At 40.6% G+C, this 288,358-nt stretch overlaps 3 protein-coding genes across 19 annotated transcripts; all 3 read left to right on the top strand.

The window, feature by feature from the left end:
- The first annotated feature begins 6,854 nt into the window (after positions 1-6,854).
- Positions 6,855-83,392, top strand: AK4 (adenylate kinase 4). Of its 7 annotated transcripts, XR_007155030.1 has the most exons (7): positions 7,441-7,797; positions 49,346-49,465; positions 70,864-71,036; positions 74,317-74,435; positions 77,094-77,250; positions 83,063-83,131; positions 83,307-83,392. XR_007155030.1 is itself a non-coding variant. In XM_047872640.1 (6 exons), exons 2-6 carry the CDS (start codon positions 7,653-7,655, stop codon positions 77,206-77,208), a joined length of 672 nt encoding a protein of 223 aa, XP_047728596.1. In that variant the 5' UTR covers positions 6,855-6,956; positions 7,520-7,652; the 3' UTR covers positions 77,209-82,942. The 7 variants fall into 7 exon arrangements, 6 of the variants coding, with proteins under 6 accessions (XP_047728596.1, XP_047728597.1, XP_047728599.1 ...); XM_047872640.1 differs by lacking the exons at positions 83,063-83,131; positions 83,307-83,392 and adding an exon at positions 6,855-6,956 and having other exon boundaries at positions 7,520-7,797; positions 77,094-82,942; XM_047872641.1 differs by lacking the exons at positions 83,063-83,131; positions 83,307-83,392 and adding an exon at positions 6,985-7,040 and having other exon boundaries at positions 7,520-7,797; positions 77,094-82,942.
- Positions 83,393-109,117: 25,725 nt separating this feature from the next.
- Positions 109,118-257,794, top strand: DNAJC6 (DnaJ heat shock protein family (Hsp40) member C6). 9 transcript variants are annotated; one of them, XM_047873083.1, is made up of 20 exons: positions 109,136-109,247; positions 155,829-156,094; positions 209,561-209,711; positions 210,821-210,870; positions 210,970-211,118; positions 222,769-222,891; positions 227,475-227,608; positions 228,345-228,539; positions 229,374-229,491; positions 231,230-231,309; positions 232,165-232,358; positions 232,464-232,544; positions 234,896-235,330; positions 237,698-237,832; positions 242,437-242,505; positions 243,980-244,099; positions 250,098-250,361; positions 252,653-252,795; positions 254,349-254,525; positions 255,453-257,794. In XM_047873083.1, the coding sequence occupies exons 2-20, from the start codon at positions 155,899-155,901 to the stop codon at positions 255,552-255,554; spliced, it is 2,916 nt and encodes a 971-aa protein (XP_047729039.1). In that variant the 5' UTR covers positions 109,136-109,247; positions 155,829-155,898; the 3' UTR covers positions 255,555-257,794. The 9 variants fall into 9 exon arrangements, 8 of the variants coding, with proteins under 8 accessions (XP_047729041.1, XP_047729039.1, XP_047729038.1 ...); XM_047873082.1 differs by having other exon boundaries at positions 109,144-109,247; positions 155,864-156,094; XM_047873085.1 differs by lacking the exon at positions 155,829-156,094 and having other exon boundaries at positions 109,118-109,247.
- Positions 257,795-262,557: 4,763 nt separating this feature from the next.
- LEPROT (leptin receptor overlapping transcript) lies at positions 262,558-279,039 on the top strand. 3 transcript variants are annotated; one of them, XM_047871495.1, is made up of 4 exons: positions 262,558-262,724; positions 267,674-267,749; positions 273,376-273,562; positions 275,204-279,039. In XM_047871495.1, the coding sequence occupies exons 1-4, from the start codon at positions 262,715-262,717 to the stop codon at positions 275,318-275,320; spliced, it is 390 nt and encodes a 129-aa protein (XP_047727451.1). In that variant the 5' UTR covers positions 262,558-262,714; the 3' UTR covers positions 275,321-279,039. The 3 variants fall into 3 exon arrangements, with proteins under 3 accessions (XP_047727451.1, XP_047727450.1, XP_047727449.1); XM_047871494.1 differs by lacking the exon at positions 262,558-262,724 and adding an exon at positions 263,010-263,120; XM_047871493.1 differs by lacking the exon at positions 262,558-262,724 and adding an exon at positions 263,139-264,544.
- The last annotated feature ends 9,319 nt before the right edge of the window (positions 279,040-288,358 follow it).

The raw sequence follows: 288,358 nt of genomic DNA, 5'->3' as shown, positions 1-288,358 counted from the left end.
CCCTGGTAGTAGAATAAGTTTGTCTGGTATGGCTTAATTCTTCCAGGGACCTGTCTTTAGTGCCATGAAGCACATTGTGCTTTGTGGGACTTGAAGAAAGAATAATAACACAACTTATATAATGCTTACTCCACGCCAAGTGTTGTTCCAAGCCTTTGCATATACTAACTCATGGATACACAACAACCCTATCAGATCGAAACTACAACTATTCCCATTTTTCAGGTGGAAAAAATGAAGCACAGATTAAGGAACTGCTACGGTCACACATCTGATAAGTGGTTGAGCCAAAGACTGAATCTGTCAATCTGTCTATAGAGGCCACTCTCTTAATCCTTGTGCTGAATTGCCTTTCTATACTTGGAATTCACTTGGAAACCCTTATCTATTTGATCAGTCGATCTTAGAACTGGTCATCTCATTTCTGACCTTTGTTTCTCCTCTGGGTCTTCTGTGCAACTCTTCAACAAGACACACTTTTATTTATTTGTTTGTTTGTTTGTTTATTTATTTATTTATTTATGTTTATTTATTTTTGAGAGAGAGAGAGAGAGAGAGAGAGAGAGAAACAAGTGTGAATCAGGAGGGGCAGAGAGAGAGGGAGACACAGAATCTGAAGCAGGTTCCAGGCTCTGAGCTGTCAGCACAGAGCCAGAAGCGAGGCTCAAACTCATGAGCCATGAGGTCATGACCTGGGCCGAAGTCAGATGCTTGACTAACTGAACCACCCAGGCACCCCCAAGACGCACCTTTTAAATTATACTCCCTTTCTATCTTTTTGGTTTATCTCTCAAAATGACTTGTCCATAGTGACCTCTCAGACAAGTGGGGTCTATGATCTGGGTTGGGGATCTAGGAGCCATGTTTGGGACTGGTATGGTAGAGAGGTGTGGTAGTGGCAGGCGAGGACAGCTGGAACTTGACACTAGAGTTGGCAGGCTGGCCTGCGGTCATGGTGAAGAACAAAGTGGGAATGCCATTTTCGAGCCAGGTCAATAGTGAGCCCAGTGTCAGGTCAAATGGGTCTGGCAGCAAGACCAAAACCTGGGATACAGCAATGATTTGGCAACAGGTTGGCAGCAAGGACGTTGACGGATGAACTGGCAGATTCAGGAAGGGAAGATATAAGTTAAAACCCGAGGAGATTCCTGAGAGGGAAGTCTGGTGGGAAGAGCCTTTCATAGGTACCTGGTTGTTCAATCTGGCTCTTGAGGAAACCAAGCCAGTCAGGGCATGAGTGACTTTCTCTTTGTTAGTATTTCTCTATAGACCAGCAATCTGGCGTAGAACCCTCCTGACAGCCTCCTCGGACTCTCTTCACTCAAGTACTAGGGAGACTGAGCAGGGTGTAGTGGTTATGTGGTTTGACCCTGATATCTGGGTTCAAATCCCGCTTCTGCCACTTACTACTGGCTCATTACACTGAAGGATGAATTACCTAACCTTAAAGTGTCTCAATTTCTTTATCTGTGAAATAAAAAGATAACAATGTTACTCCAGAGATCTCCCAATCAGCTTTGCACAGTGATTAAAGAGTATGGGCTCTGGAGTCAAGATGCTTGATTTATGTCCTTCATCTTCCACTTATAGCTGTAAGACCTCAAGCAAGTTACCAGATCTCTTGCTTCAGTTTTAAGGTCTATAAAATGGACACACAATAATGGGCGTGACATAGGACTTTTGTAAGAATTAATATGATATATAACATATATAGTCTTTACTGCCCTTATCAGAAGATCAAAGTTAAAAGGCTCCCACAAGTGGGATCCCCTTTACCCACCCTGCCTTGGCGGAATAAACTCAGTATTCAGTTCTGTTGGAACAGGAAGAACATGCATTCCCTCAGGCAGTTAACTTAGCACACAGGAAAGACACACCCAAAGGCATTTCATCTCCAGACACGCCTACTAACCCTGAGGCAAATTCTAAAAGGAACCCTGCTGTTGATGGTGGTGAGGAAGGTAGAGTGAAGAGAGGATTGACACAGGCTTGTCCCTGCCCACTGCCAAATGTATAAATCAGAGTAAAGTTCTGAGCAAGACACCATCATTGTATCATTATATTTGGAGGGTAGAGCATAACTGATGGTTACTGTGCTTTCCAGGATTTCACAGTGAAAAGACCAAAGATAGTAGTTTCCCATCTTCATCTTTTGACAGAGGCCCTCCATTACAGACTGTTATTTCAGGAGCGATTTTTTTTTAATGTTTACTTATTTTTGAGAGAGAGAAAGAGAGAGAGGGAGAGAGAGACCGAGTGTGAGCAGGGGAAGGCCAAAGAAAGAGAGGGAGACAGAGAATCCGAAGCAGGCTCCAGGCTCTAAGCTGTCTGCACAGAGCCCGACGCGGGGCTCGAAATCACCGACCACGAGACCATGACCTGAGCCCAAGTGGGAGGCTTAACCGACTGAGCCACCCAGGCAATCCAGGAATGATTTGTAAAGGGTCTGTTGCTCATGGAAAATAACGGGTCATGCCAGGTAAATTGCAAGAATGTTGATTTCATTCATCCCAGTTCCTTTTTTAACTTCTTGGCTTGGGAATGTGTGTGCACACATGAGCATGGGTGTGTGTGACCGAGAGAGCAAGCTTGTAGAATAAATGCTGCTGCCTCTTTTCAGTAACTGTTAAGATGTTATAGGTTAATAAGCATGTGAGCTAGTAAAATTTGGGGATGATTCTTTCACTCTTAAGAATTCACTATAGTCACAGATAATGCCATGTTAGTCTTTTATTCACCATTTATTCTCTCAATACAACCTTATGACTTCTTGAGTATTTAATAAGTGCCTGCAGGGAAAAGGCAGCAGGTATAACGGGACTGGTACCTTGTCCCTTCTTCCCATTATTTTCCAGCTTTTTTTTTTTCCCCTGAATCTTGACATGTCCAAGTAACTAGCCTTTCTTCCATCTCTTCAGTGAAGCTTCATGGAGGGCAAAGAGAAGCTACTTTATGTACTCATTCATTCAGCAGTGAGTCAGTTGTGCAGTGCTATTTGCTCTTCATGTCTGTACCTAGCTATGTGGAGGCCATGATGAAGCCACTATGTTCAAGGAGCCTATGGTCTCCAACAAACACAACAGAAGGAAGCCTGAAATGATTTTAGAAAGATAGTGATGAAGAAGGGATAGCTAGAAGAACAGCAGGGGAATGGGGAGTCTAATCTTTGAAGTGGGATCAGTACCTTATCTGTGAAATGTGGTTGGGGTGACTGCATCATTTGAAAAGTCCTAATGAGTTATATTTCAAAGGTATGCTTTTTTAAGTTTATTTTTTTTAATGTTTATTTCTAAGACAGGGGTGGGGGGGGTGGGGGGAGAGGCAGAGAGAGGGGTGGACAGAGCATCTGAAGCAGGCTCTGTGCTGACAGGAGAGCCCGATATAGGGCTCAAACTCATGAATGGTGAGATCGTGACCAGAGCCAAAGTTGGACACTTAACCGATTGAGCCACCCAGGCATCCCTCAAAGGTACACTTCTAAGTACATTAGAGTATGTGACATACATCCTTGATTATGCAAAAGATAATATGACATGAGACTAGAGATGATTCTAGGTGGCACATGGATTTGGCTTCCATTAAACTGGCTTCAGTTTAATACAATTAAACTGAATATTAAGAAATTCTTCTCAGTATTCTCTTTCTAATTCTATTTGGACTATGTGATTACAGATAAAGTTTCATTACAAAAAGTTTCATTTAGATGCTGTATGTCTTAAACGCCTGTCTATGACTTGGTGAACAATCCCCTTACTTTTTTTTTTTTTAAATAAGGACTAAGTTCAGAAATTCAACAGGCTAGATTGGTAGATTCCAGCTAGAATTTGCTAGCCTTATTTTTCTCATATTATTTTAATGTGTCCCTTTATTTATGGCTAGTGAGTTATATTCAGTTTTTTAAAATAAATTATTTAAACAAATTGAGTCGATATAAAGAAACATGATAAGCGGATAAGAACCAAGGCAGTACAAGGTCATAGCAAAACTGTGAAAGTAATATGGAAATGACTCAAGTTTACTAAACAAGGACACTGCAGTCTAGATAAGAGAATCTGAGGAAGAAGTGTGTAAAATGTGATCAAATGTAGACTTTGTATTACTGTCCAGTGAAGTCACAGAGAGCTCTGTGCCAGGGTTTGAGGTTGAGTATGTTAGAAGAAGGGGAGGGGGAGGTTTGCCAACATTGACAGAGTACTTATTGCAGGCAAAGTGCTGTATATTTTTGAGGATAGAAAGATGAATAAAATTTGGACTTACTCTCAGAATGAGTTTACAGTTTGTCTCTAGAGGAGACAGACACGTAGATGTATATTCTTTTGTACACTATGATAAATAATATAAACAGATTTAAAACCCTAGGCAAAGGAAATAGGAAGAAGTTGATGATAGGAGTGTATGTGTGATAAGAATAGCTACCATTTATAGAGTATCTTCCAAGGGCCAGGAAGTTTACTAAATAACTTTGTCACATTAGCTCATTTATTCCTCGCAATTTGGGAACTGAGATCAGAGAAGCTAAATAGTTGTCCCAAGGTTAATAATAGTGATGATGTTCATGACTGAGTCCTTATTATATGCCCAGCACTGTGCTAAATCCTGTATGTACATTAATTCATTTAAGCCTCCCCACAAGCCTAAGAGGTAAGAATTAGCTCCCTTTTACAGATTAGCAAACCAAGGCTCACAGCAATCAAGAGACTTCAGAGTTAGTGAATGGCACTGTTGCAACTTAAACCCAGGGATGTTTGACTCCAAAACCCATTTCTTCCAGTTCTACTGCTTCCAATAAGCAGCTGAGCTGTGGGACCCTGAGTTGGCCGTGCACGGGGAAGTTTCATGGATGGCTCTTTTGTGAAATGCTAGGTTCAAATCTCAGCTGGGTTTCTCTAGTGAGTTTACCTATGTCACAACTCCTTCTGTTTCATAATATAATCTCCTAAACTCCTAAACCACTAAATGCTAGGACTGCATGAGTGGCTAACACTGCTCCATGATATTATAAGGTGATGTTGGTAAAGACATTTCAAAAGTAGGCAAAAGAACTCGGTGATAGGGAAGGTTCATCCAGTTTGTGAGGACTAGAAACTATTTCCTGTGGGAACTCACACAATCCCGATGCTTGATAAATACAAAGGAATCTTTGGGAGTACTAAATCCAATGTCCTCATTTTAGAAAGAAAAACAAACAAACAAACAAACAAACAAACAGGTTAAGAGCCAAAAGTCCCATAGCAGGCAGAGGAATTAAGAGCCACACATCTTCCACGTCTCGATGCTCAATGTGGTAGACCATTGGTTTTCAAAGTGTGGAAATCACGGTTTTCCAGCGCTAATCTCCAGACCCACAGCCTCAGCAGTATCTGGGAACTTGTTAGAAGTGCCCACCTCAGACCCACAGATTCGGAAAATGTGAGGAAGGAGCTCAGCAATCTATTTTAACAAGCCCTCTGAGTGATTCTGAAGCATGCTCATGTCTGAGGAGGACTGCAAAGTATCTGCTATATATTATACAGCATATGGAGGGAAGAAAAGGCAAGATTGAAGTCACTCCCACATTCCCATAAGCTCTTCTCTCTCTTTGTTCCCAGGTGAAGGGCTGAAGGGGTTCAGGGTAACAACCTCCTGATGTCTACAGCAAACTCTGAGATATTTTTGACAAGGGGATGAGCCTATGGAACAAACACTGGCCTGAAGTGGGTGGCCTGGGTGTGCTCCCAGGTAGCCAGAGACTAGGCACTGTCTGGCTGTCTGTCTATGGAGAACTTACTAAAGGAGAAGGGCTGAAGATGCCAGGGAGGGGCAGAAAGGAATACTCTGCCACACTCTTCCTCACCCAGCCCCCAACACAAACAGTGCAGCCAGGACTCTAGAGGAGGTTCTTCTCCACGCTCTCCCTCCCCGTCTGTGAGCCATGGGTAGTTGCACTGAAAATCCTGCACTGATTTCCTGAAAGGCAGGAGGCCTGCAGAAAGAGGAGGGGGCAGGGGAATTTGCAAAGGTTTTTGGCAGGCACCTGTGTGTCCCTTTGTAAGATTTTTTATCCTGAAGGGATGATTTTTATGCGAGGTGAGGAAATAATAGAAATTGATTTGCACTTTACCAGTGTCTCTGGCGGTTGCATTGAGGATAGACTAGCGGAAGCTAGCAGCTTACATGGGCTGGCAGTTATCACACTAGTCTCAGTGGGAAATGAGGGCCATGTGGGGAGTGGGAGCAGATTTAAGAGAATATGGATGGGGATACGCAAGGGAAGGGAGGGAGGAGATAGTGCCCCTGGGACTTAGTGAATTGTTAATTGTAGTGCCAACATCCTGGGCCCTGAAGTCCTGAAATTAGTAGGCTCTAAAAACCCGAGCCCAGGTGAGTGACCATTTCCTCCTTCCTTCTTCCCCAAAGAGCCTGGGCTTTGGAGCCAGGCAGATGAGGGTTCAAAACTCCCGCTGCACTCTGGGCAAGATTCCACCTCTTTGATTCACAGCTATATGCCAAGCGCCTAAAACAGTGTCTGGAACACGGTAGGAGATCAACAAACGTTTGTTGAATGAATGGCGATACTCCAAGCCTCCTTTCCTCATCTGTGAATATCTGGAACGGTTGTTGCGTAAGGAAACCACTAGCCCTGAACTTGACGCATAGTAGGCACTCAACAAGTTGTATTTTTCCTTCCCCTTGACAGTAAAAACGGGGTCCCCGGGCGAGTGCAAGAGGTGGGTCTGAGTCCTGGCGCCCCCCGCAGGGTGGTGGGGAGCACGTGGGCTGGGAGGGCGGAGTGGGAGCCAAGCGGCGGGAAGGGGAGGGGGCGCCGGCCGACAGCTCGCGCGGAGCCGGTCTCCCCGGCTTACGTAAGGCGCGAGTCCCGCGCGGCCGGCTGGGGCTCGGAGTGGGGGCGGGCGGAGGCGGCGCCGCCCAGCGGGATCCGGGCTGGAAGCCTCTCGGAGCGCCGCGTCCCAGACGAGGTGTGTGTTTGACTGCTTGGGGTGGAGAGGCGTCGGACTTGGGTTCCCCGCGGCGGGGAGCGCATCCGTCCGCCCTCGGCGGAGGTGGGCGCTGGGCGGTCCGCGCGGGCGGCGGGGGCCGTGGCGACTCCCGGGGATTGACAGCCGCTGGGGAGGGGCCGCGGCGCAGACTCAGCGCTGCCCACGTGCGAGGGTAGGGGCAGGGGCTCAGCCCCCAGGCCGACCGGTGCGTGGGGCGACTGGGGGCGCGCTTGGAGTCACCGCCCCTCCCGGCGTCCCCCTCGGTGGAGACTGGCGCGGGGATGCCAGGCCGCCCGGCCCCTTCCTCGAACGCCGCGTGGGAAACGAAAGAGGAAGGGATAGAGGTGGGCCTGGCCGGGCCGCCCTCAGAGCCCCCGAGTCCGACCCCGCCAGGGGCGGGGACTCCGGACTTGTCCTGAATCGCGGCGTGGGGGCGAGGAGGGCGGGGATGGGTAGCGTGGCGCCTTTCTCCGCCTTCGAGCCGGCCCCGGCGCGGGGCTGAAGGGAGGGGTTGTCTCAAAAGTCACTCCTTCCCCCTGCAGGGGCGCCCGGCGAGTCCCCGCGCGAGCGGAGAGTGTCAGAGGCAGAAGCAGAAGCCATAAAGTTCCCCGGGCTTCTCTGAGGCCGCTGTCCGGGTTGTCCGTTTGGCCGCCCCCTCCCTGCCTGGCGAAGGCAATGGCTTCCAAACTCCTGCGCGCGGTCATCCTTGGGCCGCCCGGCTCGGGCAAGGGCACCGTGTGCCAGAGGATCGCTCAGAGCTTTGGTCTCCAGCATCTCTCCAGCGGCCACTTCTTGCGGGAGAACATCAAAGCCAACACGGGTGAGGGGTGCGGGGGCGAGGGGCGGGGGTGAGCCGTAGCGCGATCGGGTTGGGTCGGGTCTCCTCGGTCCCCGGGCGCCCTTCCCCCGCCCGCATGTGGTCGTGCAGGCTCCTACGTGCCTGGGAGCATGCAAACGGTGGCCCGCGGTGGTGCGGCTTAACCGCGCCCCAGGAGGGTGCCGAGGCTCGCCGGGAGGAGGGTGGGAGGTGCATGCTTCTCCTCTCCTCGCCTGGACTCCTCTTGCCTTGGGGAAAAGCCTGTAACCACCCAGCTGAGGGAGAACCAGACAGCTGAAAACCCCGAGCTTCCCTCTCGCCCTGCTTCCTTAAGGATAAGCCCTCCCAGCCCACGCGTCCCCGGGGAACTGGGGCGTCCCCCCGCTCTCGCCGCCCACCTGTGGGAGTCCGGTCCCGCTGCGCTCTGGGGAACCTGTGGCGCCGCGGGGCCCCCAGCCGCGCACTGTTCCTGCCCCTCTGCGTCACCCTGGGCCTCCGGGCAGAGCCCTGGTGGCTTTGAAAGGCCTGTCTGTCCGCTGCCGCCTTCTAAGGTAAACTCTCACCACTAACACCCCTCCTTCGCAAGCCGGGGCCTGGCCGTTAGGAGACTACGTAGTAGGAGACTCAATCTGAGAAATTACATTTTGAATCCAGCTTCCCTGGAAATGGCTTCTTGAGAATGCCTCCCTTGGCTGGCGTCGTGAATTTGGGGATGTAAGTCGCCTGATCGCTTAGTCTTTCAATAGGGCCCTTCACCCTTCTCCTTCCACCCCCACGGCAACCCCAGTTCCTGATGAATTGGCATTGACAGGCAAGAGGTAGCTGTTGCGCCGCTGGTACATAACCTTTCTGGGATGCATATTCTCATAATAAGCAACTCCTTTATGAAAACTTGGTATTTGCAAACGGGAACTTCTCTACCGCCCTCAGCGGTGTCCGGGGTGGTTAATGCCCATCCGTGGGCTAATTACCCAGGGATCTTCATTACAGAAGCACAGATTAGTTTCAAGAGGACTGTGCTGGAAAACAGCGTAAAACCTAGGAATCTAGGAAGTATCTAGGAAGTATCTCAAAGGCAGAGTTTTATTTATCTCTTAAACATTGCAAAAGCAAGCTTTTATTTTGATTTTCAAGAAGACTCGCCCGCTGCCCCTCATCTCTCAGAAGGAAAAGTTGTGTGTACCAGGTTGCACCTTGAATTTTCTCTTGCCTCAGTTGGGTCTGTTTTAATTTTAATACCACTTTTCAATGCATTTTATTCTTTTTGTTTTGGAATGCAGTTTGGGGGAAGAGCAGTGTGAGAGGGAAGGCTGGCTCTCAGCCGGAGGGTTTTGTGATTGGCTCCAGCTTCTCCGTGGTAGGGAGCCAGCGACTTGGTCAGGGGAGGAAACGCTTAAGTGGCATTGGGCCCGTTTCTTAGCATTCTCTCTACCTGACTTGGGGACTCGTTTCCTTCTGGCCTGAAAGACCTCACCCTGTCCATCCCAGACTGGATTAGTGCCCTTTCCATTTTTAAAGAGAATGTGATAGGAAGTGGCTTACTTCAGAACTTTCTTAGAGGTTTTGAAAACTTTCCACTTGCTGTTTTCCCTTATTCTCACTTTTTTTTTTTAAACTTTGTTTGGTTTTTGGATTTTAGTTTCTGTTCTCTTTCACACAGCTTCATTTTCTCCAAGTGTTTCTCCCTACAGTATGACATGACTACAAAATGTTTAGATTTTCTTTTTCTGTTGGGTACCAAGTAGTTTTTTTTATAAACCAATTTAAAAACTGTTTATCAGGGAAAGAGAAGAAAAATGAAGGACAGCAATTTGTTTTCAAAGTGGCTTGTTTCTAGTGGACTTAGAGGGTTTTCTTGGATTATTTTTCTCGCAGAAGTTTCTTAGAATCTCACAGCTCATTGCCTGGTAAACAAAACATTCCACGGTATTTTTCTTTTGCCTGTTTGCTTTTAGCTAATTTCCTGATAGAGAAGCACAACAGCTCCTCTGTATGTATACCTTTATAGTTGGAACATTTGAAGAAGATGAGGAAGCATAACAGAACCCCCGGAAAGAAAACCTTGGTAGGAATTTGAGTTGGAAAGTAGCTCAGGCCATCTGCTCCAACCTTGATTCCGGAATACTCCTGTCCACATGGCTTTCCTGCAACCACTGCCTGCTGAAAAAATGCTCTTCCAGGGAAGGGCTACTCATTGCTTCTGGAAGTCTTCCCTTACCTGCCCTGGCAGAATTCATTTCTTTCCTCTGCGCGTGGCTTTGTTGATTCTGTTGCTGCTGTCACATACAGTTACAATGCATTACAGCAAATGCCTGTCTGATTCATCCTGTATTTACCAAGTACCTGCTATGTGTCAGACAGTGTTCTAGGTACTGGAGGGCTGTAGCAGTATTTAAGATAATCATGTGTCACTTGTCACTTCTAACTTCACCACGTTCCAGTACCCTCTGAAGAGACTTCAATCAAGGTCAGGGATGTGGCAAAGTACTTAATGCATAGAAAGAGTTCAACAGGTCTTTGGGTCACAAATTCTGTCTACTATCCAAGAGTCAGATAGTCTCCAGCAATTGAGTCCATTCTGTTCAGTTTTTTTTTTCTTTTATTTATTTATTTATTTAATTATTATTTTTTTTAATTTTTTTTTTTCAACGTTTATTTATTTTTGGGACAGAGAGAGACAGAGCATGAACGGGGGTGGGGCAGAGAGAGAGGGAGACACAGAATCGGAAGCAGGCTCCAGGCTCTGAGCCATCAGCCCAGAGCCTGACGCGGGGCTCGAACTCACGGACTGTGAGATCGTGACCTGGCTGAAGTCGGACGCTTAACCGACTGCGCCACCCAGGCGCCCCCGTTCAGTTTTGATTTATGGTAAAAGTTTGTGCCTACTATGGATCTGAGATTAGTCAGTCTCATGATAGCTGTCACCCTTTGACTTTGTCTAATTGGCCTGAAGCAGTGTAGGCTGAGACTTAATCAAAGACTTTATTTGAAGACTCACACCCAAGTCTTTGGTTCTCATTTTCTTTCTTTCTTTTTTTTTTTTTTTTTTTAATTAATGTTTGTTTATTTCTGAGACACAGAGACAGAGCATGAGTGGGGGAGGGGCAGAGAGAGAGAGGGAGATGCAGAATCTGAAACAGGCTCCAGGCTCTGAGCTGTCAGCACAGAGCCCGACGCGGGGGCTTGAAATCATAAACCATGAGATCTTGACCTGAGCCGAAGTCGGTTGCTCAACCGACTGAGCCACCCAGTCGCCCCAAGTTTCTCATTTTCTTTAGTGCATGCATTGCATGAGTAAATAGAAGGGAGAATTATAGATTGCCAGGAGGTGGGTCCTACATTCTGTCATAAAGAATACTAGCTTTTCTGTGTTTGTGTGTATATGTGTATGAATGTGGGTGCACACACACTGCTGGTGCTTAGTAGTGGGTCTTATTAAAACTTTATTAGAAGTTTGTTAGAGACATTAGTCTCCATTTGTTGAGTGATAGTGGCTGAAACCTCCCTCTGAAAGGATGTGAGAATCCCGTTTTAAGGGTTGGACAAACAGTGGCATTTAAAAAAATCACCTTTTTCTGTACTGGATCTCCTATCTCAAGTACAGGAAAATTGGCAGATTTCCATTTGGAAGCATCCTGGACTTGATTGGGTGAAAGAATGTTCAAGAACAAACGTGTTTCTGCTCTTTTTTTTTTTTTTTTAATTTTTTTTTTTAACGTTTATTTTTGAGACAGAGAGAGACAGAGCATGAACGGGGGAGGGTCAGAGACAGGGAGACATAGAATCTGAAACAGGCTCCAGGCTCCGAGCTGTCAGCACAGAGCCCGACGCGGGGCTCGAACTCACGGACCGCAAGATCATGACCTGAGCCGAAGTCAGCCGCCCAACTGACTGAGCCACCCAGGCGCCCCATCTGCTCTTAATTAATATTAACTGCAGCTTTTGCTGGGGTTTGCATATGGGACCAGCATTTCAAATTAGACTATGGCCTGAGCCTCTTTTCTGTGAAAAGATGACCTAGTTCAGAGGGCTCTGGATTTTTTTTTTTTTTTTTGCATTTGTTAAGTATAAATGTGTATCTTATGTAAGAGTGAAAACTTCTGAGTCTTGGAGGATAGAGAGGTTGTATCTAGAGACTTGACAGAGTTGAACAAGATATCAAACAAATTTAAATAGTTCTGTAGAATATTAATAGGATTTCTGGAATATGCTATGTTCCATTTTTTTTTTTTTTTTTTCTAGCTTGGTAAGACTTGGGGTATAGCTTGGGTCAAGGGTCTGATGATTTTGGAGGATCTGTCTATTCCACAGGTCCACTCTACAATGCCTGGTTTCTTTGAGGGTTTTTATGGGTGTTGAAAGAACAATTTGTGACTTGAGTAAGGTGTCCCCTGAGGGTACATCTGCTTTGGCTACATGAACAGCTGAATCTAAGCAGTCTTCAGTGTGGTCTTTTTTTTTTTTTTTTGAGTTTATTTATTGATTTTGATAAACAGAGTGAGCTAGTATGGGTGGGGGAGGGGCAGAGAGAGGGAGAGAGAATCCCAAGCAGATTCCGCACTGTCAGCATAGAGCCCAACAGGGGCTCGAACTGGTGAACCATGAGATCATGACCTGAGTCAGACACTCAACCGGCTGAGCTGCCCAGGTGCACCCAGTGTGGTCATTTTTTATTTATTTTTGAGAGAGCACAACCAGGAGAGGGGCAGAGAGAGGGGGACAAAGAATCTGAAGCCAGCTCTGCCCTGACAGCACAGAGCCCGATGTGGGGCTTGAACTCATGAACTGCAAGATCATGACCTGAGCCAAAGTTGGACGCTCAAACAACAGAACCACCCAGGTGTCCCCAGTGTGGTCATTTTTTAAAAGGAGCTTTAGTTGTACCTTGTGGAAAATTTGGAAAATGTGAATTAGATTTTATCTAAAGGGCACTGAAAAGCTATTGAAGAATTTTAAATAAGATAATGACATGAAAGGATTTACTCTAAAAGTTGAACTTTGGGATGCTGTGTGAAGTGACTCCAGTTAAGCTAGAGTGATACCAGGAAGACCAATGTAGATGAGGAGAGTGGACCATGGCTTGGATTGGGGGTAGTTGTGAAGGCAGAGAGAAATGAAGGGCTTTAGGATGCAAATGAAGGCAGAGCTTACGGGGGATGAATGAGCTGGTGGTGAGCGGTGATGGAGAGAAAGCAGCCCAGAGATCAGTCCTAGGATTTTGGCCCTAGCACTTGGGTGAATGTGCCTTAGGGTTGAACTGGAGTGTGCCTAACCACTCTGGTGTGGAACATTTGGGTTACTTGCTGTTTAATAATGCTCTTATGAACGTCCCTGCATGTAAATCATTCAGCAAATATATTTTCCTTGGCATAGGTTACTAGACACAAAATGACTAGGGGTACCTGGGTGGCTCAGTTGGTTAAGCGTCCGACTTCTGCTCAGGTCAGACTTCTGTTCACTTTATGATCTCATGGCTGATGAGGTGGAGCCCCGGGTCTGGCTCTGTGCTGACAGCTCAGAGCCTGGAGCCTGCTTTAGATTCTGTGTGTGTGTGTCTCTCTTTGTCCCTCCCCCATTTGTGCTCTGACTCTTTCTCTCTCTCAAAAATAAATAAAATTTTTAAAAAAATTTAAAAAGAAAAAGAAATAAAATGACTGGATCAGAGTAGTTTTTAAACTGTAGAAGAAAGGAATTTTAAACTTAGCTTACAAGAGTGCCTGGCTGGCTCAGTCAGTAGAGCATGCAACTCTTGATCTCAGGGTTAATGAGTTCAAGCCCCATGTTGTGTGGGGAGCCTACTTAAAAAAAAAAAAAATTAGTTTACAAGCCTCTAGTCAAGGGCTTGGTTGAAAAGTAGATAATAGGTTTTAAATTATTCATGTAGTTTTTGGCTTACTAAATATTTAAGTATAGACATGGGTACACATACATTGATACATATGTATTTGAACTCTCCTTGTTTTTCTGGTTATAAAAATAGTATGTGTAAATTATCAAAGGTTTAAAAAAAACAAGAAAAATAAATAAGACAAACACTTGTAATCCCACTAACTGGAAGGAAAAATACTGTTAATACTTTTAAAAACAGTATATCCTTCCAGACTGAATTTCAAGAATAAACTTTGTATTACTATTTTGAAAATTGCTTGCTTTATTGCACAACATATCATTTATTATTTTTTAGTGCCATTACAATGTGTTCTTTAATATGAGCTTAGTGCCCCTGTACTCTTTTAATATAATTTTTATCCCACTTTTGGTTTTTTGGAAAGGTAATATGTGCAGATGGTAAAATTTTCAAACTACACCAGAAATGGTGTGGAAAGTCTCTCTCCCCTCCTTGACCGGTGGTTCCCCAGTTACTCTCTATAGGGATACATGTTCCCTGGCCCATGGTTCCTCTCTCTACCAGGATACCTACTAGTTACTTTTCTTGAATGTTCACCCAGAGAATTTATGCATACATATATAGCATATATGTAGATGGCAGTAGCCTCTTTTTTAAAAAGTACAAATTTATATTTTGTTTTTCATATCTTTCTTTAGACTTAGCAGTATAGCTTAGACATGGTTTCTATTAGCAGGTATCAATCTATCTTACTCTTTTTGAAAAATGGCCATATACTCTTTTTTTTTAAGTTTATTTACAGAGAGAGAGAGAGAGAGAGAGAGAGAGAGAGAATGGCTGGGACAGGGGCAGAGAGAGAGGGAGAGAGCGAGGATCCCCAGCAGACTCTGCACTGTCAGTACAGAGGCTGATGTGGGGCTTGATCTCACAAACCAGGAGATCATGACCTGAGCAGAAAATCAAGAGTCAGATGCTTAACCAACTGAGCCACCCAGGTGCCCAGACCCATAATTTTATGTTACAGTTGTACCATAGTTTTTCTAACCAGCCATTCTCAGACATTTTGGTCTCACTCTTAAAACTCATTGAGGGGGACCTGGGTAGTTCAGTTGGTTAAGCACCTGACTCTTGATTTTGGCTCAGGTCATGACCTCACAGTTCCTGAGATTGAGCCCCGAGTTTGGCCTGGGGCTGACAGTGTGGACCCTAGCCTGCTTGCTGTGCTTTCTCTCCCTCTTTCTGCCCCTTCCCCCACGCATACTCACTAAAAACAAAAAACAAAACAAAACAAAAAACCTCATTGAGGGGTGCCTGGATGGCTCAGTCCATTGAATGTCTGACTCTTGATTTGGCTCAGGTCATGATCCCAGGGTCATGGGATCAAGCCTTGCCTTAGGCTCTGTGCTCAGTGGAGGATTAAGATTCTCTCTCTTTCTCTCTCTGCCCCTCCCCCACTCTTTCTAAACAAAACAAAACTCACTGAGCACTCCATAGAGCTTTTTTTTTTTTTTTTTAATTTATTTATTTGTTTTCAGAGAGCACCCTTGAGCAGAGGGAGAGGAGAGAGAGAATCCCAAGCAGGCTCCACGCTGTTGGCACCCAGCCTAACACTGGGCTCAATCTCAGGTTTCATGAACTGTGAGATCAGGACCTGAGCCGAAATCAAGAATTGGATCCTTATCTGACTGAGCCAGCCACCCAGGCGTCTCAATAGAGCCTTTTAGATGGATTATACTTCTAGCTACTAACTGTATTAGAAGTTAAAACTGGGAAATTTAAAAAAATGTTTGTGAATTCATTAAATATGACGATAAATCCATTACATATTAACATTTCTATGAAAAATAACTATTTTCCAAAACAAAATCTGAGAAGAATAGTGTTGTTTTAATCTATTTGCAAATCTCTTCAATGTCTTGCTTTGTAAAAGAAAGCTGGATTCTTCTATCTGGTTCTTCGTTCAGTTTGTGTGCTGTGTTGTTTTGGTTAAAGTACAGAAAGAATACTTGGCTTCACATAGATGTGTAGTTAGAGAAAGGGGGAATTCACAGACCCCAGAAAGGATGTTAATGGACTCTTGGGGTCCTTGGACCTCACTTGGAGAACTGCTGATTTAACTAATCTTCTGTTGATGGAATTTAGGTTACTTACTGTCCTTTGGTATACAAAGCATGCTTGACTAGGACTTGAATGTCCTAGTAACCATGTCTTTCAGCAAATATGTAAGTGCCAAGCAGTGTTGACTTGTGGGATACAAAGAAGGGAGACAAAGTCTATTTCCTGAAGGAGGTTGAGGCAGGTAAACAAGGATAACGTAATAGAGGCTGGAAGATGTACATGTGTAGGTCCTGTGGGATATGGGGTAGTATGGCCAACCTAGCATTGAGAAGGTGGTGAGATTACAGAAGGGTTTCTAGAGATGATTCCCGAGCTAAGTTTTGACGGATGAGTCCAGCTGCCAGGTGAGGAGATGGGATGGTTGTTGCCACCATATAACTGGAACTCCTTTCAGAGCTCGTATATGGGTCCACAAGAGATCGTTGCTCTTGTGGCTTGATCACACCTGTGTGTTACCATTTTGGCCTTTATTCATCTCTTATTATGCTATTAAAGGAAAAGGTTGCTGTACCTGCTACATATCACTTTTTCCAGTTTTCATTACTTGGTGCTTATCTTTAAGATACACACAAATATATTAGCATCATAATTTATGAAGCTTTTACACTTCTGCTCCAAACTTCCTAGAACTCAAGTGATGGCACCTGATCATGAAACTCATAAGTTGGGTACCAGACTATTAGCTACAAATCTACCCATTATAGAGGACATATTGAATTGCCTATTTCCTTTAAAATCTACCAAGTAAATTGTTAAATGGTATTAGGCTACTCTGCTCTTAAGCAATCTGTGTAATGCATGTTGTAAGAAGATTTAAGGACTAGGAAATTGTTTTTCTTGTAAACTTTTAGACAGTATTCTTTTACACAGTGGGTCAGATAGCTCAGCTCTTTTAGCAAACTAGATTGTTTTTTTTTTTTTTAATTTTTTTTCAACGTTTATTTATTTTTGGGACAGAGAGAGACAGAGCATGAACAGGGGAGGGGCAGAGAGAGAGGGAGACACAGAATCGGAAACAGGCTCCAGGCTCTGAGCCATCAGCCCAGAGCCTGATGCGGGGCTCGAACTCCCGGACCGCGAGATCGTGACCTGGCTGAAGTCAGACGCTTAACCGACTGCGCCACCCAGGAGCCCCTAGATTGTTTTTTAAAGCATGATCAGGTAGTAGAGGCTTTGAATTACTCTGTGCCCCTCCCCCCCCCCACCTTAATGTTTAGTTCTCAAGTTCACCTTTAAGACATGGTCCAAAAGGTCTCATTGGTACAGTTTCATGAAGTACAATTAGATGGCTGATGTTATATTTTAACAGTCCCATGTCCAAGTTCCAAGAGTTCTTGGTACTAGTTAAATGACAGACCTGGCAGCAAGCATCCCTTATTTAGCCAGAGAGGCTGATGATATTGAAATAATGCACAGTCACTCCTGTTCATCAAATTCCCAACAAGCTAGAAATCAATTGTTTTCTGTTCTTCAGCACTTTGTTATTGACCTACGACCTGTGACTTTGGCACTTTATAATTCCTGCCACTTGGTCATCATAACTAACATTTGCACTGGTCGAGCATGTGCTAGGCCCTGCACTGGCTAATGGATGTGTCTTATTCTCTAGTCTACACACAAATCTACAGAGCAGTTGTTACTACATCCTTTTGCAAATGAAGAAATGGGCTCAGAGAGGTCGGATTACTTGCTTTAGGTCAAATAGCTAGTAAGGTAGAGAAGCTAGTAGTCAAACTTGGGACTCCATAGGTAGGGTTAAACTTCCCATTATGTCATGCTGCCATCCAGGTACTCCAGTCCATAGTGAAATATCCACTTCATGTCTTATAAACAGGACACGGAACAATGGATGGCCAGGGCATCATTGCAGCTCAGCTCTCCACAAGTACACTGAGGTCAGCAGGTTCCAGGGTAGTCTAGAGGTATGTGTTTTGTTGTTCTGTTCCTGAAACATTTAAAACAAAAATCTAAGGAAACGCTGACTTCCTCCTCCCTCCCCAAAAAAAGAACCCCAAAAGGTCTAAAATAGAAACTTTATGCAATTGTGAGGAGGTAGAAATTACCGTTCATTGTAATGGTAAGACTTCTGGAATAATACCTGAGCCTGCGGTTTCATTAGTCATTTGGCAGATGTTTCTATGCCTACATTAGGTATGAGGAGGCATGCAGAAGAACCCTTGTGGCACTCACCATTTCGGGTTCAAGTTCTAGGTTTCGCATTATGTTCCCATGAGTCATGGTGGGATGTGTGTGGGTGAAGTGTTGTGAGGTCATGGACAAGGTGGGAAGGGCATTGTTCAGGTGCATCTTTCTCCTGGAATGCCTTTCACACTTAATCTCTCAAAGTCTATTTTCAGTCTCATCGCTTCTGTGAAGTTTTCCACAGCTGTTGCAGCTACATACCATTTTTTCTCTGAAATTCCTCTTATACCCATCTGTATCTATAATATGGCATTCATTATCATCTCCCTGTAAGGTGATCTGCTTGTAATATCAGTTATATAGTCTCTAACCATCTCAATAGTAAATTCACTAGTGTCAGTTTAGTTCAACAAACGTTTTGATTGCTTGTTATGGCAGGAGGGGAGATGGGCTATAAACAAGGGAAAAATAGTCAAGGTAACCTTGTATACCTTATGCTTTAAGCCTTGTATGCTATATAAGTATTCCCCCCAAAATATGATAGTGCAGTGATGGACAGTGCCTGGGAAGGCCACTTTAGACTGTGGGTTGGAGAAGGCCTCTCTGAGATGATGTTTAAGCTGAGCCCTGAGTGAGGGTAGGGGCCAGGTGTGTGAAGATTTGGGGGCAGAGGAAGGGCATGTGGAGAGACCCTAGAGTAGGAGTGAGTTCTTCCTGGAGGAGAGGAGGCAAGTGTTTCTGGAGCACTGTGAGTAAGAAGGAGATGGTAGAAGGGGAGGCTGCAAAGGTTGGCATAGGGCTTTGAGGCATGGTCAGGAGTTTGGGCTTCCATGAAACTGTATGAAGAGTGACTGGGGTTTTGTTGTTATTGTCATTATTTTTTATGTATAACACCTTTACTGAGATATCTACAATAGCACTTATCCTTATATAGCGTATAAAACCAGTGGGTCCAGTGGTTTTTAGTATATTTATAGCATCATGCAACCATCACATTACTACTGCCTAATCTGAGAACATTTTCATTACCCCAGAAAGAAACTCCACTCATAAGTAGTCATTCCCCATTTCCCCTCCTTCCAGCCCCTGGCAATCACTAATCTACTTTCTGTTGGTATGGATTTGCCTACTCTGAATATGTCGGGTAAATGGACTCATACAAGATACTACTTTTTGTCTCTGGTTTCTTTCACTAAGCATGTTTTCAAATCAAAGTTCAACTATGTTGTAGTTATGTATCACTACTTCAATCCTTTTTATTGCCAGGTAATATTTATTGTATGGATATACCACATCTTGTTTATTCATTCATTAGTTGATGGATACTTGGGTTGTTTCCTGCTATTAACATTAATATACAGATTTTTATGTGAATATATGTTGTCATCTCTCTTGTCATGTATATACCTAGGAGTGGAGTTGCTGAATCATATGGTAACACTATGTTTAACATCTTGGGGTGCCTGGCTGGCTCAGGCAGCTAAGCAGTCAACCTTGGCTCAGGTCATGAGCTTGCAGTTTACGAGTTCGAGCCCCACATCGGGCTCTGTGCTGACAGCTCAGAGGCTGGAACCTGCTTTGGATTCTGTGTGTCCCTCTCTCTCTTCCCCTCTCCTTGCGTGCACGCACTCTCTCTTTCTCTCTCTCTCAAAAAAAAAAAAACATTAAAAAAGTTTTTCAAAAATCTTGAGGAACTGTCACCTGTTTTCCAAAGCAGCTCAACCATTTTATGTTCCCACCAACAATGAATGAAGGTGGCAGTGTCTTCATATTCTTGTCATACTTGTTATTGTATGTCTTTTTTGATTTTAACACCCTAATGAGCATAAGGTGGTATCTCATTGTGATTTTGATTTACATTTCCCTAAGAACTAATGATAATTGAACATCTTTTCATGTGCTGTTGACCATTTGTACATCTTCTTTGGTGAATGTCTATCCTGTCCATTTTTTAGATGGCCTCATATGTTCCTTCTGTGTTGAGTTCTTTATATATTCTGGATACAAGTCCCTTTTTATTTTTTTAATTTATTAAAAAAATTTTTTTTACATTTATTTATTATTTTGAGTATTATTCTGTCAGCACAGAGCCTGGCACGGGGCTCGAACCCACAAACTGAGATCATGACCTGAGCCAAAGTCGGACACAACCAACTGAGCCATCCTGGCACCCCATGAGTCCCTTTTTATATATATGACTTGCATATATTTTCTTCCATTCTGTGGGTTGCCTTCTTACCTTTCTTGATGTTGTCCTTAGAAGCACAAAGTTTTAAAATTTGATGAAGTCCAGTTTATCTGTTTTTTTTCTTTTGTAGCTTGAGGTTTTTGGTGTCATTGCCTAATCCAAGGTAAAGCCCTTGTTTTTAAATATGGTACTGACAATCTGATTCATATTCTATTCTGCTTGAAGAAATATACTATTTTTGTTTGTTTTATTTTATTTTAATTTTTAGTTTTTTTGAGAGAGAGCAAGAGAGAGTGCATGCAAGAGGTGTAGAGGGGTAGGGAGAGAGTGATTGAGTATATTAAGCAGGCTCCACACTCAGTGCACAGCCTAGGCGGGGCTCCATCCCACAAACTTGGGATTATGACCTGAGCCTGGGATTATGACCTGAGCCTGGAATCATGACCTGAGTCGAAACCAAGAGTCGGAAGCTCAACTGAGCCACCCGGGCACCCCCATTCACATTTTAAATAGATCACTCTGGCTATTTGTAAACTAGATTGGAAGGTTCTAGAATGAAAGTAGGGAGAACAGTTAAGATGTTAAAATGTCAACAAATGGGTAGACTTCAAATATCAGTAACTACTTGTTAAATTCGGCATATTCCAGTAGCACCCTGTTAATAGGAATCAAAAATGGTCTCTACCTTTAAGGAGATGACAAGGTAAAACATACACCCAATTAATTGTTTATTAAGGCAGAAAAAATGAATGAGGGGCACCTGGGGTGGGCTCAGTTGGTTAAGTGTCTGACTTCAGCTCAGGTCATGATCTCACAGTTTGTGAGTTTGAGCCCCACATCGGGTTCTCTGCTGTCAGCACAGACCTCTGTCCCCCTCTCTTTCTGCCCCTCCTCTGTTTGCACTCTTTCTCTCAAAAAATAAACATAAACATTTAAAAAAAAACCCATAAAAGAATGACAAATTTTTATAAGAACACTGAAGGGGGGTGCCTGTGTGGCTCAGTTGTTTAAGTGTCCGACTCTGGATTTCGGCTCTGGCCATGATGTCCTGGTTTGTGAGATCGAGCCACCTCAGGTTGGGCTCTGTGTAAAGAACACTAAAGTCATTTGTATAAACTTATAGAGTTCTTTTTGTATTTCCAGTGTCTGACATACTGTCAGACAGTGCTTAGTAGTTGTTTGATCTATTTCTGGATGAAAAAGTCCATGAAAGCTGTGGGAGAGATGGTGTTAGAACTGAGCCTTGTAGGATGGGTAAGGTACTGGCAGGTAGAAAAATGGGAGCAGGGTGTTTTTAATGGAGGGATCATATATGAGAGGAGGTGATTACAATTAAGGATATTTTGATTGAAACCTAGAGGTGGAAAAATTACAGGTATGAAAGTTAGAATTGTCCTTTGGGGCTTTCATGTAATTCCACATTGAGTTTATAAATAGGAAGGTGGTTCGGAATCAATTCCTTCCTCAAATTCCTTTAGGGGTATGATGGCTGTTTTTCATAGCAAAGTAGGAGTGGATTGTAGGGGAGAGAAAGTGGAGCACAGCTAAGGTGGTGTCACAAACAGTTTAGATCAGGTATAAGGTAAAAGTAATGAAAACGGGAATTTAGGAGAAGCTGCAATACCTAATATGACTCTGTGCATGGGAATGGCAGCGCCAAATGCAACTCTTTAAAGGGATGAGTTTCAGTGATTGTGGGGGAAAGTGGACCTAGTTAAAAGGAAGATAGTCCAGGGTTGATGGTAAGTTTAACATACCTGCAGGAAGTTCCAGGTGCAAGTGTCTAGTGGATTTTGGCATAGCGAATGATAGGCACCGGCAGTTGGCTCTGTGGCTTAGAGGAAATAAGGTTGGGCTTTGGAGTCATACCTCTGTCATACCTCTGTCTAAACTTCTTATGGGCTTAGTTAACTTTGGGGAGAGTTAATTAACTTGATTTCCTCAGTTGTAAGAACCCCACCTCACAGGGCTGCTTGGGAGGGTCAGATGGGGTCATCTGCGTAAAATGCCTGACAAGTAGGAGGGTTCTCTCTGTGGTTTCTTCCCTCTTCCCTGGAGTAGTAATACTTTGATTTCATTTAAAATCTTCTGCGGTAAATGTGGTGCTTTGAATGGAATCACTGGCATAATCTAGTGGGATTTAGGCAATATATAGGTGTGTGTGTGTGTGTGTGTGTGTGTGTGTGCGCGCGCGCGCACCACTCAGCTGCTCAGCAGAGGCTACAAGCATTCATTGTTTTTAAACTATTAATTGTGCTGACCTAATTTTTAAAACTGTCTTGTTTCCATTCTTGTCCAAACAAAAGTACTTCCATTAAATTTCTTTGTGTGCCTCTTTTGGAAGACTCCTTTGGGAAGACCCAAAATTGCTTTTTAGAAATTTTGTCATCATTAAGATGGACATTTTTCTAACATTACCTGTGTGTCCGATTGGATAGATTTTCTCAAGGTCTTTTAATGTATTGGGCTGCTGATGTATCTGATTTGACTTTGGCTTTGCTTTGTTTTCCTAAATTCTGACTTAACTGCTTCTGTATTTTTTCCTTCTGCATGACCTCTGTAGATCTTGGTAAGAATAGCTAATGTCGTTTGCAGGAGAACTATAAAATATTGATTGCATATATGAGTTCAGCTTCCTAATTTTCTTAAATGGTAACTATAAATACTGTCTCAGGACACAGTTTATTTTTTCTATAAGGGAGATTGATTTTTAACTTGTATTACTTCAGTGGTTTAGTTTTAAAAAAATCAAGAATCTAGTTTGGAATACAAAGAAAGAGCAAGACCTCCTTCCCATTGAGCTCATAGTTTTGTTTTAGTTTTCCAGGGTTTTTGGTAACTAAACACTATGCACAACAATGAATGTGTTAAGTTTAATTATTTGTTCCTTTTCTTAATGCCTTAGAATTGGAAGGAATTTGAGTTCTTCTGTCCAAGTGACCATTCTGTGCTGGGTCCCTTCTCTAGGAGCTGACAGCCAACTCCCCCACTGGAGAAGGGCTTTTTCATTGTTGGATGGGCCTAATTGTTGGAAGACTTTTTTCTTTATACTGAGATGAAAGCCAGTCCTTGAAACCATCATCCATAAGCTGTCATCCACTTGTCCAACTTGAGTCTTTTGGTGTCACACAAATTAAATCCACTAACTCTGCAGATAATTGAAAATAGTTGCTAGGCACCACTTCCCGGACCTAAGTTGTCCTCCCCCGAAGCCTCCCATCCAGAAGAATAGCTCTGGTTACTTCAACCATTCTTTCCAAGATAACTTTTCTAAATTCTTTTCAGCCTGATTTCATTATGACCCTTTTAAACTCTGATGGCTACCTTCAACAAACAACTGACTAAAATGGTGGGATCATTGTAGCTGTAGTGGCTTTACTTCTAAATCTACTCTCTTTCTAAGTTTTTTTTTGTTTGTTTGTTTTAAGTTTATTTATTTTTGAGAGAGAGAGAGAGAGAGAGAGAGAGGAAGAGCAGGGGCGGGGCAGAAGATCCGAAGGGAGCTCTGTGCAGATAGCAGAGAGCCTGATGAGGGGCTTGAACGCACGAACTGTGAGATCATGACCTGAACCAAAGTCCGACACTCAACCAACTGAGCCACCAGGCACCCCTCTACTCTCTTTCAAATGAACACGTTATTTGGAAGTATTTCTGAACATTGTCCTGCAGTGCACACTGTGGCTCAGTTAGCTTTGAAAAGCCGACAGTATTTGAGGGTATCTCAGAACCTAAGCACAGACACCTGCTACTCTAGGCTACTCAGATCTGTAGCCCTGTCCTTTGAGTGAGGGGTCAGATACTCTGTCTCTCCCTTGGTTCATTCTGAGCATTGAGATGGCTTAAAGTATTAGGGACAAGTTAGAAAAATTTGGGAGTTTGGTGGAATTACCACTTAGCCTAAATATTGCAGGACACTGATCAGTGATGAATAGATCATGACTAAATTTGCCCAGGTTGTCATTAATTATAGTTTATTTGGATAGTTTCTACATACTGTTATATCCTAAAATCTAGGACTGTATGATTTTATGCTGAATGCCTTTGTGATACAAAACTCTTAAGAGGTGGTATGTTTGTCTTTAAGAATTTGGGCTCAGGGCACCTGGGTGGCTCAGTCCGTTAAGCATCCAACTTCAGCTCAGGTCATGATCACATGGCTCATGAGTTTGAGCCCCGCATCGGGCTGCTTCGGATTCTGTGTCTCCCTCTCTCTCTGCCCCCCCCCCCCCATGGTCTGTCTCTCTCCCCTTCAAAAATAAACAAACATTTAAAAAAATTAAAAAAAAAAAAGAAAAAGAAAAAGTGTGGGCTCCGAACTACATAGCTGGGTTTGGAATCTGACTTGGCGACCCTTACTCTACAATCTTGGGCAAAGTAGCTAACTTTTTTGTGTTTATTCATTTATAAATGAGAGTAATGGTGAGACTACCTCACTAGATTTCCTCGTGAGTATTAAGTTAATGTGTGTTGGCAGGGCTGAGGCTGTGGTAGGGTGAGGTGAGTAAAGCACTGTCCTGGAGTGAAAAATTTAAGGGGTGCCCATTAAACTCAATAAATCAGTGGTAGTGCAATAGAATGAACAAAATACAAGAATTTAAAATAAAAACCAGACCTGACAGATTGAGAAAGAATTGTTATGGATGGGAATGAGTTGTTTAAATGCAGGGTTGGATTGATTTTCATCATAGATTTTTTTGCACTAATTTTGGTATTTTGAAATATTGCATTAAAATATTATCTTAATGACTAGAGTTTGGTTTTTTTGTTGCCCTCTTCAATTTTTTTTTGCCCAAGGTGAGTGCCTCACCCAGCTGATCCTAGTTGTAGGCCAGTGTGTTGGTGTTCGTTGTTAGTTGATTGCAGTGTTAGTTTTGTTAAGGAAATACATTTAAGATCCTTGCGGAAGGATTTTTCCCCCCCAGCTTATATGTTTCTGTTAGGTTGTCTCAGAACACCAGTCAAAATCTATCTTGTCAAGGTTAGTTTTAGATTTGAATGTCATGTTACAAACACTGCTGGAGCTCAAACCCTGGAGAATAAAAGATGCATGCACTTAGCTTATGTCTAGAGGAATCTAGCCAAACCAAACAGCACTGAAACATTGCATTTCCTTAATGGCCAGGATTGTGAAAGACAGCCACAGATGGTTGGCTGAGCCATAGCTGGAACTACTGTTAGTCGGCGTGAGATGTTCTAAGTGGCAGAAGCCAGGAGCCCAATGCGGGTGGGAAGTGGTGTTTCTAGAAGTGAAATTAAGATGATAGAATCTTTCCGTAATTCTGGTTCTGATCCAGTTTGCCTTTAGTTATATAGACCTGATTATAAACATGTTTTGGAAAACTGTTTCATCGTTACTGGCCAGTGAAAGGCAAAAAAAGTTGTAGGGTTGATTTTTAAAGTGTGTTGTTCTTAACAGTTGAAGTGTTACACAAGGCAAGGCAGCTGTCTGTTAGGACATCATCCCTCTTAAAGTGCCTACTTGCTTGCTTTTTTTCTTTCTTTTTTCCTTCCTTCCATCTTTTTTCTTTTTGATACAGATTCATCCAGTGTTACTTTCTACACAAAGGAGAAGTAGTTGCTCTTAAAAGGTCGTATAAACTGGGTGTTGATATTTTGTGTAAAATATGTGGAGTTAAGTAAACGAATAATCACGATAGCAGTTATTGTTTGCTTTGATTAGGTTTAAATTTACCTGAAGACTTTATCATTTTGTTCTGAGATTGCGAAGAGATAGAATCCAATTATATACTTGAGAAGTGCAGTGATTTGAAAACATCACCTTATTTTGCTGGTTGCTGCCAGACATTGCTGCCTTGCTGTGGCGAGGTGGCTCTGTTGTTTTGAGTTTGGTCATTTTTAGAGACTCCAGATACCTTCTGGCTTTAGAGTTAAAAAAAAAAAATTGGAAAAAAATTTTTTTAAATTTTATTTTTATTTTAGACAGAGAGAAAGGAGTGTGAGTCGGGCAAAGGGGCAGGGGGAGAGAGAGTGAGAATCCCAAGGAAGCTCCAGACTCAGCACGGAGCCCGACACAGGGCTCCATCTCATGACCCTGGGATCATGACATGAGCCAAAATCAAGAGTTGGACGCTCAACCGACTGAGCCAGCCAGGCGCCCCAAGAGGTGAAAAATTCTTGTCTCAAAAAAGTGTATGTCACCTCTATACCAATTTTTGGAGAACAGCTGTGGCAGTTGCTTTGTTTTCCTCCTTTAATATGGCAGGTGGAGAAAACATGGAAATTTCAAAGTGAGTTCCAAAATTAGAAAGTCTGGTGGAGCATTCACTTTCATGTATACGGTGTTTGGAACAGCAGTGTATGGCAGAAGAAGATGTAGAGACTTGAGACTTAGGGGTTGAAATTGAGCAGCCAGTACATTGCTGGCAACATACGAGGCAAACATCTTCAGATATCTAGGAACTCATATTTGGAATAGAGGCAGCTATGGGAGTCAGTCGTCTTACCTGGAAAGTGATCCTTGGTTTAATGGGCAGAGTTTAATATTTCCTATTGGGCAATTTACTGATGCAGGCTGGCTGGGCCTGAGGGTCCTTGGCTTCGTGCAGGATAGAAATCAAATGAGAAGAAGTGAGAGCAGAGTTTATTGATGATATAGAGAGAGCAGATACAGATAGAGCATGTGGGAGCCTCCGAAAGGAAAGGAGAGAGACTGTTGTCTCGCTTGAGGTTTGGGTCTTTATTGAGGACGGTGGTTTGGTGGATGTGCCCTCTCAGGCACCGAGCTAGGTGTCCTGCATGAGTCTTTTATGCCCTGGAGCCCCAGGTCTTGGGGTCAGGATGTTTGCAGTCAGTGGTCTTGGAAAACCTTCATGACATCCCTGTCTGCCCAGTCACTCCTTAGATGTTACCTATTGTGCTAGAAGACTCCAAAGAAATCATTAAGTCCTTTAGGGAGAACATACATTATCAGTACCATAAGCCATGTGTAGGGTGGGGTACAGGTCCTAGCAAGAACAGAAGCAGGAAAATGAGCCCCCCAAATCCCAGGTTTTTGTTTTTGTTTGTCTTTTCACAAGATCCCTTCAGTTTCTGTGTCTCATTACCAGCTCATATTTAGATTGGTTAGACTTAAATTAGGTGAAGACTTCTAGAGTCCTAAGATGAAAATGCAATGTTTTTTTCTCTTCGTCTTCACTTTCTTTTCTGCTTCTAGGCCAGCTTGCACTGAGTTTTAAAGAGACTTGTGAACCACAAATCCTGGTGGTTGGTGTTGAGTCATGATGTGTGGCGTGGGAGTGACCGCAGTGCATGGGACAGGCGTTCTCTCCCTGTGAGGGTGATTAGTAACACTGGGTAATAGTCTGTGGTCATGCACTGGTCCTCCATCATTTTCTATTGAATCAGAAAGACCTGGACTCTCACCACCTGCTTTGTGGGCACACAGCTCTTTACTCCACCGCTTATGGTACTGGCCACTGTCCCTAATTACCTCCTTCTCAGATTTCATGCTTCTCTAGGATTCTTCACTTCTGCTTTTCAGTCTTGTAAGGGCCTCCCTTTTCAGCATTCTTTTCATCCCGTATTGGACACTACCCAGATTTTCCTCTCCCAAAGGAGAGGTGGTCCTATTGAAGTTTTGGCATGATGATTAGAGTCTGCCACAAGCAGCATCTTGATGTGGCATGTTAGACACCACTGTGCCCAAACCTGTCAGCCATTCTTCACACGCTTCATTAGCTCCACCTGCCCATACCCTAGTTTAGAGTTAATTTGTTACCTTCTTGTTCTTTTCCTTTCTGGAGAATTTGCTCTTTTTCTGTCTGCCCAGCTTTCAGTCCTCTAATACCTGTTACTTGCTTATCTAGAATAGTTTACCTCTTTACCATCTACTCCCAAAATAAATCACAGTCCCACCTTTGTTGAGCTAAAAAGTCGTTAAATTGCTTTCCCTGAACAAAGGACCTGGAACAAAGCATAGACAGATGCTTTAAAACTTCAGTGTGTGTGTGTGTGTGTGTGTGTGTGTGTGTGTGTGTGTGTGTGTAATCTGATTTAATTTTTACATAAAGTTCCTTATTTCCCCTCTAGTAGCTCTAAGAAAGAGAGTAGTGTTATTTGGGGACAGACCCCAAAGAGTCAGGGTTTAGTATTTTTTCTTGCTACATTTTATTTTGCTTTTCTTTCCTCCTTTTTTTTTTTTTTTAAATTTATTTATTTATTTTTGAAAGAGAGAGAGAGCAAGGGAGGGGCAGGGAGACAGAGAGACAGCATCTTAAGCAGGCCCAATGGGGGGCTCCATCTCTCCACCCTGAGATCATGACCTCAGCCAATGCTTAAGTGACTGAGCCACCCAGGCACTCCGTTTTTTCCTTTTTTAAAAACCCCATCTTTATTTATTTGCTCATTCAACTTAAAAACTATTGAAGGAATCCTTTGCTCCCTGAGGCTCAGTTTAAGTCACTCAGCTGAACAAGACCTGCCCTTGCGGTGTTCTCATTCAGAAGGGGAGGGCAGATGGTTGAACAAAGGATTCAAGGGTGGGAGGTATTGGAGGGAGAGACAAATTGTTTAAGGAAGTGGTAGCAGGCTCTGGAGCTGGGGGTAGAAAGCCCCGCACTGATCTGACCTGTGATGTGTGCAGATTCTCAGATCCCCCTTCAATGGGAAGCCAGCCTGCAAGCTGCTGAATCACTTCGTATCTCCAGTTATTCAACTACAAACCAAGAATAATAATGGTACTGCTTCCTAGTGTTGTAGGAATTAAATGAGATAATGAATATATGAGATTAGAATAAAATTTGGTCCATTATTTAATTTTTTTTAATGTGACCCGTAATAGTGTTGACATAAAATTTGAGGCCCAAGATGGAACCTGTCCTGTCTGGTGTGCCACGTCAGCAAAATGAAACTTAGGTAACCTTTGTGCCCCTACAAATGCTCCACTTGACCAGAAAAGCAGTGTTTCCAGTCAGCTAATCCCCAAAGGCGATGCCAGCTCTGGGGCATCTCTTCCCAAAGATGGTTGATTCTGGGCCCCACCCAATCAGATACTTTCTATTTTTTCTTGTGCTTTATCCTATAAAACCTTCCTACCTTCCACCTCTTTTTGTAGTTCTCTGAAAGGAGACTGTCCATGTGCTGTTAACCTAAATTGTCTTCTTTAATCAGTAGGAATTAGCTTAAGCTTACAATTGAGTATATACATACAAATACATAAAACCGACACACATCCTAAATTTTATAATATTCTCCCTTTTTTGTGTACAAAATGCTTTTGTACACAAAATACTTTTTCAGTTTCAAAAAAAATAGTGATCTTGACAGCAGTTGGACAACCACTGGTCTAGCATTTAATAAGTGTTTAACGAGTGATGCTTCTGGTATTTTTTTCCTATTACATTCTTTAGTTTAATTAGTTACCTTTTTTATTTAAATTGGATAGCTAACATACAGTGTAATATTAGTTTCAAGGGTACAATATAGTGATTCAACACTTAACATGCAACATCACAACATACTCATCACAACAAATGCCTTCCTTAATCCCCACCACCCATTTAACTTGTCCCCCCACCCACCCACCCACCTCCCCTCTGGTAACCAGCTTTGTTCTCTATAGTTAAAGTCTGTTTCTTGGTTGGTCTTTTTCCCCCCCTTTGCTTGTTTTGTTTCTTAAATGCCACATATGAGTGAAATCATATGGTATTTGTCTTTCTCTGACTGACTTATTTCACTTAGCGTAATACTCTCTAGCCCCATCCATGTTGTTACAAATGGCAAGATTTCATTCTTTTTTATGGCTGAGTAATATTCTGTTGTGTATGTACACCAGATATTCTTTATTCATCAGTTGATGGACGTTTGGGCTGTTTCCATAATTTGGCTATCGTAGATATGCTGCTATAAGCATCGGGGTGCATGTGTCCCCTTATTAAAAAAAATTTAATTAGAGAGAGTGCGAGCAGGAGAGAGTGGCAAAGGGAAAGAGAGAGAGAATCCCAAGAAGGCTCCATGCTCAGTGCAGAGCTCGATGTGGGGCTTGATCCCATGACACTGGGATCATGACCTGAGCCAAAATCAAGAGTCGCTCAACAGACTGAGCCAGCCAAGCGCCCATCCCTCTGAATTAGTTTTTTTGTATTCTTTGGGTATATACCTAGTGGTACAATTGCTGGATGGAAGGGTAGTTCTATTTTTATCTTTTTGAGGAAGCTCCATACTGTTTTCCACAGTAGCTGTACCAGTTTGCATTCCCACTAACACTGCAATATACTATTATTAACTATAATGAGTAATCTGTACATTTTATCACCATTACTTATGTATTTTATAACTGAAAGTTTGTACCTTTTGACCACCTTCACCCATTTTGCTCACCCTCACCCTGCATTCCTCCCTGCCTCTGCTCTGGCAGCTACCAGTCTTTTCTTTGTACCTATGATCTTGTTTTGTTGTTGTTGTTGTTGTTGTTGTTGTTTGTTTTAGATTGGATATGTAAGTGTGATCGAATGGTATTTGTCTTTCTCTGTTTACATCTGACTTATTTCGCTTATCAGGATGCCCTCAGCGTCCATCCATGTTGTCACACATGGGAGGATTTTATTCTTTTTTATGGCTGAATAATATTCCAGTATGTATGTGTGTGTGTGTGTGTGTGTGTGTGTGTGTGTGTGTATACATATATACATATGTATGTGTATGTACACACACATATATATACACACACACATATACATATATCTCATATTTTCCTTATCCATTCATCCATTGCTGGACACTTAGATGGTTTCCATATTTTGGCTATCACAGATAATGCTGCAGTGAACATGGGGGTGCAGATCTCTTTTCAAGTTAGTGTTTTCATTTTCTTCAGATAAACACCCAGAAGTGAAATTGCTGGACCATATGGTAATTCTATTTTTAATTTGTTGAGGAACCTCCATACTGTTTTTTTACAGTAGCTTCCCTCTGGCATTACTACTGCTCTTGTTCTTCCTGGGTGTTCAAGGATGATTGCATGTCACCCTACCTTATGACCCTCCTGGGAGCCCTGTCATAGAAGTGTTAGCATCAGTTGTTTCCCTCCTCCTTGTCTTTGTAGGACTGTCTGCTGTCAGCCCATGGAGGCTGGTGAGCATGGCACATCTTTGGTGTTGCTGTAGTTCTCCACCAGAGCACTGCCAGGAAGCTGTGAGATGGAAGGGTGCGGAAAAGACAGAGAGGGAGGCGGGGAGAGAGGAAAGAATCCCCCATGGGCAGCATAGCAGTGCACCCTGTTTGAACAGATGGCACTGGAGGAAACAGCAGCTTCCCTTATGTTGACCTGCAGCCAAGATCCTGCATGGAGAGGCAGCCAGCAAGGTGCGTGGTGGCCTTTTGCAATGGGAAGGAATTCCTTTTTATGTTGCTTTAAAAGTGAAATTCCTCCCTGTCCTCTGAATGCACCTAGTAATTGAGTTGTTATAAGGTTACAAGGGAGGCAGAGAAAATCTAGAGAGTCATGAGATTTGAAAAGTATGATCCTGCTCAGGGCTGAAAGTGCCTGGTATGGTGGGTACCAAGGCAGACTTGAAGAACGTGAGCTTGAGATGGTTAAACACTGTGAGTCTAAAACTCATCTATGATTTTGGCAAACCTTTCAGATTACTTGCCTTTTCCCATTTGTTCCCTTGCCCAACTTCTGTTCTTCCATCCCAATCTGCTTTTTTCTCCTCTGCTGCTTATATAAGCCAGCATGTGGTACCGTGCCAGATGTTCATGGTATGTTTATAAATGCATGTGTTCCTATTCTGGGCCAAAAACATTCTCCTGACATAGGACATCCAAAATTTTTTGGCTTATAAAATTCCAGTATCTTTTTCTTTCACGATTTATTTAAATTCTTAAAATGAGGTTACTGCACTATTTTATTCTTTGAATCAGTATGGAGTGTCAAATAATAATTGATAAGCTGGTGTGGGCAGAAAGCTTAAGGATAAAGAATGCTGGATTTCCTTTGTGCTTAGATACCGGATCACCTTTTTTCTCAGCACTGTGAGCCCCTCCCCTACCCAAAGTCATGGCTTTTGTCCATACATATTTTTAATCTTGGCTATTATAGAAACACATCCATTGGACCCAGGGTACAGAATTAGACTAAGTGAATGTACGTATGCAGTCTGGCTAGAGAGAAAAGAGCAAATAGGCCAAAGCACTGGCCCTTATTCTCAGGATGTCTTGCAGGCAAGGGGTGATGGAACACTAAGAGATGGCGTAGGCCTGAGGTCTGGCCGGGATTCCACTCCTCATATCTCAAATGGGTGTAATGACCATGAAAGCAGGGAGATGCTCCTTAGTCTGTGAAGTCCATCTCCTCTGCTCACTTAGAATCTTGGTGATTGAAAGCACACTGGTGTGGTTGGACGCATACTGGGGAAGCTGATCCTTCAGCCCCAACACATACACAGAGCCAGGTAAAGGAAATTGAAATTCCACCTCCAAGATGGCAGAGCTAGAAGGGTCCAACAGCCTCATGTAGGTGAGGAAACTTGAGGCCATGATAAGTGAAGTACATTGATATGTTCAGTCCTGTGGGCAGTCCTTGGGAGCAGAACTCTTAACAGCCAAGGCTTCTGATTTTCAGCCTAATACAATTTTCAGCCTGATACAGTTCCTTGTATCATATTGGCTCTTTGTCTCTTGATGGAGCCATTCCGGTGTGTTTAAAAGGGTATTGTCCCATGGTAAAAATGCAGACAGAAAGAATAAGTAAACTATATGATCTCGCTTATATGTGGAATATAAAAGCAAAACAAAACAACTCTGAGCTCATAGATACAGAGAATAAATTGGTGGTTGCCAGAGGTGAAGGGTGCGGAGGAGGTGTGAAATGGACAAATGTAGGCCAAAGGTACAGACTTCCGGTTATAAAATAAGTCACAGAGACGTAATGTGCAACATGGCGACCATGGTTAGTAATGCTGTGTCACATATTTGAAAGTTACTAACAGAATAGATCTTAAAAGCTCTCATCACAAGAAAAAAACATTTGTAACTATGTATGGTGATGGAAGTTGACTAGATTTATTGTGGTAATCATTCTATAGTATTTACAGATATCCAGTTATTATGTTGGATCCCTGAAACTAATATGTTATATGTCAGTTTTACCTCCATGAAAAAAATCACATTACATATTTTTTCACTTTCAATCTCACAATTAGTGGTAAAGAGGTGCACATTTGTGCTTTACATAATTTTGGATTCAAATCTAGGTTAAAAGAAAAAATCTTTTTACTATTAACCTTCTTTTGATCTAGGGAATGATTGATTATATAGATCATAGATTCAAATAATGTTAGCTACAATTTTCTGTGGTTAAAACACCAATACTAAATATCCCCATGATAAGCTAGATTTTGTACCTTAAGACTAAATGGCAAAGGACAAGCTTTGAAGATGGGTACTTCGTGCCAAGTCACTGTTCCTCAGGAGAGACCTGTGGTCAATGACTTGATCTCTTCGGGGTCTTAGTCTCATTATGTCCACAAGAACAAAGAACAAATAGGATGGAGGTCTTCATAGTTTCAAAGTTTTGTATTATGTTATATAAAATGAAATAGAACTTCTTTAGCAATAGTTTACAATCCCTAATGTCTTGTGATTTATCAAAGAAACTCTTTTGGTAAAGCTTATCTGTGTCACACAGACATCCAGTTTCATCTCAAAAGGAGACATCAGATTTTGGGTAGTCTAGCCTAGTATAGCTTCTCACTTGTGACTTCCATGCACCTGCCTGTTAGTTTGAAAATCAGTTGTTTTCCTCATGTGAAACTTTCTGCTTCTTCTGTTTAGAGAATATTTTTAGTCTTAATCTTAGAAATCTATAAGAGTTGACTCATATACATTTTGTGGGTGTTTAAGAATGTCAGATAGCGTTAGGAGGAGCAAACATCCACTTGTTGGAACAGATCCTTTTTCGTTAAGAGGTCAGGCTTGGGATCCAAGTGCAGTCTGTGGTAATGATCTTTCTGCACCAGCTTGAGTAGACTGAAGCAATAGGTGTGAGAACCATTGACAAAAGGGATGGAATGTCCATTTATGTAGCTAAATCAGATAAAAGTGTTTTGCTTAATTTAGTGATTTATTTTACTCAGTTATTCAGTGCCAAAGAATTAGATGGTAAGATAACATTTAAAGGAAGCATTGCTGCACATAGTTTTTACTGTGTGATTGAGAAGGTTTTTCTGAGTCTTAATTGCCTAGAAGTCGTGACTGTGGTTAGTAGGACTGTTGTACAATACAGTCCACAGAAGATATGGCAGGGGTAGAGTGAGATGAAAGTTTACCAATAATCCGTAGGACTTTGGAGACGGGAAGATGGAGAGTTTAAAGATCATGATACTTTTTCATCTCAAGTGGTACCTATTGATGGTTAAAATAAGATAGTCTCTAGCCTCAAGGGCATTACAGTCTTGTATGGAGGATTTGTAAACAACCCCACTTAACAAGAAGAGTGAAAGGTAGACACAATATGTTTGTGCAGACTGTGACCTGCATGGGGTGTGGAGCAGAGACATACAACGTGACTGGAGTCTTCTAGCCTTTAAGTGGCAGTGCCAGGATTTGAACCTAGGCAGTCTGGCTCAAAAATGTATACTCTTGGCCATTATATTAGGTTCAGACTTTTCCTCATAGTTACCAAAAGCAAGTGTCAGGGAGTAATTAAAAATCATGTTTTTGTTGTGAAGGAAAAGAAAGCCTGGCTGTGAGCAAGGCCAATTGAAGGGTGGATACCAGACATCTGAAATGAGTCATTTGAATTAGTGCCAAAATGCCTTATATTTAGGAATTTCTTCCATGGTTTATCTAAAGCTCTTTGATATCTTTTTTTTTAAGTTTATTTATTTAGAGAAAGAGAGAAAGACAGCACAAGCAGAGGAGGGGCAGTGAGAGAGAGAGAGAGAGAGAGAGAGAGAGAGAGAGAGAGAGAATCCCATGCTGTCAGTGTAGAGCCTGACTCAGGGTTTGATCTCACAAACCACTAGATCATGACCTGAGCTGAAATCGGGGATCAGAGACTTAACCGACTGAGCCACCCAAGTGCCCCAGGACTTTCATATCTATTCACAAATTTTTTTTGTAAAGTTTATTTTCTTACTGAAAGAGATTTATCAAAGTGATATCAGTGATAAACAGTTTATGGAATGAAGATTTTCTTCCTTTTGTAACTACTCTAGTGCCAAAATATTCTACCAAGTAGGGGAGATAAGGAACTTGTGGTTTGCAGGATCACAATACTACAGTTCATATATGACCATGCCTTATACAGGGAGTGTGTGTGTGTGTGTGTGTGTGTGTGTGTGTGTGTGTGTGTATGTGTTGGCATTCTCAGTGACAAAAGTTTTGGAGAAGGGATGATACTGGAGGCAGGCAATGGTTTCTACTGACTTTAGGTAGCATTATGAAGAAATCAAGCTCTTTTACAGGGGCCTTTCACTCAGCATTTTCTAGCTTGAACAATGAAAAGAACATTGAGTAGTTATCTGTTTCTGGTGATTAGCCAGGCATCTTGGGAATTTGCTGCTATGTGGACATTTGTCCTGCTCTGTCTTCTGTTTCCAGTTTGCCCTCACTTTATAGGCAACCAGAACAAAATAGGGTATGTAGTGTGTATATGTTTCAAAGGATAACAGTTGTTTATCTACGACTCAACCTAAGGGATAGAACATTACCAGTACCATAGAAGCCTCCCATATGCCCTTTCTCCATTACTCACAACTGCTATCTTGCATCTTACAATTATTATTCTCTTGCTTTACCATGAAAATATAATATATAGTTTTTATTTATTTATTTTGGAGAGAGGGAGAGACAGAATCCCAAGCAGGCTAGGCACTGTCAGCGCAGAGCCCAGTGTGGGGCTCAAAATCATGAGCGGTGAGATCGTAACTTGAGCTGAGACCAAGAATCAGGCACTCAATCGACTGAGCCACCCAGGCGTCCCACTTATCATATATTTTTGCCATGTATGCATGTATCCCTCAGCAGTACTTCGAGGAACACGCAAGTTTAATTTTGTGGGTTTTAGACTTTTATAAAAATGGGCAGATTATTTGGGCAAGAAAACATAAAATTAAACCTTGTTTATTTTTCTTTCTGGTTGTGTCGGTAAAAGATAGGAGATCATTCTTAGAGCTTGATTTTGTTTTGAAATAGGCCAAGTTGTCAACTGTTTGATGCCTGGCCAAGCCATCAGAAGCATATGAGAGATTACTTCTGATGTTCCATTGTTTGCCTGACATGTAGGGAAATATGCTATAGCATGGCACAGAGTCTAGTTGCTTAGTAAATACTTTTAAGTGAATGGCCGAATTATAATTGCAAGATCAGTGAACTTAGGACAACTTCCATCTAGTTTTTGATATCTCTTTGCAACTGAACTGAATGTGGAAGTCCTAACTGGGAAAGATCTGTTCCAATGTAAATTCTTAAATTTCGAGTGCAGATAAGTAGCTGAAGTATTTGTACTCAGATCTGATTGTTATGTCATGAGTAGCTACCTCTGTTACAAAAGTTTAGTTAGCTCTGGTCCTCTAGGGAATGAATGGAGTTGGAAGGACCAATCAATTTTCAAGTGCATATATTGTTTAAAATCTTTATATATTTATTTTGTGAGAGAGCGCAAAGAGCCCAGCATGGGGTGGGGTTCAATGTCATGAACTGTAAAATCATGACCTGAGCTGAAATCCAAGAGTCAGATGCTTAAGTGACTGAGCCACCCAGGTGCCCCTCAAGTGCACATTGAATGTCTGTTTTGAAAAGGTGCTGCAGAGACAGTGGTTGGTGTACCAGACAGATTCCATACTGTATGGTGGTGCAGACTGGCATGAGAGATACAAACGTGATGAATGCTACAGAGCTGGAGGACAGGATGCCATGGAGTATATAGAGGGGACCTAACCTCAGTTTGGGGAAGCTGAAGAGAGAAGACAGACCTGGGGCTGGACGGTAGAGATGGGCTGGGGTGGAGCATGTGAGTGAAGGGAGAAAAGCTACCAGGCTGCTTGAGGGTAGGTGTGGGCCAGATCTTAGAGGGACTTAGAAGCCACTGAATGGGCAGTAGAGCTGATTCATTTTAAGTAGAGACTCAACATGATCAGAGGTACAAGTTGGTCCATTCTGGCTGCAGGGTGGAAAACAATGGCATGAGGTTGTGGGATGTGGGGGAAAATAGTGTTAGGAGGAAGCTACTGATTATTAAATCCTATCTTTTGATCAAAGCCTAGCCTTAAAGGGGAAATAAAATCAGTTTGAGATTTATACCAGAGGCAAAGTGACATTTAGAATTTCAGTAGCCTAATTATGAGCCCTCTCTTTGATGCTGTTTATTTTCCAAGGTTAAACTTGAGGTTAAATGCAGAGTCCTTTGGTTAAACTTCTTCCTTTCATCTGCACATGTGTCATGGATTGCTAAGAACAAAGTGCTCTATTTCAGAATAGTTCCTTTCCAGCTCCCACTGTGGAAGCTTAAGGAGATTTTTCTCCAGTATTAAAAAATTTTTTTTAACGTTTATTCATTTTTGAGAGAGAGAGAGAGAGAGAGAGAGAGAGCGAGCACGAGTGGGGGAGGGGCAGAGAGCGAAGGAAACACAGAATCTGAAGCAGGCTCCAGGCATTGAGTTGTCAGCACAGAGCCCGACACGGGACTCAAACCCACAAACCACGAGATCCTGACCTGAGCTGAAGTCAGATGTTTAACCGACTGAGCCACCTAGGGACCCCATCTCCAGTATTTATTACTATGGGAACCTGGTCAATCTCCTGGAGGTACTCTCATAATATTGTGCACCCCCCCCCGCCCCCCTCCAATGACTATGTCCCCTGGAGTTTTTGTCTATGCTTCTAGCAATTCCTCAATTACAATTTAGGATTTCCTACCTAGCACTGGTTCCTGAGGTGCTTTCCATTCGTGAGTCTCTGCTCAGGTAAGATGTGACTCCTTTATTTGCCTGTCTGTCCCTCTAATCTTGGGGGCAGTAGTTTGCCCCGTGTCCTCCCCTCTCTTATGGATCCAAGAGAGTTGTTTGTGGTTTGTTTTTCAGTCTATTCAACTTTTTCTTCCTCTAAGGACAAAGTGGCTGTTTCCAGGTTCCTTACATGCACACTAGGGCATACATTGTTGTTGTTGTTGTTTTTGAGAGTAAGAGCATGTATGCAAGTGGGAAAGGGGCAGAGAGAGAGAATCCCAAGCAGGCTGTGCACTGTCAGCACAGAGCCTAGTGTGGGGCTCGAACTCACAAACCTCGATTGTGACCTGAGCCAAAGTCAGAGGCTTAACCAACAGAGCCACCCAGGTGCCCTCAGGGCACATACTTATTAACAAGTAATTATTTGTTCATGCGTCTGTTCCACTTCTCTCCTAATTAATAAGCTCCTTGAGGTCATTCCTATATCTGTGTCTGTAGTGCCTTGCATGGTACCTGGCCTGTAGTAGATGCACAAAAAATTTTGGTTGGTAAGTGGTGTATGTTCCGGGAGACGAGAACCTTCACGTGTGGTTGTCCGTGATTGGAGTCACCTGGGTGGACATGGGGTAAAATGGGAAGCTTCTTACAGGATACTGGTGGGGTCATTGCATAGCTGATTAGAGGCCTGTGGCACCAAACACACTTGACATTGTTGTCCTGATGTTGGCACTTTCCAGGTTGGTCGTTGAGATAAGAGGTACGACAGATATTCAAATGAAATAAAAAGACCTCATTTGCTTTTGCTTAAAGTATTAATAGTAATTGAGGTTTGATCCTGTAAGTTGATTATCTTGAAGTTCTAATCCTTGCCTTTGTTAAAACAAATATTTTTGTCTCCATTGTTAAGAACTAAGGGAGTCTGGTTGGTTTTCTGCAACTCTGGACTGGTATTTCAGGGATAACTCCTTACTGGTCAAAGGTGAATGAACTGGCATTTGGTTTGACCAAATTCATTTAGTGTGTGACCAATAACCTATTACTATTTCACAATATATTTATATGGAACTGTACTAGCAAGTAAGAGCCCGTGTAACTTAATTGTGATAACTGTTATTTAGTTTTTCTGCCCGACAGAATGAAATTCTGTAAAATTTGGCTGTTTAAAGTTTTCAGTGGGTTAGCACCCAATTCCAGTGTTTAGGTTCTAAGCTCTAAGCTCAAATATCAGGTTGGTACAGTCTGCCGCAGGGTAGATGCTTAATCAGTATCAGCTGAAAGAATATTTAGTGGGTTCAGAAAGTATGTATGTATGTATTTATGTATTTATTTTTAATGCTTATTTTTGAGAGAGAGAGAGCACAAACAGGGGAGGGGCAGAGAGAGAGAGGGGGAAAAGAGAATCTGAAGCAGGCTCCACACTGTCAGTGCAAAGCCCAACGTGGGTCTCGAAACCGTGAACCTGAGCTGAACTCTGACACTCAACCAGCTGAGCCACCCAGGCGCCCTCACAGAGTATTTAAACTACAAAACCCACCATACCATGTTCTCCAGTTATCCCCTCCCTGAATAGGGAACCATTTACTTCCTGTTTCATGACACTATCTGTTTTTCCCATGTTGATTTCTGTTTGGAGGTCATTCAGTCTCTGGAATGTTTAAGCTGGCTGTCCTGAGTATTTAGGGTCCTGTTGAATGGATTTTGTACTACCTAAATATGCATGTGTGTGTTCTCATGGATTTTCTAAAGAAATGTCATTTGCTTAATTGGCTCTCCTAGTTATTCAGAAAAAAATATTTTCTTATTAACCAGTCTTAAGACAATTCATTATAAATCTAACATCCTCCCCATTGAGCAGCTGACAATGTTTTGTTATATTTACCGCCCTGAGTACAATAATCTGTGTCACTCTGTTAATGTGACAGTGGTAAATTTTAATTTTTTTAAATGTTTATTTATTTTAGAGAGAGAGAGAGCGCAAGCACGTGCCAGGGAGGGGCAGAAAGAGGGAGACAGAGAATTCAAAGCAGGCTCTGTGCTGTGGTTCTGTGCTCACAGCACAGAGCCCCATGTGGGGCCTGAATTCAGGAACCCTATCATCATGACCTTAGCTGAAATCAAGAGCCATTTAACGGACTGAGCCACCCAAGCACCCCTGAAAGTGGTCAATTTTAATGTGAAAGAAATGAGGCCAATAAAAATACCTTTTCTGTATCTTGGAAGTATAAATTTTAGACAGATGACCAAGTTAACAGGTAGTCTTAAGTTGCATATTATCTTAAAATTTTAAGTTTGGTATTTCTTAAATACACAACTTAATAGGTAGTCTTAAATTCTGACAATTTGTATATTACCTGATCTAGTTGGGAATGGAAAATATATATTTTTCAAGGTTACTAAGATTTTATCTTATTTTAATTTACATTTAGCAATTGAATGAAATAGGTTAAGCTGCATTGCCATAATATTTATATTGTAAAATAGGTGGAATATTGATTTTTTATAATGTATTTAACATTGAAAACGATAATATATATCTATAGATATACTCACATAATTTTGTAATATATTACCATTTTGTAATCTGACACTTTCTCTTTTCCTTTCTGAGGAAAGTTTTTTCAAATGTGGTCTTAATCACTCGTGTTCTGTTCAGTCTTCTAAACACATGATGGATTTTCTTTTTGGTTGTTATGAAGCTTAAAAAATGCAGAACTGTTGGCCTGTTTTTGGCACTCTAAATTTATTGTTTATTTTTGAAAACTTCCTGGTGGTTTATGACTTACTCATGTGTGCGCGCATGTGCATATATGCGCATCTATATATACACTGAGGATTCAGAAGCTGCGTAAGACTGTGTGTGTCCACAGCCTTTCTTTGGAATACTACTTGACAAATTGGAGCTGGTATGTGTGTTATCTATTTAATGATACTACTTTCAAGCAAGCTGACAAAGGCAGATGAAGGTCCCGGTTTTCTGAATGGGCCTCTGTCTTTATCAACATCTTATCTCCATTTGTTGTTGTAGTGAGATCTTCATTCAGATGCAGATACACTGTCTGTTTTGTCCTGGCTTTTAAACTTTCCAGGTTTTCATTTGGGTGGGGATTGAGGTGTGGGGGGGTAGAAGTTTGATTTTGTATCAGATTAGATGGATGTGTTGTCTGTCCTGCTCCAGAGAAGATCCAAGACTGCCAGTAGTTGGGAAAGTATGTTGAACTTAGATCTTTCTCTTACTTAGTAAATTAGATTAAAATGATTCTGGAAGTCTTCCACAGGGTTATTTTAAACTTGGAATTGCACAGTCTATGTTGGGTTAACTCAAGGTGATGTAGGCAGGCTGGGCCTGAGGATCCAGAGGGGATCCTGCAGGAGTGACCAAGAGGGTCCTTGGTTGGCTTCGCGCAGGATAGAAATCAAATGCAAGCTGGTAGGAAGTGAGAGCAGAGTTTATTGAAGATACAGAGAGAGCAGATACAGACGGAGCTTCTGGGAGATTCGGAAAGGAAAAGCAGAATGAGTCTCATCTTTGCTTGGTGTGAGAAGTGAGATGATTCATTTTCAAAAATACCAAATAAAAGCTGTGCTGTCTAGTTAACAATAGGTTTACAATCTATTGGAAATATGTATGAACCCCTTCCCCACTGCACAATGGAGTCCCCAAACCCGTAGACACTTCACTTCCTGGTTCTTCTTCCCCTCTCCATTTGGTGGGCTTATTTTTTGTGGGCTTTGCAATGAGTATGTGCCAAAGAACTCAAGTCTCTGCATCACCTCAAGAGATGTCCATTTGTTCCAGTCAGACTACTTTTCAGCCTCACATGGGTATCAGTGACTTCTGGGTAAGACTGTAACCTCTGTAGTACTCAGCCAGTGAGGAATTAGGGAAGGGACTTCGCTCTAGGAGATAAATGCCTGCTGTAACCAGACACCAGCTCTTGCAAAAAATGTTGATCAAAGCCTAGCTTCTCTGTGCTCCAGTCTTCACATCCCTCATTTGATTGGGGCAGTGGGCTTATTTCTCACACTTGGGGTCTGGGCTTTTAGTTGAGGATGGTGGTCTTGTGTCCCTGTCCTCAGGCATCCAGGAACCGGTCAGAGCTGGGAGTGCTCAGGTGTCCTTCATAAGTCACTTATGCCCAGGAGTCTTGCTGTCAAGGTATGTAGAGTCAGTGGTCTTGGAAAACCTTCATGACAACCCCACCTAATCACTCCTTAGGTGTTATCTATTGTGCTGGAAGACTTCAAAGAAATCATTAAGTCCTTGACCTTTACAAGCAGGACATAATAAGGCATGTGTAAGGCAGGGGTGCAGGTCCTGAGAAGAATAGAGGTAGCAAAAAGCAGTCCTTTATGGGGTGCCTTCAGTCTCCATGTGTCAAAGGTATTCTCTCAAGGGGCAGAATGTCTTCTAAGGTTGCTTCTGCTTTAGTGCAGTCTGTTGTCTCCTGCTTGGATTATTGTCACAGGCTCTTTGGCTTTTACCACACCAACCCAATCTAGAGGTCACAGTGTGGTGGGCACGTGACCTGTGTACTCACACAAGGATTTGCACTTAGTTTAATGCTTTGCTGTTGCCATTTAGAGATTTCTAATTTTTGAACAGGAAATCTCCATATTTTCATTTGCACTGGGCCCTGTAAATGCTGGTCTTGGCTGTGGGAATGGCATTTCTAAAACTACATGTTAAAAAAAAAAATCTTTCCCACCTGTCTAGCTGCATCTCTCATGATGCTTTTCTCTGTACTTGAAGTTCCTCCAGGTATGCCAAGCAGCCCCCTGCTTGGTGGCATTATTGGCTCATGGTGTTTCTTTCTCCTCATTTTCCCTATTCGACCTTGTTCATCGCTGTACATGGTTTATTTTTTTTTTTTTTTATGAAATTTATTGACAAATTGGTTTCCATACAACACCCAGTGCTCATCCCAAAAGGTGCCCTCCTCAATACCCATCACCCACCCTCTCCTCCCTCCCACCCCCCATCAACCCTCAGTTTGTTCTCAGTTTTTAACAGTCTCTTATGCTTTGGCTCTCTCCCATTCTAACCTCTTTTTTTTTTTTTTCCTTCCCCTCCCCCATGGGTTCCTGTTAAGTTTCTCAGGATCCACATAAGAGTGAAACCATATGGTATCTGTCTTTCTCTGTATGGCTTATTTCACTTAGCATCACACTCTCCAGTTCCATCCACGTTGCTACAAAAGGCCATATTTCATTTTTTCTCATTGCCACGTAATATTCCATTGTGTATATAAACCACAATTTCTTTATCCATTCATCAGTTGATGGACATTTAGGCTCTTTCCATAATTTGGCTATTGTTGAGAGTGCTGCTATGAACATTGGGGTACAAGTGGCCCTATGCATCAGTGCTCCTGTATCCCTTGGATAAATTCCTAGCAGTGCTATTGCTGGGTCATAGGGTAGGTCTATTTTTAATTTTCTGAGGAACCTCCACACTGCTTTCCAGAGCGGCTGCACCAATTTGCATTCCCACCAACAGTGCAAGAGGGTTCCCGTTTCTCCACATCCTCTCCAGCATCTATAGTCTCCTGATTTGTTCATTTTGGCCACTCTGACTGGTGTGAGGTGATACCTGAGTGTGGTTTTGATTTGTATTTCCCTGATAAGGAGCGACGCTGAACATCTTTTCATGTGCCTGTTGGCCATCCGGATGTCTTCTTTAGAGAAGTGTCTATTCATGTTTTCTGCCCATTTCTTCACTGGGTTATTTGTTTTTCGGGTGTGGAGTTTGGTGAGCTCTTTATAGATTTTGGGTACTAGCCCTTTGTCCGATATGTCATTTGCGAATATCTTTTCCCATTCCGTTGGTTGCCTTTTAGTTTTGTTGGTTGTTTCCTTTGCTGTGCAGAAGCTTTTTATCTTCATAAGGTCCCAGTAATTCACTTTTGCTTTTAATTCCCTTGCCTTTGGGGATGGGTCGAGTAAGAGATTGCTACGGCTGAGGTCAGAGAGGTCTTTTCCTGCTTTCTCCTCTAAGGTTTTGATGGTTTCCTGTCTCACATTTAGGTCCTTTATCCATTTTGAGTTTGTTTTTGTGAATGGTGTGAGAAAGTGGTCTAGTTTCAACCTTCTGCATGTTGCTGTCCAGTTCTCCCAGCACCATTTGTTAAAGAGGCTGTCTTTTTTCCATTGGATGTTCTTTCCTGCTTTGTCAAAGATGAGTTGGCCATACGTTTGTGGGTCTAGTTCTGGGGTTTCTATTCTATTCCATTGGTCTATGTGTCTGTTTTTGTGCCATATACATGGTTTAAAATACTGATGAAATAAGACTGAGCTGTGAAACCTGACATGGCCATCTCAACTAGTACTGATCATACTTTGTCTCATATCTCCCTTGAAAAAGTTGGCACATGGCAACAATTCATTCATTCATTCATGCAACAATTCATTCATTCATTCATGCAACAAATTGTTATGGAGGTATCTCATACATGCCAAGCTATATTCTAAGTACTGAGGGTATGGCATTGAACAAAGTACCTCAGTTTTTCTGAATGAATTAATAATATTCTTGTTGGGGGAGGTAAAAAGTGAATTGATAAATAGATCAATATATAATATGTAAGATCTGGGGTTGTAGAAGACAATGCAAAGCAAGATAAGAGACTAGAGGGTGATAGGGATGTGTGTCTGTCCTTGTGCTATTTAGATGGGGTGGAAGGCCTGTTTGAGGTAAGACTTATCAGAGATCTGAGTGAAGTGGGGGCTTGATCCATGTGAAATTCTTGGGGAGAGAGTGTTCTTGGCAGAGGGAGCAACAAATGAAAAGTTCCTAAAGTGAGCACATGAATGTGATTGTCAGAAAACTACAGGGAAGCTGGTGTGGCTGGAGTAGAGTGGACAATGGAGAGGAAGTAGGAGATGGCTTCAGGGAAGGAGGGCCTGATTACACAGGGCCTTGTAAACCAAGGTGAGGGCTTTGGCTTATACTCTGAGTGAGATGGAAAGGTCCTGGAGGATTGCAGTTGGCTTGCATTTTCAAAGGTTCACTTTCCTATCATTTATGCAAAGGAGCCATCTCAGATGCTACTGAGAAGCGAAGTAAGCTAAGAATTGAGAATTGGCTGTTCAAGTAATGTAATGATTCGTTTGGTTGACTAGTGTGCAGAAGACCCCAGAAGCAATATGTTGATTTTGTGGCAGGTCACAGATTGCTATGAGTAAAGGACCCACTTTGATCTTATCTCAGAGATTCTTTATCAGTGTGATTCCTTTGGCCAGTTGTCTCTTTTTCACTATGTAAAGATTTGTGCAGTGGTCTTGGAGTATAACTCATTGCTTCATTTTTTTTTTTTTTTAAGTTTATATATTTTGAGAGAGAGAGAGAGCAGGGGAGGAACAGAGAGAGGGAGAGAGATCGGAACCCAAGCAGACTCTGTACTGGCAGCGCAGAGCCCGACATGGGGCTTGAACTGATGAACTGTGAGATCATGACCTGAGCTGAAATCAAGAGGCAGATGCTTAACTGACTGAGCCACCCAGGCGCCCCAAATATATTTAAAATTTTTTTTAATGTATATTTTATTTTTGAGAGAGAGAGAGAGAGACAGAGCACGAGTGGTGGAGGGGCAGAGAGAGAGGGAGGCAGAGGATTCGAAGCAGGCTTCAGGCTCTGAGCTGTCAGCATAGAGCCTGATGCGGGGCTGGGACTCACGAACCGCAAGATCATGACCTGGGCCTAAGCCAGCACTTAACCGACTGAGCCACGCAGGCACCTCCATTGCTTCATTCTTTCAGCTCTGCTTTTTACTAATCTGTGGCCTCCGCTTAACCACCAGGGCCATCCGGGGCCATGGTTGTGATTTCTTTCCTCACAGTGTCATCGCTTGCTCTGCAGCCATCTTCACAACAGTTACTGTTGCACTTTTATGTTTTGATCATTTGGCTTGGATATGACAGACGCTGTGGAAATGTAATGGCAGGAACTTCATGTTCAATTAGATATAAAGAATGGGGGAAGTCAAGAAAATCAAGACAACTGGTGTTTACTCTTACATGACGTCTGAGGAGAGTAATGTTGTAAATACCAGGGCAAGAGCATGTGGGAGGGGAAAGTATGATTTTGGCCATGATAAGTTTGAGGTGTTAGAGGGGGTACATATTGCACCATCTAGCAAGTATTTAAAGGCCTCAGGGGCATCATTTGGCTACTGTTCTGCATTAAACTCCTGAGTCCAGAAGTATCCCAATACCATAAATCCTCACCCAAAAGGACCTTAAATATTAAGTGGCCCAATCCCCAACCAGTTTTCCGAATCTCTCTATAATATCCCGTCTTAGGCAGTCTTTGAATCTCCATTCAGACATTCCTTAGGCCATTTTTTCTCTATCCATTTGTAATTCCCATAACGAGTCCTAATTGTAAGCCCTGGGGATTAAGTAAGCTAATGCCCTTTCCATGTGTCAAGTATCAGGATATGGGCAAATTGTTTTCATGCCCTTCTCTGGGTCTTCTCTTTTCCAAATAAAATGTTTCCTATGCTTTCACTGTCTCCTCATGGGATATTTGGAGACAATTCACATCTTGGTCTGTTATCGTGGAAGATGTCTATATATATATATATATTTTTTGTTTGTTTAAATCTGTCTTAATGTTTGGCAGATGGGACTAAGAACAGGGCTCTGGCACAGGGTATTGTATGGAAACCAATTTGACAATAAATTTCATATTAAAAAAAATAAAAAGGAAGCTGGCATTAAAAAAAAAAAAAGAACAGGGCTCTGCAGTTGGCCTGACCATTGCAGAGTAGGACAGCACCAATCTCGTCAGTTACTCCAAGCATACCATCCAACAGTGATTTTCCTGATATAAAACATACATAGTATACAGGTATTACCAAGAGAACAGAAAGCATATGTTCGCCCAAAAACCTGTACATGAACATTCCTTGTAGTGTTACTCATATTAGCCAAAAAGTAGAAACAATGCAAATGCATATTAACTGATGTATATAAACAAAATATGGTATACCCATACAGTGAATGATCAACCATGAAAATGGATGAAGTACTACTTGAAAACATTATGCTAAATGAAAGAAACCAGACACAAAATACCACATATTGTATGATTCCATTTATATGAAATGTGCACGATAGGCAAATCTGTAAAGACAGAAAGTAGATCCATAGTTGCCAGGGGCTAGACAGAGGGAGGAGGGAATGGGGAGCGATTGCTAATGGGTACAGCGTTTCTTTCTGAAGTGATAAAAATGTTCTGAAATTAGGTAGTGGTGATGGCTGCACAGCATTGAGAATGTATTAAAAATTACTGAGTTGGGGGCGCCTGGGTGGCGCAGTCGGTTAAGCGTCCGACTTCAGCCAGGTCACGATCTCACGGTCCGTGAGTTCGAGCCCCGCGTCAGGCTCTGGGCTGATGGCTCAGAGCCTGGAGCCTGTTTCCGATTCTGTGTCTCCCTCTCTCTCTGCCCCTCCCCCGTTCATGCTCTGTCTCTCTCTGTCCCAAAAATAAATAAACGTTGAAAAAAAAATTTAAAAAAATTACTGAGTTGTACACTTTAAAGTAGTGAATGTTAATGGTGTGTGAATTGTATCTTAGTAAAGCTGTCATAAATATGGGTATTACTTCCTATCTGAAGGTGAGGATCTTATGAGGATTAAATGAAATAACACATACAAAGTGGTTAAAGCACAGTGCCTGGTATAATATGTTTCTTAATATGTTAACATAGTATGTTACTTTATTAGTGATTAATATTGTTGCTCTTCATGAAAATAACACTGCTTAAACATTGGTAGGTAAGCTGCAACTTTTATTCACTGCTCCCTTTGTGCATTATTACCTGTTACCTAGTATAGAGTTAATAAATACTTTGTAATGAATCTGTTTTTGTTCATATGCATGTTTAGCCACATTTGCCAAAGTGGTTGTCTTTTGCTGTTGTTCTTTGCAGCATGTTACTGAATCAGCATCATTGGATCTAACTTTGAGCTTGTAGTAGTAGCAATCAGAGCCAATAGTTTGAGCCAGTAGTAGTAATCAGAGTGATATGAATCTCTTGACAGTGCATATTTCAGAGTTGGAGTTAGGAGTTTTGACTCAGTTTGGGGAAGGAAGGTTCTACCTTGAATTCAAGGTGAAGGTAGGGACAAAGTGATTCTTGAGCTTTTTTGCAGTAACATAATTCTGCTTTATGTTTTTATAAGAACATAATTGGCCTTTCTTAAAGTCAACATCAAATATAGGCAATATGCTAGATAACAGTGCAGTGAATATCTTCTTGGGGGCACTGGTGGTTGAAATTGTATCAGTCACTTGAAATGTAAATTAATATTTATTATAAAGGCATAAAATATGGTCCTATTTAATAACCATTGTGAATGCAGCCAACTGAATAAAAACAATAAAGTTAGAATAAATAAATAAAAAAAAAAGAACATAATTGGCCTGTCAAAAACGTGGTTCTTAATGGTTTATTATCAGTTCTCTGAAGAGTAGAGGACTTCATCTTGGTTTAAAAAAAAATCCGTTCCTAGAAACTTAACAGATTTAAACTGATAATTTGTTCCACTGAACCTAACCCACAATTTCCACATATAAGAAATTATTTTAAAATAAGATAGAAACATTTTTTCTCTGAAAAAAAATTTTTTTTGAAAAATTCACATCCTTTTATATATGTTAACTAACTTGGATGTAAATTCAAAAAAAAATAATAATAAAAATAAATTCACATCTTTTGATAAAGTTGGCATTCTAATAACACTGAGTTGCTTCTACAACTGTATCAGCAAGGTGCCATCTACTTATACTGAGGTTCATGAAGAGAAGTTTTTGTTTGTATTATCCAGCATTCTTTCTAAGACCAGTGGAAATGTTTTCCTTTGGTCTCTAAGGAATGGTTGTGCTCCTCAGCTTCTTTCAGCCTTCTGCATCCCATGAACCATATAGTTGATCACATTTCCTGGCTGTCGTAAAGCGTTGGGGGGCTCAGTGTCCACTTCGCGGCTCTCACCTCTGGGAAGTTCCAGGACTTCTGTCCTGGCCTTTCACGAACCACCCCTTCCTCTGGACTCCCAACTTTTGTTTCTTACTTTTATCTTCTCTTCTAATTTATAGAAATACTCTTTTATTTTTATTTCTGTTTGTGTATATCTTATTTATCTTCAAAAGCTGCTTTTATAATTCTTTGGGAGACAAGGCTACCATTGTTGAAACCAGTATTCTAAAAATTACCCCCAAAACATCTACCTATAACTTTCCCCTCATACCAATAGGGAGGAATGGAAGAGAAGGCAAAAGGAGTTTGTAAGCTTTTCTTTTTTTGAAGCTTTTTTGAGTGTCTCTTTTTCCTGTTTTTTTAATAGAAGTTGGTGATATGGCAAAGCAGTACATAGAGAAAGGTCTTTTGGTTCCAGATCATGTGATCACACGCCTAATGATGTCGGAGTTGGAGAATAGGCGCGGCCAGCACTGGCTACTAGATGGTGAGTTGAACCTGTGGGTAAGCTGGATGTCTGTGACTAGTTGGTTGTGCACACTCCCTTAATTTCTGACCCATTGCAAAATACTTTTTCTTCCAAGCTTTCAGTCATTTATTTAGGCATATTCCAATTTGGCAAAATGATAGAAACTCACTGTGATAAAGCCTTTTCATTTCTGTCTCCAGACTACCATCCCTAGAGCCATTGACTTGAAGCAAACCTTTACTGAATTCCCTTTACTGTTAGTTTCGATGATGCTCATTGTTTCCATGACTAAGTTGTCATAGGTATGACGCATCTTCAATCAGAGGTTCTTTCATTCATAATAGGCCACACAAATTAACACCATGAGTTACCATTTTTCATCTGTCAGGTTAACAAAGACAGAAAATCTGAAGATCTTTTATTGAGTGTAAAGGAAATAAATATTATTGAGAGTATAAAACAGGCAACCATTGGAGGACAGTTTAGCCATCTTTATACTTTTTTTTTAAGATTATTTTTATTTATTTTGAAAGGGAAAGAGAGAGCATGTACATGTGAGAGCATGGGGGAGAGCAGGAGGGAGAGAGAGAGAGAGAGGGAGAGAGGGAGAGAGGGAGAGAGGGAGAGAGAGAGAGAGAGAGAGAGAGAGAGAGAATCCCAAGCAGGCTCTAAGCTGTCAGCACAGAGCCCAACGCAGGGCTCAGTCTCGGGAACTGTGAGATCATGACCTGAGCCGAGACCAAGATTTGGACACGTAACTGACTGAGTTGTCCAGGTACCCCAGCATTCTTTGTATTTCCTGACTCAGCAGTTCCCTGCTGGATTTCTTCCTAAACAAAGGTTGTCAAGGTTGTCTGTTCTCATCACTATTTGTAACTAGCAAGACACTGATAACAACCTAAGTATCTATTATAGGGATGCCTTAAAAATTAGTATGTCTGTTAACCGAATGATGTGTACGTATGTGTTGGCATGGATAGATCTCTAAGATGCACTGCCGAGTGAAAACAGCTAGCTGCAGTAGAGTCTATATCATATACTATTATTTATGTAAACATGGAAGGATGCTGTGGTATTTATTACTCTCTCCATGTAGAAATACATGCATAAGCTCTTTTTGAAAGGATATTAAAAAGACTGATACAGTCTTTGATACTGTTTGATTTTTTTTTTTTTTTGAGTATGTATTTAAGTAAAACCTGGACCTTATTTAAGACCTCTATTAGAGGTTCCTAAACTTTTTAGGCAAATGGGCCCCTTGATGACAACTATGATATTTCTCCTAGGAAATGCCTGCAGATGCTTATACACAACATATTACACAATTCTCCATGAAGCTGAAATTCAGAATCTTCTACTTTAAATTTTAAGAAAAACAATGGACTGGGTGGATTATTTCTTATTCTTGAATAGCAAGATTCCTGGGTACAATAAAAATAGAAACTTGATGAGCATGCTACTTTCTAGGACCACAGAATGGCAGAGAATGAGATTTCTCTATGAGGAACTTGTTTCCATTGCAGAGCGGTTTTTAGTTCACACAAGGCACTCAACCCCATATTAATTTTGTGAAACTGAAGCTTCAGGAAGTTGTGACAGTTGAAACCTTGATGTTTGCCAGCCACAGAGAAGCCAGATGAATTGCCTACATTTAAACTATGAGATTGGCTATATTTCTCCTAAAGTCTGGAACCGTGAGTCTCCAAAATGACTAGTATGGTGCAGTCTTTATTGTCTATCAGTGTTTCTCAAAGTGTGTAGTGTGCAGTGTTAGTAATTGCTAGACAAGAAAGCAGATGTGTCAAGTTAAATATTAAAAGTTGCTAGCATTTATTGAGTACTTATTGTGTGCAAGCATTGTTTGGAACACCTGATATTTTTTCATTCAATCCCTACAATACCGTAAGAAATAGATACTGTTATTCCCATTTAATAGATTAGAAGACTGAGGCAAAGTAGGCTTTAGCTAACTGCTCAAAGGTAGTAAGTGCCAAAGTTAAACACGTTTTCTTTACTTTAGGACTTCATTGAAACTTTAATATCATGCAATTTAACTCTTCACAGAAGGAGACATCATGAGGCATTTTCTGAATTTATTTGATTTTAGAATCCCCCACCTTATTCCCAACACTCACCAAGAACCTACAGGGTTTGTTCTGTGGAGCATTCATTGTGAACTACTATTTAACATATATTCCTCACTTTGTAGGTTTTCTGAACAGTTGACTATAAAGTAGATCATGTCTTTCTAGAGTTTGGATTTAAAAATTTGGAACTCTGTTCTCATGGGACTAGAGGGAACTGATGGATTGAATTTAAAACTTTTGCTGAGAGAAAGGCTATAATGGCCTACAAAAGGCATCCTCTTATTCATTGGGCAATAACGAATAAAGCTCCTCTTGTGTGTCAGAAATTACTAGGTGCTGTTGATAAGATGCTAAGACACTGTCCCTATCACAGTAGGGGAATCAGTAAAATAGTTACTGATAGCAGAATAGAAGCATATATATGTGGTACCCCGCAGACACAGAGAAGAAAATTATGTTCTGGTAGTGAGAGGAGGTACTGGAACAATGTTATGGAAAAAGAGATAAATAGAGGTTCCGCAGGTTGATGAATGGGGGTTGGAAGGCAGATGTTCTCTGCAGAAGGGCATGTGAACTAGGTAAGAAAAGGATGACATAGCTTAGTATTTTCCTGGGCCTGCAAGCAGAGGCAGGCAGGGGAAATCCTGGAGTGGATGGTGTTTGATTCAGTACAAAGATGGTGGAACCAGAAATTGTTTGCTCCCGGGACCATTGAAAAGTTAATTAGGGCCATAACATGATCAGATTTGTGTCTCAGAAAGACTGTTCTGTTAGCAGAGGAGAGAGTAGGTGGTGGGGCAGGGGCGAGGTGGAGGCTAGAAGCCAAATACAAGACTGTTGTAATCTTTGGACCATGGGATGTTGAAAGCCTGAATTTGGGCAATGGTGGTAGGATGGAAAAGAGGCACCATCCAGGAGAGAATGGATTGAAGGGGAAAAATTGACAGGAGTTATGAGTGAGGTTAGCTACTACAGCCCTGTGGTTTTCTTTTTTTTCTTCCCTTCCTTCCTTCCTTCCTTCCTTCCTTCCTTCCTTCCCTTACCTTGCCTTTCTTTTTTTTTTCTGTTTTGTTTTGTTTTGTTTTGTTTTGTTTTGTTTTCTTTTCTTTTCTTTTCTTTTCTTTTCTTTTCTTTTCTTTTCTTTTCTCTCTTCTCGTCTGGTCTCGTCTCGTCTGGTCTCGTCTTGTCTCGTCTCTTCTCTCTTTTGTCTTCATACAGGGCTTGGATTCAAGAAGAGTGGGGGATCAAGACCTGAGCTGAGATCAGGAGCCAAACTCACTTAACCAGCTGAGCCACCCAGGCACCCCTGGAGTTTTCTTTTCTTTTTTAGAGATTTTAATTTTTCAAGTAATCTCTGTACCCAACGTGGGGCTCCAATTCACAACTTGAGATATAGAGTCCACATGTTCTACTGACTGAGCCAGCCAGGTGCCTCCTGGCTTTTATTGCTCACGGAGGTTGGCACTTTTTGTTTCTTGACTGTCATCACCTGCTTTGCGCTTCTCTAGGCCACTTTAATTTCTCCAGGCGCGACACATTGACTCACAAAATGTAGTCCTCCACAGTGTGTAGGTGTTTGCCATGATGGGTAAACTTTGACTTTGCCACCACCTGACTATAATTTCTCTGGTTTAAATTCTTTAATTGTAAAGCTTGTCACCTTGCAAAGCAAACTTATGTAGTTTTAGTGTAAACTTTGTTTTAAAAAAGGATTGTCTATATTAAACTCCTTTGGAAAGGTGGTTAGTGTAATAACCACTAACCCCAGTTAGGTGCCAGACTGCCCGTTTGAATCCCAGCTCTGCCATTTGCTGACAGTCTGTGACCTTGGGCAAATTGTTTTACCTCTGTGGGCATTTTATTCCTCATGGAAAACAGGGATTAGGAAAGGGTTTGTAGGGATGAAGTGAATATATGTAATGTTCTTAAAAGAATGCTTGCCATATAATAAGTGCTATATAGATACGCTATTATCTGTCCTAAGTGGTATACAGGTCCTGAATGTTTTTTTTGTTTTTGTTTTTTTGGTGACTACATGAAGTGTTAAGTACAGGAATAATTTAAAAAATATTTAGCCACGTGAAATTGAAGGTCGGTTTTAGTTATGGAATGCTTCTGTGTTTTGCTTTTGCCATAACTATTCCTCTCAGGGAGAATAACTAAAGTTCTTTTACATCACAGGCCTGTTTTTAGTGAAGTGCGTCAGTATCATGGCTGATTTAGTTTGTATCTTTCTCCTTGAAGACCCATCTGGTCACTTTTTCAGTTGTGATTTTCCTTTAAAGCTCTGGAATAAATCCATTTGGCAAAGTGAGGAGTGTTAAGAATGCCTCATTCTGTGTTCAGCCTTAAACTCCTTATGTTACAGGGCACATGCTCTGTGGAGGACGTGCCTGTTGAGTGTGCTAAAGGTGATTGAATGTGCAAAGGTCGAGAAAAGAATTCTGGATGACAGATGACTCATCATCTTGGTCCATATGTCTGTAGAGAGGCATCTGCAAATGGTGGGTGGAAACAAGTAGAGTGGACGCCAGCCAAGGGAAGGCCAGGAGGGGTTGGTGGATGGGGTGCCTGAGTGCTGTGTGGTTTGGTCAGCTATGTCCTTGCTAAAGATAGTTCAGCTCTACCTTACCTTTGCAGTTTTCTCTCCAGCTGAGTAAGAAACACTGTTTTATATGTTAATACTTGTATATCTGTGGGGGGCTTTTCTCCTTTTTTCTTTCTCTCCCTCTATCTTTTATGTCCTTAGAAGTTGAATGTGTGAGAACAGTTTTAAAAAGTTTTCTTTAATTTTTAAGACAAATATTCTACTAGAAGAATGGAATGTGCTGCAAGCTTTCTAATTTTGTTATAAAACCATGCATGTTTTTTTTTTTTTTCCAGTTTCATATAAAGAAAGTATTTACTACTTATTAGGTGAAATAGCTAGAGAACAGTAACCATCTCTTTAAAACAAATATAAATTCTTCACTTTTTAAAAATAGGGCTGGCAGCTGGGTGGGGCCGGTAGGGAGATGTGTTGGTAATAGGGGTTTTCATTTCTAAATTTGACTGCCAACCTGTGTATTTAAATAGTAGCCTGCATGTTCTCAAACTCCTTCCTAATTTATCTACAGGAAACAAGAAGTTAACAGAATTGTCTACCATACGATTTTAGGTGAGGCATCAAAATATTTAAAATTGGTTGTCACAGTTTGGTTTCATAAAAAAATATTAAATTTTAGAATAATGAGTGGAATATAATTTAAGCCTTTCATCGGAATAAAGATCCCTTTGGAATGAGAGTTATCATTCAGTCTGTGGTTGTATGTTTCATTTGTGGTTCAGCACAGTGTCGAATGCTAATAACTAGGGCTTTCTGTAGATAATTCTGGAATTTTTTTTTTTTTTTTACCAGAAGTCAGAGTTGCTTGAATGTGTGCAGTGTTTGTGTGTGTTTGTTTGCCCTGAGAGTTAAATGATCTCAGATCTGCAGTATTTCCAAGGTACATACTTACTCAGAGCCCTTGGTAACCAAGTAAATGGTGGATGGTAGGAAACCAAACTACGTATGATAGCCATGTAGCCGTAATAGTCACCTCCAGAATAGAGCATCTGTAAAATTCTGTTTTTAAAACAAACTTGACATTTTTTATCATCTTCTTGGAAGAAGGAATTATACCTGCTTTTGATCATACTTTGTAACATCATTACTAAATATTCAGATATTCTTCAATGAAAGGATTTGTAGACATGTCATTAATTTCAGGTTGAATATTGTACTAGGGGAGAACACATGACTTTACCAGGGGAAGATGGGCAAAAAGAAGAAATGGTATCTGTGTATACTTTAAATGAAACTTAAAAAATAAATCAATGAAACTAAACAATAATATTGGTCGAGTTACACAGGAAAAGACCATTACTCAGCAGGGTTAGGTTATGAAAAGTCATTTTGGTCACACCTGACTTGAAATTTAGCACACTCTCATCTTGTGCTATACCTTATCCAAAGAGCGGAGCCTGTTCGGACTTTATGTCTAGCTATTGATTTCATTAAAGCTAGTGCAGCCTCTTTGTTAATGGTCCCAGGCGATTGTGCAAATTTCTTTCGGTTCTAAGTCTTCATAATTTTTCCTACAACTGAGTATTTATTGAGCACCAACTCTGTGCCAGGCACTGTCAAGACACCACAATAGAGCAACATACTAGGTGGGACCTGGCCTTCTTGGCATTTAGAATCTAGTGGTGACTCAGCTTTTGTGCTGCCCTAGGCAATGAGGATTGCCTTTGATTTCTGTGATTTAAATCTAACCTATAAGAACTTTGTTTTTATTCTATGACTTCCCTACTTTCAGTGTCCTTGGTGTCTGTATGAGCTCAGAGAATCGGACTGAAAAACATGGTAAAATAAAGCCTTGGGTATCTTCTCTTGTTCATTTGGTTGGATTCTCTCCTGAGACCCTGTTCCCATGTCCATTTCTGGTGGCTTTTTTCTTCTGTGTGATCTGACTGCTGTCTTGGGATGGGGAACAATTTTAATATGGCAGGCAACTCTGAGTTTGTTTATTCGCTCTGTGTTTCCAGAGAATGACTAGATTTTAACAAGTAAGCATTAAGGGCCATATGGAAAACATATGTATATAGATACTTGAACACACCCTAGAAAAACTTGGTTCAGAAATCAAAACGCAAATTGAGTTATACATTTTATGGTGCGTCTTGATGAGCTTGGCATTGGTCTGAGGAGGGAATAGCATATTTTCTGAGCTTAGTCCAGGAGGAGCAAATGCTGAATAAATAACTGCAGTCTAGGACCTTGGGAGCCCCAGTGGAGGGGGTGAAAGGTGAGAGGTAGCACCCAGGAGAAAGGAACTGACCCTATCTTAGGGATGAGGGAGGCAGCTGTTAAATGGAAGGCTTCCTGGAGAAGGTGACAGCAAGAACTAAGTTTTGAAAGTGAGAATAAAAGCTTAATCTTCTAGGTGGAGGGATCACTATATGCAAAACAGCATGGTGTATTCTGGAAACCACAGGTAATTGGGTAATTCTAGAGCTGAAAATATGAGCATATGAGGTCAGAAAAGTGGGTGGGGGCAAAAGTTAAACACTTCATGAAATTCAAATACAGGGCATTGAATAAACATCAAAGTCAATACTAATTTTTTTTTTTTACATTTATTCATTTTTGAGAGACAGAGCACAAGCCGGGGAGGGGCAGAGGGAGAGGGAGACACAGAATCCGAAGCAGGCTCCAGACTCTCGAGCTGTCAGCACAGAGCCCGACGTGGGGCTCAAGCTCACAAACTGTGAGATCATGACCTGAGCAGAAGTTGGACGCTTAACCGACTGAGCCACCCAGGCGCCCCAACATCAAAGTTAATATTAGAAATGAGTTAGAAAGCTTAAAATGTAAAACTTTGAGTTTGAAAGAATAACTTATTTTTTAACTTTTTAACCAACACTTTAAAATTAACTTAATTTTTAACATGTTTAGATCTACTTTAGATATTAAACTGTGATTTCTCTCTATTTGGGCATGTCTCATACACTTTAAGATACACTTAGCCCCTTTGCTGTTGCCACTTAATTAGAAGTCTATAAAGTAAGGCATAGGATGAAGCTGTCTTCAAATCCTAATTTTAGATGGAAGGAGAGCCTCCTTCCCTAATTTATGAAACAGGTATCTTGGGAATTGGATGGATTGAGAACATTCATTGCAAAGCTTTATCCAAAGCATCTAAAGCATACTTGGCTAGTTTTTTTTTTTTTTTTCAAATTAAAAAAAATTATTTATTTATTTTGAGGGAGAGCAAGAGCACAAGTGTGGGAGGGACAGAGAGAAGGAGAGACAGAATCCCAAGCACTGCTCCATCAGTGCAAAAGCCCAATGTGGGGCTCAGACTCACAAACTGTGAGATCATGACCTGAGCCAAGGTCAAGAGTCAGATGCTTAACTGACTGTGCCACTCAGGCACCCTTTTTCCTAGTTTGTTAATGAAACAATTGCTTGGCCTTTACTAAATACACAGCACTATATCAGAACAGTAATGTGGTGGAAAAAGCGCGGACTTATAACTGAATATTATTATGTAATTTATTAGCTGTGTAGTCTTGAGCAAGCAAACTTACCTTTTTTGGATTCTTTTTCCTCATCCATAGAATTAGTAGCAGTATGTATGGCATAGGTTCATGAGGATTGGCTAACAAATATGACGCTCTTAGTGGAATCCTAAAACGTAGTAGGTGGTCACATGATAGTACGTGTTATTATGTACCGATGTTGTATATACATACATACAACCACATGTTGATGCTGATACAGATGTTAGAACTTAGCATTTCATTAATAAATGGCTGATAAACTTAAAAATGTCATTTTAATAAGCAAAGATCTTCATATTCATCCCTCATTAAGTACACCTGGGGAAAGTAGAACTAAACAAAATTCCCCAGCCTCCATTAAACCTTACCTACTAATATAAAACAAAACAATATAAAACTCTGATGACTGCCCTAGTGCTAGGAAGAAAAACCCAGATTTTGTGAAGGTGAACAAGTTGATTAGGGTTAAGAGGAGAGTAAGATGTGGGAAAAGTGCAGAGAATTTAATTTTATCATTTGACACTGACTTTATAAAAATGGTACATGATTACTATAAAGCATTCAAGCCATATGGCAAAATATAAGGGAAAGGAGCTAGTCACCTAAAATCCCAGTAGCCAGAAGTAATCAGGGTTAACAGTTGAGAACCTGTCATTCTAGACCCCTCCTCATGCACATAGGTACCTGAAAGTGTGTAAGTGTGGCTCCCATACTTGATGTACTTTTAAAAACATTTAATTTTACTTAAGTTTAACAATAGCAGAGCTAAAGTGAACCTGAAGGAATTATTACTGAATTTCAGATAAAATCTTTCTTCATCACCCAGGATATTCTTGGGAGAGCTCTTTAAGATTATGAAAGCCATTAGGAGTTGACATATTTGTTTTTTTATTTCATACTTCAAATTGAGACAGAGAGATATTGTCTTTCTTCAGTGAACAGTAAGAAGATTAATGTACTTAGGCTTCCTCCCACCTCTTTTCCCCTCCCTCCGTCTCAGTTTTCAATGGTTTTTGTTGCTAAAATCTATTATAAGTTTTCTTCTGTAACCTGAATTTCCAATTTTTTTTTGTCTTACATCTAAAAGATTTAAATGAATTCTGTGGCCTGGTTTTCTCACACAGTACCACATCTCTGTTTCTTTTATTTTGACGATTTTTCTCGTTACTTCTGTGAATAGACTAGAAACCATCAAATTATACACTTGAAACAAGTGAATTGTTTGGCATATGAATTATATCTGAATAAAGCTGTGCTGCTTTTTACCACGGCTTTTCCATTCATCATTACTGTGGTCAGCTGGATCTTACTGGATAATTTCCTCCTGCTGTTCTTTCCCTCCTTCCTTCCCTCCGTTCTAACAGAGGGGCTCATGTGATGCCCTCTTCCCTGAGTTTTCACGTTTGAGAACGTCTCCTCATCATTTAGCAGGTTCAGCTGGCCGTGATATTCCTGAGTGACCTCTGTGTCCTTCGGCACTTTGCAGCCTCTGTTTCATCTTGTTCCGACCTGGATTATTGCTCTGCAAAGCCCTGAGGCCAGTGTGACTTTTGACTATGATTTTTTTTTCTTCCTGTATAGACTTCCTGAAGAATTGTTTCCTCATACTTGAAGTAAATAGACCATCTCAGTGTTGTTTCTTGTCCTCCCTCCTATAGGTACTGTGTCCTTTTGATCTCCAATTCAGTTCTTTTCCTTTCAGGAAAGTTCTCCTGTATTATATCTTTTTTGTCCTTTTGTTCAGTTTTTCTATTTTAAGAAAATATATCCACTTACAGTGGATATTATTGAATATTCTTTGTGTTTATCATATTTTAAAGTTTCATGTTTTTTGTGTTTCCTTTTGCCTTCATCTATGTTCAGACCTCTTTTCTTGAGGGCAAGGGAGGGCAAAACTTTGTTTTTATTCCCTAATGATGTCACAGTTTCCTTACGTTTATGTGCTGTATGTGCTAATGCTGCCAGGCCTTTGCACTCCCTGTGCCCTCTACCTGCAGCACTGTGCCTTGAGATGGTCATGAGGATGCTCCATTCACATCTTTACTCAGATATCCCCTCCTTGCCGAGTCCTTCTGGGACCATCCTGTCTACCCATTTCATTCTTTCTTCTTACCTTATAATCATGTAACTTACAGATTGATCTGGATGTTGATATTTTATACCTTCCTGTACCTACAATTATGTTTGACATGTAGAAAAAGCTTATAAATACTTGCCTGATGGTAGGTCTCACCTACCATGTATATGTACACCATATACCTGGGAGCTGAGCCCATGGTGGGCCATACTCAGCCTCTGTTCTTTTATTTGGGGCAAAAATACGGGCCTGTGGTGAAATCATTTACAAGTTCCTTTTGTCTCAAGTGAGATATAGTGGGACCAGTTTTCCTTTAATTTGTTTGTATTGGGACTTGGGTCCCCATATAACAGGTAAACAAAATTCTTAAAGAGAAGGGCCTTTAAGCAAAGGATTTACAGTTAACAGCTCCTTCTTCAATGCAGTATGCATATTCCTTTACTGGCAAAAGGGCTCCATAATTTTTAACTTGTTTAAGAACACAGGTTATAAGCTATGAGTTTCATCTATATCCTTAAACAGGAAAAATCATTGCACTGATGCCAGAGGACCTCAACACCATTTGGGGATTACCCCAAGAATCCCTACCTAATAGGAATTCATCTTTTAACTAAGCCACTTAGAAGATCCAAACTTATGGTTTAAACCCAAATTTTCTGTAGTATGTCTTCTATCAGTGGATCCCGAAGTAGTGATTATAGCATGTCCAGGTTTTTAAATCATTTACTACTAACCTATGAGCTCCTTGAGAGCAGGAACTATTTATTACAACTCTAAGATACATAATAGAAGAGTTCCAAGTGTCCCTGGAAGATTTCAGTGAGCAGGAAGTAGGTCCTAAGCTCTCAGCACAGTGGGAAATGTGGAGCTCACAAAGTGATATGATGTAGCTTAAGCTCTTGTTTGCCAACATCTGGAGCACAGCTGTGTCTTAGTCTTTTCACCATCTGTTAATAAAAACTGGAAGAAGTGGAATATGGAGGTCTTGGATACACATACAAGTAAATATTGTGCAAACAGATAAGGTAGTTATAAGATGTAAGACGGAAAAGGCCTTCATCGAGCAGGTTTTGACGGTGATTAATTTTAAGTTGCTAGTGAGCCTTCTGCTTGGTGGTATGAATAGTTTGAATGCCCCTGTGTTAAGGAAGACTATGGTAGAATAACTACCTGCTTTGAACTTCAGTTAATCATTCAGTGATTAATTGTGATGGATTATGGCTTACATATTTTTAACTTGGTTCTTGCTTTCCCAACAGCTGGGAAGAGATGGCTGGTCAGAAGCAACCGTGTTGGCCCCAGATCCTAATGCACATAGGAAGGGGGCCTGGTGTTGTGTGGCCTTTTCATACGTTGCCAGTCCCAGGCGGTTGTTAGAAGTTGCCCTTTAAAACTGCGCTTCTATTTCCATCAAGCAGAGGGCTTGCTTTTCTGCCTGGGAATGTGGTGGTGGACTCTGGCTCTCTGCCCTTCCTCTGGAATGAATGCACAACAAATTAGAAAAACAGAAGTGTCCTAGTTCCCCATTCCCCTCCACTGTCTCAGCTTGTTGCTGTGGCACCTCCTGCTTCACCGGCCCTCCCTCAGGCTCTTGGCATGGCTGAGAGGAGCAGATGCCAAGGCCCGGTGGCTGGCACGTCAGGGATTTAGCGACATCTTCCTGCACATGGTGAATCTTTTTTGGGAGGGAGGCTGTCTAAAAAATAACCTGTAGGCACCACAATTAGTGATATAGCATGGTGGATTTTGGGAGAAATTTAACTGCATGAAATTTCAGCTTTCAACATGGATTGGCTATTTGATTAAGCAGGACATGGTAGCTTTTCTAGGCTACGAGGGAGAGGGGACAGCTTAGTATGGAAGCATGAGGTAGGTTTTCTGTACTCCTGGTGAGAAACCACGTGATGGAGTGAGCAGTCTCATATGTGTCATTACAGGGAGGAAAGCAAGCTCTCCGGGCTTAAATGTGTTCATTATTTTGCTTTGCCTGTTGGATTTTCTGGTTTCCTCAACAATTAATGGAATATATTCACTTGGATTAGGTTATCTAGGGAGACTGGGATTCTGCTTGTTAGTCATTTAGAAAATATGTGTTTCAGGATTACTTTTCGTGAAAATAAAAGTATACCACAATTTATTGCAGTTCTTTCTAAATTGAAGAATTATGCATGCTGCCACCTGTTGACAGAATTAGAGTGTACATCTAGTCTACTTGGTCAGTAATCCCTGCCTACCAGAATACCAAATCCACATGAAATCTGACTATTCTGTGGAATCTGACTCTTCCACATGGAACAGGGGCTACAAGCAAGCATGTTTAAAGAATACACACCCACAGCTAGAGTGGCAAATTCTCTTGGGCCCACCTGTGTAGCCATAGCCTGTCTAGTCTGAATCTCTTAGAAGATAACCTCTTAGAATGTACTTTTGAATGCTTTATGTATGCATGCATCTAAGTACTTTCATGTCAAGAATGGCTATTCTTATTTAGAGGCAGATTTTCCATTACAAGATTTACGGATCATGCTTTAAATTCCATACATCTGCTAATTATTTGTTTCCTTTCAGATTCCAATATCCTTGCAATTTGAGACACCAAGGAATTAAATCTTACACCATGAGTAGATCTTGGAAGAGAACACGGATCAGTGGATGTCAGATGTTAACTAAAGAGCAAAATACCCACATGTTTCCTCACCAAAGTTAAAGTGAACATCTCATGCCCTGATACTGGGACACTCTTGGTTGATAAATAGTTTTCACAGTCTTCATATTGTGATCCTCTGACAATATGTTCACTTAAAAAAATACATGTATGTGGTTGGATAATGACTCTTCGCTAAAAACGATTTAAAATGTCCTGGTCAGGTTGTACCTTATCTGACAGTCTGTTCTTGGCAGCTGATTGATGTGAGAATTACATCTTTGATTTGTTCAGCCCAACTTGAGACACTGATATAAATCACTTCAAAGGATGCTGCCTTTTAGGACACCATTTCATATTGTGTGCCCTGAAGCTTTACATTAGGATGTGTAAGCTGAAGAATATTCATATCTTAAGAGTCTTGTAGACAGATAACCGCCTCTCCTTACTTCGTGGAGCCTTTGCCTTCTGCCTAACCAGGGTGACACAGAGCCCCTCTCTAGGACCTGTGATCCCCCAGGTTTTTGACTCTGCACCCCAAACTTCTGTGAGAGCCCCAGCCCACTGCCAGGGCCTTTGTGACATCTTCAGAGATTAGGACACCACACCTGCCCTAACAGTTACGCTATTTGAAGCTAGTCACTTCCAACTGGGTCTTTTATGTCTGTGATACTTGGTTATTAAGGGAAAGGTAAGCCATCCCTCAGTGTCCTTTTTTCTTCTTTATCCTTTTCTCTTTCTCCATTACTGATTCTCCTCTTCCTCCCCCCCCCCCCCCCAAATCTTTACTTTTCCACTGTACCCTCTGGGATTCTCTTTCCTTATAACCTTCTCCACCTTCCTCCTCACACCTACTCTGACTCTGCAGAATACCCTACCTTCTGCCTTAAAGTAAACCTGGGTCTCCCCTTCACGTGTGACCTTCCTGTCACACCTCCTGTTATTGAGGAGACTTGTTCTCTTATATGAACATACTGTGTTTGGTGATGGTGATGGCACTATCCTGTCTCCCCACTGCTCCTTTCATACTTTTATAAAGGTTCACACTTACCCGTCATGTCTTTCTTGTTATCAGACTTGCTGTCTGTCCTTTTACCTCTGGTCCCACATGGTCTTCATTTTCCCCCAGTGTTGGCTCTTTGCCCCACTTGCCACACCTCCTCCCACCCTGTGCCGGCCACTGTGCTGGGATTTACATACAGAAATTTGTTTGTTCCTCACAACTTTCTGGATTGGGCATTACCAGGCTCACTTTATGGGTGCAGAGAGGTGGGTAACCAGGGTCGCAACGTGAGCAGGTGGCATAATTGCACCTCAGACCAAGGCAGTGTGTCTCTGGAGCCTGTATTTCTGTCTGCTAAGATATTTTTCCCTAGTGTGCTTCATGTCCTGTGTACCTTCAAAGCCTGTCAGTAGGGAATTGGTTAAATTGTGGTTCATCCAAACCATGGAGTACTCCACAGTTATTAGAGCAAGAGAGCAATGCGTATGTATAGAAAAGAATCTCCAAGATCTATGAAAAGAAAAAAGCAAGGTGCAGAACATTTGTGTATGTGTGGAGAGAATCTGACATGTCTGTGTCATGTCAGCACCCCGAAGCCACGCAGGATTTGGATTTCTCCAGTCATTTTGTATACTGACTGCTGTATACTGTATACTGTATAGTAGACTATTGACTACTGTAGCTGTCACGAGCAGGTATTTCTCACAGGCTGCGCTTTTCCCCGTGGGAGGAAGGCAGCATCGTGTGGTATGTGATGTGTGATTCTGGAGTCAGCACTCGGTTCTTAAATGTGTGGTCTTGGGCAAGTCATTTAACTTTTCTGAGCCTCAGTTTTTACAACTTTAAAATGGGGATGATACCCATCTTGCAGAATAATTGTGACTTTTCAGATAATATTTATTCATTGATTCAACAAATATTTATTCAGCACCTATTATGTGCCAGGCACTGTTCTAGGCATGAAGGATGTAGCAGTAAACAGCTTTAAAGGTTCTGCTCTCATTTAGGTAACATCCTAATGAGAGTAGAAACACTTACAAAATAAAGTAGATCATGTGCTATAAAAGATGTTGAAATCTATGAAGAGAAAACCGAAAAAGAGGGGCGGGTGTGAATAGGGGTGCCGTGGGTGGGGCGCAGGTTTAGTTGAACGGGATGGTTAGAAAAGTCCTCACTGACAAGGCATGTTTTGAGCGAAGACTTGTAGGAGCCGAGGGCACACGTAGATACCTACAGCAAGAGCGTGTCACGCCGAGGGGACATAAGCTACTTGTCCAAGGTGGGAATGGACTTACTGGTTTGAGAACAGCAAGGATGTCAGGTGACGTGGGGTGACGGACAGGGATGCTAGGTGAGAGACGTAACAGGAGTGAGAGTAGGCCGTTTAGGCCCCTGCACAGTTTCAGATTTCCTTCTGCATAAAATCTATCTGGCACAGCAAATAGTGGCCGTGATGATGAGGATGCTACCAGGATGCTCTGCTCTTGGGGTGGAAGTAAGATAGATGAAGTGACGTTTAGGATTCTCTCAACAATTATTTTTCATACCTGTGGAAGAACAGCATAGTGTAAGAGAGAGGGGGCACTTCCAAGACCAGAGACCTGGTCCTCAATCCTGTTCTGCTGCTGATCCTCACTGAATGCCAGCTTCATCTGTTACACGGAGGGTGATTGTTCCCGCTCTGCCCACCTCATAGGGCCGATGTGCAGAGTAAGAGAGAAGTAAATGTCTATAAATGCTTTGTGAACAGCAGACTACAATACATAGGAAGCACACAGGGTGTGTTTGCTGATTGGACATGGACTCAGGAGCCACTGACAGTTGCCTCGTCTGTGCGAATGTTCCCCAAAATGAGGCACTCACTTAACGAGAAAGACTACACAGCTGTCACATTTCTTTTTCACGTTTATTTATTTACTTTTGTGTGTGTGAGAAAGAGAATGGGAGCAGGGGAGGGGCAGAGAGAGAGGGAGAGAGAGAGAATCCTAAGCAGGCTTTGCGCTGTCAGCACAGAGCCCAACGCGGGGCTTGAACCCACGAACCACAAGATCGTGACCTGAGCTTACCCGACTGAGCCACCCAGGCGCCCCAGGCCATCATGTTTCTTCACTTGGATTCCATGTTATAGTTAACGCAGGCTGCAAATGGATTAGTTCCTTGGAACTTAATGTCCCGTTGCCACGTCAAGGTACACGTGTATTGTCAGCAGCTTAAGGCTGAAACTTTGCACTGAATTTACCAGTTTCACTTTCACCCAGATCAGAGCTCATCATGATGACGTATTGAACTGGATCAGGAAAGTAGACTTAAGGTGCTTTACTATTCAAAAAACGAGGTAGGTGGTGTGCCAGGTTCAGAGCTTGCCTGGCACGAGCTCCCTTTTGATGGGTGGGTTCCAGAATGTGCAGTCTGTGCAGGCTAATAACTAGAGGTGCTGGGCTCTAGTTATGGTAGAGAGCACAGAGCACCAGTGACTCCCCAAACTAGCAAATCTCAGGAAAGGAAATAGAAGCCAGCTGGGGGATGAGGACCTTTCCTTCATGCTGAACTGGGAAACCAGTTGAGCTCCCAGGAGAGCTCTACCTAGAGCAGCAGCGGCCATTTATTGCGTGCTCACTCTGTGCCTAACACTTTACATCTTAAACATTCTACAAAGATTGTCTCTCTTAATCCTCAAAACAGCCATGCAGTAGGCATTACCTTTTGTTATGGACTGAGTTGTGTCCCCTGCCCCCGCCACCTTAAATTCATCTGTTGGAGGTCCTGACCCCTAGTACCTTATAATTTGACTCTTTTTTGGAGATAAGGTCACTGGAGAGGTAATTAAGTTAAATGAGGTCATGAGGGTGGGCCCTAATCTGCAATGACTAGTGTAGTGTCCTTATAAGAAGAGGAAGTTAGGATACAGGCACACACAGAGGAAAAATCCTATGGGAGACACAGGAAGAAGGAAGCTATCTGCAAGCCAACGAGTGAGGCCTCAGAAGGAACCAACCCTACCTGACACCTCGATCTCAGACTTTTAGCCTCCAGGACCATGAGACCTTAAATCTCTGTTGTTCAAGCCACCTGTTCTGTGGTACTTTGTTATGGCGACCCCAGCAAATTGATACGCCCTTGTTGTATATCTGGGAAAACTAAGGACCAGAGAGATTACACAAAGCTGGTGGATGTTCTTGCAGTTCTGGCTAGGGAGAACTGGGAATGAAGTCCAGGTGTGTCTGGTTCCAGACACGTCCCGCCAAGCCCTGAGGTTTCTGGCTTACTGCAGCTTCTCCTCACTTTTGAAACCACAGCTGGCATCCAGATCTTTGCCCACTGTTCTGTTATACTGTACTTTCCCTTGCCACACCACTTTTTTTACAGGTAAGATCCTGGACAGGAATAGCATAAACAGGTGGCTTGAGTTAGGGGCTTAGTGAATCTGGAAAGATTTGTCTCTGGGAATTTCCTTCCCAGTTCCCCTCTTGCCATGAAACTGAGGTAAAGAGGATTCTCTGCAAAGTGTTTTTGTACCTGTTTAAAAGAGGTGTTGACATGTCCCCCGAATGGGATAGATACAAGTAGTTAGTTTTGCACTTACACTGTTGCTGTCACTGAGAAGTTTGGTGGTTTCTTAACCAGTCCGAGTCACCTAGGTAACTTTAAAAAAATACCTAAGTCCTGCTCCTGCTCCCAGATGATCCATTCTAGGAAGAATGATATGGAATCTGAGTACCCATAAGCTCTTTTCCCCCCTTGTAAGTCTTCCCTGATAATGTTGATGTGCCCCATCAGATGGAGAACCATTAAAGTTGTGGAATGACTTATTTCTCTTGTTGGTACTTCTGAACCATAAAAATGGTTGCATTCCAACAACATTAGCATCTTAAAATATAACTCTTACATTTTAGCTTTCATTACGTAGGCTTCTGTATTTTCCATGGTTCTTTCAACTTTAACACATTTTGAGGATGGGAGGCTATGATAGGAGCCACTGTCCTAACAGAAGACCTCTAAGCCACAAGAATTAATGATTCTCTGGTCATTAGTGGGTCTGAATGTGAAAGCCTAGAAGGTAGACACTACCTAACATTTTTGAAATCTGTTTCGAGTTTATTTGGTACACAGTTGCATTTTCCACCCATTCCTCCAGAGGGCACCAGAGTTCAGAAACAGTTGTGGGGGAGTTGAACAGACTGGTCTTTAGGCTAGAAACTTTAGCCGATAAGATTTGAGCTTTTATTTGTGGGAGGAACTGTGTATTCTCTTTCAGAGCTTCCTATTCTTTGTTGACGCTATACTCAGTTTCTATATTTTATGCAAAGGATAAAGAACAATGTTTTATTGTCAGGATAGTGGCTAGTGATGCTGAGAACCCCAGGACAGGGACTGAGGCTGAGAACTCAGGTCCTCAGAGGAGTGATTTCTAAAATTCTTTGTGCACAATTTTCAGTAAAAATGTTAACTTTATATCTTCAGTATATGGATATGTGTGAATTATGTGCATATACAGTTTTACTACCATATACCTTATAAAATGCACTCTCCAAACTAGAATCTGAAAAAACAGTGAACAAAACAATGCAACAGAGGCTCTGTTTTCTTTTCATACTCTAGCAAGGGTCCCTTTGGAAGCCACTGATTTAGAAAATGAGTTTTCCTTGAAAAAGGATTTGGGGAAAGCATAGAGATTGATCTTGGGGTTGTTTTGGCTGCAGGCCTCTAAATCTAACTCCAGTTGTCAATTTGAAAAAAATTTTTTATTTTTGAGAGAGAGGAGAGAGCATGAGCAGGGGATGGGCAGAGAGAGAGGGAGACACAGAATCCAAAGCAGGCTCCAGACTCCTGAGCTGTCAGCACAGAGCCCGACATGGGGCTCGAGCCCACGAACCATGACATTATGACCTGAGCAGAAGTTGGATGCTTAACTGACTGAGCCACCCAGGCGCCCCTCCAGTTGTCACTTTGGAGCCTTCATGAAGAGTGAGCTCTACAGGGAAAGCTAGGACCTGGCAGTCAGGGAAAGAGTGCCCTTCTGGGGAAGGCTCACTGCCCTCACTTTGCTGGAATTTCAGTTTAGAATGTCCCAGGTACAGTGCCAGAGAATAACAAAGGGAGTAAGGCATATCTTAAATCCCATTTCAGGAAACCCATCTTCTAAAGCAGACTGTGGTGCACAGTGTAGGGGAACTTAGGCTAAAGTTGACTAATAGACTTAAGTCTGGGGCTCCAGGTTTGCTACCAAAGTTCTCTCTGCAGCATCCCCAGTCTGACCTAGAGTGAGCTGTTGGAGAAAGGGAGATGGAAAAAAGGACCTGGTTGAGGGTATGTGTAGTATTCAATAAGGAATTTGGTGGAAAAGTAGAGGAGGCATGGTTTTATCTGGACTCTTCTGAGACTCCTTGCCTACCATCCAACCTATGTAGCCATAGATTGAATTGAGCCATGAGGGCCCACTTGGGGCCAAATCTTGCTCCTTGGTGACCCAGAGAGTATCACGTTATTATCTGCCTGGTAGTTATCATATATTTGAAGCTCCAGGATACATCCAGTTGCTGTGAAGCCCCAATTCTAAAATTAAGTTTCTTTTTGAACTTAATAATCAAAAGAGAGGCCGCTTAATAAGTTCATATGTAAGCAGTCAAGCCATTCCATAACAGAAAGAAAAAATTACATAATGAGTTCACAGAGCTTGACAGAGTCCTATAATTTCACAGAATTAAACTGGGATTTTAAAGTAAGGCAACTGGTCAAATAAGTATGGCCACTGAACAGAAGACTAGAAGACAGCTACCCTAGTGTTACATGGAAATGTTTGCCCACTGTGTGCCAGTGTTAAGGCCACGTCTCCACAGTGTGCTTGACCTTAGGCAGATACAGTTTGACCTTTCATTTCCCTAAATGTTAAGTAATCGTAACTTGGTCTAACAAATTATATTGAGATTTGAAAAAAATCCACTTAGCAGCTCTTTATTTAAGGGCAGAATTTTGTTTCCATTCTGAAAGCACTGTATGCTCAATTAAAAAAAATGAGAAACTAGAAGAGTAGAAAGGAATCCCCCATCTTCCCACTGCAAAGAAAACCACCATGAACGTACTTCTTGTATAGTTTCCCAGTGTGTGGGTGCCTTTTTTGTGAAGAGGATGCTTAGCCAGAGAGTCACTCTGGGAGGAGGGAGACAATGCTGGGCTATTGGCTCAGGCAACACCTGGGCTGCAGGATTAGAAGTACCTATTTCTAGGGGTGCCTGGGTGGCTCAGTTGGTTAAGCATCTGACTTTGGCTCAGGTCATGATCTCACGGCTCGTGGGTTTGAGCTCCACGTCAGGCTCTGTGCTGACACCTTGGAGCCTGGAGCCTGCTGCAGGCTCTGTCTCCCTTTCTCTCTGACCCTCCTACATTCACTTTGTCTCTTTCTCTCTCAAAAATAAATAAGCATTTAAAAAAATTAGAAATAACCTATTTCTCTGTTGAAGCCAGTCCAAATGCATTAATGGGTCATGGGAGGACAGCATACAAGAATGTGAAGGCAGTTTCTTCTGGGAGCCTGTGATTACCTTGTGTTAGCCATGTGATAGCTAATGAACTGAGATCTGCCCTGCAAGATAAGCTTTTTCCCACTTCTGTTTGAACTTGCCTTTTCTTTCCCTGTCATAACAATAGAGTTGAACACATGCCCCAGGTTTGGTGCTCTCTATTCTTGTGTCTTTTTGGAAAAGATGTAACTTCATCTTCTGTAATAAACAGCATCACAGGTTAGACACTATGGGGACCGTTGGATAATTTTCCTTATTGGAGAAATTAGAAAATAAGCTCCAAGGGAAGCCTGGAGCTTCCAGTTTCTCGCAGCCCCCCCCCCCCGCCCCCGTCTACTGCAGAGCAATCCTTTTATCAAATACGACAAGAGCAAATTACTAGAAAAATTAAAAGAAAACCACAAATTCAACCATAAATTTTAGATTCACTAGGCTTGAAATTACTGTGGAATTGCTATAAAATTCCTAAATGCTTTTTCTCATTTCTGTGGTTACTATACTAGATTGCAGACCACATGTTGAGTTTTGTAAGAGTGGGGAATGGAGAAAAAAATATATACATGTATATGTATATATAATTTTGGGGATAGCCTATGAATAATATACTTATCAGCTGTTAAAGCTATAAAAGGACACAAATATAATTTTGTTCCTTCACTTCTTTAACAGAAGAGGAAATGGAGGTGATATAACTTGCCTAGGGTTACATGAGTAGTTAAGAGCAAAGCTAGAACTGGTTTAGTGTTTTTTTAGTTTAGTATACTCTCTGCTTGTGTCATGTGACCCCTTAATCTTTCAGTGTCCCAAATGCCAAAACTGGGTTTTAAAGTAGCCTATTTTCTTCTAGCATTAAATTTAAGGAGGTAGACATAAATGTCTGATAAAAACTTCATTCTGGGTGACATATGTATAGATTTGATTATTCTGTCACTGAAAATATTTCATTGACTGATTGGAATTGGGAAATGTCTTGCATTTGATATGTTTTGTTTTTGGCATTTAGGTTTTCCTAGGACATTAGTACAGGCTGAAGCCCTGGACAGAATCTGCGAGCTGGATCTAGTGATCACTTTGAACATTCCATTTGAAACACTCAAAGACCGTCTCAGCCGACGTTGGATTCACCCTCCCAGTGGAAGGGTGTATAACCTGGACTTCAATCCACCTCATGTGCATGTAAGACTATACAGGGCCCTTTGACAGACTGACAAGAAAGAGGCACAGCATTTCGGTTGTAAAGTATAGGAAGGATATGAATAGATGATTCAAAAAAGAACAAATCTACATGGCCAAATGTATTTGAAATTTCTCATTCACTAGTGGTCAAAGAAGGCAAATTCAAGTTTATAACATCTATTGCTGGTGGGGATCTGAGAAAAATGATACTCTCATCTTTATCAGACCTAGTATTTGTAGTCTTTTTAAAAAGCAATCTAGCAATGTACATTAAAAATTTTTTTTTAATGTTTATTTTGAGAGAGAGAGAGAGAGAGAGAGAGAGAGAGAGAGAGAGACAGAGTGTGAGTGGGGGAGGGGCAGAGAGAGAGGGAGACACAGAATTCGAAGCAGGCTCCAGGCTCTGAGCTGTCAGTACAGAGCCCGATGTGGAGCTTGAACTCACAAGCTGTGAGATCATGACCTGAGCTGAAGTCGTCATTCAACCGACTGAGCCACCCAGGCGCCCCTACATTAAAATTTTTATTTCATTCAACCCACCACTGTCAGTATAGGTTATGGAAATGAAAGCACTAGCAGGTAAGATCATGTACACAGTGACGCTTATTCCAGTGTTGATTTTAGGGAAAAACAAAACAATCTGAAAACAAAAATGAATGCTCATTTGCAGGGGATGATTAAATGAATTAGAGAATATCTACGTCTTGTAGTCAGTAAAAAGAAAGACTTTGTGCTATATACTTTGACCTGAAGAAACATTTCCTCCAGGTGTATTACTGAATATGAAAAGCAAATAGCACAATGATTCCATTTTTGTAAAACAGTGACTGTCTTTCTTTACACATATCTGTTTGTGTGTGTGTTTATAAGTGCTCTCTGGCTTCATAAGACCAGGGATAAATGGTTAACACTGGGTCTGGATGAAGAACTGGGGTTAAAGTGGGTGGGGTCATGGGAGAGATGGGAGTAAGGATGTAAAGGGGGAAGACTAGAGGAATAGCAAGTTCAAAAAAACAGCATGTTTACATAAAATAAGCATGTATAAAGGTACATGTTTAAAGAAATTTATTTTTAAAAATTTTTATTTTATTTTTGAGAGAGAGTGTGTGTGCAGTGGGTAAGGGGCAGAGAGAGAGAGGGGGAGAGAGAATCCCAAGCTGGCTCCATGCTGTCAGCATAGAGCCCAACGTGGGGCTCGATTTCATGAACTGTGAGATCATGACCTGAGCCAAAATCAAGAATCAGACGCCTAACCAACTGAGCTACCAGGTGCCCCAAGAAACTTTTTAAGTTAATGAACTCATTTAAAGAATTACTATTCTTTCTGGTAATGATAGGAATTAGTTCAATATGATTCTTAACTCCAATTATGGGGAGGCAGATAGTATTATTTTTAATCCTCCAAATGTGAAAGAGGTGACAGTTGTATCTTATTGGATTAATGTGTATGGAATAGGTAGACCTGAATATCGATAGAGTCAATAATTACTACAGAAAACCATCTTCAAGAGGGTAAGGATGCCTTCCCAGCTCATGAGCGCCATTGATAAAGTTCCAGTGAGTCTTATTCATTTGGGCAAAATGAACTAGTTGCCTTTTGAAGTCTTTTTTTTTCTTTTTCACATTTGTTTATTTTTGAAAGAGCATGAGTTGGGGAGGGGCAGAGAGAGGAGACACAGAATCCAAAGCAGGCTCCAGGCTCGGAGCTCTCAGCACAGAGCCTGATGAGGGGCTCGAACCCACGAACCATGAGATCATGACCTGAGCTGAAGTCGGTGCTTAACTAATTGAGCTACCCCAGTGCCCCAGAAATCTTTTTAAAAATATAGTAAATACTTCTGGAATTCCTGTATTAGGTCCCTTCCTCCTTTCTTTTTCAAGAAGCTAGTAGAGGGGGAAAAATGATGGAGGGGAAAAGAGGGTTCTGAATCTGCACTGAAGTCCAACACAGATGCTTCACATTTTAGCTCCTCCTAGCCCTGCTGGAGCAAAGATTTTCTTAAAGTTTGAGAACCTTTAATATTAAGTTGCTTTCCAAAGACTGGGTATACTAAAATAACACCTGCAGTTATTACAGTGCTGCCCCCAAAGTCAGCAGTGGAAGTGCTAGTCTGGGATACCTCTACCAGCCACTGTGGCCAGGCTGTCCTGGAAGGAGGGATGCTGTCACCCCAGCATCATTCTGCTCGTTCTAGAAGTAGTTGTTGTATTCACTGGTGCTCTGAGGTCCTAGAAATGACTTCTGAGCTTTGCAACCATAAGTAAAGGAGATGAAAGTAGAGGTGATGTACAGCTTTCTCCCACCCCCATCTCTCCTGTTGTGTCAGGGTAACAGCCATGGAATACACATGTGATGATTATGGGGCTCACCAACAAATCATAAGCATAAATTATGTACCCAAGGCCCTGAGCTGTAATGGAATTTTAGTGTGTTTCAAATTTATAGCTGGTTTCTGATTATCCAGTTGAGTTGTCTGAACCTTTTGGTTCTGCTCTAGCCTGCCTTTTGACAGATTTATTTCATGTGACTATCTCCCCTGGTGGGTAATAGCCGTGGACACAGAACGCAAGATCTTCTTATGTGCACGTTGCCATTTTTAAGTAGATATGTTTCCTGAGAAGGTTAAAATATGTCAAAAATCAGGTTCTTAGAATTGCAGCTTTTCAGTTCTCGGAATGTTTGTTCTTGTTTGTCATGGGTATATGATTCATGCCTATTTAATCTACCTTTAGGCAAGTCATTATGTGATCTAGTAAAATAGCCTGAGTAAGATTAATCTCAGAAAAGGATTTGAAAGCTAGCAGAGGTAGGAGAGAGATACCTTCTCCTAGATCAGTGTTCTCCTAAGTAAACCACCTGGTTCTTTGAGATGATTTATTTTCCTTATTAACAGCTCAAACTTTAGAAAGCAAGGCTGTTTTAGGAATATTTAGAGGGCCAGAGTGATAGTGTCTAAAGGTCGTTTATTGTTGGGGGAGGCAGCATGGAGTTTTAAACTATAAATTGAAAATATCATTTATCAGTAGCAGTGTTACATGTTCAGAAAGATCTGAGAAGTTAATAACGATTTCATGTCAGCTCTCAATGGATAAGGCTAACATACTGTTAAGAGTGTTATTTCTTTTTTTCAACTACGTTCACTATTACCATTGTCATCAGGCCTAATTCATCATGTGGGAGGTGTCAAAGGTGAATACATGGGTTTTGCATAGGAAAGTTTTTCGTCTATGGAATGGCCCAGCTATTGGCCGTATTAACTGGTTTCTCTGGTATTTGTAGGGGATTGATGACATTACTGGTGAACCATTAGTCCAGCAGGAGGATGATAAACCTGAAGCAGTTGCTGCCCGGCTAAGACAGTACAAGGATGTGGCAAAGCCAGTCATTGAATTATACAAGTGAGTGTGCTTCAACATTTTCATGGTGGAGGGCCAATTAAAACAGTATGGTGCCTAGTGGGAAGGACACTGGACTGAGGTAGGGTAGTGTTTCTTTAAGCTAGATAAATCCTAAAGGCCCAGTCCCTCCCTGCAGGTCAGGTGAAATGTTGGGGGTTGTACATGGGAGATATAGTCCAGTTCTTTCGTGCTGAAATTCTTGTAATACAAGGACCGAAACCTGATCCTCTCTGTCTGGTTGTAAAATTACGTGTAGAATTATATTCATCTTTCTTTTTTTTTTTTTTTAAATTTTTTTTTTTCAACGTTTATTTATTTTTGGGACAGAGAGAGACAGAGCATGAACGGGGGAGGGGCAGAGAGAGAGGGAGACACAGAATCGGAAACAGGCTCCAGGCCCCGAGCCATCAGCCCAGAGCCTGACGCGGGGCTCGAACTCACGGACCGCGAGATCGTGACCTGTCTGAAGTCGGACGCTTAACCGACTGCGCCACCCAGGCGCCCCTATTCATCTTTCTTTTTAAGGAGCTGAAATAATGGTTTATATTTTGACACTCCCACGTATGTCATTTGGATGGAAGATTAGAAGGGACCTCTTGACTAGCTATGTCTAGGAGGGAATTTAACCCAAGGAAAAAAAAAAGCTAAAACTATAAGGTACAGATGGCAGATTCATATGGTTCCGGGGGCCAGGCAGGTATTGGAAATGAGTGTCAAACCTGGTACGGCTGTGTTAATCTGGGCAGGTGAGTGACAGTTGAACTGTACAGCTGCTTTATGATGTTCAGCCAATTATTACCACAGGGGCACTCAGACCCAGAGTGGCTAGTGATACCTATTTCTCAGGAGAAGCAGAAATCTGGCTTTGTGTGTATGTGGGAGCGGGTGTGTGTGTGTGTGTGTGTGTGTGTGTGTGTGTGTGTGTGTGTAAATCCCAATTTTTAAAACTATTAGCAACAGATAACATTTTTAACAGCGTGCGAACCAAACAAAACCCATTTGCAGACTGCATTCAGGACAGCTGTCTACAGCCTCCACTATAAATCAATTTCTGACCCTTCAGCTCCCAAATAAATTAGCAGGCCTTTAGATTAGAAGTTCCTGATCATGTTACTGTGATCTATCCTGTGTTTTGTGATCTGTTGTAAGTAACAAGGGTTTTATAGTACCAAAGTTTGTCAATGATCTGTTTTGTTTTGTTTTAAAATTTTTAATGTTTATTTATTTTTGAGGGAGAGAGAGACAGAGTGAGGGGAGGGGTAGAGAGAGAGGGAGACACAGAATCCAAAGCAGGCTCCAGGCTCTGAGCTGTCAGCACAGAGCTGGACACGGGGCTCAAACTCAGGAACCTTGAGATCGTGACCTGACCCGAAGTCAGATGCTTAACTGAGTGAGCCACCCAGGTGCCCCAGTGATCTGTTTTTTGAAAGTGTGTACTGAGGCAAATTTGGTATTGTCCATATAATGTTATTCTTGGATATGGTTTTCTTTTTTTTTCTTTTTTTTTTTTTTCTTTTTTTTAACGTTTATTTATTTTTGAGACAGAGAGAGAGCATGAACAGGGGAGGGGCAGAGAGAGAGGGAGACACAGAATCTGAAACGGGCTCCAGGCTCTGAGCTGTCAGCACAGAGCCTGACATGGGGCTCAAACTCATGGACCGTGAGATCATGACCTGAGCCGAAGTCGGATGCTTAACCGACTGAGCCACCCAGGCGCCCCTCTTTTTTTGTTTTTTTTAAGAACATGCGAGCCACAGAGAGGGGCAGGAGAGAGAGAAAGAGAGAATGTTAAGCAGGCTGCATGTTCAGTGTGGAGCCTGTCAACGCGGCTCAGTCCCACGATCCTGGGATCGTGACCTGAGTCGAAATCAAGAGTCAGACACTCAACTGACTGAGCCACCCAGGCGCCCCTCTTTGATATGTTTTGTTTTTTTTTTTAATTTTTTTTTTCAACGTTTATTTATTTTTGGGACAGAGAGAGACAGAGCATGAACGGGGGAGGGGCAGAGAGAGAGGGAGACACAGAATCGGAAACAGGCTCCAGGCTCTGAGCCATCAGCCCAGAGCCTGACGCGGGGCTCGAACTCGCAGACCGCGAGATCGTGACCTGGCTGAAGTCGGATGCTTAACCGACTGCGCCACCCAGGCGCCCCTCTTTGATATGTTTTAAATAGGAGAAGAAGAGGTGGCATCATGCTAGGCATGCCAGAATTGTAAAAGCTGTGGCCTTATTTAAGTATCCCCAAGTGCAGGTGTTGATACATTTGCGGGGGCTGCTTTGGCACTTAGCAGTGTGTGTGATAGACCATGAGATCATGCTTGCTTTATACCCAGGATCTTCACCTGCCCTAATATCATGTTAAAAAGAAACCTAAGGGTCACCTGGGTGGCTCAGTTTGTTAAGCATCTGACTTTGACTTCGGCTCAGGTCATGATCTCACAGTTTGTCAGTTCGAGCCCCACATTGGGCTTCCTGTTGTCAGTGCAGAACCTACTTTGGGTCCTCTGTCTCCCCTCTCTCTGCCCCTCCCCTGTGCATTCTTTCTCTCTTTCTCTCTCTCTCTCTCTCTCTCTCTCTCTCTCTCTCTGTCTCAAAAATAAACATTTTTTAAAAAAGTGAACCTAAAATGCGTTTATGTGTTGGATTTTATTTTTCAGGAGCCGAGGAGTGCTTCACCAATTTTCTGGGACGGAGACTAACAAAATCTGGCCCTATGTTTACACGCTTTTCTCAAACAAGATCACACCTATTCAGTCCAAAGAAGCATACTGAGCCCGCCCAATGAAGAACCAGGAAGATGTCATTCATTCAGTTGTATGTGTAGTATTGGTGCCGTGTCCAAATTAGAAGCTAGCGGGGATAGCTTGCAGCGTCTTTTCTAGTCTAAATGGTGAACTGAAATGAAAACAAATGAGGAGAAAGAGTTAATGAAGAGGCTCTTCTCTGCCTTTCTGATGAAGGGTCACCCACACATGTCTAGGATGTCTCTGCATGTCTCAAGCCCTTCACAAGAAAGCAAGTACAGGCTGGATTTCAAAGGGTGTATAACCCAAACTCTAGCTGATTTCTGACCATCACATTGTTGCCATAGTAGCCTTTTAACATGTGATGGTGTTGGCCTCTGGTTCTCCCTGCCCCCCAAAGGCTATTGAACCACAGCACCAGGTGGCCTGAGAATGCCAAGGGCAGTAGCCCCGGCCTTGTCCCAAGTTCTCTGGTATGTGCCCTTCCTGGTGACCGTGCGATTGAAGCCAGTTGCTCTGTGGTCACTTCTCTGGCCTTGAGTGACTGTCCACAATTAGCTTTTCTGTTCAGAGTGATACCTTTTTCTGCCTCCATGCTCTGTAGAGTCTCTCCTTTTTCAGACATCCTGGAATGAAAGGATTTCGCTTCTAGTATTTTTATTAGACTGTATTTTGGTACATCTGTTTTCTCTCTTCCTAGACTATGAAGTAATAGATAGTTACTGCTTTTATCTCTCTCAGATTCCTTTCTAAGAGCCGAGAGTGAGGGGAGGGTGTCCAGATGCTTCTTGCAGCAGGAACTGAGCTCTGCAGAGGGTCTACTTATGCTGCTGGGCTGACCCTCATGGGTTGACACTGCTCTTTTCTTTTATCATGAAAAAATAAAATCCTCAAAGTCTTTGGGAGTCTTCAGAAAAATGGGAGATACTACATACATGTTAAAGAATCATATCTTGTGTATAGAAGTAATAAGACCATATGGAATTACTGCACTAAAAGAATAGTTTAGCTTTTTATTCAAGACAAAAAAAATGTATTTTGAAATGCTGCTAAATATTGATGCTGACAGTGTTTTTCTCCTGGGAGTGACCCAAACATATTATAAATAGTTGGTAAAGGGAATGGAGCCTGTGTGTTGAGGAAAATGTTGCACTAGCTGTGCCCAGACTGAGTATGACAGCTTTGTGATTATGGGAAAACAAATTCTTAATTTTTTTTTCTTTCTATTCCAAAGATGCTTTCTGTGGGGTGGCCATTAAGTCTAGAAATATAGATGATACAATTTTGTCATTCTTTGTAATGTAATATCAATAAACCATTTATTAAAGATTTGCCTGGTTTCCAGACTTGGTGGCCACCTAATGTAATTCTGGCTCTCCTCTGGGAAGGACAATGAAATTTATTCCTGTTGCCTTAAAAATAAATACCCCTCTTCATGCATCGTGATTGTCCCCAAGGAGGGTTCTTTGCTATTCCTGAGAGTGACTTCTAACTCCTCATACTGAAGAGAAGGGGGGGGGGGGGGGCGGGGAGCCTATTTCAGCACGCCTCTGGTGTTGCAATGCATTGTTTATTTTCTGAAGATGTCCTGGAGAATCTCCAGTCAATTCCCTGGCAGATGTGTTCTGTATGGTAATCGTTGCATCTTCCTTACAAATACTGCCCCACTCTTGACAGTTCCTCTCCTCTATACCTTCGTGAGAATGTTCTTTGACTACCTTAGTGGAAACATAGACTGGTCTCCTCCTCATTCTCTGAATCACCATGTTACTTTTTGGGTGTATGCAATGGAGGTGCCCAGTTCAGGTCTGTGAAACATCAGTGCATGATATGGACTTCTAGTGCTTTAGAAGAGCCGTGTTTGAATGCCGGTTGGTGGGGACAGGGTGAAAATCAGACCTGTAGGTAAAGCTCAGGTTTCCTGGGGAACCAGGTACGGAGAAAACAAACCTGATATGAAGAAAGTTGCACAATTTAGACTAGTACTGCCATGGAGACAATTTCTAAAAACTAGGAAAAGTAGAGAGTTAAGGTTGTTTTATGGGTAATTCAAGAGAGGAATGTGTGTGTCCTTTTGTAAGTGGAAAAATCTACATGACTCTTCCTTTACTTCTCTTTTTGTTTAACAGACTCCCTTTGGAGTTTTTGAGAGAGTTATGGGAAATGGCTGGTCCCTGGTGCCATACTCTAGTTCTCAATCCTTCCCTCCTCTCCTCCAGCAGAATAGATAGTTATAGTCAGTGTGGGAGCCTCTCAGTGTCTCAACAGCATTTGCTGTTTCTGTGCTTGGTGAGGGCCCTGTGCTTGGTGAGACCAATAAAAAAGACAAACACCTTTTCCATGCGTCTTTGAAAGATGATACTTATTTCATGTTCAGTGGCCTAAAAAGTCTATTTCAGATTTTCTTCAACAAGCTCTCTAGCATTTTCTCCAGTAATTTTGTAAAAAATTAAAATTCTCTTGAAAATATTTTGATAAAAGCTAAAGGGACATCTTTTCTTGGTTTTTCTTCTACTGCCACAGATACGGTTCCTTCACAGTTCTGCAAAGAGAGTAATTTGGGTGTCTATAAGATTCCTACCGGTCCACATATTCTGTGATTTAGCCAGTTGTGAATTAATTTTGCTTTTCATTGTCTGAACAGGCTTCCCACTTACTTAGAACTTGGAGACATTGCTGTGTTTAATATCCTTTAACACTAAGGCAGACATAAAATAAGTATCATTTACTGAAGGCCTTTGGGCGATAGGTAAAGTTCTAGGACCTTAGCAAACACTCATTTAATCTTTCAAGCATCCTTTGAGATAGGCATGAAGCCATGTTTATGAACAAGGAAGACAAGGGTCAGAGATGTGAAGCATCTTGCCCAGGCTCTTGCTGCCAACAGACAGTCCAGCCAGGACTCACACCCAGGTTTTCCTGATTCTGCAGCCTGAGTTTGCTCCTGGATGTTAACTATCTGTGTCCTGTCCCAACCAACCTAGGGTGCTGAGCCTGCTTGATTTTGCTCGTATTTCCAAGTGGCCTCATCAAAAGTAGCAGAAGTGACATTCAGCTCTATATGGGACTGTTCTCCCCCTCCCCGCTTTGCTTAAGCAAAGGGAGCTGCTAGAGGAAGATCTGAGCCTTTGATCTTCTTTCCTAACTTCTCACTTATAAAATGAAAGGCTGTTGAAATAGGCTGGGCTTGGGTCCAGGCTAATCTGTGGAGGGGTCAGGTTCCTTCATGTTCCTCACCTACCTAGGCTTTTGGTATCCATGGTATTGTACCCCTAAGAGACCTTAACACTTCAGCCGCCTTCAACTATAGGGCTCCCTGTAGATCTGGGCTTCTGGGAGTTAGATGCTACTCACTTTTCTTCCCTGATACCAGGAGAAATTACTCCCTTACTCCCACCCCCAAATAAGGCCCTGATGATAAACATCCTTCCTGAAGTGCTGGCAGGTGATGGAGCCCCCAGCATACCATCTTGCCTATGTCACATTGCGTATTAACATGATCCTGAATGCTACATTCACACCTTTGCGTGCCATCTGATGTGGCACTGCTTGTCATGCACAATTCTGGTGGAAACCAGGGGAGATTGGTTTCCTGTGTTATCCGCCCTGCCCAGGGTCACTCCCCACCACCCTCCAGCAGCCAAGCTCAGATGAGCTCCAGCTTTACCCAGGGTGTGCCCCTCCCTTTGGTAGGGAAGGAAAAAGGTAATAACAGCCAATGGATAAAAGGGATTCTTGGAAAGAGCTACTGCTGTGGCTTCGCCCACCTACCACTTAAAAATGTTGAGACAGGATGGTTTTAGATAGATGGGTGCCTGTGCAAAACCATAAATAGGACTGTTAGAAAATTTAGTTCACTAAACTGATTTCAGTATTTGACTTTAGCTGTTTAGCAGTTTAAACAGCTTACCAGCCTGCTGGGGGTCCTGCTTAGGTCATAAAGACCACAAATTTCAAATATGTTAAGACATATGCATTCCTAGTAGTTCCTGTTTATTGGTACTTAATGCTAAGTGCATTATGTGCATTGTCTAATTAAATCTGCAGTAGTTACCCTAACGTAATAGATGTTTTAGTTATCTAGCCTCTGTGTAAAAACTGCAATCATTCTGTTCACTTAAGTTTGTATTTTCATGTATCTATAGGGATTAATCAAGAAATCCAAAAGGGCCTTTTTTTGTACCTTTTCCTCCTTTGAGTTCCCCATTCTAATTAATAGGTAAAGCAGTGTTATTTGATTGTACTTGGAATCTTTGCTTTTGGCACTCTGGTGCTGAGGCAAGAAGTGGGCACTCAGTGGGTCTTGGTGGTAGTTGCACACTGTATATACAGAGAGCATATATCTCATCTGCACTCTGCTGAGTTACAGGATCTCGGGAGACATTCATATCTACCTGATGAATTTCATTTATTACCTTTCATTTAAAACACAGTATCTTTTTTTGCTGCATTTAATTTTGCCAGAGAGGCAATTCATAAGGCCAAGTTGTGTTCTTAGTATGAATTGCTTTCTATTTCCCTTGCATTTTTAGTAACTCCCTGGTCTATTTGGTGTCTCAAAAGGAGAACCTAGCAATGCAGCCTGTTTTTTTTGTTTGTTTGTTTCGTTTTGTTTTGTTTTTTTTTTTTAATACGGGAGTGTGGTCTAGTCATAAGTTATCATCCCTTTCCACATATAACTGATCCAGTCTGGTTTCTAGATGAAGAGTGTGCAAGAGCCAGATGTTGGGAAACCCATGAAGCCGTATTTCAACTATGAAGAAAAATATACTTCCTGCATCTGTTGAGATATACTATAATTACAGTTGTTCATAAATGCCATACCTTATCTTTCTTTTAACAAATTGCACAATTCTTGCCAAAATAAATGCCATTATTCTGTATGCTTCAGGGAAATTCCCCCAATTTGATCAGTGAGCATATGTGTGTGTGTGTGTGTGTGTGTGTGTGTGTGTGTGTGTGTGTGTGTAGGGAGAGGGAGGGAGAGATGGTGAAACATTTCCAAGGGGACAAGAGCCCTTGGATGGCATGGATGTGCATTCCTTCCGGGTAATAATTACGCTATTCCAGGAAACAGCATGTGTCTTCCTGGAAATAAAGATTTCCTGTCTGTAACTTTTGTAAGTTACACCAAGTGCACCTTGTGATTCTCCCTGGGGTTGGTGTGTGTCTAATTCCATTTCATAAAACCTTTCTTCATTTTAAAGCTTTGGCTGTGAAGTCAGAAATGTGCTAAATAAAAACAAACTGTTTTGTATTTAATTTAGAGAAGGGTAAAGGGAAGAAAAAAAAAAAAACTCAGTCTTTATGTAAGCTCCAAGGTGTTAGGGCTTAGAGGGTTTTTCTAGTTTTATGAGAATTTGTACTACTGATTTTTATATATTCCTGTTTTTGAGATGAACAGATCTCTGGGGAAATTGTTGCATTACAATGGCGTTTCACTGTGACCCCTCTCAAGCTCAAATCTGTTCTCTTAAGCCAATGACAACTTGTCACTTCGGTTTACTGTCCTGTGAAAAGTCAGCTCCAGTTTCCCAGAAGTTGTGTGTTTATGATGAGTCAGTGCTTTTCTTCAGTGAAAGTTGTCAGCCTTCTTGATTTGGGTGTATGTGCTTAATTCAGAGTATCTAAACCTGTAGTCTAATCTGTACATGCTCTCCTAACTGTTAATTGTTATTGACTATTTTGATTATCTTGCTTGAAGATTGATTCCTACTTTTTAATTTGATAGAAATAAAGTTTTTTTTTCCTGCTTATAACTAGTGAATTAATTTAACATTTGTATTGCTTTTTACACTTGAGAGTATACATCTTCATAGCTCTTCACATTTATGCTATTCTGTGACCGCTTCATTATCAACATTGTTATCTCCAATTTGCAGATGAGGAAAATAGTGAACACAGTGTTGCCTGGATGAGGTGACAGTTGGTGGCAGAGCAAGATCATGAACGTAAGCATTATGATCCCCAGTCTCCTTTTCTGCAACACCATGCTGCCTCACTTTGTATACATTCAAGCACTTTTTTTATCTAGCACTTCATTCTTTGCATATTTTCATAAACATTCTTTAGTTTTGTTCTTGAAACAACTGGATGATGTGAGTAGATTCTCCCCCTACCTTGCAGATTAGGAGACTGGATCAGAGGATGTGAGTCTAAGATCATAGTGTCAAGGGCCAACTCAGCAGAAGCAGGAAACTCAGGAGACCTGGCTGCTGGATGCTAGAGTCATGGAAATACAGCCAGCCTCTGCAGAAGCCTTCCTGCAACTGGGGGGCGGGGGGGGGGGGGCGGAGGGAGGGGGGGGAGATGGGGGATGCCCTGGCTTCTCCCAACCTCACATTCTCCTGTCTCCTGCAGGGGCTTCCCCTTAGCTGGGTTCCAAAGCTCACTGACTTAGAAGCCTGAGGAAATGTCCCACAGGCCTCCATGCCCCTAGAAGGTGAACCGGATATGGTGGCTATGTGGTAGATTGTATCAAAGTTAAAGCCATTCACTCTTTAGGAGAATTTTACTTTTCTGCCCCATTGGCTTTATGTTTGGGCATACTGACTTGCCAATGAAATACGAGCAAAAATGAAGTGTGCCACTTCTGAGTGGAAGCCTCAGGAGCCAGAGCATGGTCACCAATCTCCTTCCTTCTCCAATGAGACTGTCAGTCTCCTAGGGCTCTTCTTTCAACTGGGATCCTAAAATGGACGTGGAGCAAGATTAGTCCATGATGGATTAGTACTGTGCATGAGAAATAAGCCTTTGTTTTTCTCATCCCCTGGGATTTGGGTGGATTTGGTACAACAGCATAATTTAGTTCAAGCTGACTGATAGAAAATGGGCCCAAGACTAGTATATCATGTCATCTAGTTATAACTTTGATTCTCTTATCAAGCACTATTAGGCTCTGGGGATGCAAAGATGAATAAGACCCAGTTTTTGCCCTTGACTTCCTTAGTCTCCTGGAGGAGATGGAAATATATTTAGATAATTATACATAACTGTTGGGATTATTCACTGGATTATAATTGAGAATATACAGATGTATAACTTTTTCAGCCAGCCAACTAGACCAAGGAAGAACTAATATTTGAGCTGAGTGATGGAGGAAAGAGGGAACCCAAGCAGAGGGAATGGTATGTGGGCAGAAGTATGAGCACATAGGCCAGGTGGAGGTCAGACAGGTATGGAGCAGGACTGGGGAGATAAAGGTAAGATTGAGTTGTTTGGGGAAGTTGTACTGACCTGGTCTTAACTTTGTTTGTAGTAGACAGTACAGAGTCTATGCCAGAAAGTGACTCATGAGATTTACATGATAAAATTGTACTACAGTTGTGAAGTAAGGTGTGACTGAGTTTAACAGAAAGGGATGGTTGGATTATAACGAGTATGGGGTGCCTGGGTGGCTCAGTCGGGTGAGCGTCCGACTTCAGCTCAGGTCATGATCTCGCGGTCTGTGAGTTTGAAACCCGTGTGGGGCTCTGTGCTGACAGCTCAGAGCCTGGAGCCTGTTTCGGATTCTGTGTCTCCTTCTCTCTCTGACCCTCCCCCGTTCATGCTCTGTCTCTCTCTCTGTCTCAAAAATAAATAAACGTTAAAAAAAAAAAAAAAAAAAACGAGTAAAGAAGGGTTAAATGTGTCCAGGGGAGGGGTGCCTGATTGGCTCAGCCCTTAAGCATTCCACTCAGGTCATGATCTCATGGTTCACATGTTTGAGCCCTGTGCCAGGCTCCACGCTGGCAGTGCAGAGCCACCTTGAGATTCTCTCTGCCCTTCTTCCACTCATTTACGTATGTGCACATGCACTCTCTAAATAAACTTAAAAAAAAATGTCTCCAGGGAGAGATTGGAAACAACAATGAAACGGGGCGGTGAGTATAAAGCCGTAGGAAGTGACAGAAGCTGTGGAGACAGCAGTGCACTGCTTTTTCTCAAGGGAGAGTCACTGCTCAGCTCCAGCCAATTGTTTTTCCTGGGGATGCTGGCAATGCTACCCAGTCATTCAATTTAATTAAAACAATGACAACAACAAATACATTGCACAGGCTAAACTATGTTAAGCCAATCTGGGACTAATGGTTTAGACAGACACACACCGGAGGTTAGGAATGAGGGTCATAGTGGCTCGATAGATGTCTATGAAGTAAGAAGGTAGGATATGTGAAGGCAAACGAGTATGAAGGTGAGGACTATCTAACTTTGAGGAACAAAAAAAAGTTGTGTAGTTGTATAGAATTGTGGTTTGTCAGAGGATACCACCTATTCAAATAAATCACTTGAGTTTTTTACCCTAGAGTTCAACTGAGTGTGATTTTTTCCCTTAATCCTTTTCAGCCAGTGAATATGTAAGCATCCAATAATTAAATGAAAACCATACTCATACTTAAGGAAACCTCCTTAAACTGTGTATGTGTATTTTAAATATGTGTGTGTATGTGTATATATATGTATATATAATGCACATGTGTGAAACAATTATATCTATGTGTATATATGCATATGTAATAGGAGGTAGCTAAAATTTATTGAGGGTTTGCTCTGTGGTGCCAGGCAATAAGCCAAGCCTTATGTACAGCTAGAAGTAATGAACCTGAGGTTCAGAGAAATTAAGTTATTCAAGATCACTCACCCAGTAAGTGGTAGAATGAAGTCTTCACTCCAAGTGCTCACTTATGATTACTCAGTTGTTCTTACTCATTCTGACTCTCATTGCCCAAAGGGACCACAGTTAAGTGCTGTGCAATCAAGGGACCTTTGGCCTTGGGCAGGAATTCCAGGAGTCAGGGTACACCTCCACTTGGAGGTAACTAGACTTGAGCAGTGTTGAGTCTCTCTAGTGGCCAGCTTTTCTCCTAGCCAGAATCCTGTGGCCAGTCCCTTTGATAAGTCTCTTCCCTCCCATGGAAGATTAGATCTCATATTACACCAGGAGCTGACACTTTGCATTCCCCCGTTTAGAGTCATGTACCTTGAGAAAAGAATAAGGTTTCCTGACAAGGAAAAATCAGTGATACCAAAATGAATGCTACATATCTAGATCAGTCAGAACAGATCAGCCACTCTTGTCACAGTAATGGCCCACATACACTGACCACTCTAGATCCACTATGTCATATGCATCAACCATCCTGGGTGCACTGACCGTATCAGACTACTACGGACATGTTGGCCACCAGACATAACAACTGCCCTGGACATATCATATGCACCCACTGCAATATGGAAACAATGTATCAGTGTGACAGGGTCAGAGAGAAGGGGTGCAGGCTAAAATTGCTTAGAGACTTGAATGAACCATCTTCTGTATTTTATCTGTATAAGACCCTCCGTTGCGTTTCTTCATTTGAAACAAAACAAAAAACCCAGCCTAATTGTCTAATGCTCACATGAAAGCCTCACCTAAAAATTTACAAATGTTGGCATTTATCAACTGAGGTTAGATAGCTATGACTCTTTGAACATAGATGGCAGATGTCTAAACCTTAATCTTTCTGCACATCTTCCAAAAACCACATAGACCAAGGACCGCAAATAAAATCGCAGTTAACTCACCACACAACACAATTATATCTACTGCACATAGCAGGAAATAGAAGACTGCAAACCCCCTTTTCATTTGAGTAGGAAAATAGATATCTGAAATCAGCACCAGCTATGGACCTGTGTGGAAGTGGAGAGGTAGGAATTATTCCGGGAAAGTATTGAGAGGGCACAGCTTCTGGGAGACAACAAAGGAACTTGAAAGGAGTAGCTATCTCTTAAGAGATCTGGTGATTAAGAGGGAAGAATAAAGAAGTTTGTGGAAATTCAGGGTTCTACGGAAATAAGATCTTCATGAAATCTGACATACTAAACTCTCCCTGACACCCCTGCACACCCCAAATAAGAGATGCTTTTCATTGAGGAAATTGCGTTTCACTGTACCAACTGAAGAGGGCACTCTTGAACTAAGAAACTAGTAAGTCACTCAGATCCTTCAACTCCATCTGTAAATACACCTGATTCAGAAAAATCCAGAAGTCTTAAAAATGAAGAGGAAAAGGCAGCCAACGTCCACACAAAGTTACTTTGAAAAGGAAATTAATTAGAATCAAAATTCTTCAGCTGATGAAAATACTCAAGCCCCAACCCTGAGGCAAGAAGAAACTGTATCACAGCTCTCCAATATGAGTCAAATACAGTTAGACAATCAATAACAGATTTGAAAAAAAAAACCCCACAAATCAGAAATTCACAAATGCAGAAGAAAAGTGGGCACAGAACAAAAAATTTGTGAAACAAGAATTGCCTGACTACAGAAAAGGGAGTGAAGAAAAAGACAATGGTCTTCCAAATTAGGACCAAACTGCAAGGTGCACGAAGAAGAAAAGATTCAATAAAGCATACATCGGAACATGAAATGAAATTTTCCAAGAGAATTAAGCTAAGAAAAAGTAAAAACCTCAGAAAAAAAATAATAGCTATAGAAGACAAAGAAGATCTAACACACCTATAATTGAATTTTCTAAGAAAGAAAAACAATAAGTCAAAACCAATGTTTAAAGCCATAGTCTAATAAAAACATATCAAAAGATAAATAAATGAAAGAAATCCTGAATCTACATATTAAAATGGTACACTGTGGAACTGTGGGAACTTAGAAGAGTCAATTTTAAGACATATTCTACCATACCTAGGAAAACATATCTGGGCTCCCAGGCAAAGAGACTAAGTGATTCAAACACAAATTAAAACCACAATGGGGCAACATTGTCAAGGAAAGAAAGTGTAGTAAGGATTTTATGTACAGCCAAGCTGACTTTCAGTTATCAAACAAATGTGGCAAAAAAATGTTTATAGTTGCTGACTCTGAGTAAAGGGTACCAAGGATAGTATTCTTTTAACTTTTCTGTAGATAGATACTTTCCTAAATATTAAGTTGGGGAAAATGTCTTAAGTTTAAAAAAGTATTGCCTATTTATTACTCTCTTAATTCCTCTCCCCAGCCTCTGGCAACCCCTAATATACTTTCTATCCATGGATTTGCCAATTCTGGACAATTTCATATAAATGGAGTCATATTAGTGGCCTTTTGTGATTGGCTTTTTCACTTAGTGTAATGTTTTCAAGGTTCATCCATGTAGCATGGATCAATAATTCATCCCTTTTTATGGCTGAATAATACTCTATTGTGTGGATATACCACATTTTTTAAATTCATCAACTGGTAACACTTTGGGTTTTCCCACATTTTGGCTATCATGAATGATGCTATAAACATTTGTGTACAAGTTTTTGTGTACACATATGTTCTTAATGCTCTTGAGTATCTATTTAAGAGTAAACTTACTGGGGTCACATGGTAAACCTATGTTTAGCTTTTTGAGGAACAGCCAAATTATTTTCGAAAGTGGTTGCACTATTTTACATTCCCACCAGCAATGAATGTTTCATTTTTTTGCACATTCTTCTCACTCGCTTTTTGAGAGAGAGAGAGAGAGAGAGAGAGAGAGCAAGTGCACATGAGCTGGGGAGAGGCAGAGGGAGAAGGAGAGAGAATCTTAAGCAGGCTCCATTCTCAGCACAGAGCCCGACATGGGGCTTGATCCCATGACTATGAGATCATGATCTAAGCTGAAATCAAGAGTTGAACACTTAACTGACTGAGCCACCCAGGTGCCCCTCAACACTTGTTATTGTGTCTTTTTGATTATAGCCATCCTTGTGGATGTGAAGTGTTATCCCATTGTGGTTTTGATTTATATTTTCCTAGTGATGTCTAGCATCTTTTCATATTTTGTTATTGGCCATTTGTATATCTCTGTTGGAGAAATATCTATTTAAATATTTAGCCCAGGGGTGCCTGGGTGGCTCAGTTGGTTAAGGGACTGCCTCTTGATTTCAGCTCAGGTCATGATCTCATGGTCATGGGATCAAGCCCTGCATTGGGCTCTGCACTGACGGTGTGGAGCCTGCTTGGGATTCTCTCTCTCTCTCTCTCTCTCTCTCTCTCTCTCTCTCTCTCTCTTTTTCTCTCTCTCCACCCCACCCCCCACCCTCCCCTACTGGTTCTCGCATGCTCTCTCTCTCTTAAATAAATAGACACTAAAATAGTATTTGTCCATTTAAAAACTGGGTTGTCTCTTATTGTTGTGTTTTAAGAGTTCTTTATATATACTGCATACTAGACTTTTCAGATGTAACATTTGCAATATTTTCTCCCATATATGTATGGGTTGTTTATCACTTTTGTGATAGTGTACTTTGAAACACCAAAGCTTTTAATTTTGATGAAGTCCAATTTACATACTTTTTTTTGTGTTTTTGGTGTCATATTTAAGAAACAATCCATAGTCACAAAGATTTTACATCTATGCTGTCTTATAAGAATTTCATAGTTCTTACATTTAGGTCTTTGATCTAATTTGAATTAATTTTGCATATGGTTTGAGGCAGGAGGTCTAACAATTTTTTTCATGATGTGCAGATATCCAAACACCACTTGCTGGAATTACTATTTTTTCTCCATGGAGTTGTCTTCATAACTTGGTTGAAAATCCACTGACCATAGATATATGATTTTACTTCTGGACTCTTAATTCTATCCCATTGATCTATATGTCTGTCCTTATGCCAATACACACAGTCTTGATTACTGTAGCTTTGTTGTACATTTTGAAATAGAAAACATGAGTTCTCCAACTTTGTTCTCTTTCAAGAATGTTTGGCTCTTCTGGGTTCTTTGCATTTCCATATGTATTTTACAATCAGCTTGTCCTTGCCAATTTCTGCAAAAAAGACAGGTGAGATTTTGATAGGGATTGTGTTTAGTCTGTAGATACATTTGGGGAATACTGCCATTTTAACAATATAGTCTTCCAATCCATGAACATGCGATGTCTTTCTATTAATTCTTCAATTTCCTTCAGTGATATTTTATGATTTTTACTGTATAAGTCTTACATAATTTAAAATTTTTTATCCCTAAGTATTTTGTTCTTTTGATGCAACTGTAAATGAAATTGTTTTCTTTTTTTTTTATTTATTTATTTATTTATTTTTAATTTTTTTTTTCAACGTTTATTTATTTTTGGGACAGAGAGAGACAGAGCATGAACGGGGGAGGGGCAGAGAGAGAGGGAGACACAGAATCGGAAACAGGCTCCAGGCTCTGAGCCATCAGCCCAGAGCCCGACGCGGGGCTCGAACTCACGGACCGAGAGATCGTGACCTGGCTGAAGTCGGACGCTTAACCGACTGCGCCACCCAGGCGCCCCTGAAATTGTTTTCTTAATATTTTCAGATTGTTCATTGTTAGTGTATAGATATATAATTGATTTTTGTATATTGATTTTGTATCCTGACACACTGCTGAAATTCTTTTTTAGCTCTAATAATTATTATCTTTCATGTTCAAATTGTCCCAAACTTGGCAAGTAGGATCCTTTTCAAGATGTTATTTCTTTTTGATATAGCTCTATCCATATTTGAACACTTACTTGATTTTTGGCATAAGATCTCAGAGATACCTTGCATTTCCCTTCTAAGACCTGGTATTAGCCATTTCTCCACAGAGCTCTAGTTTCTTTTAGTGGGGTATGATATTTAGAAACCACTAAGATCTTGGTACCAGCTGTGTTCATTGTTATTGTAGTGACATTAGACAGAATTAAGAATACAGTAAAACCCTGGATTGTAAGTAACTTGTTCTGCAAATTTTCCACACAACAAACAAACATTTCTAATAAACTTTAACTTGATAAATGAGTGACGTCTTGCAATACAAGTAATACATGACACTGAATATCACGTGATCACAACTGAGCCAATGTCAGGATTGTGGGTGATGCTCAGATGCTTGGTCTCCGTGTTTGGAAGAAATCAGTGATTTTTCAGAATATTGTAAGGTGCCCACAACTGGCACTAGTGTCTTTTTTGTCACTTCAAAGCATCTATGGACAGTCCTTTGCTTTTCCATACAAGAGTAAGCTTAGGAATGCTTTGCTTCATTCTAGGTCAGGTCTGCTGCCTTATTGCCAGTTACATTAAATACAATATATGACAAGAGTTGATTAATAATGTACTGTAGTCAACATCCGTATGAGCATATATAATGGCCCCCTTGCATAAAAAGATTCCATTGAGCCAATAGATAGCAGTGATTCCGTTAGTGATAGTGAAAGTCGTCCTACACAATAATCCTACTCTCTCTTGTCTCTCTCAAACCAGTCACAAAGGTTTTCAAAGGTAAGTGCAGGTTGATTTGTTTATTTTTCATGTATTTTGTATTTTCTTTATTATTTTGTATTATATTACAGCATTATAATCATTTAAAAAATGTTTTTGATGTTTATTTTGGAGACAGACAGAACATGAGTGGGGGAGGGGCAGAGAGAGAGGGAGACACAGAATCCAAAGCAGGCTCCAGGCTCTGAGCTGTCAGCACAGAGCCCGATGTGGGGCTCGAACTCACGAACTATGAGATCAGGATCTGAGCTGAAGTCTGACTAAGCTCAACTGACTAAGACACCCAGGCGCCCCTGTAATCACTTTTATATGAATATTTTTGGGTTGTAGAACAAATCATCTGAGTTTCCATTATTTCTTATGGGGAAATTCACTTTGATATGCAAGTGCTTTGGATTAACCAGCATGTTTCCAGAACGAATTATCCTTGCAAATCAAGGTTTCACTGTATATATATTTTTTCTGTTTTTTACTTTTTGTTTTTTTTTATATTGCAGTATAATTAACATAAAATGTTATATTAGTTTAGGTGTAATATAATGATTCAATAGTTCTATACATTACTCAATGCTCATCATAATTAAGTGTACTCTTAATTCCCTTTATCTATCTCACCCATGCCACCAGCCACCTTTTGCCTGGCAACCACCAGTCTTTCTCTGTATTTAAGAGTCTGGTTTTTTTTGTTCTTGTTTTTTTTCTCTTTGTTCATTTGTTTTGTTTCTTAAGTTCCACATATGAGTGAAATCATATGGTATCTTTCTCCATCTGACTTATTTCATTAGCATTATACCCTTTAGGTCCATCCACTTTGTTACAAATGGGAAGATCTCATTCTTTTTTATGGCTGAGTAATATTCCTGTGTGTGTGTGTGTGTGTGTGTGTGTGTGTGTGTGTGTGTGTGTGTACCACTCTTCTTTATCATTCACCTATCATGGGCACTTGGGTTGCTTCCATATCTTGCTACTGTAAATAATGCTGCAATAAACATAGGGGTGCATATATCTTTTCAAATTAATGTTTGTTTTCTTTATGTAAATATCCAGTAGTGGAATTACTGGATTATCTGGCAATTCCTTTTTTTTTTTTTTTTTTGAGGAACCTCCAAACTGTTTCCACAGTGGTTACACCAATTTGCTTACTTGTAGTGCATGAGGGCTCCTTTTCTCCACATCCTCTCCAACACTCGTTATTTCTTATGTTTTTGATTTTAGCCATTCTGACATGTGTGAGGTAATACCTCATTGTGGTTTTGATTTGCATTTCCCTAATGATTAGTTATGTTGAGCACCTTTTCATGTGTCTATTGGCCACTTCTATGTTTTCTTGGGGAAAATGTTTATTCAGGACCTCTGCCTATTTTTTAATTGGATTTTTTGGGGTTCTTCTGGTGTTAAGTTGTATACATTTTTTATATATTTTGGATATTAACCCCTTATTAGATATATCATTTGAAAATATCTTCTGCCATTCAATAGGTTGCCTTTTTGTTTTGTTGATGGTTTACTGTTCAGAAGATTTTTATTTTGGTGTAGTTCCAAATAAATTTGATTTTGCTTTTGTTTCCCTTGCCTCAGGAGACCTATCTAGAAAAATGTTTCTATGTTTGATGAAAAGAAATTACTGCCTGTGTTTTCCTCTAGGAGTTTTAACTCTTTAATCCATTTTGAGTTTGTTTTTGTGTATGGTGTTAGAAAGTTGTCCCGTTTCACTCTTTTGCAAAACCACTAAGATCTTGGCACCAGGTATGCTCACGGTTATTGTGGTGACATTCGACAGAGTTAAGAAATATATATATTTATTTAAGTTACAAGTTCATTCATACAGTATTTTCTTTTTTCTTAAGCATTTTTAAAAAATATTTATTTTTGAGAGAGAGCTTGCGTGGGGAGGAGCAAGGAGAGAGTGGTGACAGAAGATCCAAAGTGGGCTCCATGCTGACAGCTTGAGCTTGAGCCCACAAACATTGATTCTCTTGGCCTTATGCATATGATATCTGTATAGTTTTACTCATTTTCCACTTCTTTTTTTAATGTTTGTTATTTTTGAGAGAGAGAGAAACAGAGTAGGAGAGGGGCAGAGAGAGCGGGAGACAGAGGATCAGAAGTAGGCTCTGCACTGACAGCAGAGAGTCAGATGCCGAGCTCGAACTCAGGAACTGTGAGATCATGACCTGAGCCAAAGTCAGATGCTTAACCAACTGAGCCACCCAGGAACCCCTCCACTTCTTAATTCTAATTGTCTTCTCTTGCCTGATTGAATTGGCAAATATTTTCAATGCAGTTAAATTGTAGTGGAGACAATGACATCCTTACCTTGTTCCTGATCTTAGAAGGAATGCCTCTTGTGTTTCTCCATTAAATAGGAATTTTAAATTTTAAATTTCCTCTGCTTCAAAAGTTGTATATGTCTCTTCCATTGATTTTTTCCTAAGGAGTTATAATTACATGACTATATTATATTCCATTGATTTCTGTTTTTATCTTATTTCTTTCTTTGTACTTTCTTTTGGGTCAGCTTGGCTTTTTCTAGCCTTTTGAGTTGAGAATTTTATTCATTTATATTAATTGTATCAGTTTTACATGAATTTAAGGCTATAAATTTTTGTGCAATTATTATACTGATGTATCACAAATTCTGAAATGTAACATTTTTTCTTTATATGAATTATATGAACATTTTCTTTTCATGAATACTTGAAAAGAAGGTGTGTTTTCTATTATTGAACATCTTCATTTAAGGAAAGCTTTAAAAAGTTCAATTATTATATTTAAGTGTTATATCTGAGAAAAATGAGAGTATTATTCAGGATTATACTGCAATATATTAACATATCTAATAACTTTTTAGATCTATTAGAACTCTAGTTTGGCTGATTACTTTTGTCTGTTAGAAGTCTGTACTTCTCAAAGTCCTAAGAAAATGGGATGTGCCAGTTGGCCAAAACTAGAAAAAGGAAGAAAATTTCATATTTTAAAATTATCCTGAAATGTTCTTCTTTTTTATGCTCTACCACTTATTCCTTTGTTGTATTTTTTTTCTGGAGTCAAAAAGCAGTTCAAAGAGTGATGTGAAGTTTCATTTTTGTCTTTGTTCTTACATTTGAAAAATTACAGAAATGATATGTGTTTAGTAAAGAAAAATGGGGTGGGGTATAAATTAATAATAGTCCCATTGCCCAAGTATAGCCATTGTTGACAGTTTGGTATTCCAATTTCTTTTCATCTGTGTATACATTTTCCTCACATATAGTTATAATAATAATTATTATGAATTTATATCCTTTTTTCTTATTGACATTATAGGGAAAGAATTTCCATATATTAACATATTATTTTCCTAAATGCTGTTTTTAGTACCTTCACATGTGGACATATCTATTCTATGATTGGATTTTTAACACTTTTGCCTAGTGAAAATCTGTTCTTCTAATTTATGAACAATACAAATTGCTATATAACATTCACACAGTACAGAAAAATATAAAATTATGCCCTTAATTCTTTCACCTAGAGGGTGAACTCTGCTAATATCTTCATACCCAATTTCCTGTATCTCCCTACTTATCATAAATGCGATCACAGTTTATAACCTATAGCCTTAAAAAATTTTTTTTAATGTTTATTTATTTTTGAGAGAGAGAGACAGAGTGTGAGAGGGGCAGAGAGAGAGGGAGACACAGAATCCGAAGCAGGCTCCAGGCTCTGAGCTGTTAGCACAGAGCCCCATGCGGGGCTGGAACTCATGGACTGCAAGATCATGACCTGATCTGCAGTCGGATGCTTGACCGACTGAGCCAGCCAGATGCCCCTATAGCCTTAAAAAAAACAACAACTCAACAGTGCTGTTAACAATAACAACAAAACCCTTCCAGTATTATTTTGCACCAAAGAATGACCTTGTATAAGATGACAATTTTTTTGTTTCAAATTTGTAATATGAAAATTTCCAAACATTGGTATTGGTAGAGAGAGAGAACAGTTCAATGCATTCCATGTAACCACCATCCATCTTCAACACTTACCAACTCTTGGCCAATCCTATTTCCTTTATATCCTCACCCATTTCCCCACTCTCAGATTATCTATGCTTATTAATTGAATCCCAGGCTTAATGATGACTCAGAACTTCATAAAGTCGTGCACAGTTTTTGAGACCCTTTGTAATCTGGTCTAACTTTCCCACTGCATCTTTTGCCACATTCCCATGAGCCCGATACTTAAGTTATTTCAAACTAAGATGTGGCCACATCATTCTTCCAACATGCCTTGCTCTGTGGGGCTTCTGTGTCTTTGTATATGCTATTCCATTTTCCTGAAAGGTTTCTTCTTCTCTTCTCTGTCAAACCTTTCTTTATCTTTCATGGTCCAGCTCACATCACCTTATCCATGCAGGCTTCTCTAAAGTCCTCCTATGAATATTCCTGTACCACTTTGTACTACTTCTGCTTTTGCCTTATCACACTGCACATTCTGAGCAAGTACTGAAGCAGGGTGGGGTCCAGCCTGCCACAGGGCCTGATATGAGGAAAAAACTTGGTAAACAGCGTCCATTGGAAATTTTGAAAAGTGCTTTAAGTTGACTTAACCATTTAAATCTATAATGATATTAAAAGAAAATATAAAAGATTTAGTTTTATAATACTGAAGTGTAAAGCCATTCATAATTAAGACATTTATAAAATAAAAGATCAAGAGCCCTGACTACAATAAAGAGTTAAATTTCATGTACAGGAAAATACTCTAAAGAATTAAAAGAAAAGTGACTAATGTGGAGGAAAATCTCACAGTATTTATATTGATATCCATAATGATATCCATAAAGAGCTCCTACAAATCAGTAAGAGAGAAAGCCAATAGAACAGTGAGTGAAAGATATGAACAGATAATACACAAAAGAAACATAAATGGTAAATAAACATGAAAGTCATTTAAACCTCTCAAGTAAAGCATCTTTTCATGTGCCTGTTGGCCATCTGGATGTCTTCTTTAGAGAAGTGTCTATTCATGTTTTCTGCCCATTTCTTCACTGGATTATTTGTTTTTCGGGTGTGGAGTTTGGTGGGTTCTTTATAGATTTTGGATACTAGACCTTTGTCTGACATGTCATTTGCAAATATCTTTTCCCATTCCATCAGTTGCCTTTTACTTTTGTTGATTGTTTCCTTTGCAGTGCAGAAGCTTTTTATCTTCATGAGGTCCCAATAGTTCATTTTTGCTTTTAATTCCCTTGCCTTTGGAGATGTGTCGAGTAAGAAATTGCTGTGGCTAAGGTCAGAGAGGTTTTTTCCTGCTTTCTCCTCTAGGGTTTTGGTGGTTTCCCGTCTCACGTTCAGGTCCTTATCCATTTTGAGTTTATTTTTGTGAATGGTGTAAGAAAGTGGTCTAGTTTCATTCTTCTGCATGTTGCTGTCCAGAATGGATACAGAAGTTGTGGTTTATATATACAATGGAATACTACTTGGCAATGAAAAAGAATGAAATATGGCCTTTTGTAGCAACATGGATGGAACTGGAGGGTATTATGCTAAATGAAATAAGTCACACAGAGAAAGACAGATACCATATGTTTTCACTCTTATGTGGATCCTGAGAAACTTAACAGAAGACTGTGGGGGAGGGGAAGGAAAAAAAAGTTAGGGAGGGAGTCAAACCTTAAGAGACTCTTAAAAACTGAGAATGAACTGAGGGTTGACGGGGTGGAAGGGAGGGGAAAGTGGGTGATGGGCATTGAGGAGGGCACCTGTTGGGATGAGCACTGGGTGTTGTATGGAAACCAATTTGACAATAAATTTCACATAAAAAAATAAAGCCCTCAAGTAGAGACTTAAAAACAAAGAGAACAATGTAAACCATTTTTATCTATCAAACTCTCAAAATTAAAAATATTAATAATATTTAGGATTGTGAGGTTATAGTGTAAAAGCAAACTCATATGCTGTCACATGACACACAAATTGATAGAATCATTTTGCAGGGTAAATTGCCAGTACATATTAAAATTAAAAATTCACATTCCTTTGATCCTATTATTTCAAGGAATCTATCCTCTAGAATACATATATGCATAAAGTTATATACAAATGATATCCACTGAAATCTTTATTGAAGGAGCAAAAATTGGAAATGACCTACATATCTTACAGTAAGGATATGATTAAGTAATAATACTAAATCATAATCTACACTTTTATGGGATGCTATGCATCAGAAAAATTTTCAGATATATTATTAATGAAAAATAGGAACAATATGTAGATTATGATGCCATTTATGTAAACAATACTGTATGTCCATGTGGTGGATATAAGTCCGTAACTCAGGTGTAGAAGACATAGAACTTCTCTTATTCGTCTATACTTCAGTCTAATTTCTGTTTTGAATCCCCACCACATTGACTTTGTAGCTACACTCTCAGTGAATCTGAAGTGTCTTGTTCCTTTTCTGCAGGTCTGTATCTGACTTCCAAGGATATAGCCAAAGGGACAGCAGTCAGCCCATCTGTCAATGCAGGCATCTATTGAGCTATTCATCTCCCTGTCTGATACTTGTTCATCCAGTTCACATGAGTGTACCTGTCCTGTCAGCCCCAGAGGTTCTGTTGTCTGCTCCACCCTGCCCATGGGCACGATAGCATTCTTCAGGCCCAGGACTTGTTTTGTTGCATTTGCTGTCTGTCAGGGCACTGGAGTACCTGAGAAACTGTCTACAGGCAGCTGCTCAGGATGCTGCCTCAGAGACAGGTCACCGAGCCCTTCATTTCAGGACCCTCCAAAATCTATAGTCTTACCATTTTCTTTCAGTCTCCCTATTCCCCACTTACCAGGGAATGACCTCCAAGGTGGGAGAGTGACACGTGGGCCATTCCTGTGTCCTCAAATCTTCTACTTATTATGTTTTTCTAAAGGCGTTGCATATACTGGGATTCATCCTCATTCCAAGGGTTCAAAACCTTTGAAAAGCAAAGCCAGGGGAAGACCCTTATAACCCATATACTTGTTTTTTGTCTTCCTGCTGTCACCATGGCAATGAGCACAAAAAAAGCCAAAGTGTTTGAATTGGAGAGTTATGACAAGGAAAGAATTTGGTTAATATTTCTAAATGTTTTCTTGTGATAATTTTTAAAAGTTATTATGTGTTTATTTTGAGGAAGAGAGAGAGAGAGAGAGAGAGCCAGCAGGGGAAAGGCAGAGAGAGACAGGAGAGAAAGAATCCCAAGCAGGCTCTGTACTGCCAGGGCAAAGCCCCATGCGGGGCTTGAACCCACGAACCATGAGATCGTGACCTGAGCCAAAATCAAGAGTTGGATGTTCAACTGACTGAGTCACCAGGTGCCCCTCTTGTGATATTTTTTGCTTGTATTTATTCATATTTGGAAATGTAGAAGAAAGGTCTGGAAAGGTATCTGTTAAATAGTTAACAGTGGCTTTCTGTGGGGAGGGCTGTGAAATGTGGGAAGTTTCAACCCTGCCATATGCCTGCAAGGAGAGAGCCTGACATTTGTGAATCCTGTTAATGACTCCACACAACCACAAACTAGAGGTTTGAAGCAAGTGACATGTACAAAAGAGACTCCTCCTTTTCTTCCTTGTTTGCTGATTCTTTATAAAGAGAGTAGGTATCACTTCTCTTTCATGTCCTTCAGACCAAGGATATGATTAATAAGTCATGGGTTCATCAAATGAGTTTCTGATCTATATCTAATTTTCAGTATTCTTCAGTGGACCCCAAACCCTATTTTATCTCTATTGTTTCAAACTTGTCCTGTGTTGAATTTTGTCACCAAAGCTGTTAGGGAGTAGTAAAGTCCATTGATACATTCTCTTTTACCATGTGTGACTGTCTGTTGGTTGAAGTCTAAACCTAAAATGAAGGAAGGGGGAAAGCAAAGGGTCAGGATCCAGTAGAACATGTAGTCCCAGATCAAGGCTCCTGCAGACATTGGTGGAAGGGGAAGCAGATCCATGTATGTGGAGCGAGGTCACACTGCTTTCATCATACACAGGACTCTGTTCTTGGCCTTGGATGCTTCAGTGACTTGGAAGTAAAATCATATTGATTACATTCACAACTAGGAGAGAAGCACTGTCTGGATAAAAGAATCAAGATTTCAAAAGGCCTTGAGTCTAGGTCAAAACAACAAAATGCACTTTAATGGAAATGAATGCCAACTTCCACATTTAAGCTTAAAAAATTCATTTGCAGAAGTATAGAACGAGAGGAACTTGGCTTAGTTGCAATTGTTATAAAAAAATTCTGAGATTTTAGATGACTGTACACCAGACTCTACACTATCCTAATGTTAAAAAAATCTTACTCCCTGCAAAACAAGTGAAATGGGCTTAGCTCCTATAATAGAAATGTAGTATTGTGTTCAGATTAATGGAGATCATCATATCATTGTTCTCGGCACTGGACATGCTTCCAGATATAACATTAATAAAAAATATGAATAATATGTAGATTATAATACCATTTAGGTTAAAAATGTGTGTGTGTGGTACACATGAACTTAGTCTTACATTTACGTATCAAAATTTAGTTGCAGAAGTAAAATCTTCATATGTGTTTTTGATTTTAATTTAAATCCAAGTTAGTTAACATATAGTGTTATAATGATTTCAGGAACAGAATTTAGTGATTCATCACTTACATATAACACTCAGTGTTCATCCCAACAAGTGCCTTCCTTAATGGCCATCGCCCATTTAGCCCATCCTCCCACCCACAACCCCTCCAGCAACCCTCAGTTTGTTCTCTGTATTTAAGAGTCTCTTATGATTTGTCTCCCTCTTTGTTTTTCTCTTATTTTTCCTCCTTTTCCCTATGTTCGTCTGTTTTGTTTCTTAAATTCCACATGAGGGAAATAATATATTCGTCTTTCTCTGACTTATTTTGCTTAGCATAATACATTGTAGTTCCAGCCACATTGTTGCAAATGGCAAGATTTCATTCTTTATGATCACTGAGTAATATTCTATTGTGTTTGTATGTATATATATATATATATATATATATATATATATATATATATATACCACATCTTCATTATCCATTCATTTCATTGAATTTCATTCATTTTTAATGAATTTTTAAAATAATTTTGAAAATTTTAATGACTCCCTCCTCATGGCCGTGTATCTTTGTAGACATTGAATATCCATATTTAGACAGTATATGAAATATTTCCGAAGATTCCAGGTTCTACTTTTTATAAAGATGTTATGAAAGAAGAAAATATTCAGAGGATGGTGAAAAGGGCAGAGAAAGAGCAAAAGGAGGGTGTGAAGGTGAAGGACCCGGGGCTGGGTGTTCAACGGGGTCAAGAGTGCAGATTCCTTAGATATCAAAGGGCTGTAATGAGCAGCCCAAGGCAGAAAGAACTAAGGCGTGGGACTAAATGCTATAAAGAAGAGAAATCTAAACAAGGCAGGCCTGTAACAGTTACAACTATCCCATTATGGATAGGGCTGAGTTCCCTCTCCACTGTGTTCCCTGCCAGCTGGGATGATGATGATGGTCATGTGAACAATAATGGTTACTATTTATTATTTACTGTTTTTCACACATCATCTCATGTAGTCTTCCAACACTGCTATGAGGCTCAGAGAAGTAAGTAAATTGCCCAAATTTTTGGTGCCCACCCCACAAATCCACAAAAGAAGGGACACTCCAGTATGTCTATATTTCAAACACTTTTTGCTCTAATCATTAAAATTTCTTAGCCAAATAATAGTTTAGCTTGTTTGAATATCCAGCATACAGTTTAACAACAGTAAATGTTCACTGTACATGAGTTGAATAAAAAGAATCATCATAAATGGGCATGAAACATAGTGTAATAAGAATAGGCTTTGAAAAAAAAAAGAATAGGCTTTGGAATAAAATACACACAGGGTTCTGCCATGGTTAGAGAACTTGCGATGAGCCTAATGGGCATGAAGCATGTTTCTGTTTTGTCTGTCCAATAGAAGTTTCTGCAATAGAAATTCTGTAACTATGCCATCCATGGGTACCTGGGTGGTCAGTCGATTGAATGTCGATCTTGATCTTGGCTCAGGTCATGATCTCACAGTTCAGGAGCTGAGGGAAGGTGATTTGGGGGTTCCCCCAAACCCCCTTCACTCTCTGTTCCTTCTGCCTATAATACCTACTTAGTTGACTTCTCTCCCTTTAGGTCTTTGCTCAAATTTTCTCTCTTAACCAGGTCTACCATGACTACCCTATTTATAATTTTTTTGTATTTTTTTCTTTTTATTTATGTATTTTTGGGAGACAGCATAAGCAGGGGAGGGGCAGAGAGAGAGGGAGACACAGAGTCTGAAGAAGGTTTCAGACTCCGCGCTGTCAGCACAGAGCCTGATGTAGGGCTTGAACCCACGAACTGTGAGATCATGACCTGAGCCAAAGTCAGATGGTCAACTGACTGAGCCACCCAGGCGCCCCATGACTACCCTATTTAAACTGCAACCTATCCCTGCTCCTCCTTCCCCAACCAACATTCCTGGTCCCCCCACCCTGCTCTATTTTTTCTTTTATCCATACACTTACATCTTCTACCAAACTTCAAAGCTTACTTACTTATTTTGCCTACTGTTTATTATCTGTCTCCCCCATATTCCAATAGAATGTAAGCTCCACAGAACAGGAATCATTATCTGATTCATTCCTTATGAATCTGAAGAGCCTAGGATAGTATCTGACATACAGTAGCTGTTGCTCATAGAGTGCTATAAATAAATAAGTCATGTTTGTAAAATTCTTATCACTGTGCCCAGTACGGAGTAGTAACAAAACAAGAGTTCACACGTATTCATTGCCATTGAGTGTTTACAGACCTAGGAGGTGGGCTCTATTATCTCCATTTAGGTGAGAAAATGAGGCACAGAGATGTTAATGCAACTTTCTAACATCACTCTGCCAGTAAATTGTTGAGGCAGGATAGTGTGGCACCAGAGTCAGGCCTTTTAATAGCTATGCCATACATCTCTCTCAATAGACATCATTTATATTTTTAGATCAATTTAAAAGTGAATCAGCATAAAAATTTTTTAAGTTAATTTATTTTTGAGAGAGCACAAGCAGGGAGGGGCAGAGAGAGAGAGACAGAGAGAATCCCAAGCAGGCTCCATGCTGTCAGCACAGAGCCTGATATAGGGTTCAATCCCACAAACTGCAAGATCATGACCTGAGCTGACATCAAGAGTCAGACACTTAACCAACTGAGCCACCCAGGTGCCCTGTGCAAGAACATTAAATTGCCAAGTAAACTAGACTCAGTCCAGGTCTTTGAGGCCAAGCATGGTCCTCTTTTCATATTAATGGGAGAGAGAAACACAAGGTTTAGTTTGAGCATTGAAGGTACTTTAAAAAAGGTTTCTTATGGTTTTTATCTGTGATATTATGGTTTTTTCCTTGAATGATTACCCCTTTCTGTGCCCATTTTGCCATTTCATGAGCCTCTTGCAGAACCCCAATTTCCTGAGAGTAAGCTAATCACTAATTGGGAGATCCTGGGCATTCACTTGCTGGTTGGAGTTATTTTTTGGCTGGTGAGAGCCTGGGCTAGCTCGTCCCTGAAGATGACCTCAAATAATTCTGTCTTCCTTGTGTGGGCTCACCAGTCCTCCTATTAAGAGGCAGAGCTTATGACACCTCTCTAGAACAGCTGAGCCTGCGACTGATTTGATTAATAGAATATTAAGCAGGAAGTACTTTTTGGGAACATTTGAGCCAAGGCATCTGGAGATTTTTCAGCCAAGTCTTTGAGAAGCCTAGCAGTTTCAGCCTTCTCCCATTTGGAACCCAGCCATTGTCCTGTGAGGAGGTCCGAGCAACCATGTGGAGAAGAATCGAGGCTCTTGGCTAAGCACCCAGCTGACAGCCAGCACCATTTGTTAGCTACGTGGATGAGCCACCTGAGACGTCGACCTGCAAGCCCTGAACAACCCCAGATGACGTCATGTGGAGCAGAAGTGAGCTGTCCCTTTTGAGCCCTGCCCAAACTGCAAAATAAATGATTGTTGTTGTGTTAAGCCATTAAGTTTTGGGGTGGTTTATTATGCAGCAAAAGATAACTGAAATCTCTTAGAAGTCCTGAAAACATTTTACATGAGCAGTTTCTCCTCTCATATGAGGTCCCACTGCTGAAAATGTCATGGTTGGGAAGCTTTATGTAGGTATTACTCTTATTTTTCAGTCCACAGTTCTCCAAGTTTATGGCATTATGATGTAGTCAAGAGACTACATCATAATGCCATAAACTTGGAGAACTGTGGACTGAAAAATAAGTTTAAGTGGGGACTGCCCTTAATTGTTTCCTATACTAACAATAGTCCTGTTAGAATTGCCACTAGGGTAACTAGAAACAACACCATTAATTCTACTGGTTCCAAAGATACCTGAGATGCCTTTAGGCTAGACAGTTTCTGTTATATTCTGGAGCCTTCTGTAAGGGAGGACTGACAACAGGACCCCTCAGGCATAAGAGAAGAGAGACATAGAATTAAATCATGAAGTTTAAAAGATGTGACTTTCACCAAAAATCAAGACCTTCTCATCCCTCTCTCTTTACACACACACACACACACACACACACACACACACACACACCTTCATTGAAAAAGAAGATGCCATTCTGTTAAAATTTGTCATTGACTCTCTAAATGGACACAGTATTATAATAAGCTACCATATATTTTGCCTGTTGGGTTCATTACATGTAATAATAAAACACTGCAAACCTCTGAGTTAGGTGCTATTTACTGCCTCCATTTTACAGATGGGGAAACTGAGCCTTAGAGAAGCTGGGCAAGTTGGTAAGTGGCAGAGCTAGGATTCACACAACTCTGCCTAGCTGGAAAGCCTAGGTTCTTTCTACCAGCCCCTTTCCCCCTTCTCTCTCTCTCTCTCTCTCTCTCTCTCTCTCACACACACACACACACACACACACACACACACGAGAATCTTGTATTCCACTGACTTTGAGGACTGTCATTTTCATGTTTCTGGACTTAGCTTTGTAAACACAATGACAGGAATGGAATTCAAGGTTTCTTTTCTTTTTGTTTTTGTTCCTACACCCAGTGATCCAGTTGTACAAATAAGTGGGCTTGTTTTGCATTTTTGACATTTGAAAAGAAATTCCATGTTGCTAGTGCTCATTAACGTGCCTGAGGGCACTTGGGTGTTTCTACTTAGATCTTCCTTCAGGCTGCATTCTTTTCCCATGGACTCCAGGGACTGGGGAGAAGGCTCCCCACTGGATCTGCCTGGAGCAAGCTGTGACTGTGGGAGCCAGAGGCTTTTGGCCTTGTTTCAGCTCTGAGCTGGAGGAGTGCCATGAAATCACATGATGTTTGGACTAAAAGGGCAAGCCAAAGAATGTCTTTCTCATCCTGCCCTGGCCAGTGAAATCCAAGCAGTGAGCAAGTGGGCCCCAAGTTGCTGCTTCGGTCCACTGGACAGGCCAGCACAATGGAAGAAAAGATGAGTCTCTAAGACAGGCCCACTGGGGCTCCTGTCACTTGGCACAATTCCAAAACCAGTGAGTGAGAGTCAGGACATACAGGGAAGGATGGTGGCAGATCCCAGAAGGAAATTTTTCGATTATCTGATTAAGTCCCCTCCACTAAAGGGAGTGAGGGTGGTTGTGGTGATTAAAGAAGTATAAGCTAGGAGAAGGGACCAATATTTTACAGATTATTGGGGTAATCAAGACTAGATTCCAGGTGTCCTAACCCCAGGGCCAGGTAAGAGGACCTAGGAGCAAAGGGCAATCCTAGTCTAGGCTGTGAGTTGGTGGCATGTGGCCACTATTCCTGAGTAGCACTGTTAATTAGATCACTTCTTCCGGGGCCTGTTTCTTTAGACTTTAGTCTGGATGCCATGGGGAGTGAAGGTTGGTGCAGAAGAAAAGTCAGCTTGTTGCTGATAGAGAAGATACTCGTAGTTTCCATGCTCTTCCCGGTCTCTTCCACTTTCCCTTCCTTATTGTGTATCTTCCTATTCTTCTGGATTAGAAAAAGAATAATATAGGACTGTCACATTAGTACTTTTTGAGTATCATTTATCTAGACCACTAAGGGCCTCATACCAAACTGAAATGTTAATCTAGCCTTTCTTGACTGACCTGAGTCGCTGTGCTCCTGTGACCTTTCGAAGTCCTCCTGGAGACCTAGCAGATGGTCCCTGGCTTCCCACAGTGAGCCAGGGCTCATGATACAGTTGAGTGTAGCCATGAAGGCAATCTAGGTTGAATCCTGGCTCAACCTTTTTTTTGATATTGGAGCAAAGTATACTAAATTGTATATATGTAACTTTTTTAAAAAATTAAAATTTTATTTTAAAAATGATTATAGGTTCACATGCAGTTGTAAAAACTAAAACAGAGATCCCACAATCACTTGTTTTTAATATAATGGTAACATTGTGCAAAACTCTAATCTAAAATCACAACCAGTATGTTGACACTGACACAGTCAAGGTTACAGTAACAGTTCCATCACCACAGAATTCCCTGTGCTGCCCTTTTATAGCCACAACTACCTCCCTCATTCCTTGCATCCACTATATATTCTCTATTTCTATAATTTCTCCATTTCAAGAATGTTCTATAAATGGAATCACACAGTATGCAAGCTTTTGGGATTGGTTTTTTTAAGTCAAGAAAATTCTCTGGAGATTTATATAGTTTGCTGCCTGTATCAGTAGTTTGTTACTTTTTATTCCTCAGTATCATTTTGTGGTCTGCAGGTACCACAACATGTTTAACCATTCACCCATTTAAGGACATCTGACTTGTTTCCAGTTTGGGGCTATTACGAACAGAACTTGTATGTACATTTGTGTATAGGGTTTTGAGTGAACATAAGTTTTCTTAATTTCTGAGATGGGTACCCAAAGAGTACAATTTCTGGTCTTACAGTAGTTGTTTGTTTAGTTTTATAAGAAGCTGCTAAACTTTTCCAGAGTGTCTGTACCATTTTACATTCCTACTAGCAACGTATGACTAATCCAGCTTCTCCCTTTACATCCTTGCCAGCATTTGGTGTTGTCACTATATTTCCTTTGAGCCTTCCAATAGGTGTGTAGTGATATCTCGTTATGGTTTTAATTTGTATTTCCTTAATGGTTAATGATGCTGCGTATCTTTTCATGTGCTTATTTACCATCTGTATATCCTCTTTAGTGACATATCTGTTCATGTCTTTTGTGCATTTTCTAATTGGATTTTTTTAATGTTGAGTTTTGAGAATTCTTTATTTATTATAAATACGAGTCCTTTGTTGGATATGTAGTTTGCAAGTATTTTTGCCCAGTCTGTAGCCTGTCTTCTCTTCCTCTTAACAAAGTCATTCACAGACCAAAAGTACTTAATTTTGATAAGGCCCAATTTATTGATTTTTCCTCTTATGGATCACGCTTTTAGTAACAAGTCTAAGAACTCTTTGCTTAGCTCTAGATACTAGAAGATTTTATCCTACTTTGTTTTCCAAGAATTTTTATAGTTTTACATATCACATTTAAGCCTGCAACTCATTTGACTTGATTTTTGTATGAAATTTGAGGTTTAGTTTTGAGGTTCATTTTTTTCCCAATGGATGTCCAGTTGTTCTACCATCACTTGTAGAAAAAGCTATCTTTCCTCTATTGGGTTGCTTTCACACAATGTCAAAAATCACTTGGGCATATTTATGTCTATGGGTTAATTTCTGGGTTCTTTATTCTGTTTAATTGATTTATGTGTCTATCCCTCTGACAACACCACACTGTTTTGATAATTATAGTTTTATTGTAGGCCTTAATATCAGGTAGAGTAATTCTTACCACTTTATTTTCTTTTTCTGTGGAACTTACAAAATATACCCATGTATCTTTCCAGATTCACCTATTATTTACATTTTGCTGCATTTCCTTATTACTTGCCCCCCTACAAACACACACAAATGTGTGTGTGCGTGCATATATATATATATATATATATGATACTTTTTTCCCCTAAACCATTTAAAGCTAAGTTGAATGCATCATGACCCTTTATTCCTAAATACCTTAATGTGTATTTAGGGATATTTTCTCACATAACTACAATGTACTTATCAACTCCAATCAATTTCTCATTGGTAAACACTTTATCTACTCTGCTATCAATATTTCGATTTTTTTTGAAAGTTGGCCCAGATGATAAAAGCCTCCAGTACTTGGTGTGGTCTAGGGCCAGGTATTTTTGTTGCCAGGTCTCCTCTTTTAACCTAGAACATCTCCACAGCCTGTCTTCATCTTTTAAGATGTTGGAAGAATACTGTACCACCCCCACTCACACTTTTTATTTTAATGTTTATTTATTTTTGAGAGAGAGTGAATACGGGAGGGGCAGGGGGGGCAGAGGATATGAAGCAGGCTCTGCACTGACAGCAGAGAATGGATGCGGGGCTCGAACTCATGAACCCTGAGATCATGACCTGAGCCAAAGTCGGACGCTGAAGGAACAAATGAACTGAGCCATCCAGGGGCCCCTACCGTTCCCACTTTTAAAGTACAGTCCTCATTTGGAGTTTACCTTAGATTTCCCTATGATTAGACTCAGGTTGTGCATTTGTGGCCAAAATATTACAAAGCTGATGTGCCTTTCTCTAGTGTAACACATCTGGAGGCACTTACATTTTATCTGCCTCCTTTGGTGATTTTAATTTTGATCACCTGGTGAAGTTGTGTATGCTATTTGGGCCTTGAAAAATGGCAGTTTCATGATTCAACAGGCATACAACTTTTATTAAGGCTTTATATGTGTAACCTGTCCTCTCTGATGCTGTTTTATCTGTAAAGTGTGGATATTAATAATTTATCTCCCCTTGAGTATCTTTGGGAGAGTTAAATAAGGTATGTAAAATCTGGCACATAAAAGCCACCCCATAAATATTAGTTATTCTTACTGCAGCCAGGCAAGCGTTAAGAGATCTTGATTTGGAGCTTCCTCCCAGACACTTCCAATTACAAGTAAAATAGAGACAAAGTGGTGTGGGGCAAGGGCCTCTGCTCTGCCATTTTGGGTTCCTCAATTGTAAAATGGGGAAATGCCTCCCACCCCACAGGATGCTGTGAGGTTTAATAGCATGTATGTAAAAGTGCCAAAAGTGACATAGAATGGGTTCTCAAAAAATCATGAGCTGTTGTAAGAGGAAAGTAGGAACATCTGTTAGATTTAAAAAATACATATTTTTTAAATACAATGTGGGATCATTCTGAGGCAACAGGAAGGTATGAAAAAATACAGCTAGAGCCCCGAACTTGGGAAACGTCACCATTTACCTCTGGGCGGACGACTTATAACCTCCGCGAGCTTCAATTTGATCATTTGCAATTTGGGGATAAAATCAGCGCACCTCCCCGGGGGTTCCGGTGTTAAGCAATGATGCCTCGCGGGACCTGGCACTCCATCGACGTCTCTTGAATGAAGGACGGGGGAACTAAAGCGTTCACCTGCAAAGCCGCCGGGCACTCCGGGCTTCCCTGGGGGGCGTCTGGAAGCAGCGTCCGCGCGTCGGGCCGCCGCACCCCGCAGGCTGGGCGCAAGGCGCCGCCCCCCCATCCCCACCCCGGCCGCAAGCTCCTCCCCCGGCGGCCGCGTCCACCCCGGCGACCGCCCGGCACCTGCAGAAGCGCGGCGGCGGGGGCAGCGCTAGGCCACCCTTGGGCGGCGGCGGCGGCAGCGGGGGAGGGGCGCGGGCGCACAGATGGGAGCAACTGAGAAGGGCGGCAAGAAGAGCCGGAGGCTGTTTTCTTCGCTGCGGCCGTGGAAGGCGACCCGGCGGCTGTGGAGGACGCGCTCGGCTCCCAAGGCGGCGCAGGGTGAGTGTGGTCCTGCCGGGGGACCTGTTACCGCGCGCGGCCGGCGCGGCCTCGACTGCAGGGGGGCCGCGGTGGCTCCCGCAGCCGTAGGCGGCGGCTCGCGCCCACCTCTCCGCCCCTGGGACCTGAGGACCGGGGCGGCGCGGCCAGGATGACCCTCGGCCCCTGTGACAAGACCACCCCCCGCCCCCAGCTTTCCCGGGGCTGCTCGCTGAAGTGCGGGGGCCGGTCTGGCGCTGTCCCCTCTCTCCCTCCACCCCTTGGCCCCTTAGGCATCTGTTGTTGGGCCGGGTGGTTGCAGCTTGTTTCCCGCAGAAGCCCCTGTGTGTGCGTTTGACCCTGGACAGAAGGAATTCAGGGTGCCTTGGGGACTCGGTTTACTCAGGTTTGTGTCTCGCCCGACACCTGGCCGGGTGCCTGCAATGCAGTAGCCTTTTGGGGGAATGAATCCGGACCCAAGGCTACCTTCAAGGTCTTCTCCATCTAGACCCACCCCCTTTCCAACCTGTCTGCGGTGATTCCCTGTTACCGCCTGAGCTCTACTCCTAAGAAACTACTTCCCAAACGCATTCCACCCTGTCCCCACGAGGGCCTTAACTCACATTTATTCAATCACCGATGCACTCCATTCACTGTGGCCAGTTTTTATTGCGCTCTTGCCGTGTGCCAGGGCCTGGAATGAACAAGGTAGTCAAGGCCCAGCTCTTGGCACTACTTCTAGAGGGGGAAACAGACATGACACACATAAAACGGCTTAACATCCCCATTACCAATTGCTGTGTGTGCTGGGAAGGAATCCCACAGTCTGCTGGGAGAGGGAAAAAGGCAGAGGCGCCCTGGCTTACACGGCCGATGGATGGACAGGGAAGACCTCTCTGAGGCAACATGATTTAAGCGGAGACCTGAAGACTGAGTAGGAGTTACTCCAGCATGGAGCCTGGGGAGAGTGTTCCTGCCAGAGAGAAATACAAGTGGGAACATTCCCAGTGTGCCTGAGCCTAGCAAGGGGAAGGTGAGGGAGGCAGGACCTGGATCAGGGTCTGGGTAGGACATGAGGAGGAGCTTGGTTTTTCTTTCTAAAGTGAGCCAGGAAGCGACTGAAGTGTTCTAAGCCGGGACATGACCTGATCTGCTAGCTCGCTGCCTTGTGCGTATTTGTAATGGCCATCCATTCCTTATTCTCTCAGCCCGCCTGTCCATCAGGGGTGCACAAATGCCATTTTCTCTGTGAAGGCCTTCCTCAGGTTTCTGCCACCTGTAACCTCTTCTTTTAGTATGTCCTCACCTCTACGGCATCTGTCACTGTTCATCTGGTATTTTAGATTCCACGTGGGCAGGCTCTCATCTACTTCATCTTTATATCCCCTACCAGGCTAAGTCCGGGCTTGGTACCTTCTAGATACCTGTTTGCTAGTATGTGTGTGAGTGTGTGGTGTGTGTGTGTGTGTGTGTGTGTGTGTGTGTGTGTGTGTGTGTGAGTGTGTGGGGGGAGGTGGGGGTGGGGTAGGTTCTGTCTTGTTCTTTCTGTTTCCATCATCTGAGGATTCTTTTTCTGAGAGACTGACATGTCTTGATTTCTAAAATGGCCGACCTGACCCAGGGCAGAAACTACGTTGCACCAGGGCCTTGTCATAGATACAGTGGTCACTCCACCCATCTCCACTGCAGGATTGTTTTGAAAATTAAATGAATTGATGAGCTGAATGTGTTAATCATTGTAAAGCGCTGGCACACAGTAAACATTCTGAAACTAAATTGGTTGAAGAGCAAGAATTGTCTTTTAAATATTTATTTATTGCATTAGAAAACAAGCTTTTCTGTTGTCGGTCGTTAGAGCAACACTGGCTTGGTATGGTCATCTTGCTGGCTTTCAAAGAATGGGTTATTACTTTTAGTCAATGCACAATTAAGTTCCTTCCACACTGCCATTGAACTGTTGTTGAAACTTCATAGGCCTGAAGGCTGACCACCCCTTTTCTTTAGTTTGCCTGAGGAGTCAAAGTGAAGGGTCATTGCAACAAGTATTCCTTGAGTGATAATTATATGCAGAGTGTAATTCCAGGTGTTGTGTGAACGTTTACGAAAGAGGACTAAATGGACATTCCCACTGTAGTAAAATGGATTAGAATAAGTTTTCTAGTTCTATAGTTTTTTTTTTTTTAATGTTTATTTTTCTGAGATAGACAGCACCAGCAGGGGAGGGGCAGAGAGAGAGCGGGACAGAGGATCCCAGGTGCGCTCCACACTGACAGCAGAGAATCCCTGCAGGGCTCAAGCTCACTAACCCAACTGTGAGATCATGACCTGAGCCCAAGTCGGTGCTCAACCGACTGAGCCACCCAGCTGCCCCTCTAGTTCTATGGCTTTTAAAGCGAGGTCTATACTGTGTACATAGCTGTCCTGTTCTCTCTTCTCTGTTTCTGTCCTAGAGTTCACCCATGGCTTTTTGGGCCTCATTGCCATGCCATACCTCTTTTTTCTTAAGTAAGATCTTGGTTGATCACTATATTTCTCTATTTCCCCCTCTCCTCTACAACCATTGTAATGTCTTACATTATATACTTTACAGCTTATAGAATAGGTCAACTATAAGATCTTGTTTCATTTTGACAGCACCCTGGAAGGAGGGAGGGCAGATGGTGTTTATTTCCCCCATTTTATAGATGAGAAGGTGAACCAAGAGACAGTGACTTGCGGGAGGCCATATGGCTGCTGAGTGGCAGAGTCAGGCCTGACTGCCCATACATTCTTTCTGCCACATCTCCCTCCACGAAAATGCAGAGAAGTAAAATCAATAAATATCTTACAATGAAAGAAATCCATATCCCAATTTTATTTGATATCTTTTTTAAAGGTGGTCTGAATTTCTCATAATGATGGGGCATCATTTCATAATTGATAGCCACCAATTTGGGCATCTAGAATCATATACTTCGGTGCCAGACTCTGATTTGAATCTGCCATCAGTAAGTGGCACAGTGATAAGCCGTATGATCTTGGGCAAGGTGCTAAATCTTTCCAAAACTCAGTCATGTATCGCATATGTAAATAAAATAGAGATGATATAAACATAAACAAAAGAGAGATGGTAATTCCTATGTCATAAGTTACGGTGATGATCAAATGAGTTAATGTATATAAAGTGCCTGGGACACAGCTCACAAGATGGTAGTTATTATTTTTATTAACATTAGTTCAGATAGTCTACCATACAATCACATCCCAACGATGGTTAGTCACGAGGCTGGAGAGCTTAGTAACCTGTGGGAATAAAACATAGCCGGAAGCTCGTTAGGGGCAGCTGTTCCTTCTGTACTAACCAGGAGGTCTTCCACACCTTTTTTTATTCCACCAGGGTTGCAAGTGAGAAGTAGTTTAGCTTTGGGGGACTCTTGGCATCTTTTCAACCTAACACTGTGTCCTGCATGCAGCAGATATTCAATAAATTGTGTTTTTAATGAAAAGATCCTTTCGGATATGGTGGTATATCCAAAGAGAATGCACCTGAAATTTACCATATGATCATTTGTGACTGTAAGTAGGATAAATACCTAGAAGGACAATTACTGGGTTAGAAGTATATGCTTTTTTAATTTGGAAAGATAGCTGATCTCCATACATGTGCTAATCTCGTTCCTACCAGGAATGTGTATGATTCTTGATTCCTTACATCCTGTCAGACTTTTTAATGCTTGCCCATTTCATGAATGTGAAATGGTACTGCACTGTTGTTTTATATTAAATTTCCTTGACAAATAATGAAGTGAAGATCTTTTCACATGAATATTGGCTATGCGTGAATAAGGCCTATTCATCTCTTTTCCCATTTTTTTTATTAAAAAGTTTTTTTTAATGTTTATTTATTTTTGAGAGAGAGACACACACCAAGCACGAGCAGGGAAGGGGCAAAGAGAGGGAGACACAGAATCTGAAGCAGGCTCCAGGCTTTGAGCTGTCAGCACAGAGCCCAACGCAGGGCTCAAACTCATGGACTTTGAGATCATGACCTGAGCCGAAGTCGGATGCTTAACAGACTGAGACACCCAGGCGCCCCTCCCATTTTTTTTTTTTTTTTAATTTGATGGTTTGTCTTTTTCTTATTCACTTACAGTTCTTTAAATACTCTGGATACTGGTGCACCTGGGTGGCTCAGTCGGTTAGGCATCTGACTCTTGGTTTCAGCTCAGATCACAATCTTATGGTTTGTGAGTTCGAGCCCCAGGTCAGGCTCTGTGCTGATAGTACAGAACCTGCTTGGGATTCTCCCTCTTTCTCTCCTCCCCACTCCCCACACTCTCTCTCAAAATAAATGAATAAACATTAAAAAAATAAGTAAATACTCTGGATATTAATCATTTGTTGGCTTATATGTCCAAACAACTTTAAAAAATATACCTAAGCATTCAAGCTTTTCCTAATGGGAATATGAAGAAGCTGTTTCCAATGGAAATTAACCCTCCAAATGCTTCCAGCCTTTCTAAAAGAACTACATTTTAGGCAAATATCAAAACTTTTAGGTTACAGAGAAGGAAGTGAATAGTTGGTGAAAGTATTTTTTAAGAAGTAGACCTTGAAATAATGGAAGAAAACTGGCTCTGAGTTTCTCACACCAGAAATTACCTCCCCCCAAGCCTTGGTGGGGCAAAGAGCCCTTTCCTGAGCTGCAGTCTTCCCCAGGAAAGACAGAGATTGGAACTATAGCCAGTCTCTGTCAGCATATGTGCTTCCCAGGACAAGTTACTTGGAGAGGAGGACAGGTGATCTTCAGTTAAATTCCTCACTGCCATTTTCTAGCCATATGTCCCTAAAAAAGTCACATTGAGTGGAGATAATGATTACTACCTAGGGATATTGGAAAGATCAAATGGGATCATAAATATGGAAGGTCTATGTAAATATGAGGATATTTGCTAGGCTCTGTGAAGTAATCAACACTGTGACAGAGTGGAAAAGACTCACTGACCTGTGATCTTTAGGCTCTCTTTCTCTCCCTAGCATCTGTTCTGCATACAGGTGCATGATTGGTGAACAGTGGTTATCCAAGCGTGGTCTCCAGAGTAGCAGCATCAACATCTCCTGGAACTTGTTAAAAATGCAAATTGTTGGCTCCCACCTCAGAGCTACCAAATGAGAAACCAGAAGTAGGGTCTAGCAATATGTTTTAAAGTTGTTTTTTTTTTAAGTTTATTCATTTTTGAGAGACAGAGTGCAAGCGGGAGGTGGGTTGGAGAGAGACGGAAACACAAAATCTGAAGCAGGCTCCAGGCTCTGAGCTGTGAGCACAGAGCCTGACCCGGGGCTTGAACTCACGAGCTGTGAGATCATGACCTGAGCTGAAGTGGGACGCTTAACCAACTAAGCCACCCAGGCGCCCCTAGAGATCTGTTTTAACAAGGCTTGCAGTAATTTTGATGTATGCTAAAGTTTGAGAAACTCTGCCCCAGTGGGATCTGCAAAGGCTTTAAAGTCAGCAAATGTGGGTTCTAAATGTTAACTCTCCCATTTGCCATGAGTAACTTCCAGCATGAGCAAGTTACTGGGCCTCTCTTGGGCTTGCAAACTCTCATCCATAAAAGGAAGATGGTATCACCTCCCTCACAATGTTGTTTTGAGAAAAAAGTATCCTAGCTGCACTTCTTTTTAGTTATGTTTCCTTTGGCAAGTCACTTTTCATTTGTGCCTCACTTTTTTCTCCTCTAAAAAAGATGGAACGGCAAGTGTTAACACAACTGCACTGCTTGCTGTGTGCCAGCCACTGTTCAAAACCTGTGCATATTTTTATGTTATTTAATTTTGATGGTAACCTTGTTTTACCACCTCTGTTTTACAGATGAGAAAATTGAAGCACAGAGAGGTTAAGTAACGTTTCCAAAGTTATGCACTGGGATGCAAAGCCAGGCAGTGTTCTGTGAAAGTCTTTGCTTTAAACACAATGCTTGGCAAATAAATTCCCAATAAATGTATGAAGATGATGTTAAGAAGAGTGCCTGGGACAGAGCTGGTGTTCCAAGTAGCAATTCCTTCTTCGTTGTCTTGTAGCTTGGCTTCATGCCAGCCTACTTAGCTTTTCTTACAGTCATGCTGCCCTCCTCTGTGGTGACCCTCATCACAAACCTTCCTCCACCCCAGTCAGCAATTTTTCTCTCTCTGTTTCACCTCCTTTATGGCCAGACAGATGCTCTGAGCAAACCATACAGGGGCTTGGCTGGATGGAGGAAGATTGAATGTGGCAGTGCCTGCCATCACCACCTCAGCATGTTTTGGGAATGGATGACTAAGCTAGAAGAGGGTCGGGGCAAGTCATTGAAAGGTCATTAGGTCTGCCTAATTTGGAACATAAGCTTCAAGTCTCTTTTGCTCTCAAATTTCCAAGAGAACGTAAAAGATCTTTTTTGCTCAGTTTTTCGTCAGAGTAAAATTTACAGCTAGGAAGTTGAACCCACAATATTAACAGCCACATTTTCTCTTTCGCTTTTGTTTGAAAGGGACAATAAAAAGCCTTATTCTTGTTCAGTTCAGGGTTTCACTCATTGTTCTTGAAAATTCCATTTGGTCTTGCTCTCAAGATGGCCTCCCTTACTGGGCATGAGTCACTGGTCTGGTGACTCAGAAGTGGCATCAACCAAGACAAGGCCTGTGCAGAGCTGTGAAAGGACTTGGTGGCCAGTGGAGCCTGTCTGAGCTTTTGCTAAATCCAGTTATTGAGATAGGGGATCGTTTCCATTAATGGTTGTTTACAGTGCTCCTTGGTACCAGCTTATTTAAAGTGTGGGGTCTGTCAGAGACATTGCTTTATTTTGGAAAGCTCCAAGGCTTGAGCCCATTCTTGTCTGGGTGGGACCTTGGGGTTTACTGTGGGGTAGGACAAGGCTTCTGAGAATTCGCCTGACCCTGCTTGGACTGGCCCCAGAATCAGAGGTCTAAGGCTTCTATAAATATTGTAGCAGGAGGGGAAAATAAAGGCTCAAAAAAAGCCTTTGAAAAGGGCTTTGAACCTCTTTCCACTTACTTTTCTTTTAATTCAATTAAGGATGGATAGAGAGATGAACAGATACGTGATAAAGCAAATAGAACAAAATGCATCATGCAATGCTTCCAACTTTTTTGTATGTTTGAAACTTTAAAACATTTTTTTTAATGTTTATTTATTTTTGAGACAGAGAGAGATAGAGTGTGAGTGAGAGAGGGGCAGAGAGAGAGGGAGACACAGAATCTGAAGCAGGCTCCAGGCTCCCAGCTGTCAGCACAGAGCTGGATGCAGGGCTTGAACCCACAAACCGTGAGATCATGACCTGAGCCCAAGTCAGACGCCTGACTGAGGCACCCAGGTGTCCCTGAAACTTTTCAAAATTCAATATTGGGTAAAATGTTAGGTACTCTAGAAATGACCACACTCTTGGAAAACATTGCTTCCTTTTTAATATAAATGGCAGCCCTTTTCTCACTTCCTTGTGTTTCTTCCTAGGAAGCCTACTTGATTAAAGCTCACCCCCTGGAGGGAACAAAGGCCTTTATGCCAAGGCCTTTATATTCTTTCTGATGTGTAACTCTCACAGTAGCCCTACAAGCTAGTTATTATTTTCTGCATCAGGCGCAGAGGGGTAAATTTGACCCAGGTCACAAGGTAGTAATATTAGTCTAATGGCATTTATGGAGCCCTCACTTTATGTGTCAGGCTCTGTGCCATGTACTTTATATGTGTGTGTGTGTGTGTGTGTGTGTGTGTGTGTGTGTATGTATATATATATATATATATATATATATATATATATATATATATAAACTCTTTTCAGCCTCATCCAGCCCTAGGAGATAGGTTCCATTATTATCTGCATCTTACAGATCAGGAAATGTAGACAGAGAGAGGTGTAGGAAAGTGTCCTGGCTTACTTTAGGGGCCAGTAAATGACAGAGCCCATGTTTGAACCATCTCTCCTGCATTATGGCCCCTGCCCTTCTATTGAAACCCAGGCAGGCAGGCGTTGGCATTCCTCTGCTTAATCACTAAATCAGCATACCTTGTAGAAACCTCTTGCCCTGAAGCCACAAGCTTCTTGAGGACAGAATGCTTTGCTCAGCAGCTGTGTCATTCATTCCCAGTGTTCAGGGCAGTGCCTGGCACAATGACTATTTATTGAATGAAAGAGTGCACAAATGGTGGCCTCTCACCACCTACTTCTTGTATCCTCTCTCTGGCCCTAAAGTGTTCCTAACTGGGCACATTTTGGCTGTCCTGGACTTGGTCCTTGGCAATGGAGTTGCCCGTTTCTTTGACGTGGTCAGTGCACCAACATGGTTCATTTGGTGGCCAGCAAGGAGTTCCAGTGAAGGCAGATTTTCCTCTCTGGTCTTAACTTGTCAAAGAGGAGCATAAAGGTATTATTCACTGCCAAGGAAAGATGGGAGCAAAAACCAAATACTAAAAATTTCCCCAAACTTTCAAGGAGTCTTTACACTGTGGTAGCTAGAAATCAACTCCAGGACCCCTAGTGGCCAGGACAGGTTTTTACTCTGCAGCTATATTTGACTCTTGGGCTACAATGACCAGATGAACACTAGCAGTTAGTTCTCTTAGCCCAAGTATGTTGCTAATTATACCTTGCTTTTATATAGGACTTAGTGTACCAAGTACCACATCTGTTCTTCTCCCTTTTGATCTTCTGAAAAGCCTTGCACACACACAGGACACATATGATTAGCCCTACTTTACAGATGAGGAAACTGGTGCCAGACAGGTTGTCACCTACCCTACACCACTCAGTTAATAGTGTGGAGACAGGTCTTCAACTCTCTTATCTTGACTCCTGCTCCAGCAAATTTTCCATGTCAATATTGTGTTTCACCCAGCAATTTCTGGGGATGAGAGCAACAGGTAGGTGTATTTCTTGTTATTGCTCTACTCACAACTTAGTGAGGTCCTGAATTGGGTCAGTTAATGTTTTTGGAGATCAGCTGACTGATCTATAGTGGGGAATAACCACTACCCATCACCTACAGAGCAACTACGGCAGAGGAGGTCAGCTCAGGTCATTATCTCACGGTCCCACTGAAGCAGGTCTGAGCCTGCTTCAGATTCTGTGTCTACCTCTCTCTCTGCCCCTCCCCTGCTCACACTCTGTCCCTCTCTCTCTCTCTCAAAAAGAAATAAACGTTAAAGAAAAAAAAAAGGACAATGTCTGAATGAAGATGTTCCAAAGGGACTATGATGACACTGACCCATGTTTCATAAAATAAATACCTCCTCTAGCCATCCTGTCTAAAATGGCATGTGTGTTACTTCATTACCATGCTTCATTTTTCCTCATGGCATTTATTTTTATTTATTATATGTTTATATTTGTCTAGTGTCTGTTTGAATACCCCCACCAAAATGTCACAGCTATGAGCAGGATTTGGTCTGTTTTCTGTACTCTTGAATCCCTAACAGATGGAATTCTACCTGGCACAAATAAACATTTGCTGAACGAAGAAATGAAGGAATGAATCCTAGCTATGTAATGATTGAATTGGATGATTGAAAGATTTGCTTGACTCTTTCTTGGTCTCTAAGAGAGGGCTTTTATGGTCTCATCCCCATTTCTGGCTCAGCTTTAAGAATCAACTTACACCTGGATAAACTGGGTTCAATAATACGTGTCCATGCAGCAGACACAGGTCACCATACTACACTGTAGGTCTCTGTACTGTAACAGCCTGTGGGCAGCTTGAGGACAGGGACTGGTCCCCTTCACTGTTGTATCCTCACTACCTAGCATAAGGCCTGGTCCACAGAGAGGTGAAAGAAATATTTGTTGAATGAACGAATATGAAAGAGAAAGCACAGGTCTCTTAATTCCCTCCAAAATTAAGGTCTCTGTTTGAGAATACGCTGGGCACATGGCACATGGCACAGACATTCACCTTTCAACCGGAACCAAGTCTCTAGAGAGCTGAGGAGGCACTAAGCAGTTGGTTCCCTAACCTTAGAGAAGGAAAGGCAAGCCTAGACTCCAGATCCAGTTCCATGCCATGTTTTGGAATTTGTGTTTACGTCGGCCTTCATCCCCATCCTTTCAGCTCCAGCATAAGCAAAATTATCACCCCGCACACTGACTTGCATGCAATTATCAGAGCTCGGGTGCTCTTCCGTTGAGGGACTTCGCCCCTGAGATCGCTGACTTTCTGTGAATGACAAATCAAAAGTCAGGTTTGGAGAACCAGCCCGACTTTCCTGCTCATTTGCAGCAGAGGGAGGAAAGAGAGAATGAAAGATTCTGAAAATAAAGGTAAGGGGTCAACTGCAGAGGGGAGGCTAAAAGATGCTAGGGATGAGATGTCACTCCACAGATATATTTAGTTTGTATTAATGGCTGACTATAAATTACTGTGTATATGTTAGTTTAAAATTCTAGTTATATAATAAACATGACTTTTTTTTTAATGACTGGCTTTTAGTTTCCAAATATTGTGTCATTCAGTTTTCCATATTTGTGCTACCAAATAGAACAATATTTTTGCATTCTTCATTTAATCCTGGCTGGGTTACAGATACTTCCATTTCACAGATTTTCTTATAATAGCTCCCAGGATTTTGACAATTTTATTTTGGGAGAGTTCACAATAGTTAATTAATATGTAGGCTTTCGATGCATTATTGCAATTGGAATATCTGAAATACTTCAGACTTCTGCAGTTTGGGTTCACAAGAAAAACGTTGACAGATAATTCCTTAACGTCAATCCTTTAGGGAGGACCCAACGGAGAGCCATCATTGACCTTCAGAACTGTTTATCTTGCAGAGATATTCGGATGCAAACTACCCCCACCCCTCCAGCCTCCAGCCTAGAGACGTCCCTGGTACCTTACCCCCTACCCTCCAGCCCTTCACTCTAATTCTGTCTGAGCCATGGAGGGAGAGAGAAAAGGATTTAAATGAAAACTCAGGGAAGGGCAGGGCTCACTAAAATGAGCCAACCGGTTTTTTAGTTCAACAACAGGGATTCTGGAGGATTCTGATGTTTAAATTCCGAGGCTCCTTAAATTTTCTGCCGCAGTTGGGGGAGGAGCGATAGACCCCAAGGTCTCCGGAGGCTCCACGTGTTCCCAGACCCTGTTCCCGGAGGGAGCCCTTCCTTCATGCTGCGTTGCTCCTGCTCCTTGTCCGGGTGCCGGTGGAAGGCGCAGAGGGGCCAGGCTCCTGGGGAAGCACACCCCCCTTCCCCCGCCTCCCTTCCAGGAAAGCTCCTGGGAAGCCGCCGCAGCAGAGGACGCCATCTCCGCGCCACCGTACCCAACCCCTGCTTCCCGAGCGCTAATTTTAGGGTTTGCCAGCCTCCCTTTGCCCCCCCGCGGGCTGTCGGTTTGCTCGCACCGGAGCCACTGCGCAGCAGTTAGCACCCTACCCTGTTTTCCCTGTGCGCTCTGCGTTAAGGAGGCCCCAGCATTTTGCCCTTGGGCACCCGGGCTGGGGTGCGCAGGTGGAGTCTGGCATGCCGCGCCCCGTGGAGGTTACTTGCTTCCACTGGGTCTCTCTCCCACGCGAAGTTGTTTGGGTGACTGGGGAGACGACACATGCCCCCAGCCTTTTCCTTCCTGTACGCAGGGCCGCCCGGCTTGGGCTTCCCCAGACCAGTTCCCAGCTGCTCTCTGGCTTGTTACAAGATTCTTACCGTGTGGTGGCCAGTGATGTTTATTACACACCAAAAAATGAAACGGGGGGAAAAAAAAAGCCATAAACAGCCTGAGGCCAGTGAGGAGACTGGTATTTTAATCCACTAAACTGCAATGAAGTCTCCAAGCAATGCTACTTTCTGTAGTGAAGCTTTAAAAGAGCCAGGGGTAGCTGATGTTGGTAGTTATCAACATCTAATAGGCTCTGGATCATTCACATCCATGTATTGATCTGTGTGGTTTTGATGTTCAAATTTTAATTAAGCAGCCATAGGTGAGGGAAAAGAGCTATGTAAGCATGGGCCTGGCCAGTGGAAAGAGGGCCTCTCCACTGCCGTTTCCTAAGCCAGCCTCTGGTGAACAAATAAAACCTGTGCCTATGTAATTAAAGTATTTCAAATGAACTTGAGAGTGTTGGCTTCCCCTGTGTTGATTTCAGTCAGTGGCCAGAGAAAGGGTTTTTGGAAAGAAAAAAAAATTGCTTATATGCCATGTCATGCTAGGCCATGCTCATGTTTTAGAAAAGTTAAGACTGCCTCAATTGGACGCTCAGGATGAGGCTAATATTCAGCATGGTTTGGAATTTTAACACTCAGTTTCTCAGCGTGTCAATGTGTTTTAAGGTTCACGTCTCTCGCTGCTTTTTGAGGGGAGGTGGTATTTAGAATTTTTGTTTCCCTTTGTTTTGGAAAGAGCTTTGAGGATAGTTAGGTTCGGGCTTGTACCACCTAACTTATTAAATGTGACCAAGGACAAGACCCTTTGTTTCTTTGGATCTTAGTTTCCTTATTTCTAAAATGAAGAAATGTTAGGCTGGATCATTGCTCTTACGATTGTGGGTGGTAAGAAAAGAATCTAGTGAGTCTCCAGCAGCATTTTAGAAAGATGACGTAGCACAGAAGGTATCAGACACCACTGCACCCAGTGAGGGTAAACACTGTTTTCTGAAACTTGTTTTAGATTCTGTGCTTGTTTATGTATGTAGGTATGGGCTGCCTTGATATCAGGTCTGTTTCTTACTGTGAATCCCAGCCGAGAGTTTGAGAAACGCTGAAATACAGCACAGCGTATTAACGTGGTTTTCCGGGAGTCTGTGAAATGCAGTCTTCTATATGCATGTCCATTTTGTTTATGTTTGAGGAGAACGTCAAGAGTTTTCCTCAGATTTTCAGAAAGTTCTAAGATCCCCAACAGGTTCAGAATGATTGTTTTTTTAAGGTCTCCCAAGACCCTTCCAAGCCAATTTATTAATGATCATAGACTCTTTCCAGGGCCGGGAAATAGGTGTGTGTTGACAGAGACCAGCTGAGTATACAGTGTGAGGTGGCCATGCGCATGCGCGCGTGTGCATGTGCGTGCGTGTGTGTGTGTGCGTGTGCGTGGCATCTGTGCCGGGTCGTGAGGAAAAGGTGTGACCATGGTAACCAGACCATGAGAGCTATTTCTAGGTTCCAGAGTACCAGTTGGTGACCTGAATATGAAACGTAAATATCTAAAAATTAGTGTTTATGCTGAAAATACCACAGAAAAACTATTACAATGTTGTGAATTGTTTCGGAAGACTGAAAACAAAGAATCAGATAAAATCTGAAGAGATTGTCAGGGGAAAATAAATTGTCCAGGTATTGGTAGGCAGAAACTGAATTTTTATAAGCTGTCCCCTCACATGACTAATGTTCAGTAAATGCGGAGTTGGGATTTAACAAATGCTTTTCTTTCTTCTCCTTTTGGGACATCTTGTCTTAAGACGGTTCATTGAGGCTTTTAAATACAAAAGGTATTGTATAACATTTGCCCTGCATATCTCAAAATGGTTTGTAAGCCAAAAGAAAATATTATGTACGAGGCACCTAAGAAGAAAATAGTTGAATGCATTAATAAGTAGATATTGGCAAACTTGACAGTTAATTAATAATAATAACCATAGCTGCTATTTGATGAACAACTAGTATGTGAAAAGCTCTCTGTGAGGTGCTTTATTGTCACAACGCTGTAAGGCAGGGGGTATTGTACATGTAAAGAAATGGATTAAGAATTTTGTAGAGGGACACATAGTAAGTAGCAGACTTAGGATTCAAACCCAGATAATTTTACCTCCCAAATCATACACGTGGTAGTCAAGGGCTTGAGCATAAGTCACATGGTGAAATTGCATACTTACTAATAAAATTTTCAGTGTCGTCTATTATTAGAGTTAACTTACTTACTATAAAAAGGCATAGGAGAGCCGTGAAAAATGATGGCTTTTGACTAATTTTCTGGATTGTGTTTATTTGGAAAATAGGCGTTCCAAGTCAGCTTGAAATTTCCCTTTTATTTTTAGTAAGTTCTCTGAGTATTTTATGCAACAAGGTTTTAAAAGTGATATGAAGGAATAGGAGGGGAGAGTTTGAAAATTTGGTTGGGAAAATTTTTTTTTTCTCCAAGAGTTTAGGGCAAAAAGTTCTTTTAAACTTTGTTATTTTTCCATATTTTATCTCAGAATAACAAGCATGACATTTTTGGAGCAAATGAAGTTATATATAACATTTTAATGTGGTAAAACCAGGTGTAGAGCATTGTCTAGAGCATTGTCTATACGGGCAGTTCTTGAAAGAATCTGATTTTTCAGTGAAACTTATTATAAAATCTGATTGAGTGTTTGAATATGGACAGACCTAGACTTCTGGGTGCTAAATATTAAGAAGACTGTGGTGTACATCCCCTCAGTCCATAATCCAAATACAGTAAGTGTAAGGAAATCAAAAAATGTTGTGACTTTTCTTAACCACTATGACTCTGTTGATACTTTTAGAGGAAACTCAAATTCCTTCAGGGATTTTTGTCATTGCTGCTTGTGACTTGGGTAGGTTGGAGAAATGATATGTTGGCTGGGATGATCTGTAAGTGGTTGACTGATTTCTTAGTTTTCAGGGCTAGCGTGTGATAAAACTGGGTTTTAAGGCTGTTCTCTACCAGTGGTTTTCAAATGGGCACAGTACTGCTTTCTGGGGGACACACTGGAAGTAAATAGGGGCTCTAGAAGCATTCATTGGGAAGAAACCAGAAATGTGGCAGATGTCCTGCAATGCTCCGGACTGTTGCATTCAGTGACCAATTATCTTGTGTCCTGTGCGACTTTCGAATGTTTTGCTGAACAGGTAAGTGAAAACCCTCTATACTTTTCTAAGCCTAGAACATGCACTGGTTTTACTCTGAAATATATATACACTGAAATTTCCAGGATTACAAATGCTGTGTAAATTGAGGAGAGATTATGCTTAATTTTGTTCAGAAAAACTACTTACCCAAAGCAATGCTGCTTGTATTTGAGAAACCAGTAGAACGCACCTGTCTCGTTCAGTCTACATAGAAGTACATGTGTGTGACTACGTTATTATATATTCTAATATAGTACTGCTTGAGCATTTGCATATTGAAATCCATTTGGTTTTTTTTAAATTTTTTTTTTAACGTTTATTTATCTTTGAGACAGAGAGAGACAGAGCATGAACAGGGGAGGGGCAGAGAGAGAGGGAGACACAGAATCGGAAACAGGCTCCAGGCTCTGAGCTGTCAGCACAGAGCCCGACGCGGGGCTCGAACTCACGGACCGTGAGATCATGACCTGAGCCGAAGTCAGACACTTAACCGACCGAGCCACCCAGGTGCCCCCATTTGGGGTTTTTTTTGAGTTTATTTTTGAGAGAGTGCACAAGTGGGGGAGGGGCAGAGGGGCAGAGAGCAAGGGACAGACAGAGAGAGACAGAGAGAGACTCCCAAGCAGGCTCCGCACTGTCAGCACGGAGTCCGATGTGGGGCTCACATGACCAGAGCTGAAACTAAGAGTTGGACACTTAACCGACTGAGCCACCCAGGTGCCCTTGTTTTATTATAAATAACGTTTCTTTTACTTCTCTTACATTATAGTTGGCGTATTATATATATTTTTAATTTTGTGTATTATATATATTTTTGTTTAATTTTATTTAATTTCAGTTTCATTTTGAGATACTACACAGGGAAATACAAAATATTTTTGTATCTACATATATTTGTGTTATTCAGACTATATAAAATGACTCTATTTTGATTTTAAAGATTTTGAGCCAACATTACAACTTTTGAAGATTATATATTCAATTCTATATTTCTGGTTCCTTAAAAAAATTAGAACAATCTACCACAATGGGATTGAGCTGAGCATCAACTTCCCTTTTTATGGCAGAAATACTGGGATATAGATGTCATAAGTCTTCTTAGAAATGATGTCACTGGTAATTGCTTTTATTTATGCTACTGTAACTGGTATTTTAAAATTTTATTCTCTATTGCTTGTTCTTAAGAAATATAGCTGATTTTTATTTGCTGACCTTATTTCAGTGGCCTTGCCTAATTCACGTATTAATTTTAATAGTTTTTAGATTTTTACAGGCAGTTATATTTCTGTGAATAATGACAATTTTATATCTTCCTTTCCAATCCTTAGACTTTTCATCACTTGCATTATTGCACTAGCTAGGGTCTCTCTCACTATGTTGAATAGAAGTGGTGATAGTGATTATCCTTATTTTGTTCCTCGTCTCAGAGGAAAAGCTATCAATATTTGACCATTACTTAAATACAATATTTGATGCAGGATTTACCTAGGAACTTTTTTTTTTGTTTGTTTATTTTTGAGGGGGGATGGTGGCAGAGAGAGAGGGAGACACAGATTCCAAAGCAGGCTCCAGGCTCTGAGCTGTCAGCACAGAGCCCAATGCGGGGCTCGAACTCACCAACTGTGAGATCGTGACTTGAGCCAAAGGCAGATGCTTAACTGACTGAGCCACCCAGGTGTCCCACTTGGGCATTTTTAAAATTCAAATTAGGAAAGTTATCTTCTATTCTTAGTATGCTAAATTTTTATCATGAATTTTATCGAAAGTTTTTTGTGTTGTGATATCATATGATTGTACTATTTTAATTTGTTAGTATGAATTACCTGTTTTTTGTTTATTTATTTTGAGAGAGAGAGAGAGAAAGAGAGAGGGAGAGGGAGAGAGAGAGAGGGAGAGAGAGCGAGCGAGCGAGCATGAATGGGGTAGGGGCAGAGAGAAAGAGGGAGAGAGAGAATCCTAAGCAGGCTCTAGGATATCAGCACAGAGCCTGACTTGGGGCTCTATCTCACAAACCTCGAGATCATGACCTGAGCCAAAATCAAGAGTTAACGCTCAATGGACTGAGCCACCCAGGTGCCCCTACGTTGATTTCTTTTTTGAGTATTAAATTAACTTTGCTCAGCTTAGTTGTGATATGTTATCCTTTGTTCATATTGCTGGATTTGACTTGCTAATATTTTATTGAGGAATATTTTTGTTCACAAGAGAGATTAATCTGCAGTTTTCTATTGTTGTGGCCCCTTGCCAGGTTTGGACATCAAGATTTTGCTGACCTTATAAAACAAGTTAGGAGATGTTTCCTCTTTATTCTGTTATCTGGAACGGTTTTGTAAGATGGTATTATTATTTACATGTCTGGAAGAATTTACTGGTGAAACCATATGGGCCTGGAAATTTTGTTGTAGGAAGGTTTTAAAATATGGATTCATTTATTTTAATAGATACATATTTATTCAGATTTTCTATTTCTTTTTTGTGTAAGTTGTGTTTTTCTAGGAATTTGTCCATTTTATCTGAATTTTCAAATTTATTGGTAAAAGGCTTTCTTTATATCCTCTTAAGATCTTAATATTTGTAGGTTATGTGGTTTATTCCTATTTTTTTTTGATGTCAGTATTTCTCTCTGTTCTTTTTTATTTATTTTTATTTTTTATTTTTTTAAATTTACATCCAAATTAGTTAGCATATAGTGGAACAATGATTTCAGGAGTAGATTCCTCAGTGTCCCTTACCCATTTATCCCATCCCCCCTCTCACAACCCCTCCTATAACCCTCAGTTTGTTCTCCATATTTATGAGTCTCTTCTGTTTTGTCCCCCTCCCTGTTTTTATATTCTTTTTGTTTCCCTTCCCTTATGTTCATCTGTTTTGTCTCTTAAAGTCCTCATATGAGTGAAGTCATATGATTTTTGTCTTTCTCTGACTAATTTCACTTAGCGTAATACCCTCCAGTTCCATCCACGTAGTTGCAAATGGCAAGATCTCATTCTTTTTGATTGCCGTGCAATACTCCATTGTGTGTGTGTGTGTGTGTGTGTGTGTGTGTGTGTGTGTGTGTGTGTATACCACATCTTCTTTATCCATTCATCATTGATGGACATTTGGGCTCTTTCCATACTTAGGCTATTGTTGATAGTGCTGCTATAAACATGGGGGTGCATGTGTCCCTTCGAAACAGCACACCTGTATCCCTTGGATAAATGCCTAGTAGTGCAATTGCTGGGTCGTAGGGTAGTTCTATTTTTAGTTTTTTGAGGAACATCTGTACTGTTTTCCAGAGTGGCTTCACCAGCTTGCATTCCCATCTCTCTGTTCTTTATACTTGTAATTCTCATTTTTTTGATGCATATGGCCAAGGTTTTGTGAATTTTATTTATCTTGGCAAAAAGCTAGTATTTTTAATTTGGTTGTTCTTTTATATTATAAATTTGTTTTCTATCTCATTTCTTACTTGTATCATTATTATTTACTTTTACACTCTTTGATTCCAATTTTCTGAAATTTTTTCCAGTTTCTTAAGATAGAGGTTTACATCTCTGATTATCAGTTTTCTTCTAAAAAATATTTTCATTTAAGTGTTTTGGTTTTTCTCTAAATAGCTTTAGCTGCATGCTGTTAGTTTTGTTATATCATGTTTTTATTGTCATTTAGTTTAAAATATTTTACAATTTTTGTATTATTTAAATTTATATTGTTTAAGTTTAAAATATTTTCTAATTTCCATTGTGGTTTTTTTTTTTTTTTTGACACACAGGGTCATGTAGAAATGTACTTCTTTTTTAAAAAAATCATTTATTTATCTTAATTCCAGTTAGTTAACATACAGTGCTATATTGGTTTCAGGTGTACAATATAGTGATTCAACAATTCTGTACATCACCCAGTGCTCATCAGAAGTGCCTTCCTTAATCCCCATCACCTATTTCACGCATCCCCCACCCACCTAGAAATGTACTTCTTCATTACCAAGCACTTGTGGAGTTTCTAGTTTTTTTGTTTTTTGTTTTTGTTTTTGTTTTTCTTTGCTATTTGTTTCTACCTTACTTTACCTGTGGTCAGAGAACATACTTTGGATGATGTTAGTTCTTTGAAATCTGTTGCAACTTGCTTTGGGCCCTGTATATTGTCAACTTTATATATGTATGTTACATGTCTACTTTAAAAAAATGTGCACATTGAGGTTATTTGGTTCCATGTTCTGTATATGTCAATTGTCTCAATTTTTAAAATCTTATAGCACAGATCTTATGTATCCTTTTTTTTCTCATTCTGTTTGTTGAGAGAGATTAAACTGTCCCATTATGACTTTTGATTTGCCTGTTTGTCTTTTTATATTTGCTAACTTTTGCTTTACTTAACTTTGAGGCTGTGATTTTAAGTGTGTACCGTATACATTTAGAATTGTTGTATATTTATTGTGAAATGTCTCTCATATCTAGTAATGCTTCCTATGTTAAAGTCTATCTTTATAATATTAATGGAGCCATCCAGTTTTTTTGGGCTATATATACAATATGGTATATGTTTTTTGTTTTCTTTTTTTCTTTCTTTTGAGAGAAAGAGTGTGTGCACATGTGCACACATGCATACACAGGGGAGGGACAGAGAGAGAGGGAGAGAGAGAGAATCTTAAGCAGACTCCATGCTCAGCGTGGAGCCCAATGTGGGGCTTGATCCCATGTCCCTGTATCATGACCTGAGCCAAAATCAAGAGTCAAATGCTTAACCAACTGAGCCACCCAGGCGACCTTGTAGATCTTTTTTCATCTTTACACTTCAATTTATTTGCATTTATGTTTAATCTGCATCTTTTGTAAGCAGCGTATAAATGAATTTTTAAAACTCCAGTCTGACAGTTTAGTTCAATTATTTAAAGCATCTAATGTAATTATTGATATATTAAGGTTTATATGGCTACCGTGTTCCTATTTGTTTCTATTTGTGTCCCATCTGTTTTACGTACCGTTTTTTTTCCTTTTGCTTTCTTTTGGATTGATCAAGCCTTATTTTAACTTTCTCTTTTTCCCCTCTGCTAGCATGTTACCCGTTTATTTCTATTTTACTTTTTGTATATATATGATTAGTCCAATCCTACTTTTACTTAATCACATTCCAGACAAAGGTGGGCTCTGAGGATACTTTAACTCTATTTACCCTGTCTTCCCTTCTCAATACCCCCTCCCCTCTTGTGTCTTTATTATAATTAATTTTAATTATATATATTTATGTATGTATATTTATTATATATATTTATATATATATACATATATACATATATATATTCAATCCTCCATGGGACATATTGTTTTTTAGTCACTCTCCATTGAGATTTACTCACATATTTACCCTAGCCATTGCTTTTCATTAGTGCAGTATTTTCCCTCTGGTATCTTTTTCCTCTGCATAACAAACAAACAAACAAACAAACAAACAAAAAACATTTCTTTTAGTATTCCTTGTAATGCATATCTGGTATAAAAGAATATTCTTAGTTTTTTGGTCTGGAAATGATTAGTTTTGCCTTTACTTTTGAAGATAATTTCAATGAATGTATAGGATTCTGGGGAAAAAGATCCTCCCCTTCATCCCTAGCACTTTAAAGATTCCATTCCAGGGCGCCTGGGTGGCTCAGTCCGTTAAGCGTCCAACTTCAGGTCATGATCTCGCAGTTTGTGAGTTCGAGCCCCACATCGGGCTGACAGCTTGGAGCTTGGAGCCTGCTTCAGATTCTGTCTGCCTGTCTTTCTGCCCTTCCCCCATTCAAACTCTGTCTCTCTGTGTCTCTCAAAAATGAAAAAAAAAACGTTAAAGAAAAATTTTTTAAAGATGCCATTCCATTGTTGCTGGCTTTCTTTCTTGGAAAATTAGCTTTTTTTTTTTAAGTTTATTTATTTTGAGAGAGAGAGAGAGAGCACACTCACAAGTGGGGGAAGGGCAGAGAGAGAGGGAGAGGGAGAATCCCAAGCAGGTTCTACATGGTCATTGAGCAGAGCCCCATGCGGGTCTCGAACTCATGAAACTGCAAGATCATGACCTGAGCTGAAATCAGGATTTGGACGCTTAACCAACTGATCCACCCAGGAAGCCCTGGATATTAGTTTTATTGTTGCTGTTGATGTTGCATCATTTTTCCTTGGCAATTTTTAAAGACTTTTCTTCATATATTTGGTTTTCAGCAGTTGTCCTAGGTATGATTTTCCTTCTGTTTATCCTGCTTGAGGCCTTCAGCCCTTCTTGAATCTATGTGCTTGATGTTTTTTGTAATTCTCATGATTCTCTGCCATTATCTTTTCAAATATTGTTTCTGCTTTGTTCTCTTCTCCCATTTTGGGACTCTAATTACTTTTATGTTAGAACTTTTTACTCTCTTCCATACGTGTCCGATTCTATTACCTATACTCCTATTCTTCATTTCTCTGTTCTATTTTGGGGCTCTATCCCATGACTGTGAGATCATGACCTGAGCCAAAATCAAGAGGTGGACACTTAACCAACTGAGCCACACAGGTGCCCTGTAAAGACCATGCTTATTAACTCCTATATTTGGGTCACTTGTGAGTCTGTTTATATTTTGGTTTTTTTTTCTTGGTTTTCTTTCTTCATATGCCTGGCAATTTTATTTTATTTAAAAAAAAATTTTTTTTCAACGTTTATTTATTTTTGGGACAGAGAGAGACAGAGCATGAACGGGGGAGGGGCAGAGAGAGAGGGAGACACAGAATCGGAAACAGGCTCCAGGCTCTGAGCCATCAGCCCAGAGCCCAACGCGGGGCTCGAACTCACGGACCGCGAGATCGTGACCTGGCTGAAGTCGGACACTTAACCGACTGCGCCACCCAGGCGCCCCTATGCCTGGCAATTTAAAAAAAAATGTTATTCATTTTGAGTGAGAGAGAGGGAGAGAGACAGAGTGAGAGTAGAGAAGGGACAAAAAAAGGAGACACAGAATCCGAAGCAGGCTCCAGGCTCTGAGCTGTCAGCACAGAGTTTGACGTGGGGCACGAACCCACAAACTGTGAGGAACCTGTGAACTGTGAGATCATGACCAGAGCTGAGGTCAGACGCTTAGCCAAGTAAGACACCCAGGCGCCCCTGCAATTTTTTGTTAAACGTCTAATATTGTGTATGAAGATGTTCTGGATGATGTCATCTCCTTTATGAGGGCATTTACCCTATTCTTTGCCCACAGTAGAAAGATCACCTCAATCTAATCAAGCACTCAGTCTAAGTGTGTTTTGCAGACTTTTAAGATTTGATCTACTTCTGGGTTTCCTAGGCCCCTGGGAGTACTGATTGAGAGCCTGAGATGTTTCCCTCAGCAGCTCCTAAACTCAATTTTTTGTCTTCCTGATACTGTGAGTCCACCGAATACTCTCCACGACCCAAAGTGCTCGTTCTGCCTTTGATTTCCTTGGCTTCTGAGTCTCTTATCCTGTGCAGCTCAGTTAACAATACTTCAAGGAGAAAGCTCATGTCAGGTTCACTTCTTTGAGCCTTTCGAGGATACGCCTTTTCAGTCCTGAACTCCGCTTTTTTGTTGCTGCAGCCCCATAAGAATGTCAAAAGTTCTGCAGGCTTCTCTGCCTTTTAGCAGCTGCCCTCTGCCTGGCTTCTCAACTTCTTGCCCCATGCCAAGAACTGGCAAATACCCTACAGAGAAAAATGGGCTTTCAGAAAGCTGGGCTTACCTCAGTGTGCCTCATGTCTCCCCAGGATCTGGATCCTCAAATCTTGATTGATCAGTAGCTCTACCTTTGCTTCAAACAGATGTTTTTGGATTTTATCTGGCTTTCTGATTGCCCTCAACAGAACTATTGGTCTGCTATATTCCACTCTGTTATAGCTGAAAGTTGAACCAGACCGTTTGTTCTGTTTCATTTATTTTTTATTTATTTATTATTTTTAAAAAATGTTTATTTATTTTTGAGACAGAGAGAGAGCATGAACCAGGGAGGGTCAGAGAGGGAGACACAAACACAGAATCTGAAGGAGACTCCAGGCTCCGAACAGTTAGCACAGAGCCTGACGCGGGGCTCAAACCCATTAACTGTGAGATCATGACCTGAGCTGAAGTTGGATGCTTAACCAACTGAGCCACCCAGGCGCCCCTGTTCTGCTTTATTTTATTTTTTTAATTTTTAATTTTTTTTAATTTTTTAATTTTTTTTCAGTATATGAAATTTATTGTCAAATTGGTTTCCATACAACACCCAGTGCTCATCCCAAAAGGTGCCCTCCTCAATACCCATCACCCACCCTCGCCTCCCTCCCACCCCCCATCAACCCTCAGTTTGTTCTCAGTTTTTTAAGAGTCTCTTATGCTTTGGCTCTCTCTCCCACTCTAACCTCTTTTTTTTTTTCCTTCCCCTCCCCCATGGGTTTCTGTTAAGTTTCTCAGGATCCACATAAGAGTGAAAACATATGGTATTTCTCTTTCTCTGTATGGCTTATTTCACTTAGCATCACACTCTCCAGTTCCATCCACGTTGCTACAAAGGGCCATATTTCATTCTTTCTCATTGCCACGTAGTACTCCATTGTGTATATAAACCACAATTTCTTTATCCATTCATCGGTTGATGGACATTTAGGCTCTTTCCATAATTTGGCTATTGTTGAGAGTGCTGCTATGAACATTGGGGTACAAATGCCCCTATGCATCAGTACTCCCGTATCCCTTGGGTAAATTCCTAGCAGTGCTATTGCTGGGTCATAGGGTAGGTCTATTTTTAATTTTTTGAGGAACCTCCACAATGTTTTCCAGAGTGGCTGTACCAGTTTGCATTCCCACCAACAGTGCAAGAGGGTTCCCATTTCTCCACATCCTCTCCAGCATCTATAGTCTTCTGATTTCTTCATTTTGGCCACTCTGACTGGCGTGAGGTGATGTTCTGTTTAATTTTAATGTGGGCTCTATTAAAAACTAAAAACAATGGAGCAAAACCCCCCCAAGATATCAATGATATTCTAAACATCTTCTGTAAATAATAAAGGGTGGGTGCAATTGATAGTTACAGTTTCTTGCTTTTTAAAAGCGTGTCAGTATCTTCTTTCCCCATATTTTCTCTGAAATGTATATACATTTGTGTGCCTTGTTCCAGAGAATATGTGTAACTAAAAGACTTTTTCATTTTCCCGAGTCTGGTCCTCCATCCAAATGTTTAATATTTTTGTGATTTTATGATTTGGAATTGTTAACTCTTACCTCCCAAGTTCTCTGTGATTCTAAAATTCACAAAATAATTTGAATGCTTACATTACCGGAAGTTTTAGAAAAACTGATTCAAATATTTTACTATAGCTGAGTAGGTGTTTTTTTCAAAGTCCTTGTCCATATGCAGGGTCATGCACAGTGCTGGCCACACCCATGAGCTTCATCTTGCTGCCCGTGTCCTCAGTTTCTCGAATTCAAGTTCAGTTCATTCACTCGCTCATATTTTTTGAACACTTGTGCACTAGACTCCTTCCTTCTCAAATACACATTTTTATAGTTCTAGGAAATAGGTCAGGGCAAGAAATAGCTCTCCTCAAATGTGGCATAAAACTGAAGGGTGACTGAGTGATTGGTGCATTACCCATTTGTGGAAATGTTTTTCATGTTTCCTCAAATTTCCTGTTAAAATCAAACAAGCTAGCACACATTTTTCAGTCTTTTCAGATGTGTTTCCCTACTCCAGTACTGGTAATGTTCTATTCCTTATTTTGGCTACTGTTTTTTTAGGTCCATTCAGTTTGTGAAAATTCATGAAGCTGAACGTGATTGGATCACTTTTCAGTATGTCTGCTGTACTTGAATAAAAATTTTTGAAAGAACTAAAGTTTTCATGTTAAATACAAAAAAGGAAGTGTCAAGGACAGAAGAGCTTAAGAATCACTGATCAAGGTTGTCCTCCAAATCCCTAAAATGATTAAGAAGGAGGGAACCAAAGCTTGGAAAGGGGAAGCTGCTTGGGGGTGTGCAGGGACTGTCAGCTAGGTTTCTTACTCCTTGTTCTGTCTTGCTTTTCTAGGGGGTTGATTCAGAAAGAGGACAAGGAAAGATCCAGCCTGCACTGGAGCTGGATGACATTCTCAGAACCCCAAATGTACCTCACATGAGTCAACACTTAACTCCCCACCCTTTTCCTGCCCTCTTCAACCTCTTCCCTGGTCATTAAAAAACAGACACTTTTGTTTCGTGTGACCTTGAAGATGGTTATTACCTAAGAATCACTTGACTACATATGCTTAGAAAAAGGTAATTTGTGTCTGTGAAATCTAACAGGATCCCAGCACAAGGTACTTTGTTTCCCTTTTAAGCCATTTTTAGTTTGGTGCGTGTGGTTTAAATTTAGAATACTTCTTCCAAACTGGGGGTGGGGGTGCAGAGATTGAACCCAGCTGTGACTCTTGCTGCTTGGAATAAATGGGAAAATATGGGAACCAGTGTTAAAAGGAGAGGATTTCAAAAGAAGGGGCTGCAAGGGAGGGAAATTGCCTTAATTGGGATAAAGGAGGGGAAGGAACAGTGGTTGGTATCTCCTCTTTCCTTCCTACTCTTGCAAGATTTGGCCAACTGAAGATGTGGTGAGGATGTTTTATTTACACACACACACACACACACACACACACACACACACACACACACACGTAGACACATAGCCCTTGGAATTGATAGTGGATCATTAAATCATCCTGGATTCATTTTACTTTCTCAAAGACTAGAGTTTTGAGTTCCCAGCTTGCTGTTCCTTCTGTCTGGAATGTATTTACCCTCCTCTTTCCAGGCTTAGCTCTACTCTTTCAGATAATAGCTTACTCTGTGAGGCTTTCTTTAACTCCACATCCCCTCTGCATGCCCTGCCTTATAGCATACTTCCAGAGCATCCTGTGTTTTCCCTTTCATGTCACTTCTCATAGTTTTAGTTACTAGATTAAGTTCTGGCACACCATCAGCCCTCCGTACATACTGTAAAATGGAAGGAAGGAAAGAAAAGGGAAGAAGGGAAGGAGGGAGGGAGAGAGGGGCAGGAAAACAAAAGAAAAAAGAAAGCCATGTTTTGTCCCTGCTCTTAGACTAACAAAGTGGGCAAGTTCCTTAACTTCTGAGCCTTAGTTACCTCATTTTAAAACTGAAATAGTAATACCCAACTTATAGGGTTGTTGTGAAATTAGAAATAATACATAAAAAGCACCTAGGACTGTGCCTGACACATAGTCGGACACAGGACTGACTCCATTCAGTGTAATTAAAATGTATATATGTTCTCAAAAGAAAGTATGAAAATTCAGAAAAGCACAGAGAAAGCTGTAAAACCATCTATTAATCCATACTTTAGAGACCACTATAAAAATTTGTATGTATCCCTTTTCTGTGCATATCTTTATATTTCCATATATGTGCTTTATCTTGTTGAGGTCATATTTACTTTTTTCCTATATGACTGCTCAAACATCTTCCACTTTTTAGTATCTGCAAAATACTGCAACATTCAAAATATTTCACAATAATAGATAGGCCTTCAGTTGTTATAAGAAGATTTAGGGGGCGCCTGGGTGGCTCAGTTGGTTAAGCATCCAACTCCTGATTTCAGCTCAGGTCATGATCTCATGAGTCTGTGAGTTCGAGCCCTGTATCAGGCTCTGCTGTGGCCGTGCAGAGCCTGTTTGGGATTCTCTCTCTCTCTGCCTCTCCCCCGCTTGCTCTCTCTCTCAAAAATAAACAAATAAACTTTAAAAACAAAAGAAAAAAAAGAATATTTAGAAACTGGCACTTTCACCTTTCAGACTCTCCTTTTAACAGAACCATGTTTAATTTAGGAGAATAATCCAAATGGCAGGGTAGACAAATCATATATGGGATAGGGTACAAATTGATATATATATATATATATATATATATATATATTTGTTTACATAACCTTTCTTATTTATTTTGGTGAATTGGAGGATTTTTTGAGATGTTTCAATAAATGAGGAGGCCAGGGAGAATGAAAACTCCATTGACTTGGAGGTTCAGAGGCCTGAATTTTTTCCTACTTACAGTCCAGTTCCCAATGCAACTTGACTCAGTGACTTCACATTTGGGCCTTGTTTTCCCCATCTATGTAAATGACAGAGTGGGTTTGATAGAGATTTTCAAACTGGGCTTTCTCGAGTGCTAGAGTTCTGTGGAGATTTTTTTTTTTCATATGGGGTAAGATTTCCTCTGAGGAAAGAATTGCACGGCTTAAAACAAACAAAGAAATAAACAAACACCAAAAAATTTAAGTTGAACATTTCTAATAATATTCCAATGAGCTCTTTTCTTTTTTCTTTTTTTACTGAGATATAATTCACATACCCTAAAATTTGCCTTTTTACAGTACTATACAATAAAGAGGTTTTTTAGTATATTCCCAAAGTTGTGCAACCAATCACTGCTAATTCCATAACATTTTCATTGCCTGCAAAGAAACCTGGTACCCATTCATGCTCTTCCCTCTTTTCCCCTTTTCTGCAATCCCTGGCCACTGCTAGTTCACTTTCTGTCTCTATGGATTTGCCTTTCTTTGACTTCTCATATAAATGGAATAATACAACATGTGGTTTCTTATTGATTTACATATTCTGGAAGTGAATCCTTTGGATATATGTGTTGCAAAAGTTTCTTGCACATGTGGCTTGCCTTTTCTCTCTCTTAATAATGTCTTTTTTTTAATTTTATTTTTTATTTTTTTAATTTATATCCAAATTAGTTAGCATATAGTGAAACAATGATTTCAGGAGCAGATTCCTTAATGCCCCTTACCCATTTAGCCCATCCCCCCTCCCACAACCCCTCCCGTAACCCTCATTTTGTTCTCCATATTTATGAGTCTCTTCTGTTTTGTCCCCCTCCCTGTTTTTATATTCTTTTTGTTTCTCTTCCCTTATGTTCATCTGTTTTGTCTCTTAAAGTCCTCATATGAGTGAAGTCATATAATTTTTGTCTTTCTTGACCGACTAATTTCACTTAGCATAATACCCTCCAGTTCCATCCATGTAGTTGCAAATGGCAAGATTTCATTCTTTTTGATTGCCGTGCAATACTCCATTGTGTGTGTGTGTGTGTGTGTGTGTGTGTGTGTGTGTGTGTGTGTGTGTACACCACATCTTCTTTATCCATTTATCCCTCAATGGACATTTGGGCTCTTTCCATACTTAGACTATTGTTGATAGTGCTGCTATAAACATGGGGGTGCATGTGTCCCTTTGAAACAGCACACCTGTATCCTTGGATAAATTAATAATGTCTTTTGACAAACAAATTCTTTAATGTATACTTTATTAATTTTTGCTATAGTTAATACTTTTGGGGTCTTGTTTAAGAAATCTTTGCTTGTCTTAACATCATAAAGATATTGTTTTATGCTTTTTTCTAGAGGCTTTATTATTTTAGAGTGTTTTTATCTAAAAACTTTTAAAATTCATTTGTTTGTATGTCAGCCTGATCTATTAAAATCACTAAATAGATGATGTTTAAAAAACATTAAATAAATTTAGATAATGACTTTGCCACAAACTCCCTGCCTGTATGATCTTTGGCAAGGTAGATTAGCATTCTGAACTTATCCTCAACTATAAATGGGATTAATAGTATCTACCTAAAAGTATTGTTGTGAGCATCGCATGTATATGTATACATCTATATGTAAGGTATTAACAAAAATTCAGCTGTTATAAAAGACATTTTGGGGACAATTTAGGACATTTGAATAAATATTAGGTATTAGATACATGGGAGAATTATTATTAATTTTGTGGTTGTGTAGGAGAATGTCCTTATTCAGAGATGCATGATGAAGAATTGAGAGATAAAGTAATACGATGTCTCAATTCATTTCCAGTAATTTCAACAAAAAGAAAAAACCCTCAAATATCTAGATAAAGCAAACTGGTAAAATGTTTTCAGTTGTTGAATCTAGGTATTAGATATGTGGGTATTGTGAAATTCTTTCAACTTTGTAGTATGTGTGAAAATTTCATAATAAAATGATCAGGGAAAAAGTTAGTTATTAGTGAAGTTATGGCAGGGGTGCCTGGGTGGCTCAGTCAGTTGAACATCTGACTCTTGATTTTGGCTCAGGTCACGATCCCAGGGTCATGGGATTGAGCCCCATCCTGGCCTGTGTGTTGAGCATAGAGCCTGCTTAAGATTCTCTCTCTCCTCCCTCTACCCCTCTCTCCTGCTCATGCTCTCTCTCTCTCTCTCTCTCACTCTCTGTCTCTCTCAAAAAAAAAAAAAGTTGTAGCATTCTATTATTTAACATTTTTCCCCCAAAGCTAAAAGTACATAAGGACATAGTTAAGTGGATTTTAAGTAATTGACTTTGTTCTCTTAGAAAGGAGATGAAAATGTATTAAGAATAAATGTGAATTCAAGTATTGCCACCTTGAGTGGGATAAAGCTGAGCTATTTCCATAAAATAAAGGCATTGCTGGGACTATAAGGAAGGAGAGGGTTAGGAGAGGATCTAGGATGTACTTAGTGCCCATTAAACTACTCTGCTAGATGCTATAAATATCACCTTTAATTTAAAAAAGCAACTCTTTGATGTAGGTAATATTAGAAATGTTCAACATGTTTTGAATAATTTGGCTAACACAGCTACTGGATGGTGGAGTCAGGATTTAAACCCAGCTCTGTGTTTTGTCTTTTTCCTTTCCTCTCTCCCTCCCTTTCTTGTTTTTGATGAAGATTGTATTGTTCTGTTTTGTTTTTTATTTTTTTTTAATGTTTATTTTTAAGAGAGAGACAGAGCACGAGCAGGGGAGGGGCAGAGAGAGAGGGAGACACAGGATCCGAAGCAGGCTCCAGGCTCTGAGATGTCAGCACAGCACAGAGCCCAACGTGGGACTTGAACTCATGAACCGCCAAATCATTACGTGAGCTGAAGTTGGACGCTTAACTGACTGAACCACCCAGGCGCCCCTTGTTTTGTTTTTTAAATGCATGCTATGCTTTTCATTGTAGAAGCTCTATAAAACACATATTAATCATTTAGGCTTGCTGCATAACAAACCACTCAAAACTTAGTGGCTTAAGACTATATTTATTCAGCTCACAGTTCTTTTGGCCAGGAGGTGGGCTCTGCTGGGCAGTTCTGATCTGGGCCCGTCTTGGCTGTTGTCAGTGAGGCTTGCTTGCTGTCATGTGTGGGATGACTGGGCCAGTTCTTCCATGAAGCCTCCCAACCTATGGCAGACTAGTTTGAGGTCATTCTCCCTAGGGAAGGGGAGGGGAGTCCAAGAGAGCAAACACGAGTACACCAGGCCTGTTGGTTGGGTCTAGGCTTAGAACTGGTACAATGCCACTTCCTCTCTTAGTCCCTTCCAATAGACTGGGTAGTCTAAACAACAGACATTTATTACTCACAGTTGTTAGGCTGGGAAGTCCAAGGTGCCAGGAGATAAGATTCCTGGTAAGAGCCTTCTTCCTGGGTTGCAGAAGTCCACCTTCTTGCTGTGTCCTCACACGATGGAGAGAGAAAAAGCTCTCATCTCTCTTCTTTTTATAAGGAAATTAGTCCCATCACTGGGGTCCCATGCTCATGACCTCACCAATACCTAATTACCTCCTAAAGCCCCTACCTCCACATAGCATTTGGGGCTACAATAGATGAATTTGGGGGGGACACAGACATTTAGTCCATAACACCCTCTGTTGTTCAAAGGAGGTTTTAAGGCCAGTACAGATTCAAGGAGTGAGGAAGTAAACTCTACCTCTTGATAAGAGGAAATGTGAAGGAATGTCGCAAAGTGGTATAGATGGCAAGGAGTGGCAGTGGGAGGTGGGGGATGAATGCAGCCATTTTTGCAAACAATCTTCCAAAACATACAAAAGCAAGCATAATACTACTATGAAAGTATAATTACTGTTAGTATATTTCCTTCCATTGTTTTGTCTATGCACATATAGAGACAGACCTTTTTCTCTTGTAAAAAAGAATATGATTCATATCTAGAATCTGATTTGTGTTCTGATAATTTCCCTTAACATTATATTGTAGGTATTTCCCAAGCATTAAATATTTCTTGACAGTGTGGTTTAATCTATGATGCATAGGAAGCCAACAATAAATTTCTGTGTTCTAGGCACTATGTTAAGCACTTTCACAGTTATCTTGATTAGAAGCAAGTTTCTTGTTAATTTCCAGGATTAATAATCTGCTGCTTCAGTGAAAAAACGATGCATTTTATGTGATGAAATGATCCAGAGAAAATTATAATAGTTAAGATATTATCAGCAATTCCCATTTTTCCTGTGAAAGCTTAGCCTGTCAACTATAACTGCTGAGGAAAGGGCAGTCTCCCCCTTGTAAATGGTGGGAAGATTGGGACGCTGACAACAGATGAAAGTTTGTGCTCTGCATTTCTCACTGATGCTTAAAGACACCAGTTTGCTGGACTAGTTCAGGTGTTAAAGTTACATTGTTGGCCGTTGAAGACTGTTTTGGTGAACAATTTTATTTGCAAAATTTTTGATTTTGATTCTGTGAACAGAGTGATAGCTAGTTAGACAAAAAGGTGTAGTGGAGGGAACACTTCCATTTGTGATAGTAAGAGATTCATGATGCTCGTGAATCAATAGATACAGCGAAGTTGGGATTGTTCCCATATGAGCACCTCTGTCCCATTGGCAGGCTCTGTGTCCTGAGTGATCAGTCAGAAAATATAGCACCCATGCTCCAAGGCCACCTGTCCAACCCTTTCATTTTATAGGTGAGGCCACATCATTATTACTTATTTCATCTGGCTGTATTTCAGAGTCATGTTGAGCATCGGTTCTTACTGTGCAGTTAGCATAATGTGATAAGGAGCATAAAATTTGGAGGCCAAAGACCAAGATTCAAGCCTCGGCTTTCTATTTTCTAGCTGTCAACTATGAGAAAATTACTTAATTTCTTTGAATTTCAGTTGTCTCATCTATAGTTATAAAAGCTTCAGTCTTCTTAGAGTTACTGTGATTGACTGAGACAATTTATATCTGCACTAATACAGTAGCCACCAGCTCCCAGTGGCCTTTGAGCACTTGAAATGTGTGGCTCATCCAAATCTAGACGTGTTGTAAGTGTAAAATGCACACTGGGTTTTGAAGCCTTGCTTGAAAAAATATAAAGTATCTCGCTGATTACTGATTTCAACATGTAGACTACATATTGAAATGGTGATATATTGTGTTCCTTGAAGTAAATAAAATATATTAAAATCAATCCACTTGTTTCTTCTTCTTCTTCTTCTTCTTCTTCTTCTTCTTCTTCTTCTTTCTTCTTTCTTCTTTCTTCTTTCTTCTTTCTTCTTTCTTCTTTCTTTTTTCTTCTTCTTTGTGGCTATGGGCACCTGGGTGGCTCAGTCAGTTAAGTGCCTGGCTCAGTCAGTTAAGCACCTGGCTCTTGATTTCATTTCAGGTCATGATCTCATGGTTTGTGAAATCAAGCCCCACGTCAGGCTTTGCACTGATAGCACAGGGCCTGCTTGGGATTCTTTCCCCCTCTTTTCTCTCTCCCTGTCTCTCTGCTCCTTTCCTGCTCTTTCTCTTTGTCTCAAAATAAATAAATAAACATTAAAAATTTTTTTAAATGTGGCTACTAAAGATTTAAAAATTATATATATGGGGGTGCCTGGGTGGCTCAGTTGGTTAAGCATCCGATTTGGGCTCAGGTCATGATCTCACACTCTATGAGTTCAAGCCCCGTGTTGGGCTCTGTGCTGACAGCTCAGAGCCTAGAGCCTGCTTCAGATTCTGTGTCTCCCTCTCTCTCTGCCCCTCTCCTGCTCCTGCTCTGTCTCTCTCAAAAATAAATAAACATTAAAAAAAATTACAAATAGAACTCCTATTTGTGGCTTGCATTATATTTCTACTGGTCAGCACTACACTGCCTGGAAATTTCCTGTAGAACATAGTGTACAGAATAAGTGTGAGCTATAGCCACAAAAAGTATGGAAGGTTTGAATCGGTAGGGATTCTAAGTGATAGCTTAAGATTATTATTTTACTAAATTTCTAATGCAAGCTTTATTTAGGCATCTTAATTTTTCCTCTTAAAGTGTAGCAGGGAAAAGAGAGGAGTGATAATCCAGCTATGTAAGCAAACAGTAACGCCAGTACATTAAGATGATGCAGGCATTGTGCTAAGTATTGTCTTAGGTGGGATTCCTTTGGTACGTGTGGGCCTCTTGAATTCTTAGGATATAACTGCTGTTTTTTTTTTTTCTTCTCTCTTCCTCTCAAATTTACTTCTTCCTTCTTGACAACAGTGTTCTCTCAGTTGACTTATCTCCCTCCACATTTCACAAAGTGTGGCTCTTACTACTCCTGACCGTCATCCTTATTCTAGGAGAGGACTCAGACCTATTCTCCCTGGTTTTAAATTGAAAAGTCCTGTGAAAAGGCCAGGTTGACCTAGCTTGGTTTCAGTTAGCTATCCCTGGGCCATGGCTCTAATTCCAATGCCAGACGAAGATTTCCCGGTGAAAGACTTGGTTAATAAGAGATTGAGTGTATACTGCACCTACCTTAGGTAATTTAATAAGTACAGCTATTCTGTGGGGTAATACCTCAATTTATAAATGAGGAAACTAAGGCTCAATGATGTTATATATTTTTTCCAAGTTTAAACATCCAGGCTGGAATCTCAGATCTGTCACCAAAGCCCATGTTCTTAACCACTACACTGACAGAATTTGAGAAAATTGGGTTGTGTTGACTTAAGTTTTACTGAATTAGCAATTTGCTATTTTCTCCCTGACCAAACTGTTTTCCACTGAAATTTGTGATAGGAATGAGGGTAAGGCAACTGGCCCCACAGTAACATGCAGTAAATCTTTCCTGTATTGAAACCTATACTCCTGTGCTCTCCAATCTTGTATCCAAAGCTTTAAAGGTCACAAAAAAGGTCTACATTAATTATCTTTGTAGTAATGAGTTTAAAACATATTTATCACCACTTGGGCATTTGCTTTTGTAATTTTTGATCATACACTTTTTTCTTTTTTTTTGGTGCCTTTCACATAGTTGGCAATAAATATTAGCTACTGTATTTACCATACTAGCAAATGTTAGCTATTATATTTACATTAATAAATGTTAGCTATTATGTTGATTACATTAATACATATTAGCTACTATATTGTTAAAAATCATATCCAATTATACCTTATAACATTTCTAATATCATTATTATTTTTTGCAACAGCTTTTATTGAGACCTGATTTATGTACCATATAATTAACTCATTTAAAGTGTATCATTCAGGGCTTCTGGGTGGCTCAGTCAGTTTTAACTAAGTGTCTGACTCCTGATCTTGGCTCAGGTCATTATCTCATGGTCTGTGGGATTGAGCCCCCATCTGTGCTGACAGTGCAGAGCCTGCTTGGGATTCTCTCTCTTCCTGTCCTTCCGCTGCTCTCTCTCTCTCTCAAAATAAATAAATAAACTTTAAAGGAAGTGTATCATTCAGTGGTCTTTGATACCAGAGTTGTGCAGCCAATCACATACTTTCTTTTGAGAACTTTTCCATCTCATTTTTCACCAACACATGATTTCCTACAGTCTATACAATATGGGCATAGTGATTTCAGAGGCAAAGATGAAAGGGCCATTTTCTGTTATTTATAAACAATACCTGGCCCAAAGGAAATACTCTTTAAAAATGATGATCCAGGGGCCCCTGGGTGACTCAGTTGATTAAGCATCTGTTTCTTGATTTCAGCTCAGGTTGTGATCTCACAGTTCATGATATTGAGCCCTGCTGTTGGGCTATGTGCTGGCTGACATTGCAGCAGCAGCTTGGGATTCTCTCTCTCCCTCTCTGCTCCTCTCCTTCTCACATGCATGCACTCTCTTTCAAAATAAATAAATTTAATAAAATCAAAAATAAAAATGATGATCCATAAGTCTTGCAAGAAGATGATCTTGAGTATGTGAATCTCCTAGTCAGGTTAAAAAGTACATTTCAAACAAAAATGATTTTTTTTGAATGTTTATTTTTGAGACAGAGAGAGAAAGAGGTCATGAGTGGAAAGAGAGGGAGACAAAGAATCTCAAGAAGATTCTGTACTATCAGTGCAGAGCCCGATGGCAGGGCTAGAACTCACGAACCATGACATCATGACGTGAGCAGAAATCAAGAATTGGACACTTAACCTACTTAGCCACCCAGCTGCCCCCAAACAAAAATATTTCAAAATACTATAAATCTAGGCATTTCCATTACTCAGTAGAAATGGTTTTATTTACATAGGAAACTAGCAATAAGTGACAGTACTGGCAGAATCCATATTCAGCAGTGCGGTGGAAAGCTAAGAGCTCTGACCTGTGCTGGTCAGAAAGCCAGCCAGTCCCTTATATGTAGTTCTGAGGTGTGACGTAGTAACAAATGCAGTGACTAATCTTCATTGGATGCTAGGCAGTATACAGAGCAACTTTCCCTTATGTCTTTCATGGACTCTTCTCGGTGGCAGTGATCATTCTTCTATTTAACATGTATATATCCGTGTCTGCATTGTGTCAGGCATGGAGTTAGAGCAAACATGGCTGTGCCATCATGAAGCTTATAATCTAATGTGGGAAGTCATACATCTAACAGGAAATTTCAACACAAATTAGTGTGTTATAAGTGCTATGTTAGATGTACAGTGTTCTGAGAACTCTGGTTTTGAGAACTTCGTTGGTTTCCTTGGGGAAGTGCTATCTATGCAGGGATCTGAAGGGCAAGCAGGAATTGGCCAGACAGGGGATCATAAAGAAGCTTTATGTTTAGACTTAGAATGGAGAGAGGGGCAAGTGGTGAGGGCTGAGTAGCTTATCTTAAAATGTGAGGAGTTCATGATGTTAAATACCTTAGACAGAGGGCAGCTGGAAGCCCTCAAATGGTTTTAAGCAGCTGAGTCACATAATTGGATTTGCATTTCAGAAAGCCAAAAGTGAATCAATTTGTTCACTGCCCGGTCTCAATATTCTTATCTCTAAATTGAAAGGAATATCCTGCCCTTTATAGCTCCGTCCAACTTTAATATTCCATAAATTTCTGCTATCCTGGAAAAACTTAATTCCATGCTGATTTCCACATCTTTTGGGCAGCAAGGCCTTACTAAGATTATGATTAGTACTTGAAGAAGTGAGGTATGTGGGGATAGGGGTGAATGAGAGTAGGGACAGGAAGCTGAATGGATGATATATTATTTCCACTGGGAAATAAGGAGACAGAAAGGTTAGGCAGGTTCCTCTGATAGTCTCCTGAAAGGGAACTGGTGGGTGATTTTAATTTCTCAGTACACAGTGGAAGGGCACCTTGCCCCATTACAATATAATGAAATATGATGTCCCAAAAATTAAAGTGCTTCATACTGAGATATTTACTGATGAAATAACAGAAAGTCTGGAATTTGCTTAAAGGTAGTTAGGGATTTATACATATAAAACATGATTGGCTGTGACTTGGTAATTGTTGATGCTGAATGATGGGTACAAAGGGATCAATTATATAAATTCATAATTTGTATATGTTTGAAATTTTCCATAATAGTAAAAGATAAAATAGTAAAATAAAGATGCTCTGACTTATTATCCAAATTCTTTATTATTTTTAGCATGAATGGAGAAAGAATCAGACTCTCTCTCACTTGTTCATATTGAAATAGACTCAGGACTACTATATCATAGCACTGACACTTTATTTAAGTTTTGTATCAACTTTAATGGCTTAAAATGTTACAGACTGCATTGAGATTATGTGGGCAGATCAAAGACAGAGAATTACACCCCACAGAAGGAGCACTTCTTTTAGGGATTTCATTGATGACATAGGCAGAGCTCTGTAGCTTCAGGTTGGGTCTAAGAAGGCAGTCTCTGGATAACAAGGTGAGGTGGAGAAATCAGTGGTTTTGGAGTCAGGCATAAGAGACTCAGCTATGTGTCAGTTGAAGGATAGTGACAAGAAATAACAAAATAGATAACTTCCATTGTATTGTGCTAAGCTCTTTATGTACTTTATATCATTTGATTCTAATGACTGCTCTATGAGTTAGATGCTACTATTTTACAGACGAGGAAGGTGAGGCATAGAGAAATTATTTGTCCATGGTCACATAGACTAAATAATTGCCAGTAAATGTTGTGGCAAAAAAACAGCTGAAATCCAATAGTTAGGTTGCATTTTGTGTCACAGTGAAGATTACCTTTGGGTGCACATCACAGAAAAAAGCAAGTAACAGTGGCTTAGAACAAAATAGTTTTATCTTTATGAAGTCCAGAGATAATCAGTCCAGGGTCGTCATGGTTCTCTGGAAATCAGGTTCCTTCTATTGCTTCGTGTGGAAGTCTTCCAACCTCACGTTTACTTCATGGTCCAAGATGTGTGCTGGAGCGTCATATTCCAACCAGAAGAAAGGGAAAGGAATGGAAGAAGAACATGAAACCCACCTCCTTTTCAAGGATGCATACTAAAAATTGCACATATCATTTATACTTACATCACAAAATCATTATTATTATACCACAACTTAGTTTCATGTGTATACCTAGAAGATTATAGAAAACTTGCTTCTGGCAGGTCCAAGACATGAAAGATGACTGAGAAATATATTTGTTGTAATAGATGGCCATGTGCCCACCCAAAGATCAAGGTTAGCATAGAAGAAGATGGAAAAGAATATCGAGGATCACTGACAATCACTGTTTAGCTCACGCTTAGCTGTGTGTAGAGCTCTGGTCTCCATGGGTATGGTAATCCTTCTCAAAAGACCTTTCAGGTTTAAATAGATTAAAATAATAATAATAAAACCCCAGGCAATTTTGTGCCCAGGAAATGCTAGTTTTTCCCCCCTTCAGTGAAATATGATTAAGTGGGTAGCAGTGGTTTGGTGCCCTGGACACTCAGCACCCAAAGAATGGATTCTACCCACATCTGAGGTGATCATTGTTTTCCTTATCACCATCATATAGGATTTGTCACATGCACTAGGGCTCAACCTTTAGGCACCAAAGGGTGGTTACAGAGAATAAGCACCTACATGTTAAGGATCTTGAACATAAAATCATATATAATGAACTCAGGGTCAAACATGGGGATATCTAAGATTTAGGGAAACTTTTACTTCAGTGTAGATTTGTACTTGCTTTGAGGAGCTATTTACCACATGAAAATTTTCAGTTTGTTATTCCTTAGACTGAGAGCAATTGAACACAGGGCCAGTTTACAGGAGTCTGTCAGTGTCTGTCCATTTAAGAAGCTGATTTCCTTGCTCATAAAATGACAAATGAATGAAACAGGTGCTTCTATGAGTTACTCTTGAAATGGTAATGTAGGTGTTACATTGTTAAACCATGAGCCCGTCTTTGAAAAGTCAGGGGTAAATTGAATCTTAGCAAGTGGAGCTGCGTTTTAAGTGAGCTTACTAAGAAACCCATGGTGAATTTTTCTGTAAGTTAAAGATGGCCTTTCAAACTTTCTTTTTTTTTGCATTTTCATTTGGTTAGCAGATACTGAACACCGATTACTTGGCAAGCACGACGTTAGGCCTGGGAAAATGTGATGAATGTTGTCTTTAGCTACCAGAGGTGCTCAAAATACCTGAATTATAAATAGACAAATAATATTCTCAGGTTAACAGATAGTCAAATAATAGTAAAATTTGTTGCATCCGTTCTAAAACAGCTTTTAATATATTAACACTTGTGCAATCTTGAAACCTTTTAAAGATGTCATATGTATATCATAAGTCGTGTATTTTTCTTAATGCTTTTCAAAATGGACGATTTCTTAGATTCGATGAAATGCAGCATTTGAGTAGGGCTTTAGTGTTAATTATGTGCTTTCATGGACCTTATTTCATTTGATTCTTTCTGTGAGGGAGGACAAGTAGTCTCTTCAACTTCATGGAAAGGGAATGTGGCTCTGAGTGGGAAATTAGATTATAGAACACCTACATGTGGAGAGTCCTGAACTCATAGTTGTATTTTTCTTCCCAAAGAAACAATGTCTTTTTAATCTGCATACACATATATTTATACATGTACACATGTGCAAACACAACGGGGGGATAACCTTCTTTCAAAGTGAGGGGCTTTCTTTTAATGAATATGAAGATTATTTTTCCTTCTAGTGATTAAAACTAGGCCAAAGAGTAGCCAAGTATCAATTTTCAGGAGCACAATATATCAAGTCCTCGAAGCCAGATAGTTACAAAACAAGATTGCCTATTGGGAAGCCACATACATTGAAAACTTGCAGGTTTCACTGAGCAGAACCTACCCTGTGGATAGTAAAGCAAGGGGAGTTCTGGTAAGGTGTCCCAGCCATTTTTCACTGGCCACCCTGAGGTCAGATCCAAGAAATGACCCAAAGAGCCATCCGGCATTCACTTTGACCACTGGAATTGTCCCCTCAGACTGGTGCAGTGGCCAAAGCATAATCAGAAAGACTGGATTTTGAATACTGATCGCTAGCTGTATGAGCTTGGGCGAGTAACTTAACCTCTCCAAGTTTGCCTTAAAAAAAAGGGTAACACCTTTGCAGGTGGTTAGGAAGGTGGAAATTATGGTAGATAAGGTACCTGGCAAATGGAAAGTAACTAGTGACAGTTATTTTTATTACTGTTAGAGATTCAAGGAGGCACAGATTTGGGGGTATTGAGTTATCTTAAAAAAAATGCCCTGGCTGGAAAATTTGTCCTGTCTTGTAGGAGACCCAGCATTCCATCAGACATCAGGAACAGACAACCTCATTTCCAAGGAACTATTGTAGGAATAGTTGAGGTTTTCTTCTATTAAATATTACCAGCTCACTCAGTTTTTCCAGCATATTTCCTCATCTCTCTTGTGTATTGCTCTATGTGTAACTCTTGACAGCTGCCACTATTTAAGCATGTGTTCTGTAGTAAAACCTTGATTAACTGGGACTTAAAACTGGAACACTTAAATGGTCATGGTTTTTCCCTCTGGGCTTCATTTGGAGAAGGAAGGAAATGACAGCTAAAGTTTTGAGAAGGATAGGAAAATTTGAGAACTAGCAAGAATCCTGTAATCAACACCTTCAGTTTTACTGCTAAGAGGAGAATGATTATCAAGGCTACTCTGCTGATTAATAATAGAGTCAGGAGAGGGTTCCAGCCCATTGCTCTTTCTTCTGGACTGTGGCCTAAAGATGTGGCTTTTGGCATCTGTCTTGGTGCTGTTACTCCTATAGTTCTGGCCACTACTGTAGAAGTCTCAAATTCAAATGCCTTCAAGGGCTGACCGATGGTAAGAATGAGTGGGGCAGGCTGGGTATTTCACATAGGGAAGTGGTGGTGAACTATGGCACTCAAGCTGGAGCCTATGTACCTTCTGTGGAGGCATGTAAGCTTACAATGAAAAAAAAAGACACACAAAACATGTTTGGGGGCCAGACATGGCCTGTTGGTTCTCAGTTTGAGCACTTTGCATTGTTTATATCCATAGACCTTTATTCAATAAGGACATAATCTGAATTAAATACCTGAGGCATGTTGCCAAAGAGAGTTTCAATGCTATTCATTGATGTATATTAAAGCATTAAATTGAAGAAATGCATTTTATTTTATTTATTTTTAAATTTATTTTATTTATTTCAATTAATTAATTTATTTTTTAATTTACATCCAAGTTAGTTAGCATATAGTGCAACAATGATTTCAGGAGTAGATTCCTTAATGCCTTTCTCTGGCATTTGTCTTTCTCTGGCGAATTTTGCTTAGCATAATACCCTCTGGTTCCATCCATGTAGTTGCAAATGGCAAGATTTCATTCTTTTAGATTGCCGAGTAATACTCCATTGTATGTATGTGTATATCTATATCTATATCTATATCTATATCTATATCTATATCTATCTATATATATCTATATATATATATCTATCTTCTTTTTTATCCATTCATCCATCGATGGACATTTGGGCTCTTTCCATACTTAGGCTATTGTTGATAGTGCTGCTATAAACATTGGGGTGCATGTGCCCCTTTGAAACAGCATACCTGTATCCCTTGGATAAATACATACTAGTGCAATTGTTGGGCTATAGGGTAGTTCTATTTCTATTATTAATTTTTTGAGGAACCTCCATACTGTTTTCCAGAGTGGCTGCACCGGCTTGCATTCCCGCTGGCAGTGCAAAAGAGATCCTCTTTCTCTGCATCCTCACCAACATCTGTTGTGTGAGTTGTTAATGTTAGTCATTCTGTCAGGTGTAGGGTGGTATCTCATTATGGTTTTGATTTGTATTTCCCTGATGATGAGTGATGTTGAACATTTTTTCATGTGTCAGTTGGCCATCTGGATGTTTTCTTTGGAGAAGTGTCTATTCATGTCTTTTGCCGATTTCTTCACTGGATTATTTGTTTTTTGGGTGTTGAGTTTGATAAGTTCTCTATAGATTTGGGATACTAACTCTTTATCTGATACATCATTTGCAAGTATCTTCTCCCATTCTGTCGGTTGCCTTCTGATTTGCTGATTGTTTCCTTCACTGTGTAGAAGCTTTTTATTTTGATGAGGTCCCAGTAGTTCATTTTTGCTTTTGTTTCCCTTGCCTCCGGAGACGTGTTGAGTAAGAAATTTCTGTGGCTGAGGTCAAAGAGGTTTTTGCCTGCTTTCCCCTGGAGGATTTTGATAGCTTCCTGTCTTACATTTAGGTCTTTCATCCATTTTGAGTTTATTTTTGTGTGTGGTGTAAGAAAGTGGTCCAGGTTCATTTTTCTGCATGTTGCTGTCCAGTTTTCCCAGCACCACTTGCTGAAGAGACTGTCTTTAATTCATTGTATATTCTTTCCTGCTTTGTCAAAGATTAGTTGGCCATACATTTGTGGGTCCATTTCTGGGTTTTCTATTCTGTTCCATTGATCTGAGTGTCTGTTCTTGTGTCAGTACCATACTGTCTTGATGATTACAGCTTTGTAATACAGCTTGAAGTCTGGGATTTTGATGCCTCCAGCTTTGTTCTTCTTTCTCAAGATTGCTTTGGCTATTCAGGGTCTTTTCTGGTTCCATAGAAATTTTAGGATTGTTTGTTCTAGTTCTGTGCAGACTGCTGGTGTTATTTTGATAGGGGTTGCAAGAAATGCATTTTAGAAACCTGATCATACATAATAATTTTTGCATTTTGCCACAGAGAGAACAGAGCCAGAACTCTTTGTTGTCCAGTTATGTAGGCAAGTGCATTCAGTTGTCACAGTGGGTAGGACATTTACAATTGGGACCCTAGGACCCCTTACTACTGCTATACATAGACATTCAAACATTTATAATTAGAACCCATAGTGAAAAATACATTTATGTCATTATTGAGGAGAAACACAAACATACTTTCACCACACAAACTCAAAACAGTAGTTCAAGAAACCATATCTTACCATATGCCAAAAACCGATGTTTTCTGACCTGTTTCATTTAATAATGGTAATGAATTGCTAAGTTTATTTTATAACCTAGTAAACCACAATGTACAGTTTTTAAAAAATCAGTAGACTAGGTGACACAAATGCATTTTATTTGTTAATTTATTCACTACTTTATTAATTCAGTAGATATTTACTCAATCTCTAGTGAGTGTGAGGTGCTCCTTTAGACATCATGAGGGATACAGACATTAGAAAACATGGATTTTGTCCTCAAGGAGTCTGAAATCTAATAGGAAAGAGATGCATAAAAATATCTAAAATGTCAAGGCAGAACAATTTCTACATTATACATAACGTTTTTATATTAGCCTAATTTTACAGATGGGAAATTACAATTTTTTTTTAAAAAGTTACTTATCCTTGGGGTGCCTGGGTGGCTCAGTTGGTTGAGCATTAGACTTCGGCTCAGGTCATGATCTCACGATTCATGAGTTCGAGCCCCGTGTCGGGCTCTGTGCTGACAGCTCAGAGTCTGGAGCCTGTTTTGAATTCTGTGTCTCCCTCTGTCTCTGCCCCTCCCCCGCTCACACTCTGTCTCTGAAAAATGAATAAACGTTAAAAAAAATAAAAAAGTTACTTATCCTTATAAAAACAGTAGAATGATAGTGATAGCAGATAACATTTGTTATGCACTAACTATATGTTAGGTACTGATTTAATTCTCACTACAGCCTTATTCTGATAGTACTATTCTTATGCTCATTTTACAAAGGAGGAAAGTGAGGCAGAGAGGTTAAGTACTTTAGGAGATACAGCTAAAAGAGTCTGTAGAAATAGGGTTCAATCCTAGGAAACATGGTTCTAGAACCTCAATTTTAACCGGTATGTTATACCTGGAAATTTAAAAGCACGGATCATATTCCCAGATGGGTCATGGCATATATCATCTTCTACTCCCACCACAAAATATTGTGACATCTGTTGTGATGGGAGAGTATTTTGAGGGGGTGGACGTGATGGGCAGGAATAGGGCCTGAACATTCCTCAGTGTGGATAACCTTTACCAAGTTAGTAAAAGTGACTTACTAAGTCAGCAGTAGAAAAGGCAAAGGGAAAGAATGCTACCCCCAGATCCCTGAAGAGGGCATCTAATTCTTTGGCTCTGTTCCATATGTGAGGTAGTATTGTCGAGATAAAATAAATTGTGGAGCAATCTTGCTTTTGGAAAAGCAGGAAAGTTTGGCTCTAAATGTTCACCTTGGATTTTACCAGTGCCATCTCCCTTCCTTAAGCACAGGTCCTCATTCAGAATAACACAGACAAATTTCCATTAGTATAATCCTGGAAAAAATAATACTGTCCTTTATTGAGCATCCCCTCAGGGAAGAACTAGGACTATTGTGCACTGAGGACACAGCCGTGCCCAAGCCAGCCCAATAATAGTGATAATAGTGAATATTTGTTAAGTACTTACTCTCTTTGTGTTAGGTACTAATTTCTTACTTCAACTATACAGTGATGGTGTTTTTACTATGCTGTATTTTATGGAGTAGAAAAGTAAGCTCCTCATGCATAAGTGAACTCTTTATGAATTTAATCTTTAGGATAGTAAAGACATTTTAGTGTCAAAATTGGTGTGTATTCCAATTTAAGCCCCAAACTAGTTTTTAGACTGTTGTAAATTAACATAGTTATTGTATTTCCCTGCCTTTGTATGTTCTTTATATCCTTAATTTTGTAGGGTCATTAATAGTTACTCCTTTAAAAAAATGTTTATTTATTTATTTTGAGAGAGAGAGCAGCAGCAGAGGGGCAGAGAGAGAGAGAAAAAGAGATCAAGGGTTTGGGGGGGGGCAGAGAGAGGGACAGAGAGAATCCCAAGCAGGTTCCATGCTGACAGCATGGAGCCTGACGTGGGGCTCATCTCACAAACCATGAGGTCATGACCTGAGCCCAAATCAAGAGTTGGGATACTTAACTGACTGAGCAACCCAGGTGCCCCAACAGTTATTCTGATTAATTTTATTTATGTTAAATTAATGTCAAGAAAAAAATTCAGTGGTCCCTTTAGCCCATTCATGTTTTTCTTTAAATTTGCAAACTGGGGAGATAGATATCCAAAAATACAGTGGCATATGTTTCATCTTAATTTCTTCCAGCAGTATGTCTGGAACTCTCAAAACAGTTGAACAAAAAGAACTGAGAGAGCTCTTTTTGAAAATAATTATTTTTCACTTTTGAAAAGTGGTCATGTCTAAATTCTCTTAATCCAGTGATTATAAATCCAGAATTTGCCAAGGCATATGATGGATACTAGGTATTTACTCTCCCTGTGTCTCAGTAATGAATTAAGAGAGAAGGAAAAGTGCAGAAAAAGATGATTTAAAATGTTATTGGAAAATATGTATTTACTAGACTTCATAGAGTATTACTTTAGTCAAGTACATAAAATAGCTCAATCTGACAGATTTGGAAAATTAAAAGTATGAAATCTGTGTTTAAAATTTTATTACAGTTTTAACTGCTCTCACTCAAGTTGTTTGATCTTGTAAATGAGCATTAACTGCAATTTGTGATTTGGGTCACACCAGACCTTTTTCAGGTACTGCACTTTGGAAAGCAACTGGTCAGGGAATTGAGGTCTTCCCAGAGGGACTGGAGGAATCTGCAGCATTCTTGGCCTCTACTGATTCGTCCTATTCTTCTAAGACTTTGTGTTTGGGTGGTCCTTGAATAGGCAAATGTCTTTCAATACAATTAATTTATTTTATGTAGATCCATGTAGAGCTAGAGTTTCTTGGAAACTTAGGGTCCCAAGTCATTTGGACCCAAGCCTCTTAGATGTTGTTTGATTTCATGTCCTTAAGTGATCAAAGTAACAGCAAAAGAAAGCCACGAAAGGTGAGAAGGCAAAAATGCCTTTGTGTATGGGCTTAAGCAAATTTTATATGCATGCACTTTTTTCTTGCTGATCCGTGATGAAACTCTGCCAAATGACTTTTGAAAAGCTCTTTACTTAGTCATTGCAAGTCCTAACAGGGAAAAGTATCATTTTAAACCAGGATTTTACTTGAAATGATAAAAATGAGAGATACTTCTGCAGTATTAGTAATTCAGGTGAAAATGAACATTTGGTAATTGCATTTTGAGACTTAGAGTTATGTCCAGGTTTTGCAAGCCATGAACCATATAATGCTGGGGTTCTCTTTAAGAATAAGAATATAAAATCACAAATATAAAATTAGGTGCATAGCCTTGCAAAGGGCTTCTGCAAGAAAGGGGCTCTGACCCTTCAGCTTGATTAACTTTGTGATTAATTCTGCACTGATAATGAGTGACTGCTTTCTTTGTTTTCTGAAAATTATGAAAGAAAAAAGGGGGAGGGGCTAGAGAATGGAAAGAAAATCCTTGTCTAGCTTGCTTCCTAACCATCCCCTCAAGCCAACTGAGTGGTATAGTCCTTTCTCCAGGTCCCAAGGTAAATGATGTCAGAACTTAAATTGCACCTGATTCGACCTCCCCTCCTCCCCCAATTATTCGTTCAACAAATAGTTCCTGAGACAGTCACATCTACTCCCAAGGTGGAATGGACCCTGTCTCGTACTTAGAATAGCCAGCTTTTTGAAATCTCACTTAGGGATCATTCCCATTATCCTAAATGTGCAAAATACTGCTGTTTCTTTCTGTGTTAGCATACATATAACTGGCATTTAACATGCGTTCTTTTTCCGTTCAATTAAGTTACAAATCAGTCCTCCAGGACGATAACCTTTGATATGCCGAATCTTCCAGCAAATATAGGCTAAGTTATACAAAATGGGCGTGTCGGGATTTTACCAAGAGACCCCCTCGTCCCCAAAGCTTACCAAACACAGACACCCAGCCTCTTTCTTCTTTACCTCGCGCGCGAAAACACCCACTACCCGGGTCGTAGTAGTTCCCTCCCCCTTCCACCACGCCCCATTTTCAGCCCTCAGCCCCCCTTCTTCAGAGTCTCCCCTCCCTTACTCTGTCTCTTTTCTTCCCTCCCCGTGGGCCAGCCGCGCTTGGAGCTGCCCTGCTGCGCGGCGGGGCGACGCGGCGACACCTATAGGATTGCTTCCGGGCACTCCCCAGCCAGAGGGTGGCTGGCCCGGGTCCCGGAGCTCGGCAGGGCCGGCGGCTCCGCAGCGGCGCCGAGGACGCGCGCACCCGCTAGCCCTCCCGCCCGCGCCCTCTTTTTCAACCTCGGTCGCGCCGGGCGCCCAGAGCCTCTCTTTGCCCAGGGCGGTGGCTTTGCCGCGCGCCCCGCCAAGCTCCTCTCTGGTGGCCGCTCCCTCTTTCACTCATCTATGCGTCATGTCGGACACTTGATGGTTTTTTTTTTCTTTTTCTTTCTTTCTTTCTTTTTTCCTTCTTTTTTTTTTTTTTTTTTTTTTTAAATTCCTCCTTCGAGCCCTTTCCACCTTCCACCTCCCCTTCGTTTCCCAGGTTGATTTTTTCCCCCCTCTTCTCTGGGCTTGCCCATGAGTCTCCTCGGGAGCTACCGGAAAAAGACCAGCAACGATGGTTACGAATCCTTGCAGCTGGTGGACAGTAACCGGGACTTAAGTGCGGGAAGCGGCGCGGGTGGCGGCAAGCAGAGAGTGAACGCCGGGGCGGCGGCGACGCGGAGTCCCGCCCAGCAGCCTCAGGAACGTGCCAGCACCATGGACAGCTCAGGTAGCGCTGGCGGCGGGGTGCGCCCCGCTGAACTCCACTGGGTCCTCCAAGAGGCGGCCCACTCCACTAGCCCGAGGCTCCCACCTCAGCCTTGGCCTGGGAGGGGCCGGGATGGAGCGAAGGCATCTAATACCACCAGGGTGTCGCGTCTCTAATTTCTCTAGTTCCTGGAGCTAGGAAACGTTAGATCTGTCTTGAGGCCCAGTGACTGTAGCGAGCGCCCCTTAATCTCGCTAGGCTGCTGAATACACCAGCTGGAGGCGGGGAGAGGAGGGGAAAGGGGAGGGAAGGGGTGGAGGCGAGAAGGGAGAGGGTGGCGCGAGGAGCCACTGGGAAGGAGGGCAGGGAGAGCAGCTGCCTTCACTACCCAGCTGGATGAGGGGGAGAGGTGAAGGAGCAAGTGCGTTGAATGTTTTTGCAGCCTGCAGACGGTATTTATTCCAATTATTATTCTCGTAATGCTGATGTCATTTGCAATTCTGTAAAGCTGTGCCTCTTCTCAATTTGGCTGTCTGCTAGGGTTAATGCTGTTACCTTTCTTGAGCAATTTTTACCTTGAGCAAATTTTTATCTAGAGATCTTTTACACAGCTTTAGGCTTTGTACGATGAAATTTATTTCATCGGCTATTGACTTTGATCTTATCTTTTTTGCATTGAGTGTACTAATATATCATAAACTTTACATGTAAGGAAAATGAAAATGCCTCTAAACTTTGTATCTGGGCTTGCAACCTTCGTTTATAAAGCATTTTGACAAGTTGGATTTCTCTCTGTTGGAAATGCTCTTTTAGTGATTTCCATAGCAAAACTGTCATTTAATATATGTATGTTGGACCAGGGGTATTATTATAGCTGTTTGCTCACCTTTTCAAGGAACCAGGATCAGAGGATTGTTTACATAGAGATAATTTATAATTGAAGTGCTCAGTGTTTTGTTCTACACAGGTAACTTTAATATATTGGACAACTGAGGAATCCAGAGGAAAGATTCATGTTGGGTTTTTTGGGAAGTAATGAAAAGAAACTGAATTTAATTCCTGCACTTTGGAAATAAATGCTTGTTTCTTTTAATCGTGTAATGGCTCTCCCTGGACTACCATTTTCTATTTTCCTCATCCCATAGGTGGGATAAAATATTGTTTACAGATGTTCAAGTGTCCTGGCCTGAAACATATTTTACCCATACAAGCTCTTACTGAAGTTAAATAAGGTGTTAGTGCAGTGTTTTCTCAGGACCATTTTAAATTAAAGCTAAAGTTACCCGAAGGGACTAATGGTTCTAACAGCTTTGGTGTTGATGTTGTACATGGGTATTTAATTTATGATTTTCAAATCTTTGATAAAGTCCAGAGCATCTTTTGCCTGGATGTGATCTCTTTTAAATCTTAAAAAAAGATTCATGCATTCCAAATGATGCCATCATAATCCTTTCTGGAACGTAGTGGACAAGTACACGCATGACTGAAATGGAATGAACAGTTTTCAAATGAGTGAGGGAGAGCCCCACTTCTGGAAAATGAAAGAAATATGAAATTTTGTGTAGTTTTCACTTTTCATAGGGATTTTTGTTTTAAGAATTGGAATTTGTTTTTAAAGTTTGTTACATCCTAGAATAAATTTAACACCTATTTCCTGAGTCTGTTATATGCTAGGTACTGTGCTAAGGACACTTCTGGCCTTTAGGGGGCTCATATAATAGTAGTAGTAACTCAAACACACAGCAGCCTATATAGTAAGTTCTGGATTTTTGAGCATTGTCTTTTTTACCAAATCACTTTTTCAATAGGTTTAGAGAATAAAAATGAATTGATAAACTTTTATAATGGGAAAACATTTTATTAAGAATATTGTTATCTCTAAAGCACTTTGCTAGGAGTTGATTCTTCAATTTGATCAAACTAGCCTTGTATGAAGAGGTTGCAGGGATTCCTCCCTTTCCCCACTCCTCTTTCTGCTTAGGGGAATGTTGTGGCTGCCTTAGGGCAGTACTATTTATCTTCTGACTATTTTGATGCATAATTGCAATCGAGCGAAGTCTGGGAGGATGCTCTTTGTTCGGTTTGGATGAATGATTGGGTCCTGAGAGTGGGGTTTCTTTTAGTGGGTAGCAAGTTTCATTGACTAGTGCAACTATATCTATCTTGTCTAATTATAGTTCTTTCTATTCAGATCCTCAAAGAGTGGCCTTGTGCAGTGTAAATGTATCCATTTGTTTAAGACATTTAATTAAACTCATGGATCATTTCTAAAGCAGCAGTGATCTACCCATTTATTCAACTCATTGTACTGTGACATGCTAGATAGAATAGGTGGTTCATGGGGCTTTTGGTCTAATAGAAATGTTTATGAGTAGAAAAAGTATGTCTAGAGGATTTAAAAATAAATTTAGAGGACTTAAAACTTAGTTTTAATAATACCCTATGCTTGTATAACTATTTATAATAGGTAGAACATTTTATCTTTATCTTTCTATCTATCCATCTATTTATATCCAAGTTAGTTGGCATATAGTGTAAAGATAGTTTCCGGAGTAGAATTTAGTGATTCATCACTTACATGTAACACCCAGTGCTCATCCCAACAAGTGCCTTCCTTAATGGCCGTCACCCATTTAGCACAATCCTCCACCCAGCACCCCTCCAGCAACCCTCGGTTTGTTCTCTGTATTTAAGAGTTTCTTGTGGTTTGCCTTTCTCTCTGTTTTAACCTTATTTTTCCTTCCCTTCTCCTGTGTTCATCTGTTTTGTTTCTTTTTTAAAATTTATTTGAAGTTTATTTATTTTTGAGAGAGAGAGCGTGAGCACATGACGGAGTGGAGGCAGAGAGAGAGGAGAGAGAGAATCCCAAGAAGGCTCTGTGTAGAGCCTGACATGGGGCTTGAACGCACAAACTATAAGATCATGACCCAAGCTGAAATCAAGAGTCTGACACTTAACTGACTGATCCACCCAGGTGCCCCATGTTTCTTAAATTTCACATATGAGTGAAATAATATATTTGTCTTTCTCTGCCTGACTTATTTTGCTTAGCATAATACATTCTAGTTCCATCCACATTGTTGCAAATGGCAAAATTTCATTATTTTTGACCACCGAGTAATATTTCATATATATATTCACACACACACACACACACACACACACACACACACACACACACATCACATCACATCTTCTTTATCCATTCATCAGTTGATGCACATTTGGGCTCTTTCCATACTTTGGCCATTGTTAATAGTGCTGCTATAAACGTTGAAGTGCATGTGCCCCTTTGAATCAGCATTTTTGTATCTTTTGGATAAATACCTAGTAGTGCAATTACTGGGTTGTAGGGAAGCTCTATTTTTAATTTTTTGAGGAACTTCCATGCTGTTCTCCAGAATGGGTGCACCAGTTTGCATTCTCACCAGCACTGCAAAAGTGTCCCCCTTTCTCCACATCCTTGCCAACATCTCTTGTTGCTGAGTTGTTTATTTCAGCCATTTTGACAGGTGTGGGGTGGTATCTCATGGTGGTTTTGACCTGTATTTCCCTGATAATGAGTGACATCAAACATCTTTTCATGTGTCTGTTAGCCATCTGGATGTCTTCTTTAGAAAAGGTCTGTTCATGTCTTTTGCCTATTTCTTCACTGGATTGTTTTTTGGGTATCGATGAGTTGGATAAGTTCTTTACAGATTTTGGATACTAACTCTTTATCTGATATGTCATTTGCGGGTATCATCTCCCATTCTGTTGATTGCCTGTTAGTTTTATTGATTGTTTCCTTCTCTGTGTGGAAGCTTTTTATCTTGATGAGATCCCAGTAGTTCATTTTGGACACTTACCTTATTTCGTTTCCCCAGAAATCTATTAGGTAGGGTAAGTGGCATATGTCTAGTCTTAGAGATTTGATATCAAACATCTGCACTATTGTTACTAGCTGTAGAACCTAGAAAAATGTTAAGCCTCTTCCCCATTTATAAAAGAATCATAATAGTTGTTCTTAAAATAGAGCTTTTAGTTTGAGGCTTAAAACAACATTAGGATACATTTGCAGTTTTTCTTCATGTTGCTGTCAGTGTCTTTCCAATTAGATGAGGAAGCTTATTCTTAGAGATGGTAGGAGACTTGTTCAGGGTAAAATAGCTACTTAGTTGACAGCAAGATTCAGGTTTTCTGACTCTGAGCTTTAAGTTTTTCTCCATTGAACGGAACCGTTTTCTGTGTAGGTAATAATATCAACTAATTATTGAGATGGAAACAATATTATCTCCTTGGATTTCCCCTCTGTTTTTGGATGAAAGAGTGACAGATGTTCACAGAAGTATAATGACTTTCTAAGTCAACAGACTCTCAAGTGGTAGATTCCAGAGCAGCCCCTAAGCCAGAACTGTTTCTAGAGCTGTCTGCCTGCCCTGGCTCACTTTTCTCTTCATTTGAATTATTCTTTAGAAAAGATTGTCATCCAAAGGTCATCCCAGATGGCACTGCAGCTTTCCCAGTTCATTAGCTCAGATAGCCCATATTTCTTTTGTGCAGAATCCACAAATGTAGAACTCCCAGTCTTGAGTCACTCAATTGTTCCAACATTAGGCTTACCTACCAAGTTTGTAATGACAAGCCATAAAACAGAAGTCCAATTAAAAACTGTTTCCAGATTTTAATGGGACTTAAGAGTATAAAGATAATGAAGAATGCTAAAATAAAATACTTTCCTGTTTAGTATAAATCTGATTGAAAGCAAAAATTACCTTTAAAAAATCCTATTCTGTAGGATGTAGTGTTTAAACACAGCATCTACATTTTAAATCAGGCTTTCAGGGCTCCTGGGTGGCTCAGTCAGTTAAGTGGCCAACTTCAGCTCAGGTCACGATCTTGCGGTCCGTGAGTTCAAGCCCTGCGTCGGGCTCTGGGCTGATGGCTCAGAGCCTGGAGCCTGCTTCCAATTCTGTGTCTCCCTCTCTCTCTGCCCCTCCCCCGTTCATGCTCTGTCTCTCTCTGTCTCAAAAATAAATAAATGTTAAAAAAAATCAGGCTTTAACATTATGAAGTATTTATTTGGATAACTTCATCCTCTGTTGAAATAATATAAGCATATATGTGCTAATATCCCTTTCTTAGGAATACCTGTGCATTTAAGGGTCTTGTAAGGTGAAGGGAAAGTGATTTACTAATTTATTTAATGTGTGGCTAAAGTTTGAATGTTTCTGGATAGCCGTTTAAGGATGCATCTGTGTCAAAGTTCAGATTTGCTTGGAGACTGCCAGGTTTCATAGACTTAAAAGGGGAATCTTTTGAATCGAGTTTTAGAAAGATGACCATATAGTCTATGATATGCACCTTCTGTGATGGAGCTATCACTGCCTTTGAGGCTATACGTTTCCACTGTTCTCATCCTTTTATTTAAGCAAAATTGGACTTTTTGCTCTCTAGATACAAAATAAATCCAATCCCTTACCCACATGGCCACCCTTAGAAAATTAGAGAACATATCCTGTTTCTCTTCTTAGTCCAGTTTATTTCTAATCATACATATATATGTGTGTATATGTATACGTGTATATATGCGTGTGTGTATATGTATGCATGTATATGTGTATGCATACATATATACATGCATACATATACATATATACATGCATACATATACACATATACATACATACACATATACATACATACACATATACATATATACATACATGCATACACACATGCATACATATACATGCATACATATATACACATACATACATATATAAACGTGTGTGTATATATAATATATAATTTTTTTAACTTTAGCAAGGTTTTTTAGTCAATTTTTATTATAAAAGTTTTTATTATATAGGTTTTCCGTTCTTGTTAAAAAAAGAATTAAGAGTTACAGAAAAGAATGCAATGGAAAATATAAAAATAGGGGCACCTGGGGCGCCTGGGTGGCGCAGTCGGTTAAGCGTCCGACTTCAGCCAGGTCACGATCTCGCAGTCCGTGGGTTCGAGCCCCGCGTCGGGCTCTGGGCTGATGGCTCAGAGCTTGGAGGCTGTTTCTGATTCTGTGTCTCCCTCTCTCTCTGCCCCTCCCCCACTCATGCTCTGTCTCTCTCTGTCCCAAAAATAAATAAAAATCGTTGAAAAAAAATTAAAAAAAAAATAGGGGCACCTGGGTGGGTCAATTGGTTAAGTGTCCAACTTTGGCTCGGGTCATGATCTTGCAGTTCGTGGGTTTGAGCCCTGCATCAGGCTCTGTGCTGACAGCTCAGAGCCTGGAGCCTGCTTCAGATTCTGTCTCTCTCTCTCTCTCTGTTCCTTCCCCACTCATGCTCTGTCTCTCTCTGTCTCTCAAAAAAATAAACATTAAAAAAATTTAAAAAAATAAAAATAAATGTCCATAGGATTGCAAATGAAGAATTTAGTGGTGAATGTTTCTGTTTGCTTCTTTCTCTGCAGTAAGGAGAAATAGGGGTGTCTGAGGTAACTGAAATGAATATAGTTGTTTTTCACTTTGAATCTTATAAATAAGATATCTCTCTTGACTTACATATAACATAAAGAATTTTAAAATGCTAGAAGTAAAGGAAAGCAGAAAAAAAAAGCAGTATTGACTAAGACTGATTACATCCTTATATGACACCAATATAGAGATTGGAGAACAATATAATTGGTACCACTTTATGACTTCATGGAATAATATCTTGCCAATGAAAATATATCCCCACTGCTCTCAGGATAAAGCCCAGAACTGGACTTTATCTTAACTGGACATCGGAAGCCCATCATGATACCTCTGCAAGCCAGCCCAGTAGAACTTCTTGTCCTTTCTCCCCTGGTGGGTCCTCCCACCCCCATTTCTATGCTTTCATGTACACTGTTCTCTCAGGTTAGGCAAGCTTCTCCCATAGCCACCTAGATGTCCACTTTTCTAGGTTATTTTCTACTCATTCTTCAGCTCCTTTACCCCTGGAGGCTGCATGGGATGACCATTCTCCCTGCGCCTCCAGCAGCTTGTATGTCCCTGCCATACCTCTCATCACACTGGTTTGTGATATGTTGCTTGGCCTATCTTTCCCTCTAGACTGTAAGTAAAGTTCAGAACAGGGCTGCGTCTTACTCACCTTTGTCTTCTTGTCACTGCGTGGCACTGATAAATACTCGAATGAATAAAAGCATGAACTGATTTTGAATTTTTAAAAAGGGCATTTTTAATGAAATGTACCCATCCAACTCAAAAAATAAGCATACAGCTAGATTTTAATAGAAATGAGGCCAGACTTAATAGAAATGAAACTGTTGGCAGAAAGCTAGACCAACTCAGTAATGAGCATTTTTCATATGCAAGGACACTAGAGGGGAGAGAAAGATAATTAATACATAGTCCCAGACCCCCAAGAGATTTCTAATGTGGAAATGTAAAGAAATAATAAGCTTACCAAAAGACTGCTTTTTTGACCAAAAAAAAAAATGCATTGTATTATGCCATTCATCATTAAGATAATTTTTTAGCAGAAAAAAACCCAAAACTAAATGTGTATAATTTTTTTTTAATGAACTAACAATAGATGATTTTTATCTGTAGATTTGTGTGTTTCTTCATCAGTATCACAAGTTTGGAATCTTCACTATTTTCAGGTTTATTATTAAAAATTTTGGGGGTGTCTAGGTGGCTCAGTCAGTAAGTGTCTGACTCTTGGTTTTGGCTCAGGTCATTATCTTACCATCATGAGATGGAGCCTTGTGTCGGGCTCTATGCTGACTGCGGAGTCTGCTTAAGATTCTCTCCCTCCCTTTACTTCTACCCCTCCCCTGCTTACCCTCTCACTTTCTCTCTCAAAGTAAAAATTCTTTGTTTCACCTTTGGTCATCTGCAGTTGTAGGTAAGCATTATGGTAACCTTTTATAACCTGTACTCACCATTTTGAACTCCTTTTGGAAAGAGTCTATAATTTTGAGGTGAATTAAAGAATCCTGGGGTTTATTTTTTTATGTTTATTTTATTTTTGAGAGAGAGAGCACAAGGGGCAGAGAGAGAGGAAGACAGAGCCCAATGCAGGACTTGAACTCACAAACCCATGAGCCGTGAGATCATGACCTGAGCTAAAGTCAGATGCTTAACTGACTGAGGCACCCAGGCGTGCAAGAATCCTGGAGTTTAAATTGTAAATTTCCTCATTGGCTCAGGAGAAAACTAAATTATAGTTATTGTATACTAAACAACATCTCTTGAAATTACTTAGAAGCTTTTGACAGAGCAGTTCAATGTCTGAATAATAAGTTCTTCATGGCCCAAGGAATTAGGAAATTTCATGACATGTGCCAAGAGATCTGGCAATTTCTACTTCGTTTATTGGCTTTACTTGACATCTACAGGCCATAGCCTAGTCCAAAATAGCCTTTTATTTCAGTAATACATCAAAACATAATTTAAAAAGGTATTAAGGATAAAAAATTAAAATTCAGCTGTGTGTGATGTTAACAATGCAAATAACCCCACAAGGAAGCAATCAGATGATTCAGTGCTTGCTACGCAGGTTGGGTTTGCACATGCAGAAAATTACTGTTGACATGTTCAAGTGTAGTACTATACCTGGTGGCTGGCGAGTTTGGCACGTGTTACAGCCACTTTCTGATTTTAGAAATGTTATGCTGTAGCCTGGGTGGCTTGGTCAGTTAAGCGTCCGACTCTTGATTGGCTCAGCTCATGATGTCACAGTTTGTGAGTTCTAGCCCCACATTGGGCTCTGCACTGTCAGTGCAGAGCCTGCTTGGGATTCTGTCTCTCTCTGACCTTCCTCCACTCTCTCTCCCTCTCAAAAATAAATAACTAAATTAAAAAAAGGAAAGACACATTATACTGTAAAAGAAGTGCATTCCAGAATTGGGTATATTTGGCAAAAGGCAGGGCAAATAAGTGGTATAATAATAGACACATATAGTGCTATGGAGTGCAGGAGAATGATGCTTAATTTCAACCAGTGCGACTAGGGAAGGCCAGAGTAGAAAGTGCTGTTTGAGCGGGAGGTCAGTAGGTAGACAAGGAAAGGAAAATTGATTTGGGCTGAGAGCTAGGGCATAGTGGCATCATCATACATGCATGGTGTGTTGAAAGAACTACATTTAGACCTGGAAGCTGGAGCCTATATGGGTTGCAAGAGCTACAGTGGATGGCGTTGGGAATACAGATTGAACCTAGATCAGGGTGAACCAGCTGAGACGGTTGGACTTTATTCTGTAGGCAATGGGAGGATCCTGCAGATTTGGGAGAGGGGCTGAGGCAGGGCTGAGTTATCCACAGGCATAGCACCTAGGGATAAGAATAATTTTAAGGCCAAGAAAAATGTTTTAATTTCTTTTACAAAGCAGAATAAAATAAATGAGTATAACTGTAGGGAATTAAGGAATTCGTTTTCATACCAGTGCAGTGCGTGGGTGCCTGGGTGTCTCAGTTGGTTAAGCATCTCACTTCGGCTCAGGTCATGGTTTCATGGTTTGTGAGTTTGAGCCCTGTGTTGGGGTCTGTGCTGACAGCTCAGAACCTGGAACCTGCTTTGAATTCTGTGCCTCCTTCTCTTTCTGCCCCTCCCCCACCATGTTGTATGTCTGTCTCTCTCTCAAAAATAAATTAACATTAATGTATATATTTAAATATATAAACATAAATATATATTTAATATATATATTTTTTTTCTTTTTTTTTTTTTTAATGGAGGAATGAGCACACGGGGGCAGAAGTGCCTAGGGCCCACAAAGGTCTTGCTGCAGTTCCAGATAGAAGACTATAATAAGTGAGCACTGGAGACATTCTGCAGCTGCATAAAAGATGGACCCCATCTGTGGTTCCCAAGTGTGTCCTGCCTGCATTAGATTTTCCTGAGATGCTGGTTGAAAACACAGATTCCTGGGCCCCAGGGATTTATGATTTAGGGAGGGGGCATACTGACAGAGGGAGTGCATGTACCTGGGGGACAGGGAGAGTAAGTAAATGCCCATTAGGCTGATGACCTGAGAAATAATGACAGCCCAGTGAAAAAAAGAAAGAAGTAGGTCTGGAAAGCATTGCACAAAAGAATGGACAGACTGACAGCTAAAAAGTGGAAGTGGAAAATGTGACCAGGGGTATTCTATGCATCGTGAGCATACTAGAGAGAGGGCTGGATATGCTGTCAGGTTGGCACAAGGTTTCACCAGGCTTTCAGCTTTTTGGTAGGCTGCCCATTAGGCTGTGCAGATCTCCATGGGAGTGCTGTGGAGGAGGTAGGAGGCAGGAGGAGGGCCTGTGTTTGCCTAGCAGAGGAGTAAGGTAATCGGTGGAAATGCTAGAACTGAAATTCTGCGGCACTGGGCTGACTCCAGGCCAGTGGCCAGAGGCCAGGATGGTGTAAAGTAGCCAGCCTGCCCTTATGCCCATTCTCAGGGGCAAGCCCCAGGCTCTGGGCCCTTTCTTGGTGATGGAGGCACGGGAAGAAAGCTCAAACACCAGAGAAACTTGCAGGATGATTATTGAAGCAGGAATTCTTGGAAACAGACAAATGCCTGAAAAAAAACAACAACACCCCGACCCCCAGAAATTCTCAAGGACTGCCTTGTGTCAGCCTTTGGTCACTTGAGCATCACAGCAAAAATCAGCAGGCTGACATTTCTCTTTGCTGCTTATTCTCCCTTCGCTGTCTCTCTCTTCTCTGATCTTTCTTCCCAATATTCTCTTCCTTCTGCCTTCTCTTCCTCCTTCTCCTGCATCTTTAGCTTCCTTGCCCCCCTCTCTCTTCTTCCCCTCTCCTATCTGCATGTCCTCCCCTTTTCCCCAGTAAGTGAGTCAGCATATTGGGGAGACTTGGAACCCCATGCTGTACGAAGGTGTGTGGATGACTGTAGTTCGGGGGGTATTTGTGTGGGGGTGTACATGTGTGACTTAGATCCCAGGCTGCTTGCTGCTTGTGATCCAATGAGTGTGAACACTGGTGTCACTTTCCAAATTGGGTAATTGCATCTGACCTACCTAAAATTTCACTTGCTGTTTCAATTAGCCAAGTGTTCTGCACTGTGACTTGGTGATGAGAAGTTTCATAAGCCTCCATCCCAGAGGTAGCTGCATTTCATTCAGATGAAGGAAAGAATTTTACTTACTAATTTGCAGCTAGGGAGTGCAAGATAATAACACACCATTTCTCCCTCCCTGTCTCTCCTATTTCACCCCTGCAGGAAAGCAGGTCTTTCTCTTCCCTTCCCCTATTGCTAAAGCCTAGATAAATGGCTGTATTTTCAACCCTTTCAAGTCCAAATTTGTGGATGCTATTGAACAGTGGGGATATTAGGGAACCATGAGTTAGAAACCCTAGATGTAAGGTCTGGCTTTGTCATTTATAAGCCAGACGTTGTTGTCATTTATACCTGTGACGTTGGGCAGGTAATTCAAATGAGAAAAATCAGACTGACCCTGCCAGTTTCATAGGCAAGGGGGAAATGTGGGAATGTGGAGGAAAACACTTTGTGGTGGGTAATTCTGCATTCATTCATTTCATAAATGTTTTCTGACCGCCTGTTATATGCCAGCACTGTTGTAGCCATGGGGATACAGTGGAGGACGAGACAGATAAGACTTCGGTGCTTATGAGCTTATATTGTAGAGCACAAGACATACCATAAACCAGTAACCCAAGATAAAGGATTATAAGGTATGCTAAATGCCACGGAGGGGCTAGAGTGAGGGAGAGAAGAACTCAAGGTGGTGGTGGGGAGGAGGGAAGCCTAATTTACAGAGCACGATCCAGTAAGGCCTTTCTGAAGAGGTAGTATTTGAGGTGACATCTGAAGAAACAGACACAAACAGGAAAAAGAGACAGAGTGAGAGAGAGAGAGAGAGAGAGAGAGAGAGAGAGAGAGCGAGCGAGAGCTGTATGTAGAGCATTTCAAGTACTAGGTTCAGCAAATGCAAAGAACTGGAAGAGGGGCCAAGGTCTGCAAAAGGATATGTGACTGTTAAAACCAGCACTTAGTGAGCTGGGAGGGAAGGGGGACAAGTGAAGTGTGAGTTGTATTTGTAAGAGACCATTTTGTCTGCTTGCATCAAGAAAGGATTTGAGGTTCCTTCATAGCTTCATAGGTATTCGAGACTATAGACAGGATTTATATGCCAGAGATGATATCAGTGACTATTACTATTCAACATTAATGGTCAACTTTTTAAAATTCAAATGAACTAATGTTCTCATAGCATCTTAGTGTTGACAACATGTTTTTCTATACTCTATCCTACTTAGTTCTTAGAATGTTAAATGTCCCAGTGAAATCGGTGGCATTAACAAGATTTTAGAGATGGGAAGCTCTGTAGAGGTCAGTGAGATGATGTGCATCTAAACCAGCAGCAGGCTCCAGGTCTTCTAACATACTGAAGAGTGACACATTTGCAGAGGAAGAGAGTTGAGGTCTTGGGCACCCTGTGGCCAAGATCTATCAGCTACTTTAAACGGAGACAAGTTGGAGGAATATAATGGTAAAAACTGGATTTTAACTGCTAAGAAAATTGGCTTCGGTTGCCTTGAAATGGATAGCAGTGGGGCACCTGGGTGGCTCCATTGGTTAAGCATCTGACTTTGGCTCAGGTCATGATCCCACCGTTCTGTGAGTTGGAGCCCTGCATCAGGCTCTGCACTGGTAGTGTGGAGCCTGCTTGGGATTCTTTCTCTCCCTCTCTCTTTGCCCCTTCCCCACTTGCACATGCTCTCTCTCTCTCTCAAAATAAATAAATGAACTTAAAAAAAGAGAAATGTGTAGCAGCATTTCACTTTAATTATTGGTATTAAAATCCAGCCACTAAATCCCCTAATGGGGTAGGAGCCTGGCTTTGTCTCTCAGTGTGCCAGGAGAGAACTGTCTCCATTATGCCTCATTGGCACACAGAGCCTGGGAGGCTTTCACACACTGTCTTGTTTTGTGATCATTTGCTGTTGTAACAGAGGACAGTTCTATTTCATATGTTGCTTTGTTTTCAGGCCATTGCATGAGAGCTGGGCTTCTTGTCTCTTAAAAAGCAAAACCAAACCCAAACAAAAGCTCTATTTTTGTTTACAGCAAGATACATATTTATGAAGAAAAATTATAAAACAATTTAGTAAGTCGTATAAAAATGAAAATAAAAGTCATTTCCTTCCTTCCCACCTTTTAGTTTTACTCTCCAGGTATAATTAATATTAATGGTTTCTTCTATGTACTTACAGAACTTTCTATGCATTTTAAGCTTATACACAACCACATAGACACATGCAGATTCCTGCACACTGACACATGTTTGCATACACATTCATACATAATAAATACCTGTATATTCTTGAACCCTTCCATACATGCTATTATAGAACTCGATGTTTACTTAACACTATGTATTGGATAATTTTGTGCAATAGTATCTAGGGATATACCTCATTTTCTCTAATGACTGCTTTGAATCCACTGTCCCAATTCTATTGGTGGGAAGCAAATATCTTTTGAGTATGTATTTATGTATATGGTATATGTGGTACACCCATGGGATAAATTCTTAGAGGTAGAGCTGCTAAGAAAAAGAGCACACACACACATCATATTATGGTAGATCTTGCCAGGTTACTGTCTGAAGAGCTTTGTACTAACTTAAAATTCTACTAACTTAAATTTCTACTAAACGTATATACAACTACTTGTTTCCCCAGAACCTTGTTAAAACCGAATGTTGTCATGAAACTTCTTAATCATTGGCAGTCTCATAAGTGAGAAATTGTGGTAATGGTTCATTGAAACTGGCATTACATTTTGATACTTCCTTGAGTTATTTTTGTCATTGGAATTGGGTTTTAATTACTTTTTATTACATAGGTAATACATTCTTAGAGTCAAACAATTTGGAAAATGCAGAAGAGCACCAAGGAAAAAATAACTGGTAAGCGTGTTTTCTGTAGGTGACCACTATTGACATTTTGAAATATATCCTTTTGTCTCTTATCTGTGCATAAAGTATAAATGAAACGATGGTGTTACCTTCTTTGTTCTTCACTGACTGTGGCTACTTGTTTTCTTGTGAAATATTGCAATACAGCACTGGGTTTGGAGCTAGTGCTTGTTCAGACTCAAGTTTTGACATCACTGATGAGTTTTGTGACCTTGGGCAAGGCATTTTACTCCTCTGAGCCCCTCTGCAAAACAGATAATGTCTTTCTTATCAGATTGGTAGGAAAATCAGATGGGGTAAGGAGTAGAAAAGTACCTAGTGTATTCCCTGCCCTATAGTAGATGCTTCATAAATGTTGGCTGTGTCAAGATGTTGGCGTGAAGTAAGAAAGTAAGACCATGTTGGCAGTATTTTATTATCCTGGGGTTTCTCCAAGGTAGATCATGTTTCTGTCTTCATTCTACAAGGTTCTGAGCATTTTCCTCATTATATTCATTTTGGGATTGTTTATAAGCTTTGAGTCAATTTGTGGTCACCATATAGTCCTCATAAATGTGTAGCGTATTTCTTACTACAACTCTTGGTTGAGGCAGTTCGCAGGCTTGATACATGATGGGGTGCTCAGAATAGCCCAGTTTAAGGAGAATTCCTTTGTTGGTGGGGGGGTAAGGATGAAATGAGGAACTTTCTAAGGATGAAAGGAAATTACCACTTATGTTCTAAGTATAACTAGGCATTGCTTATTTTTATCTTTATTTTTTCTCCCCAGTGTTTCCACAAAAGCTAATTCATGTAAAGACATGGTTCCCAGTGAGGGGCTAGTTTATACCTCCCCCAACATGGGACATTTGGCGATGCCTAGAGACACTTTTAGTTGTCACACTTGCAGGGGTGGGTGATGGGTTGTTACTGGCATCTAGTGGGTAGAGAGGCTGCTAAACATCATACAATGCACAGGACAGCTCCCCACAGCAAAACATTGTCTGGCTCAAAATGCCAATAGTGCAAGGACTGAGAAACCCTCATACAAAAGAAATGAATATATTGATTATGAGTTGAAGATGGTGAACTTGGTGAAGTATGTGTCCATGGACCCATCAGGTACTGTTCAGCACTACATATTAAACTGTATCTAGAAGGAATTCTTCCTGGCTTCAGGGATATCCTTCACTTTTCAGAGAGATGGTGTGGAAAAGGTCTAAGCTGTGAAATAGTTCTTTGCCTAGGGCTATTCCCTAAAAACCCCTGAAGTCCTAGAGAGTTCAAGTTCCTGTCTCAGTTTTTTTCAGAATCCAAGATACAGTTCCTCTGTTCATTCAAGCATTTATTCATTCAGAAGACACTATTAAAGTAACTATTAGCCCAAGTAGTGTGCTCTGAGATAAAAAGAAAAAGAAACAAAAGCCATAGTATCTCCCCTAAAGGAGCTTAGAAGACATTATTGTGTTTAAGAACTCAGATCTAGATCTGTGATTCCTAGGTTCCTGCCTCTGCCATCTGTAATCTACGTGATTTGAGTCCTCATTTTAGGATGAGGTTAAGAATATCTATTTCATTTTATTGTTGTGATGATTAAAATGTTGATAAACTGGGTATTTTTTTCCTCAAATTTTTATTTAAATTCTGGTTAGTTAACATACAGTGCAGTACTGGTTTCAGGAGTAGAATTCAGTGATTCATCAGTTATATACAGCACCTAGTGCTCATTACAACATGTGCCCTCCTTAGTACCCATCACCCATCCAGCCCATGGCCATGCCCAACTCCCTCCATCAACCCTCAGTTTATTCTCTATCTTTAAGAGTCTCTCATGGTTTGTTTCCTTCTCTTCTCTTCTTCCCCTCTCCCATATGTTTATCTGTTTCGTTTCTTAAATTCAACATGTAGGTGAACTCATATGGTATTTGTCTTTTTCTGATTGACTTAATTTCACTTAGCATAATACACTCTAGCTCCATCCATGTCATTGCGAATGGCAAGATTTCATTCTTTTTGGTGGCTGAGTAATATTCCATTGCATGTATACCACATCTTGTTTATCCATTCATTAATCAGTGGACATTTGGGCTGTCTCCATAGCTTGGCTATTGTTGATAATGCTGCTATAAACATTGGGATGCATGTACCCATTTGAATCTGTATTATTGTATCCTTTGGGTAATTACCTAGTAGTGCAATTGCTGGATTTTAGGGTAATTCTCTTTTTAACTTTTTTTTTTTTTTAATTTTTTTTTCAACGTTTATTTATTTTTGGGGCAGAGAGAGACAGAGCATGAACGGGCGAGGGGCAGAGAGAGAGGGAGACACAGAAACGGAAACAGGCTCCAGGCTCTGAGCCATCAGCCCAGAGCCTGACGCGGGGCTCGAACTCACGGACCGCGAGATCGTGACCTGGCTGAAGTCGGACGCTTAACTGACTACGCCACCCAGGCGCCCCTCTTTTTAACTTTTTAAGGAACCTCCGTACTGTTCTCCAGAGTGGCTGCACCAGTTTGCATTCCCACCAACAGTGCAAGAAGGTTCCCTTTTTTCCACATCCTTGCCAACACCTGTTGTTTCTTGTGTTGTTAATTTTAGCCATTCTGACAGGTGTGTTGTGGTATCTCATCATGCAAACTGAGTATTTAGAACAATGTCTAGCTCAATAAAATTTTAGTTGGTTTTGTTATATTTATTTTACTACTACTACTGGAATCTTGGAGCTTTATGGATTATCTAGTTTAGGATTTTTCAAATTTGATTAGTACTAGATTCCTTTTCTCAATAAAGCATTACCCAGACTACCAATATATGAAATATGTGAAAACAGAGCAACTCTTTTTAAAGTAAGGATGGGAGGCTGGGACACTGCTCTCTTGGGACCACTCTCCTCTCTCTCATAACTAGCCAAAGCTGAGGCTGTGGAGATTCCACTTTGACAACCACCAGTCTCAAACAGTTAACTCATTTTTAAAAATTTTTATTTAATTTTTTTAAACATTTATTTATTATTAAGAGACAGAGCGTGAATAAGGGAGGGCAGAGAGAGAGGGAGACACAGAATCCAAAGCAGGCTCCAGGCTCCGAGCTGTCAGCACAGAGCCCGACACGGGACTTGAACTCACAAATTGCAAGATCATGACCTGAGCCAAAGTTGGATGCTTAACCAACTGAACCACCCAGGTACCCCAAACAGTTCACTCATTTTAAGAGTGAGGTACCTGAAGTCTGGAGAGAAGAAATGATTTAAATGAAGCATGAGGCAAATATACGAATAACTTTCATGTACATGTGTCAAGCACAGAACCAATGTTCTAAGAGGGAGTTCAGAGAGGGCAGAGACAGGATCCTTGGTTAGGTTGTATTTACAGTCAGTGTAAAGACTGGGTAGGATTTTTAAATTTTAGATAAGGTAGGAAATAGGGTTTCAGGGGAAAAATAGAGTGATAAAGGGATGGAAGAAAAAGCATTGGAGTTCTTACCCATATCTTAGTAAATTGTCTTTGGTTGCAAGTAATAAAAGCTTATTTCAAAACATCTAAATTGAAAACCAACGGAAGGGGGCTGTTGAAAATTCACAGGGTACCTTCTGGGTCCCAGGACCAGGATGTGGAACTCAGCTTTACTTGCTGAGAGCCTTCTGACAGCTTCTCTCTTTCTTGTGCTTCATGGTTCTTGTTTTACCCTCACCTGTACATTTGCTTCATTCTTCTTTCTCTCTCTGTAGACCAGTTTTCCTGTCTTCTTTGTGTACATGGATACCCCAAACATGACAAGTTTATACATCACTAATTCAAACAATCAGTCTCTATGGACCATCTGTCTCTGAATCTCAAGCTCTAAATTCCAAGAGGGAGAATCCAGTTGGCTTAGCAGGTGTTACTTGTGTACCTCTCATCCAGTAGTTGTAGCCACAGTAGGGGATGTGAGCAACCTGTCTTGTCATGTCAACATGGTTGGCGAAGCCCTACTCAAGGATGAAAAAGGAACAGAACTGACCCTCGCATTGTTCCTTTAACATCAGTGCAGACAGGCATCTAGGCAACTATAACTAAGTATGAGCAAGAGAGAGCAAGAGTGTGCATGCACTGGGAAGGGGCAGAGGGAGAGAGAGAGAGAGAGAGAGAGAGAGAGAGAGAAAGAGAAAGAGAGAATCCTAAGCAGGCTCCACACTCAGCACTAAGCCCAGCATGGGGCTATATCTCACGAACTGTGAGATCATGATCTGAGCCGAAATCAAGAGCTGGACGCTTAACTGATTGAGCCACCAAAGGGCCCCTAGAATGTACCAAAGTCTTAGAAACTTTTTTCCTCTATAATTTCTTCATTTATGCTTTTTCTACTTTATTCTTCAAGGTCAAAAATGATTTAGAGCAAGGTTGGTGGCTCATTTTTTTTTTCTAAGCAACTTTTGAAATTGTACTGTGTCCTTGCTTCCTAAAGTGAGAATAGGCACATAGTTTTCATAATTATAAAATGATTTATATGTAACTGTGTGTTTGTCTTAGGAGGACTGTTTGGGCAGATGATTTCTAAAATGCTTGCTGATTCCAACATTTTGGTATTTAAGGACTTGTTCTCGTTCATCTCAGTAATGTCAGCAACCAGTCAGATTTAATTTATTGTAGAATTACTTATAATAGGATAAATCTAAAAACAGCCTAAAATGTTCCAAATAAGGGAATTGGTTCAGATAATTATGATATGCCTATATGGTATTACTAAGTAACCATCAAAACATAATTGTTAGGGGTGCCTGGGTGGCTCAGTCAGTTGAGCATCTGACTTTGGCTCAGGTCATGATCTCATGGTTTGTGGGTTCAAACCCCACATTGGGCATTGCACTGACAGCATGGAGCCTGCTTTGGATTATCTGTCTCCCTCTCTTTCTGCCCCTTCCCACCCCTCAAAAATAAATATATAAAAAAATTTAAAAACAAAATTGCTTAAGGAATTTTTACTATAATGGGAAGATCTTTTAAATATAAAATATGTGGATTAACAAGGAGCAAACTATGTTAATTAAGCTATAAAACCACATATATATATATATATTTATATATACATACAGGAAAATCATTATAAGGGTGTATACTAGTCTAAAAATGAAAGAATGAGATCAAAATATTACAAAAGGATATTTGGGTCATAGGGTACCAGTAATTCCAAAATTTTATTTTTTATGCATTTTGCTAAAGTTTCAATAGTAAATTGATATTTTGTAACTGCAATTTTATATAACTATATTCTTTTTCTGTTGCTACTTTCATAACTGAAATTTGTATTGAAATAATTATAGATTCACATGTAGCTGTAAGAAACAATACAAAGAGAGCCTTGCAAACTTTGCCTATTTCTCCCAACGGTAATATTTTATAAAACTGTAACATAATATCACAGCTAAGATATTGACGCTGATACATTCCATCTCATATTTCCTTGGGGCGCGCGTGTGTGTGTGTGTGTGTGTGTGTGTGTGTGTGTGTGCGCGCGCGCGTGCACATTCTGTGGTATTTATCAGTTGTGTGAACTCATGAATCCATTACCACAGTCAAGATACAGTTCCAACAGCACAGGGAGCCCTCCTGTTGCCTTTTGTAACCACATCACACCCACTCCACTACTAGTCTCTTAAAAATGTGTGCAGAGCATGTATTTTATTTTGCTTTTTCATCTGAAGCCATAATTGTGGAACCTTAGACTAGGACAATTAGCAGTCCTGTAGTCACTCAGAATGTGGGAGCTTTGTAGGTTTGAAAGGTTTCATGATTCTCCACCCTTCTTCAAATATATTATCAATCTGAATTCTTTCTACCCTTTGCCCCAAACACCTTTTCCTCAGTAATGTCCATCTTAAGTTAGCTATAATTTTCTGTGGAACCCTTATCTGACCTCTGGGTCAGATGGTTCTCCTCCATGCCCCGATTATACTCTGTGTTTAACATCTTGTGATACTCTTACCATCTTATAATTGCTTGTAGATAATCAAGAAATTTTGGATGGGTGGATGAGGCTTGGATAAGAGTTCTTTTTCCATTTCTGATGAGTCTCCAACTGCCAGCTGCCCTTCCTCTTCTACTCTTTGCATTGCGTTTGATCCTGCTTGCATGACACATCATGTCACACCAAGTCCTGGCTAATTTGGGCTGCGGAACTATGCGCCCTGTCCACAAATTCCAGCCCTCTACCTACTGGTGCTTCCACCAGGATGACTGACTCCCATCTTCTGTACTCCTCACATTTTTCTCTTTTCTTCCTCCATTTCTAAAGCTAATGGGATACCGATGATAACTGCTATAAAGAGCTGGGGGCCTAACACAGTGCTCTGTGCTTGCCCATATTATCTCTTTTCCTACAGTATACTTTAAGTTATGTTTTACTATTCCAATTTTTTAAAATGAGGAAACTGAGACTCAAAAAAAAAAAAGGTGAATTAAGGCACCTGGGTGGCTCAGTCGCTTAAGCGGCCAACTTTTGATACTTGCTCAGGTCTCGATCTCGCTGTCAGGAGATTGAGCTGCTCATAGGGCTCCACACTGGGAGGAGCCTGCTTAAGATTCTCTCTCTCCTTCTCTCTCTAACCCTCCCCCACTTGCTTGTGCACACCCCCCCCCATCTCTCTCTCAAAATAAATAAACTTTGAAAACAGGCAAATAACTTGTCCAGGATCATATAACCAAGTAAGTGACAGAATTGGATTGAGATACAGGACCGTCTACTATAAAGCCTGCTGGCCTGACCAATCTGTAAGAAGGAGCTGAGTCTGTTTTAACTCCATGGTCCTCCCCAAACTCAGCACTTCCTCTGGAAACCTATCTACTCTCTGGTTGAATCCTTCTAGTCAGGTAACTTTGGGCTTTGGAAGGCAGCCATTCTATTTCTAGATGAGGAGCATTGCTAGAAAGTTGTCTTTTTTTCTTGTTAAATACCCTTTATTTAATTTTTAAAGTTTTTTTTTAAATTTTTTTGGGGGGAGGGGCATAGAGACTGGGAGAGAGAATCCCAAACAGGCTCTGCACTAACCGTACAGACCCCGATGTGAGTCTTGAACTCATGAACCATGAGATCATGACCCGAGCCCAAGTCAGACACTTAGCTGATTGAGCCACCCAGGCACCCCTAGGAAGTTGTCTTTTGATGTTCAGTGGAAATCTGTCCTTCACTTTCACAGTGTTGTGTCCAGGTGGGTTGTAGTTCTGTCCTGTGGTACAATGTAAATTCCTTTGAATCTGTAGATCCCTTGTGGGATGGCCAGAAGGTATTTTAATGATTTTCTGGTCTTATCTGTTACAGATGAGGAAACTAGAGTGCAAAGAGAGGAGCCCTGTTCAACTTACTACACTTGAGTTACTTGAAATCTAATTCTGTTGCTCTGGGTTACCTTTCTCCTTCTTGATCTTACACTCTTTCCTCTTGAGATGGGTTTTTCTGACCTTTCATTGCCCTAGTCATTGTCTTGTGGACACTCCTCAGCTGACCACTGTCCTCTTGTTTCTGGAACTGACCTCAATATTCTAAATTTGAGTTGATTGCCTAAAACCCTAAAGATTAATTCTGCAAGTAATTATGAGAACCTATTCTGTGGGTTACTTTTACATTTTCCACTGAGATCTCTGCCGCAAACATTTTTGCCACATAACTAATTGGCTATAAGGCAATTTTTCCATAAAAGACAAAAAAATTACTGGCTGACAGTTTGGTTTGACAGTTTGGTTTTTTCATCAAACTGGTTGACAGTTTGGATTCATTTCTCTATTGACACATCACTCCCATTTTCATATCATATAATCCTTAGCTCTTATAATAGTCTATATAGTGGCATAGAATTTTGGTCCTACATTTCCCATAGAGTTCTGGAATGTCTATAAATAGATTTGTGACAGTATGCCAAAACAAACAACAGTATAGAAGGCTTTCACAATGCAATAAAAAGCTTGGTTACAAATAAGCATCCTAATATTGGGAAATGGGTGCCTCCCTTAATGAAGAAATTTTAGCAAAAAAAGAAAACAGTGTGATGTCAAATGAAGAGATGAGTCAACAAGCAAAAAAATGTATAAATGATGAATGAACAACTTCAAAGGCAAGTGCTTAGGTATAGTCCACGAAATAAAATCAGTTACTTGCGCAGTATTGACATGAATCTACACACATCTTAAATTCATTCAATTCTTTTGTATTTTGCAATGAAGTCTTTTTGTTTTTCATATTTCATTATGTAATTTTAAGTGAATGTCTTTTATTTTTCATGATTTTATATTTTACAGCAGAATTGCCTTATGGCCAATTAGTTGTATGATGAAAATGTTTGCAGCAAAAGTGCTTGAGACAAAGAAATCTATGGCAAAAATGCTTATGGTGCAAATATCATGCATATACTTTGTGCCAGGCACATTTCATAACTCTCCACCACATTCTGCCATTATTCTTCCTCTCTACAATATTTATGAGGTGACAGAGCTTTGGCTGCATGTAACAAAGGCCATCATAACTATGGCTAAAACTGATGGAAGCTTATTTCTTGCCCATATAAAAGCCTGATCTGGGATGGCAGCTCTACTCTATGAAATAATGAGGGTCACAGGCTTGTCTGTCTTACTATGTTTTTTAGGATATTACTCTTTTCCTCCTTCTCCAAGATGGCCAACCAACACGTTTGTTTTCCAGCCTACGTCTTCCCTCTAAGAAACACCCTGGAAGTTACATTCTCACTTCCATTCACATCCTGTTGGGTGGAACTTAATCACATGGTCACGCCTTGCTAAAGGGAAGCATGGGAAATGTAGTCTTATTTTGGGAGGCCCATGACCAGCTAAAATATATTACTAAGGAAGGGGAAGGGGAAATAGATACTGGTTTAGGAGATAGCAGTCTCTGCCACCCCTTTCCTCATGTTTCAGCTCCAGGAAAACAGGCCCCAGGTTGGTACTCCAAAGCCACTACCCTTCCGGGCTTTTGAAGTTCCTTTTCTAGGAAAGATGACAAAGCAGGACTCCCCCAGTGGAATTAAGAGAAATTCTCAGGATTTCATGAAAAATTGAAATTCAGTCTTTGGTGAGGAGGTCACAATGGTAAAAATGGCTATAATTATTCAAACTTACTAATTATTTGCTATGCTTGTGTCAATGCTTAACATGCATTATCTTCTTCAATTCTCAGAGGAATTTTGGGAGACAAGTACTGTTATTAATCCCTAATTTACAGATCACATTTTCAGAGAGATGAAGTAACTTCCCCAAGCTTGCATAACAAATATGTGGTAAAACTGCCACCTCTGGTGGTGTGCTGGTGGCTCGAGGTCATTGCCCTCTCCACTTTGATGCCCGGCAAAGCAGAGTTGCTCATTAACACTTCATAAAGCCCTCTCATGTTCTTCATAATAATCAGGTACTTCTAATTATAACCTGAGCAGGAACTGTTGTTTTAAATAGGTTATGAGCCTCATGTTGAAGGGATGGGTCTTACATCCTTTTGCTGAGTCTGAGCTCAGTAAAGAAAAAAAAAATTGGTGACCAAATTGGCAAAGGCTGTTGTTCCTGTGCTCCATCTTGATGTCAGTAGTGTTCCTTGGGATATTTTCTTTTGCATGAGGAAACTGAGGTGCAGAGATTACAGGATTTATTACCTATGGTAGGCCTGGGATTTGACTCCACGTTGGTCTGAGAGGACCAATCATTTATTCCTTACAATCATTTAAAGAACCAGAAAGAAGTTCCTGAAGGAGGAATAGCAAAAGCAAATGCCCTGAGTGAGACAGAGGCAAGAAATAAACTGGGATCTTGTTTGAGCCTTATATATTTTAGAGTTTGTTACAGAAGGGGAGATAGAAGCTCATTTTCAGTGGTACCCGCAACCCACCCCCAGGGGAGAGTCAATGGCTATTTTGGAGAGTATCCTCAGTGATGTTGGGGTAAATGCGATCGTGCTTGTCAAATTTTACTTTCCTTAGGTATCTTCGGAAGAGTGATCAGCAGTTTCCTTGATGAAGTGTTGTTCGTTTTTGCTTCATTGAACTCACCTTTGGAGGTAGTTACATTGGCAGTGTTCCTTTCTGAATTCTTTAGGGATCTCCCAGGGGCTTTGAACATAGAAAGCAGTGATGTTTTTGATACTAGCAGTGGTTCATAAAAAAACTTGGATCGCCCTTTGCTTTAAAAATGCACTCAAGCCTGTAAAGGATGGAAAATCAGATGATTACACCAGAGCCTTAAACTTGTGACTTATAGAAAAGTGGAGCGTACTCAAAGGGTGTTCTATTGGCAGAGGTGCTGAGCTGCTCTGAAAACAATGGCAGATTCTTTTATTTACAGTGACTAGAGCCTCACAGATGTGCATCAACTGGCAGCAGTCCATTCATTGCTAGCAGATTTGCACATGGTTCCAGTTTGGGCACTTAGGTTCTTAACGTAATGTTAATTCAGTCATTCGTATTAAGGTTTGTAACATACCAAAGAGTTCTTAAGCAAAAAAGCGAGCAAAAGCCCTCCACAATCCCAGTAATTAATTGTGGGAATTTGATAGTACATTCTAGACTTACTGTTTGCCTAGGCTCAGCAGAAATCCTTTTGATGTACTTCCAATAACAATAAAAATAACAGCTTGGTGAAATAAATGGACTCGTAGGTGGAGAACTGATGTTCTGGGAAGAGCTCTATCTTCTAATCGCATTGCTCTTTGGCATTGTCCATGAGTATAAACCATCAATGCCTTATTTTTGGTTGATGAAGGGCTTCCACAGACATCATTTTACTTTATTTTTACAACTGCCTTGTGAGCTGAGTATAATTATCTTCATTTTGTGGCTGGGGAGAATGAGGCTCAAAGGGGTAAGTGACTTGCCCAAAGTCACAGCATAGCTAGCAGGTGACAGAATCAGGACTACAAACCAGATGTTGTGTTTATAGGCACAACTTCTAAAAAAAAATGTAGCTTTAAAATCTTAAAAAACATCAGTGCCACTTTTAGAACAATGGCTTAAGGATTTCTTTTCTCCATGAATATTGCTTCAAATGTTTTAAGGAAATAACTGCAAATTCTGTTCCATACTAACCTTGATAACACTTTCTATAATGTTCCTGGGTCTAGAATTCCTCAGGACTATATGATTTTTCCAAAGCTTCGGTCTTTAATATTGATACCACATTAAAGGCAGAGCCTGGAGAATCATTATTATGGATTTGTTGATTGTTTACATGGCATTTTATTTTTTATTTTATTTTATTTTTTGGGTAGTTTTATGGTTTTATTAATATAGTTTTTTTAATGTTTACTTATTTTTGAGTGAGAGAGAGAGAGAGAGAGAGAGAGAGACAGAATGTGAGTGTGTGAGGGGCAGAGAAAGGGAGACACAGAATCGGAAGCAGGCTCCAGGCTCCGAGCTGCCAGCACAGAGCCTGACACCAGGCACGAACCCATGAACTGTGAGATCATGACCTAAGCGAAGTCAGGTGCTTAACCGACTGAGCCACCCAGGTGCCTGTGGTTTTATTAATATAAATACGATGTGCACATAAGCTGTCTATTCATTTTATTTGCTGTGCAGCCTGGCATTGGGGTTGGTGACTGATGGCCTGCTGGGCTGCTCTTTCCACAGTGGCTTTGCGGTTCTTGGAGGAAACATTGTGAGCAGTCTCTGTACTGTAAGATTTGTTGCACATCAGCAGCACTTCAAGTCCTTGATGTTGTGGACTAGGAACTTCTGGAAGCCACTGGGCAGCATGTGCTTTTTCTTCTTGTGGCTCCCATAACCAATGTTGGGCATCAATATCCAGCCTTTGAATCTTCTGTTCACTCTATCGCCAGTGCCTCTGGGTTTCCATAGTTGCACTTAATTTTGAGATATGGGTCTGACTGGTGCCAGATGAACTTCTTGATCCTCTTGGGCTTCACCAGAGGTCTGAGGGTGGCCATGATGCCGAGTAAGACAAGGCTGCCACTTGTGCAGGCAGCACTGAGGAAGAGACGGGAACTGCATGACCTAAAAGAAGACTCCCAGATGAGATCATACTTGCAAAATTTTCTAGGCAGACAGGAAGACTGCAAGTGTAAGGTGCAATCATGTTTGACGCTAGAACTAGGAGAACATAGACTACAAAACCCTTAAGCCTGACAGCCTCTGGCAAGGTGGTAAATCATGTGAGGTCTCTTAGAATGGCTTTTTTTGGGATAAAACACAAAATGTAAAATATGCAGAGTTGTTGCCGGAGAGAAGACAGCAAAATACTCTCATGACAGCACAGGGAATCTCTAAAAGCATGTACAGTGTTCAGAAGAAAGCCAGAGAATGGGCTATTTGGAGAACCGCATGTGGATTCCTGGGACTAGAGCAAGGAGCTGGAGAATTAGGGAGGAATGTAGGAGGTGAGACTGTATGAAGCTCCCAGGTCATTCGAGCTGCTGTTTCCTGGAGCACCTACAAGTTTCTAAGAAGGGCTGTGATAAGATTAAGTTTGTGTTTTAATGATGTCTCTCTGGAGAGGACTGAAAGGGTTCCAGACTGGCAGTAGGGAGACTGCTTAGTAGGACACAGGCTGGGGATGGAGGTGGCCTCAACGAAGGCGCTAGCCAGCTGTGGGTTTGTACAAGGTGGGATGGATTTGGTGTTTGCCTGTAGGAACAGGAGGAGGAGACAAGGTTCCGCTCAGATCTCTTTGTATTCACCCATTTTTGACATAAAACCTTTGTTGCCACTGGGGCTTTTGCAGTCAATCAACAGAGTTTTGTTGATTCTTGAACAGAGTCTTTCCAAATAACTACTCCCACCCCAAGCTGCTAATGCCCTTGGGGCTTTTTTAATTCAAAGAACCTTGTGGGCAAATGATGGCCTTATTTGTGTATGTCCATATCTCTTTATGCAGGGACATTTTATTCTAATCCAGGAGGAAACATCTATCTTAAGTGACTAACTAGAAGTATAGTGGTTCAGCTTTAGAAGGTGATAGACCTTCTAATGTATATACCATAGAAACACCAAATCACATGTGTTTCTTTAAAGATAATAACAAAAGTGGTAAGGAGGTCTATCACTAAAATTTGAAGGCCTGTTATATATAATTTGAGGCTCCCCATCACCTACAAGACAAAATTCAAGTGTCTTAAAGGGGCATACAAGCATTCCATAGCGTGTTTCCTACCTACCTCACTACCCTGTGCTCAACACTCAGTGAAATATTGCTGACTAGTTGATAGTTCAGAAATTAAAAACAAAATTAACATGTTCATTAAGCCAGACACTTTGGGAAATAACGGTGTCCCCAAAAACTATGTCTATCCTTTTATGGAGCTCCTTTTCTAGTAGGCAGAGACAGGAAAAAAAAAAAAAAAAAATATATATATATATATATATATATATATATATATATATATATATATATATACACACACACATACCAGGAGGAAAAATAAATTAGAATATGGAGATTGGGAGTGCTACTTTATTTAGGGTGATCTAGAAAGTCTCTCTGAAACAAAAGAACATTTAAGCAGAGACCTGTAGGAAGTGAGGAAGCACGCCAGGTGCATATCTGGGGGAAGAGTGGAATAGTAAGTACCCAGGCCCTGAGACAGCTCTATGTTGAACAGAGGTGCAGTGTGGCTGCAGCAAAGAGACAGGGAAAGAGACGTTGGAGATAAAGCTGGAGGGTGTGCAGAACTCCACTTACAGAGCCATGCAGGCCATTGCAAGAACTTTGATTTTTACTCTAAGTGGGGTGGGAAACCAATGGAAGATTTTAAGCAGAAGAGTAACATTAATTTGCCTTATTCCTTAGAAACTTGTTGCTCTTAGTTTAGCAGACTGCAGGGGGGCAAGGGTGGAGGCAAAGACACCAGTTAAGAGGCCACTGTAGTAATTCAGGTAACAATTGATGGTGACTTAGGTCTATGGTTGGTAGCAACATAGGTAGTGAAGAAAGGTGGATTATTTCTTTTTCTTTTTTTAATTTTTTTTTTTTTTGAGAGAGACACACACAGAATGTGAGTCGGGGAGGGGCAGAGAGGGAGACACAGAATCTAAAGCAGGCTCCAGGCTCTGAGCTGTCAGCACAGAGCCCTACCTGGGGCTCGAACTCACAAACTGAGATCACGACCTGAGCCGAAGTCAGCCACTTAACTGACTGAGGTCCCCAGCAGCCCCTTTTCTGTATTCATGTGTGTCTATAAAATATTGCGTTATAATTATGGCATGTAATGTATATAATACGTAAATACATACAGCTTCCTAACTGCAAATGTATATAAAAGTAGGAAGGGGAAACAACAAAAGTAGAAAGGGAAACGCATGTCCTTGTCACTTAGCTTCAACAGTTATTGACTCATGATCAATCTCATTCTTCTCTACCTGTACCCGGTTCTCTGGATTATTATGATGTAAATCCCAGCTGTAATGTCATTTCATCTTTAAACATTTCAGTGTGTCTGTAAAATATAAGCTCTTCCTTTAAAAACATTATCACAGTGTCCTCCTCAAATCTAGAATGTTAATAGTAATTCCTTAATATCATCAACTATCCATTGTGTTCAAATTTTCCCAACTCTTTTAAGTAGGAGTCTTATTTTTTCCTTTCTACACTTGAATAAGGACCCAAATAATGTCCACGCATTGAAGTTGGTTGACAGATCTCTTGGTTTTCTTTACCTTCTGAAATATCTTCTCCATCTCTTTTTTTGTAATGTCTTTGTTGAAAAAACCAGGTTATGTGCACTATAGATTTGTTTCAACACCCTGATTTTACTGGCTGCATCCGTGTGGTATACAACCTATTCCTCTGTCCCTGTGTTCCCTGATAGTTAGATCTAGAGGTTTGATCAGATTGAGATTCAGATTAGATTCTTGCAAGACTGTCTCACAGGTTGTGTTTTGTATTTCCATTGGGGGTACATAATGCGTGGTTGTTTCTGTTTTCCTGATTACTGTCTAGTTCCATTTTCTAGGAGTTGTGAAGAGTGAATTCTATCATTTCTTCTCTATTTGTTCGCTGGCATATATCTATGAAAAGAAACTCCCCTCATCAGATATTTGGTGACCCTGAAATACAGTTCATTCAGCAAAGGCAGGAAAAGGCTCAATTCTTTCCCTTTATTTTTCAAAAATAAAGAACTGGTTCCCTAGCCTTCTCCAAGGGTGACGAATGAAGTTTTTCTCTCTCTTTTCCTCTTTATCTTACTGTTATGAACTCCTGTTTGTAAACATATGATGTTTCCATCCATTACAGTTACTGTTTTTACTGATGCTCAAGTAGACCCATCTTTGGCCAAAGCCAGCCTCTTATGTTGGTGTCTGAGTCTTTTTGACACACTGTGGTAGTCATCCCCTCTTTCCTTTCTTTCTAATATCACAAATCAGGCTCATTGTGTACATTTTCTGCTCCAATCCTCGTTTTTTGTTTTTTGCTCCAATCTTTGAATCAGACATTTTTCAAAGGGCTCTAGTTCCTTTTTTTTCAGTAGGATTTCCTTTTTAAAAAATTTATTATTAAAATTTTTTTTCAGGAGTAGAATTTAGTGATTCATTACTTACATATAAAACCCAGTGCTCATCCAACAAGTGCAAAGGGTCTAGTTCTATATAGAGGGAAACGATGTTTCAGGACCACGTTCTTGTAATGGATGCTCACTGCTACCCAGTTAGTCGTCGTGTCTAGCCTTCTTCAGTGGACAGAGTTAGAAACAGATTTTTTAAAAAGATAAAACACATCATGGATTACTTATGATATTTCCAACTCAAATTCAGGATTGTGGAATTTTTACTTAATTCAATCAGTTTTTTACATCATTATGTGTTACGTCTATATCTCTTTTCTCCCGTTCAAAAATCCTGGTTCTCAGTTATACCAATATAATTACCTATTTTGCCTTTTGCCATAATTTACAGTCACAGAATAACAATACCAACACTACCACCAAACCAGTTTAAGGTTGTAAATGGTTGTTTGGTTGTTTTGTCTTGTGTTTTGGTCTGGATATATTTCACTTTAAGACAGTTACTTTGTGTCTTCAAGTCATTTGAGGTAGTTTCTGTCTGTGTGGTTATTGGGCTCATTTGCCTCACTTTGCTCTCACTTTTTAGGGGTTGCTTTTAAATTCATGTTTGTAATTATATATTTACTTAGTTTCAAATTCAAATCTATCAAAAAAGTTGTATTCAAAGAACTCCAGCTTCTATCCTTGCTCCTTATACCCTGTTTTCCGCTCCATAGGTAGTTTTGAGTTTATCTTTTCCTTTGCAAATATGAGGCGTGTGTGTGTGTGTGTGTGTGTGTGTGTGTGTGTGTGTGTGTGCATGTATTCATTATACATCTATATATAGATATATAGATATATCTACATACATATCTACGTATCTCCTGTGTATAACATTGGCCTTCCCACGTGGTATATACTCTTTTTGTTTATGTGATCGGTAGACTGGCAGCAGCTTGATGGCAGAGGGATCATGCTTTCTTCTGTTTTCCCACCACCCAACACAAAGCCTTTCCCTAAGTAGCAACTTAATAAATACGCAAGTAAATGAGTAGACTGGGTGCGACACTAGGTTCTTTTACAGGTTTTGTGTCTGATTTTCAGAATAACTCCACAGGGTAGATGTTGTTATCCCCTTTTACAGATGAAGAAACTGAGGCACAGAAAGGTTCAATCAGCCTATCTAAAGGAATAGCTAGTAAATTGCTGAGCTGGAGTTTGGACCCAGGTCTGTCTGATGCCAGAGGCACGCAGTCCCACCTGTTGTCTAGGTCTGGATCTAGGTATATTCATTCAAGAAATCATTGTGAGACACTGTCAGCACTTTGCCTTTATTAACTGTGTGACCTCAGCAAGGAAGACTGCCTCTTTCTGTTTCCACATCTACAGAACACAAGATGGTAATATTATGTACCTCATAGGGTTGTAAAACTTTTAGAATAATCCCTGGCACATAGTAGGCACTCAAATGTTAGCTGATTTTGTTACTGTGTATTTTTACTAGCAGGATGCTAGAATATTCTCTGCACTGTGTATGCAGTCTTGTGTAACCCACCCAGCTGGACTTCTAGGAGCTTACAGTTAGTTAAAAAGGTGAGATGCAGATGTTTAAAGGTTACAAAAAAGGGCACCAAGGGAATGGTCAGTTTGAGATTAGTGCCAAGTGCAGGGAAAGAGGACAGAAGGAGCTAGCAGCTGGACAGTCTGTTACATAACAGCCCCCAGCAGGGCCTCCCAGACAGAAATAGAAAACAGGAGCCAGGATCCAGATTTGAATGCTTTTGTTTGACCAGTGCTGCCCCTGGTGGCAGTTAAATTTCAACTCCGTGTCCAATTTGGTAGTGCCCTACTGGTTCCTTGCCTGGTAGCGAATTGCACACTCATGTTGTATAGAGTCTGTGAATTATGGAGTCACCAGTGTTACGAGACCTTGTGGAGCAGCTGATCCCATCTCCTGGTTTTACAGAGGAAGAGATTTTGTCCAGAGAGAGTACGCTGTCTGCTTCAGGGCACACTGGTATTTGGAACTTGAACTCCTTTGTTTCTCCTCCTGAGCCAGAAAATACAGATTCCCAAATGCCTGGGTTCAGGCCAGTGAGGGAGTGGACCCTGATGTGGACGTGCGTGGGAGAGTGTTGGCTCCACCCCTGTGCTGTGCCCATCATCCTGTCCTTGGCCAGTCCAGGCTTCCACCCCTGTGACGAGCCCAGTGACAGTGGCTGCTGAGGGAACAGTTGGGAAGCCCTAGGGTGTAGCCATCTCTGGTGCCTGGTTTGTGTTGGACAAGGTCTTCCTGGGGCCCTTTCAGATGTACCTCCCCCAAGCACTGTTGGTGATGGCACTGAGACTTCTACTCTTGTGTCGAACAGGGGAAATGAAGAATGTGGTAGTAAAAGGATGTGGGATTTAGAGCCAGGTAGACCTGATGCGTGTTCTTATGCTGCTGTTTGTTCGATGTGTGACTTTTATCCAATTATTTAACTTCAGTGAGCCTCGATTTTCTCCTTTTTGTTTGTTTTTTTTTAATTTTTTTTAACGTTTATTTATTTTTGAGACAGAGAGAGACAGAGCATGAACGGGGGAGGGGCAGAAACAGAGGGAGACACAGAATCGGAAACAGGCTCCAGGCTCTGAGCCATCAGCCCAGAGCCCGAAGCGGGGCTCGAACTCACGGACCGCGAGATCGTGACCTGAGCTGAAGTCAGACGCTTAACCGATTGAGCCACCCAGGCGCCCCTATTTTCTCCTTTTTGAAATGGGTATGATAATATTCCCTTCAGCAGGTTGCTGTAAGGTTTCACATATGGTAGCCTATTTGAAGCACCTGGCAGATAAAAAATGCTCAGTAAATGATAGCTCCTTCTTCTCTCCCCTCTCCATTTCTCCCTCTTTTCCCCCCTCTCCTCCTTCCCTCCCCCCTCCTTCTCCTTCTCTCTCTTTCTCTCTCTCTGTGTCTCACTTTCTCTCCCCCTCTCTTCCTGCCTCCCTTCCTGCCTCCGTCTCCCCCAACCCACCTTCATTTAAAGCTACTTATCCTCAGTGAGGAAGTTTGGCATACTAGGCTTCTTATGTTGGGCAGGTTATGTAACTTTTGTGAGCCTCATCTCAATACCTGTAAAGTGGGATCAACTCAGCCTTTTTTGTAGGGTCCCTGTAAGGGTGAAATGAATCGGTGTGTGTGAATCATGTGGCTTAGATCTGGGACATAGGGGGAGCCCAGTGAAGATTAGTTTCCCCCAGGGTTGCCACATTTGCATGTACCACTGTGCTATATACAGGCTTTTGCCAGTGGTCAGGTGGGGACTGAGATCAGATAACAAAAAGCTGTTATCACCCTTTTCCAACATGTAAAGGTTTTGTTTAAGCTGGCTGTAATCTCATTTCCTCCTTGGAAAGAAGGAAACCAAACCTTTCAAATGCATCCACTAACCCACTCTTTTACCATTCTTTGGGTTTTGCGGAGGACATATTATTCATGATGGAAGGCCACCTGCTTTCAGCCTCTCATGTTGTCCCTCTTTGACCAAGACTCTTTTTTTGTGGTTGTCAGTGCCCGTCTTTGAAATCTCAGAGCCTGTGAACTCTGATTATGTTATCTGGGATCTAAAAGGCACCAAGGGAGACCAGGCACCGCTAATGATTTATCCTCTCTCTCAGCCATAGCCTTCTCAAAGAAGGCTGTGACCATGGGTTTGCTAGTGCTAATGTGCTTTTATACCTCAAAGCACCTTGACAATGGGTAGTGCTAATGTGCTTTTATACCTCAAAGCACCTTGACAAAGTCTGTAGAATGGTTCTCTGGGGAAGATAGCATGTTTGCAGGTTAGCTCTTTGAGCTCTTACTCTCTCCCTTTCTGGGTGCCCTGGCTGCCATTTCTGGAACGCTTGTGCCATGTGGTTGGTGAACACAAGAAGCAAAGTCTGAGTAGCTTTTGACCCTGAACACTGTGTGTGACTGTAGGGTGAGTAGCATTAGGCGGCTAGAAGGGGCTATTTAAGAAAGGGCATTTTTTTAAATTGAAATATATTTGACATATAACATTATGTAAATTTAAGGTATATAGTATGTTGACTTGACACATTTATATATTGTAATATGATTGCCATTATAGCCATAGCCCTTGTATCATGTCACATAATCATCATTTCTTTTTTGTGACTGAAATAATTAAGTTCTAGTCCCTTAGCAAGTTTGATTATAATAGTGTCATTGTCTATATTCACCATGCTGTGCATTAGATCTCTAGGACCCACCTACTACTTGTTGCACGTTTGTATCTTTTAAACAACAAATGGAAGCATTTCTCTACCTTCTCTACCTTCCAGCCTCTGGTAACACCATTTTACTTTCTGTTTTTATGAGTGTGGCTTTTTTTAGATTCCACATATAAGAACATCTTTTTTTTTTAAGTTTATTTATTTATTTATTTTGAGAGAGAGAGCAAGACAGAGGCAGAGAGAGAGGAAGAGAGGGAATCCCAAGCAGGCTCCGTGTTGTCAGTGCAGAGCCTGATGTTAGGGCTTGAACTCACAAACGTGAGATCATGACCTGAGCCAAGTCAGGCACTTACTTAACCAACTGAGCCACCCAGGTGCTCAAGAAAAGAACATCTTAAACCACTGCCAGCATCCCTTTATATGATCACCAAGGTCGCATGAGAGACCATAAGCACAGCTAGACCTTGGCTTTCCTCTCCTATCAAAGTCTCAGAAGGCAGTTTTCATTTATTTGTGCCTTTTCAGCACCTGATCTTTCTCAGTTTTTTCCTCCTGAGTATCTGGTGTTAAAAGATATCCTTCGATTATACCAGAGCACACATCAGGCCTGGATCTGGCTTCTCTATTCTCCAACAGTGTTTTCCGGTTTGACCATTTCCTTTTGTGTCTTATGCTTTTAACAAAATATCATGAGATGAACATGGGCTTTGGAGGAAGGCAGACTTGGGGAAGAGCTGTGGCTGTGTGACCGTATTTCTGTCTTGGGTCCTCAGTTTGCACATCTGTAAAAGGGGGATAGTAAGGTTTACCTGGCAACATGATGTGAGCAATAAATGAGATAATGGATATAACGCTTGTAGGACCAATTCCCAGCAATCAGAAGGTGATTAATAAATGATAGCTACTGCCATTTTTTTTTACCTTGCAGAGCTTCAGAACAATTGCTACAGGTTTAAGAGTGAAGTGGAGCTCTTGATTTCTTGATAGACTTAATTCAGTTTGATTCACTGGCCTGTTTTGCACTGTTTACCCTGGTAGGTGTCTTACTGGGTGCTTGGTACAGAGATACAAGCTACGCACTGTCTGTGTTTTCACTAGGCTTTTCTTGCTGATTCTCAATTAATTTGTCTTGTTGCAGCTTCAACAAAGGCATTCCCCCACCCCTCCCAGTAATTCTAAGCAACTTTGTCTGCTCCTTTGAAGGTTAATTTGACCTTCAAGCCTTTGGGGACACTTGAGGACCACTCACCTTCCAAGTCTCACCTCCCACCCTCTAACACACCCTCCACATCCTCCCACTTCCCCAAGGAAACAGCATGATATCCTGGTTCCAACACATACCACAGTTGGTGCCTTAGTTAGTCACCATCTTAGAGTCCCCTCCTTCTCTTCTATAGAGGAGACTATAATGCCCATCTCTCAGTGTTGGGTGAGGATTCATGCCTGTAAATCTTTGTCCTAAGAGCAGATGGACTCACATAGACCAGACTGCAGGAAAGAGATATACAAGAATCCGCAGCTGCCAAATGCCAAGCAGAGACAGAAGCTACTTTGAACTCAGGAAGGTCCTGGGTGTATAGTGACTTGTCTGTGATGTTTGTGGTGCCTTTTCTGCAGCCAGCCAGCAGAAGAGAAGCACATGGCTCTTTCCCGTCCCCTCCAGGCTCCTTATAGTAGTGGATGGTGGCAAAGATGGGATGATGGTGGTGGTACTTACTGAGCATTTCGTGTGTGTGTGTGTGTGTGTGTGTGTGTGTGTATGTGTGTGTGTGTGTGTGTGTGTGTGTGTGTGTGTGTGTGTGTAGCAGTTAAAATTATTATCTCAAAATTAAGGTTCAGAGAGGTTACATAGCACCCTTGAGCGTGTAGAAGACAGGGAAGGTAGCTGAAATGATGCCTGTGGTTCCTCCAAACCTGACTTGAGACTCTTTTCATGGTTGGGTAGCTAGTATGCCAGGGAAATACCAATTTTATGTCTGTCTTCTAAGCAACAGCCAATGTTTGGCTTAGTTTTCACTGGTGTATTTCAATTGTCTTCCTGCGGGTAGAGAAACATGTCTTGGAAAATTTAATCTAGCTGCCAGCGCTATGCCTAGAATTCAATTAAGTCCATAATTTCCAATTAATGGGCCTTTATGCCAAGATTGAGGTCATATCATTAATCTTGCTTTTATCTTCGGCTTTCCACTGTCATGATTTATAGTGAAGTTCAGCCAATCTTGTCAGGGTTATAGGAGCATAATTAAGCCAGAAAGGCAGCCAGAACAGCTAGTTAATAGTTAATAGTTAATAGTTAATAGCTAGTTAATAGAGCCAGGAGGGACCCCTTCCTTTGCTTGGTAAGCCTGTCTCGGGCAGCATGGATTTCCAACTGGATTTCCAACCATTTCCTGGATTTCTGATCTTTGTTTAGTTCAAATCCCCATGTGGTAAAATCTTCAGACAGGGAAACGATTCCACTGTCCCAGTTGGTGATCCATTGTGAGCAGTGTTCTAGTTAATTTAATGCCACCACATATACTTCCACCTTAAGTTACCATTTAAGTGTAATGAACAGTAGGCTTTTACAAATGGTGGCTTTAATCTTTGTGATGATTCTATGAGGAAGGTGTCATAGGCTTTTTCTTTGCCTAAAGTTTATACAGATAGTAAATGGCCTTTCCACTAAATTGGTGGAAGAACTTGGCAGTTCCTACATGCAGACCATTCCTAAGTGCCTGTGTCTCTCTTTTTCTCATGGTTGTTTGCCCAGTAGGATCTTGCCCACTTTCCCCTATGGGAAAAAGAAGATAGGCATGCATGGGCAAATACTACTTACGATTGCTTTCCAAGTGACAGATGCTTTAATGACATAATGTCATTATCTCATTTAAACCTCATAACACAAATTGAAGGAAGATATTATCTGCTCCCTTTTACAGTTGAGGAAACTAGGGTTTAGAGAGATTAATTAGTCTGCCTATTGTTACACAGGAAGTAAGGAAGGTCAGTGTCATGAATCCAGATTTGCAAAAGCTTAGCTCCTTTCAGTCACATCATTTGTACCAAATGCTTCTTCCTTTTTCCTTGTTCTCTAGGAGTGCTTATTGTTGGGTTGACACTCTTTGGGATAAGTAGCACATAGAGGGCCATTTTTTGAAAGCAGAAGGTCCAAAGAGAGGTTTGGAACCAACCTACTGTCTAATAGGTAAGCGTGTGCTCTTGAGATTTAACCCACATCTGCTGTGTGTCAAGTCCAGACCCAGGTCTGTCCAAGTACTGGAAGCCAAGCCCTGTCATTGCCTTTGATTGAATTTGCAGTGTTTGGTTTTCCTACACGAGAGGGAAGTGGTCAGACCTTTATGAGAATGTCTTCGCAAGCCAATTCCATGCCAGGTGCTTTGTCCTTGACAGTAGTGAGACAGAAGCGTTGTGGGTTTTCTTTGCCCTTAGGTAACAGATGTTCCTCCCAATGCTTGCTGTGGTTTGGTTTTGTTTCTTTGCCTTTTTTTTTTTTTTTTGCTTTGTTTTGTTTTGTCTTTTGTTTGTCCCAGGATTCACCTTCAGAATGTTTCTGCATTCTCTATTTAGTTAGCATTTAGATGTGTCCTTACTCTGAGTTCACGTTAGCCTCATTGAGCGTCTTTATGCTTGGCACAACTTAACTACAGAGGTTCCCACTAACATATTTATTTGATAATTAGGTGCCGGAGGTACTGCTCTGAAATTTCCTTCAGGTGCCCTCAGACAGAATTATGGCTTTTGAAATATGTCCTAAAGGATGTGCTATCCCTGGGGGATTCCACTTGTCTGAGGCAATATTAATCTGCTCTGGGAACAGCTTCTTGGCCATCTGCTGATAACTATTTTTTATCATTTGTTATGTAAGTGTGAGGACCAGATTCCATAAGCAGCTATACAGAGAGCAGGTAAAAGTTCTTGCTTTTTAGCTTGACTTTCAAGTATTCTGGGATCTCAGCACCACCCCCCACCCCCCTTCCCAGTCTCTCCTCCCTCTGCCTCTGCACACCCTCCACATCCTCCCAGCTCCCTGCAGGATGTCCCCGTTCCAGGACTTGCCTCAGATACGTTACTCACCATCTCACAGTGCCCCTTGCTTCCTCACTGTTTGGTGGACCCTGGGATACCCGTGTCTTTGTGCTCTTAGTGTGGATCCCCAGGTCTGTTATAATTGGTGCCCAGATAAGATCCACTTCCTTTTTATCTATGTCCCTTTAGCCCGTTTCCACCCAAACTGCAAATCAAATACCACATCTTCCATAAAGCCTTCTTCTTTCCTACTTCCAGTGACGAGCATCCCTCTCTACAAGCTGGGCATAAGCACTTCTGAACTCCTGTCCACTTTATATGTATATCTATAAATAATATTTGGTGAGTCTGAGCAAGAGACAAGCAGTTAACAATTCTGGTGCAACTCTATGAGAGATATTAGAGAAAAACACATTAATGACTTCAAGACTATGTTTCAGTGTTAAGTGGAAAAAATGGCGGTCCCAAAATGCAGATAGTATGAGCTTACTTCTGTGTACGTGTATACAGAACATACAATATGTATGTGTGCATGTACATAAAAATGTAGAACTAAAAATGCAACGATACACGGTTCCCCAAAATGTTAACAGTGGTTACCTTTATTTGTTTTCTTATTTTCCCCTCTGCTTTAATTCTGTTTGTTTGGGTTTTGTTTGTTTGTTTGTTTGTTTGTTTGTTTTTGTTTTTGTTTTAGTGGACCTCGGGTGCAGAGAAGTGAATTAATCATACTGCTTTGTGGTCTTTAAACTGCACAGATGCCTCTCTGGTTTGACTCTAGATTCTAGATTTCTTTTTTTTCCCTCCCCATCCCATCCTCATTTTTTAGCCATCTGTTCTTTTTCTAATGCTCTGGATATGTGTACCTTGCGTGTACCTAAATTTTCCATGTTGAATATGACCAACCTCTGTATTACATACATCTTACATTATTATGTAATTATATATGTATATTTTGTATGCTATATAACAAAATACAATATAACATGTCTTTTATATGCTATATAAGAAAATGCAATATAACAAAAAGTTATATATATAACATATATACGATATGTATATTTAAATCTGAATGAAAAACTTCGGAAACTGAAATTCACATCCTCTGTCTCATACCTTTCTCCCCCTTTCCCTCCTTTTCTTTCAACCTCACCATCACGTACACACATGCAAAAGAAAATTTCTTGAGCAGTTGTACTTCCAGCTCTAAAACCCCAGGATTCTTTATCCTGCATATTAGTTGATCCCTCCCTTGAGCTCTGTGCTACATGGTTAGGCATAGAATTCTTACTCTGACTTGTCCTGAATAATTGAGCATGCTTCCCTCCCTACTTCTTACTACAGCACTGCCCTTGAGAAGAGAATGGCCATGGCAAGGCAGATAATCCTATGGGACCAAGGATAGTATTTTGTGGTGATTCCTTATCTTTTTCCAGACAGTCTGGATGCTATTCAAGTATATGGCAATGGGGACATAAACTTTAGAGCTAAAGGGGTGTGTGGTGTGTGTGTGTGTGTGTGTGTGTGTGTGTGTGTGCGTGTGTGTGTGTACATCCACACACATATACATCAAAACTTATTGAATGTTTACATTTTAAATATGTGAAGTTCATTGTATTTCAATTTTATATATGTCAATAAAGCTGTTTTTTTAAAGTTAATTGTAATGGTGTTTGGAGAAAATCATTTTATCTTTCTGATATATCTATTTGAGGCATGGGAATACATTGCTAATATCTGAATTGAGTACTGAAATATTATGAGTGTAACTTGCTTCCTTTCATGGCCCAAGCAGGACTTCCACTTATGTTCTGATGAAATGAAAAAATCATGGGTATTGTCATTAGATAAACATTTGTATACCCTAGCTGAGTAACCCTCTGTGAATGAAAATGCCTCTTTGAGACACATTTTCTTATCTGAAAAACAAGAGCAAAAATATCTCTCAGTATTGCGTGGGATAGTGTACGTTCCTAGCCTAGCGCTTAGATTGTAGTAAGGTTCCTTTGGCTATGTGTGACATATGTGTGTGTTTTGTGTAGTGTGTAGTATATACACATCGACCCTGATTTTGTAAACAACAGACAATATCCATCTACGATAGTTGCTGTACCTCTGGAGAACAATGGTTGGATCTTTGTTTAAGAAGTCCACTTGCAGTGGGAACTCCAGGATCTCCATCCAGCGGGGGCTAAGATGAGACAGCCTCATGGGAAGGAAAGGGGTTGAGAAACTCATCTTACAGCTGCATTTGAACAGCAAACAATGCTTTTCTAAGATTCTATGAATATCTGGGGGTTATTTGGGAGGACTGTTAGAATTCTCTTAGCCACCTTTTGAGATTTCTGTTGTCTTCCCTCTTTCCAAAAGGAGAACTGAAATGTTGATTTCAGTGTTGTTTGACTTTTGCTTTGCAGTATTCTTCAAGCAGGCCATCAGTCCTTTGCTATCTCTGTCCTCCCTCACAGACAGGGTCAGATAACAGTGAGGATGTTTTCTCTGTCTCATCAAGAAGGCTAGTCATTAAGGGAAATGTCATAGTCCATTTAATGCAATTTTAGCTCTGACCTTTTGGTTAGAGAAGGGAGAAAAAAATTGATAACCCCTTACTTCCTGGAGTTGAGATGCCATGTGGTAAGCAGAACCCTTTCTATTTCTTCAGAGTTCTTTTAGAGGTTCTGATCTTGCTAAATAGATTTGATCGTTACTATTTCATAATGGTGAACCTCTTTATTTGGTTCAAGTAAGTGTTTGAGAGTAATAAAACAAAATCTTTCACATAGATCTCTTTTTCTGGCACACCGTAATTAAAATATTTGTTGAATCAAATTAAGCAATATCCACGTATCCGTTGTTTTATATGAGAGTATATAGAATTTGGACTGACAGCTGTAGCCTGATTCCAGTGATCCATGCGGAACAAAATGTGTTACATCCATTTAGCCGGAATTTCCCCAGCATCAACCCTGTGCCTTGCTTTTATTCTACACAAAGTCAATTTTGGTTTCATGGTAGTCTTCATTTTGATTGCATTTCTCATTCTTTCTTCTCTCATCATTCTTTCTTTTATATGTTGGATTTTTTCGGTAAAGAGTAGCTAGTGATGATTATTTAATTATCTCCCCTTATCTATCTGAAGATAAAAATTTCTCCTTGGCCTTTTTAAAAAAATTTTTTTTAAGTATTAGCCTTCCATACAGTAAAGCTCTTGTTGAGTTTCATGAAATTCCCATCTCTCAGGCAAGAATGCTCAGTGGGTGCTTGAAGATACGGTACTGCAATCAGAAATTCAGAGAAGTGTGAGGGGACAGTAAAAGCATTTGGTTTTATTTGCTGTCTACATTTAGTCAAAGGCCAAGTCTCTGCCAAGTTGAGCTGCTTGGTCTTTCTTGCCACCCCTTCCTTCTTCTTTCTTATTCCTGTATTCCACAGCAGCCCGGTTTCATATACATTTATTGAGCGCCTTCTGTGTATCAGATATTGTGCCAAGATTTTAGGGGGCTTTAAAGAAGTGAAATATTGTCCATGTTATTGAAGACTCAGAATCACTGGGATTGAGTGTGGTGGGTCAGACCCACTCATAAATAATTATTATTTAAGTCAAACTGCCTAAATTCTAGGATGGGGGTCCAAAGTGAGGTGGGAGAATGGGGCCATGAGAGACAAAGTTCTTTTAAAAAATGTCAGGATGGGAGGTATATAAGAGCAGAGGCTTTGTTTGGATCCAGCCAAACTTGGGTTCCATTTCATTCTGCCACGGCTGGGACTAAACTTCACCAAAGCCTCAGTTTCCTCAGTGGGACTCCTACCTGCCACTGTGCTTAGTGTGAAGGTCTAACTCCATAGTTTATGGAAACTGCTCAGCAGAGTGCCTGGAGTATGTGTTTAATAGACGGCCTTTTAAAAAAATTTCAGTCTAGTTAGCATACAGTGTTATATTAGTTTCAGGTGTATGTTATAGTGATTCAACACTTCTCTACATTATTCAGTGCTCATCAAGATAAATGTGCTCTTAATAGGTCTTCACCTGTTTTACCCACCCCCCCCCACTCTAGTAACCATCAGTTCTCTATAGTTAAGAGTCTGTTTTTTGGTTTTGTCTCTTTTGTTCTTTATTCTGTTTCTTAAATTACACATATAAGTGAAACTATATGGTCTTTCTCTAACTGACATTTAATTTAGCACTACTCTCTAGATCCATGTATGTTGTTGCAGGTGGCAAGATTTCATTCTTTTTTATGGATAAGATTCTACTGTGTCTGTATACCACATCTTCCTTATCCATTCATTTATCAGTGGACACTTGGGCTGCTTCCATAATTTGGCTATTGCAGATAATGCTGCAATAAACATAAAGGTGCATGTATCCTTTTGAATTAGTGTTTTCATATTCTTTGGGTAAATATCAGTGGAATTACTGTGTCATATGGTAGTTCTATTTTTTGGGAGGCCCTTCAAACCTTTTTCCACAGTGGCTGCACCAGTTTACATTCCTACCAACAGTGAAGGAAGGTTCCTTTTTCTAATACATGACCTTTTAAAAATGATGATAGTGTCTGGGCTGTCTGGGTGGCTCAGTCAAACGTCTGACTCTTGATTTAGGCTCAGGTCATGATCTCATAGTCATGAGAACAAGCCCTGTGTTGGGCTCTGTGCTGAGCATGGAGCCTGCTTAAGATTCTCTGTCCCTCTTTCTCTGCCCATCTCCCCACATGCATGTGTGCACATGCACATGCTCTCTCTCTCTCAAAAAATGTTTTTTTAAATGATGATAGTGTTAGCGTTTTAGAATTGGGGGGGGGGAAGTATAGCTCCCTTTTATTTTCTAAACAAATATGTGCACATATAGCTATTTAGCAGGTGATAATATTTATAACACAAATCATTCTAATTTTCATTTCTTTGTTGTTGATTTTGGACATTCTCTAGAGTGTCCCTGTCGCTAAATGTTCACCGTTGCTGAGCCGCTGTTTGACATAGGGAATGGCATCAGATCCTTCCAGCGGCTTCCCAATTAATTTGATTGTCGTAAGAGCCCCAGGACCTTATTCCGGTCAAAGAAGGGCTGGGTGTACCATTGATTTGTCAGGGCCGTGATGCAGGTGGATACTAGTGCTTCCTACACGGTCTGGGCCCTCAAAGCCAGAATTGTTGGCACCACCTGTTCTGTGGCCTGTGTCTGCCAGCGCTGAGCTCTCTGGAACTGCTAGTAGGTGCTGCACATGCCCAGGCCTCTGCCCCCATTCATTAAAGCAGCTGCCAGATCTGTCCATGTCTAGGATGGCTGCCGTGCAGTGACTTGTAGTTTTCTAAGTGACTTACAGTTTTAATAGTTCATACTGTGTGCCAAATAGTGTGGAAGTATTTCAGTATTTCAAAAACCAGTACCACTGAATCTGTGTGAACCTGGATATTAGCATAGCACATAGTAGTTTCCCATACCAGCCACCAGATCACTTCAAGATGAGACGAGGAAACCCCAGAACTACGAAGAAGTTCACCTCTGTTAAACATTCAGGATACCGAACTACTGCGAGTGAGGAGTTTACGTGTGCTGTAGCTGAAGCTCTGGAAAGAGGTTCTGTCCTTGTTGTCCAGTCTGGCTTTATCAACCCTGACACTGAACGGCATGATCTTTTTTTGCTGAGCCTGTGAAATTTTGCTGGAGACAGCCTTTTTCACCGCTTAATTCTTTCCATTCCCCAGAGCCGCCTGGTAGCTATCATTTACTAAGGGCATACAACACAGCAGGCAGTATGCTAAGGGCTTATAGAACTTTCTTGTATGGTCCTCACCACAATCCTATGTGATATTCTCTTAATGCTTTCCGTTTACAGATAAGGAAACCAAGACTTTTATTAGTTGCTTAACTTCTGCAGGCTACACAGCCAGCTGTAGCAGAAGTTGAATCCAAACCAGGTCTAGCTGCTTAAAGCCCATATTTGACTGTGGTGGCTTTGTTCCATTCCTAGCCTCTTGTTGGCACAAGGAATATTGTTTTTTTGTTTGTTTTTGCTTAAAGTTATTTATTTTTCTGTGAAATTGCTATATTTAATTGGATTCTTGTGTATTTTGTGGCAGGCAATCCAATGACTCATTTACATGAGAGCTGAATTTCTAAGAATTAAAATAAAAATTCCTGGTTGTTTTAGAAAATCTCACTATTTAAAAATCACATTGGGGGTGCCTGGCTGGCTCAGTCAGTAGATAATGTGCCTCTTGATCTTAGGGTCATGAGTTCGAGCCCCATGTTGGGTGTAGAGATTACTTAAATAAATAAACTTAAAAAAATCATGTTGACATGCATGGTCTCACTTGATCCTTTTGATGCCATGAGACATGTAGGAAAGTTTTTGTTCTCAATTTGTTCCCATTTGCAGAGGGAGAAGAGGTCTGAGAGGAGTACAATATCATGCTTAAGGCCACAGAGTTTTTAGGTAGAAAAGTGAAGTGTTCAGTCAAGACCTGTCTCCCCAGAGTCAGGCTTTTTTCTAAGCTGTCCTGAACTAGGGTGTAAGAGGAATAAGGTGTAAGCAGCCTTTGATTCTGGAAGCCAGGGCAGTGGGCTTTTTCATGGTAGATCTAGTTATTATCCCCTATGTGATCCATTTCTCTAATTGCAGGAAGCCAAGAGCTGAAAAGTCTGCTATAAACAAGGAAGGATGAAGCCTTCTGTGATGATGACACTGGTTCTCTGCTTCTTGCTGAGTGTCCTGGAGAAGGAATAGTGTTTTCCTAGGATAGGAGCTAATAGTGCATCTCTGAAAGGTCCCAACTTTGTAGAAGGTGGGAAAGGACATTTGTGGCATTATAACAAATAAGTACAGAAAATCATGTCCCCTTGGTGAAAAGGAGCATGAACACGAACAGATAGATCATCATGTCAAAATTCAGGTTTATCAGTCACCCCTCAAATGGGCTGAACGCCATGACAACTCAACATGACTAGACCTGGATGACAAAGGTGTTCCAGAATTGAGAAGGTGATGCTCTACAGGATTGTCTTTGTGGAGGCTCAGAGGACCTAATGAGAAAGACTGATAGCCCAAGAACTTCAATTTTGCCAAGGGTCCTTTGCCATCTCTTTCCTGTCCTGATGTATTGGATTAGCTTGAGTGTTCTCACCAGAGCTGAGACAGTTACTACCCTGATGAAGCAGGGTCTTGGGTCTTAGAAAAAAAGTCAGGTACTGAAGGATACTCCTGGCAAGTTTCCATCCCACTTGGAGAGTGAAGGCTCCACACAGGGCTCTTCGAGGGCTTGTGGACAGTGTTGGCCTCCATCTTACAGGCGGGGCTGAGAAACCGTTTTGTGGCCATGAACTCTGATGAATTGTACACAGAGGATGGAGGTCTCCACAGCCACTGAGAACTGACATACTGAAGCTTAACAGCATAGCATTTGGCTGTTGTCTTTATTTTATGTAGCTTGTTTTTTGCTGTAAAACTTATTGATGTGAATTATAGAAAATTTAGACATTCTAGTTCAACAACAACAAAACATCACTTATCATTCTCTTACTTAGATATCATTGCTGTAATTATTTTGAAAATATAGCAGCTAAGAGCCTAGACTATGGAGCAGCCTGCCTGGGTACAGATTCTGGCTTTACTATCTCTGGGACCTGGGGTGGGTCACTGATGTGTCTTTGCTTCAGTTTCCTCATGTGGAACATAGGGACAGCAATGGTATCTCCTTCATAGGGTGGTTGTGAATATAAAGAATTTCGATTGGTGCCTGATACCTAGTAGGCATTCAGTAAGCTTGACTTGTTATTTTTATTTTATGTTCATTGAATTGTCTAAATTCTTTCTCTAAGCTCAAATAATCTTCTTTTGCAAAAATGAGATTTGACTTTGTGTGTTTTGTATCTTGCTTGTTTTTTACTTAATTCTTTGTCATGAGCCTCTGTACTTTTCTACAAAGTGGTTTCAATAGCTAATTTTGTGGCATTGTTAGAGGTGCTCACCCACTTCTCTTACTGTGGGAGAGGTACATTATTTATAGTCTCTCGCCTTTATAAACAATACCTCAGTGAATATCTGGTTTGCTAAATCTTTGCATACCATCCTTTTCTTTTGATGGCAGTACTTTATGGGGGAGCCTCCTTTCTTGGGGGTCACTAAGCAAAGTTGTATGCAGCCTAGGGTGCCATGGATACATATTTATGTGAGCAGTAGGAGCATACACGGAGAATGTTCCAGGGTTCTAACGAACAGTGCGTGCAGCCTTGGAGATGGTGAGAGTCTGATTTTTAGATGATCAAATATTTGTATCTTTTAATAGGTTGGTACCATGGAGCTCTGTTCTAGCACATAATACAGGTCTAAATTTTCTATAATTTATATTAATAAGTTTTACAACAACAAAAAAAGTTACATAGAATAAAGAAGTTCATAATACTTCTCATAATAGTATTTTCTTACAGCTGACAAATCATTAAGATGTTAATGAAAAGTAGCCACGCTTACTTATCCTATTTCATAAAGTCAGTTAAGACCAGCCTTAATGCTTGTGCTAGTCTTCTTAAAAATATATTCTATTCCAAATAAGTATTAAACCAGCTCAAATATATTTTGGAATGAAGCATGATATAAATACAGACAAATAGCTAACTCACAGTCCAGTGGGAAGCAGAGATTCTCTCCCAAGAGATACAAGCTTTGTGTCACTCACTCTCCAAGGGAAAACCACTCAGATTCTACCTGTGGTGAGTTCCCATGACTTGGGAGCAGTTGGGATGCTGTGTCTTGTCTCCTAAATTAGGAATCCTAGGAAAAACTTGTGTATCCTTAGAAATGACACGGGGACAGGGTGCAGTTTTTTTTTAGCGCTGGTCTTCGGTGGGTTTACATTTTAAAATGACAAGACAGCATAGAATAAGAATCTACTTGGAGCCTTCCAGGCACAGACCTGGATCTTTCTCTTTGGATGGCACTCTCATGCTCTATCAGCTCTAACCTCGCCACCTCCCACCCTCTAAGACCCACAAATCCCTGAGGAACCTTTAGTAAACTCAGGGTGTTTTCCCACTAGTTGCCATTTAGTCATAGCATTTAGAAGTATGTTGGAGGTGGCAAGGTTTGGGTTCCTCAGAATGCAAGTATTTTCAACCAGCTAGTGCAGGGATTAGAAAACTTTTTCTAAAAAGTGCCAGATAATAAATACTTTAACTTTGTGGACCATGAGGTCTCTGCGACAGTGACTCAACTCTGCCATAGTAGCATGAAAACAGCCATAGACAGTATGTAAAGGAATGAGTGTGGTTGTATGTATGAGTGTAATAAAACTTATCAATACTGAGATTTGACCTTCAAATAATATTCACCTTATTAAACATTTTCTCCTTTGACTTTTTCCAACCATATAAAAATGTAAAAGCCATTCTTATTTCACAGACTGTACAAAAACAGGCAGCAGACTGGATTTGACCCATGAGCTATAGTTGGTCAACCCCTGATCTGCAACAGCCGTTATTTTTCTTCTGCCTTCTGTGTATTACTTTCTGATTTCACCATTTCCCTCTACTGTGCCTTTTTTTTTGAAGCCCCTCTGTGCTTTCTCTCAGCTGAGACTTACATAGCCTTTGGAGAATCTATTCTTCTGGCCCTCATGTAGCTCATCAGGGAAAGCCAGAATACCTACCTAAAAGAACCATTAGGGCAAATTCAGATAAAGACCTTCTTCTCTTTTTTGTGTCCTAATTTGACATATAATATGGGTATATAAAGGCTACAGGTATATTCTGCCAAGTGGGTCTGGTTTCTGCAGGGCTCTAAGGTTCTAATCAACAGTGGGTGCAGCCTTAGAGATGGTGAGAGTCTGATTTTTAGATGATCAAGGATATTTATATCTTTTAATGGGTTGGTACCATGGAGTTCTGTTCCAGCACAAAACAATAAATTATATTTAAAAAGAAAAAAAAAGAGTCCAAGAGAGGTCTGAACAATCAATTTGGTGTCATCTCTTAGAACAATGGTATATAACAAGGGTATTCAGGCTGGAGTAGAAACTTTTGATGGAAATGGGGGAATTACAAACAGTTTATACCACTCTATCCTCAATATATTTAAAATAAAAACACAGTACAGATTTTTTATGTGAGGATGTGTTTAAAGGGAAATAATATGCTCTATGTCATAGAGAAACAGAACCCAGGAGGACATTCTCTGATGTGTAGTTATAGTCCTAATCTGTGGGGCTGCCCATCAGATCAATTGCTGGCATTTTGTATAGGGCCGTGAAGCAGTGGGGGCGACACAGGCTGTCTGCCTAAATAATGAGATTGGTTTGGTTGGTCTGACAGATGCCATGATTTATGGGAGTGTTTATTGTGGGGACATCTGCTGCCGAGGGCAGCCAGATGAAAGGCATACAGGCGGGAGGTGGAGGAGGGCAAGGAACAGGGGAGGGGTGGTTGTGTGTAAGGCAGGTAAAGACCACCCCAAGTACAGCTGTTAGAACGGAGCTGCTATGGAGCTGTAAAATAGTGGGAGATAGTAGAAGTAGCCTGGGCTTTGGATTGTGCAGATCTGGCTTTGAATCCCTGGCTCTGCCACTAGTCAGCTGAGATTTTAGGACAGTTGCTTCCTTTCTTTGAGAGTTCATTTCTTCATCTATTAAATGGGGATAGTAAACATTCTACCTCTTTCCCACTATGTGAAATTGTGCTAACAAAAAAGTCCAGAGTTCCTGTACATAGGGGAACTCAGTTAGTGGTAGACATCATTCATATTTGTCCATGTGTCCACTTGTTTGTTTATTCACCAGCATCGATTGTTCTTTGCAATTTCTAATAGAGCCGTATTTTCAAGCAGATGCCTAATGGTGACTTAGGCATTAATGGCTTTTGTGATGAGGATGAAAGTACACAATAGTCAGCAAGTATTTATAGGTATATGTATTGCCATTCAGATGGCACATAAGAGTTTAGTGGGAACCTGAAGTATGATTTAAAGAACAGCTGCCTGGGGCTGCCTGGGTGGCTCAGTCGGTTAAATCTGACTCTTGATTTCAGCTTAGGTCACGATCTCACCGTCCGTGAGATCGAGCGCTGCGTTGGGCTCCATGCTGGCAGTGTGGAGCCTGCTTGGGATTCTCTCTCTCCCTATCTTTCTGCCCCTCCCCAACTCACACTCTCTCTCAAAATAAGTAAATGAGCTTAAAAAAACATAAAGAACAGCTGCCTGGCCAATAAACACAGTGAAAGATACACAACTCACTAACTGGGGAAAAATCATAAAACAAGACCAAAATGAGATATTGCTTCACACTCACCAGGTTGGTAAAATTATAAAGTCAAACAATAACCAAGTGTTGTACAGCACTACTAGTAAGAGTTTAAACTGATATGACTACTCTGGGAAATAACTGGTCAATATCTAAAAATCTAAAAATGTGCATATCCTTCTTGCTAGTAAATTCTACTCCTACATATAACCTAGAGAGAATCTCCTGTATATAATCAAGGCAATGTGTTCATAACCACATTGTTTGTTATAGTAAATGACCCGACCGTCCATCAGTGGGGTAATGGATCATACTTTAAGTGAGATAAAGTTACAGGTAGCACCATCATAGAATAATTTTAAATCATAGTGAGGAAAGAAAGAAAATTGCAAACACAAAACCATTTATAAACAGCTTTAAACATGGAAAACAATATTAATATATTGCTTATGGATAACTACATATATAATAAATGTTTAAAGAAATTTGGAATGATACATATCAAAATCAGAATAGTATTAGGGAAAGAAAGAGGGATGTGATTGGAAGGGTTGCCTAAGGCTCAAATCCAAACCCTACCATTTACTCACTAGCTGTGCACCCTTGAACAAGTTTCTTAAGCTCTCTGCCTCAGTTTTCTGATCTGTGAAAGAAAATAATAATAATATCTTCTTCACAGGTATGCTTTGAGGATTAAATGAATAAATATTGGTAAAATGCTTAGAATAATACCTAGCAGATAGTTCAGTGTTACATGAGCGTTCGTAATTATGGTTCTCATTACACGAATCTTTTATCTTTTATTTATTAAAAAAACCTTAAATATTGCAATTTTTCATTTATAAATGTTTCAGTATTTATTCTGGTAAGTGAGGAATGTTGTTGAACATAACTACAGTATTATTACCCCTAAAAAAGTAACAGTAAACCTTTAATATCAAATACTCAGGAAGTGCTCAAATTCCAGTCGCCCCATAAATGTGATTAATTTTTTATAGTTTGCTTGGATTAAGTTCCAAACAAGATCTGATCTGTCTTTAAAAAAAATTTTTTTTAATGTTTATTTATTTTTGACAGAGAGAGAGAGAGAGAGAGAGAGAGCGAGCGAGCGAGCATGAGTAGCGGAGGGGCAGAGAGAGAGGGAGACACAGAATCTGAAACAGGCTTCAGGCTCTGAGCTATCAGCACAGAGCCCAACGCGGGGCTCGAACACACTGACAGTGAGATCACGACCTGAGCTGAAGTTGGATGCTCAACCAACCAATTGAGCCACCCAGGTGCCCCATTGGCTGATTTGTCTCTTAATATATTTTGATCTATAGATTCCTCCTCCAACTTTCCTTTTTCTTCCAATTTATTTTTTTCTAGCTTTATTGAGGTATAGTTGATATATAAAAATTACACACATTTAATGTATACATTTTGATGACTTTAAATATGTGTGTATACCCGAAAAACAAATAACCCAGTGAAGAAATGGGCAGAAAACATGAATAGACACTTCTCTAAAGAAGACATCTGGATGGCCAACAGGCACATGAAAAGATGCTCAACGTCGCTCCTTATCAGGGAAATACAGATCAAAACCACACTCAGATATCACCTCACGCCAGTCAGAGTGGCCAAAATAAACAAATCAGGAGACTATAGATGCTGGAGAGGATGTGGAGAAACGGGAACCCTCTTGCACTGTTGGTGGGAATGCAAATTGGTGCAGCCGCTCTGGAAAACAGTGTGGAGGTTCCTCAGAAAATTAAAAATAGACCTACCCTATGACCCAGCAATAGCACTGCTAGGAATTTACCCAAGGGATACAGGAGTACTGATGCATAGGGGCACTTGTACCCCATTGTTTATAGCAGCGCTCTCAACAATAGCCAAATTATGGAAAGAGCCTGAATGTCCATCAACTGATGAATGGATAAAGAAATTGTGGTTTATATACACAATGGAGTACTACGTGGCAATGAGAAAGAACAAAATATGGCCCTTTGTAGCAACGTGGATGGAACTGGAGAGTGTGATGCTAAGTGAAATTAGCCATACAGAGAAAGACAGATACCATATGTTTTCACTCTTATGTGGATCCTGAGAAACTTAACAGAAACCCATGGGGGAGGGGAAGGAAAAAAAAAAAAAAAGAGGTTAGAGTGAGAGAGAGCCAAAGCATAAGAGACTCTTAAAAACTGAGAACAAACTGAGGGTTGATGGGGGGTGGGAGGGAGGGGAGGGTGGGTGAGGGGTATGGAGGAAGGCACCTTTTGGGATGAGCACTGGGTGTTGTATGGAAACCAATTTGACAATAAATTTCATATATTGAAAAAAAAATATGTGTGTATACTTACGATACTATTACCACAATCTCCAAAAATCTCCTTGTGAAGTATTTTTTTATACGAATACTTAACATGAAATCTGTCTTTTTGAAATATTTTATTTTTTATTTGAGAGGGAGAGAGAGAGCATGAATGTAAGTGGGGGAGGGGCAAGGGAGAGGAGGAGAGAGACTCTCAAGCAGGCTCCATGCCCAGTGCAGAGCCTGAAGTGGGGCTTGGTCCTGTGACCCTGGGATCATGACCTGAGCTGAAATCAAGAATCAGAGGCTTGGGGCGCCTGGGTGGCGCAGTCGGTTAGGCGACCGACTTCAGCCAGGTCACGATCTCGCGGTCCGTGAGTTCGAGCCCCGCGTCGGGCACTGGGCTGATGGCTCAGAGCCTGGAGCCTGTTTCCGATTCTGTGTCTCCCTCTCTCTCTGCCCCTCGCCGTTCATGCTCTGTCTCTCTCTGTCCCAAAAATAAATAAACGTTGAAAAAAAAATTAAAAAAAAAAAAAAAAAAGAAACATCTAAGTAAAAAAAAAAAAAAAAAAAAAAAAGAATCAGAGGCCTAACTGACTGAGCCACCCAGGCACCACCCCCCTCCTTAACATATTTTAAAGTCCATTATAAATATTACAGTTTAAAATAAAGTAAATAAATATTACAATTTTTAAAAAAGAAAGATGTCATCATATAGTTGAAAAGTGAATAATGATTAAAAATAACATAAGAATTTCGGGGTGTGACATAATAATAGCTGCAGTCTGTTGGCCCCTAAATATATTAGGTTCTATGCTAATAGTTTTATATGCACTTATTTAACCTTTCCCTATGAAGAAGGCACTATTTTTATCCCAATTTTAGAGTCAGGAAGAAAGAGGCTTATAAAGACTGTTACTTCCAGGGTGTCTGGGTGGCTCAGTCAGTTAAGCCTCTGACCCTTGATTTCAGCTGAGGTCATGATCTCACAGTTTGTGAGTTCAAGCCCTGGCAGTGCAGAGCCTACTGGGGATTCTCTGTTTTCTCTCTCTCTCTCTCTCTCTCTCTCTCTCTCTCTGTCCCTCCCCTGCTCTCTCTCTCCAAATAAATAAATAAACTTAAAAAAAAAAAAAGACTGTTACTTCCTTCCCAAGGTCACACAGCAGTAGCAAGGCTGAGCCAGAACCCAGCTGAGAATGACTCCTGCTCTTGACTGCTAGGCTGAAGAGGCTACCTGGCCATTGTTTACATTAGCCTCCTCTATGCAGGTTCCTTCTTTCTTCCTGTATCAGCCTTTGTAAGCTAAGTTGTGTTATGATGAGGAACATTCCCAAAATGGAATGGGGGTGCTTCTAATAATAAAGGGTTGGTCATCACTCATCCTGCATGTTCATTGAAGGTCAGCTGGGAGCTCTGCCACACAGTTTCCTATTCCAGGACCTGGGAGTCCTGGACAGAGCAGCCATGATCTCAAACCTTGCCAGTTGCTAGGGCAAAGAAAGAGAGAGACAGGGACAGAAACACAGAGAGGGAATGAGAACTATGGGGAGTTTCACACTCACAGTTAAGTGCTGTATCCTGAGTGACACACAGTACCTACCTTCACTGACATATCATAGACTAGAGTGGTGGTTTTCAACCAGGGGCAGTTTTGCCTTCCAGGGGATATGTGCCAATGTCTGGAGACAATTTGGGTTGTCCCGGCTGGTGGCAGTGGGGTGCTACTGGTGCTATCTAGTGAGTAGGAGCCAGGGATGCTGCTAAATACAATGTACTGGGCATCCCCACCCCCATAGCAAAGAGGTATTTGGCTCTAAATGTCAATGGTGCCAAGGTTGAGCTAACCACAAGGGACCAGAAGGTACAATTTTGTGAAGCTGTAAGGAATGAAAAACTGAAATACTTGATAAATAATACTGATGATCACCATGCATCCTAAAAACTGTTAAAAGGCCCCAGAGAGGTTATTTTCCATGATGGACGTGAAGAATGACTTAGCGGGAGAGGCATGAGATGAATCTTCTAACACATTCAACTCCCTCGCAGGGCAGAGGAGGCCCCTGCACACACTTCTAAGCTAAGCTGCTCTTCCTCTGATGTGGGCATTGTCTCAGAGAATTATAATGAAGGCCACATGGACAATTACATTTTTTCTAATATTCATGTTAAAAACTGTGAGACTTAGCAAAGCGCTTCCCTTGGTCTCCCAGGCCCAGCAGCACTGCAGTAACCCAGAGTCAGTAAGTTCTGAGAGTGAGCGTAACTTACAGGAATATCTTCCCTGGTCTGCGTATGTTATGGGAATGAAGAGAGATCGTGTAGTCTGTGTATCAGCTCCATTTCTGTTTTTCATTGGCAGGTGCCTCATCCCCAGACATGGAGCCCAGCTATGGGGGAGGTCTCTTCGACATGGTGAAAGGAGGTGCAGGGAGGCTCTTCAGTAACTTAAAGGACAACTTGAAAGACACCCTCAAAGACACATCTTCCAGAGTTATACAATCTGTTACCAGGTATGTGCATTCTTCCCAGTTAAGTTAATGGACCTCCGTGCCTCCAAAGGATCTGGTTACCTGGTTACCAGCCAACTGATTTTCTGGCTCAAGGACTGTCAATTGTGTGATATAATTGCATGGAATCTGATCAACCAAGCAATGTCACGGAAGCCATAAAGTTGAGGCCTTCGGAAGCTACAAGCACAGGCCAGGAGGACTCAGTGCATTTTTATATTAAAATATACTGGTTGCCATCCCTGTCTTTTGAATCCAGCATCCTGGGTTCTAATGCATTATCTGCCCTTGTTAACCATGTGATCTAGGCAATTTAATTAACCTCTCTGAGCTTGACTTTTATACTCTGGTAGGATTCATATCTTTGGTTGGTTTGAGAATTAAATGAGAAGTTAAATGAGATAATAATGCACATGCAATCTGAAAAATACTCATTGGATTATAATGGAAACATTTATTTTTTGTATCTTAGTAGCTCTTTGAATCTTGTTTAGTGGAAGACATTTTCTACCCTTCTGCTGTATGAAAATTCTTACAAGCAGGCCATATGAATTCTATTTTATTCTTAGGTATTAGAAAATTCTAAGATCACTTTAGGTTGTAATATGCAGTTTTGAATCATAAATTCAAATGTCAAGCCCAAAAGATTAATCAAGATTTTAATCTTTGTTCAAAGGCAAAATTTATCCCTTACCAGCACTTGCCAACCAGGGCCTGGTGGACAGAGAAAAGATATCCCTTGTTGTTTCTCCATCACTTCCTTACCTACCTTCTCACTGTTCACACTTACAGGAGATGTTCGAGTAGGCAGAGAGGCTGGAATAATCAGTGTTAATGAATAAGCACTATTTTCTATTCTGAGATTGATTCTGTTCAGGAAGTGTCACCTACAAAGGGTATTGGGGTACATCAGTTGGAGTGGTAGATTTACGCTCCTGAGGGTATGGGTTGCTTCTCTCAACAATTATCCTTTGTTAGAGAGAAGGCCTTGAGCTAAGTAAAAACGCCTATTGGATGAAGTGTCCAAGTCATGATGGGCAAGTGATCGAGAGGGGGATATCCTGGCATATTTGGATCACTTTAATGAGCACCCTTTCCTGTCTTGCTTTTAGCTACACGAAGGGAGATTTAGACTTTACTTATGTTACCTCCAGAATTATTGGTAAGTTTCTCATGTTTATTAACAGCTCAGCTTTCAGTTGCTGCTCATTGCAACCGCGTACCCATTTAACCGATATTCTCTCTCTGTGATCCCTCCTAGTGATGTCCTTTCCTCTGGACAACGTTGACATAGGATTCAGGAATCAGGTGGATGACATCCGAAGCTTTTTGGATTCCAGACATCTTGACCATTACACGGTGTACAATCTGTCACCCAAGTCTTATCGAACTGCCAAGTTTCACAGCAGGGTAAGGGGTTTTAGCACTGGGATGCCATGGTTGAAAATGTAACAGGGTATTTTTCCCTTTAAGAGATATCCTCAAAGCCTTTGTCCTCAGACACACAAAGCTGATAAACTATACACTCTGGACACTTCTAGCCACGAAGTATTTATTAGGCTGCTACAAAATATTTTGAAGATTTTCCTTGGGTGAGGACATTTGCAGGAAAAGTTTATCTGTCAATGAGATACCATATAATTTGGGGTCTCAAATCACTTGTGGCTGTTTGCTTAGTTGTTAGGGCACATTGCTCTGAGGCTCAGTTGGAGATGGAGCTGCTATGGAGGGCAATTGGTGACCCTTCTACTGTAACACTAATTATGCCCTTAACCTTCCCTTACTGCTACTTAGGCGTCATGATGCATCAGTGTCGCTAGACCAATATAGACACCACTCAGTATAATGGAAATAGCTCTCTGACATTCAGTAAAGGTGCTTTTTTCATAAGTAGAAAATAGCACACAAACAGTCCACACTGTGGGTTTGGTAATACTATTACTAATATTTGGAGCTTTTACACTGTCCTCTGAGGTGGATGGAGACCTGGGGCACAGAGAATTAAGGTGACTTTCCCAAGACCATTACCACTAGCAGGTGGTCTAAGGCTTGCTTGTGTTCTTAACCATTGCTCTGGGACGACACTATTACTTGGGAAAGCTGGCTTATCCTCCTAAGGAACTTTTTGAATAAGGCAGGGAAATATTCCTAGTTTCTGACTGGTTGAGAAGCCATGAGTGTTGGCTTAGGTTTGAATCTGATGTGAAGTCTGATCTTTCTGGCCAGAGAATTCTCGATTTATTCACTGAATTAAGGCTTTTTCTCTTTCCAGAACATTTTCAAATATTTTGATTTAGCCTTATATGTGATTGGTTTTGCAACTACATCTGGGTCTCTTCCTAAATATAAAGGGTTTTCCACACAATGGACCCTTGAAAAGTGAAAATTTATTTTAAGTAAGCAAAATTATAGCTGCCTGTCCATCCTGTGTATCTCAGCTTTGATGCTAGAACACATTTTGCTCCAATTTTAGTTGCCATTGATAATCTTTGGGTTTCAGCTTCCAGATCTGTAAAAAACACAGGAAGGTTGGTCTATATGTTCTCTAAAGCCTCACCTGCCCTAATGTTCAATGACATAAGGGACAGTTTTGCTAAGGACTCTCTTTTCCGTGAAGGTTCCCAGAATAGGCAAGAGGAAACCTGGTGGTTCTCAAATGTTAGTGAGCAACAAACCACCTGGAGGGTTGGGCAGACACCCAGGCCCAGAGTTTCTGCTTTAGCAGCATAGGAGAGTGATGGGAATCTGCACCTGCTAACAACTTCCTGGGCGCCACTCCAACTGCTGCCCTGGGGACCACTCTAGAGAAGCACTGATAAAACCATTCTGAAGCAGTTTGGTCTAAATTGCCGCTCTATAATGGAGACTTTAAATGCAGCTCTTTTAAATTCCCTATAATTAACTACCTTTCCCACTCTTATCCCATCTATTACCTGATTCAGAGCAAGTGAATTAACATCAAACAGAATGTGGGTAGATATTCCATTTCTAACTCAGATGCAAATCTTTTGGATTGATTTTTATTGTTTGAGAGTCAATGTCATCATTTTCATAACTGAAGAACTGTGGAACACCCTTCACAATATTCCATAGAAATTTTATTTAATCATGGAAGATCTGTGATAATCTGGAAAAATTTCCCTCTGAAAGTAAATAAAGATATAATTATCATTGTAGAAACATTCATATGTATGAAGATGTCTCTTTGTGTAGTATTTGTTTTTTCTTTTTTTTTTTTAATTTTTTTTAACGTTTATTTATTTTTGAGACAGAGAGAGACAGAGCATGAACGGGGTAGGGTCAGAGAGAGGGAGACACAGAATCCAAAACAGACTCCAGGCTCTGAACTGTCAGCACAGAGCCCGACGCGGGGCTCGAACTCACAGACCGCGAGATCATGACCTGAGCCGAAGTCGGCCACTTAACCGACTGAGCCACCCAGGCGCCCCTGTTTTTTCTTTTTAAGTTTATTTATTTTTGAGAGAAAAAGTTCAAGTTGGGGAGGGGTAGGAAAAGAGAACGAGAGAGAGAGAGAGAGAGAGAGAGAGAGAATCCCAAGCAGGCTCAGCACTGCTGGCACAGTGCCTGATGCAGGGCTCAAACCCATGAGCCATGAAATCATGACCTGAGCTGAAGTCGGATGCTTAACCGACTGAGCCACCCAGGTGGCCCTTTGTGTAGTATTTGTAAAAGCAATCTCTATAAAGATATTTAAAGCAAGGCATCTATTAGTGCAACTGCATATTTTGTGACCAGTCTTAACAGTCTTACCAAAAGACCAGGACTATACATATTGAACATCTGTCCTGGGCTGCCCTCATTTGCTCTAGAAGAGCAGGAGGGATGTTTATTTTATTTGCTACCTAGGAGCATGCTTGGCATGGCTAATACAGGTTTCTCAGAAGAATGAATGTGCCAAGAATTGTTAAACATATAGATATAAAATAAATATTTGGTTCTTGTTCTCAAGACACTTAAGCCTAGCTGAAAAAGAAGCCAAGACATGCTAAAGACAAATGCAAATAATATTTACAATCCATACTGAGAGAGTTTGGGGAAAGGAGACAGCAGTGAGAGCTGGACCTTAAGGCATGAATAAGTCTTGCCTACTTATGAGTGTAAGTGAAAGGAATAGGGTTATTTCCTCTCTGTGCAAACCGTAGAATGTGTCTTACATAGCTCTTCATGATCTTGTCTTAGCCCTGCCTCTCCAGCTTCTTTTCCACTGTTCTCCATGGCCTAAAAAACTCTATACTCCAACTAGGGAAGACACATGCTGTCTCTTTGCATGAGCTGCTCCCTCTTCCTAAGAGGCCCCCATGCGACATCCCTCACCCATCCTAACAGCCTAACTTTGCTAAGGGGAGGGTTTCAGTATACCACAAGTCTTTTCCAATTCTTTTCTCAGAAACACAGGCTTGCACTACCTCTTTAGCCTCTCTCAGATAGTTCTAGAACTTGGCAGAATGCAACTGGACCCTCCAACCTAACTGGTTCTCTCAGCCCTCAGTTGTATCTCAGGAAGACAGCCCCCAAACCTTAGTATTTTCATCTGAGCTGTGTTTTGGATTTGGCTACATCTCTTTTCCAGGCCACAGTCCTTTCTCGCCCCAGCACTAATGCTGTGAATTGATTTGCATCTCATTATTGCATTAGGTTCTCATCTTCCAGTGCATGAGGGCTAGAACCATTTCTTCCTCCTTCCAGGATAATGGAGTTCTAGGTCTGCAACTGAATCTTATTTTATTTTTAAAATATTTTTTTAAATGTGTATTTATTTTGAGAGAGATAAAGTGTGAGTAGTGGAGTGTCAGAGAGAGAGAGAGAGAGATGTCCCAATGTCCCAAGCAGGCTCCACAGTGTCAGCACAGAGCCCAACATGGGGCTCGATCCTACAAACTATGAGATCATGACCTGAGCCAAAATCAAGAGTTGTACCCTTAACCAACATAAAGCAAATCTTATTTTATTTTATTTTATTTTATTTTATTTTATTTTATTTTATTTTATTTTATTTTTTATTTTATTTTTAAATTTACATCCAAATTAGTTAACATATAGTGCCACAATGATTTCAGGAGTAGATTCCTTAGTGGCCCTTACCCATTTAGCCCATCTCCCCTCCCACACCCTCTCCAGTAACCCTCAGTTTGTTCTCTATATTTATGAGTCTCTTCTCTTTTGTCCTCCTCCCTGTTTTTATATTCTTTTTGTTTCCCTTCCCTTATGTTCATCTGTTTTGGCTCTTAAAGTCCTCATATGAGTGAAGTCATATGATTTTTGTCTTTTTCTGACTAATTTCACTTAGCATAATACCTTCTAGTTCCATCCACGTAGTTGCAAATGGCAAGATTTCATTCTTTTTGATTGCTGAGTAATACTCCATTGTGTATATATATCACATCTTCTTTATCCATTCATTCATCGATGGACATTTGGGCTCTTTCCATGCTTTGGCTATTGTTGATAGTGCTGCTATAAACATGGGGGTGCCTGTGTCCCTTCGAAACAGCACACCTGTATCCCTTGGGTAAATGCCTAGTAGTACAATTGCTGGATCGCAGGGTAGTTCTTTTTAGTTTTTTGAGGAACCTCCATACTGTTTTCTAGAGTGGCTGCACCAGCTTGCATTCCCACCAACAATGCAAAAGAGATCCTCTTTCTCCACATCCTTGCCAACATCTGTTGTTGCCTGAGTTCTTAATGTTAGCCATTCTGACAGGTGTGAGGTGGTATCTCGTAGTTTAGATTTATATTTCCCTGATGATGAGTGATGTTGAGCATTTTTTCATGTGTCGGTTGGCCATCTGGCTGTCTTCTTTGGAGAAGTGTCTATTCATGTCTTTTGCCCATTTCTTCACTGGATTATTTGTTTTTTGGGTGTTGAGTTTGATAAGCTCTATAGATTTTGGATACTAACGCTTTATCTGATATGTCATTTGCAAATATCTTCTCCCATTCTGTTGGTTGCCTTTTAGTTTTGCTGATTATTTCCTTCGCTGTGCAGAAGCTTTTATTTTGATGAGGTCCCAGTAGTTCATTTTTACTTTTGTTTCCCTTGCCTCCAGAGACGTGTTGAGTAAGAAGTTGCTGCGGCCAAGATCAAAGAGGTTTTTGTCTGCTTTCTCCTCAAGGATTTTGATGGCTTCCTGTCTTACATTGAGGTCTTTCATCTGTTTTGAGTTTGGTTTTGTGTATGGTGTAAGAAAGTGGTCCAGGTTCATTGTTCCGCAGGTCGCTGTCCAGTTTTCCCAGCATCACTTGCTGAAGAGACTGTCTTTATTCCATTGGATATTCTTTCCTGCTTTGTCAAAGATTAGTCAGCCATACGTTTGTGGGTCCATTTCTGGGTTTTCTATTCTGTTCCATTGATCTGAGTGTCTGTTTTTGTGCCAGTACCATACTGTCTTGATGATTACAGCTGTGTAGTATAGCTTGAAGTCTGGGATTGTGATGCTTCCTGCTTAGGTTTTCTTTTTCAAGATTGCTTTGGCTATTCGAGGTCTTTTCTGGTTCCATACAAATTTTAGGATTATTTGTTTTAGCTCTGTGAAGAATGCTGGTGTTATTTTGATAGGGATTGCATTGAATATGTAGATTGCTTTGGGTAGTATTGACATTTTAACAATATTTGTTCTTCCTATCCAGGAGCATAGAATCTTTTTCCATTTTTTTTTTGTGTCTTCTTCAATTTCTTTCATAAGCTTTCTATAGTTTTCAGTGTATAGACTTTTCACCTCTTTGGTTAGATTTATTCCTAGGTATTTTATGGTTTTTGGTGCAACTGTAAATGGGATCGATTCCTTGATTTCTCTTTCTGTTGCTTCATTGTCGGTGTATAGGAATGCAACCGATTTCTGTGCATTGATTTTTTATCCTCCAACTTTGCTGAATTCATGAATCAGTTCTAGCAGTTTTTTGGTGGAATCTTTTGGGTTTCCCATATAGAGTATCATGTCATCTGTGAAGAGTGAAAGTTTGACCTCCTCCTCGCCAATATGGATGCCTTTTATTTCTTTGTGTTGTCTGATTGCAGAGGCTAAGACTTCCAATACTATGTTGAATAACAGTGGCAAGAATGGACATCCCTGTCTTGTTCCTAACCTGAGGGGGAAAGCTCTCAGTTTTTACCCATTGAGGATGATATTAGCATTGGGTCGTTCATATATGGCTTTTATGATCTTGAGGTATGCTCCTTCTATCCCTACTTTCTTGAGAGTTTTTACCAAGAAAGCATGCTGTATTTTGTCAGATACTTTCTCTCCATCTATTGAGAGGCTGATATGGTTCTTGTCCTTTCTTTTATTGATGTGATGAATCACATTAATTGTTTTGCGGATACTGAACCAGCCCTGCATCCCAGGTATAAATCCCACTTGGTCATGGTGAATAATGTTTTCAATGTATTGTTGGAGCCGGTTGGCTTATATCTTGTTGAGGATTTTTGCATCCATGTTCATCAGGGAAATTTGTCTATAGTTCTCCTTTTTAGTGGGGTCTCTGTCTGGCTTTGGAATCAAGATAATGCTGGCTTCATAGAAAGAGTTTGGAAGTTTTCCAAATCTTATTTAAAAAAATTTTTTTTAATGTTTATTTATTTTTGAGACAGAGAGAGACAGAGCATGAACGGGGGAGGGTCAGAGAGAGGGAGACACAGAATCTGAAACAGGCTCCAGACTCTGAGCTGTCAGCACAGAGCCCGACGCGGGGCTCGAACCCACGGACTGCGAGATCATGACCTGAGCTGAAGTCGGCCGCTTAACCGACTGAGCCACCCAGGCGCCCCTCCAAATCTTATTTTAATAAATGTAGATGGCATGGGGTGCCTGGCTGGCTCAATCACTAGAAGATACACCTCTTGATCTCAGGGTTGTAAGTTCAAGGCCCACGTTGGATGTAGAGATTACTTAAATCTTTTTTAAAAAATTTAAAAAATTAATGTAGGTGGCAGACTCTTCCATAAATACCAGTGTTGGAAAAGACAAAACATGAGACTGGTTTTATTTGTAGACTCACAGGAGTCCAGCTCTGTCTATATCCCTGTGTCTTGAACCCTGAACTAAGTCACTTTACATCTTATTGTGTGATATGTGTTTGGGAATACGGTGGTGGTGGCAGAGACAGGCTGTTTCCATGAAGATTTCACTTTGCTGAGGGGAGTCATTCTATATTTTGATTAGCTTTTATGCTTAGAAGCCACATGACAGGAATTAGAAGCCAGGTTTGACAGGAATTGGATGAAATAATCAAATAGCAGCTTTCTTAGGATTTGCATGTGTAACGGAATGTTAGAATAGGATTCATATTTAGTCTCCATTTTTAGCAGAGACCCCAACTCAATATATGCCAGATTGCCCTGCTTTCAAAGCAGTGTGCTAGAGTGCCTACTCAGAACTGCACAAGAGGTATTGAACATTAGTTTTTTGTTTGTTTGTTTGTTTTTTTAGTCTTCTTAGCCAGTTTCCACCTTGAGGAAATAAAAATTACCAATGTTGACAGTAAAGTCCTGGAGACCAATGAGATGCATTATCTAAAACAGGTATTCTTGATCTGAGTTACAGAAATATGGGTCCACCTGTATATTTAGATCCATGGATGGGCTTCAGAGAGTTTAACCATTTCTTCTAGCACCCCACTTTTTTTTTGATGGTAAACTATACATGACACAAACTTAACCATTTTGACAACCTATAAGAGTACAGTTCAATGACATTGAATACATTCACAATGTTGTGTAACCATCACCACTGTCTATACCCAAACCTTTTCCATCATCTCCCAAATAAACACTGTACCCATCCACTCTGTAGGTGCATGTAAACTGGTTCACTTTCTGCACAGGTTTTGAGCTCTGCTCAGAATATCAGGAACCACTGCTTTACACATTTCTTGCTATTTCTGTTGGTAAGAAGTAGAAAACCAGGTGAATGGCCACTGCATGTTGCCTGGTCCTAAAGTTCTTATGTTCTGATCGCACTCCAGCACCACTTGGAGTGTCCTTCCTCCTCCTCTCAACCAGGAAGAAAAGTTATGCTGAAGGAGCCCTGTTAATAGCATAAAAAAATAAACCCAGCTGATTCCTTTAGACTTTTCCTTCATTTTGATTGTTTCTAAACTACATAATCTTGCAGGATTTCTTCCCTTTTGAGAACAAATTGATTTTTGGGAAATATGCTATCAATTTGAACTTACTTAAAGGTCCATCTTTTGTTTGTTTGCTTTCCTTTTCCTTCCAGAGCTCACCAGAGGTCACCAGAGCTCCCAGTTGTTTCTGCTGTGGTTTGCTGGTTGGTGAGAGGTGACTTTACAGGTTATACTTCATCTCTCCCTCTGCCACCATGCTTCAGTTTTAAGGAAACTGAAAATATGGCCATCACTGGAAGCCATAACCACCCACAAATGTGAGGTGGAATTGCAGTTAATAATCACCATCAGACAGTGTGATATAATAGAAAGTACATGAGTCTTATCAGTAATTTTTATTGAGATGACAATTTTAAGCTTTAAAAATTACCCTAGGTTCACATCTCAGCTGTTCCTCTTCCTGGTTAAATCTCTTCACTTCACCCGAGATACCATTTTCTCCTGTATGAAATGGGGATGACAATACGAATACCTACCTTGCAAATACTTAGAAATTCTTTTCTGTAGTTTTGCCATAACGAATAAACTTGATAGCAGTGTCTACCCTATAGTAAGCATTCGGTAAATGGTAGTTATGATTGATGTTAGTAATACTAAAATGCCACAGTAAATGATTGACTAAAATCCCCCTGTTTTCCAAAAATGGTATAGATTCTTAAAATGTGGTATGGCTTTTGAGTCTGATTCTCTGTAGTACCTTTTGCTCTTGTGCTTGGCAGGTGGGATGCTTCTGCCATCGATGAGCCCATGCTTGTGGCAATGGAGAGAGAAAAATCAAATGGCATCCGGCTGTGGTGCTGTTTTGGCTTCTTTCCCAACTGGGTGGTATCATGGCAGCCTGTAATCCATATGGCATTTTTGGATGCTTGGCAGCTCTGGGAGGTGTTTAGAGAGACTGGAGATGGCATCATGAAGTGTCACATGCCCAAGGATTGTGCTGCTTATTGCCTGAACCTGTGAACCCCAGGGAGACACAAAAATAGCTTACAGTGATTGAATTCCTTAAAATTTTTTTTTGGTTTTGTTTATGCTTTAGTGTTTTTTTCCCTTTTAGACAGAGTACATGCTTTTAAAAAATTCTAATTGTATGTTTGCTTAATGGTGTATAATTATAGATCGAGTAAATATGTAATTATGGAGTACTTTAAATTAATATTATTTACTTGATTGATTTAATGATTCTGGAGCTTTTAGCCTTTTGTGCTGAAAACAATTTAGCCAACTTTTAGCTGAGACTCATTACAGATATTGACATTTAGTGTTTGTATGGTTGACATACAGTTTCTAAAAGGTTTAAAAATACTGTCTGGAAAAGCAATTGTTTCATACTTTTCCATGATTCCAACTTACAACAACAGCTAATTTGATTCATCTGCCCCTTCCTTGAGATATTGTACCTGTAGACAAATCTTAGTATGAGAAGCGATTACCAAATGGGGCTCATTCCTTTGTTCTTTCAATCATTCGTTCACTCAGCAAATACTGAGCATCTTCCATTCAACTAACACAACAACTCTGCGGTTACAAAACGAGTAAGTTATGGTGTCTCTTCTGGTGAGGCCTAGTGTCTAGAGGGGGCGACAGAGGTAAACAATTAATTTGAATACAGTTTGACAATACGCTGGCATTTACTGCACTTATGTTGCTCTACTTAATTCTCATTACTCTTGTAATGCCCATTTTCACTTTACACACAAGAGATTGGGGCTCCAAGAGATCAGAAACTTGACTACAGTTAATCAGATCATAAGTGGTAAAGCAAAGGTGAAAACCCGGCCTGTGGGTTTAATCATGGTGCTCTACTGATAAAAGCCGTAATAGATGAAAATGGACAAGGGCATGGGTACGAAGAAGTAAGGTAACTAATTTCTGCCTCTGGGTGTTAGAGAAACTGTCAGTAACAAAAGAGCACTTGAACTTGGGTTTTAAAGGATGAATATGAATTTACTAAGGGAAGAAAAGCATTGCAGACAAGAAGCAGCTTGTACAAGTGTACATTTTGTAATTTCCCTGATGGCAGAATTTATCTTACCAACTCTTCTTTTTTTTTTTTTTTAACCAATATATCATTTCTGTTCCTTGAGAACACAGCAGCAGGGAATCCATTTGGTGGTAAAGAATGGGCCAGAAACAGTCTTAATTCATGTTGGGTAGAAGGGGCAAGCTGTTCCGGAGTTTAAACTGGCAGAGGCCCAGTAGTGGGTCACCCTAGATTGTTTAGTAGCTGTGTCAAGCATTTCAACTACTTTGTTTAGTAAACCATACCTGTCATTGCCAAAGGTATAGGTAAGTGAGTACCTGGAAGCACCCCTGCCATTACCCTACAATCATTTTGTAGAAAAAGGTACAAATTAACCAAAAAAAATGGGCCCTCTTGGCATCCCCAGAGAGAGAAACTTGACTAGCGATTATCTGGTTACCAGAAAAGGGTGAATCAATAGATTGCTCCTGCCTCCCTTTGCCCACTGTTAAACATTAGGGATTTGAGATATTCGTTGTTGTTGTTGTTGTTGTTGTTTAGGCCAGTAGTGTTGCAGAGTACTTTCTGATGACATCATCCATATAAAATCTAGTCTTTTTTCAGAATTCCCTACATTAGCAACCAGCCTAAGCCGCCATCATTCCTGACTTGGGCTCCTCAGCAGCCTCCTGACTGCTCCCCCCGGCTACTCTCATGTCATCCGCATCCATTCTCCACACTGGCTTAAGAGGTCTTTGGAAAATACAGATGAGAGTCACTCCTTCTTAAATATTCTCCCAGCTGCTAACAGGACCTTGAATGATCTGGCCCTTCAGTCTGCTTTTTTGCCATATGGGATTTTATTCATTTTATTCAAACATAGCTGGCTTTATCTGAACTCAGGGCTTTGTACTGGCAGTTACCGGATTTGATACTGATGATAATAGCTAATATTCCTTAATCACTTTGTGCATGTCAGGTACTGGGCTGAGCCCTTGAAATACATCCTCATGTACTAACCACACCCTATGAGGCGGGTAGGTAGGTGCCACTCACCACATTTTTGAAAAAAAAAAAAAAGGTTAAAAGAGGTCACAGAGTTTGTTCAAGTCTAAACTTCTCATTTTTTGTTATCTAAATTAGTAAATATCTAATCATTTGGGACTCATACCTAGTATTTTGAGGCAAATGATAATCTCTACCAGTATAGTCTTGTCCTGCAATGATTTATACTCAGAGGACCTGGGTTGCTCTCCTGGTCCTGACTGGCAGCATGACTCTAGACAAGACAGACTCTGAGAGTCTGTTTTCTCATCTGCAGAATGGACATCATGTTAATACCAGTCTTGTACGATTGTGATACTGCTCAGAACCAAACAGAATTCCAGGAACATTGCCGATGCTCTGTAATGGGTTAAATGAACACGTGTGTTAGATGAGTGAAAATACTGAAGGTTGCCCCATGGTGTTGTTGATTCCTTCAGTAAGACAGAAAGAAATAAGAGCTCTGAGCAAGTGTAGTTTGGCTCACTCTGCAGCTCTTTTCATGTTCTCATGAGAGCTGGAATAAAATTAGGGATAGTGCAGGATTTATAAGATAATACTATAATTAAGTATCCAATAGGCAGGTCAAAACATTGTATTCTTAATAGAAGTTAAATGCATTGTAACCCTACCGGATTAAAAAAAGATCCAAATATGTAGTTTAAATGGTCTATTTTTAATTTAAAATATACCTCAAAAATTTTTTTTATATCTTTACTGGAATGGAATCTTTTAACTAAGAAATTGCTATATTAAACAACTCTTCTTTCTATGTTTGAACCCTGTTCACACCTCTTCCTGGCTATATTAAAAGAGAATGTGGTATCATATTCCAGAAGTTGTTTAGTGTGATAGCTGCGTATGGAGAGGAGTCACTTGGGGAATTCATTCCCTTTTGCTCTGTTCCCTTAGGTCTCAGAATGCAGTTGGCCCATTAGGCAGGCCCCCAGTCTGCACAACCTTTTTGCTGTGTGTCGGAATATGTATAATTGGCTACTACAGAATCCCAAAAACGTCTGTGTTGTCCACTGCTTGGTGAGTAACCTTTGTTGTTGTCATTTGTGGTAGTTGGGTTTGGTTTGGCCAAATACAGCTGGCTCTATAGAGGCTGGTGAACAGGTAACATTTAAGCTGAATAAGCTTTTTGAATCCCTACTTAGGAATTAGGGGATGTGAGGGATATAAAAATGAGTGAAGAATTTATTCTTCTTGCCTTAAAGCTTGAGTAATAGTGAGAGAGGCAGATACATACACGTAATACAGGGCCTCTACAATGTGCTAAATATTATAAAAGAGGTAGAAACGAGGACTGTGGGTACACAGGCAAAAATACCATTGAGTTCTGTGTGAATGAAATTGATAAACACATTGGAATATTTATCTTTTTGTTTTTGAGTGAAAATGAAGTTAAGAAGACCCTTATGCCTTTGTAAGTAGTCACATAGATTGATTGTATTTTACAGCAATTTCTAGTGGGACTGATGAATTTTCCGACCACTGACTTCTTAGAGTCCCTTCCCCCAACTCTTCTCTGGTGGCCTCTTACCTATTGTTTAAAAGTCAACATCTGGTAAAACTCTTTCTGACTCTTGAGTATTTTCACTGTATGGACATTCCCATTGTAAATCTGAATGTCTTCTGTGGCATCTAATATACTGCATCATCATGATCTGGTGGTGTGCCTGTTTTCCTACTAGACTGTGAGCATCTCACAGGCAAGAACTGTGTCTCCTTTACCTTTGCACCCCAGGTCTGAGAGGCTTGAATAAATGATTGAATACATGGTTAAGAACACACAAGTGGAATCTGAGCATAAATACTGGAATTACTCGTTCTTTTTTTTTATTTATTTAAAAAAAAGTTTTTTTGTTAAACGTTTATTTATTTTTGAGACAGAGAGAGACAGAATGTGAACGGGGGAGGGTCGTAGAGAGAGGGAGACACAGAATCTGAAACAGGCTCCAGGCTCTGAGCCATCAGCACAGAGCCTGACGTGGGGCTCGAACACACAGATCACAAGATCATGACCTGAGCGGAAGTCAGACGCTTAACCAACTGAGCCACCCAGGCACCCCTACTCATTCTTCTATAAACTTCAGGGTGTATTTTTTTTTTTTTTTTTGCTATGTGATTACTTGATGATCTTCTCCCTCCTTCTTGAGAGCCAGTTGGCTAAAAGAGGAGGAAAGTGAAAGAACATATTTTCTTCTTTCCATCTCACATCCCCAAACTCTTGGCAACAAAGGAAAAATTTCGTGTCCACGAACGGCCAAAGGGTTTTCCTGTCGGAGGCACAACAGATTGTGCAACAGAACAGATTCCTTTCAGGGACTAAGCAGCTTTAGGCACTTTGGTGATTTTCTCTTCACGCAAGAAATTTCTAAAAGTTCAGAGAGCCAAAGTCTGACAGCTTTGTAAGGGAAGATGGCTCAAGAGAGAGAAGAGGCTTCCAGTTCTTATGATACAATCTTGAAGAATAAAAAGCCAATGAAGAAGAAAAAGAAGCAAAGGATTATGACACCATTGCTGCTCTCTAGCTCACTGAAAAAGGGTACGCATGAGTCAGACATCTGCACCAAGTCTTTGGGAAATGGAATTGAAGCTGGAAATGGGAGCTTTTACTTTTGTCATATATATTTCTGTTTTATTAAAAATAATAAGCATATACTCATCTTTTAATAAAAAACTAAACTGTTGAAAATATTTGCATGGTAGATAAAAGGAGGGGGACACATCCAAGAACCATGAATCAGTTAAGAGTATCAGGAAGGCTAAATCTAAAAGAATTAAGATGAAGAAAAATGTCTTAAAAAAAAGGAAAAACCTGTCCTTGAAATAAGGACAATCACAAATGCTTGAGGCACATGATATAATCTTAACTCTTTTATTCTGTTTTCTTTGTCAGGGGAGCAAATGTCAGGCTAGGACAGTAGTAACAATGATCATTAAGACAGAGCTGATAGGTAATGAGATAGTAAAGGAGCCTCACAGTACTTTAAAAATAATACACTCTCTAGACTTAAATTATGTCTCAGAATGCTGAGAGCACTTGGAAAAGCAATCATGGATTCCTTATGTAATATGAGGAAACAGGAAGAAGAGGTGCCAGGCAAACAAAGACAGGAGAGTTTTTCCAAAATACGGAGGAGGTTGATCCTGGAAAGTTACAGCTGGTGAACCTGATGGCACTTTAAGGCAAAAGTCTAATATAAATCTTTGCACAGATGATTTTAAACTCTTAGGAAAAAGGAGTCTTCATTGGTTCATTATGAATGTGCATATCAAAACAGCTGAACTTTTACAAGACCAATAGACTAGTAGGGATAACTTATTGTATTCCTGCAAGGTATTTCCCAATTTCCTATAATCAAGATAGAGAAATTTGGGCTAGGTTATTATACATCTAGTTGGATTGTGGCTCAGTACTTGCTTCCAAAGGTAGGTGATTAATGGATCAGCATCTTCCCAGGAGAAGGTTGCGTTTGGTTGCCCTTTTAATCAAAAGCAGTGATGAGGATGTGAAGATCAAGCTTCCAGTATTTCTCAGAAATGGGAGGGTCATATAATGAATCTGGATTTTAAAAGCCTTTGCAGGTTGGTTGGTTAACGGAAACTAAGAATGTGAAATTAAACACAGGATAAATGTGAAGTCCTGAATCTTGTTGTAAAAGATTAAATGTATTTGTCTCTTAGCTTAACACATCATTTGAAAAAGAACTAGGGGTTTTAGTAGATAGGAAAATCAATAAGAGCTTAAGGTGTGATTTAGCCTGCATATAAACTAATTTGGCCTAGGATTATGTTAGTAAAAGCATAGTGTCCAGAATAAAGGAGATGGTATTTCCTCTCTAGTTGGTTGGAGTGCACCTCATATTTTACATTTCACATCTGGGTAGCACATTTAAGGTTGTTGTTTTAAAATGGGTCTGTTCAGAGAAACTTCACCAAATGATGTTTCTTAAAATGGAATATCAAGTGAGGAAGAATCAAAGAAATTATATATTAGTTGGGGTCCTTTAGAGAAACAGAACCAATATACAATGCATTTATTATAGGAATTGGTTCACACAGTTACAGAAGCTGAGAAGTCCCACAATTTGTTTGCTGTCTGCAAACTAGAGAACCAGAAAAGCTGGTGATGTAATTCAGTCTGAGTCCAAGGCCTGAGAACAGGGGCTCTGATGTCCCAGGGAAGAAGGTAGACATCTCAGTTCAAGAAGATAGAAAATTCACCCTTTCTCTGCTTTTTGGTTCTATTCAGACCCTCAACAGATTAGGTGATGCCCATGCACATTGGTGAGAGTACATCTTTTTTTACTCAGAGTCAAACGCTGATCTCTTAAAAAAATTTTTTTAATGTTTATTTTATTTTTGAGTGAGAGAGTGAGAATGAGCAGGGGAGGGGCAGAGAGAGAGAATCCCACGGAGGCTCCACACTGCCAGCACAGAGCTTGTGTGGGGCTTGAACCCACAAACCTCAAGATCGTGATCCGAGCCAAAGTCAGACACTTAACTGATTGAGCCACCTAGGCACCCTGAGTGCTGATCTCTTTTCGAAACACTCTCATAGACAATTCTAGAAGTAATGTTTTACCAACTGTCTGAGCATCGCTCAGCCCAGTCAAGTTGACACATAAAATTAACCGTCACAGATTGGGTGTGCCTTTAACCTGTAAAATGAAAGAGTTGGTGGAAGGGGAGGGTATTTCAGATATGTGAAAGGCTACCCCAGGAAGAAAGAAGTAGGTTTACTCCTTCCTGACAGAAGAAAAAACGAGGATCATTGAGTGGAATAGACTTCAACTCAACATATTCAGGATAAAGAAGAACTTTGTAAGCTGGGCTGGGCTTGGTTTCTTCAAGTAGCAACAAGCCTCCTGTCACTCAGAGTGTTCTAGAAGAGCCTGGGCCACCATCTGTTAGGAATGCTACATGTATTTCTCCACTGAATGTGGTTGAATCATGTGAAGCTTCTTTATTTTGTATGAATCTAGAAACATACTTTGGGTAAAATATATACATAGCATACTCCAAAGAGCAGTATTTGCCTAATCTGTGAACTCTACACCCGGCTTGCAACCAAGAGACCTCAACTACTAGTTCTGATCCTATGAGTCCAAAGTTACTTTGAAGATTAGACTATTTTCCCATAAATATATGCAGATCAAATTTATGTTGCTTGGTTTCTTAGGTTAGTAGAGAGTCAGTTTTACCCTAAGAATAAGCCTTCCTTGCTGCTTTGTGATTTGAAGTGCTTGGGACAGAGTTTGGTTTTCAAGTGAACACATTTTACTTTAAGTTTATTTATTTATTTTGAGAGAGAGTGAGGGAGAGAGAGAGAATCCCAAGGAGGCTCTGTGTTGTCAGTGCAGAACCCAGTGCAGGGCTTGATCCCACGAACTGCGAGATCATGACCTGACCTGAAATCAGGAGTCAACACCTAAGTGACTGAGCCACCCAGGGACCCTCAGGTGAATAATTTTGAACTGAAAATAATTCTGTTAAGAAGAATTCTCCCCATTCTCTCTTCCCTCTTTTAACTGCAAGTACAGCCATTCTCTATGGTGAGTGGCTGACTGGGCCACGTTTGTGACAGGTTTATGTATCTTCCTTGGCAGGATGGACGGGCAGCATCGTCAATTCTGGTTGGTGCTATGTTCATTTTCTGTAATCTCTACTCTACTCCTGGCCCAGCCGTTCGATTGTTATATGCAAAGCGACCCGGAATCGGACTGTCGCCATCCCACAGGAGGTAAAGTAAGCTAGATGCAGGGTAGGCACAATTTCTAACTGATATTGTGCCCTTAAGAAAAGGGAAACCCTTTTTAGGTAATTGACTTATTATACTTCTGTTACTTGCAGTTTCTTCTTTTTTCTTATTTATTTATTTAAAAAATGTTTATTTATTTTGAGAGAAAGTGTGAGTGGGGGATGGACAGAGAAATAGGGAGAGAGAGAATCCCAAGCAGGCTCTGCGCTATCAGCACAGAGCCCGACATGGGGCTTGATCCCAAGAACCATGAGATCATGACCTGAACCAAAATCAAGAGTCAGACGCTTAACTGACTGAGTCACCCAGGCACCCCTTCTTTTCTCTTATATAATTTCCCCTTCTTACTTTTTTTGAGTTAAAAGTGCTTCTGATGATAAATTCTAAAATTTTTCCAAAGCCGGCTTTTAGCTGATAAACCTAACCTGGCAGATCAAATAGGAACAGATATGCCAGTGTGAAGTTAGTATAAAGCTCCCATAAGCCTTTTTCATTTAGTAAATTACCCCTTTACCAGTTCTTTGGGGGGGAAATACAGTCATGTCACTAGATAAAAGCTTTCATAAATTGTTGGTTGCATTCTCTTTTGGTAGTTAACGTTTAAGAATTTAACACAGTAAATTGTTATTATAAGTTAGTAATTTACAATAATAGACTTCATAGCCAAGACTGATTGCTTCTTTGGTCTGACCCACAGAATGTCAATCTTCTGTTTCAGATACCTGGGCTATATGTGTGACCTCCTAGCAGACAAGCCCTACCGCCCTCACTTCAAGCCTCTCACGATTAAGTCCATCACTGTCAGTCCAGTCCCTTTTTTTAACAAACAGAGAAATGGATGTCGTCCTTACTGTGATGTACTGATTGGAGAAACCAAAATATATACGACCTGTGCGGATTTTGAAAGAATGAAGTAGGTCATGATACTTTTCTTCACTTCTTCTTAGGAATTGCTCATTTCTTATCTAGGTTGAATTATATTCTTCCTGTGAGGAATACATCATTGTGAAAAGGCTGATATTAAAAAAAAAAAGTTCTATGTAGGTTCAATCCTAGAAAAGCATAAGTAAACCAAGGGATGCTATGGCTCCCTCTCAAATGGAAATATAAGCTAAGGGACTAACATGAATTATGAGGGTTAAGACAGTGGTGGGGACAGAGGACCTACATGCTTAGTTTCTAGGTGAGCAGCCAGGCAGATGGTGATATAATGAAAGAAGTTACAGAATCCAAAATAAAAAGCAGGTGCCAGTAGGGGGTGGTAGGGGGTATGGAGAGAAGGGAGTAGATGGTGACATAAAATGAAGTTAGTTTGGAATAGGTTGAATTTGGGAATTGGTATCTAAGACCCTCACAGAGCATGGCTTTGCAGTTTCTATACTGATCTTGGTTGGACATTTTTGTTCCCTCTGTCTCTGCTTTTACTATTAATTTAAAGTTAAGAAACAACAAGTATATCAGGGCTAAGTGTATTTGAGGATTATGAGATCTGCAGAGTAGGGATGGGCAGTCAATTTATCTGAAGTCCAGATGGGACAGGGGAGGGGGTCTACCATTAGACCAACACCATCCTATGGCAGAACCAGTTTGCACCCATGGCTGTGCTCCTGACTTTGCTTAAGATAGGAAATGGTTCTTGGGCCCAGTCTTGGGCAATAGGTCCTTTGGCTTGAGCCACAGAGGACTATACCTATGTGATCATACAAGATTGGACTCTTTCAATGTATATTTTTGTCTCTGTTTGTAGAGAATACCGTGTCCAAGATGGAAAAATCTTTATTCCCTTGAGCATCACTGTGCAAGGAGATGTGGTTGTTTCCATGTATCACTTGAGGTCAACCATTGGGAGCCGACTACAGGCTAAGGTATGGTTTCAGGAAGAATCATGGCATAAACTCTTCTGAGCCTTCAATAGGGTATTTTATTTTATTTTATTTTATTTTATTTTATTTTATTTTATTTATTTTAAAAATAAGCTCATAAGCCCAGCATGGAGTTTGAGCTCATGACCTCAAGACAAAGAGTTACATGCTCGAAGCACCTGGGTGGCTCAGTCAGTTAAGCATCTGACTCTTGATTTTGGTTCATGAGATGGAACCCTGCGATAGGCTCTGCGCTGACAGCATCGATCCTGCTTGGGATTCTCTGTCTCCCTCTCTCTTTGCCCCTCCCCTGCTCACACTCAGTCTCTCTCAAAATAAATAAATAGAAGTTAAAAACAACAGAGTTCCATGCTCTACTGACTGAGCCAGCCGGGCATCCCTTAATATGAGGAGGATTTTAGAGTATATTCTCTGTATCACTTTGGGCTTGAGTGACTTGTGGTTTTAGAATTAGAAAGAACCTTTAAAGATTATTTATGTCTGTTTCCCTCATTTTATAGGGAACGAGTCTCAGAGAGAATGTGATTTGCCCAGAGGCCTTGGCATGATGACTTTGCCAGAAACTGACAGCTCTGGAACTTGTACCAAACCTTGAGCTTTAGAAGCTCATGCCCTTTTTTATAGTGTCCCATTTGGATCAGTGTGAGAGGAGATATTTCTATTAAGGATGTAGGATTAAGTAATTATAGTTTTTCAATGTTTTATTAGAATAACATTCACATAACATAAAATTCACCCTTTCAATGTGTACAATACAGTTATGTTTAGTATTTTCAAAAGGTTATACAGCACCACCATATCATTCCAGAACATCATCATCCTCAAAAGAAATCCTATACCTATTATCGGCCATTGCCCCTCCCCTCTTCCATCCCCTGGGCAACCACTGATCTACTCCCTGTCTCTAAGGGTTTGCCTCTTTTGGACATTCATGTAAATGGAATCTCATACAGTATGTGGTTCTTTGTGGCTGGTTTCTTTCACTTAGCATAATATTTCTGAAATTCATCCATGTCGTATCATGTATCTGTACTTCATTCCTTTGTATGGCCAAATAATATTCCATTGTGGCTATATCACTTTTTATTAATCTCTTCATCAGTTGATGGGCATTTTGGTCATTGCCTCTTTAGGGATATTATGAATAATGTTATAAGTAATTGTATTTTAATTCATCAAATATTTGCCAAGTGCATGCTCTGTGCCAGCCATTGCCTTAGGGGTATAGGATTGACAAGAATAAGACTGTCCCTGCCCTCAGAGAGCTCAGCCTAGCAGGAGAAATTCACCACATGTACGAATATCCACTCACATAGTAGAGGTAGGATGAGATACTATAATGGGAATGGTCTGCTTTAGTCATTGGTGGCTACAGAGAGGATATGAACTTTCAAGGTGGCTGTTGAAGGATGAGTTCATTAGGTTGCAGCAGGGGCATCCTGAAGAGAAGGAATGGAATGAGCCAAAGTATGGCAGTATGCAAGAACATGGGACATTAGTGGAAGAGGCAATGGCTTGCCAAAGCAGAGTTCATGGAGATGAGAGGCTAGAAATGACGCTGGGCCATTTCCAAATGGGAAGGTCACTTAGTGTTCATAATAAACAGAAGCTCCAAAGTAGAAACAGTTGAAGGTGCATGGCTCCCCAAAGTATAATTTCTTGATGCAGTTAGTCCCCTTTCCCTGGTTGATTGTCACGTGCTTCTCTCATGTATTTGTAGGTGACCAACACCCAGATATTCCAGCTTCAGTTTCATACTGGATTCATACCACTGGAAACCACAGTTTTAAAGTTCACCAAGTGAGTGCTGCTTGGACCAAAATCCCTTTTCAATATAAGCAGCTGGGAAATGCTGGAAGCCAAATACCCAAGGTTCCTTTGCTCTGTGCTGCAGCAACCCCTGGAATCCTGTGCTGCAGGACTGTTGAGTGTAGCTTAACAACACAGAGAGCCTGGTTGCATTTCACAGCTTGCAGTTGGGTATAATTTGTCTTGAGTGCAAATGGATCAAAGACTTCAAATAGAAAGGTCTAAAATTCCATGTGAGAGAACAAGACTGAACAAAGAGGAAACAAAGTATCAATACTGTGGCCCTTCGCATCTGTGTATCCCTTTGTGTTTTTCAACAGTGATGGCAGTTTAATCAGTGGTATGATATGAGCAATGACCCTTGAGACAGGATGCCAGGCTATAGCACTAAAGCAGGGTACCCTTCTGTACCAGAGAATGAACCTTAGTTGCTTTATTATAATGTGGTTTAGGGAACTCAGAGGGATGGCTGAAGCCAGGGTGATAGGTGGGAGTTGTGGGAGTCAGGGTAAGGGTAGACATTCAAGAGCTCAGGGTGGCAGCTGGGGACTATCTCACTATGTTAACTAATTTAGCCTTGCCTGGGCATACTGGCTGGATCTATTGCCCTACTTCCTAACATGCTTTTATATGCAGTAATATCCAAATTCTTTAGTTGTACTTATTATTCTCCCCTTTCCTCTAGTGAGGCCAGAAGAGTAAAGTACCTTATCTGGTTAGTGATTGATTTTTCCCTAGAAATGAGTCTTAGGGTTAACCTGAGTCAACCTACAATGGTGTCTGTGCTGAACATCATGCTGGATCCATTGTTTTTCACTGATCTTCTTCTTTTAAATTGCTATTTAGACCTGAATTGGACGCATGTGATGTACCAGAAAAATATCCTCAGCTATTTCAGGTGACTCTAGATATAGAACTACAGCCCCACGACAAAGTGATAGACTTAACCCCACCATGGGAACATTACTGCACGAAAGATGTCAATCCCAGCATCCTCTTCTCTTCTCACCAGGAGCATCAAGAAACTCTGGTCTTAGGAGGTATGAGTCACCTGGTGGTTTTGTTTTCAGGACAAAGCCTCTGTGTTATTATCACTTTGACTTATTTCCTATTTCATTGATGCTGCATGGCCTTTTCTCTTGCAGGACAGGCTCCAATAGATATCCCTCCGGACAACCCCAGGCATTTTGGGCAAGGTGGCTTCTTTTCCTCTCTCTGTTGGCAAGGTACTTCTAAGCATTTCCCTAAGTTACATGGTTAGATACTTAAGTCATGTGGTGATTCTGTAAACATGGTTTGTTCTCAAAGCACCTTCAAAAAAAGAAACATTTAGAAGTCACCCCTGTTCTTCCTTACTTCACACTGTCCCTGCTCGTTCTTTTTTCAAATCAGGCAGTTTGAAATTACCTCTCTACTTTGAATTTCATGGATACTCTTAGACTGATGTAAAAGGCCATTTAAAGCTGAATTCTACCTTTTCTTTCTATGCTGTCTTTTGGATTACATCTTTCCTGGACTTATGAATCAATGTGATATTTTCTAGGATTTCCCTTTATGCTGCCGACACACAAATTAACAAAAGACTCTATCTCCTGCCCTTGAGTACATATTCTGAAAATATAAAATCTGGCATTTCCCCCAGAGGGATCTCGCCACTAGGAGGGCAGATCTAAGCTTCCCCTGGTGCAGAAAAGGCAAATACTTTCCCCATATGTCTCTGCTCCATGCTTTAACAGCCATGGCAAAAATTGGTCTCAATCATAGTATCCTTTTCCACCAAACCTGGACTTTTAGAATCTCTCCAACATAACACTTCAGATTGCTGCCATCAGTAGACTGGCAATGGCATTCTATCCATACACATTCGCCTCCTTGCTATAGAGTTTGCTGAGGTTAACTGCAAGATTGAACGTAGAATTGAATCGTAAGGACTTTCTGTAAGAAAGGGGTAGGAAAATAGCTTTGACAATGCTCTGGTTAGAGTTTTCTTGGTTGACCTTTCTTCACTGTGCGAACATGAGACAGTATTCCTGTTGCCTATGGAATTTTCCATGTTTCGTGAAAAAAAAAGTTCACAGAATTCCTTTGAATTAAAAGCCTTACTTTCAGAATTTCCTCCTGGGAAATGGGAACTCAGAGGGATGGCTGAAGCCAGGGTGATAGGTGGGAGTTGTGGGAGTCAGGGTAGGGGTAGACATTCAAGAGCTCAGGGAATTTCCTCCTGGGAAATGGGACCAATAACATAAAAAAATTGGAAAACCCAGTGAAATCTAGATAACAGGTTGACTCCCCAGTTTCCCCCAGTAACAAGTCCCCTACATCTTCCCTTCCTCACATAAGGGCTTTTAATTAAACTTCACTTTTTCCTCTCCACTGACATTGTAGTAATTTAGAAGTCATTCCTATTAGTAGGCTCTGAAATAGGTTTTAGCAGAAATGCACAATTTCTTTTCTGAACTTCACAGAAGTATTTCAGGAATGCAAACGTTTTTTAATTTTAGGTGATATGGGATATAAATGATATATTACTCAGCATCCCCAGCGGCATCTCAGACAACTTTTAATGGAGCGTGTTAATGTTTCCGCAGTGAAACATGTAAAAATAATCACTTTGGGTGAGATAAATGAAGAGTATACATATGTACGTATCAGTTCTGGTCAGATTTTTCCACCAGCCAAATTTGTTCCAGACTTAGGGAAACCTTTCCCTTTTCATAGCTTTTTGCATTTCAGAATCGGGAATTAAGGATGTGGATCTGCCCTTGATTTAGAATGTGGGTCTACCTAACATTAAATAACCAAGTGTCCTTGAAGGATCTGTCTCAAGGAGGGCCTGGAAAGTCACCCATCAGCCTCTCCGTCCCTTCCCCAGAAAAGACCTCTTCCCTGCTGCCCACTTTATGCTGAATGTATCACCGTCCAGGATGGTATAGGGACCATCCTGAGTGGAATCTCTGTGGCTATTCACTGGTTAGGTGTGTGGTTGGCTTCTACTCCTGACTGTGGGAGGAAGGCCTTGCTTTTGGCTGCAGGCCACATGAAAAAAAAAAAAAAAGAGGAATCAGCAAAGGATTAAGAAATTATGGGACTTTTTTTCAAAGCACCTAGAAGAGTATCCGGAAGATGATAATCATAATGATAAACACTTAGTTACTACTTAATATTGATCTGAACACTTTCTGTTTATCATCTCATGTAGTTCTCACCATAGCCATTGGAGTTAGGTACTATTGGTTACCCCCATTTTGCTGAGGAGGAAACCAAGGCACAGAGAAGTAAAGTAACTTTCTCAGTGTCACAGAGCCAGTAATTAGAGCTGGGATTCAAACCCACCCTGTCTGGCTCCAGACTTCCTGCTTTTCCCTGCTCCATGATACTGCCTCTCAGCTGCTCTACAAAAGGTGATTGGATGATGGGAAATACATCCAGCAGTTTTCTATTGGTAAGGGTCTGAGAGCATTGTTTGCTCAGGGCTGCCGCTTCTCTCTTTCAGAGTTATGTACCAACTCTAGCTCACAAAAATCAGTAACGCTGGGGCCAGTAACTAACTATTTATTGGCATATTGGCCTTCCTTAGATCAGAAATCGGAAAAATCATTCTGTGAGGAGGACCATGCTGCCCTAGTGAATCCAGAAAGTGAGCAGTCGGATGATGAACTTCTGACCCTTTCCAGTCCACATGGCAATGCAAGTGGTGACAAACAGCATGGAGCTAAAAAGCCCAGCAAAAAGCAGCAGGAGCCAGCTGCCCCTCCACCCCCTGAAGATGTGGACCTTCTGGGTCTAGAAGGATCTGCAGTGAGTAAGAACTTCTCTCCGCCAGTGGCTCCTCCCACTAATTCTGAACTGCTGAGTGACCTGTTTGGAGGTGGAGGTGCGGCGGGGGCTGCCCAGGCTGGACAGTCAGGGGTGGAAGACATGTTTCATCCGAGTGGACCTGCGTCTACCCAGTCGACACCACGCCGCTCTGCCCCCTCCACCTCTGCATCTCCAACCCTAAGAGTGGGAGAAGGTAATTTTTTCCATGTTATGCTAAACCTCTCAATTTTGAATTGGAACCTTTGGGTGAAGCAGGTAGAATTGAACTTTCCTAATAAGCTAGACTTTTCTGGTCTCCCTGAAAGTCCCTTAGAGGTCTCTGTTTTCAGTTAATGGGGAAATGTCCATTTTGGTAGGACAATGTAAGAGTGAATATTTGAGCTCTTTGTCCGTTCTTTGTTTTTGTTTGTTTGTTTGTTTTCCTCCAAAGTTTCAATCTCTGAGCTGCTTTAGTTACTTCTTCTTGGAGATGTAGTTTGATGAATTATTACTAATAATAACAGCTAATATTTGTGGGCTACTTACTATTTGCCAAACATGGAATTTAACACTAAACATGGATTCAGTTATTATAAAAATCTGGCAGTTAGGTGCTTTTATTACCCCTATTTTTTAAAGTTTATTTATTTATTTTGAGAGAGAGAGAAACAGAGCGCACAAGCTGGGGGAGGGGCAGAGAGAGAGAATCCCAAGCAGGTTCTGTGCTGTCAGTTGCGAGCCCAACGTGGAGCTGAACTCATGAACTGTGAGATCATGATGTGAGCTGAAGTCAAGAGCCAGACACTTAACCTCTGAGCTACCAGGCACCCCATCCCTATATTTATAGTTGAGGAAATGGTGGCTTAGGGTCAAATTAGTAGCATACATTTATAAGGCTAATCATTGGTGAGGCCAGGGTCCAAAACTGGGCCATTTGACTTGAGAGCTCGCTCTTAGTTTTTCTGTAATGTCTTCCTGGAACTGTAATTTTCTAAATCCACTTTGGTTATGCAAGGGAGTACTTGGTTACCTCAAGATATATTTAAGGGACTCATGCCAGCCGCACAGCTGACTGTAGCAGATGAGCCCTTGCCAGTTGGTGCCCACGTGGTTCAGTTTCACTCTGCTCATTGCTGCAGACTTGACCTTTCCTGTGACTAATCATCCGCAATTTTTTGAAATTTGCAAAACACAGTAGATGGCTAAGCATTTTAGCTGCCCCTTCTTACCTGATATCACTATTAACCAAGATGACATCATATTAGGAAGAGTAAAGAGAAATGTCTCAACTCTTCACTCATATGGTAATCTGTGGGGACTTCCTTTCCCAAGCTAATCCTTCAGTTCTCAGAAGGCTCTGGGTGGTCTTGATTTGTAGTAAGTAGTTCAGTTGGAGGCATTCTTTGTAAGAGTGAGTCTTAAAATCCTGGAATGTGGTTGCTGAGGCTCAAACTCCTACATTAGTTATTGATGGAGCCACGGTGGTATCCTGGTGCCCTGAATCCCAGGCTGTTTCTTCTATATTTGGCTTCCTTTTATCCAGTTCTTACTCACCACAGTGAATTAAAGGTGTCAGGGAAGAAAAATCTGCAAGATCCAGACTATCATAGTACTCAGTCATGTTTCAAGACCATGTACCTTGTGTGACTTTATTTAATTCATCACAGTCCCATGAAGATAGTTATGTTCTGGTGTCAGAGCTAGAAGGGATCTTTGAGAGACATTAGTTAAATCTATGCCTCAGGTTGTAGATAATGAAATTGAAGCTGGATATATTGATTGACTTGGCTTTCTGAACCTCAGTTTCACTGTCTATAGAATGAAGATAATACTACTGTGTGATAGGGAGAGACTGAGAATCAGCTGAAGTATTTTTTATGAAAGGCAATGTAAACCCTAAGAAATGATACAATATTAGTTTTATTGTGTTATTGCCAGAGATCTCAGCTGCTGGCTTTGTTCTAGTCTTCTTAGTATATTCACAAACTTGTCCTCACTTCTCTAAATCTGCATCTAGTTTCTAGCAAGTTACTGAGAGGCAGTGTTTTGGGAACAGCATTTGAGTTACATAGCAACACTCATTTCTCCTCTCTTTCACTTTCAAGTGAGCCAAAGACCACTAAAAACATAATACTAAGCAAAGCCTGGTCAGTGAGGTTTTCTAATGTTCACCTTAATAGCAAACCCCTCCTGCCTGGTATTTGTCCATTAATTTATTTAATATAAGCACAGTTTATTCATTGGGCATCTCCTTTGGTCCAAACATGGTTTTGCCACTTATGGAGGGCCCAAGAAGCCCTCATTTATAGTGTTGACGGATCTTCCAATGGATAAATCTACAGTCCTCCTTCGTCCACAAAGATGGGATTCTTCCTGAGGTCAAAAATCCTTAGGTTCCATTGTTGGCCCTGGAGGAAGTTTTAAGGATAAGATGGGCCTGTGGAGCAGCCCAGAATGCAAGCTTCATCACAGTTTTTCAAATATTTGGCCTAAGGCCTGGCAATAGTGGCAGCTCTGGAATATTTATTGAATGAATGAACTCACAGGACAAAGAAACACATTTTTCCTTTTTTTTTCCTAGGTGCCACCTTTGACCCATTTGGAGCACCTTCTAAACCATCAGGTCAGGATTTGCTGGGTTCTTTTCTGACCACATCTAGTGCTTCCAGTGACCCCTTTCTTCAGCCTACAAGAAGTCCTTCACCTACAGTGCATGGTAAGAACATATTTTATATTGTGTTCAGTGGAACATAGTTTTCCACAAAATAACAATAGGTCCTCAGATATAAAAGCATCCAGTAGGTGTTTGTTTTATTTTGTTTGGGGAAGCCTATGTAATGCATCTCTCTTTTTTTTTTCTTTAAAAAATTTTTGTAATGTTTCTTTATTTTTGAGAGAGAGAGAACACACACAAGTGGGGGGAGGGGCAGAGAGAAGGAGGCACAGAATATGAAGCAGGCTCCAGGCTCTGAGCTGTCAGCACAGAGCCCAACATGGGGCTTGAACCCACGAACCACAAGATCATGACCTGAGCCCAAGTCAGACGCTTACCCAGCTGAGGCACCCAGGCGCCCCTCTCTTTTGGAAATTAACAATTAAGTTAACATTTTATTTTATTTTTCAGAATACAATCATTCTATTTAAATTCAAAATGAAATGTGTAGGCCTATAATTTTTGCAAAAGAAAGGAGAGAAAACACATTTGTTTAAAGCAGCCTGTCAAAAGATGGTATGTTTGGGAGGGAAATATTATTGGTATCTTTAGATACCTTTACAAAGAAAACTCACAACCCTCTGAACTAAGTAGATCAAGTATTTTTATTCATTTTAGAGAAAGATACTGAGACAGATAACTATTGACTTCCTTAGGATGAAGTATCTAGTTAAAAATAGAAAATATACCAGAACTTTTATCTCTTAATTCCCAGGGTGATATATATTTTTCTCAACTCTGCTGCCTCACTCTGTGCCCATGCAAAATACCAACAACTCCTGCTTAAATTAAATCCATATGGACATTGAAGTCCAAAGTAGTATCAATAAACAGGTTAGTTTTAATAGCCTTCGAATGGTTGCAGAACATATTGTAGACACTGGATTTGAACAATTTAATCATTTTTTTTTACCATGGATAAAAGTTTATTATTTTAATAATAATTAATCATTTTTTTTACCATGGATAAAAGTTTATTATTTTATTTTATTTTATTTTATTTTTTAAAAATATAATTTATTGTCAGGTTGGCTAACATACAGTGTATATACAGTGTGTTCTTGGTTTTAGGGGTAGATTCCTGTGATTCATCGCTTACATACAACACCCAGTGCTTATCCCAACAAGTGCCCTCCTCAATGTCCATAACCCATTTCCCCTCTCTCCTGACCCCCCATCAACCCTCAGTTTGTTCTCTGTATTTAAGAGTCTCTTATGGTTTGCCTCCCTCCCTCTTGTTTGTAACTATTTTTTTCTCCTTCCCTTCCCCCATAAAGTAGTTACACTAATATTTTAAAAGCTCTGGGATATCTTGAGCACATGAAATGTGGCTAGTCTGATTTTAAATGCTCTCTAGGTATAAAATACACACCAGGTTTCAAAACTTAGTACAAAAAAAGAATGTAAAATATCATTAATATTTTCATATTGATCACAGAAGATAATATTTTGACTATATTGGGTTAAATAAAATGTATTAAAATTAATTCCATCAGTGTTTTTTTAAAATCTTTTTTGATGTGACCACTAAAAAATTTTGAATTCCATGTGAAGCCCACTTTATATTTCTCTGGTATCTACTTGTAAGTGCAAAAGGGTATCATTTAGGTAACTCTGATTAAAACTGGAGCTCTTTAAGTGGAGGGCAAATGACTTTGAGCTAGAGAATTGTAGCTTATACCTGATGTTGAAGGCTGTGGAACAGTACTGGCCTCAACCTGGAGGGTGAGGTCCTGTGGAAGGCATCTTGTGGAAGGAGCTCGCCTGGTGAATTCAGTCTAGTCATCAGCTTGACTTCTTGGAAGCCATGCAAACGCAAACAGAAGATGAATTGTACAACTTTGGTCAAACTCTAACTTCACTAAACATGAGAACTCATTCCAGGAATAACTTTTGTGGGTGATTTCCAATTGGTCTTAAATCTCAAACTATTTGAAGTGGGTCCACCAGACAACATACAAGATTTCCAATTGGTCTTAAATCTCAAACTATTTGAAGTGGGTCCACCAGACAACATACAAGAAATTCACCTCTCACCCTTGAATAATTCCCACTGAAGAGAATCTCCTGATTGGAAGCTGGTTACTTTGGGATGAAAGATGCAGGGATAGAGGTTAAACCTATTGTTTTTGATCACTTATTTAAAATGTAAGTCATGTCATTGCTGTGCTGAAAATGCGTCTTTATGCCACTCAGCATGGAAGTTAGAGTCCTTAGATGGCCTTTATGGCCCTATGTGCTTTTGACCTGAGTGGTGTGACCCATATCCCCTCCCTCTTGCCCTCTCCATTCCAGCCATACTGTCTTCTTGCTGTTGTACCGGCTGTCTCCTCTTCCCCAGGCATTGGTGTGATGAACTTCTTCACCTCCTTTGATCTTTCTCACCTGGCACCTTCTCAGTGGGGTCTACCCTGACTGCTCCATTTCATATCACAACTCATCCCTGTGCCCGGACTCTAGATTTTTCTTTCTGCTGTATTGATCAACTTCCAAAATCCTCAATAATTTACTTACATGTTTTGTTTCTTTTTTTGTTTCCCATCTCTCCCCACTAGAATATGAGCTCATAAAGGCAAGGAGTTTAGTTTGTTTTGTTCATTAATGCTTCACTAGTGCCTAGAAGAATTATTGGTACATAGTAGATGTTATCTATCTTACCATATAATATGTAAATATAGAATGAATTAACTCATTTTTTCCCTAAGTCTCTTTGAGACATAGTTAGTGATAGTGTTAATAAGGTTATGTATTTTCCTGACTTTAATACTTTGAACTTATTATTTTCATAAGGATACTATCTTTTGTGTCCCATAGGTATGGATGTTCATAGTTCAGCATGACAATTCTGGACTCAGTTCTCTGTTTTTTGTTAATTGGTTAGAAGATGTTTATCACCCACTCGAAGCCAGTTAGCACCTCTTTGTTTTGCTGCTATACTTCTTGTTTTGTCCTGTGTCATGCCAGACTGAAAGGAATTTTCCACTATCCTTTCTGGAAAAAACAATTATTCCACTGTTAGCGGGTCAGTTGCATATCTTCATACAGGATAACATATAGGTCAGACTCAGATGTCATATTAGGACGTCAAATTGCCCACCTCTGACTTCTATAAGGTACCACTGATCTCTTCTGAAAATCAAGAAATACTTCCTGCCTTTGAGTTCTACAGATATTTATTGAACATCTACTCTGAAGAGAACAATCACTTGGGGCATAGTGTGGAATAGAAAGTAAATAACCATAATTAAAAGCAAAATAGAGATTGAAAGTGTTAGGTAATTACCTTTCCATTTGTATATTCCTATATCTTCAACAGATTTTAAATTTCTTGAGGATAATGTCTTTTAGTTCTCTGTTCCCTTGTATGGTGCCTTGCATATGGTAGATGGTCATAAAGATTTGTGGGCTTGATTAGTAACAAAGTTGGGGTTCTAACAACTATTTATACATCCTAGTTGAATATAAGACTACGATCAGAAGTTAAAGAAATTAAATAGCAAGTGTTAGTGAAATTGATTTCCATCACATTTTTCGTGGGTTACTATGGTAGAAGAGGAATAGAAAGGAAAGAACTCTTATGGCTGATAAGGACATGTTCTTTTTAACTTAATGATGGGAAAGTACAAGAAGTCTTGTACAGACCAATACAAGACTTGGTAGTACTAATTTTGGTGCTCTGGTGGTGGTGGGGTGTGTGTGTGCGTGTGTGTGTGTGTGTGTGTGTGTGTGTGTGTGTGTGTTTAGTACTATCTGCCATGTAAGTTTAATGTTTGCATTTTACCCACTGATTTTATGGACAGAACCTACAGATGCCTTAGAAATAAATTCTTTCTTATGGGACCTTGTTTCTTATTTGGATTTTATAGGTTCAGAAAAAACTTACTCTACCAATGTGTATTCCTCTAATATACCTGATTCTTTGTAGCTGAACATTTCTTTTAAATCCTGCATTTGGAATTTTGAGAGGGGCCAGTATGATTTCTTTTGAAGCTGCAGTAAATTTGTTTTGAGTGACAGTAGACTCTCTCTGACAGCAGCATGGTGGATGATGTATAGTTGCTCAGTACATGTTCTGACTGACTCATCATTCTTTGTTCAGTCACAGCAGAGGAGAAAACAAAATTTCAGTTCTAAGCTGATCATGGCTCTCCTACACTTATTAATACCAGCTTAAGGCAAATTGAGCTTAAGTTTCTTTTCATCTTTTCTTATTGGCCACTGACTTTGTGTTAAATGTAGAGGTGGGACACACAAAGGTGAATAAGATAGTTCTTGCCTTCAAGGAGCTAACAATTTAATGGAGACAGACATATGCACAGTTATAATTCGAAGTGTGGATGGAAGTAAAATATAGGTAAGCCAAAGAAGGAAGAGTAACAAAGAGTATATGGGTTCTACCAACTGTCACGTAAGTAACCATACATGGAGACCCAAAGATATCAATATTGCAAAATGTTTGGAGCGCTCAGAAGGAGATGAATCATGTGGGGCCATGGCAGGTCATGCAGGCTTCATGGAAGGGACAGTATTTATCTGTGTGAACTCCGAAAAGTGGGTTCTCAGTTATTTTGTGACGATTCTTTCTCTTCTCCCCATTTCTTCTGCAGCGTCTAGTACACCTGCTGTGAACATTCAGCCAGATGTTTCGGGAGGTTGGGATTGGCATACCAAACCAGGTATAAGTCAACAGGTTATTTTTGTGCGTATTTAGCCAACTGCTAAAGCATAATCCTTCACTGAGGCTATAATGAGTACTTATAGAGTATCATATAGCTCACCTATGTAATTTCCTAAAGACTCACATTCTCATGGAGGTTTTCACACTGCCTTTGATGGCATGACAATAGTGTGTTTTATACATTATTTATAACTATTCTCAGTTTCATTTGCTGAATGTCTGTCTTGACAATAGAATTAGACAAATCTGGGTATACAGCTAACTCAACCACTTAGCGACACTTGGATTTTTTTATAAGCCTGAACCTCTGTTTTTTAAATCCATAAAATAGGGTTTATAATTCTTGTCCCACACAGCTACATGTTTTTTCTAATATACATTTTTTTTTATTTTAAAGAGAGAGAAAGAGAGAGGCTGGGGGGTCAGAGGGAGAAAGAGAGAGAATCTTAAGCAGGCTCCATGCTCAGTGCGGAGCCTGATGTGGGGCTCAATCCAACAATCCTGGGATCATGACCTAGCCAAAATCGAGAATCGGATGCACAACCAACTGAGCCACCCAGGCACCCCTGTATAAGTGAAATAGTTCATATGAAATTTTCTGGCATAGAGTAGGTACTGAATAATCTGAATAGTCTTCTTTCTTTTTTTAAAAAATTTTTATGTTTATTTTATTTTTGAATGAGTGAGAGAGAGAGAGAGAGAGAGAGAGAGAGAGAGAGAGGCAGAGCATGAGTGGGGGAGGCGCAGGGAGAGAGGGAGACACAGAATCCAAAGCAGGTTCCAGGCTCCGAGCTGTCAGCACAGAGCCTGATGTAGGACTCGAACCCATGAACCGCAAGATCATGACCTGAGCCAAAGTTGGTGCTCAACCAACTGAGCCACCTAGGTGCCCCTGAATAGTCTTTCTCAACAAAGGGTTTGTTTTAGGGCTGAATTTGTCTGTAATAAATAAATTCTCTTTCTCATGGCTAGTATGGTATTTCTTGAGAGCCATCTTCATGTGATTGCATTTCCAATGCTGTGCGGGTTAACACACATACACACACACACACACACACATACTATATGTTTACCACAGCAACTTTTTGGAGCAGTTGCTGTTTCTTTAATTTAACCAGGGAGAAAATGTTGAAGCTCAGAGAAGTTAAGCAACATGCCAAAAGTTACTCAGCTAGGAAGTGGCATTCAGAGCCAGGCCTGACTCCAAATCCCAGAGGAAATAATGGAGTCAGGTGAGATGAGAGGTTAACATTGGATGTAGTAGTTTGCAGGGATGGCTAGGAAATGACATATGCCTCCTCTGTTCCCTGTCCCTGCTCCAGGCCACTACTCACTAGCAACTTGTAACATCTTTGCAAACCCTGTCCTAATTTCCCCTAAGAGGTAAAATGAGCAGTAGCCCTGGATTTCTGAATTCCAGAATTCAGCCTCCGACAACTAACTCATTTTCAATGATTTTATTTCCTTTTCAGGAAGCTTTGGAATGGGAAGCAAGTCAGCTGCCACCAGCCCAACAGGATCCTCGCATGGCACGCCCACGCATCAAAACAAACCGCAGACTCTGGATCCTTTTGCTGACCTTGGGACTCTAGGTATGAACTCAACAGGTTAAGATATTAGTAACATTTACTTATGGCTACAAAGCCTCACATCTAAATCTTTGGTGTTACAACAAGCTGATATTGTTACCTGGGACCTAGAATAGTACGTATTCTTAAGCAATGCTCTAAAACCTGAGACTGGCTTTTTAAAAAAAGGAAACAGGCCCCAAGTACTGGGTTGGAACTAACCCCTCTAAAATAGTTTGTCCAGTGCCTAATTTTGGTTTAGTAGCATGAGTACAGCCAGAACTTCCAGGAGTACCTCACAACACAGTTTGGCTACAGCAAAGGTAATGAATGTGTACGGAAATGCTGAGAGAAGAGGCCAGTCGTATAGATTTGTGACGTATAGGGCCAGCCATGCACAGGCCTTCCTGTAATGTTCCTCCTGAGATCCTCACACTGGCATCCCTCTTCTCTCCACTGACTACAGTGCTCTCTGCTTAGTTTGTAAAATTCCATACAGAAAATAGACTCTGTATAGAATTCTCAAAGTGTTTTTCATCATATGTTGATCATTTTTGAGGGATAAGTGTTCCATGAACAAGTGATTTTGGAGGCGCTAAGTTGCTAAATTTTGTGGACTTGGATTATTGCAAAAACTTCTGAGCGTACCTGTTCTTGGTGAGTTTCCCCAAAAGGATACAGTTTGTAGGGTTCTCTTCTATCTCACCAAGGAACCTTTTTTCAAGGAACAGCTTGTTGGACTAGCATATTATGAAACCTTTTCTTCGTCCTTTTTCCTTTCTTCTACGTGCAGTGCAGAGTTGAATAAGGGGGTGGAGATAGCCCTCACACACAGTTTTGAATTGGCCATATTGATAGTTTAGATTCTCAAGAGAGCCCTTATGAGGCATTTAGAGCTAAATTGTCTTAAGGGAATAAGAACGTGACTCCATTTTTGCCAGTAATTGTATTGGAATCTTAACCTTCCATCATGCCCTCTTTAGAATTGTTTTTTCTTTTAATAACTCTTAAAATCATTTTCCTTTCTCTCCTTTTCCTTTCTCTTCCTTCTTAATGTAAGTTTCAAATTTTAAAATAATAACAGGTGAAATTCTGCTTCAAATAAAATCTTATTCACTGTTCATTTTTTTATTCATTCCACAACTATTTACTAAGTGCCTTCTGTGTCTTAATAAAACATTGTCTTAATAAAAACCAACCAAACAAGAAAAACCAAAACAACATTCCTGCTTTCCTAAAGCTTATATGCTAGAAGAGGAATGAAATAGTAAATGAATAAATATGTGATATAATGTCAAATAAAAATAACAATTAATGTTTATTGGGGCTTTACTGTGTGCCAGGCACTATTTTAAGTGTTTTACGTTTCATTTAATCTCCCCAATAATCTTTTTTTTAATGTTTATTTATTTTTGAGAGAGAGAGAGAGCGAGCAAGCAAGCACAAGTCGGGGAGGGGCAAAGAGAGAGGGGGACAGAGGGTCTGAAGCAGGCTCTGCATTGACAACATAGAGCCCGATGCAGGGCTCGAACTCATGAACTATGAGATCATGCCCTGAGCTGAAGTCAGACACTTAACCAACTGAGCCACCCAGGTGCCCCTATCCTGAATAATCTTTAAAACAATTGTTTTAAGTTTATTTTGAGAGAGAGAGAAAGAGAGGAGAGAGAGAGAGAAAGCACACGCATGAGAGCAAGGCAGGGGGAGGGGCAGAGAGAGAGGGAGAGAGAGAATCCCAAGCAGGCTCCATGCTGTCAGCACAAAGCCTGATGTGGGGCTCGAACTCATGAACTGTGAGATCATGTCCTGAGCTGAAATCAAGAGGTGGATGCTTAACGAGCTGAGCCACGCAGGCACCACCCCCCAATAGTCTTTTGAAGTAGAGACTGTTATCCTCATTTTGCAGATGATGAGGAAACTGGGGCACAAACGATTAGGTCACACTCCTGAGTCATGGGTTTTCAGCACCATGATGTCTGGCTCTGGAGCTCACACTCCTAAGCCCTGTGCTAAGTGCTATGAAAGAAAAAAAGCAGAGAGGGATGGTGAGTGATAGATGGCCTGGGGTGTTATTTCAGGTATCAGGTGGTTAGGAAAGGCCTCTCTGAAGAGATGATCTTTATAGGAAGTTCCTTTTAAAAATCCAGCATCACGTCTTGCATTTAGACATCATGTCATTTTAGGCAACTTTAATCCAGAATCATTCCTTTGCCTATTTTTTTTTTTTTTTTGCCTTTCATGACATTGATCCTTGAAGGATAGAGGCCAGTTGAGAAAGTCTCAATTTAGGTTTGGTATTAACTTTGATCACTTCCCTAAGAGGGTATCTGCCAGGCTTCTTTATCATAATGTTATTATTTTTTCCCTTTGTAATTGATGAGTTAGCTGGAGGAGATAATTTGCGACTACCCTATATGAGAATATTCTATTCTCTATCTGATTTAGCTACTGGTTTTAGCAGTCATTAATGATTCTTGCCTGAAGCAGTTATTACTGCAATGGTTGCAGAATTGTGATTTTTCTGATTCCTCCCTTCTTTCTACATATATTAATTGGCACTGTAAAAAAAAAATTCCTTTTCTTTCTCTCTCTGTCTCTCATCAGAATGGCCTAATAGATTCTTTTTTGATTCATTACTGTCATTATTTTCTCTAATGTTCATGTCTAAGATTTGGTTTGGTTTGTGAAATCCCCTTTTTTCTGGATTCTGTGTTCTTTTCTTTTTTTTTTTAATTTTTTTAATGTTTATTCATTTTTGAGACAGAGAGAGACAGAGCATGAACGGGGGAGGGTCAGAGAGAGGGAGACACAGAATCCGAAACAGGCTCCAGGCTCTGAGCTGTCAGCACAGAGCCCGACGCGGGGCTCGAACTCACGGACTGTGAGATCATGACCTGAGCCGAAGTCGGCCGCTTAACCAACTGAGCCACCCAGGCGCCCCTTAATTTTTTTCTTTTTTTAATTTTTTTTAACGTGGATTCTGTGTTCTTTTCACTCAAATTCATCATTTTTTGAAAACTTTCTTTCTTAACGGCACAAGATGTTCTAGGCTTGTTGTGAAATGTTTTCTCCCCAGTCCTAGAATCAGTCATTCCCCAAGGAATCCTTATTCCTTTTTGTGGAGAATGATATTCGGAAACCAGGATCTGTGCACTAAGTGTGTTCATTGGTACTGGGGTGGGAGTCATTGCTCTGCCTTTCAGTAGCTAGATAGAGATAGGAGATGTGTGGATATAGCTACATATATAATTCCATCCAATACACGGGGGGCTCCTTTGTCTTGCCCTTTTCCACATATGTATTTTCCATTTCCCTGGATCTCAACAACATTAATTGCCACACAACAAAAATTTCAGAATAGCGACACCCATATCACTACAACAACCAACCTGTTGGGAGGAGTTCAGGAATTCTTTGTCATTTTTGAAATGTAATTAATTCTTATAGTCGCTGGGAAAACTAGTTTCCTAAATTCCTGCATGATTCAAGTCACGTAACTTAGGAAACTTAAGGGACTTTCCTAAAGCCACACAGTGAACAGGTGTATAAGCAGGGCTACAAGCCAGAATTTTTGACACCTAGGCAGTTGCTTTGAAGATTAAAATCAAACTTCCAAATTACATAGCAGCAGTTCAGAAAAGACAAAAGACAGTGTCCTTCTCCTAAAGGTGTTTTCACATTGAACAATTCTGTTCCATACAGCAGTGCCTTAGTTCCTCCCATAGACATTATGATCTAATTGGTCTGGCGGTGGCCTGAATATAGGGAGTTTTAAAAGCTCCCCAGGTGATGGTAATGCCCAACCACAGCCGATAACCAACTGCTGTAGCTTTTAATGAGGATAGCAGTGGCCTCTGGGTTTAGCAGCTGCTTTGCATTTTTGTCAGTTCCCTGCTCCGGTAGCATTAAAAATTAAATTTCTGAACATGGGAAGAGAAGATTCTGGAAGAGTGGGCATCAGAAAGTCCTACAATGTTGACGAGCCCCTTGAGAACAGGATCTGCATTTGTCTTTTCACCACCGTGTCTGCAGCCTAGCGTGTGAAGGATGTTCGATAGTGTTTTATAAATGAATGAATAAATGGCAGTGTAATGCAAATAAGGAAGCTTTTTTTTAGTGTTTAGGCGTTTCCATATTTATTTAATTAAATAATGTATATATATCAGAAGGAAGATAGTAAGCATCCTTAGACTGTAAAATGAAATTCCAGTGCAGAATGAATACCCAGCCTAAGGTGTATGTTGATGTGCTGTTGGCAGGAGGGCCCAGGTCCTCATGAAGAGACGCTTCATGCTAAGTTATGCACTGACAGGGGGCAATGCCAAGCCTCAGAGCTTCTGTCGTCACCTTTTCCTGTTACCAAGTATTTATTAAGCCCTTACGATGTTTCAGTGTATTCTGGGCATATGAACTTGCATTGTATTATAATGTATAATGTCTCTTAATTTGCTTAATTCAGGGTTTGTGAAATATATTCATATAGCCTTTGTGTCTTTATGGTATACCTGTAACATAGATGTAGTTCTGGTTTTACAAATGAAACTGAGACTCAAGGAGGGGAAGTTTTTTCACTGAGCTTCGGAAGAGCAGGGATTCTCCATAGACCATATTCCCAATGCCCAGTACTTTATATGGCACACAGATGCTCTGTAAATACTGATGAGTGAATGTACGGATGGATGAATAAGTGTGTGCATGAATGGGTGATAAAGCTGAGACTCAAACTCAGATTGACTCCAAGTTCCAGGGTCCATTATACAGCATTCCCACTGGGGAAAGAAGGAGGAGCCCCAGATCAAAGCAAAGGGAGAGATCTCTAGAAAGAAGAGATGGTAAGGGATAATTTGTAGTGACAGGCTCAGAGATTTGGGGAGGAATTAGGGATTATGGGTGCAGCAAATGAGCATGACATTTGGAGGAAGGATGCCTATAGTCAAGACTCAGCTCCGTTAACTAGATCATGAGCAAGTCAGGAAACTTCTCTGAACTTTGGATTTCCTCATTTTTAGAGTGGGGTCAGTAGTACTACCTATCTCCCTAAGAGTGTTGTATAGACTGAAGGAAGTAATAGACACAAAAGTATTTTGTACATGCATATTAGTTATTTTATTATCATTGTTACTTTGGGTTTGGTGCACGAAAGGCTTCCTAGAGATCACCACATTTCAGTTTCTCATTTTACCTCTTTAAACACAAGACACTGTTCGTCTTTGTATTTTGGAAACAGCCCAGCACGAATGCAGTGAGTACTTAAAAGTTAGGAGATTGTGGAATCAGAATTCTACTTAAATTCCTGGCACAAAGTAATAATCATTTTTTTTAAAGCTTGAGTAAGATCCTTTGCCCAGTTCAAAGTTGCCATAGTGCTGGCTGTGTTGAATGTGTTCTGCAATGAAATGCAAGAAGTGTGAAATTGAAACCTACTTGTGAATTTTCAAAACATCTTTGTTTACTCACAGGCACTAACCATGTTTGTACTTACAACAAACAATGATTAATCGTGATCATTGAAGTTTAAGTAGTACCTTGGTGAATGAATGTATTTTCTTTTATTCTCTCTTCTTGTCAATTCGGTAGTTGTTATTTTTTTTTTCCCCAGTGAGAAATAGAATGTGCTTATAAGGTGGGAAGGAGAGGAGACATGGCAGTGTGGGAAAAGACAGGGCTTTTCTGGCTTGGAGTCCAAGACTTGGATTCAAGTCCCAGTTCTGCCACTGCTGGCTGTGTGACTTAGAGAAAATCACTCAGCTGCTCTGAACTGTGGTTTGTATATCTGAAGAAAAAGATGGCGTTATTAATATACACCTAGAAACATCACTGTGGGGATTAAAGGAAATATATGCCTGCAATTCCTTTAATTATTAGGAAGGTTAATTGTGCCATCAGTCAAGGTAATTTCCACTAAAGTCACTGAAAACAAAAACTTGGGACATAGAACTAGAGGTTACTCAAAACAGCATTCCTCTCTCTCTCTCTCTCTCTCTCTCTCTCTCTCTCCCTCCCTCCCTCTATGTTTCCATAGGTAGTTCTTCCTTTGCCAGCAAACCCACCACACCAACTGGACTGGGTGGAGGATTTGCGCCTCTCAGCTCACCGCAGAAGGCATCTCCGCAGCCTATGGGTGGAGGGTGGCAGCAGGGAGGTGGCTACAACTGGCAGCAGACACAGTCCAAGCCACAGCCCAGCATGTCCCACTCCTCTCCCCAGAACCGACCCAACTACAATGTGAGCTTCTCGGCCGTGCCTGGGGGGCAGAATGAACGTGGGAAAGGATCAGCTAATTTGGGTAAGGGTGATGGCGTGTAGCCTGACTATAGGGTAGCCTGTGTTGTCATGCTACCTGTATGTATGCCTGAAGAAGGAGACAGAAAACAATTCCAGTATTTTCTGAGTCCATCTTTCGTTGTAGAGATACAACAGGATCCCTCCCTCCCACTCTGTGCCTGAAGCACCTGGGTTTACCATGCTCTTGACACTCATCACATCATTTTGTGACTTAGGCTAGTGCACGTGTCTGTCTCTTTCCACACTGACCCCTGATGGAGAGCAGGTATGGTGTCATGTGATCATTAGCACCTAGCTGGGGGCTTGGCGTGCAAGAAGCACTAAACGAATACTGAATGGGTGTGAGTGGTGGAGCGGCTGGATCTTGAACTGTTATTCCTTTGGAAGAGGGGGGAGAGGAGAAGAGTTGGGAGCCTTGTAAGCTCTGTGTTCACATTTGCCCTTGGATCCTCATCAGAAGAGGGTGTATGTCTTGGGACATTTATCTTGCTTATGCTCTGGTTGGCAGATGTTTCAGATCACTGGGTTTCCTACATGGTTTTTTCCTCTCTTCTGAGAAGAAAGTTAAAAGAACACAAAATGGGCCAACAGCTAAAGCTAGAGGGTACTCTGGATAGGATTCAGTCTCTTCTTTTTTCTTTTTTTTGAATGAGATTCTTGGTAACAAGTAAAAAAATACTGTATTTTGCATAGCAGCAATGGTTAAATTTGAGTTTGTCAAAAGTCCTGTTATATTTCCCATCTCAATTGATTTGGTCATACTCAAGAGCTGAGTCTTTAGGGGCGTGGTGAAGAAACAGGCCTTTCTCTCTGTAGAACATGGAAAAGGAAATTCTACTTTTCCTAGTAACTGTAGCTAACGTTGAGTGCTTGCTGTATGTCAGGTGCTGTTCTAAGTAGTTTCACGCATTATTTCATATAATCTTCAAAACCAACTCCATGTTGTAGATGAAGAATCTGTGACAGAGATAAATGAAGTAATTTCTTAAACCCACACAGCTGTAAGTGACAGAACCAAGATTTGAACCCAGGCAATTCAGCTCCAGAACCCCTCCTCTTAACTGCCACACTCTACTTGATACAACACAGGTACCTTCTCAAAATAATAACATGACAGGGACTCTTTTGCCGGGAATATGTAACATCACGTTTGTTCTTTGGTTCACGATGGGTATTGCTTGCACAGTTCCATAGAGTCTTGTGGCTCCCCCTCTATTTTTATTTTGAGTAGATGTAGGGTAACTGTCAGCAGTCGGCAGATATTTATGTAGCATCTTAAGTGTAGAAAACTTTGGAAATTATGGAAGTGAACAAGACAGGCAGATTCCCTCATCTCAGAGCACTTGCATTTAGTGTGTGCATGTGTGGGTGTGTGTCCAGAACGTCTTATGGTATAGAGATGGCAAGTGGCTTTCAATCCAGATGTCAACTTTGGTTGATGGGCATTGACAAGCATGGACTGCTGTGCTTTGGTTCTGTTTTGTTTTAATTTGATAAACATTTAAATAATCAGGCACTATTCTAAACTCCTGAAAATGTTAACTTCTCAATTCTTACAACAACCCTGTGAGGTAAGTAGTATTGTTAACACCATCCCTGTTTTACAGATGAGGAAATTGAGGCCGGAGGATAATAAGTAACTTGCCCCAAGGTCCCACTGCTGATAAGTGTAATTCAAGCCTGGGGAGTCCAGGCTTGTAATTCAAGCCTGGGGAGTCCAGCTATAGAGACTTTGCTCTTTGCCATCAAGCTAGGCTGCCTCTCCAAACATTGAGAAAGACTGTGAGGCCACAGCCAGACTTGGAGGAAAAGAGCGGAATGATGGGCTAGAGCTGTCAGTGGGTAGGACTAGAACTGGGCATGGTCAGGAAAGTGGTGGCATACGTGGACTTCAAGTACCAAAACCCAGTGTTAGTCCCATCACTGATACTAACTAGTTGTATAACTGGGGTGGGTGGGGTGGGGGTGCATCATGAGTATTTTCAGCTATAAAAAGATGATATGGTGGAAATGGTGTTATGGAGTTGGATTTACTGTAACAATCCAGCCTTGAGTTCTAGCTTTGCTGTGGATATGGTATATGATTCTGGAAAAATCTCTTAGGTTCTTCAAGCCTCATTTTCCTCATCTGCCAAATGGGCATGACAGTCTCATACCCTACTCACTGGGTTAAGTGTCAGAGGATTAATATATGTGAAAGCACCTTGAAGACTCTTAAGTGTTATGAGGTGATATGATTTTATGTTTAAGAGTAGAGACTATAATGATTTCTTTTTAAAACTTATATTGCAGAAGGGAAACAAAAAGCAGCTGACTTTGAAGACCTACTTTCTGGTCAAGGTTTCAATGCACACAAAGACAAAAAGGGGCCTCGAACAATAGCTGAGATGAGAAAGGAAGAAATGGCTAAGGAAATGGATCCTGAGAAATTAAAGGTGTGTGAGCTCCTGCCCCAGGGTGATTATTCTGTGTGAAAAAGTCCTGTGACAAGGTTATGGGTATGGAGCCTTCAGTGTTCCTGGTTCCCAGCTTCTTCACTGCTTCCCTCCATCCACTTTCAGCCAGAGCAGTTCTACTTTTATCTGTTTTGATTCTAGAAGTCTAGGTAAGATTGGATTTGCAGAAAAAAGAATATTTCCCCATTAAAAAAGATTTGCCAACCAGCTACTCCCAGTTTAGCTTGGAAAGAAAAGGGTGGTTTCATTATGTGGATGTATTGTGTGAGGTAGTGGAAGAGTTTTGTAAAGATCACGAGAATTGGAATGTTCTTGACAGACGGAGAGGTTGAATTCCTATGTGACAAAATACTAAGTATGCTGATGCCAGAATGAACTGGGAGATGGGGCTCTAATCTGCTACCGCATTAAAGGGTTTCCAAAACCAGGACTAGCACAGCCAGTCCATCTTACACATTTTGAAAAAAATGTAACATATTTCCAGACAGATTTGAACATTTGTGAAGGATACATAGATTCTTAGATTCTCTTTTGAATACAATATAGGATCCTTGGTTTGCATTTACTTTTTGCTTCATGTAACGCTACCGAGACTTTCTATTTCTTCCAAAGCTCTGTGCTCCATCTTGACAACATTTGTTCACTAGGCAAACTCTGACAATTTTTTCTATAGAAGAAAATAGTTTATGTCTTTTAAATGATGCTCAGTTGTTTAGTTGGTACATGGTATTTAGTTGCTTGGGAGAGTAGGCATTATTAACCTTGGCTAAACCATTCATTCACCAACGTACACACTGAGCTCCTACTATGTGCTAAATGCTGGTGTGCTCTTATAAACCCTTCAACTTAATCACCTCATTTGTGCAACCTGAGAAGACTCAAACTGTGAACATTCATATTACTACTTGGATTAATTCATTTAACAGTTTTCGAGTTTTCTTTTAAAGCTGTATTTTGAAGCAGTCATGTTATTTGTCTCTTGAGTTATAGTCTTGGTAAGAAACAGTACCTTTTCTCAAACAGCTCTGCCTAATGGCAAGGAAAAACACACACACACGGGTGATTATGACAAAATATAGCACATATTAAGATAGAAATATGTTTAAGGGATTAGCCCAGAGAAATCCCCCCCCCCCCCCCCCGCACCGGGATATTTATTTAGTGTGTGTGTGCCAGATACTATACCAGACAGAGGCAGATAGCAGAGACCAAAATGGACACGGTCTGTGCCCCCATGGAGTTCATGCTTTAGGAGTGAGATTAACTCTGGGGTGGGGTAGAGAGGAAGGGATTCAAGCTCTCAAAGGCAAATGGTATGAAATTCCTGAGCAGGCTTTTAAAGGATGATGAAGGGTTAACAGGCAACCCAAGGTAGGAGGTGAAAAATTATCCTAGGTAGAGAAAACAGCTTGGAGCATGCACAGTGCCCCATGTGGTTAATGTTGTTGGGGCAGAAGCCATTTCCAGAGGCTAAGCGGAGACCTTAGGGACTTGAAAACATTTCTATTTCCTAATTCCCTCTGCGTTTACAGATTCTGGAATGGATTGAAGGTAAAGAGAGAAATATCAGAGCACTTCTGTCCACGATGCACACTGTGTTGTGGGCTGGGGAGACCAAGTGGAAACCAGTTGGCATGGCTGACCTGGTAACACCTGAGCAGGTGAAAAAGGTATACAGGAAGGCTGTGCTGGTGGTGCACCCAGATAAAGTGAGTATGATCCTCCCTGGAAGAGCACTTCTCTGCTCCTTATTTCATTAGCTTATGACCATGTATTAAAACATTATACTCTCAATTTTCTGGTTATTAGTCCATTTAAATGATAAAGTCCATGGGCTAACATCAAGTATTTATTTATTTTTTTTTAAATTTTTTTTTTCAACGTTTATTTATTTTTGGGACAGAGAGAGACAGAGCATGAACGGGGGAGGGGCAGAGAGAGAGGGAGACACAGAATCAGAAACAGGCTCCAGGCTCTGAGCCATCAGCCCAGAGCCCGACACGGGGCTCGAACTCACGGACCGCGAGATCGTGACCTGGCTGAAGTCGGACGCTTAACCGACTGCGCCACCCAGGCGCCCCTAACATCAAGTATTTAAACAAATAGTTATACTTTATGAAGCAAGAGAAGAAATTAAACTATATATTACAATAATGGAATGGGAGGGCTTTCCCTAGGTATATGATTTATCACTGACTAGTTTTTTTTTCCAATTTTTAAATAAAGTTTATTTATTTATTTTTGAGAGAGAGAGAGAGAGAGAGAATGCACACACACGAGCGAGGGAGTGGCAGAGAGGGAGAGAGAGAGAATCCCCGGCAAGCTCCACACTGTCAGCATAGAGCTCAATGCGGAGCTTGATCTCACGAACGATGAGGTCATGACCTGAGCTGAAATCAAGAGTCGGACGCTTAACAGACTGAGCCACCATATGTGAATTTCTAAGGGGAGAGAGTTTTGGGGAGGTTATAATAATTAGGATCACATAGAGTGAGCTATAAAATAAGAAATGGCCTAATAGAAAAACATTTCAATTACTTAGAGCCCACATATTAGCAGTGAAAATTTTAATACAAATAAAATTTCAGTCTGTAGTATCTAATGTGTTTTGCTGTTCTTTTTTCTTTTTTCTATAGGCTACTGGGCAACCCTATGAACAATATGCAAAGATGATTTTTATGGAGCTCAATGATGCCTGGTCTGAGTTTGAAAACCAAGGTCAAAAGCCCTTGTATTAGTTTTTGAGCTTTTCCATTTCTGCTGCAGACCTGTGCTAATGCTTAGTGTGTGTCACAGTTCTGAAGTTTTCACAGGTGAACCAAAAACTCCAGTAACATGTATCCAGTACTAAACTGTTAAATTACTCGTGAATTAATTACTCATTGATAAGGAATGTGGATGTTTATTTCCTCAAGTCCCCACCATAAAAGGTCCAGAGCAGGGAAGGAACTTTTAGTCAGAGGACCTTGTGGAGTTCCTACATTCCAGCCTGCCCTTTGGGGGGGCAGACTCAGCATTTTGTGGGGAAATGGAAACCAGAGGCCACCAAAGGCATAACACCCATCTCATTGTCTGAGAATAGGATTAATGAGCAAAAGCTATGATAATAGAAGTACATGGTGGATTTTAACTAATGGTTTTTAGATTTTCTTGGGAAGATGGCATTAAAGCCATGGCTTTACATTGACTTTAGGAACACAACCACCAAGTATTTTATTTTTGTGGAAATTTACAATGGTCTTTAGCATAATACTGTATACGTCTTTGGGTCAAAAGGACAATGTAAATTGTGGGAAGTGATTGTATTACAATCCAGTGATTGCCAACCCTGGATAAGCTAAAAATTAGTGCAAATGCTGACTGAAGAAAACAGGGACTCTGTGGAGAGAGAAATCTTTGTTCCTGGTCAGAAAGTTGGGCTGCTACCTTCCTCTCCCTAGAAAACTGTAGTTGCTTAAAGAAAATGTCTTAAGGACGTAACTTCAACTCTAAACCTGATTTGGAAGAAACTTATCATTTTGTCATAAGGCTTCATGCTCTTCCTTTTGCTTAGCCAAGAAAATATTTTTAGCTGGAAACAGGTTGTAAAGCAGTTTGGCACACCACAACGTATCAGGACCAGTGTCTAGTAAGGAGTCCCTGTCCTCTAGTTTTGTGAGTGGTTGTGGTAAGAGAGTAGAAAACAACACAACACCAGTGACGAGACAGGTGCAGTTGGAGCGGGAGAGCTGTGCTCACCTTCGTACCGGACCGAGTCAGATGGCTGGTCAGGATTTGCTTGGAGGGACCATGTTCTCCTCCCCACCTGTTGAAACTGGATCCCTTGGATTATTACAGTGGGGGTTAGTGTTTTAAAAGTAGTCGGGGGTCTACAGGAACAACATTCATGCAGGGACATCTGTGAAAGCAAAGTAAGAATGAAACCTTTGCAGACTTCACACTGGTTGGATTGCACTTCAGTGTTTTGGCTGTTCCTCATTTTGAGGGATCAGCAGTTGCCATCCCGTGACTTGAGGGGGATCTCTTTTGGTGTGCACATCCATGATGTGCATAGTATATATATGCAAAGCAGATGGGCAAAAAGATTTCCATGCTAATCTTAAAAGGTTCATGCTCAATATGGTGAAAAGCTTTCAAAAGTTGTTTTTAAAAGACAATCATTTTTTTGTTCCTATTTTAATTTTCTTGTGGCAAACTGTACCAGAAAAGCAGCATGTCAAAAATACTTCATGTTCTGTATAGAAATCTCTCTCTCTTTTTTTCTTGCTTGCTTGCTTTCTTTCTCTTCCTCCCTTTCCTTTTTTTTTTTATTATAAATATTTATTATTTATTTTACCCTTTACTGACAATGTGAAACTCACAGAAAATGTTCTCCTTTTAAATATACAGCTGTAAACCGTCAAGGTAACCATAACAAACTAGGTGTTATTTATTAACGTATTATGAAATAATGTTTGAACCAGTATGTGCTTGTCTTATTTAAAATTGGAATGTGAGACATGTTGCTGTGACCTGGTTTTTTTTTTTTCTCATTCACATTTGTAGATATTGTGTGAACTACAGTATATAATGATAATAATTAAAAGGATATTATGTGAATGTCACGTACATTTTGAAATGATAGAACTCTATTAGCTTTGTATCATGTTTGGATAATTCATCAATGTTCACAGTTTAAAACATCATTAAACATTATGTAATTAGCAATGAGAAAGAATCTTACCTAACTTATTAAATTTGGGATTTCCGTCATCTCTTTTCCAGATACATTATAATTCTGGACCCCTATTTATCTCAAAACTCTTAACATATGCAGACCAACAGATTTTTGCATTCCTTTTAAATATCTGGTTGTGACAAAGCTTGTTGTTGATCAGATTCACTGTTTCATTCATGTTATTGTAATATATTTTTTGTTTTGTAAATAAGTTACACACAACAAAATGTGATTGGTCTAAAATATTTGTAATGTATATTAAAAGGCTCAAAAATATTTGTAGAAACCTAAGTTATTTTTGCACTAAATATAACCTAAGTTATATTTGGGAATATAATGACAGGTTTGAGTTATACCTTCTGACATGATTCGCTTTTTAGAAAATTAACGGGAAAAGAGCATGAAAACATTTAATACATTTGCACCGAAATGTAATCTGATAGGATTTCTGGATTTATACATTAACCACCTCCACTACCACCCTTTCCCCTACACACACACACACACACACACACACACACACACACACACACGATCATGCTACATAAACACTACGTTTCAAAAAGAATTGGCATAGAAATCCTGGTCTCCTGGATAGAATATTAATGAATTTTCAAAGCTGCGTTTGTATGCTGAGGCAAAGAAATTGATCTTGGAAGTCTGGGACTTTGTCATAGTAAACAGGACTGACCCTTGAAAAATGCAGGGATTAGGGTTTCTGACCCCACATGTAGTCAAAAATCCATGTATAACTTTTGATTCCTCCAAAGCTTAGTTAGTAATAGCCTACTGTTGACTAGGAGCCTCAATGATAACATAAAGTTGATTGACTTCATATAAATGATAACATAAAGTTAATTGACACATATACATGTATACATATATATACTGTATACAGTATAATGTTCTGTATTCGAGAATATTGTATCCTTACAGTAAGATAACCTAGAGGAAAAAAAATGTTAAGAAAATCATAAGGAAGAGAAAATACATTTACCGTACTGTACTGTATTTACTGAAAAACATCCACGTATAAATGGACCTGTGTGGTTCAAAACTGTGTTGTTCGAGGGTCAACTGTATTTCAGTTCTTAAGGATAGAAGCAGCATGTTCATTTGGAAGCACATGCTGCAAATGAAAAGCATTTGAATCATTCTTTTACTGTCTCTGTCTGGAAGAATGTTCAAGTTGGATCCTAATGCCACTGATGAGACACCATTGTATAAGGACTGAACACAAACACTAAATTCCATAAACAGTTATCACAGCAACAGGACAGTTTCCCTACTGGAAACATCTATGGGGAAATTTAGGTCAGGTAAATAGGTTTTGGTTGTTCTTTTTTTTTTTTTTTTAATTTTTTTTTCAACGTTTATTTATTTTTGGGACAGAGAGAGACAGAGCATGAACGGGGGAGGGGCAGAGAGAGAGGGAGACACAGAATCGGAAACAGGCTCCAGGCTCTGAGCCATCAGCCCAGAGCCTGACGCGGGGCTCGAACTCGCGGACCGCAAGATCGTGACTTGGCTGAAGTCGGACGCTTAACCGACTGTACCACCCAGGCGCCCCGGTTTTGGTTGTTCTAAAATAAACCATGATTTGGCATAATGGTATGGTATTGGTTTGAGACCAGAAAACTACATTTAAATCCTGGTTTTTTACTTCAGGGCTGTCATATTCAACAACTTTGTTAAACTAAGACTTAATCCTATCACCTGTATAATAGGGATATTGGTAGTAGCCCTACAATGGAGGCATTAGGAACTGTATATAAACTATTATCGAGTACTCATTAAATAGTAGATATTGTTAATGATCTGTAGAACAAAGTGTATCCTTGCAGATCAGTATTGGGGCTGGAATTATATAGAAACCTCCAGTTGGTTGTAGGGAGTAACACAAATAGAAAAAAGCATCAAAAGAAACTTGTGCCTTGGCCCTTATTTCTATATCCTTGGAATAATAGAGTTCTGTCTCCCTAAAATGGCAGAGATTTGAATTGTAGGTTTTGTAAAGGGAATGGCTGTGTGAAAAAGGGAAGTGGTTGACAGTTAGGGAGGGAAACTAACACTGACTAATTTCAACAGTAGCATCACCTTTGGATTTAACTTAAGCACTGATTTGAGAGCCTACCCCAGTATAGATATAATGCCACTGCATCTATCTGGCAGGCACTGCCCTAGTTTGCTATTATATAGATTTGTTTTCTCATTTAATTCTCAAAAAATTCTGGGAGGCATGTTTTGTAAATCCCACCTCAGGAAACGGAAGCATGGAAACATTTATCCAGAGCTGGGGTTTGAGGCTAGATGTTAGGATAGGGAGAGATGGCACTATGGATGGTGAACTTACCTGTTAATTCAACCAATATTTTGTGTAAATTGTATGCAAGATACTAATAGAAATGTAAGGGAAAATCAAAATTAACAAATGGATTTGATTTCCCTGTTAAACATAAAAGGTTGTTGTTTTTCTAATTACTACAACAGATTTATATGGAGTAGTATACGCACTGACTTTAGAGTTGAACAGTTTTGAGTTTTATCTCAGATTCTTTACTTACTAGTTCCTATTTGAGCCTCAGTTTTCCCATCTGTAAAGTGGAGATAATATAACCTACAGTGTGAGAGAACTGAATGCAAGGAGAGAATATGACGATTTAAAGTAGTTCTGAGAGAATATGACGATTTAAAGAAGTCCTAGGCAGCACGGTAGAGGACATGGATCTTATACATCCAAATCAGGGGTACGTTTCAGCTTCTAAGGTTTTATGTACTTTTTTGGGGACTCTTATTCTTGATGAAACATGGAATGGGTAAGTGGAAGAATAATTTTTCAGTGCAACATCTGGCAAAAGGAAAGGAGATGTTCTCAGGAGATGGTTAGAGCTTCTGGAAAGATGTTTTCTCTTCATAGTGTTTAGTAAACTGGAAAGGACAGATGGTGTAGGCAGAAACCTTGTTGAGAACTGTGATATTGTGATTTATGTATGTGATCATTCAGATGACCAAAGTATATATATTTGGTCTTCATCCACAGTTCCTGGCTTACAGCTCCCCAAACCCTTAGAATTTCCGTAAATGTAGAGAGTGATAAAGATTTCATTATGTTTGGAAATCGCCTAAGGATCAGGGCTGGTTGCCAATTGAGCCAACCACATTTTTAGAGGATTGGTACTTTCAGTCCTACCTCATGAACTCTGGGGAGGAGAGAGGGACTGGCGGTTGGCTCAATAGCCAATGTCCAATGATTTAACCCATTGTACCTATGTAATGAAGCCTCCATGAAAACCCAAAAGGACAGCATTCAGAGAGCTTCCAGTTGGCGAACACCTGGGGATGTGGGTAGAGGGGACACACCTAGAGAGGGCTTGGAAGCTCAGTGCCCTCTCCCCACACCTTGCCCTCTGGCAAGTTATTACCTGTACTTCTGATGGACTGGCTATACATCAGAGGTTCCCATGTTTGATTAGTTTGCTAGAGCAAACTAATCAATCCCCTCATGTTTGATTAGTTTGCTAGAGCAGCTCACAGGCTTGGCATTATAGTGAAGGAACATAAGGCCGACAGGCAGTTCCCCCTGAATACTTTCACTGCTGTTAGAAAGGAGTAATACTCAAAAGCGGGAAAAAGACATTCTGAAGGATCTTGAGTAGATTGCAGGCTACAAAGCAGAGTACAATGTAATTCTGGATCTGCAAGGGTCTTCAATGAGCCAGGTATTAGCAACACAATATTTTTAATAACTACCTTCCATCTATGAGGAGATATGGGAGGGGCTAGAAAAATGAACTCATAGGTAAACATGTTGAGACAATAATACTTGACCGTACAGTTTTGAAAAAGTAAACTTAATGGGGATCCTGAAAGGTGGTGGTGATGAGAATTTGTACTTCTCAAGCAGCCAAAGGAACCCCTTTATCTTTCAGTCTCTTTGAAAATTAAGAAAAAGCAATAGAAAGGGGGCAGTAGTTCCTGGCTACAATGAGGCATAAGTGGCCTGTAACCCAACCTCCTCCAAAAAGCTGGCAAGCCCTACCTTTTCTGAGCCTCTTTCCATTAAGGTAAAATAAAGCACTTGGATCAAATGGCTTTTAAGATCTCCTCCAGATCTTCCCCACCAAGACAGAAACTCTCTATTCCCGTGAGGAAGAGTAAATACAAAATAGCCCTCTGAGGTTTAAATTGGTCTTAGTTACCTGCAGACTTTGAGGTCCCAAGGTGTAAGAATAATAACTATTTAAAGGTTCATGAAAGCTTCAAGAGCAAAAGAGATTATTGGTCTTTGTGTCTCTAAATAAACCAGGGTGTAAGAGAGAAAACGAGTGTTTGAAAGGTGCTAAAGTTCATATTAAGCAAGGCAAGTCCATCTTCGGAGAAAGATCTTCTACGGACTTGTTCTCTGGTGCTCTCACCCCCAGCTAAACCGGCTGCAGCCACAGCCATGTAAACGCAGACAGGCAGGCGCGCGCGCACACACACACACACACACACACACACGCGCATCTTGGGGCTCAGAGAAAAGTGCTGCTCAGTAAATGAGTGTCCTTTCCTTCGCTACCGGTTGTAATTACCCCCCTTCCCTCTCCCCATTTTCTCGGTCTCCACCCTAAGGCCGAGATTCCTTGCAGCCAGGAACCGCGATTGCTGGGCCTCTGTAGCTCAGGACCTGCACTGGTTTGGCTGCCTTGGAGCGTCTTGGCCCGCGGACCCAGCGGTCCCGGAGGAGCCGAGGCCCCAGCCGACGGATTGAAAAGGATGGGTGTAGGGCAGGTTAACAGATTATGTGTAGGGCTCAGGATCTGGGATAAAGGCTCCGGGAACAAGACCCGGTTTACAGGCTGAGAGTGCATTTCCGGGGCAAGCCCAGGACCAGGATCACGGGGTAGGCGGAGCTCTGCGAGCCGGGGGAGGAGTTGTGGACGATCTGGGCGGGGCTTTGCGTGGCAAGGGCGGAGCTCTGCGTGGAGGGAGTGGGCTTAGGACCTAGAGGGACGGGGCTCTGAGTGGAGGGGAAAAGGCGATCGGGACCCTCAGGACGGGGTTCTGAGTGGCGTGCCAGGGAGTAATCGGGACTGGCAGTGGCGGGGCTGTGCGTGGTTGGAGTAAACTTGGAGCCCACAGGGACCCGCAAGGGCCCGGCTCTGCGTGGCTGGCTTGGACAAGCAGGGGCGGGGCTCTATGTGGCTGGGTAGGTAGGAATCGCGACAGGCAAGGGGCGGGGCTCTGCGTGGCAGGGCTGGCCGAGATGTGACAGGCAGGGGCGGGGCTCTGCCAATTGGGTCTCGGACGAGCAGGGGGCGGGGCTCTACATCGCGTGGCAGGCGGAGATGAGACCAGCAGGGGCGGGGCTATGGGGGCGGGGCTGGAGGAGCTGGAACCCGCAGGGGCGTGTTCTGTGTGGCGGGGCGGGAAGGATCGGAAACGGCAGGGGCGGGGTTCTGCGTGGAGGGGCGGGGTTCTGCGTGGAGGGGCGGGCCTGGGGCCCGTGGTGCGACCCCGGGCCGGGTCTGGGCGGCCGGCGGGCCGTGGCAGGAAGCCGGAAGCAGCCGCGGCCCCAGCTCGGGAGACATGGCGGGCGTTAAAGGTAGCTGGTCCTGCGGTGAGGTGTCGCCGCCGTCCCGGGCTAAGCCTGGAGCTGCGCTCTCAGCGTGTGGGCGGGGAACGGCCTCCCCCAAGCCTGCCGCTCTCCCCTTTTCTCCGGGGGCGGAGGAGGCGCTCATCCTCTTCCTTTGCCCCGCGGGATGCGGGTGGAACCTCACTGGTCTGCACGCTCCTGCCGGTCTCTCCGGGACCTTCCAGGCGAGCCAGGAGCGGTGCCCTTCTTGGAGACCCGGGTAGACCAGGAGCATCACCTCTAGGCTCCTCAGTACTTCGGAGCGTACCCCCGCCCCCATCTCTGCTCAGTTTTAAACCGACTGGGTTTCCATTTCCCGACATGTCCACCCTGACGCCTCTCCTCCCTCTTCCTGCCGCTCCGCAGTTTCCAGTTTCTTCTAGAGCAGCCATTGTCTTCAGTCTTCTCGGCCCCGGGGTTCTTAATTCTTTCGGTACTGATGAGTTTTCCTAGTTGGGCAGAGTTGACTGCAGGCAACAGAAAGCCCACGGAAATGCTGTATTTCTCATAATTGTATAGAATAGATTGGGTGGAATGTTATCGCTGCTTTCTTTAGTGTTTATTCATCTATGGACAGACAAGAAAGTAGTGTTTGTACAGAGAGTGTTCAACTACAGGGGCAGTAAAGGAGGTACCAAGAACGCCGCTTCCCTTATCTGTATGACTTTAGCGAAGTGGGGGATGGCAGCCGTAGGAGAGGCTATTGGAAGGCTTCCTGTTATTTTGGTAGGAAACCATTCGATTTCTGATGTTTGAATAGAGTAGTGTAACTTGTTTCTATGTTGGAGTTAACTTCCATCTTTGGAATTGGTAACCAAAGATCTTCCTAGTTAATCAACATCTGTTATAAACATGTATACGATATATTTGCATGCATGTGTGTGCACTCTGAAATTTATCTGAGTATGTGAGCTATTATCAGACACATTGTATCATTATTTCTGGCTGACTTTTATATTCACCATCAGTTTAGTAAATGTGATTTACTTGGACAGTGTCCAGTGTGTAACGTGTCCATTTGAAGACAATGCAGAAAAGGGGTGACCGATAGTATCCCAGTACTGGACTGCGCTGTGCTTAGTCATGCCCAGAAACTATCAAGTAATGATACTGTTTATGTGTGAATGTGTTAGAAATTGTGATGTAGTGAAAAGGAAGACCATGAAATGGAAAAGGACTAAGGGAAGGAAGCTACAGATAGTTCACTAAGGGGTGAACTATCTTACAGATTGAGGGACCATTGTATGCCTGTGACTTGGGATAAAAAGATAAAAGTTATTTTTGGGTGACAAAACTGGAAATGATTATATTACTGTTGAAGTGTCCAAGGTGTCCTTAGATAACAGGAGGAGCACAAAAGATGGTGTTATGGATTAAATTGTATCCCTCAAAAGGTATGTTCAAGGTTCTAACTCTCCAGTATCTGTGAATGTGACCTTATTTGGGAATAGAGTCTTGGCAGATGTTATCATTAACTTGATGATGATACTGGATTAGAGTGTGCCCTAATCCAATGACTAGGGTCTTTATAAAAGGGGGGGGGGGTGTCAGAATTTACACATGGAATCACAGGGAGAACACTGTGTGGAGACAGAGGCAAAAATCGGACTGATGCAGCTAGAAGCCAGGAAACATCAAAGATTGCCAGCAACCACCACGAGTTAGGAAAAAGCAAGGAAAGATTCTTCCTTAGAGCCTTCAGAGGAAGCATGGTCCTGCCAATACCTTGATTAGAGACGTCAAGCCCCCAGAAGTGTGAGAAAATAAACTTCTGTGGTTCTAACGGTCCAGTTTGTAGTACATTGTTAATGGCAGCCCCAGGAAACTAACACAGATGGGATAACTTAACCCTGCTCTGGGGAGAAAAAGGCAGTTCTTGAATTGAATCTAAATCTAAATCTAAATCTAAATCTAAATCTAAATCTAAATCTAAATCTATAAATCTAAATCTAAATCTAAATCTGAATCTAAATCTAAATCTAAATCATCAGTAAGGTGTCACCTGGCTAAGGAGGGAGCAAGGACAGTTTTTCCAAGTGGGGAGAATTGTGCTGGATCAACTCGTAGGCTGTGAAAGTGGCTGTGAAGGGGTGACACCAGCGTTGTGTATTTGAGAGATCGCTGTCTGCTGTGTGGAAGATGGATTGGAAGAATCAAGGTTGGAGGCAGGCATGAGATGGTGAGGGCATGCACCAGGGCAGTAGTAGAGGGTTCAAGGGAAGAGGGTGGGTATCTTAGTCCTTTAGGGCCGCTCTAACAAAAATACCGGAAACTGGATGGCTTACAGAGCAAACATTTGTTTCTCAATTCTGGAGACTGAGAAGTCCAAGATCAAGGTGCCAACAGATGCAGGGTCTAGTGAATGTCTGCTTCCTGGTTCATAGACATCTCACTGTGTCCTCACATGGCAGACAGGGCAAGGGAGCTCTGGAGTATCATTTATGAAGGCACTAATCCCATCCATGAGGGTCCCACCTTCATGACCTAATCACCTCCCAAAAGCTTTAAGTACCATCACATTGGCAGGAGGATTTAACATGAATTTGGGGAGGGAACACGCTCATTCAGTGTATAGAGGTGGTTTTGAGTGACACCTGGGAGGTTGAGTCACCTTAACTTGGTGATCTTCTGTAAGACAGAAGGTGATGACAGTGTTGGTTGGTCTTTCAGGATAGAACTTAAAGGGAAGAATGTGTTTGGAAGGAGAGGGTGGGATGTTTGGGTTTTATACATGTCGACTTTGAGGTCCTTGTTTGCTACCTGGGCAGAGAAGTCCAGATTGGAGTTGGAGGTGCAGGCCTAGGTCCCAGGACCTGTTCTGGGCTGCAGCATCAGATGTGGCTGGGCCCTCGTGATACTAGGGAACTTTGGGTCAAACGCAATGTCTCAGCAGAAGGACAGTCTAAAGAAATGAAGTTGGATTCCTTGTTAGCTCCAACTTTAAAATATGGCAGAGGATGTTGATTCCCCCCAAAAAGAAAAAAGAATCAATCAACTGGAGATACATTTGTGAACGTTGAGAGATGGGTGTCACAGACCGGAAAGAAGAGGTCTCTGGTTCCTAGCTTTGAAGAAGGGAGTGATACAAAAGGTCAGGCACAGGGAAGGGATAGTGCCAACCAAGAAAAGACCATCTGTAATGAAACAATATGCGAAAAGTTCCTTTTGTACATTTTTCTTTAAAAAGTGACATGTATGACATGGAAGAATACAAAAATTAAAATTGGCAGTCTTGTGCCCTAACGTCTGTATACTTCCAGATGTTTTTAAAAAGCACCTTCGCATCTTCCTATAAAACAGTCTCCCTAAATCTCTTAAAGTAAAAGGAAGCAATCAATCAAAATGTTAATTAATTTAGTGAATGACTAATTGTGAGTATTAGGGATTTTTTTCAGAAGAAAATTTGGCTAAATTGTGTCTGATGCTTTGAATTTATACCTTTAGCAAAGAATATTGCTAAAATGAGCAAGTACCTTCATCAGTCAGCATTTATTTATGGAACACCTTCTTTTGCCAAACACTTCACATGGATTATCTCCTTTACTTCTCATAAGCTGCATGATAAGGTGGCACCATTATTCCCATTTTATAGGTGAGAAATTTGATTGAAAGAGGTTCAGTTTCTCTCCAAGGTCACACAGCCAGTTGGTGGCAATGTTGAGATTTGAACCCGTGTTGGTGACTCAGAGCTCAGGATTTTTTTTTTAACAGCCTTGATACTCTGTCTCCCACTCAGCAGCATGACAAGGACAAATAACGTTCCTACTCCCTCAGCGATTAGTGTTGAACAAATGCAGGGAATAAATATTTTATTTGGTGGATACTACTTGGGAGTCATTTTCTGTGAAAACATGAAAGTAGTCTTCAAATACTTGAAGTACTGGGGTTGGGAGAGACAGAATGATCAAAGGGCATATATATATTACAGTGAGGCAGTTTTGGATATAATTTGAAGAAAGGATTTTCAGCATTTAGATACTATCAGAAGGAAATGATATGCCTCAGGCAGTAGTGAGTTCTCTTCACTGGAGTTGTGCAGACAAGCTGGTTGGCCTCTTGTGACAAATAGAGGGAATTTATATATTAGATAGGGGTTGGAAAATGCTTGAGACCTTTCTCACCTAGTGATTTTAAAGTGGTGGACACAGGCAGTCATTTGCTAGTCAAATGTGATGTCAACTAATGAAATAAATCACTACATTTGCGTAAATTGGGAACCTTTTACTTCTTTAAGTGAATGTTTTTGTTTAAGATATAACTCACATACCATAAAATTAACCTTTTAAAAGTGGAACATTCTATGGTTTTTAGTTTATTCACAAGTTTGTGCAACTGTCGCTACCATTTAATTCCAGAACATTTCACACACACAACCCCCCCCCTCCCCCCCCCCCCCCCCCCCGCCCCATGCCCCAGAAGAAACTCCATACCCATTAGTAGGCACTCCCATTCCTCCCCTCTTCCCTCAGGTCCCTGGCAACCACTGATTGGGACCTTTTAACTCTTGGTTTTATTTTTCACAGCTCTTGTGGCATTATCCTTCAGTGGGGCTATTGGGCTGACTTTTCTTATGCTGGGATGTGCCTTAGAAGATTATGGGTAAGTGTTCATTTCAAAAAGAACTATTCTTGTTTTTGTGCGTTTGTCATTGTTCCTGTGAGTGTTAGCAAGTTTAGTGAATTTAGCGCCGGGCTCTAACCAATGAGTTAGTGAAGTCCAGGTCCATTCGTGGGTCAGTTATATTTCTGCAGAGAAAAGCTCTTTTTAGACTTGATGTATTCATTTAGTAAGCATTTCTTGAACACCTACTCTGGACCCGCTGGGGATATAAAAAGGAAGAGATACAGTCCTGTCCTCAAGGAGCTTGCAATTTGAGTTGTGCCTGAGAGGCAGACAGGCGTCGGTCTAGTCCGGAAGATGACAGCTGTAGTGGAGACATGTGCACAGTACACGGAGAGCTTTGAGAAGGTGTATCTGAGTTTCTCTGGGAGAGTCAGGCAGGGCTGCAGAGAAGCGGTTGTCTTTAAGCTGAGACTTTGTGTCTAAATAAGAGTTTGTGGGGCTGATGAGTTAGGGGAGGGCATTCCAGGCAGTGGGAACATTCACCAAAATGTGTTTATTCAACAACTCTTGGTTGAGTGCTTACCAAGCATGCCAGCCACTGTTATGGGAACTGGAGATTAAGAAATAAGAACAAAGGTCCTACTTTCTCAGAGTCTGTGTTGCAATGGGGGAGATGGACACTAAACAGATTTAAAAATGTCCATTCTATCAGAGGTAGAAATGTTATGAAGAATAAATGATAAAGGGCACAGAGACTGGGGAGAGGGTGGTCAGGGAAGGCCTCTCTGAGAGGGTGACTTGTGAGCAGAAATGCAAAGAAAATAAGGAAGCAGGCCATGCCGGAAACTGGGGAAGGAGGACTTCAGGCAGTAGGAAAGTCATATGCTCAGGCCCACAGACATTAAGGCATAGAGACTCTCCAGGAAACCACATGTGGTTCATTATGGTAGAGCATAGAGTGTAGCTGGGATGAGCAATAGAAGGGTTGGTCAAGGATGTAGAGTCAATCAGTCTTTAGGGCACTGTATGCCATGTAAAAGAGGTCAGATTTTACATTTCAAGCCATAGGAGCTGGAAAAATATCCTGAGAATAGGTTTGGAGGGTGAGGGGGTTTCTGTTTGAAAAAAGTCAGTCTGGCCAAAATGTAAGAGTGGATAGCAAGGTGCTGAGACTGCCCTCAGGACACGCAGTAGGGCACTACTGTCATAAAGCAAGCAAAATGTCAGGCTGTGGCAGTAGGAATGAAATGAAAGGAAAGAGAGAGATCTAGGTGGCAGAACTAACAGGTTTTGTTAGCTGATGTCAGGGTTCAGCAGGGGGAGAGGGTTCTGGGATGCCTCCCAGGTGATTGGTTGAGCATCTAACTGCACAGGAGATGCTGGGACTAACTTAAACCAGCTGGAGCTAGTTGTTGGGACATTTGATGAGTTCAGATCTCTCACCCCAGTCCTGGCCAGAGATTGTCTAAACACAAGAGGGAGCCGGTTGTAAGCAATAACTTCTATTTGTCCAGAGTGTTTGCAGCTGTTACCAGAGTCTGGTTTTTAAGGATATAAGGTATTATCCTCATTTCTAGCTGGGAAACAAAAGCCCAGCGTGGTCAAAGACTTAACCCAAGTCGCACAGCATTAAGTGGCAGAGATTGGACTCATGTTCTCACTCTCTTGACCATTATTCTACAACCAACTCTAAATCCAGGTGTTCTAATTCTCTAAGATCTCTATAAGGTTTTGAAAAAAACGAGCCATTTACTGGTACTACAAAGAAATTAATTTTATATTTAATGATGGTGACCCAGGATTATCCTGTACATCAGGAGTCAGCAAACTGGCCCACAGGCCAAACATGGCCTGATGCTTGTTTTTGAAATTAAATGTTTTATCAGAATACAGCCACACTCATTTATGTACCATCTCTGGCCACTTCTGCACCACAGGGGCAGAGTTATGTAGTTGAGGCAGAGACCCCGTGACTTGCAAAGTCTAAAATATTTACTATTTGGCCTTTGCAGAAAAAGTTTGCCAATCTCTGGCTTACACGTTTTCTGAATAGTGTATATTTAATACCCAAATTTTGTATGTAAACAAGGTTGCTTCTACATTAATAGTTCTCATAGTTGAATATTGATCGCTTACTATGAATGGGAACACAGTGCCTTAGATTGTTGTACAGAAAACTCTCACTATATTCTAGGAAGTTAATAATTAAGAGCTCCTGGCTGTGGGCATGTCAGGTCATAGCTGGGTCTCTTCCAGACCTCTTCTTGTCTCTGTATCTGTGTTTCCTCACTGGTAAAATAAAGGCTTTGAACTAGATAATCTCTAACAGCCCCTTCAACAATATTATTTGGTGATTCTTGAAACCCACTATAATCCCTATAGTTTAGAATTAGGAGTTAGAATTCAGTGTGTACATCTTGAGTCCTCTTGATGAAGGGCATTTCCCCTTCTTGCTTTTTGGTTGCTGTCCCGTACTCCTAGATCTGTGGCTGAAATAAGCTTTCATTACAGTCTAGCTTTGTCACAACTTCTGCTTAGAGGTGCTGACTGTCGGGGTGGCCCTCCGTGTATTACTGTGATGTGGATATTTTAAAGTGAATAGAGACTTTCCTTTTTTTTTTTTCTCTCAAGGAATGAAGCATAATAAACATCTGACTGATGGAGAAAAATATTTTTGAAGTATTTATAGAGCAAATGTAATTGAAAAGCAAATGACAATTTTTAATAAATACAAAACATTAAAATTTGGGAAGAAAACTTTTTTGCATTATGGTATTATTATGTCTTACAATAAAGATTAGAGTATATCTAAAGTTTGTACTGGTAAGCATATTTAGTTTTATGATTTCCATACTTAAAATTCATTTTGTTCATTCAGTAAGTGGTAATGGAATACCTCATCTCAGCCCTGGGGATAAATGGTGATTGATTGAGACAAATTAGATTGTTGTTCTCATAAACAAGGAAATATCAAATAGGGATAAATGCTGGCAAAAAGTCAAGAGGGTGATGTGCTCAAGGGTAACTTGAAGTATTTAAAATGGATGGTCAGTCTTATTTCACTTAACATAATATCCTCTATGTCTATCCATGTTGTCTCAAGATCTTGTTCTTTTTTATGACTGAGTAATATTCTGTATTCCATGTATATCTTCCTTATCCATTCATCTGTTGATGGACTCTTGGGTTACTTCCATATTTTGGCTATTGTAAATAATGCTGTAGTGAACATAGATGTGCATATATCTTTTTGAAATAGTGCTTTTTTGTTTTCTTTGGGTAAATATGCAGTAGAGGAGTTCCTGGATCATATGGTAACTCTCATTTTGTGAGGAACCTCCATACTATTTTCCACAGTGGTTGCACCAATTTACGTTCCCACCAACAGTGAATAAAGGTTCCTTTTTCTCCACATCCTTGCCAACACTTGTTATATCTTGTCTTTTTTTTTTTAAGTTTATTTATTTATTTTTGAGAGAGAGAGAGAGAGAGAGAGGAAAAGAATGAGCAGAGGAGGGGCAGAGGGAGGGAGAGAGAGAATCCCAAGCATGCTCTGCACTGTCAGTGTAGAGCCCAGCATGGGGCTCAAACTCATGAACTGTGATATCATGACTTGAGCTGAAGTCAAAAGTTAGATGCTTAACTGACAGAGCTACCCAGGTGCCCCCATGTTGTCTTTTTTTTTTTTTTAATGTTTATTTATTTTTGAGAGAGAGAGAGAGTAAGTGGAGGAGGGGCAGAGAGAGAAGGAGACACAGAATCCAAAGCAGGCTCCAGGCTCTGAGATACCAGCACAGAGCCCGATGTGGGGCTTGAACCCACGAACTGTGAGATCATGACCTGAGCTGAAGTCGGACACCCAAACGACTGAGCCACCCAGGCGCCTCGCCCCCATGTTGTCTTTTTGATACTAGCCATCTGACAGGTGTGAGGTGATATCTCACTGTAGTTTTGATTTGCATTTCCCTGATGATGAGTGACGTTGAGCATCTTTTCATGTGTCTGTTGGTCATCTGTATATCTTCTTTGGAAAAATTCTATTCAGGTCCTCTGCCCTTTTTTAATTGGATTATGTAGGTGTTTTTTGGTGTTGAGTTGTGAAAGTTCTTTGTATATTTTGGATATTAGCCCCTTTTTGGATGTATCATTTGTAAATCTCTTCTCCCATTCAGTAGGTTGCCTTTTCATTTTATTGATGGTTTCCTTCACTGTGCAAAAGCTTTTTATTTTACTGTATTCCCAGTAGTTTGATTTTTCTTTTGTTTCCCTTGCCTGAGGAGACATATCTAGGAAAATGTTTCTAAGGCTGATGTTAAAGAGATTACTGCCTGTGTTTTCTTCTAGGAGTTTTATGATTTCAGGTCTCACATTTAGGTCTTTAATCCATTTTGAGTTTATTTTTGTGTACGTTGTAAGAAAGTGGTCCAGCTTCGTTCTTTTGCATGTAGCTATTCAGTTTTCCTACTACCATTTATTGAAGAGAACAAATTGGGGTTGGGCAGAATGTGAGGGCAGTGGGAGATGCAGGCTTCCAGTCATGGAATGACTAAGTCACAGGGATAAAAGGCACAGCATAGGGAATATAGTTAGTGGTATCATAATAGCAATGTATGGGGACAGATGGCAGCTACACTTGTGAATATTGCATATTGCATAGAGTTGTCGGCATCACTGTGTTGTACCCCAAAAACTAAAGCATCAACTATACTCCAATAAAAAATAAATAAAATTGAATGATCAGGGAAAGCCACTTTTAGGAGGCCTCTCAGCTTAGATTGCACAAGAAGGAGCCAGCCAACGAGAAGACAGGGAGCAGAGAGTTCCAGGCAGAGGGTTTTGCTAGTGCAGAGGCCCTAAGATGGGGATGAGCTCAGAGTGTTTCAGGAACAGAAAAAAGGCTGGCGTGGCTACTGACTGAGTATATAAAGAGAAGATGGCACAATGCAAATGGGAGAAGTTGGCCAGATCATGGAAGGCTTTGTAGACCAGGGAAAGGAATCTGGGTTTTACTAAGCCATTGAAAGGTTTCCAACGTGTATACACTCAGAAGATCTCTGTTGAGTTAGTGGGTGCTAAGTGGGTGCACTGTGTTGCGTTCTATAGGGAAAGCAAAGGTGACTGAGTGAAGATTCTGCCTTCAAGAAATTACAGCTCAGGAATAACAGAAAACAATAAAGATTCTTGATTACACATTGTGTAGTTGTTTTTTTTTTTTTAACACAGGGTAAGGTATCGACATACTAATGGACTAGTAATTTTTAAAAATTTTTTTAAAATGTATTTATTTTGAGAAAAACAGACACAGCACGGGCAGGGGAGGGGCAGGGAGAGAGGGAGAGAATTCCAAGCAGGCTTCACGCTACCAGCACAGAGCCTGATGTAGGGGCCTGAACCCACGAAACTGTGAGACCATGACCTGAGCCGAAACCGAGAGTCGGATGCTTAACTGACTGAGCCACCCAGGCATCCCTGGACTAGTAATTTTTAATCATTGCACCTTACCTGTTCCTGGTATAAATCATCTCATGTACGAGCATTGACCATTAAATTAATAATTGTTTGACCTAGACGCTGAAGATAATTCTAACTTTGAAATGGCAGCATGTCTTTACAATGTAACCGTAACTTTTCTTTTTGGGTTTCTTCTGGGTCCATCCGACAGCGTTTACTGGCCCTTGTTTGTCCTGATATTTCACGCCATCTCTCCCATCCCCCATTTCATTGCCAAAAGAGCAACATATGACTCTGATGCCACAAGTAGTGCCTGTCGGGAGCTGGCATATTTTTTCACTACTGGAATTGTTGTTTCTGCCTTTGGATTTCCTGTTATTCTTGCCCGTGTGTCTGTGGTAAGTTTTGTTTTCTATTGTTTTGCTCGGTTGTTGCTGAGTTTACTTCAGAACATCAGTTTCACTGCCATTGCTTAGGCTTAATTCTCAAATCCAGATGTGTTTGTAGTTTCTCTTTTCCATTTTAGATCTCCCTATCAGTGCCTTGGCTATGTTTTCAGAATGCTTTCTTTGTCTCTCTCACAACTTTTAGCCGGGGCATGTGATTTCTTGCTCTTTAAACTGTTTTCTGGAATTGTGCTTATCAAATCCTTGCCTCTTAGGGCGATCCACAGAGAATGTAATAGCAATGCTTTTCTGGTTCCAAAATGAACATCACATCAAATTCTTCTGCATATAGGATCGTGAACACAGTTTCCAACTCAATACTATAGGCATATTTTAAGGGACACCTACATGGTTACAAGAAGATACAGTGAATAAGATGCCATCTTCATATCCAGTATAATTGTTTTCTTTTTGTCTCCAAAACACACATTGTGGGTATAATTTATTCACTTCTTTCTTTTTTAATGTTCACTGCTTTTCATGCTACTTGCTTTTATTCCCCCTAACTACATACTGTTTCAATTTCATGAAACTCTTATTTGGGGCATTGGATCTTGGGGACATCTGCTATTTGTAAGATACCAGGAATAAGAGCCAGACATTGTCTGTGTCCCAGAGGCACAGAAACTAGCCTGATGGGTAAGTACACTATGAATGTATTATGTGTGATAATTGAAACATGATCACACCACCATAGGAGCAGCAGGAAGAGAGAAATTCCAACTGGCATTTGATGTAGGCCTCAAAGGCTAAATAAGGTTTTGATTCAAGTAGGGAAGGCTGTTCTATGGAATGGCACCCAAGTGTGAAAATGCAATATGTGGAATAAATAGCAGTTCAATATGGCGGAGTCAAAAGGACGTGATTGAGAAGGAGGCTAGAAAGGTTGGGGAAGCCCACTTGCGCAGGCTCTTGAATGCTATGCCGTTTGAACTCTGTTTAAATGAGAAGCATTGGAGCTTTTTGAATGCAAAATCTTCAAGACCTTACTCTCCTTGTGCTGTAGACTAATATTTAAGTTTGGCTGTAAGGATTTCTGTTTTATGAAGAAACTTTCATTGATGTTTTCTTTCTATTGCTTAAATTAAAACAAAATGCCCACTAGAGGGTACTCTCATCCCCTACTGCGCCTCTGTAGAACTATCTGCCACGCTGGGAAGCTGTATGCAGATTATTATTTAAAGTCTGTTCTTGCCTAGAAAAGAAACAGACCAATCCATAATTCTCTGCAACTCCTGTTTTCCTGAGAGGAGGCAATGGGTATAGATCTTTTAGTACCCGGTATTATAATTAGACCCTTTATATTCTGGGTGCTTTTATTTTACTTAAGGCAATCATTGTCTACTGAAAACATGTTGAGAAATATGTCTAATGGGGAAAATGATAAGGATGATACAGACTTAATTATCAAGCATCACGAAGTAATTAGGCTAATTACTGAATAGTTCACTGTCTCCTGCCTGTTAGGTTATTAAGCCTTTTAGCAGTTTTATGTAATATTTCATTGGATGATTCTAATGCAGAAAATAACAGATTTTCAAAGAGTATGATATGAAGAAAGTAAAGATTTAATCCTCTTTCCTTGTGTTTCAGATCAAATGGGGAGCCTGTGGCCTTGTGCTGGCAGGCAATGCAGTCATTTTCCTGACAATTCAAGGTTTTTTCCTTGTGTTTGGAAGAGGAGATGATTTTAGCTGGGAGCAGTGGTAGCACTTTATTCTGATAAATTGCATCTTATTTCTTAGAAGTCATGCTATATGTATTTGTGTGCATATGTGGCCTTTTACTATGAAATTTCCTATGCTATTTTTTTATACCTTTATATCATGTTCACTGTAAGAAGGACTACAGGAGAGAAAGCTCAGTTTTGTTTCTAGCTAATAGACCTCTCCATGTACTCAAGTTGAATTCTTTTATTTGTTTGGCTCTTCATATAGTCATGGTGCTCTCAGAAGATATATTAACACAGTCTTGTACACAGCCGTTCACTTGTGTGGATGCATTTACATATTTTGCCTGGGGATGAGTGTGGGTAAGCAGACAGCACTGGAGCAAGTCTGTTCTACTCAGGACTTCCAAGATATACTTGTGGCCCAGAGAGACAGAGCGGCTCCCTCTTTGTGTTGTAGACCTTTGCCTCTCGAAGTGTGGTCCATAGAGCACCTGGCATCTCTTAGGAGCCAGTTCATACAGAATCAGAGGTTCCCCCCCACCCCCTCCACAGATCCAGTGCATTTTAGATGAGCTCCCAGGTGAATTACATGCACATTAAAGTTTGACAAGTGCTGTCATAGGGGAATAAGTATCACCTCTAGTGTCCTTGTCTTCCCTTTGGTCGAACCTCTTAACCTCTCTGGGTATTAGCTGCTCGTTTGTAAAAATTGTTTCACCTGCCTTCATGTTGAGGCCTACTTCAGAGTCTCTCTGGTATTTGTGAAATGTCCAAACCTGTATGTTCCTCACATTTGTGGAATTGTTCTCAGTAGGGAACAGTTATGTCTTCACTGTCTGAAAGGCAATAGCTCTTTTCACAGAGCTGGGGAAACAGAATAACTGCAAAGTAACAGAGTAACTGGGCTGTACCGAAGGAGGCCAGGCTGGAACCAGTCCCTGCTTTAGCAGGGGGGCAAGAGCAGATAGGTAATACTTTCTAACTTCCCTTTATAATCACACACTTCTCCCCAGCTCCTTCTCTGTACTGCGTTCCACCTCCATCCCCCCTCCAAACCAACACACTCCCAGCAGTTCTGATTTGCCTTTACTTCCTCATGGCTCTGACTTTTCCTTCCTACAGGAACAGGAGCCAAGTAAGCAAACAGAGGGTGCCCAAAGACGCTACGTACTGTCTTTCATGCCTTGTAGATCTTTTTATATATATATGTATAAAACCCCCTGCCACTTTTAAGTGAATCATTTTGAGTACGTGCCATGCTAGATCCCGTAGTCAGTTTTTCTAGCTCAACTTTTGGTCCAAGATCTATAAAGAAAATATGGGAACTAGAACCACTTGATGAGAATACAATGATTTTAAAGGATTATTAATGTGTGATAACTGATACGCATTGAAAACACTAAAATTTTGAAGTTTGGAATCTGAGGAATTAGCATATCTTTTCGTATTCTGGAATGGTCTGGGACTAGGAGAAGATAAAAGTGAAACCTAAAAGGATAATGTGCAGTTATATTGTGGCCTTGTGCATAATTTTATGTTTTCTTTTTTTTTTAATATATGAAATTTATTGTCAAATTGGTTTCCATACAAAACCCAGTCCTCATCCCAAAAGATGCCCTCTTCAATACCCATCACCTGATTTTATGTTTTCAAAGTTCTTTGTACATATAGAATTGTTGACGTTATTTCCAATATTTATAATTAGAAAAATTATATAAACACTTTATAATTTTAGCCAGCGTTTTTAATAACACTTGCACTTACTTTATTGTAATAAATTTCTCTTTTAACACAAAAGAAAGTTTAATTTCAAAAGTCTTTATTCTGATGTAGCCTTGCTTAAAAGATAAAAAAAAATAAAGTAAGAATCTCTTGGTGTTCTGAAATGGGTAGTTTGAGCAATACAGGAATAGCAATACATTTTAAGATATCATTTTGAATGTCTAGTTGGCTTGTAATAGCATTTCTTTTCCTAAAACGGAAATAGTGTTTAATTTATACTCCCTTTGACAAAAGTATCTTTGTTGCTTATACATATTTCATATTTCAGATAACCAAGGTAGCCTTAATATGTAGCCTTAAATAAAGCATTGCCTCTTGATTGTACTTCCAGAATGATATAAAGTACACATAGAGAATATTGGTAGCCATTCCCTAATAATGGAATGGCTTATTGAAGTGATAGATTGTTGGATTTGCTCTGTGTCTGAAAACAAACATTTATTTTTAGTGCTTAAGTGTCATTATAAATGCCAGTGGGAAGTATTGCTATGAATGTACAATATAGAAGTTTCCTTTTGATGACACACATGTTGGGCATTTCTTTTTCCTTATAAAAAGTTCATTTTTTTTCCTGTATGCCATAGAAAATATTTTGGAGATTCAAAGCACATTGCTTACATTCTAAAACTAAGAATACACATAAAGAATTGCTGACAAGTAAGTAATCTTATGAAGAAGTTCTTTATCATGTTCCAAACAACTGGTTTACAGGCAGACTTTGAAACACTTTCGCACAGCAAGTGGGAGGCTGGTGATTGAGTGCCCAGGCCAAGCCTTCTGAGGGAGGCTAAACCCTGATGTAGTTGGCTTACAATGCTCAAGGTACCTGCCTGAGTTTTGGGTCTTGGAAACAGGGTAGCATGGACAGGGTGGAGAAAGGAAAGCGGAAGTTTCCACCTCTTTTCCTGAGAACAAAGGTCTTCAAGTTTTGCAGCCACTTTCCATCCCCTAATGCCCTTGGGGTCCAAGTACATTCCCTTGAGTTTTGTTGGCCTCCTCTCATGACAAGGGGCCTTCCTCCCAGCCTGCCCCACCTCCTGGGGCTCCTCATTTTCCCAGATCACCCACCTCTCTACTTCTACCCAGTCCATTTTCTTATTATAGCTGATACAGTGCAGTGTGAAGAAGAAAGCAGTCTGGTCTACCTCTTTCCCAGAAAGAAAGGAGGACTTGTGCTCATCTCCCCCTCATCTAGAGCCCTTACCAGTGCCCCCAGTGTGTAGTGACCACGCCTGTGGCAGCTGCAGTTTTGCAGGGGAATGCCTTGGAACCCAACGGCTCATTCACAGAAAATGGTAGTGTTTCCAAGTACAGTGAAAAAGCATCCCAGCAGTTTATAGAAGGGTAATATATGGGTTAGGGGCAAACCTCTCATTCCTCATCCCTTCCTCTGGGTGGGTTCTCAGCTGGTCGTACTTTTCATGGTTGTTCCTGTTCCTCCACTTGTGGACTCACAGATTTTTCTTACAGTCATCAAGAAATCTTTACCTCTGAGGTATTCCCTTCATGAAGACTCTTCTAGAGGCCACAATGTTTCATTAAGTTAATACCATTCCTTATGCTCTCAGGGAAATGCTTAGGAGATGTCACAAAAATATGACAAGTTTGCAAAAAATCCAGATTTTGCACCATAATTTGGCCAAATTTTATACGGATGCTAGCATTTTTCAAGCATAGTAATTAGTTCACAACTAGAAATTGTTATTTCTGTAAATGGATGTAACTTGTGTGTTTTAATTTTTTTCCCCCATTCTGCCTCATGAAATACCTTATTTGCAAAAATCCCAGTGCATAATAGCTCATTATGCTATTACAATCACAAGGTGCTTTGTAGTGGCCATGCTACCGGAATAGAGCAGTGATACGTGTAACCCCAAACATGATGTGAACGATCTCCAGGACTGCTTTAGGTTGCATTATATATGTATGATGAGGACGATTATTTTTTAAATAAAACTTGTTATTTATACTTTCACAAAGACTTTTATGTACGTTATTAAATTAAAATGTTTAATTTTTAGCAGATTGATTTCCCCAGTGTTTTTGTTTGGATAATCTTAACGTGCATGTGACTAGTGTTGAGCCTGTACTTACTGCGGTTGAAGAGAAGCCGTCCAGGCATATGCACAAACTGGAAAGAACCCAGGCCCTAATTACACCTGTGTTGTGGCTCACAATCCTGTTGGGAGACGTGGCTGTCGGGGCGTGCTTAATAATTCGCTGTATTGGAAAAGAGAGAGCACTTGATACTTTAAAAACACGCTGTACATACCCTGAAGAGTCTTTTTTTGTGCACTACAGAAAAAGAATGAACTGATGTAAAATACTACTTAAGGAGTAATGTATCCTTTTGCACCGAACGTTTGGGGAAGAGCTGGTGTCTTTCTCACGGGGTGGGGGGGTGGGGGGGTGGGGGTTAGGCAGCTAGGTGACAAACGGAGCTGGTTATTTCTTTGTTTTGCCCAACTAAGTGTAAAGCTAAAGTTTTAGTAGAAATTTAGTAATACCAACATACCTATAAAATGCCAATAAAAAGAAGAACAGTTCCCAAGGAAACTTCTCTGGTTTAAGGGTTTGTACATACACATTTTCATTTAGAAAGCACACTGGATGCATGGAGATTCCTCTGGGGCTGGGAATGGGTGCCTGGAGAAATCACGCACCTGGTATTTATCAGCATCTCCTGTTTTGAGATTAAAAAACAACAACAATAACAAAAAACAGCACACTTTCCTATTTGTTTTTTGTTAGCTAAATGTGAATAAAAAGGTCTTGTCCGGTAATTGTAATTGGAAAGTTATCTTCTCCTTTGACTTCCTAAAATGGCTCTTAAAAATTTCCACTGAAGTTACCAGTTTTTGCAAAAAGAAGTAGAAAACAAATGTCTGTTTAAAAAAAAAGAACTAAAGTTGGTGAAGAATTTAAATTTCAAGACTTACCCCACATTTTTTAAAATGTGTAACTTTGTAGAGAATGAATTCCAATTCCTTTTAATTTCTGTGTAGTCATCAGGCATAGTGCAAAATTAATAGATGATCATTTTGAAATAATTATCCCTGTTCAATATTGTCCGTGTAGGCAAAGTGGTCCTAATCTTGAGGCTGCACAGTATCTTTATTGTTGGTGATCTCTTTATCAAAATTTGGGTAATTATAGATGTGTCACACACTCTAATTATTAGATATTATTATATCAAAAGTTGTGCTTTCATTTTTTTTTTTTTTAATCCTCGTAATAGCTTTAAAACCGTCAACTCAACCTGAGCTGGATAACTATTTTACTTAATAATTTAAAGCATAAATGCATCTATGTTTCTGCTTCAGTAGTACGTCCTCGCAGTTAAGAAACACATTTTATCGCCATATTCCTCCTATCAACATTTATCTCCTATTTTTTCTATAGCTTAACAGTAAGGGGACATTGAAGGTTCTGGGGCAAATACACAGGCTCTTTGAAGGTGGGGCCCTAAGACACATCAGAGATATATGCAGGATGTCACATAAAACATATTTTTGAGGGCTAATTAGTGGTATGGGGAGCAACAGGATTAACACACTTCCCACAAATTTAATTTGGAAGTTTAATTTATGTATGTATAAAATACATTAAGGAGTAAACTTCATTTATGCAACAAAAACCCATCCTCTGTATCTGTACTCACTGACTTGGTGAGCTTATGCTGTCTTGTGGTTTTAAATACCTTTGTAGGCAACTGGCACACATTTTAATCTCCAGCCCAGACTTCTCTAAACCCCAGAGTTGTATAACCAACTGCCAACACAATCTCTCCACTTGGATGCCTAGCAGGCATCTCAAACCCAGCATGTCCAAAATCAAACTATAGACACCCTGGTTCAGTGTCTCAGAACAAAAGGCTTGGAAGCGTTTCAGAACATATTGCACATCCCACATGCAGTCCATCAGGAAATCTTGTCACTTCTAGCTTCAGAATGTGTTCAGAATCAAAGCATTTCTTATACCATCACTGCTAGCACTGTGGTTCAAGGACACTATCATATCTTGCCTGGCTTATTGCACTAGTCTCCCGACTGCTGGGTCCCCTGCTTTTGCCTGATTTCTCCTTCAGACTAGTCTCAACACCACAGTCAGAGTGAGCCTGTAAAATGTAAAGCAGATGTCACTCCTCTGCCCCAGTGTCCTCCTATCTCACTTTAATAACAAAAAGACACATAATCCAGTTAAATGAACAAAGGATCTGAATAGGCATTTCTCCAAAGATAGGCAAGTGACGAATAGATACATGAAAAAAAAATACTCAACATCATGAGTCATCAGGGAGATGCAAATCAAAACCACTGTGTGATATCACTTCACACTTCCCTAGGATGGCTAAAATAAAAAAGACAGACAATAACAAGTATTGGCGAAGATACAGAAAAATTGGAGCACTCATAAATTGCTGGTGAGAATGCAAAATTGTGTAACTACTGTAGAAGATTTTGGCAGTTCTTTAAAATGTTAAATATTGAGTTACAATATGACCCAGAAATTCCATTTTCCTGGGTATATTGCCAAGAGAGATGAAAACATACATCATACAAAAGACTGTACACAAATGTTCATAGCAGCATTATTGGTAAGAGTCAAAAAGTGGAAACAATCCAGATGTTTCTCAACTGATGAGTGGATAAAGTGGTATATCCATACAGTGGAATATTTTCAGCCATAAAAAGAGATGAAATACCAATACATCCTACAACATGGATGAGCCTTGAAAACATTATGTTAAGTGGAAAAAGGCAGTTACAAAAGCCCACATATTGTATAATTCCATTTACCTGACATGTCCAGAATAAACAAATTCATAGAAATAAATTATAGGCATGTTGTTGCCAGTGACTGAGGGAAGGGAAAATGAGGAATGACTCTAGTGGTCACAGAATTTTCTGGAGGTGATGGAAATCTTCTGGAATCAGTGGTGATGGATGCACAGCTCTTTGAATATACTAAAAGTCATTAGAATGTATATATTTTTTAGTTTTTTAAATTTTATTTTAAAATTAACATAAGCAGAGGGAGAGAGAGAGAGAGAGAAAGAGAGAGAGGGAGAAAGAGAATCTTAAGCAGGCTTCCCGCTCAGCATGGAGCTTGATGTGGGGACTCAGTCCCAGACCCTAGGATCATGACCTGAGCCGAAATCAAGAGTTGAAGACTCAACGGACTCAGCCACCCAGGCGGCCCTGGACTGTGTACTTTGAAATGGTGAATTGCATGGTACTTGAATTTCATCTCAATTTACAAAAATCATAAAAAACAGTCAAACAAAGAATAAAAGGTAGGAACAACCTAAATGTCTCATCAACTGCTAGGTGCGGTACAAACTTTTCATGGGTGATGAAGTGGTTCTAAATGGATTGTGGTGATGTTTGCACAACTCTATTAAAAACTGTTGAATTGGTGAGACGTGAAACCATCAAAACTCTAGAGGAGAAAGTGGGCAGCAACCTCTTTGACCTCAGCCGCAGCAATTTCTTGCTTGACACATCTACAAAGGCGAGGAAACTAAAAGCAAAAATGAACTATTGGGACCTCACCAAAATTAAAAGCTTCTGCACTGCAAATGAAACAATCAACAAAACTAAAAGGCAACTGACGGAATGGGAAAAGATATTTGCAAATGACATATTGGATGAAGGGTTAGTATCCAAAATCGGTAAAGAACTTACCAAGCTCAACACCTGAAAACCAAATAATCCAGTGAAGAAATGGGCAGAAGACATGAATAGACACTTTTCCAAAGAATACATCCAGATGGCCAACTGACACATGAAAAGATGCTCACCGCTTGTCATCAGGGAAATACAAATCAAAACCACAATGAGATACCACCTCACACTAGTCAGAATGGCTAAAATGAACAAATCAGGAAACTACAGATGCTGGCGAGGATGTGAAGAAAGGGAAACCCTCTTGCACTGCTGGTGGGAAAGCAAACTGGTGCAGCCGCTCTGGAAAATAGTGTGGAGGTGTCTCAAAAAATTAAAAATAGAACTACCCTACGACCCAGCAATAGCACTACTAGGAATTTACCTAAGGATACAGGAGTGTTAATGCATAGGGGCACATGTACCCCAATGTTTATAGCAGTGCTTCCAACAATAGCCAAGTTATGGAAAGAGCCTAAATGTCCATCAACTGATGAATGGATAAAGAAGATGTTGTTTATACATACAATGGAATACTAGTTGGCAATGAAAAATGAAATCCTGCCATTTGCAGCAACATGGATGGAACTGGAAAGTATTATGCCAAGTGAAATAAGTCAGAGAACGACAGATTATCAATGTTTTCATTCATATGTGGATCTTGAGAAACTTAACAGAAGACCATGGGGGAAGGGAAGGTGAAAAAATAGCTATAAACAGAGAGGGAGGGAGGCAAACCACAAGAGACTCTTAAATACAGAGAACTAACTAAGGATGGGTGGGGTGGGGGGGTAGGGGAAAATGGGTGATGGGCATTGAGGAGGGCAGTTGTTGGGATGAGCATGGGTGTTGTATGTAAGCCAATTTGACAATAAATTAAATAAATAAAGAGGGAAAAATAAAAACGAATTGTATACTTTAGGTGAATTTTGTGGTATGTGAAATATATCTCAATAAAGTTGCAAAATATAATGAATGAGTGAACTCTCTGAAATACAAAAATAGTATTATTCTGTTATTCCCTGGCTTTGTGGGGAAAGATCTTCAGGAATCCAGCTAACACCAGAATAATTCAATTTATGAGGGGGTTTTAATTTAAACCTGTGTTGTCACTTTTCTAGATTTTGTAGAATTTGTCTCATTTCTCAGATTGTTTTAAATTTGAAATTTTAGAATTTATTTTTATTTTTAAAACACTTCTTTTTTTTTTTTTAAAGGAGGACCCAAAATTGGGTAAGTGTCAGACCCCACCAACCTTAGGACACTCCCTGATCATAATAGTGATCAAAACAGACAAAAATACTTCCCATATAGAACTTCTATTTCAGGGGAAGAAGAATTAAAACTAGATAAAAAAATGAAATATATGGTAGGTGCTGTTGGGGAACATGATCAAAAAAGACGTGACCACAACTGACCCATAAGCTGGACCCGGATTCTTGGAGGCTCCTCACTCCCTCCCCTTCCCTTGGGATGTGGATTCCACTTGCCTTCCTTGCTCCCAGTGGCTGCTCCAAGGACATAGCCTTGAGATGGTGATGTGATGTTGAAAACACCTACCCAGTATACATGACCGAGCCCAGTTAGGGCCTCTTTATAAGCTTTTAAGATGTGAAGGTCGGGTACAGGGATCCATTTCTCTGGCTACTGCCCAAGACAACCCTTTATGGAAGTTCCCTTTGCTATTATTAAAATTGCCACCTACTGACCTGAAGTGGCTGCCTCTTTCTTTGGTCTCTCCCTGCCCTCTGCATTAGGGGGGCTGGTTTCAGATTACACCAGGAAAACTCCTGAGAGGGTCATGAATCTACAGGTGCTATGGTGGGGAAAATATAGTAGGAAGGGCAGATAAATAGTATGTGGGGCCTTGTGGCTTTAGATAGGGTGGCGTGAAGCCATTGTAGTTCAGACCCAAAAAAGATGAGAAAGAGAGCAAGGGTTCAGAGGGCAAGTCAATCTTTGTACACATCCTTAATTAGTTCTTTAAGATGCTTTTCCAGAAACCCTAAGGTGGGTTGAAAAGTATATGCATTTTTTGGTGGTACCAAATCATCTTCTTGTTCAGCAGTTCTTTTTTTTTTTTTTTTAATCTTTTGTAATGTTTACTTATTTATGAGAGAGAGAGAGAGAGAGAGAGAGAGAGAACAGCGCAAGCAGGGAAGGAGCAGAGAGAGAGGGAGACAGAATCTGAAGCAGGCTCCAGGCTCTGAGCTGTCAGCACAGAGCCTGACGTGGGGCTCAAACTCATGAGCCAAGCAGTGAGGTCATGACCTGAGCTGAAGTCGGATGCTCAACCGACTGAGCCATCCAGGCATCCCTTTTGTTTAGCAGTTCTTGAGAATATTCTCCCCCTGCCAAATATGTGTTTTCATATTTTAAAAGAATTACTAATTTATTCAGAAAAAAACCAACTTCAATGTTATTTTAAATGGAACATACATTTAAAAACTGGTGATAGTGAATTGTTTTTCATACTTATTTTTCTCTTTCTTTTGTGAATCACTTACATGTATTTTAGGGCATTTATCTTTTTATGTTTTAATTTTTGTTTAGAGAGTGAGGGTGTGATTGGGAGAGAAGGGGAGAGGGGCCGAGGGAGAGAGAGAATCCCAAACAGGCTCCACGTTCAGTGCAGAGCCCAATCTGATCCCACACCCATGAGATCATGACCTGAGCTGAATGAAATCAAGAGTGGGATGCTCCACCGACTGAGTCACCCAGACGCCCCAGGGAATTTCTCTTTTTTATGGATTTGTAAGAATTCTATACATATTTAGAATCAAAGTATTGTTTTTCTTCTATTCTGCAAACGCATTTTTTAAATGACATAATCATCTAGCAAAACATGGTCCTGGGGTGCCTGGATGGCTCATTTGGCTGAGCAGCCCACTTTGGCTCAGGTCGTGATGTCACAGTTTGTGAGTTTGGTTTGTGAGTTCAAGCCCCATATTGGGCTCTGTGCTGTCCCACAGAGCCCACTGGGGATCTCCTGTCTCCATCTCTCTCTGCCCCTTCCCTGCTCACACTTTCTCTCTCTCTCTCTCTAAATAAGTAAGTAAATAAATAAACATTTTTTAAAAAGGTAGTTCTGTGACTTTAAACTTTATATAATTTTCCTACCCACAGAACCTTTTGAGTTTTGTGTAGCCAAATACATTAATTTCTTTCCCTAAAGATCTGAATTTGTGTGTGTTCTAAGAAAGTTCTTGTCTATTTCAAGAGAAGAAAAATACATTCCCCTAAAGCATTTATGGGTTCATTAAAAATACATTTATCTTTAACTCGCCTAGAATTTGCTTTGGTAAATGATAGGATGCAAGACTGGTATCTCTTTACCAGGTATCTTAGTTGGTTAACAAGTTGGCTAAGTAATGTGTTCAACTTCAAATATCACCTTTCATATAGAATAAAAATTTATTTCCACCTAGCTTATTTCTAGATTTTCTCTTCTGTTCTTCTTTGACTTCTATGTATTCCCGAACTGAACCGGTACCACATTTTATAAAAATGTAGCTTCATAATATGTTTTTAAATTTGGTAGAATAAGTCTGCAGTGATTTTTCTTTTCATTAAAACAAAATTCCAGCTACCTTTGGCATTTGTAGGTGGAGAACGAAGAAGTGCCAATAAAATAGCTCTTGATCTATCTAGGAAGGGATGTGTTAGTTGGGGTTCTGACCAGGTCATGGTCATTGCTAAGGAAGGGAGTAAGCGTCCCTCTTAGATGGTTGAGGCAGTAGCAGTTTGTATCTGAACTGTAGTGACTGAATTTTGAAGACTAATGAAGGCAATGTCAGGAAGGCTTTTCTGTGTTCTCTCTTCTTTATTTTTCTACTCTTAATACATTTTTTCATTATGAGAAATTATCCTGAGGCAAGTTGGAAACTGCTGAAAACAGTTAATTGTTAGGGGCTTTTTAATTCTACACCAAATCAATCCTATTACAACCCCCATTGTGTCTGACATAACCCAGGTGATTCTGTAGGTGCCGAATCTCTTGTATTTCTGGGCGGCATTACCAATTAGAGGAACTTAAATGAACATGTTTTATCAGGTGACATTGATTTTGCTTTGGCTTTCTGTATTTGGATTGAGAAATATTTTAATCAGGACAAATACAGGTAGCACATAATAGGAACTCTGAACATGAAATAGCAATTTAATTGATAGGGAGTTTCTTAGAGAAGGAGTCATGTAGTAAGATTATTTTAGATAGCTTTAGCTAAACATAGGTTTAGGAGATTAGATTATGACCTATATGTTAGCCTCTGCTTTTCAGTCCTTGGTAATTAAGGACTATGTGGTGTCTTATTAAAGGTGTGTTTCATTGATTTTCTTTTTTTTTTTTTTTTTTTAATGTTTACTTATTTTTTTTTTCTGAAATTTATTGACAAATTGGTTTCCATACAACACCCAGTGCTCATCCCAAAAGGTGCCCTCCTCAATACCCATCACCCACCCTCTCCTCCCTCCCACCCCCCATCAACCCTCAGTTTGTTCTCAGTTTTTAACAGTCTCTTATGCTTTGGCTCTCTCCCATTCTAACCTCTTTTTTTTTTTTTTTTTTTTTTCCTTCCCCTCCCCCATGGGTTCCTGTTAAGTTTCTCAGGATCCACATAAGAGTGAAACCATATGGTATCTGTCTTTCTCTGTATGGCTTATTTCACTTAGCATCACACTCTCCAGTTCCATCCACGTTGCTACAAAAGGCCATATTTCATTTTTTCTCATTGCCACGTAATATTCCATTGTGTATATAAACCACAATTTCTTTATCCATTCATCAGTTGATGGACATTTAGGCTCTTTCCATAATTTGGCTATTGTTGAGAGTGCTGCTATGAACATTGGGGTACAAGTGGCCCTATGCATCAGTGCTCCTGTATCCCTTGGATAAATTCCTAGCAGTGCTATTGCTGGGTCATAGGGTAGGTCTATTTTTAATTTTCTGAGGAACCTCCACACTGCTTTCCAGAGCGGCTGCACCAATTTGCATTCCCACCAACAGTGCAAGAGGGTTCCCGTTTCTCCACATCCTCTCCAGCATCTATAGTCTCCTGATTTGTTCATTTTGGCCACTCTGACTGGCGTGAGGTGATACCTGAGTGTGGTTTTGATTTGTATTTCCCTGATAAGGAGCGACGCTGAACATCTTTTCATGTGCCTGTTGGCCATCCGGATGTATTCTTTAGAGAAGTGTCGATTCATGTTTTCTGCCCATTTCTTCACTGGGTTATTTGTTTTTTGGGTGTGGAGTTTGGTGAGCTCTTTATAGATTTTGGATACTAGCCCTTTGTCCGATATGTCATTTGCGAATATCTTTTCCCATTCCGTTGGTTGCCTTTTAGTTTTGTTGGTTGTTTCCTTTGCTGTGCAGAAGCTTTTTATCTTCATAAGGTCCCAGTAATTCACTTTTGCTTTTAATTCCCTTGCCTTTGGGGATGTGTCCAGTAAGAGATTGCTACGGCTGAGGTCAGAGAGGTCTTTTCCTGCTTTCTCCTCTAAGGTTTTGATGGTTTCCTGTCTCACATTTAGGTCCTTTATCCATTTTGAGTTTATTTTTGTGAATGGTGTGAGAAAGTGGTCTAGTTTCAACCTTCTGCATGTTGCTGTCCAGTTCTCCCAGCA

The sequence above is a fragment of the Prionailurus viverrinus genome, chromosome C1 (genome assembly GCF_022837055.1).
Source record: "Prionailurus viverrinus isolate Anna chromosome C1, UM_Priviv_1.0, whole genome shotgun sequence".
Taxonomy (NCBI): domain Eukaryota; kingdom Metazoa; phylum Chordata; class Mammalia; order Carnivora; family Felidae; genus Prionailurus; species Prionailurus viverrinus.
The sequence above is the reverse complement of the archived record's forward strand: the minus strand, read 5'-3'. Positions and strand labels throughout refer to the sequence as shown.

What these genes read in the sequence shown, in the direction of transcription:
- AK4 (XM_047872640.1), top strand. Translation starts at nt 7,653, where the DNA reads ATGGCTTCCAAACTCCTGCGCGCGGTCATCCTTGGGCCGCCCGGCTCG. An exon ending in CCAGCACTGGCTACTAGATG is followed by an intron (nt 49,466 to 70,863) that starts GTGAGTTGAACC and finishes TTTGGCATTTAG; the next exon opens with GTTTTCCTAGGACATTAGTA. An exon ending in CCAGTCATTGAATTATACAA is followed by an intron (nt 74,436 to 77,093) that starts GTGAGTGTGCTT and finishes TTTATTTTTCAG; the next exon opens with GAGCCGAGGAGTGCTTCACC.
- DNAJC6 (XM_047873083.1), top strand. Translation starts at nt 155,899, where the DNA reads ATGAGTCTCCTCGGGAGCTACCGGAAAAAGACCAGCAACGATGGTTAC. An exon ending in TGTTACCTCCAGAATTATTG is followed by an intron (nt 210,871 to 210,969) that starts GTAAGTTTCTCA and finishes GATCCCTCCTAG; the next exon opens with TGATGTCCTTTCCTCTGGAC. An exon ending in AGAAACTCTGGTCTTAGGAG is followed by an intron (nt 232,359 to 232,463) that starts GTATGAGTCACC and finishes TTTCTCTTGCAG; the next exon opens with GACAGGCTCCAATAGATATC.
- LEPROT (XM_047871493.1), top strand. Translation starts at nt 264,511, where the DNA reads ATGGTGTTATGGATTAAATTGTATCCCTCAAAAG. An exon ending in TAAATTGTATCCCTCAAAAG is followed by an intron (nt 264,545 to 267,673) that starts GTATGTTCAAGG and finishes TATTTTTCACAG; the next exon opens with CTCTTGTGGCATTATCCTTC. An exon ending in TGTGCCTTAGAAGATTATGG is followed by an intron (nt 267,750 to 273,375) that starts GTAAGTGTTCAT and finishes TCCATCCGACAG; the next exon opens with CGTTTACTGGCCCTTGTTTG.